The sequence below is a fragment of the Schistocerca americana genome, chromosome 7, assembly GCF_021461395.2.
Source record: "Schistocerca americana isolate TAMUIC-IGC-003095 chromosome 7, iqSchAmer2.1, whole genome shotgun sequence".
Classification (NCBI taxonomy): domain Eukaryota; kingdom Metazoa; phylum Arthropoda; class Insecta; order Orthoptera; family Acrididae; genus Schistocerca; species Schistocerca americana.
The window spans coordinates 388,929,458-389,166,597 of record NC_060125.1 but is presented as its reverse complement, the minus strand read 5'-3'; the positions used below and the strand labels follow the sequence as shown (position 1 = coordinate 389,166,597).

Genomic DNA, 237,140 nt, shown 5'->3' with positions numbered 1-237,140 from the left:
AGCAAGAGCACCTGGCGAGGAATGACTGCTAAATGGTTCAAATGGCTCGGAGCACTATGGGACTTAACATTTTAGGTCATCAGTCCCCTAGAACTTAGAACTACTTAAACCTAACTAACCTAAGGACATCACACACATCCATGCCCGAGGCAGGATTCGAACCTGCGACCGTAGCAGTCCCGTGGTTCCAGACTGCAGCGCCTAGAACCGCACGGCCACCGAGGAATGACTGCTAGTCAAACACATGCAAGATGCTTGTAGTATCAGTGATGTGCTGTCCGTAGGTAGAATGGAGAATGTGGGCGATCTATCTGAGTTTGACCGAGGGCAAATTGTGTTGGCCCAGACGCTCGCCATGGAATTTCGGGAACTGCACGACTTGCCGGGTATACGAAGAGTGCTGCGGTGAGTATCTTCAACACGTGGCAAAACCAAGGTAAAACCACGTCCAGTCGTAGTGGGGTTGGGCGGCCAACCCTCATGTCTGTCGTTGTAGACCAGGGAGACTGATAAAGCACGACAGGTGACGAACTGTAATGGATCTAGCATCAGACATTAATGCTGGGCAGAGTACGAGAGTATTTGAACACAAAGTGCACCGAACACTCCTAACGATGGGCCTCTACAACCGACGACCCACGAATGTGCCAATCTTGACTCTATGACATCGGCAACTACGACTGAAAAGAGCATGCGAATATCGGCACTGCACGTTGTCGCAGTGGCAGGCAGCTGCAGGGTCTGATTCTGATACCGAGCGCCGAGGGGTTTCGAATCCGCGTCTGCCGGCATGGACCTCGATAACCACTAGAGTTTGCGCAGCAGTAGTGCCATAAGCCGTGGTTGCACGTGCTCCTGGCCCCGAGTCTAGCGTGGGGGCGCCACTGTGAAGCATGTGGTCCCAGCGGCCAATAGGGACATACTCTGTTGTGTATCTAGGCGGCTGCATCTCACTGAGCGAGGCAGTCTGTTATTCGCGTTGATTCAGTTGACATCTCGCTTACAGACATCGTGTTTATGTTGTGTTTGCTTACTTCCCTTTACGAATCGTCGTTGTTTTGATCTCGTGAGGTTGTCTTTTGTGACCCCGTGGTTTAGTACTTTGTTGCTGATCTCGGTGTCTTGCTCGGTTGTCTGTCGTCGTGCTTGTCCTTTCATTACCGTTCGTCCTTCTTGTTTGTTCACGGGCCGTTCCCGCCGGTTCAAATGGCTCTAAAGACTATGGGATTTAAAATCTGAGGTCATCAGTCCCCTAGACTTAGAACTAATTAAACCTAACTAACCTAAGGACCTGCCACACAGCCATGCCCTAGGCAGGATTCGAACCTGCCACTGTAGCAGCAGCGCGGTTCCGGACTGAACCTCCTAGAACCGCTCGGTCACAGCGGCCAGCGCCGCTCCCGTCGGTCCCGCCGTGTTTTCGTTAGCGGCAACCCCGCGAGAGTCCCTGTCGCAGTTACAACACTGATGAATCCTGATATCTTCTTCACCATGTCAATGGGAGGGTGCGAATCCGTCCTCTTCCAAGGGAACAGCTCCTTGACACCTGTAGTATGGGATGGAGACAAGTGAGGGCGGCTCAATTATGCTCTGGGGAACATTCACGGGGACACCCATGGATCCAGTGCAGGTGGCGGAAGAGCCAAGGAGTATTGTACAGTGGTTGCGGACCATGTACACCCCTTCATGACGATCATGTTCCCCGACGATAATGGCATGTTTCAACAAGATAATGCGCCATATCACAAGGCTAGAGGTGTGATGGACTGATTCGAGCAACGAGCAACACAGTGGCGAGTTCTAATTGACGTGCTGGCACCCCAACTAGCCAGATCTGAACCAGATCGAACAACTCTGGAATGTGATTGAACGTGGCGTCGAGCTCATCGCCCCCTCCCAGGAATTTACGGGAATTAGGTGACTTGTGTGTGCAGATGTGTTGCCGACTCCCTCCAATGACCTACCAAGGCCTCATTGTTTCCATGCCAGGATGAGTCGCCAAAGGTAAACATACCGGCTGTCAGGTAGTGGTCATAATGTTCTGGCTCATCAGTGTATGTGTTTCCATCAAGTTAAATAAATAACAAAACAATATTTATTGAATAAATTGTAAAAAGATATACAAGGTTATTAAAAAAGTCAGATCACAAGATGAAAAAATGATGAGGTGAAATGCTGTTGGCGGACTTCACAGGAGACAGGCAGAGGCGCCGTCACAGACTCTGCGTTACCGCGGCCGCAGCCTGAGGTTGACTCCGTTCATCGGCCTGAGGACGAGCTCGCCGATCAGCTTGAGGTCCTCCAGCCTGTCCACCGTCTCCACGCGGAAGTTGCGCAGCACGTACGACAGCACCGCCTTCTCCTCCAGGATAGCGAACTTCTGGCCTGAGAATTCCAACAGACACAGCACAGTTCACTACAGACTAAACAGTTGCTGCTGGCTGATAGAAACACTAATGACTAACTTCTAGTCTGTTCCCTTGTGTTAGAAGTCATCATACACTTAAGATTAAACTATAGAAGCTCTTAAGCTATGTCCTGTATGTACGTATTTAACACTATCTGATCGAATGTATCCAGAGAGGGCTATGTAACGCGGAATACACAACTAGATGCAACGAGAGGCCGACAATCAAGTACAGTGTCCAGTCACATTAACGTGACCACCTGTCAAAAGTCTCAATTGCCAGCTTTTACAGAGCGTACCGCAGCGAGGCGAGCAGGAAGAGAGTAGGTGACGTTGTGGAAGATACTGACAAGGATGTGGAGGTATGCTGGCTCCGGTGCCGTCGCCATTTGCTCTAGGTTTTTCGGTTGAGGATCCATGGCACAAACAGCCCGGTCGATGTGATCCTACAGATTCTCGACTGGGTTTAAATCCGGGGAGTTTGTTGGCCAGGGAATATGGTAAACTGATCCTGTTTCTCATCGAACCACACACGTACACTGCGAGTTGTCCTGCTGGTGGACGCCAACAAACCGAGGAAAAACAAATTGCATGTGGGGGTGGACGTGGTTCGTAAGGATAGATCCATCGTGCCTCCCAGAACGACGAAATCATCCAGGCAGCGCCCTCTGTCCTGGAAGCTTCCGAAGATAGTTGCAGGATGTTCACTTTCAGGCATTTCGCGCTGTACACGACAGTGGCCATCTGTATGGTGCAGCACAAAACGTGCTTCATCTGGAAAGGTCGCCTGTCGCCACTCAGTGGACGTCAAGTTGCGATACTGGTGTTCAAATTCAAGCTATTGCCGACGGTTAACAACAGTCAGCTTGGGTGCATGAGCCATGCGCTTGCTGCCGAGGTACACAAGCAGCAATGTTCACTGATCGGTCGTTGAGGAGGCACTGTTGGTAGTCCCTTGGTTCATTCAGATGGTCACTTACTCATCAATCGCTCGTCTGCTCGCCCGTACATATCGCCGCAGCCATCGTTCGTCTTTGACATCTATGGCCTGTTGCGCACCAGAGTTGCCCCAGTACCAGTTTCGGAGAGCATTGCGTAGAGTGGTTGTAAAAAATCGCATGAAACCAGCGAACGGAATCACTCATGAGTTGAAAAGTGCTAGACAAATGACTGTCCGTAGAAAGTTAAAAATAACTGGGTATAATGGCCGAGCGTAAGCCATATATTTCTGTAGTCAGTGCTAAACGACCCTTCAGGGCCGGGGGAGCGGCGTGCTGGCTTCAACCCTCTTCATATCTGCATCCAGTAATGTCTATGGGCTGAGGATGACACAATTGTCGGTCGTTACCTCTGGGCCTTCGGATGGAGTTGGTGTATATTCTATACCATGAGGTCTTATGTAGTACTCCTTTGGAAGTTATTAACAGTCGAACACTAAGGAGAAATGCCCAGCTACCAAGCATCCTAAATAAAGGTTACAATAGAGAAAACTAATAATTATATCAACAGAATCACTCATCCAGTATATTTTCACCTATGTGAACGTTAAGTGGGCCTCCACTGTTCCCAATTTTAAGCACTTCGTCCAAATCCTATGACCCCACAGACTCCAGCTCACCCCTGTATCCATTACTTTCTCTCACACGTGTTCTGTACGAACTCTTAACGTTAGCAAACCCCCTCATACACCTGGGATACCTTCGCTTGTCCTGTATTTGGTTGAAATCTGACCCTTGAAAGAAAGTGTATAATCTGCTTTCTTTGGATAACCATTCCCCTTTATATTGTGTCTCTCAAAAGCATAATATATTCTACTGTCTCGGAAACTTCATGACACTTTCTATTCGGGCGCAGTTATGTTCCAACATCTGTAAGTCCTTTTTCTTTGCCTTGTCGTCATCAGTGTTTATCCACTTTTTTTCGAGGCTAATCATTAGGACTGTTGCATATAAGCTGTTTTTATTGAGGACGGTGGGACAGGCACATTGTTTGAACATCCAAGCTGAAAACTTCTCTAGGGAGAAAGGCTTCAACAAGCGTATAGAGAGACCTGCCCCGTCAATAAGGTGTTTGCAGTTAAAGAGGAAATTAGAAAAAATGCCCGCAGCCTTCGAATACTTTAAAAGTGTCGAAGCGGGTATAAAACAGGAGTTAGTCTAGGGAGATGACAAGAAACAATAAACATAGGATTTGTCTTAAGCTAAGTAGAAGAAAGGGTTCTATCCATGTATGGGAACATGCGGTGCGCATTTCGCTTTCCGTCAAAACGACAGACTCCTGTATCCATGTTGGTCTAGAGCCCTTTATTTCCGTTATTCAGTCGTGCACTCTAAGTAGTATAACATATAATGAAATGGGTCAAGAAACTTGAATTCATAAAACTGGAGATCCACTTGTGCTTTAACTCGTTGGTAGCGACTAGTTTGTTCATATTACTTTTTTCAATTTTTTTGTCTTTTCGCTTCAGTGTCTACCGCATACCCTGTGATAAAAGAGAGCGCACATGTTCTCATTTCTTTTCTTTTTATAAAGTCAGTTTTCTTTCTCACCTCCTCCTTGTGTGTATATGTACGAGCATGCGTAACTGGGAGATTACGAGTTACATGAAGTTCACCCCAGTGAGATCAGAGGTCTTCGTAGACTCGTAGGCTTGTGCTGCCAACATAACCTTTAGACCGCTTGAGGATTTTGCATTTTATTTAGTGGTGGTGGTGGTTAGTGTTTAACGTCCCGTCGACAACGAGGTCATTAGAGACGGAGCGCAAGCTCGGATTAGGGAAGGATTGGGAAGGAAATCGGCCGTGCCCTTTCAAAGGAACCGTCCCGGCATTTGCCTGAAACGATTTAGGGATATCACGGAAAACCTAAATCAGGATGGCTGGAGACGGGATTGAACCGTCGTCCTCCCGAATGCGAGTCCAGTGTGCTAACCACTGCGCCACCTCGCTCGGTTTTTATTTAGTGAGATTGTATACCGCAGGAAGAGTTTTATTTACATTTATGTTTGATAAATCCTTTTTGTGATCAACAGACCGTTGTGAATAATCTCACCCAGCATTTCACCTCCGTTGTCCCTTCCATTCACCTTGAGAGCCCTCAAAAACAGAACAATTTAATGGTGAATATAAAAAGAAACTTTGATTGTGTGTGAAATAAATAGCCGATTGAACAGCCCGCGACATTATTTTCCGCTACTACCTGTAGACCCGGTGAGTACTCAGTCGGTTCCTATTGTCTCTATCTGTTGTAGATCACACATAGATTTCATAATAATCAGTTTACTCGGCCTTCCTCAGAAAGACATCTATTACCTGTGTTTCAATTTCAAGGCAAATAACTGCTTCCACAAGGGCCAGAGGTGGACCATCGCGTAGTTGACTTGCTGAATCTGTGAAGCTCTTCCTCTTGCATAAGAAATCAATTTTTTTAAAAAATTGTAATTTGTTTCTAAATTTACATCTACTAATTTCTGACCAATTCGGATATCTCCTTAGTGGTGCGAAGGTTTTTTCTTCATTTTCTTTCCCATGTAGAATGTACATAGATTGTGCAGAGCTGCTCGTACATTGTACCCATGTTTTCTATCTCCCTTCGAACAGTCATTGAACTGCTGGTAGCACTATGGAGCTCACGAGAGATTCCTTGCGTTGATTCCATGTAAAGATATACGAGCAATCATCCTCCACAATACTCGAATGCTCCCTATCTGTGACTGTATGAGCACTTCCTCGTCTTGGTTAGCTGTGGTTGTTTCTCGTTCTCTCATTTCTCAAGCACGCCACCGTCAACTTCGGTGGTTTTAAATGTTCCTGATGAATTTGTTACCCAGTTGGAATTGACTGACTAGTCCACGTTCGAAATCACTGAGCTCGCCTGACCGATCCATTCAGCTGTTACTGAAACAGAAAACACAATATCCTCTGGCTTCTTTTATCTTGGTGAGTCAGTCCCTCGTGTCATCTGGTGGTCAATCCCGCATTACACAGGGGTGTCCGGATACTTCTGATCAATGTATCTGCATCTGATTTCCCCATCCGGCATCTTCGAGAAGCACTTGCTAAAGGGCAGGATCTCCGAAAAAAATGCAACGTGATTAAAATGAAAAGTTACATTACTTCATTTTCAAGAGGGAGCCCCTTTCAGACATTTTAGTCTCTGTCGACCAAATTACTTGAGAGTCTGGTGAATACACAGTGAAATATTAGAAATCTATCTCATGTTAATTCTATAGTCACATCCTATAAACCTATTATAACAGCATTTTTCAAGCGATTTAATGGAATTTTTTAAATTATATTATTGTACCTCGTTCCTATAGCAACATTGCACATGTGATTCTGTGAGAACAGAGTAATATCGCGACATCTACTATGAGAGACTTTTTTAAAAACAGTTTATTGACAGTATTACATAGCTTGCGCATGAAAGTTAAACAACATTTAGGCTATATTCAGTTAACTACCAAAAGTAATTACTGACAAATAATTATATGGTCCTAATACAGCTGCTGCACACTTACCTATACAGTTTCGTGGCCCTGCGCTGAAGGGTACGTAGGCGTAGGGGTGCCTGCCCTGCACCCTCTCTGGCAGGAAGTTGTCCGGGTCGAAGCGCTCCGGGTTTGGCCACTGGTCGGGGTCGCGGTGAGTCTGGCGTATGTTCAGGAGTATCGTACAGCCCTCAGGAACAGTGTAGCCTCCTGTGAGGCCAGCAAATTGCATTCGTTACATGGAATTGCGCTCTTTACAGTACTGGCATGATGCATACATGCAGCAGATAAGACTAACAGTTAATGCTGGTGGTTCAATGTCTCTAACTGACTCCTAATTAAAATGAAAGCCACTGTAAAAGTAAACTTAAAACGTTACTGTAATAACTTTACAAACTCTATACGTACTGCATGCCTGAGGCAGATCAATGACTTCACCTTATTCACTATACACTGATAAGCCAAAACATTACGACCACTGCCCAACGTGGTTGCCACTTGGAAGCGGTGCGGGCGAAGCTGGAACAAAAATATGTAAAAGCAACTGACACGGACGGAGGATCGCCCTGATGAAGATATGGGCTGCAAATGGGGATATACGTTGCGATTAGCAGGCTTGACAGATTATTATTACGCAGAGCCTGTGAACGAGTATCTCAAAAACGGCGAAGCAAGTCGAATGTCCACGTGCTCCTGTCGCGAGCATCTACGGAAACAGGTAGAAGAACAGTCCACGACTCTTCACAGAACTTGAGCTTCTGAGGCTTGTTTGCTGCAAAGAGTATGATAGATAGTGATATGAGGCATCTCTGCCGAAAGAGCACCATGCTGGTGCACACACAAGTGTTTCGGAGCTCACCATTCATTATAATTTGTTGAAAATGTAGCTCCGCAGCACACCACCCCTACAAATTCACATGCTGACCGATCAACATCGTCAGTTACGGTTGCAGTGGGCAGGGGACCATTGGGACCCGACCGTCGATCAATGGACACGTGTCGGCTTTTCGGATGAATCACATTTTTGATACACTCGGAGTAGGTATTAAAATCCATAGAGAAGAAATAAAAACTTTGAGATTCGCCGATGACATTGTAATTCTGTCAGAGACAGCAAAGGACTTGGAAGAGCAGTTGAACGGAATGGACAGTGTCTTGAAAAGAGGATATAAGATGAACGTCAATAAAAGCAAAACGAGGATAATGGAATGTAGTCGAATTAAGTCGGGTGATGCTGAGGGAATTAGATTAGGAAATGAGGCACTTAAAGTAGTAAAGTAATTTTGCTATTTGGGGAGCAAAATAACTGATGATGGTCGAAGTAGAGAGGATATAAAATGTAGACTGGCAATGGTAAGGAAAGCGTTTCTGAAGAAGAGAAATTTGTTAACATCGAGTATAGATTTAAGTGTCAGGAAGTCGTTTCTGAAAGTATTTGTATGGAGTGTAGCCATGTATGGAAGTGAAACATGGACGATAAATAGTTTGGACAAGAAGAGAATAGAAGCTTTCGAAATGTGGTGCTACAGAAGAATGCTGAAGATTAGATGGGAAGATCACATAACTAATGAGAAAGTATTGAATAGAATTGGGGAGAAGAGGAGTTTGTGGCACAACTTGACAAGAAGAAGGGACTGGTTGGTAGGACATGTTCTGAGGCATCAAGGGATCATCCAATTTAGTATTCGAGGGCAGCGTGGAGGGTAAAAATCGTAGAGGGAGACCAAGAGATGAATACACCAAGCATATTCAGAAGGATGTAGGTTGCAGTAAGTATTGGGAGATGAAGAAGCTTGCACAGGATAGAGTAGCAGGAGAGCTGCATCAAACCAGTCTCAGGACTGAAGACCACAACTACAACAACGTCTAAGATCGTCTCCACAAACGCCGTCATCGAGGTGAACGGTTCGAAACGTGCATCGCGGCACGGACGCAGACTTGTGGGAGATAGGGGAGACATTGCGTAGGACCTGTGCTAGTAATCGAAGACACGCTGACAGCTGCGAATTATCTGCATCCCTTCATACTTGGTGTCTTCCCGACGGCGATCCCATTTTTCAGCAGTATAATGGTCCGTGTGTCGGAGCTAGAAACGTGCTACAGTGGTTTGAGGATCATTATAGGAAACTGACATCTATGTCTCGACGACAAAATTCGCCTGGTGTAAACCCTACGCAACTCGTCAAGGTCGCTATCACAACGTACGAAAATCAGCGGCCCGTTAATTAAGCAAGTGGCATGACCTGTGCCCAGACATCTAAAGCCACATATCTCCACAAACCTACCGACAAAATTTCGGATCCCTGATACGCAGATTCAGTGATGTATTTAGTTCCAAAGACGGAAAAACAAGCTATGAAGAATCATTGTGTAATGGCTGTGCGAAATCCAGCGACTCCACAAATGTAAGATTATTTCTCTTAGAGAATACATAGACTCTGCTATCTCTCGTTCTTAATCCTGTTTTATATTTTGAAGCAGGACGTATTTTAGCCTTTTATTCTCATCATCTGGTTCTTCATACTTAAATTGTCGATATGTATTAGACCATAAACTGGCAAGGAGTCAAATTTGGATCAACACTAGATGAGTTTGCAGAGAGAGGTTGTCTGAATGCTGTGGAAGACCAACGACAATCGTACAATGAAGACAATGTGGTATACTTACCAACTTCAATCTCCTTCGTCACTCGGCGACTGACGCCAGGCACACTTGGGTAGAGCCTCAGAGCTTCCTTGATGACCATCTCGAGGTACTTCATGTTGTTCAGGTCATGTGTAGTTGGACGTCTGTTAGGATTGTCTTGAAATATGTCGTCTTGCTCAGCGAAGATTTTCTCCTACAGGAAGCAAACAGCATTGGTAAGAAACGATACAGAACGACTCACAACTAACAATATTTAACCCTCACTCTCTCTCACACACACTCTCTCTCCCTCTCTGTCACACACACACACACACACACACACACACACACACGCGCGCACGCACGCACTCACGCGCGCGCTCGAACGCTAATGAAGACAAAACAAGAAGCTCATGAATTATTATTTTGGATTATATCATCACAGCAATTACACGGCTGTATCTCCTTTAGCTTCCATCTTCATATTCCATCCAAAATTTCGATCAACATTGTTAGAATTACTCGAATGTGATTGAAAACCAGCGACAGTTGACAATGAAACACTTGCTGTGATGATTTTGAAATGAAACGTACAGAGAAGGATAGGAAGAGATTTTAACTCACCTGGATGTCAGGATGGTGTCCAAGCAGAACCAGAACCCACGACATGGCAACCGACGTCGTGTCGTGACCCTTGAGAACACAGATAGAAACGTAGATGCGTCAAACCGGATTATTGCAATGATAATGGAACTAGAGATCCTTGCGAGTTTGTGGAACAGTTAACGAAAAACAGCAATGCCGCTGCAGCTCGGAAGCATTCAATATACTGGACTTTTTTTTAAGTTTCTTGTTTAATCTATTTCAAATATTTTAAAACACATGAAAAGATTACTGACTGTTCAAAACTTATATCACATTATTAAGATATTTCAATCTGCTTAGGCCGGCCGCGGTGACCGTGCGGTTCTAGGCGCTTCAGTCCGGAACCGCGTGACTGCTACGGTCGCAGGTTCGAATCCTGCCTCGGACGTGGATGTGTGTGATGTGCTTAGGTTAGTTAGGCTTAAGTAGTTCCAAGTTCTAGGGGACTGATGACCTCAGATGTTAATAAGTCCCATAGTGCTCAGAGCCATTTGACCAGCCAATCTGCTTAGACAGTGAATCTTCAACAGAGGAAACAGAACAGAACGTTCTTAAAATAACTTCACCGAATGAGATGGCGCAGTGATTAACTCACTTGGTGTTCCATATTTGCTCACATTTCTGGAGTCATCCTTCTTTTGACTTCTTCGAAGTAGCCTGGTGCCAACTGTTTCAGTAGCATGGAAGTTGTTCCCTGACATTTTAACACACGTCCTACCATCTTATCGCTTTTTCTAGTTAGTGTTTAGCGTAAAGTTCCTCGCTCACCGATTCAGCGGAGGATCTTTTCTTATCTGGGTTACATTTCCTCGAACGATCCACTCATCGTCCAAACTGCGCGTGTGTGCTTAGTCTTTCGGAAGTCCTCCGTTGCCGAGACGCTAAATGCTCTAAAATAGCTGCTAATTGATTTTGTGTCATAAGGCTCCCACTATAATCGGTACTTCAGAGAAAAAGACATGGCGTGAATGACAGTTAGGAAGTAGATGAGAGTATCCAGAAAGCTTCTGTCTACTCGATGGCGATAATTTAAACTGGAAGGACCTTTTTATAGGCCTTACATGTACTGAAGTTCAGCCTCTTTAACGCATACCCTAGAGCGACTAATGTCTAAGAAAGTTATCTTTAATTGTGAATGGTGAAACAAGAGTACACGTAGATCGTGGCTTACTGGATACTACGAATGACATGTTCCTAGATAGACCCTAAAGTTTTCACCATTACTTGTTCATTATTTCACCCGCAGCAAAGATAGTTAAAGTGGAAAACGGTGACTTGCACTATGAATGGAATTAATTTTGCAGTCTATCACTCCCTATTAAGGGCTAAGTAGGTCACTTCGGTTGTCAAAGGAAGGCAAATGCGTACCACCTCCAACAGGACCACTTCTAGTAATAGCTCTGTGATATTCAATCCAAATTTGGTTTGTGGAGAACCATGCTGTATAATCAGTCCAACATCTAGCAAGCAGCTTCATCGATAAAGATCCTAGTCTTAATTTCACACTATATTTACGCTGCTCTTAAAATACATATAAAAAAATCCAAGTTACTGAGTGAGGAGCGGTACTACCTATTAACACATTACAGTGGCAAATTAATATACATTACTCTGCCTTAAAATTATGTTTGGCTCTCACTGAGGATGGTTACTTTAAAATGTAAATCTGTAGTCACGTACCCAATGCGGAAAACCAGCACCAGTGAGGAAACTTGTTTTTAAATTATTGGAAGTATCGTTTCTCCTCGACAATTTGTTCTGTTCTGTGGACATATTTTAGTTACTACTGGCATGTGATTGTGGATGAACACTTTACTGTGTTTTGTTATTAAGTCTCAGAATTATTCATTACTAAATCTAATCATCCTCTAATCCACAGTGTGGCAGCTCAGAACTGTATCAAGTGTGTTACTTCTGTAAGCTAACACTGTGCGATCGCATATAATCCAGATAGTACGAGGATCACGGTACTAAGAAATAAATGGAAGATATTATGATTTCTTGGATGGAACTCACTTTCATATACAGTACTTTAAAGGATGTCACTGCCGTCTTTGAATGTTAAAATCACTTATTACAAAATCCAATATTGTAGTTCCAGCCTACATTGTCATCTTCAGGTGGAACTATTTCATGCTTTAGAACTTCTGATAGTATTTGAATTTCACATGTGCTAAAGTACGGAATTGTTGTGCTTCAAAAATGGCCGAATGACTTTAATTCCCATATCTAGTTATAAGTAAAGCAATTTTTACAGTTAAAGGTGACAAAGATACCTAATAGAATTTTTAGGTATCCGCCGGTCTTGTCTCAACAACATTTCTACAGACGCATTAGTTGCCGTTTTCTAGTCATTCCTGATGACTGGTGCTCTGCTTTGGTTCGCCCCCTATACAGGGTGGACAATTGATCATGACCGAGCCACATATCTCATGAAATAAGCCTCAAACGAAAAAACTATAAAGAACGAAATTTGTCTAGCTTGAAGGGGGAAACCAGATGGCACTATGATTGGCCCGCTAGATGGAGCTTCCATAGATCAAACGGATATCAACTGCGTTTTTTTTAAATACACACCTCCATTTTTATTACATATTCGTGTAGTACGTAAAGAAATATGAATGTTTTAGTTGGACCGCTTTTATCGCTTTGTGATAGATAGAGCTGTAATAGTCACAAACATATGGCTCACAATTTTAGACGAACTTTTGGTAACAGGTAGGATTTTTAAATTAAAATACAGAACGTAGGTACGTTTGAAAATTTTATTTCGGTTGTTCCAATGTACCTTTGTGAACGTATCACATCTGCGAACGCATGCTGTTACAGCGAGATTACCTGTAAATACCACATTAATGCAATAAATTCTCAAAATGGTGTCCGTCAACCTCGATGCATTTGGCAATACGTGTAACGACATTCCTCTCAACAGCGAGTAGTTCGCCTTCCGTAATGTTCGCACATGCATTGACAATGCGCTGACGCATGTTGTCAGGCGTTGTCGGTGGATCACGATAGCAAATATCCTTCAACTTTCCCTACAGAAAGAGATCCGGGGACGTCAGATCCGGTGAGCGTGCGGCACATGGTATGATGCTTCGAAGACCAATCCACCTGTCATGAAATATGCTATTCAACACCGCTTCAACCCCACGCGACTATGTGCCGGACATTCATCATGTTGGAAGTACATCGCCATTCTGTCACGCAGTGAAACATCTTGTGGTAACTTCGGTAGAACTTTACGTAGGAAATCAGCATACATTGCACCATTTAGAATGCCATCGATAAAATGGGGGCCAATTATCCTTCCTCCCATAATGCCGCACCATACATTAACCCGTCAAGGTCGCTGATGTTCCACCTGTCTCAGCCATCGTGGATTTTCCGTTGCCCAATAGTGCATATTACGCCAGTTTACGTTATCGCTGTTGGTGAATGACACTTCGCCGCTAAATAGAACGCGTGCAAAAAATCTCTCATCGTCCCGTAATTTCTCTTGTGTCCAGTGGCAGAACTGTACACGACGCTCAAATTCGTCGCCATGCAATTCCTGGTGCATAGAAATATGGTACGGGTGCAATCGATGTTGATGTAGCATTCTCAACACCGATGCTTGTGGGATTCCCGATTCTTGCGCAATTTGTCTGCTACTGATGTGCGGATTAGTCGCGACAGCAGCTAAAACACCTACTTGGGCATCATTTGTTGCAGGTCGTGGTTGACGTTTCTCATGTGGCTGAACACTTCCTGTTTCCTTAAATATCGTAACTATCCGGCGAACGGTCCGGACACTTGGATGATGTCGTCCAGGATACCGAGCAGCATACATAGCATTTTGATCAAAATAGCCATACATCAACACTATATCGACCTTTTCCACCATTTGTAAACGGTCCATTTTAACACGGGTAATGTATCACGAAGCAAATACCGTCCGTACTGACGGAATGTTTCGTGATACCACGTACTTATACGTTTGTGACCATTACAGCGCCATCTATCACAAAGCGTAAAAAGTTGTCCAACTAAAAATTCATATTTCTTTACGTACGACACGAATATGTAATAAAAATGGCGGTTCCTATTTAAAAAAAAAAAACGCAGTTGATATCCGTTTGATCTATGGCAGCGCCATGTAGCGGGCCAACCATAGCGCCATCTGGTTTCCCCCTCCAAGCTAGATGACTTTCGTTCTTTGTAGTTTTTTCGTTTGATGCTTATTTCGTGAGATATATGGCCCGGTCACTATCAATGGACTACCCTGTATGTTCTCCGTTACACCCTCAGGCACTCGCCTCCTATTACTGTCCGTGTGGCTGATCCAATGAGTGGCGGCGGTGGTGGGGGTAGCGGTGCCCAGCTCTGAACTGCGGTCTCCAGTTCCCGTGGTACTGCTGTGGACATCACTGCATGGGAAGGTTTTCTTGTTGAAGGCTCAATGCAAGGTGCAGTGCCTAAATGAGATGTAAGCTGCCATCTTTATTAATTAGACCTCTTGGACTCTAATTTCAATGGCTTTAATCACTCACTCCCAGATGGAGAAAGCTTGCCAAAGTATCTTCTTGGTGTTGCTGTGGTTTATACTGTAGTTGGCCATGTTCGTTTGATGGTGTGGCGTAATTCAATGTGATGCCTACGTACACGGCACCTCTCTTTCACCATGTATATAGTTTTCCAATCTTTGCTCTGCCACACTTGCAGGCGATTTAGTAGGCCCCTGATTTGAGAAAGCCTACTTCACGCTTTACTGGACCTAATAGTTTCAAGGTCCATCCATATATCCTCCCATTGCTGTAAGGCATACCTTGGGGAAACTGTTTGCCCAAAAGAAGATAGATGAATACAATTGCTACAGTGAGGTACGCCACACCACCAAATGAGCTGTTGTGCAGAACATAGCATAAAAACTGACCCTACCGAAGACTGCAGCAAAACTGAGTTACATAGCTTTTCTTCTCACTGGATTGGGTGATTAAAGAGGTCACCAATTTTGGGGTCCAACTTGGTCTACAAATGAGTCAGGCATGGAACCCTGCACGGGGTATAAAAAAAGGAAAGCATTCCTGTATAGCGAGGTCAGGATCCGATAGCGATAGCTGAGACACAGGAGGGTAGAGTTTGGAGCAGGCGTACTATCCCAATCATCATCACCACCACCCACAATGGCGACCAAAAAAGACATCAGTATTGTTATACACATCTCTTTCCCAAATCGTCCCGTAATGGATGTAAAATCTGCAATAAAGAGTCCAACCAAATCGCAAAAATTAATCCCCACCGATAAATAAAATATGTATCAGTACCAGTGATGTAACTAATTTATATTACAGTTTCCTATGTTGAAATGGATGTTCACCCAAAAAGAAGGCTCTTCGAGAGAAAGCTGTCACTAACCGGGAGCGAATGAACGCTCTGTGAGTCATAAACCGGGCTGGGACAAGTTTATATGCCAACTAGCTCTGCAGATGACGAAGAAATTGAAGAAATGTATGATGAGATAAAAGAAATCATTCCGGTAGTGAAGGGAGACGAAAATTTGATAGTCATGGGTGACTGGAATTCGAGAGTAGGAAAAGGGAGAGAAGGAAACATAATGGGTGAATATGGATTGGGGGAGAGAAATGAAAGAGGAAGCCGTCTGGTAGAATTTTGCACAGAGCATAACTGAATCATAGCTAACACTTGGTTCAAGAACCATAAAAGAAGGTTGTATACATGGAAGAATCCTGGAGATACTAAAAGGTATCAGATAGATTATATGATGGTAAGACAGAGATTTAGGAACCAGGTTTTAAATTGTAGGACATTTCCAGGGGCAGATGTGGACTCTGAGCACAATCTATTGCTTATGAACTATAGATTAAAATGGAAGAAATTGCAAAAATGTGGGAATTTAAGGAGATGGGGCTTGGATAAACTGACTAAACCAGAGGTTGTACAGAGTTTCAGCGAGAGCATAAGGGAACAATTGACAAGAATGGGGGAAAGAAATACAGTAGAAGACGAATGGGTAGCTCTGAGGGATGAAGTAGTGAAGGCAACAGAGGATCAAGTAGGTAAAAAGACGAGGGCTAGTAGAAATCCTTGGGTAACAGAAGAAATATTGAATTTCATTGATGAAAGGAGAAAATATAAAAATGCAGTAAATGAAGCAGGCAAAAAAGGAATACAAACGTCTCAAAAATGAGATCGACAGGAAGTGCAAAATGGCTAAGCAGGCATGGCTCGAGGACAAATGTTAGGATGTAGAGGCTTATCTCACTAGGGGTAAGATAGATACAGCCTACAGGAAAATTAAAGAGATCTTTGGAGAAAAGAGAGCCACTTGTATGAATATCAAGAGCTCAGTTGGAAACCCAGTTCTAAGCAAAGAGGGGAAAGCAGAAAGGTGGAAGGAGTATATAGAGGGTCTATACAAGGGCGATGTACTTGAGCACAATATTATGGAAATGGAAGAGGATGTAGATGAAGATTAAATGGGAGATACGATACTGCGTGAAGAGTTTGATAGAGCACTGAAAGACCTGAGTCGAAACAAGGCCCCGGGGGTAGACAACATTCCATTAGAACTACTGACAGCCTTGGGAGAGCCAGTCCTGACAAAACTCTACCATCTGGTGAGCAAGATGTACGAGACAGGCAAAACACCCTCAGACTTCAAGAAGAATATAATAATTCCAATCCCAAAGAAAGCAGGTGTTGACAGTTGTGAAAATTATCGATCTCTCAGTTTAATAAGTCACAGCTGCAAAATACTAACGCGAATTATTTACAGATGAATGGAAAAACTGGTAGAAGCCGACCTCGGGAAAGATCAGTTTGGATTCCTTAGAAATGTTGGAACACGTGAGGCAATACTGACCTTACGACTTATCTTAGAAGAAAGATTAAGGAAAGGCAAACCTACGTTACTAGCATTTTTAGACTAAGAGAAAGCTTTTGACAATGTTGACTGGAATACTCTCTTTCAAATTCTAAAGGTGATAGGGGTAAAATACAGGGAGCGAAAGGCTATTTACAATTTGTACAGAAACCAGGTGGCAGTTATAAGAGGCGAGGGGCATGAAAGGGAAGCAGTTGTTGGGAAGGGAGTGAGACAGGGTTGTAGCCTCTCCCCGATGTTATTCGATCTGTATATTGAGCAAGCAGTAAAGGAAACAAAAGAAATATTAGGAGTAGGTATTATAATCCAGGGAGAAGAAATAAAAACTTTGAGGTTCGCCGATGATATTGTAATTCTGTCAGAGACAGCAAAGGAATTGGAAGAGCAGTTGAACAGAATGGACAGTATCTTGAAAGGAGGATATAAGATGAACATCAACAAAAGCAAAACAAGGATAATGGAATGTAGTCGAATTAAGTCGGGTGATACTGAGGGAATTAGATTAGGAAATGAGACACTTAAAGTAGTAAAGAAGTTTTTCTATTTGGGGAGCAAACTAACTGATGATGGTCGAAGTAGAGAGGATGTAAAATGTAGACTGGCAATGGCAAGGAAAGCGTTTCTGAATAAGAGAAATTTGTTAACATCGAGTATAGATTTAAGTGTCAGGAAGTCGTTTCTGAAAGTATTTGTATGGAGTGTAGCCATGTATGGAAGTGAAACATGGGCAATTAATAGTTTGGACAAGAAGAGAATGGAAGCTTTCGAAATGTGGTGCTACAGAAGAATGTTGAAGATTAGATGGGTAGATCACGTAACTAATGAGGAGGTATTGAATAGGATTGGGGAGAAGAGAAGTTTGTGGCACAACGTGACTAGAAGAAGGGATCGGTTGGTAGGACATGTCCTGAGGCATCAAGGGATCACAAATTTAGCGTTGGAGGGCAGCGTGGAAGGTAAAAATCGTAGAGGGAGACCAAGAGATGAATACACTAAGCAGATTCAGAAGGATGTAGGCTGCAGTAGGTACTGGGAGATGAAGGAGTTTGCACAGGATAGATTAGCATGGAGAGCTGCATCAAACCAGTCTCAGGACTGAAGACCACAACAACAACAACAATCCTGCAGCAACAGTGATAAAAACTGTAGGGAAAGTCGAATAATTTTTTAACAAGATTCAGTAATTTGAAGCTTCATTCAGAAGACCTACCTGTAGTTAGTGGTTCAGTATGCTTCCAACTTCGGCCATAAATGCAAACGCATGGTCTTGTAGCGCTTTCTCTTTTCACACTCTAACCCTTTGGCAACCACACTACGACTTACTTGAATATAATTGCTTATCCTGACATGTGTTCTCTTGAATCATACTCAGTATTCCAATCCTAGGCATGCCAAAGCGTTAGCTTACCATTATTAAGCTTTGGCAAACCATTTATCACCCATTTTAATGTAATAAACTGAGTTTATTCCGACTCTCGTTTCATTTTGTAGATAACGAATTCCTTGTTCATTATTCTAAAGGGCAACAAAGTAATTATGTAAGATGTAGTGGGCCATCAACACACACATAATTAACACTGTATACGTCAGCAAGCGCTCCTCAATCCCGCAACCATTTACAATTTGCAACTCCCGCAGAGGATTTGCCTACTTGATAACTTCTAATGCAGCAGTTAGATTCACGAAAATTTCCAATTTTTACTTAAATTTTCGAGAAAGATTTGCATTTTTCATCTCACCTATTATCCATTTAGTAGCCTAAAATTGTTTTGAGTTGTTGGTTTGTAGCCAGTTTTTGTATATTTTTCAGTAGGTAAGGCTGCTGTACGTCTATTGTAGTCCTGCTGACTTACCATTTTTGAACCTCTAGAGAGAAGTTGACTTGTTTTCTATGTCCTTTGTGTGTTTTGTATCGGGAAGGGATTGGATTATAGTGTGCACGTGAGATTTGAGAAATTTTAGGGATCTTTCTTTAATTTCATTCAAACGTTAGGCGAAGATTCTGTCAGAGCATGCTGAAATTTACGGGGGTGTGAGACAGAGATTTAGCAAGGATGAGAGAGACAAACAGCTTTCAGATAGAAATGTTATGGAGGTGTAGAAGGAGAATACCCAGCAGGTCGATTTTAGTGGGCTCGTGAGAAACAGCATCACAAATAGAAACTAACATAGTGAATGAGCAAAGTCAGAACGGGTTAACGATGAAGTGTCTGAAGTTGAATTTAGAAGAGAAGACAAGAGAAAAAATTCACAGGTAGTGGAGATTTCAGAAACAAAAGGTCACGGAAGAACAGCGCAGAGTGATGCCACTCCTGAGCCCACACGTCAACCACTTGCAGGATTAGATCTGAAGAGCTTTCTGATCGAACAGTTCAAGAAAAATGGCGCGAAATTCTAGACAAGCAAGAAGAAAAGGGCGTTCAGTTTAAGGTGGACAAACATTTCGATAAAAGCGAAAATTTTATTCAAGAACGGTGAGGAAGAGGGGGATACCCAGTTTGAAGAAAATAAGAAGCAATTTGAAAAAACTAAACAAGATAGACGAACAAGTTGGGGCTGTGAAGTAAAAATTGGATGATCATGTGAAGGAATACAAGGTGCAGATTAATACATGAGACAAGAAAACTGATAGCTAGGCAACGAAACAATCATGAAGAAAATAAATGAACAGACACAAGGCTTTAACACAAAAGTAGACAAATTAACGATGAATACCAAGGGGGTGATTAAGGCAGAATACCAATGGATTGACAGACGGATTAAAGAAAGAGATTGACACCAACACGAAGAACAACGATACCTATGTGCGGAACATGGATACCAACACGCAGAATATTGACACAAACGCGGAAATATAGAGACTATCGGAACATGGGAAGAGCAGTACGTAAAATCGCACATGAATATTTTAGGAAATGTAGTACATAAAGTCGAGGTGTTAACCACCACCGTCGAGCAGCTGTCAATGCGTAACGAAACCACGTCCAATCGAACAGCACCAGTAAGTCTACGCGTGAACGAAGAAATTAGAGATTTCGAACAGTTTAGCAAAACACACGCCCACGTTAATCAGACGGACAAAGAGGCGTTAGATACACTCAGGAGGGAGAAGGAGAGTAGCAGAAATTCGAGTAGTAATGGGAGGGAGAACGTAACGATTCGAAGAAGAAAACAACTGTTAGGGAGTAGAACTCAGAGAACTGACAGACGAGTTACGTCACATCAGGTCAGTACCGCCGCATTCAACTCCATCGGCAACCACCACAGCTACTGTAGAAACATTATCGTCCGAGATAGATGAATAAGAAGTCAGAAAACAGTTTGTACCTGTGCACAAGTACTCATTATTTCCGTATGCGTCTAACCGCTTTCACCCGAAGATTTGTATTCATGAAGTCATCAAAGTGGCGGCCACCAGTTCTGAAAATTAAATTTGTATGTGCAGACTTTAGAGAAGAGGCAGCAATGACAGTGCGAGTGACTGTGGAGAGTGCAAGACGTATGAAGAAATCACACGGCCTTTCTTCGATGAGTGTTGACAAGATCAAGTGAAACTGGGTATGTTGACAGAAAATTATGTAGCGTCGAGGTGGCAATACCTTATATTACACTTCAGAGAGATGATACGTAGGTACCAACTTTTATGAGCCAGCACAACCCATAAACATTTACCAAATTATCCAAATAATTGCAAACAACCTTAGAAGCTGCAATATTAATTTTCTTTATCGATGAATAGTTTCGATCCCTAAAGGCTCTGGGGGGGGGGGGGGGGGGGGGGGCTCCGAGCACTATGGGACACAACTGCTGTGGTCGTAAGTCACCTAGAACTTAGAACTACTTAAACCTAACTAAGCTAAGGACATCGCACACATCCATGCCCGAGGCAGGATTCGAACCTGCGACCGTAGCGGTCGTGCGGTTCCAGACTGTAGCGCCTTTAACCGCGCGGCCACTCCGGCCGGCCCCCGATCCCTAAACTACTTAGCAAATCATCCATTAAGCTATGCAATTCCACGCACATGACTGTTCGTATTAGTCAAACACATCATTGTAAAGTCATGTTAGACTGAAATTAGGTTACTTAAGTGGGCTAGTTGAAACGTTAACAGGCTATGGGAAGCTCAGCGCCTCACAGAAGAAATATCTGGAGACTTGGCGACTGACAAGAGACATGGAGATGAGGCGGTAGACAAGATGGAACAATTTAAATTGTCGAAATTCGTGGACTTGACCCAAGACACAAACAAAGAACCGAGGAGGAAAGAAACGATTTTCGGAATTGACTTGTCACCCACGTTCAGGGGTGGACTATTCGAGGTGCTAGGGCATCAGGAGCATAGTATATGGATTTTGCGAACCTTATGAGCACATTATTTGAAGAACCGTCCGCAGCTCGTGGTCGTGCGGTAGCGTTCTCGCTTCCCACGCCCGGGTTCCCGGGTTCGATTCCCGGCGGAGTCAGGGATTTTCTCTGCCTCGTGATGACTGGGTGTTGTGTGCTGTCCTTAGGTTAGTTAGGTTTAAGTAGTTCTAAGTTCTATGGGGCTGATGACCATAGATGTTAATCCCATAGTGCTCAGAGCCATTTGAACCATTTTTTTATTTGAAGAACTCTTTTTCAATTTTTTAGATAACGAGTTACCAATTACAACAGGAGCAAAATGTTGGACGGGGTAGTGGCAAACATATATAGGACACCGATAAGTCTGGAGCAGCAGTTGTCAGCACTCAGCTGAAGATGGCAACGAATCTGTCTGCCGAAATACCGCGTAGAACTTTAGTCGTGACTTGGGCAGGCACCTGAGAATCCTACAAGTCAGAAATACGCCAGTAAAACATCATATCGCGTGACAATGATGTCTTTGGAAACGGAATATAAATTATAGTCGTTCATTCTGTGGATCACGAAGGTATCGAATACCTGGAAATCTTCAGTCCATGTTGAATATTACGAGAACCACCTTGCTGCACTAAACGCACGCTTCTCCTGAGACTACAGCTTTTCCTTTTTTACTGTCCTGTTTCTGTTATCAAAGTTATTGCAGCAACAATAATTAAACGCCTTAAACTCAGAACAACTTCTCCATATATTAAATTTCAGTTGCTGATGTCTCCCTCTTTCCAAGTACCAGAACTATCGCAATAGTAGGTCTCACCTCAAACATAAAGGTGTCCACTTCCTCCTGCAGCTCCTGGTCGTCAAGTTTCTGACCATCCTCAGAAGCGTCCAGCAGCAAGTCCAGAAAAGCCACACGTCGTTTTCTACCTGTAATCGTAATTAGGTTGTGAACGAGTATCCTTACCACAGACAACTCGGTATTATTCTGTCTGATTTCTAAACTGGAAAGCACGTACCTAGGTCGTCATCCTGCGGTGCCTTCACTTGAGATTCATTCGTTTTACGGGTTGATTTCCTCTCAGCTATCACCTGCAACACATAAGGCATGTCAGATTGCTAGAGGTTTAATGGTATAGTAACTATCGCAAGCAATGGTCACTACCGTCTGCTGGAAGGAAGAAATGGCGGCTTTTTAGTAAGTACTTCATAGCTAGCAAGTCTAACAATGGTCAACACTATTTACTTAATTATGCGTAAGTTGAATAAATGGGAACAGAACAAAAGTAAGCAAAACGCCGAAACTGATAACAATCGTCATGGTTAAACAGTGGCACGAGGTGCCTTTGTATTTTTATCTGCTAGAAATGCTATACAAAGGAAGCACCTACTGGGGTAAAAGAGCTCTTGTGGAGTGCACATGGGGTTTTTAGTCTAGGCGGTAGTTTGAGATACTCTCACGAACACTTGCCAGCCGATACGCGTATTGAGGAGGCAGACCGCGTTCACAGCAAAGGCAGTTCGACTGTAAAAATTTTATCAGTAAGCTGTTGAAGTGTTCGAAACAAATTTCCCATATTTATTGGCCTCCAGGAAAATTCTCAACTTCAAATTATTCTTGGAACTGAGAGCTGGCTAAAAATCCAAAGTAAAAGGCTCCGAGATATTTATGATATTTATCGAGTCTTGGAATGTTTATCGGAAAGACATATTAGATGCCGTACGGGGTGGGGAGGTGTGTGTGTGTAGGAGGGGGGGGGGGAGGGGGGGGGGGACGTTCACCGCAGTTGAAAAAAAAGTTGTCTGTACTGAAGTTGATACTGAGTGTGATAGTGATGTTATCTGGTCTCGCATAACAGGCTAAGTGAAACCAAGTTAGTTATTGGATGTTTTTAACGACCACCCGACTCCGTTGTGACAGTTCTAGAGTCATTCAAAGGAAATCTATGGTTAGTTGTGCATAAATACCCAGATCACACAATACTAGTTGGTTCTGACATTCACCTACCGATTATAGACTGGGCCTTTTTTGGATTCGTTGGAGGGGCTACAACAGACAGTCTTTGAACACATTTTCCGAGAACTGTCTTGAGTAGCTAGTTCTGCAACCCACACGCAATGGAAGCATCTTGGACCTTGTAGCTAAAAACAGGACCGACTTTATCGATGGTGTCAGTATAGAGACCGGGATTATTGATCACGATGTGATCAGTGCGACTATCATTACGAAAGTTAATGAATCAGTCAAGACAACTAGGAGAATGTTTCTGCTAGGAAGACCAGATAAGCAGTTATTAGAATCTCACTTAGACAATGAACTGCAATCATTTAGTTCCAGAATGATGGACATAGAGGAATTATGGGCAAAGTTTAAACAGATTGTGAATCGTGATCAGGACAGGTATGTACCCAGTAAGTGGATTAAGAGCGGAAAAGACGCACCGTGGTTTAATAACGAAATTCGGAGAATGCTGAGGAAACAAAGGCTGTAGCATACTCGATTCAAAAGAAGACTTACAAATGACGACAGGCAAGGATTAGTAGAGATTCGTGCGTCTGTAAAAAGATCTATGTGCGAAGCATACAACAGCTACCACAGTCTTACCATGAATAAAGATCTGGCGGAGAACCGGAAAAATTTTTCTTGATGCAATAGTTTCCCAACAGCCGTATGTATTATAGAAATTTATTTCACTTTATGAACTTCTACGTGCTACCAGTTTCGGCATCACATTGATGCCATCTTTAGGCCTCACTCGTCATAGTCATAAAATCGCTATACACGGAAGGAGCCATATAACTGGATCCGTGAATCACATCGTCCTGCAACAGCTCTTGGTGGCCAGGCTCCTTCCGTGTATAGCGATTTTACGACTATGACGAGTGGGGCCTGAAGATGGCATCAATGTAATGCCGAAACTGGTAGCACATAGAAGTTCATAAATAAAATAAATTTCTGCAATACATACGGCTGTTGGTGAATTATTGTATCAAGAAGTTCATGCCAGCCGTCGTCCCATGATCCATAACGAATCAACGAAGAGAAAAAATTTCGGTCCTATGTAAAATAGGGTAAGCGGGTCTAAGGCTTCCATGCACTCACTCGTTGACCAGTATGGCTTGTCAGTAGAAGACAGCAAAAGGAAAGCCGAAGTTTTAAAGTCCATATTTAAGAAATGGTTCACGCAGTAGAATCGTAGATACCTACCGTCGTTTGCCGATCGCACAGAGGCCCTTGCGGATGACACTCTAATAAGGGTCCTTGGCGTAGAGAAAAAACTGAAACAGTTGAAAACAACTAAGTCGTCAGGTCCGGATGGAATCACAGTTCGGTTTTACGTCATTGGCCCCGTAGATAGATTCCATTTATCGCGAATCTCTCGACCAGCGCAAAGTGCCAAGCGACTGGCAAAAGGCGCAGGTGACTCCTGTTTATAACAAGGGTAAAAGAACGGACCCACAAAATTACAGACCAATAACCTTAACATCGGTTTGCTGCAGAATTCTAGAGCACATTTTGAGTTGGAATATAATAGTTTTCCTAGAGATCGAGAAGCTCGTGTCCACGACTCAGTTCGGATTTAAAAAGCATCGCTTGTGCGAAATCCAGCTTGCTCATTTCTCTCATGATATATTGAGAACTATGGATGAACGGCAAAATGCAGATTCCATATTTATAGACTTCAGAAAAGTATTCGACACGGTACCCCGCTGGAGACTGTAACCGGAGGTACGTGCATACGGAATAGGCTCCCAGATATGTGATTGGCTAGAAGATTTCTTAAGTAATAGAACCCAGTACGTTCTCCTCGACGGGGAAGGTGTCGAAGGACTGTAGGTTAATACAAGATGATCTCAAAATTTCTGGTTGGCGTGATGAATGTTAGCTGACTGTTGATGTAGAAAACTGTAATTTACTGAAATGTTCGAGTACAGCGTTACTAGCGACCTGCTTAACACACTCACGTCGTTTAAATATGTCGCTTAAATATGTGGGTGTAACGGTGCGAAGCGATATGAAATGGAACGAGCATGTGAGGATTGTGGTGGGGACGACGAATGATCGACTTCGGTTCATTGGGAGAATTTTAGGAAAATGGAGGTCATCTGTAAAGCAGAGCGCATATGAGACGCTTGTGCGATCTATTCTTTTAGTACTGTTCGAGTGTTTGGCACCCGCACCAGATCGGATTGAAAGAAGACATCGAAGCAGTTCAGAGGCGAGCTGCTGGATTTGTTGTAAGTAGTTAAAAAAAAAAAAAATTTTTTTTAAAAAAAAAAAATTTTTTTAACTACTTACATTTAAAAAAAAAATTTTTTAACTACTTACATTGTTACCGGTTGGCTCGATCACCATGCAATGTTACGGATATGCTTCGGGAGGTCGAGTGGGAATTTCAGGAGGTAAGAAGACACTCATTTCGAAGAAAACTACTGAAAAAGATAAGAGAACCGGAAGTTGGAGGTAACTGCCGAACGATCCTACTGTCGCCAACATACATTTCGCGTAGGGCCCACAAAGATAACACGTGAGAAATTATCGTCCATACGGAGGCATACAGACAGTCCGTTATTCCTCGCTGTATCTGCGAGTGGAACACTGAAGGAAACGACTAGCTGTGGTGCAGGGTACCCTCCGCCTCGCACTGTACAGTGGCTTGTGGAGCATGTATGTAGATGAAGATTATCGCATTATCCTGAAGTAGTTTTGTTGCGCTACGTTCCCGTGCTACGTGCTACGCGCCAGGTCTTCGTTCCCCAGAAAGTGCGGTACACAAAGCGTTAAAACACGATAACACACAGAACAACGGCTTCACGGTACACAGACAGCTGGCCCATACGACTTCCCTCCCTTAGATTAACTGACGAATGAGGCGACAGGAAACATATCTGGTCACAGAGATTAATAAGAAATTATTAAATCGTGAAATCGGTGGACCCTGTACGGCAGAAGAAACGCAAAGTAAAAGAGAGAGGTAGGATTCTGAGTTAGTGAAAGAAGTGGATGTGGCGTGGTGGCAGTAAAGTACAGAACGGTTTGTCTGTGGTGATATCTTGCCCGTGACAGAACGAGGAAACTTCCTACTGTAGGGTGAAATAGCCATAGAGGTAGATGAAAAAATCTAAAACATTGCTTATCGTAATGAAATTCAGGTGATACATATCCCGTGTTAGGTTTTAGATGACCAACTTTATGTGATAACAATGTCAGATAAGTTATTAAATGAGTGTTAACAATGCGAAAAATTTTCTTGTACAATCAGGAATTAATTTCACGTGTTGGACGACACACAGTGGGGTATTCTCTTGTGCTTGAGACCTCTTTGGCACTCCCCCTGCCACAGCACATCCAAATGGCATTCCCTCTTAAAGTTTTCTGTGTACGACTCAACTGTAGTCTTCTTCAGAGGGCCCGACACTTCATCAGTGCCGCGAGGGAGGAGGGGGGGGGGGGAGGACGGGGAAGGGGGGGTGCGTAATTTTCCTAGGCTAGGCTAGCTTCCGGTGCGATGTATGGAGCTGATTATAGACTGAAAGACTGACTGCCGATAGGCAAGACTTTTTTCTTTTCTATGAAATTGTGAGCTTCTTAAGTACTGCTGGGTCCCCAGAAAATCTAAAATGTAGCAATGTGGGGCCATTACATTACTACTCACGGGTGTACTGCCAGTGGACCTTTGGATCATTCCACGTACTTTCGGTTTTTTTTATAGTGGTGTTTGTCTTTGTAGAATATCATTGCACACCGCGTTCCAGAATTGAATTTTAAATTGAACGACCTCCTCTCTACCAACAGGCTCGTTCTCGTGCTGGAAGAAGCAGAAGAATATAGCATCACGTCTAATAAGACACCAGATTTCGCGACTGCTTCATTTCTTCACTAATGCTCCAGATATTGCTTTGATTGTTATTCATATCTTAGGGGCAGTGTGAATCTCATATAGTGCATTTACCGACATCTACGAGCAGTCACATACTGCTAAGATACAGGAAAACATAAATAAAAATAATGATTGGCCGGTACTATGAACAACCAGACAAATGGAAATGGAAGTGAAGCCACATGCTTCTTGACAGAGTGTAGGGGAACGATGTGGGAGACCCGCACCGCCATACTAGGCAAGGTCCTAATGGAGGTGGTTTGCCGTTGCCTTCCTCCGACCATAACGGAGGATGAATGATGATGAGGAAGACGACACAACACCACCAAGTCATCGCGGGGATTGTGACAATCCCTGACCCCGCCGGGAATCGATCCCGGGATGCGCTCGGGAAGCGAGAACGCTACCACGAGACCCCGAGCCGCTGACAACCAGACACAGCCATACAAAATTTGGCGAGAACAGTTGTCAATTCCTTGTTTGTAAAGCTGCAGAAAACGTACACAAAATTCGGAGGGAACATCTTTTCAATACTTTCTTCGTAAAATTGTAGAAAAGATTAATAAATACATTCTCTTGCCTTCTTGTTAAATCTTTAAAGCAAGGGGAATGAACATGTTACCAGTACCTTCTTTGTAAATCCGTGCAAAATTTTCAGTTGGTCGTAGTACTCTTTTGCTGACGAAGTCCTTTCGAAAATGAAATCAGACTGCATCCATGGATTAATCATTCTTTCCACGGTTAGTTCACTGATCCTGAAAGTAATAAAAAGTATCACAACTTGTAAACTAATCCTTGCTCTGAGATTTGGGATAAATTTTAAGACATTTAAACATTTGTCAAATTATCTGCACGATTTACCGTTTGCTGAATATGTACCACAGTTTTATATATAGGATGATTTTAATTAAAGTTCCAGCTTCAAAACACTGTAAAACAAGAAACGCTGCTCGGAATGGCGTCAGATTTGAACGGAATATGACTGAAGAAGGAAGACACGTTGTGAAAACAAAGAATTGCAGTAGATGGCGCTTTAAGCGTCATAAAATAAATTGGTCTTCCTACAAATGACAAATGAATTGCAGTACAATGGCTACTGTGACTTGCCTAGAAAACCATCCGTACTGTCCAATGTGCATGACTGCACAAGTTTGGCATTGAATAGTTGTGGCACACTTATGTATGCCCGTCCACCACGGCAAGATCCTATTACACTGAATGAAAAAAAAATCGAGTTTTGATTGTCCTGTGGTCAAAACCGCATAAAATCAACGACGACATCGGTTTTTAATTATCCTGAGGTCAGAAACAGCATGTCTGTCTTACAGTGTATCGGTCTGTCTGTCCGACTGTTAACACTTATTTTTATTAGGGAGGGGCAGAAGGATCATGTTAAAATTTATTTCACATACTAGGGTCATTGGACCCTTGGCGAAGTAAGAAATTTAGGCTTCTCAGCCAACTCGATCAGAAGATATGGTCATTTATGTCACATATTTACTTATGTCATATATTTACTTGCAAATACAAATGGTTCAAATGGCTCTAAGCACTATGGGACTTAACATCTGAGGTCATCAGTCCCCTAGAACTTAGAACTACTTAAACCTATGGACATCACACATATCCATGCCCGAGGCAGGATTCGAACCTGCGACCGTAGCGGTCACGCGGTTCCAGACTGTAGCGCCTAGAACCGCTCGGCCACACCGGCCGGCACTTGCAAATACACTCATCCAAACATATGGTGTACTTCCCTTTACGGTAGACTCGTCAAATTTGGCAAGAAGCAAGGTTTCACAGTACAAGTAAAACAAAAAAAAATCCGAAAATTATTAAATTGTATTTATACCACATAAAAAATATTTTCTTGTTATTAGAGGCTTCATGATCAGTTAAAAATATCAGAAAGTACCGTAGAGATTCTGATCTGGTTCTCAGTAGCAGGTAGAGTGATTCTCGAGCAAGGTTCGTGTGTGTAATTTACAAATATTTCGTGGTGACTGGCTGAACTACGATGGAACGACGTCCCCTGCCGCTTTGAAAACGATGACTTTGTCACCTGGCTGTGACAGACGTTAAGGGCGGTCGACTGCTGTTCTAGCGTCTCTAAGATGTAAAAGCAAAATTATACTGGTAATTCGAGCAGGACTGCAGTGCCATTGTTTGGAATGGGATTCCAGTATCCTATAAAATATGCGTTGAAGGACTCCACAGAACAAATCGAAATTTGCATAACAGCAGTAATACTATGGCCGAAAGTATTGTTTTCTTCTCTGGAGACGTCCGTCGAATCTTACCAGCAATCGCAACAGGGACAAGAGAAGACGAATCCAACGTGTCTTTAATTGCCAGTTAGCATGACATCTTAACATAGCTCCAAAATTAATAAAATAAATGAAAATTACAATGGCGAATGCAAAATTACATAAAAAATTGAAATTTAAAGTTAAAACATTCCTGAATGTCTGGGAATGCCCAGGATCGATATCATGCCAGTGTCGATGTCGACAGAGGATGAAAAGCGTCCAGATTCTCGATTCCTACCTATTTACATCATTAAGTCTGTACAGAACCGCTGCTGCGCGAATAGTACTTCCACTTACCGTGATTTTTAGTTGTCGTGAGACTGTCGGAAGACATTTTCAATATGCTGTCCACCGTTTTCTGCCACAAGCTGAAAATAGGAAACTGCATGTTTCACGGCCGACTGGACTGTGTCAGTGGCCACGTTCAGAGTGCGTTGAACAATGCGTCTTCAGTCCTGCTACGCTCGTAATTGAGAGCACTGAATATAGCATCTTTCAGATAACCCCACAGCCAGAAGTCACATGGATTAATATCAGGTGATTGACGGCAGATAATTACAGCAGTTCGAAAACGCCTGTGAAGCAGCTGATTCCTGGCTGTGCAATGTGCAGAGGAGCGCCAACCTGCATAAAAATTATCCTATTCACATATCCAAACTGTTGAAGCGCTGTAATGACGTAGGTGCGCAAAAGACTCACACAGCGTTTGCCAGTGACGGTACAAGAACAAGACGCGCAGCACCCATGTCCTCGAAGAAATATGGCCTTACGTTGAACGATGCCGTCTACCCACACCAGTTACCTATGCAAAATGAAGCGCTACCGGTTTAGGTGTGAACAGATATTCCGTTGCCCACACTCTGCAATTCTGTATACAGGGTGGTCCATTGATCGTAACCAGGCCAAATATCTCACGAAATAAGCTTCAAACGCAAAAACTATAAAGAACGAAACTCGTTTAGCTTGAGGGGGGATACCAGATGGCGCTATGGTTGGCCCACTAGATGACGCTGCCATAGGTCACGCGGATATCGAATGCGTTTCTTTTAAAAATAGGAACCTCTATTTTTTATTACATATTCGTGTAGTACGTAAAGAAATATGAATGTTTTAGTTGGACCACTTTTTTCGCTTTGTCGAAGATGGCGCTGTAATAGTCACAAACGTATAAGTACGTGGTATCACGAAACATTCCGTCAGTGCGGACGGCATTTGCTTCGTGATACATTACCCGTGTTAAAATGGACCGTTTACCAATTGTGGACAAGGTCGATATCGTGTTGATATATGGCTACTTAGATCAAAATGCTATGTATGCTGCTCGGTATCCTGGACGACATCATCCAAGTGTCCGGACCGTTCGCCGGATAGTTTCGTTATTTAAGGAAACAGGAAGTGTTCAGCCACATGAGAAACGTCAACCACGACCTGCAACAAATGATGCCCAAGTAGGTGTTTTAGCTGCTGTCGCGACTAATCCGCACATCAGTAGCAGACAAATTGCGCAAGAATCGGGAATCTCAAAAACATCGGTGTTGAGAAAGGCTACATCCACATCGATTGCACCCGTACCATATTTCTATGCACCAGGAGTTGCATGGCGACGACTTTGAATGTCGTGTACAGTTCTGCCACTGGGCACAAGAGAAATTACGGGACGGTGACAGATTTTTTGTACGCGTTCTATATAGCGACGAAGCGTCATTCACCAACAGCGGTAACGTAAACCGGCATAATATGCACTATTGGGCAACAGAAAATCCACGATGGCTGCGAGAAGTGGAACATCGGCGACCTTGACGGGTTAATGTATGGTGCGGCATTATGGGAGGAAGGATAATTGGCCCCCATTTTATCGATTCCAATCTAAATGGTGCAATGTATGCTGATTTCCTACGTAATGTTCTACCGATGTTACCTCAAGATGTTTCACTTGAAGCGGTATTGAATTGCATATTTCAAGACAGGTGGATTGGTCGTCGAAGCACCATACCATGGCTCGCATGTTCACCGGATCTGACGTCCCCGGATTTCTTTCTGTGGGGAAAGTTGAAGGATATTTGCTATCGTGGTCCACCGACAACGCCTGACAACATGTGTCAGCGAATTGTCAATGCATGTGCGAACATTACGGAAGGCGACCTACTCGCTGTTGAGAGGAATGTCGTTACACGTATTGCCAAATGCATTGAAGTTGACGGACATCATTTTGAGCATTTATTGCATTAATGTGGTATTGACAGGTAATCACGTTGTAACAGCATGCGTTCTCAGAAATGATAAGTTCACAAGGGTACATGTATCACATTGGAACAACCGAAATAAAATATTCAAACGTACCTACATTCTGTGTTTTAATTTAAAAAACCTACCTGTTACCAACTGTTCGTCTAAAATTGTGAGCCATATGTTTGTGACTATGACAGCGCCATCCAGCTAAAGTATTCATATTTCTTTATGTGCTACACGAATATGTAATAAAAAATGGGGTTTCCTATTTTTAAAAACGCAGTTGATATCCGTTTGACCCATGGCAGCGTCATCTAGCGGGCCCACCATAGCGCCATCTGGTTTTCCCCTTCAAGCTAGACTTTCGTTCTTCGTAGTTTTTATGTTTGACGCTTATTTCGTGAGGTATTTGGCCCTGTCACGATCAATTGACCACCCTGTATATAAAAGTCTCTGCAGATGGAAATGGACTTCGTCTGTACACAGAATGTTCCAAGGTCATTTATTGTCATTTATTCCACTCGAGCAAGAAATTCTAAAGTAAAAGTTTGTCTGACTGGCGGGTCAGTATGAGGCAACTCCGGAATGTGGGTAATTTTGTATGGACAGCAATGCAGGATGTTCGTAGACATTTATGCACAGTGCTCACACGTATGTCTAAAGTTCGGGCAATTCCCCCTGCACTGCATGTTTGTACGCCAACGTCTAGCCTCACCCGTAATGTTGTTGTCACATCTTACACTCCCCTCTGTCACATTGAACTTCAAAAGAATCTGTCTTTTCGAATTTCATAATCATTTGCTCCATAACCTTGTCAGAAATCGGATCAACGCCTCTTTTCATACCCTTGGGCGTCCAGAACGTCTGCAGGCCGACTAGTGCATAGTTACCGTTCTTGTTAAAGATTTTTACCAGCAGCGCGCAATCCTGCATTGACATTCTCATGCTGGGCGTCTCAAACGCAACCTGAGGAACAGCCGTGTATCCTGAGTCTTTTATGTTCCCATATTCTGCCTGTCACAGCTCCATCTAGCGGTAAAATGTTCGTTAATTTTTTTGTTTCCGTAACATTTCCTTTTCTTCGATAATATTCCGTTCCAATTTGACTTCATTCTGAGCAATGGTTCAGACGTTTACAGCGTACTGAAACTGGATCTTTAATTATACTCACCCTGTATTATTTCGAAGTTGTGTATATTGGGAGAATATTAAAAACACAGGAGGAACCACTTTATGATCGTTTACATGTTTATTCAAAGCATTGCCGACAACAGATGCGTATGCCCAACTTCAGATGCTTGCATTCACATGTGAGGCAGTACGTACTCTTTACCCCGTGATAGCTGCTGTTGCACCACGTGACAAATAATTATTTCTTTCTTAAAGTTACAGTTGATTAATTTTAAATGATATTTTTAGTCAGACACCGAAATGTGTGCTCTGCTTGCAAAAATGGTTACAGCAGGTACGAAAAAATAATCTTGAATTCGTACTTTCGTATATTCCGATTTTTTACTAGGAAAACTATGTACGTTCCAGTACACGTTATTTAATTTGATCAACAGCTTCGCATCATGAAGCACATACAATAATGAATAATTTCACTTGTACTGTTAGCAAGTTTCACTCGGCAGTACTTCACAGTTATTGACCCAGACTTTTCTGGCGTACAAGCGCCAGTCATGAGCTCTATAAACAGTAACGTTTTTAAATGTCCATAGATTTTCTACGGAGCAGAGGCACACAAATGTTATCGTCATATCTACACGGTTGTTCAATGTTGAAATTAATGGAACAGAAACTTACAGTAGAACATATAGAAATCTGCTTATCCGTGACGTGTAGTAAATTTTCATTGCTTTTCTTTTTTTAATTTTTTGTTCTTACTTCTATGCGTGACTGCACTTAAGTTAACCTATGAGCTTGAGTTGTACAGCAAATTAATTAAAATTTGACATAACATTGTAACATATCTGAATACATTATCTGTTAAAATAGTGTTACATATGTATACGTATTAACAGCAAGCTCAGGAACTTACAAGACCCTCTGCATAGAACGATATATTGGGAGTACATATTCTAATTACCAACTAGTACGGAGACACATTTACAATGTATCAGTGTTTTTTCTCTAATGATACTTTTAGAGCTCAGGTAAATTGTTTCATGTAAATAATTCTAATACAAAGGTCACATAGTGAACTTAGGTAATGTATCAATAATCTTATGAATTGTACAACATAGCATGAAAGGTGGAAGTTTAGAAAGAGATTTTCATTTGCTAGTTCAGCCTGCTCATTCAGCAGATGTTATGGTGTATTGTGTTGTATTGTACTGTATGAAACTGAGGACCTAGAAACCACGGAGAGGCTTCGTCCCCGCCGTAGCCCTCAGTGGTTCACAACCCCACAACAAGCCAGAGCAGTCCACTCACCCTACCGCCGCCCCACACCGAACCCACGGTTATTATGCGGTTCGGCCCCCAGTGGACTCCCTGGGGACGTCTTACACCAGACGAGTGTAATCCCAATGTATGCGTGTAGAGTAATTGTGGTGTACGAGTACGTGGAGATAGTGTTTGCGCAGCAATTGTCGACACAGTGTAACTGAGGCGGAATAAGGGGAAACAGCCCGCATTCGCCGAGACAGATGGAAAACCGCCTAAAAACCATCCACAGACTGGCCGGCACTCCGGACCTCGACACTTATCCGCCGGGCGGATTCGTGCCAGGGACCGGCAAGCCTTTTCGTCCGAAAGTCAGTGCGTTAGATCGCACGGCTAACCGGGCGAGCTATGCTATCTTACACTGGTATATATGTATTTATATTTCTTCTAGCAGGTTCAACTTGTTACGTGTTTCTGTTACGTGTAGGATCTGTGCAGTGTTCTCCAGTTCTCCAGAAGCACGATCTTCACGTGGAGGGTGTTACCCAAAAGCTCACTTACGATAGTTTTCCAGCCTAAATGCACCTTATGACACTTTCACATTAATGTGAATTATTCCTTCTTGCTACCAAGATTTTTTGCATTAGAACATATATTTGTAATTTGTAACTGGAAGCATCGATTCAAATTTAAAAAAAAGTGATAGTGAAAAAAATAACTATTTCTCACACTGTTAAACAGTAGACTACACGGTGCCATCTTCACGCAGTACGTAAGAGTGCAGAATTCTGAAAACGAGTATTTGGCCTGAAACGGGTTATGACTTTAATAAAGAAGTGCCTCTTTTTAAAATAGTGACTGATATTTAATGTTATTTCTGTACATGCTGACTTACAAATAAACTATGGTTTCATAATAGCATTAAGTAAGCTATTGTCGTACAGTATTTATTGTGTTATCTGTAGAATTAAATCCTTGTCTTAAATGTTGGCTATTGTAAATGTCTAGGAAGAGATTAAAGTACTTCTTCGCAATTTAATTCACAACTTTTATTAAACAAAATACGATTTTACTCAAAGATAATTTCAATCTATCCTAGAAAAGTCGGTAGATACACTAATATTGTGTTATCTATAAGTGAATAAGTTTCATTTCCAACACGTACCTGGTAACGGCGTTGACATAAGCAGATTGCGTCTGATTCTGAGCATTGACTGAAGTCCCCATTGCTGTTTCTGGGCATACGAGAAGGAAGCATCAGTCTAAAGGTATTTCAAATTCTTTTAAAAAGAAAATACAAAGAAGTATAAATGTCTGGAGCCTTATACATTATGAAAGTACCCTGTGACAAAGGAATCTGTTACGCTGGCAACAAATTTTTGACATGCACTATTTTGCCTGAATATATTATTTTCTCGATGAAAATCACTCCGACGCTACACCTGTAAACCAAGAGTAATGCTTACATAAGAAAGCTTGCATATGACACTTGCAAACAAAATGTCAATAGCATACATTTGTTGCAGTAATGTGTATACAACCAGAGGACCCCAAAAATTAAAAAAAATAAGTCAGTAAATCCTTTCGATATTTTAAGAATTGATAATGAATAGACCTTAACTGACACATTAAATTCATCAAAAAAGGAAACAGTTTTTTATAAGATTTTCATTGCTTTTCTTTAGCAGCTCCGATTATCTTTGTTAAATAACTGTCCTTTTGTTTAAGCACAATCCTTGTTTTCGAAGATGCCAATTTAATCTTCCTAGTATTAAGTAAATTTATGACGTCGTAAATTACTAATATCCTGATGGGTTTGTTTTTTTCCAGTTTTGTATTTATTTTCAGTCTATAATCATTTTATCTTGAAACTTTTCAATTGGGCCGTATTTGCATAAAAACAACAATGGGTATTGTGAGTCCGCTTAAGGGCAAGAAAGTTGTTTTTATTCATTTTCTTTACAAACTAATTTCAGCAACATTATCGGCACATCAGTGAGTTTTTCCTTCATCTAAAACATGCAAAATTAGCAACATTACGAACATTGTAAAACATTATTACATCTGTACTGTGTTTCCAAATACTGTATTTTGTCAATAGTTTTATAATACCTTATTTAAGTCACAGCATGGTTTCTACGTTGGTTATAGTTGTTCCTAGCATGTTTTCTGTGTTTTGCCGCCATTTCTTTCGCATACTGCATGTCATCAACTGCATAAGCTGTTGTTATTAACAGATACGAAAAAGTGGACTTAGATAAGTTTACGATATGCTATTGGGAATTGTGGCAGTGATGTGGATACAGTTTTGGTGTGCACATGTTGTTATGTAATTTTTCATGTATTCACGTTCATTGGTCTGCTTGCAGATACCTTTAAACACATAAAAACGTAATTATTACAACTTGGTCATAATTCAGAATATTACGTCATTGTATTTTGCGATACATTCTCACAACACACGCGAAGAGCCAGATGGCGTAAAGTTTTGAATTATGACGAAGATGTAAAAGTTACGTTTTTCTACAAGCCGACCAAAGAACACTAGGACAGGGCAAGTTACGTAACAAACTAGTGCATACCAAAACTGTACCCACAACACTACTACGTTCTCGAGTAGTATAACGCTGACGTATGTAAGTCAACTTTTTCATATTTGTTAATAACAACCGCTCATACAGCTGCAAATGTAATGCTGTACGACGAAGAAACGGCTCCAAAACACAGAAAATATGCCGGAAACAACGGTCAGTGGAGAAGCCGTGCTCTGAGACTTAAAGGAAATAAGTTATTATAAAACTGTTCGTCATGTTTCAGAATAAAGAAAAAAAAACCCAATGGTAATTGGGATACTGTGGCTGAAACTAGTTGGGGGGGGGGGGGGGGGGGGAGAATAAAATTAAAAGTATTTTTCACCAAGGCGGACCTTCAATCCACATTGTTGTTCAGTCTATAACTTAGAAACAATTCCACAAATTTTATTAGGTGGATCTATATTTTTCAACACAAGATGCGGCGAAAACATCGTAGAGTCATATTGGCCCAAGTTCATTTAAAATTCTGAAGTGGTTTAGGACCACTATATTTGTATAATTTCAATGTTGTTTGCTATAATGTATGTACAATAATAATGGTTATTACTAAGTGTTGTAGCAGTCTCGGAATGTTCCACCCTTCCATCAAGGCTGGGACAGGAAAAAGGGGGCCCACGTGTGGAGCCGCTGATACGGATCCCACACTGGTGAGCAATATTCAGGCAGTGGGCGAACAAGTGTACTGTAACCTACTTCCTTTGTTTTCGGCTTGCATTTCCTTAGGATTCTTCCAATTAATCTCAGTCTGTCATCTGCTTTACCGACGATAACCTTTATATGCTCATTCCATTTTAAATCACTCCTAATGCGTACTCCCAGATAATTTATGGAATTAACTGCTTCCAGTTGCTGACCTGCTATTTTGTAGCTAAATGATATGGGATCTATCTTTCTATGTATTCGCAGCACATTACACTTGTCTACATTGAGATTCAATTCCCATTCCCTGCACCATGCGTCAATTCGCTGCAGATCCTCCTGCATTTCAGTACAATTTTCCACTGTTACAGCCTCTCGATACACTACAGCATCATCTGCAAAAAGCCTCAGTGAACTTCCGATGTCATCCACAATGTCATTTATGTATATTGTGAATAGCAACGGTCCTATGACACTCCCCTGCGGCACACCTGAAATCACTCTTACTTCGGAAGACTTCTCTCCATTAAGAATGACATGCTGCGTTCTGTTATCTAGGAACTCTTCAATCCCATCACACAATTGGTCTGATAGTCCATATGCTCTTACTTTGTTCATTAAACGACTGTGGGGAACTGTATCGAACGCCTTGCGGAAGTCAAGAAACACGGCATCTAACTGTGAACCCGTGTCTATGGCCCTCTGAGTCTCGTAGACGAATAGCGCGAGCTGGGTTTCACACGACCGTCTTTTCCGAAACCCATGCTGATTCCTACAGAGTAGATTTCTAGTCTCCAGAAAAGTCATTATACTCGAACATAATACGTGTTCCAAAATTCTACAACTGATCGACGTTAGAGATATAGGTCTATAGTTCTGCACATCTGTTCGACGTCCCTTCTTGAAAGCTGGGATGACATGTGCCCTTTTCCAATCCTTTGGAACGCTACGCTCTTCTAGAGACCTACGGTACACCGCTGCAAGATGGGGGGCAAGTTCCTTCGCGTGCTCTGTGTAAAATCGAACTGGTATCCCATCAGGTCCAGCGGCCTTTCCTCTTTTGAGCGATTTTAATTGTTTCTCTATCCCTCTGTCGTCTATTTAGATATCTACCATTTTGTCATCTGTACGACAATCTAGAGAAGGAACTACAGTGCAGTCTTCCTCTGTGAAACAGCTTTGGAAAAAGACATTTAGTATTTCGGCCTTTAGTCTGTCATCCTCTGTTTCAGTACCATATTGGTCACAGAGTGTCTGGACATTTTGTTTTGATCCACCTACTGTTTTGACATAAGACCAAAATTTCTTAGGATTTTCTGCCAAGTCAGTATATAGAACTTTACTTTCGAATTCATTGAACGCCTCTCGCATAGCCCTCCTCACACTACATTTCGCTTCGCGTAATTTTTGTTTGTATGCAAGGCTTTGGCTATGTTTACGTTTGCTGTGAAGTTCCCTTTGCTTCCGCAGCAGTTTTCTAACTCGGTTGTTGTACCACGGTGGCTCTTTTCCATCTCATCCAACGCATATTGTACGATGGTTTTGAACTTTGTCCACTGACCCTCAACACTATCTGTACTTGAGATAAAACTTTTGTGTTGAGCCGTCAGGTACTCTGTAGTCTGCTTTTTGTCAGTTTTGCTAAATAGAAAAATCTTCCTACCTTTTTTAATATTTCTATTTACGGCTGAAATCATCGATGCCGTAACCGCTTTATGATCGCTGATTCCCTGTTCTGCGTTAACTGTTTCAAATAGTTCGGGTCTGTTTGTCACCAGAAGGTCTAATATGTTATCGCCACGAGTCGGTTCTCTGTTTAACTGCTCAAGGTAGTTTTCAGATAAAGCACTTAAAAAAATTTCACTGGATTCTTTGTCCCTGCCACCCGTTATGAACGTTTGAGTCTCCCAGTTTATATCTGGCAAATTGAAATCTCCACCCAGAACTATAACATGGTGGGGAAATCTTCTCGAAATATTCTCCAAATTATCCTTCAGGTGCTCAGCCACAACAGCTGCTGAGCCAGGGGGCCTATAGAGACATCCAATTACCATGTCTGAGCCTGCTTTAACCGTAACCTTCACCCAAATCATTTCACATTTCGGATCTCCGTCAATTTCCTTCGATACTATTGCACTTCTTATCGCTATAAACACGCCTCCCCCTTCATTGTCCAGCCTGTCTCTGCGGTATACATTCCAATCTGGTTCAAAATGGTTCAAATGGCTCTGAGAACTATGGGACTCAACATCTTAGGTCATAAGTCCCCTAGAACTTAGAACTACTTAAACCTAACCAACCTAAGGACACCACAGACACCCATGCCCGAGGCAGGATTCGAACCTGCGACCGCAGTAGTCCCGCGGTTCCGGACTGCAGCGCCAGAACCGCTAGACCACCGCGGCCGGCCATTCCAATCTGAGTTTAGAATTTCATTACTGTTTACGTCTGGTTTCAGCCAACTTTCTGTCCCTAGTACTACACTCCTGGAAATTGAAATAAGAACACCGTGAATTCATTGTCCCAGGAAGGGGAAACTTTATTGACACATTCCTGGGGTCAGATACATCACATGATCACACTGACAGAACCACAGGCACATAGACACAGGCAACAGAGCATGCACAATGTCGGCACTAGTACAGTGTATATCCACCTTTCGCAGCAATGCAGGCTGCTATTCTCCCATGGAGACGATCGTAGAGATGCTGGATGTAGTCCTGTGGAACGGCTTGCCATGCCATTTCCACCTGGCGCCTCAGTTGGACCAGCGTTCGTGCTGGACGTGCAGACCGCGTGAGACGACGCTTCATCCAGTCCCAAACATGCTCAATGGGGGACAGATCCGGAGATCTTGCTGGCCAGGGTAGTTGACTTACACCTTCTAGAGCACATTGGGTGGCACGGGATACATGCGGACGTGCATTGTCCTGTTGGAACAGCAAGTTCCCTTGCCAGTCTAGGAATGGTAGAACGATGGGTTCGATGACGGTTTGGATGTACCGTGCACTATTCAGTGTCCCCTCGACGATCACCAGTGGTGTACGGCCAGTGTAGGAGATTGCTCCCCACACCATGATGCCGGGTGTTGGCCCTGTGTGCCTCGGTCGTATGCAGTCCTGATTGTGGCGCTCACCTGCACAGCGCCAAACACGCATACGACCATCATTGGCACCAAGGCAGAAGCGACTCTCATCGCTGAAAACGACACGTCTCCACTCGTCCCTCCATTCACGCCTGTCGCGACACCACTGGAGGCGGGCTGCACGATGTTGGGGCGTGAGCGGAAGACGGCCTAACGGTGTGCGGGACCGTAGCCCAGCTTCATGGAGACGGTTGCGAATGGCCCTCGCCGATACCCCAGGAGCAACAGTGTCCCTAATTTGCTGGGAAGTGGCGGTGCGGTCCCCTACGGCACTGCGTATGATCCTACGGTCTTGGCGTGCATCCGTGCGTCGCTGCGGTCCGGTCCCAGGTCGACGGGCACGTGCACATTCCGCCGACCACTGGCGACAACATCGATGTACTGTGGAGACCTCACGCCCCACGTGCTGAGCGATTCGGGGGGTACGTCCACCCGGCCTCCCGCATGCCCACTATACGCCCTCGCTCAAAGTCCGTCAACTGCTCATACGGTTCACGTCCACGCTGTCGCGGCATGCTACCAGTGTTAAAGACTGCGATGGAGCTCCTTATGCCACGGCAAATTGGCTGACACTGACGGCGGCGGTGCACAAATGCTGCGCAGCTAGCGCCATTCGACGGCCAACACCGCGGTTCCTGGTGTGTCCGCTGTGCCGTGCGTGTGATCATTGCTTGTACAGCCCTCTCGCAGTGTCCGGAGCAAGTATGGTGGGTCTGACACACCGGTGTCAATGTGTTCTTTTTTCCATTTCCAGGAGTGTATATGGGCGTTGTGACCGTTTATTAATGAGAGCAGTTCTGGGACCTTTCTATAGACGCTCCCGCAGTTTACTATTAGCACATTAATATTGTTATTCCCTGTTGCATTTTGCCTACTCCTACCTTGCCGCGTCTCAGGAGGCGTCTTGTCGGGCCTAGGGAGGGAATTCTCTAACCTAAAAAACCCCCATGTGCACTCCACACGAACTCCGCTACCCTTGTAGCCGCTTCCGGCGTGCAGTGCACGCCTGACCTATCCAGGGGGACCCTACATTTCTCCACCCGATAGCGGAGGTCGAGAAATTTGCACCCCAGATCTCCGCAGAATCGTTTGAGCCTCTGGTTTAAGCTTCCACTCGGCTCCAAACCAGAGGACCGCGATCGGTTCTGGGAACGATACTACAAATAGTTAGCTCTGATTCCACCCCGCGAGCGAGGCTTTCCGCCTTCACCAATTCCGCCAACCGCCTGTACGAACTGAGGATGACCTCTGAACCCAGACGGCAGGAGTCATTGGTGCCGACATGAGCAACAACTTGCAGTCGGGTGCACCCAGTGCTCTCTATCGCCGCCGGCAGGGCCTCCTCCACATCTCGGATGAGACCCCCCGGCAAGCAGACTGGCCTTCTTCCCCGACCTTTCCGCTATTTCCCTAAGGGGCTCCATCACCCGCCTAACGTTGGAGCTCCCAATAACTGATAAACCCCTCCCCCCGTGTGCCTGCTAGGACCTTGCTGCAGGAGCAGCCACATGTCCTCTCACAGGCAGAGCGGGCGATGCCACACGGCCAGCCTCCACATTTACCCTCCGCCTCATGCGCCGCGAACGCCGCTGAACCCGCCACTCCCCTTGGGGAGAGGGTGGCCCAACTGCGCCCGGTACCCGCGAAGATGTCTCGACAGCAGGGACAGTGGGTGTAGCATGTAACACCTGGGATGTTGCTGTGCAGACAATTAGAGAAGGTAAATATATACTTGTTGTTCTCACGGCCTCAATACGAACTTATTACTGGACTCACACACAGCTCTCTCTCTCTCTCTCTCTCTCTCTCTCTCCCTCCCTCCCTTTCCGTGCATCTTATATCCCACCTTCTGTCCACAGCAGTACCAAAACGGAATAAATCAGACAACTGTCTGACCATCACACACAGCTTCTAGCGACCACTTTCCGGCCAACCGTGTCTGCCTGCTCGCAACCATAAGAGAAAACACACTCCAGCTACCTACTACACTTTAACTGACCACTTCCTCGTTTCGTAGGTAGCCTGCTCAAGTAAGGTTACTAGGTCCGCGCTATTCATTGGCTGGGCTGAACCCGCACGGAAGACTACAGACAAAGACGTAAGTGTAGCTAATGTGGTAGAGAAGATGCGGAAATCGCTCGATGTGTTACCGAAACATAAGCAAACGTGCGTGCCAGTAATCGACATGTATTTAAATGGAACTTATGAAACATGACTGATCAAAGCAGGCACCTTTCAGATTTAATGATCTATATTTACAAAACAGGAACAGATCAACTATAGACAAAATATTCGCCCTGCGTCAAATTTTGGAAAATAAATGGGCAAACAATAAACCAGTTCAAAAGCTTTTCATAGATTTTACAAAAGTATATGATTCAGAATTACAATCAAAATTGTACAGAATTCTTTTGGAACATGGAATACCAAAGAAGTATGTTAGACTTATAGAAGCGAGTTTGAAAAACTCAAAAGGTAGTGTACGCGTGGGGAAATTGTAGTCAGAAGAATTTGTAATAAAGAACGGACTTAAGCAGGGAAATGCCCTGTCTCTGCTACTTTTTAATTTAGTCCTACAATATATTGTACGAATGGCAGCAGATAATTCAGGGGGTGTGGAGTTAAATGGAAATCTTAAGATATTAGGGTATGCAGATGATCTAAACATCATCAGCGATAGGAAAGAAACTGTAACAGCAAATGCAAATGCGTTAACCAAGGCTAGTGAAGATGTAGGTCGAAGGATAAGTGAAGACAAAACTAAATACCTGGTTACTACTAGAATGTCAACAGCAGTAGATCAGGAAATGTTAAGAGTTGGAGACATGCAGTTTGAAAAAGTGAACACATTTAAGTATTTAGGCGTGGACATCACTTCGAGAAATGAGATTGAATCCGAACTGAAGAAGAGATTACGGGCGGGAAATGCGTGCTACTTCTCACTGTATAGATTACTTTCATCACGGATATTGTCTAGGAATTTAAAGATTAGAATATACAAAACTACTATTCTACCAGTTAAGCTGTATGGGCGTGAGACTTGGTCTCTCACTGTGCAAAATGAAAAGCCGTTTCGAGTATTCGAAAACAAAATTTTGAGGAAAATTTTAGGAGCAAAAAGGGATGACATTTGCGGAGAGTGGCGAAAACTGCATAACGAAGAGGTTCACGAACTCTACTCAAGCCCTGACATAATCAATATTATTAAATCACGTAGGCTGCGATGGGCGGGTCACGCAGCTCGAATGGATGAGGGCAGGGCAGCGCGCAGAGTACTGGTAGGGCACTTAGAGGGAAAACGTCTTGTGGGGAGACCGAGGTGTAGACGGGAGGACAATGTGAAGTCTAATTTGAGGAGCCTAGGTATTGAAGGTGAATGGATGGAAATTGCCCAAGACAGGGACTGATGGCGAAAATACGTTGCTGCGGTAATGGACTCTCGAGTCCGGTATGACCAGTGTGTGCGTGCGTGTGTGTGTGTGTGTGTGTGTGTGTGTGTGTGTGTGTGTGTTTGTGTGTGTATACAAAACACATATGGGCACTACTTCTGGACTAGCTTAGAGCTGAAAACTCACTGATCGGAGAGGATTATCGAAGTAAACATTGTTAGTCTCACAATTTTGGTACTGTCCACATATTACGTCCGCGAAAAGCGGTTTCAGCTAGTTCACTATTCATATGTACCTCTTCCCTTGGTTCGAATGCATTTAGAATAGGAATAGGATCAGGTTGCTTACCACGAGCAACTGTTTTTTGTTGGTACATCTGGTGGCGATTGTCCAAACCAGTAACAAAAAACTTGGAAAGGTTGAGCTATTGAAACATGTTTTCAGATAGCATACTGGACAGTAGCAATATATATTTGTATAGTTAAAAATGATGGTTGCTATGCAACTACATACTTTCAAAGTCAGTCTACATTATAGTGCCCCATGTTGCACTGATATTGCTAAGTCGTGGAGTCACGCAATCAAAACTGCATGACACTTTGAGGTAATGCATGTTCGTGGTAAGAAATGGAAATGGGAACTGCTATGCTTCCATTCACCAATTTTCAAAATTAGTGAAATATAATATAGTTCTGTGAGTTCCCAGTAATATTTTCAGGCTGAAATGCCAACACCCTTCTCGTATTTGGACATGCAGAGACTATTATAACACTTTACATAACATTATGTTTGTTTTGTTGATGTATCTTTTCACAAGATTTGCAATTGACGTTGACATAGACATTGTGCTACTAATACATTTTTTGCAGATAATTTGGTTCTTAAATTAAAAATATGTCATTTTCTGCGGTTATAGGCTTGATCGGGTTACTTCTGCTACAGTACCTCATTTAGGACTAAACGTGAAGCTTAAACCGCATGTTTACGTGTTATTTTTAGCCACACATTTCGATAACAATTAAGACATGGAATACCTTTTGGGCACTTCATCTGAGAGTTCAGTCATGAGCCGGCCGCGGTGGTCTAGCGGTTCTAGGCGCTCAGTCCGGAACCGCGCGACTGCTACGGTCGCAGGTTCGAATCCTGCCTCGGGCATGGATGTGTGTGATGTCCTTAGGTTAGTTAGGTTTAAGTAGTTCTGAGTTCTAGGGGATTGATGACCACAGATGTTAAGTCCCATAGTGCTCAGAGCCATTTGAACCATTAGTTCAGTCATGTTTTGATGGAAGTGTGTGTGCGTGTGTAGAGAATAACATTGTGATACTTGACATAAACATTGCATTTTTGGTGTTATATTGTATTTCTGCGGACGTTTTAATCACGGAAAGAACACTGAGACATCTGACAAGCATTATAGAACAATTTAGATATGGAAAGTATTTCAAGGTCCGTTGCACCTTACGCCAAGTATTGTACAATAAGAAAACTGTGAACATACACAAGTGCTACTTAAACTGTGTGTGTATGTGTATGTTTGTGTGTGTGTGAGTGAGTGTGTGGCTGACGTATTTTAAATATGGAAATACTGCAAGTTACCCCCTGAAAGTAATTCTTCGGGTAAATACATTTGAACATGACAGAAGAAACGTCAGGTCGTTTTGATATTTTTGAGCACGATCTCGGTGGCTACTCCAGCGTCATGTTTGATTGGATGTTTCATTTTAATAGCTTGTAAGGTATCAGGATGACTGGCTGTCTCATTTTAATGCCTTCTTAAATGCTAGGCTGTGACTGGTTGGAGATGGCAGTGGAGAGATGTGGGGGGGGGGGGGGGGCGGAGACAAGATGATGCGAATAAAGGATGTGTGCCTTGCAATGTGATGGTGATGTCATAGATAAGGAGGGGCGTGACTTGTGATGTCATGGGTAGTGTAGATATGTAGTTCCTATATTACAAGCAATTTTTAAGGAAATTTTCGATTCAGAATCCTCATAGCATTCCTACTCTGGGTAAAAAGTTTTTTTTATTTCTTCATCGAATTGAACTACATTAAAAACCGTCACTATAACACACTAATGACAGGATTGTAGAGGTGTTTTTTTGTCGTTCCCGAACATCTGATCCTCTGCCATTATTTCACCCGTTCAAAATACAAGCAACAGGAATATCTGATCAGCTGTGAACAGCTGACTTTATTACACCAATTCAAAGCACGAGCAACAGAACGTTTAGAATGAAATAGACCTCTGAAAGTCTTTTCTCAGGGGGTTTTGAATGTAAAATGAGGCTGGCACCCAAAGTGGAATCTACAAAGTGTGGAGAGAGACAAACAGCAATATGGTTGTTTGTATATTAGCGAGGCGTGAAATGATGTCTACGTAGGTGAGGTACATGACAGAATATTAGATAGTGGAGACTAAGCACAGTACACTGATAATTCCTCTTTCAGCAATGAACATATCTGTTCAGATACAGAGTACTTGAATGAATGTTCTACTCTTTTTTACTTGCAGTTCACGTCAGATAAGTTAATGATACCATGTTTACTTACCACATATAATGTCCAGGGCACAGCGGGTAATGAACGGGTAGATATCAAACGCTTTTTCATCAGCCTTGGGTTTAAGTTTCTCAACTAGAATCTCTCCATTTTCAGCGAATATTTCGACGAAGTTGTCTAATATGCGGAAGTGGAATGCAGGGGTTATCATTTTACGGTGCATGTGCCACTTGGAACCTGTAAACGTAAAACTCGATCTTAGTAACAGTAGACAGTCATCGATACTAGGGACGAAATAAAGAACAAATTCGAGCCCTTTCTGGCACTCTAGAACAGCCTCCAGTACTTCTTGCAGTTAGCAGTTGACGTTTTTATGCTGTGGGAGACAGAATGCCTTTTCAACAGCATCCACCTTAAGACGTACAGCTGCAACCGTGATGGAAAATAGGTGGGAAAGGAAGCGGAGGTGCGGACACAGTTACGAAATATAATCCTGTTACATAAATAAATATGGGTTTTCAAAAAAATCTGAAAAATAAAAAAAATTATAATCTATGAACACACAATGAAATCTTCACTGAAAGTGTGTATGTTTCTAGCTCAGACTTCGTGTAAAAAATCATATGCTGAGCAGTGACGATGCTCAACGCCCACGCGTGTGTGGGGAGGGGGGGGGGGAGTGAGTGAGGAGGCTTTCTCTTTTCCTTCTGTTGTTCATACAGTATGACAACAATTACTAACCAAAGGACGACAATGCAGAATCGATCTATTTGCGACGTTATGAAACACTTTTTTAAAACTTTACTTCTACCACTAATATCAGTGTCCAATGAGAAGTTCAGGCAGGCAGGCGCTATAGAGGTCTAAAACTCACAAGAGTCTCACAACAGTAAAGTAAATAATGATGTTACCATATTTAACCAAAATATTAGTGGATTAAAGAAAAAAGTAGATTCCCACTAAAGTAAAGAGTGTCATATACATGATCTATGGAACAAGTACTAATCTAATCTAATCTAACTGTGAAACTTTCACTGCGACTACCGAATAAAATTTTTGGCTCATCTACATTGTACATCTCTTGGTTATCCTGTTGTTTTCAATAAAAATTAAATTAAGTTCACTGATATGAATAATCAGGAACATAATTTTGTTACGTTGGATATAACAATGTCCCTCCCAGGGGACACCGCCATATAGTAGGCACCTTCAGTGCCGGGCGGGAGGGTTTGCGTGCTTCGGTGAAGTCGAGAGCTATGCCGGTGGTAGCATAGCTACTGGCAGGGTCTCCCAAGCCGGACTGGTCTCGACAGAGGAGCCAGACAAAGTGTGTCCCACAACTTAGGGCAGGGAGGGCTCTAGAGGCGTAGTGAAGCCAGCTTCCCTAGAGGAGTAAACCTCATACAAATCCTGGTCCTCCAGGTTGGGGGTTGGGCATGGGACTAATAACCCCATACTGTAAAAAAAAGAATATTACGGAAATTCAACAGAAGCCTCGGGAACTGGGTGGAAAGCATGTATCACGATCCCGGCAAAGGAAACGGATAAAGGACCTAACAGTAGCATCGTGGAATGTGAGGACAATGCTTCAGCCTGGAAAAATGAAAGAAATAGCCAATGAAATTTTAAAATTCAAATATGACATTGTAGGGCTACACGAAATAAGATGGCAGGGGAATGGGCAGATAGATAAACCTGAGTACTCATTGGTATATAGTGGACCAGAAGAAAGAACAGACCAACTTGGAACAGGGTTTATAATAACTAGGGAAGTTAGGAAAAGCCTTCTAGAATTTGAACCTATAAATGAAAGGATGTGCAGACTCAGACTAAAAGGTAAATTTAGGAATATATCAATAGTTAATGCACATGCATCAACAGAGGAAAAAGAGGATATAATTAAAGAACAGTTCTACGAAGACTTGGAAAAAGTATGCTGTGCAGTACCTAAATATGACCTGATGCTAGTAATACGAGATTTTAATGCAAAAATAGGGAGGAATGAACATCCGTATGGAGTTTCTGGAAAATATTCACTACATGAAGAAAACAATGAGAATGGAGACTTACTATGCCAATTCGCAGCAAGGAATAATATGATTATTAAAAGTACCTGCTTTCCACATAAAAGGATCCATCTGGGTACTTGGAAGTCTGCAGCCAATGGAGTAGTCAATCAGATTGACCATATTTTAGTGATTGCACGCCACTCCACGTCAGTTACGGATGTACGGAGCTGCAGAGGACCAAACTGTGATTCAGACCACTTTTTGATAAAATCAGTCTTGAGAGAGAAACTGTCACTAACAAAGGGCAACAGAATGGGAAAGATGATGAAATGGAATACAGACAAACTGAACATCCCTGATGAAGTAAAAAAATACCAAGTAACACTAAGCAGAAAGTTGAGCAATGAAGAGACCACAGTAGGAGTAGATGAAAGGTGGAACAGGTTTGAAAAAGCCATTAAGGATGCTGCAGAGGAAATAATAGGCATAAGAAGGAACAGAAGAACCCAGGAGTGGTTTGATGAAGATTGCAGGTCAGCAATAGAGGAAAAGAACAGGGCAAGAACAAAAGTGCTACAGAGAGAAACCAGAAATAATGTGGAACAATATAGAGAATTAAGGAGAAGAGCTAACAGACTGTGCAAGAGAAAGAAAAGAGAGTGGAATAAGAAGAAATTTCAAGAACTAGAAGAACTAAAGGAGCAGAGTGAAATAAGGAAGTTCTATCATGCCATAGGCAAAATGAAGAATAGATTTTAACCAAAAACAACAGCCTGCTCCAGTAAAGATGGGAAAATGATAAGGGAGGAAGAACAGATAGTGGGAAGATGGGCAGAATATTTCGAAGATACACTAAGCACCAGCCTAGAAGATGAAGAGACCTCTGCACGGGAGGGAAGAGTGGAGCTGGAAGTAGACAATGAAACCAATGAGGCAAGAAAGCCAACACTACAAGAGGTCTCCCAGGCTGTGCACAAGTCAAAAAACAATCGAGCCCCTGGGGAAGACAGCATAATTGCTGAATTAATAAAAGCTGGTGGTGAGGCTGTAATAAAGGAACTGCACACACTAATATCAGATATATGGGAAACAGAAACTATGCCAGATAATTGGAAAATTGGAATAATAGTCCCCATTTATAAGAAAGGGGACAGAACAGCATGTGAAAACTATAGAGGTGTAACACTCCTAAGTACAGCTTATAAGATCTTCACAAGTATATTAAACGAAAGGATACAGAAGTGTGCAGAAGGCATACTAGGGGAATATCAGTGTGGCTTTCGACCAGGCAGAGGAACAACTGATCAAATATTTGTGATAAGGCAAATGATGGAAAAGTTCTATGAATATGATATAGATCTGCATTTCTTATTCATCGATTTCAAACAAGCCTTTGACAGCATAAATCGGCAAGAACTATACAGAGTACTGAAAGAAGTTGGAATATGTGCTAAATTAATAAGACTAATCAGAACGACAATGACAGAGACAAGAGCAAAAGTAAAGGTCCTTAGCAGAACAAGTGATAGCTTTGACTTTAATAAAGGTGTGAAGCAAGGGGATAGTCTCTCCACTGTCCTATTCAACATAGCCCTGCATAGTGCAGTAAGTAAAATCAACAAAAGAGGCACCATATTTATGAAAACTAGCCAGATATGTGCATATGCTGATGACATTGCTATAGTAGGAAGAAATACCAATACACTCCTAGAAACATACCGGGCAATGGAAACAGAAGCCTTAAAAATTGGCCTCATAGTAAATGAAAACAAAACAAAATATATGGTAATGTCACAATCTGAGGCCAGAAGAACCCCTAAAAACCTAAACATCAATGGGAAATGCTTCAATGGAGTGTCCTCTTTTAATTACTTGGGAGCCCTAATAACAAATGATAATAGTATTGGAAAGGCTATAAGAGAAAGAATACAAGCATGAAACAGAGCTTACTTTGCAAATATGCAGCTTTTCAAAAATAGCCTTGTTACAAGAAAAACTAAACTGCTAATATATAATTCCCTAGTCCGCCCAGTTATCACATACGGCTCAGAGGTATGGACGTTGACAGAACACGATAAAAATGCTCTAAGAAGCATTGATCGGAAAATACTACGCAAAATCTATGGGCCAATAAGGAAGGAAGAAGGCTGGAGAATACGCTACGATGCCGAATTACAAGAGTTAATACAAGGCAGGGACATAGTAAAATTTGTGAAATCACAGCGAATACGATGGCTAGGACACTTGGAGAGAATGGCAGAGGATAGAATTCCAAAGAAAATGATGAAAGGTATGATCCATTCAGTTAGGCGAAAAGGGAGACCTAGAAGAAGATGGATCGATGAGGTAATAATGTATATCACCAATATGGGAGTCCGGGGGTGGAAAAGAGCAGCAAATAACCGAGAAGTGTGGAGGAAGATTGTTGAAGAAGCCAAGGCTCACCAAGGGCTGTAGAGCTACTGAAGAAGAAGAAGATATAACAATGTCAAATAATTTTACCAATTAATTAATCAATCATACACAATTTAACAGCGGTGTGGTGAAGACTGTCCTTTTTGATTTTGTAATTTCGGCCTAAGAATGACTCCAGGGCCGTTTATTGTCTAAGATCATTATAAATTTCAATAAATACTGCCTGTATTAAATTGAAAGTTCTGCGTATGTTCATAGAACTAAAAGCTTTAAAAAGAAGTCCGACTCAGTCGGAATAATTCAAAGGACCCAAACTACCAAAGTCCATTCGTGCCTGGTATGCACTGTCCTATCAGAGTTCAAGACCCGACTCAAAGTACTGACAAAAAATTCTAGTGATCACTGTTTGAAAAAATCTAAGTCTGAAATGCCAAGCGCCTAAATCACTGCCCAGAGAGACACAAATCTCGCTTCATCAAATGCCTCCAGTACACCACCCTCGAGGAAAAAACGGAGGCCCCCTTTATAGACAGCACCCTGATTTCCCCTTCATCGGGACGAGGAACTCTTAACATCATTCCATAGTCCGATTCACGACTTTATCAGTGTGTGCTCTACTAAAAATAAAGACATCAAAAAATTTGCGATGAGACACTGATTAAAATGATATGTTATAATAAATTTGTACATGACGGAGCTCCAGCAATCATAATTCAAGTGAAAGCAGTTTTCATATTATCAGGACTATATTTTTAGAACACTGTGTCTTGAACATTTTTTGCATTCACGTAAGTGGCACATCATCCTCATAGGGGAAAAAAGGTGCTCTTTCTGCCAGTGACATCCAAATTTATCTAGCTCTAACAGAATTTAAATTATGGGCAGACCGCGCAAAAATGTAATTTATTACTCACAAAAGACAATTACACCCTGAAAACGTACCAATTTAAATATTGTTCATATGTGTGGTTACTTCTTCTAACACATACTGCAATGTTATTTGTGTATCTTTTTTGAATGATTAGTTAAGCTGACTTTAATTGTTTATTTGTGTGATTCTCACTGGGTAATTAAATGCATAAATAAATATGTGAGTAGTGCATGCGATTCACCTTGATGAGGATGATATTAGAATAAATTTTTTGATTGCAAATGGCGTTACAGATTCCTTCTCCGCTCACTAACTAATTAGATACCTCACTACCAAAGTCTAACTATAAATATAAATAATCTTCTACTTGAGCACTGTAATGTGTCCGACCATGGTTTGCTGTAGGTTTAGTGGCTTATGTTCAAACAGTGCGAGTAAATGTGTCTCACTATGACGCATTGCGCGAAATGCTAACGACATTCGTCATGTAACGCCCGGACGCTGGTGCATCTGATAGAAGCCGCTACCGCCACGCCCAGGTGCCACGTCCAAGTTCCCATCAAACTTCAAAGCGGCGCTCAGACGATCAGCCACGAACTCAAACCAGAGCTAGACCCCTTAGGGAACGTCTGAATCTGTTATACCACGTGTTACTTTATCTATCAGTAGTTTGCGTTTGTTAGCAGCCATAGTGAAACATATTACCTTTTCCAATTCTAAGAAAATCTGAAACTTATCCAGAGTAACTTGCTAGGAAATAGATACTATATACGAAGCCTCCTATCGACTAACCCACTGCCTCTCCAAAGATCCTAAAATGAACCACGATACCAAATATTACAAATATAAGTCATGAGAAATAAGACGATAAATTAATTTAATTTATATCCTTACTTTCAGCAGATGTCACTCGTAAAGTGATATGACATCATGGTTGCTGCACCGTAACAAGCCGACTGAAACAATAGGCTACGAAACATACAACGTACTTAGATTTGGTGCGCTTAAAAAATGTCATGCAGTATCATTCTAATTTCGACAAGGCGAAACACGTAACTCCAATTATACACAACCACGAATGTCACTTTCAAAGTTAGAATTCCTAAATATTTCACTAATATATACGAGCAGACCTGTAAATGGCAATTTCATTGTTGTGATACTGACCATGTTTGTTATTCTGTGTTTAAGAACTATAAACTGAATTACACAATACAACGTTTCCTTAGTTTCGTGGCATCGTACAGGAATCAAGTACAAATCGAATCATTATATTGTTTCTATAGCGGTCTCCAATATGAACCATCTCTGTCCATTAAGTGATCTTTGACTTCGTAATTTACTAAACAGCATTTGTTGATAAATAGTATCCTTAAGGTATATGTATGATAGTCAACTGAATTTCCGTAATTCCTGCTTCTGTCTTAGTGAAAACTCTGATACAGGCTCCTTACCTGTGCTGGTGAGGAGGCCCTGCCCCAGCCACGGGTACAGGAAGACGTAGAAGTGGGACTTGTCTATTATCTCGCTGCTGGACAGTACTTTCTGAAACACCGCGAAATACAAATCAGATTTTATATAGCTGGTAAGCTTCATGAATGGATAACTGCAACAACTAACTGAAACAACAACAACCTTTCGACTGCTTTACGTTCATTGCTCATTTGTTTTTAAAACGAGGTATTTCTTTGTATACAGGGCGTATCACAATTAATGGCGTAAACGCATACAGTTGAAAGTACACGACATTATAAGCAAAAAAGTATTAGTAAACATAGGGTCGAAAATGCATACCTGAAGAGCTACAAGCATTTTTTCATCTTCGGTACTATGAAACAAATCTCTTCTACTGCAAGGTCTTTGCTTTCCATATTCTGAAATTGGTAGTATGGACCAAAATAAGAAAAAAATGTCCAGCAAACATGCGCTCTAAAACGCATACCTTAAAAGTTACGCGCACTTGATCTTTAGAAGAGTTGTGTTTCAAAGTAGCAAAGATGAACAAGTGCTCATAGCTCTTAACAAATGCATTTTAGACCACATGTTTACTGGACCTTTCTTTCATGTTTTGGTCCATACTACGAGTTCCCAAAATATGGAAAGTAAAGAACTTGCAGTAGAAGAGGTTCGTTTCACAGTATCGAAGATGAAAAATTGCTTGTAGCTCTTAAGGTATGCATTTTCGGCCCTATGTTTAGAGAGACGTTTTTTCTTCTAGTATCTTGTACTTTCAACTGTGTACGTTTACGCCATTAATTATGATACACACTATATTTAGTAGTTGACGCACTGAATAAAATATTTTCTACGCAACTTTCTGTACTTTTCATTCTTCACTGCTCGCTGTAGCAATAGGTGCCGGTTTTCCCAGCAGTACATCATCAACGAAAAGATCTCGTGCAGACATCCATATCGTCTTGACCCGCACGCACGTATTTGCCAACAACAAGCGGCCAGTCTTTCCCAAGAACGAGCCGGAACGGACTTCGTAATGGGAGGCAGCTAATAATAGACGCATTGCGTAACAGCAAACGTCTAGGTTACAGCGTATGGAAAGCGGCGACCTACAGCGACTGGATTACGGTGGATCAAGTAAAGACCGCCTAAGGTATGATCACCTGCGCAGTTAATTAGTAGTCAGACAAGCTGTCCCTTCCTCACCCTCCACACACCATCGTCTCTCTACTATCCTCTGACGCTTTCCCATACGGCTGACAATGGAGAAGCAGCGTCATTCCCCTGGATCTGATCATCAGTACTGATCGATATCAGATGACTAGATCCGGAAACCACACCAACTTTATTTCCTATTTCTCCATATTCTCTTGATTTATATCGTTCATGTCCAATTTCATCCCGTATCGTGCTCCAAATATATGTTCGGAAGCTTCGTAGCCTTTTTATCGCCTCCTGTAATCTGCCCCTCGTTCGTTAAACGTTATTCCCTCGATAGAAAAAGTGCTTCACGTCTTCCACTGCCACTTCTACAGTTTAGGTATCTATTGAAATTCAGCGATGTGGGAATTCAGTACTTCTTCGGGAATGAAATCACAGAAGACGAAGCACTCCTGCACTCCAGCCAGGGTACTGTTAAGTATTCGTTGTGGCCAATTCCAGGTCGTAATAATGAAAGTGCTGCTACTCACAGACGTTCAGTGTGTGCTGTAATGATCGTATAGAGGCGAGACTTGCTAGACATTCTGATGCGTTAATGCGAAACCGCTTTACGTTGGAAAATATATTTAGATCCAGTTTCGGCCACCTTGTGGAAATCTGGTGCTGTGAATATAAGAAAGACTTATAGAAATGTTCCTGTATCCTAATGGATTAGGAACTGAACATGGGGAGAAAAGGTCAAGCAAGCGAGAAAGGTATGATGCTAATTTTATTGTTAACCACTGCTTACATAGTTTGTTCAAAATGAGCGCCGGACATGACGAGTTTCTGCATAGTTTCATATTTGCGCCTCGTGGCCAAATTTTGAACTAATTTTTTGACGGCGTAAATCGGTTCCGCATTACCGCATTAGCATATCTACTAAGTTTGGCTGCCATACAACGGTTACAGATCATAGCTACATACCACAGTGCACCTCTATGTGTAGCTGCACGTTAATAATAATCACCAAGAACTATTCCGGTATACGCCTTACGTAATCAAGGAAACGACAAAAAAAAGTTGAGGTCTGTATATGGGGCATGGATGCCATTTCTCATAGCGTAAGGTGACTTTATGCTGTTACACCTGTCTCAGTCACTGAAGTCTGAAAAACCATTATTCGCTTTTATGCTACTCATATTAACGTTTGACTTTATTTTATTTACTGTCAGTACAAATTACGTTCTTAGTAGGTAGCTGATATCGTTCTTCTATAACATACTCATTCTCATTCAGAGAGGTAAAATCATTAACCTTCATATTAGCATCTCACCTCTTGATTTTATTTTAGGGATGGTGGGGGTGGTGTCTGTACCTTATATGGATCACCTCATAACTATTCACATAACGAACAGAGTCCAAGCGGAAGGCAACGCACTTTCTCGCAGTCCTTTTTAATAAAACCTTGTCGTTCCAGATTTTCTACTTTTCATATTTTCCCCTCTTTTTGTAGATGCTGTTAATTATTTGTCTATACATATTCTTCAAAGGCTTGTAGTATGGATTTTTACAGTATACTTTACGTATTTCTTTTCTGGTATATTAAATTCCATAGTGACAGTCCATTTTGTTTATACTTTTTTCTTGAATTAGCTGTTGATAAAAATCGATTCTGCATCTACGTATTTACTATGCAAGTCACATTATGGTACATGGCGGAGGATACTTTGGGTGCCACTGGAGATCGCTGGGCTCTCTGTGACGCTTTCACGCTTTTTAAATGAACTTGGATCTTCTCTATTTTCCCTATCAATTCTATCTCCTACGGATTCCAGACTGATGAGCCATATCAAATACTGGCTGAACGAGTGTTTTTAAAGCAACTTCCTTCGTTAGCGGACTACTTTGCTGAGAATTCTTCCAATGAATCTCAATTTGGCATCTGTGGGAAGCGACCTTCGAGTTTCGTTTGCTAGTGTGAGGCGATAGGCTAATGAATTATTTGCTGAACTCTGAATTCTATTATAATTTTCTACAGTGTGATTCTTTTGCACTTAATGAGATTTGACTATGCAATACAGGCTTCTGTTGAAGAATCGGACTGGGTGAGGTCGCTTGCCTCTTAGAAAGCAGTGTTGTTGTTGTTGTTGTTGTTGTGGTTGTGGTCTTCAGTCTAGAGACTGGTTTGATACAACTTTCCATGCTACTCTATCCTGTGCAATCTTCTTCATCTCCAAGTAACTACTGGACACTACATGCTTCTGAATCTGCTTAGTATATTCATCTCTTGGTCTCCCCCTACGATTTTTCCCCTCCACGCTGCCCTCCAATACTAACTTTGTGATCCCTTGATGCCTCAGAACATGTCCTACCAACCGATCCCTTCTTCTAGTCGAGTTGTGCCACAAATTCCTCTTCTCCCCAGTTCTATTCAGTACCTCCTCATTTGTTACAAGATCTACCCATATAATCTTCAGCATTCTTCTGTAGCACCACATTTCGAAAGCTTCCATTCTCTTCTTGTCCAAACTATTTATCGTCCATGTTTCACATCTATACATGGCTGAACGGCTGGAATGCAAGTGTCTCCTTTCTATCAGGAACCTAGTGCGGCGTGGCACCCCGCTGGTGTGGCTGCCCAATCGCAAAACTGTAACAAACATTTCACCAATGGGCGCTACTTCCACTCGACTGCGAATGGGTGGGAAACACCACATGTGTCACGTTGATCTGGCCAATCGTGGTCGCCTGTGGGAGTCGCCGCTCGTCCGAAGAACTTTCCAGACGCCAGCGTCTAAATGGACACATTCCGCCCCTCGGTCTCATGCTCAAAAAATATCGAGTGGGGAATTCTCGGAGATATATTCCTTTCTAGTAATGTCGCTTAAGACGTTTTCGTGAGTCCAGGGCGATGGGGAAACAGTGTCTCCCTGCGTTATTCACTTCGGGGAGATATTTTGCTTGCCTCGCATTGTTCTGCTGGAAATGCCACCTGCCTGTCGGGCGGCAGCAAAGTGCCGCCGCTGGAGACTGCCCTGGTAGTGCCAACACCCCTGGAGTGCTGGAGGTTGTAAAATTCGACCTTCGGGCTAACACGCGGCTGGATTCCCGCCACCGGCACCCTGAGTATAATCCCGCAAGAAACTCTACCCGCAAAAATTATTTGCACTTGTCGCAATGCAGCACTTTCTCATTGCTCATCCTTCAGCCATCCCTGTTAGCATAGCACGATGAACCACAAATTTGTTCAAATCCATGCTGCTACTTGTCATTACTGCCATAATTAGTTATTCAAAACTTCAAAATGGCGATTGACGTGGGCGTGGCACTCCCAGTGCATAGCCCATAGAGGTTTGCCACCTTGTATCTGCCTTAACCGAGATTTACTTTATGTTGTCATTACACTTTAAATCGTGCAGTACATATGGAGATAGATATGTTATGGTTGTAATTCTATAGTATCTCTGTGCCATGCAAAGTGAAATTGATGTCTACTCATTTATGTCCTTTGTTTTTTCTTCTCTTCGCCTGTGTGCAGCTCTGTTTAGGAAGCTACAACAGCAAGATTTCGACTGATAATGTAACTGGAAATAAGAATTAAGAAACGCTTCAGTCACAATTTTCGTGTTTTACTAAGTACACGATGCACTTCAGTCCCTGTGGGTCCATACCCAGGCGTAAGTATATGATTTGTTTTGCTCTTGAACGAGGTGAAATGCGTGTTCCTGTCACGAAAACATCTGATGTTAGGTAATGAATCTCGTAAATCTAATGCGGAGAATATGTGCGAACAGTGGAAAAAATGAACAGTGTAAAATTACAGAATAATCCAAGAAAAGCGTTTTTACCTTTTTAACACGATCATACTCGAACATTGGTTTTTCCATCCTGTTCATGTATATCACTGTTCATGTATATGTTTGGAGAAACATTTTTGTAAACACTTTACAGATGTTGTTCTGCATGGTATGATAGAAGAGGAATTCATTCGTAGTGCCAGAAATCTAATTATTAAACAATCGACATACGCAGGGGATAACCTTAAATACGTCTGTAACATTACTGAAATAACTGTGGTTTGCGAAATCTGTCTGTCATAGATTCTGTTTTTTTTATTTTATGGAGGTATATCTCTAGCTCTTCTAACAGATTCAGGGTCTTACCAGTGACTTCATTATGCGGTGCTACCAAATTGGTTTCTAACTGTTGATGATATGTTTCGTTTCCAACATACATTGTACAGTAACTGATTTTCCGAAGTGGTTTCGCCTGAAAGTATTTATTTGTTTTTGAGAACGGGTTTTGAAGTTTCTGTGCGACATTTTTCTATTTACGGGTTATAGATTTTTGCCCTCATAGACTTTGGACCTCACCTTGAGTATACGTGTAGGTAGAATTTCCTTTACGGTTTTTATTAATTCAGACAATATATATCACCTAAATGTAATGCCTTGTATGTGTATTGATTTTTCATTACATTCTCAAAATTCCGAAACCTCTAGACGAGAGGAAACGGCATTTATGCATGTATATTGTTATCTGTCTCAAAACTGTACGCTTAAAGACTTATTTTATTGTTAACGCTGTTTCCGTCCCAGATCTTAGTTGATCTGTTAGTTTAGAAGAGCGATAACTAGTAAGATTTCATTTCGTTTCCGGATTCTGATACGATTCAGCGGATTCTGATGAAGGTATCTATGGCTGTTTAAGGCCAGAAGTACGTGTTGAGTGTAAATAACGGAGTCAATGCTTTCCTATAATAACTGTTTATCACCAATTTAGAACGCAATGGAGGAAGTTGTTGTTGTTGTGGTCTTCAGTTCGAGGACTAGATCGATGAAGTTCTCCACGCTGGTCTGCTTTGTGCGAGCCCCGTCGTCTCTACAGAATTACCACAACCTACAGCCATCTGAACGTGCGGTACTTACTTACTGTATTCATCAAACTTGGTCTCCATACCCCCACTCCCCTCATTGATCCCCTCCCCCCCCCCCCTCCCGCCTTACACATAACACACACTTCCCTCTACTGCCTCGATGCCTTAAGACCGGTGTTACCAGCTGATCCCCTCTTTTAGTCAAATTGTACCACACATTTCTTTTTTACTCAATTGATCTTGTAATTCTTCATCAGGTAGTCGATGTACACATCTTATCTTCAGCATTCTTCTATAGAAACACGTTTCGAAAGCTGCGAGTAGTACTCTCGTGTCTGAACCGCTTTTTCTCCACCTTTCACTTCCATACAGGGCCAGACTTCAGATAAATATCTTCAGACAAGATTTCCTAACGTTTTAATTAATATTATGCGTTAATAAATTCCTGTTTTTCAGAAATACCTTTCGCGATGTTACCGGTTAGCATTTTACATCCTCTCCACTTGACCTAGTCAGTTATTTTGATGCCCCAGTAGCAAAACTCATCTGCTACATTTAGTGTCTCATTTTCTAATCCAGTTCCCTCAGCATCACCTTATTTAATTCAACGCTATTCCTCTATTCCATACTCTTGTTTTACTTTTGTCGATGTTCATAATGGAATAAGTTTTCTAGACACCATCCATTTTGTTCAACTGCTGTTTGAAGTATTTTACCCACTATGAAAGATTTACAATGTCATCACCAGACCGCAAAGTTTTTAATTCTTCTATCTGAACTTCAATTTCAGTTTCTCCTTGGTTTCCTTCACCGTTAGCTCGATGTGCAGATTGAATAACATCGGGGTAATTACAACTCTGTCTCGTTCCCATCTCAACTGTGGCTTCTCGTTGATGTCTTTAGATACTTATAACTACAGTCTGGTTTCCGTCGAAGTTAATAACCTTTCACTTCCTGTACTTTACCTCTGTTACCTTCAAAATTTCAAAGAGTGTATTGTAGTCAATATTATCATGAAATATCTAGATATCTCCACAAGCTATAAACGTCTGTTTAGCTTTCTTCAATTTGTTTTCAAGGATAAGTTGTAGGGTAAATTTTGTCTCGCCTCTACCCGCATTTCCTCGGAACCCAAACTGTTCTTCCCATAAGTCATTGTCCCCCAGTATTTCTGTTCTTTTTGTAAGTAATTAGTGACAATAATTATCAACTATTACTTATTAAACTGAGGGCTCAGTAACATTTACATGTGTCAGCGCCTGTCCTCTTTGGAATAGGAACTGTTATATTCGCCGGCCGGTGTGGCCGAGCGGCTCTAGGCGCTTCACTCTGGAACCGCGCGACCGCTACGGTCGCAGGTACGAATCCTGCCTCGGACATGGGTGTGTGTGATGTCCTTAGGTTAGTTAGGTTTAAGTAGTTCTAGGGGACTGATGACCTCAGATGTTAAGTCCCATAGTGCTGAGAGCCATTTTTGAACTGTTATATTCTTCCTGAATTCTGAGCATATTTCGCTTGTCTCATATATCTAGCACGCCACGTGGAAAGATTTTGTGATGATGAGCTTTCCCAAGGATTTAAATAATTCTGAGGCAATGCCATGAATGTACGATAAGGGGAAGTGCTGCTAGAGTCTCACACTGTAGGTTGCCATGAAAAATCAATACACGTTTGTAGGCCCTAAACATTAGCAAACTGCTGTTTACAATTGTCTCTTGTTCTTAATTTCCGCCGTGTCCACGCAAAAGTTGTTTAAATATTACACTGATTTCGTGGATAACACAGTGTAAGGAAGGCATTCTCGGACTTGTTTCTGGTCTTAAAGGCATATTTGATCCAGTAATACGACGCATTTGGCCTCGTTATGTAATTTTCTTTATGTTATACGGTTCGAATAACCAAGAAGCCAAGTATGTGATGTGGTAATCCAGCAGTTTTCCTCTTCGCGAAAATACTGAGAACATAGGTTGCTATGTCTGCACGAATTGCAATGTTTCCTTCTCACAGCGCTTTTTGAGTTGTGTCGATAGGAAATCGTAAGTCAAATTACGGAAATAAAATCATTACAATAAAAGTAACACCACAACTATAATTCGTGTATATGAAAGAATATATAGGTTGAACGAGTCGACCTGCGAATGAAATGTGATTCCTTTACACATTAGACTATAATCAGAACGACTAATATACCTATATTTTATCAGAACACTTCCACCGGAAGCTAATATTTGACTCTATTAACATGGCGGAGGCAGCTTCTAGTTCATGACACCCTCCTTTATCATACCTCCAGGGCCAATGTCATCCACGGGGCACTCTCTTGCCCTTGCTTTGGGAAACTGCCCTCCAAAAGCGGAAGAATCAGCAGTGATCAATGGCTTGAGGTTGCAGAAGGCAACAGAAATCGCTGCACTGAAGATATCTAACGTGTACTCACTGGAAATGTGACCTGTAATTGAAAAAGTGTCATGATGACTCTCCACAACCAAAAGATTCTCAATTCTTCCCCTATTCGTATCTGCGAGAGGGGATTGCCAAGGGTGAGATAACCGTGGGGAAGGGATCGAATATACAACGAAAGGATAACGTTCTACGAGTTGGGGCCTGGAATATTAGAAGTTTTAACATGGTAGCGAAGATAGAAAATCTGAAAAGGCAAACGTTAAGACTAGTATATGTGTGCTTAAGGAGTCTATGGAAGAAATGGAAAGAAGACAAAGGTTTCTGATCACATGAGTATAAGGTAATAAGAACGGCAGCAGAAAATGGTGTAACGGGAGTAGCATTAGTTATAAATAGGGAGTTAGGACAGAGAGTGAGTTACTGTGAAGATTTCAGTATCAGGGTTGTTCTCATCGGAATCGATAGCACAGCAACAACGACGACAATAGTTCAGTTACACATGCCGTCGCAAGAACGAGACGTAGAGACAGAGAAAGTATATGAGTCATGGGGGACTGGAAAGCGGTTATGTGGTTGTAGGGGAAGAAGCAGAAGAAAGAGTTACGAGAGAATATTGGCTTAGTAGTAGGAATGAGAGAGGAAAGAAAAAACTAATTGATTTTTGTAATAAATTTCAGCTACTAACAGCGAGTACTCTGTTCAAGAATCACAAAAGGGGGAGGAGGTATACAAGTAAAAGGCCGAGAGATACGAGAAGATCCCAGTTACATTACAGCATGGTCAGACAGAAATTACGAATTCAGATCCTGGATCGTAAGGCGCACCCAGGACCAGGTATAGACTCAGATCACAATTTAGAGATAATGAACAGTAGGCTGAGGTTTAAGTGACTAGTTAGGAAGAATCACTGCGCAAAGAACTTTAATGCGGAAATGATAAGGAATGAAGGGACTTGTTGGAAATTCTTCGAGGTTATACACCCTTGACGACCCTAGAAATTCTCCACGTTTGCGATATACATATCAGAAAATAAACCCTTTGGTTAAAAAGTTGTTTGACGGCACCGAAAACGGCCAAAAACAATGATCCACCTGAAAGCCACCAATAAAATATGTGGTGTAGTAAAATTTGTTATTTGGATGTTCTGTTGAGTAGTAATCATTTCGTTACACTCGCTCCTTGTGGACACATATCTCTAATCTTGTGCTCTTTTCCTGTTTAGATGTGAGACATCGGTGATACTGCCGCATCACCCCTAAGAGGAACGAACTTAGTTGAGAAAAACGAGTGCAGATAAAGCCTTTGCAGGAGCAAGGGAAATCGCAAGTGGAGATTTAGAAAACTGTGAAATGTTCAGGCATATCTGTATAATATGCTACTAAGAGATTCGCTATGCCCGGGTAGCACTTTAATAGGCCCAGAACCGGGTGAAAGTGAATCACAATAGACAGTGAGGACCGAATGTTAGTATGTGTGTCATTAAAAAATGGGAAGAAAACCTCTTTAGACCTCTCTGCTGAGTTTCATGAAAGTTTTAACTATATCTGCTCGCACCTCTCGTAGATGACGTCAAGGAGCAGGTATAAAGGCTGTAAACCAGGAAGAAGCCGTGGACCTCTGACAAGAGTAGAAAGGCCCGTTATGAGTGGGCTCTAAAGCACCAGACATTCACCGATCAAGACTGATACAGTATCATGTAGTCTGACTAAGCTAACATTTAGGTAGGTTCACCAACTTGATGCTATAACAACACGTAACAATGTGGCTAAAAAACGAAATTAATTAATTTAAAAACTCATGAAAGAATTCTCAACAGTATTTACTCTCACTTCAGATATTTGATTAGCCGGGTGTGACCTGTGTCCGACGCCGGATGGGTGAGGAGTATATCCCAAAAGTGTGTGGTACCTACCGTAAAACACGGCGCAGAGTCGTCATGATCTGGGACTGCATGAACGCTGTAGGAGTTGGACAAATGGTCGTATGTGAAGGCCGGATGGATTCCACAAAGTACATAGGCGTCCTAGAATCTGCTTTACTGCCCTCTTTTAGAAAACTTTTTGGTGTTGCGTTCATGGATGGCCTTAAATTCTAGCACGATGACGCAACCTGCCATAAATCTGTCCGCGCCTGGACTGGTCTGAACCCCATAAGAGTATTTATGGGATTTATTGAAGCGCAAAGTCAGGCGACACACAATTAAGTCAAAAGAAGAATTAAAAGAGCACTTGAGACTTGAGTGGAAGCACCATAAGTGTGTAAGATTGTAAAAAGCTAGTGTACTCTCTATCAAAAACAATTTCTGATGTAATAAGGGCAAAAGTTGGACCCACGAAATATTGATTTTGTATTACTAATAAATACTATAAACTCGAACAAATTGTTTCTATTTATTTAATTTTCTTAGTTTTCACAACACTCAGAGCTACCTAGGGTGCTTAATACTTTTGGTGAAGGGTGTAGATATTGCTATAATGAATAGCTCACTAAGCAGTTCAGTTGAAGAGGAACGGACATCTCTAAAAAGGGCACTCATAGAAGTTGCAAGGAAAAACGTAGTTACAAGGAAGGTAGCTGCGAGGTAACCATGGGTAACAGAATAAATAATTCAGTTTCGACAAAAGAAGTAAGCAACAATTTTTTTAGGGAAACTGTGGAATACAGACAAATAAGTCACATGGGAATGAAATAAATAGGAAGTGCAGGGAAGTTAAGGTGAAAAGGATGCGTGAAAAATATGAAGAAATTATAAAAGAAATGTTTGTGGGAAGGACGGACTCAGCATATAGAAAAATCAAAGAATGGAAAGGGAATTCCACTTTTAAATGAAGAGGAGAAAGGATATAGGTGGAAAGAGGAGGAGGATATTAGTGTTTAACGTCCCGTCGACAACGAGGTCATTAGAGACGGAGCGCAAGCTCGGGTGAGGGAAGGATGGGGAAGGAAATCGGCCGTGCCCTTTCAAAGGAACCATCCCGGCATTTGCCTGAAGCGATTTAGGGAAATCACGGAAAACCTAAATCAGGATGGCCGGAGACGGGATTGAACCGTCGTCCTCCCGAATGCGAGTCCAGTGTACTAACCACTGCGCTACCTCGCTCGGTTGGAAAGAGGACATTAAGAGCCTCTATGAGGCGATTATTCCCGTTGGTGTGCAGAATGTGTAGAACTGGCGATATACTATCAAACTTACGGAAAAACAGCATCACACGTTTCCGAAGATAGCAAGAGATGGCAATTGCGATAATAATCGCACATTTACCTTTACAGCGCATGAATCCAGATTGCTGACAAGTACAATACACAGAAGAATGGAAAAGAAAACTGACGATGTTAAATGACAATCAGTTTCATTTTAGGAAAGGTAAAGCCAACGGAGAGGCAGTTCTGACTTTTGGAAGCAACTCTGAAGAAAAATCAAAACATTTGTCGACTTGGAGACTAGCGGTTGCGCGGTTCCAAACTGTAGCGCTTAGAACCGCTTGGCCACCCCGGGCGACGTGTCCTATTTGCTTGCATACAGCAACATCTAAGAAAGAATGAGAGAAATGACTGACACCTTTGGTTGATGCCATGTTTACACCGCCCCTTTCTTGCTTTTACAAGTAATATTAGTTATAATTAGCTAGGAAATTTCATAATCCCACAGGTTTGCGCAGGACAGAAATTAGATATGCTTGGACACACGTTTCTTGGGTCTGGTCGCAGGAAGACAGCCTGGGTAAGTTTACCTGCTGCTCAGCGCCATTAGAATGTTGTGGCTAGCTAGAGGTAATAGTGTGTACGTTGCTCCTCCTTTATATTGAGTTGACTCGCGTATTTTCGCTGTCTGACTTTTCATAGGAAGTCTATCTATAATTCCAATAATTCTAATCAAAACTACCACCAAAATGTTATCATCAGTATGATGAGGTTCGATGAAATTCGCACGTGTTTGGTCGTACTCGATTTGTTATTAAAGACAAGCAAGCTTATCTCTCTGACGAGCCTTATCACGCTCACTCAGCTAATAATCATTCGTTTAACACCGTTTGAACCAAGTTAGCCATTGCTAGCAAGTTGTTAGAGGTCAGCTTTAGTTTATAAATCATTCTCTGACTTTTAATAACCTCAGTTCCAAACAAAGGAAAGACATTTATAACCAACCGCGCACAACATGCATACTCGCGATCCTCTCTTTATGAAGGCCAGTAGGTAGGGGTGGGGGATGTTGGGGGGGGGGGGGGGGAGAAACCGACCTACGCACCACCAAAGCAGACGGTGGATGCAAAGCAGCACCTTTCTAGCACAAGGTGGCTTCCCCGTCAGTGATGCTACCTCACTGGACCAAAGATGGGTAAGGGTACATTGGTGTGTCAGGGACAGCATCGATGTATGTGCCCTTACAAGTGTTCAGGTTATTTACACAATGCATTCCATGATTTCAGATGGTTTTGCAACGGCTTAATTCCTTAAATTAGTCGAAATCTCTTTGCGATTCCACCCATATGTGACTAGATGGCCCTTTGTTATGTTCTGTTGATTCAAGTAGGTCCTTACATTCTTTTTCTTGGATGTATCTGCCTAAATAATGGTTCAAATGGCTCTCAGCACTATGGGACTTAACTTTTAAGGTCATCCGTCCCCTAGAACTTAGAACTACTTAAACCTAACTAACCTAAGGACATCACACACATCCATGCCCGAGGCAGGATTCGAACCTGCGACTGTAGCAGTCGCGCGGTTCCGGACTGTAGCGCCTAGAACCGCTCGGCCACCCCGGACGGCCCTAAATATTGTTCCTCCAGGATTTCGGACAGCTCACATATGTCGTCTCCATAATTAAGTCAACCTTTCTTTGTTATTGATTGCAGATGGTACCAAACAGTGTTTCATTCAGTTCGCATTGTCAAATAGATCAAAACGGTACATTCTTCTTAAATTGAATCGATTAAATCCTGATATTATATTATTCCTGTCAACTTACTTGTGCAATTCCTCAAACTTTATCGAGGTCACCTGACACATGTGGTACTAGGTTGCTAGGTGGACCTTTAAAGGTCCTGTGGATTTTGGATAGGGCCCTACGGTAAGCCTCTCAACTTTGTTTCAACAGTAAGTACAATAAAATTAGCCATTTCTCTTCATATACGTTAAACAATTGTGCATACAACGATGCTTTCATTATCCATGCCCTCCTGTCCCACATGTGGGTGATTAGTTTGATTTTTTATGAAATGATGATGTTTTATTTAACAGATTGTGTGGACTGGATTGGTGTGTCAGCCCCAGAGTAAGACTTAGACGGGTCTATGAGGACACATGGAAAGTTTATGACTGAGATTTTGCTTACATAGTCAGAACTTCCCACTCTCATTGTCTTTTTGCGACAATGCTGTCGTCCAACAAACAAAAATTTGCCAGATACATCAGAAGGTGTTTCTTATTCACATAATTCTGACAACACCTGAAATGCCTGCCAAACATAAACGACGGATACTTCATTCAATAATGGGGAAAAAATTCCTGGTGAGGACAGTACACAGTCGTTGAAAAGAATAATATGTAATGTACGTAATGCTGAGAGGTGGCACGCCACTCACTCACTTTAACTGCACTGTTCCCCTATACTACATTTGGTGTGTGTGATTTATGACTTTTTACATGAGAAAATTGTAAGTAGAATGTTCATATAACTGCATGTGTAGCCTGTAGAGAGCTTGTACCCAAGGGACAGTAGTGGAGGCGACAGAGAACAGGAGGAAAGATGAATTGTAGGCCGTAAATGTTGCGTCCAGCTATTTGGCTGTAAGAGTGCTTTGGGGAAGCAGCACTCTGTGAACTGTACCTGCAGAGGGACTTTGGGCCATGGCACTCCACTCTTCCCACTTAGGCCTGGAGTAAGACGGCATCGAGTCACAAAACATTTTACCTGGGCCAGGCAACAGACTGTCGTGAAGTCAGCCAGTTGGTAGAAAGTGGGTAGAGGAAGCCATGTATGAGATATGGCTGCAATCTGAGCTTTGGCATGGTCATTAAACTGGAAGCATTCTCATGATAGAAGCTGGGACGATACAAACAGAGCAACTGGTGAACGTGTCTTAGGAAGTTCAAGACTGAAACGCCCCTGACACCGGAAATTCGCCAGGTTCTTTAAGCGAGGAGCAAAAACATACAGTTCACAGTTACGACTGTCTGGAAAGCTTAACTGTCTTCTTTCAGAAACTGGAAATGGTCAATCTGGAAAGATTAAAACTCTTCGTAAATGAGGGACTGTGGTATGTAATAGGTAGAGTTTTTTGCCGAAACATGGCCATGCTTACCCTGAGGACGACGCCTCCCCAGTCTAAAGCCTTCTTTTTTCAGACAAGAGAGATTTTGAGTCGCAGATTGGTTCCTCTCAGGGTATGCAAAGCAGAGACTTACTTCGCCAACGTGAGAATCCCGGTCTTGTGTCTGGATTGGCTACGAGGCCAGCAGAACAGTCAAGAGGGGAGATTCAATGAGCAGAGGATAGTTTGATTTGTTTGTACAGTGTGGAGGCGGCTTTCTCCTGCTAATTCGGCTTCTGTACCGAGGCTTGGTGGAAAGTGATTGTGATTCTTTGGCTTCTTCGTCTTCTGGTGGAGAACTTCAGGTCTTTCCCTAGAGGGTGAGACTTGTGGTCTGCGACTTGAGGTGGACTAAGAGCCAGTGGCAGTTTCCACTGTACAAACAGTGGAACTATATACCATCTCGAACATATCGTGTGTCATGAGGGTGAACTTATACGTCCCGAGTCGGCCATCTGGCGTTTGACAATTCCATGCGTGCCGTCGTGCCTGGGAGTCAAGTTGTTTGGCCAGACCAGCGAGTGGGAGCACCTCATACTGTAATCTGCCGGGATTTCAGGGCTCTGGTAGGTAGGTTTCGCGCGTTCTAATAATCAGAACGCCAGTCTGCATAATTTGCAAGTTTTCATGGACGCGTCAGAACGTTAAGAGCTGGAGCAGCGCGCCGCTCATCGACAAGAGAGTACCGTTTTCTGAGGCAGCCTGAATGAAGGGGAAAGGGTAAGGTATTGCTGCACCGGCGGAGGTTTGTTAACTGATATTCATAGCTCCCTGTTCTCTGTGAACCATAGTTTGTGCTGCACTTAGTTGTAGTTGATTGCATTTGAATAGAATTGGGCCTCACAGTGGATTCATGTAAACAAAGTCAGATTGTGTTGTAAAAGGGATTAAATCATGGGAGAATTTGTATGGTTTCCCCCCAAATAAATGCTTTGCCATTCAAACACCATCCCTTTTCTGATTTCTGATTTTTTTGTAAGGTTTAACCGTTTCATTGTATTTATAAAAGGATGAATAAAAACTTGTCACTATTTTGTAAACTTAAATACGCCACTGTTCTCATTCATACTCCTACAACCATTCACTGTTTTCATTTTATTGTGGTGATACAGGGGTACACCAGCAGTTCAAAATTCAGTCGTATTAAATTAGTTAATCTGATGATTGATTTGAGTTCTGAAAGTGACCACATACATAAGCAACAAAAGTGCCATGAGTGAATAAAAATTAATGGTGTAGCTCACGATTTGAAGATTGTTGAGAAGATAATACTTTTATTTATGTAAAGATAACAACATGTGGAATCGCTTGGACATGTGTTTATGATTAAAGCAAGGATCACTTGCAGTGCTTCCCGGAAACTGGAGTCACAACTTGTACTTACCTCCATGTATTCTGGCTTTGATATCTGTACCACTGGGTAAGGACCTAACCACAACCGAAAGATGGGCCCAAACTTTTTGCACACCTCGTCAAAGGACCGAATTCGGTCTGCAACACAAAAAAAAAAAAATCATGTGAGACTTACAATACTTCAACAACTACTCTAGTAATTGTGTGGGAAAGGAATTTATTTTCGTTCATCACAATCAATGTTTTTGAAAAGTCTGCAGCTGTGACGTTCATGATTTACATAATGAAAAACTGCACCACTTACTTATTTTTTCGTGCAAACCGTGCACAATCAGAAACTAGATAGCGAATCAGTTAATTTTTTCAAATGTTTCACAAACAGATGACAGTTCAGTAATTTCCATAAACATGTACATTATCTTAATGAATCTACTCAATATATACAACAAAATATAAACATAATTTAGTATTCAATAATGGTAAAATAAATTTTATAACTGACAACTTAACATACAACATGTAATCTTCAGAAAATGTAATACATCTGACAGCACTGAAACGCTTTGTGAAACCATACCGTCTTAATATCATTGTAGCTGGTTTTGATAACAAAAACAAACAGTGCACTGGATGATTTGCGTATGTGTGATATTCTGTGTGATGGTGGAGGCACTGTAACTGTAAGAAGAAAAACAAAATTACTATCTCTACCATTAGCATATAAAAAAGTTCGAAGATTCATGTTTCCGAATTTCTGATTGCAATATACAACCAAAAAGACAACTACAGTGGAAGAGAGGCAGAAAATCACACATACAGACAACACAAAAAATGTTTATCTAAACAAATGCACTTGAAAGGAGAACAAATTTTCGAAACGCGTTGTGCTAAGATTGCAAAAAGTGGTGCATTTTTCTATTATTTAACTCAAGAAAAGAATTAATTATTTTTCGAACAGGTAATAGATTTCACAGTTACTCCTTTCTTTCGCATTTCTGTCTATACATTCGTGTGTTTTGTGGATGCGTGTTTGCATTTGCTCCAACATTACAAGTGAGGACAAAGTCGAGTCGTTTTCGCCACTGAAAGATACTTATGGCCCAATTCAAGACAAATGTAAAATTGTGCACTAAACATTTTATTCATTCGATATCATTTTCCCCCCTGAAGGAGAAACTAAAATGAATAAGGGAGAAGTGCAACAGCAACATCAACAACAACACCAAAAACAAAAAAGCATGTGCTTCGAATAGATATTCTATGACAGGTATGTAGTTTTTCGCCGGCCGCGGTGACCGGGCGGTTCTAGGCGCTTCAGTCCTGAACCGCGCGACTGCAACGGTCGAAGGTTCGAATCCTGCCTCGGGCATCGATGTGTGTGATGTCCTTAGGTTCGTTAGTTTAAAGTAGTTCTAAGTTCTACGGGACTGATGACCTCAGATGTTAAGTCCCATAGTCGTCAGAGCCATTTGTAGTTTTTCGCCCATACTGTTTAATCTATACATCGGGGAAGCAATGTTGGACATAAAAGAAAAGTTCAGGAGTGGATAGAATTCAATATGGAAGGATGTCAATGGTCAGATCAGTTGATGACATTGTTATGCTCCGTGAAAGACGATGAACTGTAGGAAACCTTGAATGGATTGTCGTGTAACGAGCACACGTCATTGATTTAGAGTAAATCGAAGAAAGAGAAGCAGCAGAAATCAGATTATCGAAAAACTTAACATCCAATGTTCGGTCCACAAAACAGACAAACCAAAGGAAATCTGCCATCTTGCAATCAAAATAACACATGACGGACGTAGCAGGGAGGACGTGAAAAGCAATGGCCACAGGCACAGAGGGCGGTTCCTGGCCAAAAGAAGCTTTATCAAGTTACCTTCCCTTAAGCAAGTGGGAGCACTCAATGATATGACTTTCAAAATGATGGAGCACAGAAATCTGCCGTCGTTTCCTGTCAGGTTTTATTAAAGCAAATCTAGATTGCTTCGGTCACAGTTCATTCAAAAGTCTTGAATGAACTGTGATAGAAGCCCGAACAACAGGGGACTGACATGCTAGGACATGTATTGAAACTATGATGTACTGCAGTGATAGTGGCTAGGCACTAGCCGAAATCTAGATTTGCTTTAATAAAACCTGAAATGAAAGGACGATTAATTGCTGCACTCCATCATTTTCAAAAGAAGCTTCCTATTATTATGTATCACAGGTCTTAATTTGAGAAAGACATTTCTGAGAATGTATGTTTGGGGCAATGTGTAGTAGTTAATCATGGATTGCGGGAAAACCGGAAAAGAAGAGAATCGAAGCGTCTGAAATGCGCTACAGGAGGTTGTGGGAAATTAGATGTGCTGATATGATATGAGGAAGGCCAAGATCATGTGGAGAATATATAGAAGAAGAAAGGACAAGACGATTTTTGACAGGCGTTAAAATATCAAGGAATAACTTCCATGGTACTAAAGGGGCTTGAAGAGCGAAAAAATGTGGGATAAGACAGAGCATAGAACTTATTGAAGACGTAGGTGCAAGTGCTATTCTCAGATTAAGTGGTGGGCACAAGAGAGGGATTCGCGGCGAATCTCATCAAATGAGTTGGAATACCGAAGAAAAAAGGTGTTTCATACGAATATTATAAAAGGGTTGTTGCGTTTTGGTTAAAGCAAGGACTTACTCCTGTTCGTTATATCTTAAAAGGAAGAGCGTGAATGAACATGAGAAACCAATAAACAGGCATGCATATGTACACGTATTCATTGCGAAATATACTTGAGAATTTGGAAGCTAGTAACACTACACACCAGTCAACGAAAATAGGAATTCGTGAACAGCTACAGTAAATTAATTCACCCAGGAATGATTACAAATGAGAAAACGGTCCACATACTTCTCGGTGCTCGTTCAAAACAGGAGCAGGAATGGAGTTGTAAGAGCAACGATGATGGGTCGTGAGGTGTGCACTTCAGCACCAAAATGTCAAACCTGTTCTGCTCATGTTAGCACACAGTGATAACACACTAAATTTTACAATTCAGTATCACTAACTGGACCACTGTTCGATTCACGACATGTCGCAACTTGTGAATGCCATTAACGATGGTACTGCACTACCAAACACTTACAGGAATAAGAGAAGATAAATCATTTAACTTCATCACTGTTAGAACTAAAATGTTATGTAAATCGGTAAAAGACGTTTGTATTGGAGGGAAATGCTCTCTGTTAATATAGGAAACATAATTATCATAGTCTACATTTCAGAGATGTACCTGTTACCGTTTATTGTTAGTTGCAATTCGCCGTCGACAACTGCGGTTGTAAAAGGATAACTCACTTGAACGACAGCCGACATTGCGTCAGTTCATTTAAGGAACGCGGTCGCGCCTAGTACATCGTTACTCGCGTGCTATCGCGTGTTTGCTTCGTATGACGTGTTTTCGAGACAGTAACCGATGACGTCATTCCTGATAAATGTGATAGGTAGTAGGAATACTGCTTTGAGAGCCGGTGTGATCTGCTCGTGTGCAACCTCGACAGGTCTGTGAAAGAACGTTGTTGAGAACACACAAGGTCCTGGTTCCGGAAGTGTTTGTAAACACCATGGTCCCAGAAAGTAATAAATGTTCTCAGTGAACCACGTCTCACAAAATCCGCGAATCATGATTAGAAATAACGTTCAGTTGCCTTCCTATATCATTCATTCGCAGAACGCCACATTATTTCTACAGTTAGTTCACGAGAGCAAAGGGAAAAATGTTCAGGCTACCATACATTTGTTTTAATTCTGCCAGTACAGCGTTCCAAAACGGCAGTGACGTGTTTCGAAAAGGATAATATGAAATACCACCATATCGCAAAATTGTTTATCATCTACGAAGAAGTCATCATGAGTCAATAAGGCTTATTAGGTGTCTGCTCATTCATTTCAAACAGAAATGGGCGGTAGAATTCAACATCTCCGTTCTTCTTTTGTTGATAACCCACCAGAAGGACGTTCAAAAACTGTAACCGCAGAAGAGAACGTGAGAAAGATGACTATGGTAGCGGACAATAGACAATGAAACATTTATGAAGTAGCTCACAGAACCCATGTTTTACTGTCGAACCAAAAACTGTTTAGAGGAGAGGTAATGATCAGTATTTCTGTGAAGCAAAAAGGATTTCTTCTCATTGTTTATTTGCAAGTTTAACAATGTGGAATACCACGCAGTGTTTTGGACCAAACAGTATGGAATAAAGGAATGGATGATGAGTGAAAATAAGTGAAGGCTAAAACTCCTTACGACAAAGATAGTTTGACAAATAAATAAGTTTCAAAGCTAACAAAGAGATTATGCGAGGTGTCGAAGAACATTTTGCAGATATTCCTTTCTCAAGGCATGTGGAATAAAATCTACTCTCAATGAAAAGTTTTTCACTAACCTCAAGCGGGTTACGTTGAAAATGAAGCACAATTTTTTACCCGTCACAAAGTCAGTCAGCGTGTGATCTTCCTCCTCTTAAATCTGCTGTTAAACATAAGCGCGTTTTGTGAAACTATGAGAACGATGTCTGTGGATAACTGCAATTTTTCGGCCCTGTATTTGTTACATACATACACCCAGCTGCGAGACACCACTTCGGCCTACGGATTTTAGTTTTTTGTCTAATTGTGGTTTTAGTGTAATGTTTCATATCTATTACGCTGTTTGAGAGAATGTGGTGACGGCAGAGACGACTGGACGACAACGCCACCATTCAGTGGTCGCAAGAAGCGAAACCATGACTATCGAAACCACTGTAAAGAGTTAAAGCGCTACCCCTTTGTCTGTTTTGAGAGTCATTGGAAGTTTTTATTGAGTGAGTTAAGCCTCACATGGAACATGGTGATTTATAAGATTCTGCACTTTTATTGTTGATACGCGAGAAGGTACGTGTTTTCATTGTTACGTTGATGAATGTATTTCTCTATAATGCGCCAAATATTGTGTAAAATAAAAGTGGTAGAGTTGAATGCAGGGTAGAGGGTAATGCCTAAGAATGGGGTTAAAAAAAGAAGGTGAAAGTGGGCGAGACATGTAGGATTTGCTCCGGTTTTTGTATTATTCTTGTTAAGTGGAAAGAGTAGGTTGGATATGGTTAGAGCAGGGCTTCCCAACGTTTTCAGCTCGCGCATCCCTTCTTCAGTCGAAAATCCATGGCGGACCCCTAGGCAGTCAAGAGCACAGTAATTTTAAATTTCAGAGCGGAACCCATGGGAACTGAAAGCTTCGTAACGCAAGTGCCACGTTCCCAATGAACCTTGAACCTCCCCCCCCCCCCCTCGCTCCCCTGAAGTATCAATAGTCTTTGGTTTAGAAATGAATGAAAACAACTTGAAATTAATGATCCAATTTGAATTCCCACTGTATCCAGACACTTATTAGTGGATTTACTCCCTTTGTTCAACACACTATAGTCTGATTAAAATTACTTGGTAATTGACATTTCACACTTTGGAGCTGCCTTCCTCCAAGAGCAATCAACGTCACGTCCAAACTGTTTGCTGTTGACAAGCTGCTGCTTGTGGTCTGTTCACTTCCACTGTTTGGCTACTGTTGTGTAAGGAGCATGCATATTTCGTAACAGTGGTGCGTGTGTGTGGTTTTTCGTGAAATCAGAAGAAAAATGTTCAAGTGTATGTAAAGTCTATGGGACTTAACTGCTGATGTCATCAGTCCCTAGTCTTACACACTATTAACCTAAGTTTAACTTCCGCTAAGGATCACACACACACACACACACACACACACACACATGCACACACACACACACACATGTGCGTGGCCATTCCGACTGTGAAGAAAAGAGGTAGACCCATGATACAAACACATCATGAGAGAAAAGAGGCTAAGGAATTGCCATTAAGGGACTATTGTGACATCTGTTGTGGAATGTGTTGGAATACTTTCACCCGGTTTACATGCGTTTCCAAAACCGGATTTCGTAAGCTTTGCACTTCCGCTTTTGGTTGGTCGATAAACACTTCAAAATCGATTCTGGAAATCTGCTTGTATAAAGACATTTTCCAGTTCCACAATCGATTTTCGTGCCCATGTAAACAGCTCGGAAAGTCTACTTATTTTTATGTCTTTGCGTATCCGCTGAACGGCAGCTGTCAGTCCATAGGCGGCAGCTAGCAGGTGGCGTTGTAACAGTTTAGCCACAGCTGCAACTTCAACTACTACTTGGACACTATATCGTGGCAGTCAGCCTTCACTGTAAATAAGTTAGGAAAACAAACAGACTCTCTTATTTCTACATAAGAAGACAAAGCATTTCACAGAAGGTATGACTTTTTTTCGGAAAGGAAACAATTCTGGCAGAGGAGGTTTACCTTTTACAAGGTGGCATGTGAAAAGTCTTCATTTGTTTATGCTCGTAGCCAGTTGGCACAATATAGTGTCAGAGTAATAACAAGTAATTGTAATTGAAGTATAGGCAGGCCATATTTTTATTTGAGAGGACGGAATATACTATAAAGAAAAGAAATTAGCTTTAGAGATCATTTTAATTTTCGCAACAATAATATCAATGCCAACTGAATTCAATTAGTAATTATTTTGTAAGTGATAGAAGACAGAAACAAAATTCCTACAGTGTTATAGCTCTTCTTCACTGTAGATGAGTCTGCAGGAATAATAATGGAATACTAATGTGATGGTTGAGGGTACTTGTGCTCACACAATTTTGAAAAGTTAGGTTCAGTTCTTGACAACTGGAGACGGATGTTTGGTTCCGCATCTAGACAGCTTCGGTACTTAGTTTTGTGGGGAGCATAGATCGAGAATCCAGATTCACACATGTATGTTTGGCAAACGGAAGAAGTACATGTTTTGCCTTTTCAACAAGGGGGTTGTATTTCTTGCTATCAAAACGGAATCCAAAAGTGTGAGTAGCCGTCAGTGTCAAAACTTGATTTCAAGGTGGGGTCTGTGGCAATTTCTATCAACAAATCATATTCATTTGATGATAGAATGTTTGGCTTTTTGGACATAGTGAATGGGTTGACCACCCATTCGTATTTCTGCAGCTTCTCATCTTCAGCTGTTGGGAAAAAATACTCCAACAATGACATCAAGCTTCGGAGATGTTCCAGAATTTGATGAAACAAATTCTTCCCAAGCGCCAATGTTCTGTTTTTCAAAAACTCCTTGAGAAGAGGAAAACACTCAACCTCCCCCTCCTCGACACTCTCTGCCTAAAAACTGATTTTCCTTTTGAAAGCTCGAACTTTGTCGATAGCACTGACCTTTGTTTAACTTTGCCCTTGGAGTGAAATACTCATTTCATTAATTTTGGAGAAAATATCTGACAAATTGGCAAGTATACACTACCAATTTTCGTCATTAATAAGGTCTGATAATTTCGTGTTATGCTCATAAAGGAAAGCTAAGACTTCCAATCTTAATTCGTACAACCGAGACAGTGCATTCCCACGTGAGAGCCACCTCACCTCTGTGTGGAGAAGCAGGGAACGATGAAGGCTTCCCATATCTTCACAAAGTATTGTGAAAAGTCTTGACTTCAACGGCCTTGATTTCATGTTGTTAATGATTTGAATGGATTCGTCTAAAACTTTCTTGAACGAAACAGGCATTTGTTTCATAGCTAAAGCATATCTGTGGAGAGCACAATGGCTACTGCTGCAATTCTTGGCGTTTTCTTTTATTTTCGTTATTGCTCCAACTGTAGGATCCGTCATAGCTTTTGCACCATCTGCGCTCACATCTATGCAATTAGACCATGAAACTTCGTTAGTCCTTAAAAAATCATCAAATGGACTGAATATTTCAGCACCTGTTGTGTTGGCAGGTAGTAGTCTGCACAATAAGAGGCCCTCCTCAAAACATCCAGAATATTCATAACGGACAAAAGCCATTGAAATCGCTAATCCTGCAAAATCAGTGGATTCATCTACCTGCAGAGAAAATGAATTGTGTTGGATGCAAGAAACAAGAGTGTCTTTCACATCATTTGACATTTCAACAATGCGCTTCTTGATAGTACTGTTTGATAACGTCACCGAAGATACAAACTTTACTGCCTTTTCGTCTGGCATGGAAAAAACAATATCTTCAACACACGGCTTTATGAGATTTCCTGCAATGGTATGAGCTTTGCCTATTTTTGCCACTCGATAACTAACCAAGAAAGAAGCTTTTAATGAATTTTCATTAATTGTTTTTGCATGAGTTTTCATGCAATGCTGAGAACCAGCTAGTTCAGCACTCTTCCTTTTGAAAAAATCAATGTCTTTAGCCTGGAAATCTGGGTGAGTACCTTCAAAATGATGGTGCAATTTAACTGGAACCATTAAACTGTTTGGAAAGACTCGTGCACAAATTACACACTGAGCTTTACCCTCCTTTGTCTCCATAAAGCCCATTTCTAAATAGCTTTCATTGTACTTTCGCTTCTTCGTTATTCCACTTCCACAGGATCTTGCAAGCAATGGAGTACTTGCAGTGTTTTCAGATAATAAATCCGGCTGTGGAGCTCCTTGTGATTGTTCTTCCTTTGGTCGTCCTCCCTCCTCATCCATTTGAACTGGAAACTTCCCTTGTTGTGAAGGCGATGGAGAAACTGCACCCTTCTTCAATGATCCGGACTTCAGCCACCGATGCATGTCAGAAGTAATAAACTGTTCAAAAATCGACTTATGATATAGGTGGTGCACTGACAAAGCAAGTTCAACATTTAATGATGCCTGTGGCCGCATACAAGCCAGCGAGCACTGATTGGTCAACAAAGCTCGCTCTGCGCATGCGTAATAGGTTTCAGCGCATCTAGCGCCGTGATCCTGCGCACAAACAACCCCCGTATTGTTGTGAAACAGTCGATCAGAGAAGCCGCATTCTCCGGCACTAAACTGTGTATGCGTTCTCACTTAGGAACCGCAAAGGCTGCTTAGGAATATGACCTAAAGTAAAAAAAGTACACGTTTTTCACAGGAAAAAAATAGTGATGAATTTGATTTTCACATTTTTATTCAATTCTTTTACTCACTATTTTGCACGATTTGGTGAAAGGTGGCTGCGGACCCCCTAGAAAGAGCCGGCGGACCCCTAAGGGTTCCGCGCACCACGCGTTGGGAAGCCCTGGGCTAGAGAATTGGTGGGAGTATCAGTTTGTTTTATTACGCAACACCACGCCAACTAGTGTAATAATTTTCTTGTATAACAACGTATCAGTGGGCCAGCATCACGTTTTTATGTTTTTAGATCGAAAATGTCATTCATAATAACGCAGTTTTAATGTTGATATACTTCTAATTTTGCACAGATTTAAATAATACAGAGGTGAAGCGGGACCACTAATTTGCAAATTCAGATGCAAAAGAAGTTTTAAGAAAGAAAATCGAAGTTTTCAAATTTTTCCCATTGAAACAATTAATTTCTTTTTATGCAACTGGCTGCGTTGTGATATCTCTGAGGCGAAAATAACGCTCGGACAGTTGGCCGCACATTAAAAACCACCGTCATTCCATCTTCAGTTAGAAGTTTTTTTTTTTAAAAAATAATAAATATAATCTCATTGCCGAACAAAATGAATTAAGTGTTGGTATAGCTTCTAGTTTTTTTAACTGTTACGAGAACGCATTGCTCTTGGCGTATCTAGTCGAAGACGTAATACAAAATCTGAGTGATCTATAAAGAATCATACAGTAATTATCTCTCGATGATTATTAGGAAACCATCAGTTTTAACCGCCTACGATTATAATAGTTCTACAGGGAGTATCAGATACCACTTCTTTCGATCTATACAGGGCCAAAAATATTTAAAGTTAGTACGAAACATTTAACATTCGTTGTCACTGCCACGTTACAAGGCGGGCACAGTAAAAATATAGGTATCTGATACTGTGGTGTTGGTCTTGCAGTTGCAAGGTAATACGCAGAGATTATCTTTTACTCTTCATCAGTCAGCCACTGGAATAGCAAGGAAGATGAATAATATTAAGAAATTCCCTCTGTACGCACTCCGTAAGAGACGTATGAAAACTAAAGAAGAGCGCAAACGTCTGCTTACCTTCACGTTTCGTGAAGAAATCGACGTAAGTGGTCCCTAGGAGGGGCAGAGCTACATGGCCTGGAAGTTTCTCGACCTGGCTCCAACGCCATTTCCTGGAAATGATGCTCGCAGACACTGCGACCACGATGATCGTCAACAGAAGCGCTGTTAAGTCGAGCATCGCTCGGAGCCGTCTCAAAATGTTGCCGGTAGCGACACACGGACGAGACTGAGCGCCGAGGTGTGGACTAAGACTGCTGCAGTTGTGCGCGGCAGAGGCCGACCTTCAGACTTCCCCCACCGCCGCAAAACAGCTGGTTCGCAGGACTAGCACAATGCGCTGCTGAGTATCGGGGATACGCGGGAGGGGTCACCAGTGAACATCGCAGCGGCTGCTAGCATTGGTTTAGCTTCAGACAGCAGTCATTTGCGAGTTCGATCCCGCTTAATTTACCCTTAGGGACTAAGTGGTTTTCCTCTGAAACCGACAGTCTGCCCGGTGAGCTACAGCACGTAAGGACGATGTTGAACAGAACGGCTACTGTGACAGACAGGTACGCCATGCATTCCGTTCTAAGCAAGTTCAAAGCGGGGACGTAAATAAAGATACGAAGGCATCCACTGCAACGGACTTCTTACCGTATTTTGGCGGCTTCGCTTAAAGAATAGAAAAAAATCCCCACGGGACACGACCTCAAGTCGCCTACCAGCAAAACTGAGGAATTTGTTGTGCTTGTTCAGAGACAATCTTGGTGTTAGGAAACTACGCATATATAAGATGCCATGCCTATGTGGGAAACCTTACCTGCCGAACCGTGCAAAAGAGTTGTGTTGAACACCATCGTCATACACTTCTGGGGCAACATCATAAATCAACAGTAGCGGAGCACTCCTTGGACACGGGAAATCGCATGTCTTACGATAAGACTGATGTATTACTCTCAGCATCATTGTTCTGGGACTGTGTTCTTACGGAGACCATATACAGGATGGTCCATTGATCGTGAACGGGCCAAATATCTCACGAAATAAGCATCAAACAAAAAAAGTTCAAAGAACGAAACTTGTCTAGCTTGAAGTGGGAAACCAGATGACGCTATGGTTGGCCCGCTAGATGGCGCTGCCATAGCTCAAACGGATATCAACTACGTTTTTTAAAATAGGAAACCTCACGTTTTATTACATATTCGTATAGTACGTAAAGAAATATGAATGTTTTAGTTGGACCATTTTTTTCACTTTGTGATACATGGCGCTGTAATAGTCACAGACATATAGCTCACAATTTTCGACGAACAGTTGGTAACAGGTAGGTTTTTTATTATTAATATACAGAACGAAGGAACGTTTCAACATTTTATTTCGGTTGATCCAATGCGATACATGTACCTTTGTGAACTTATCATTTCTGAGAACGCATACTGTTACAGCATGATTACCTGTAAATACCACATTAATGCAATAAATGCTCAAAATTATGTCCGTCAACCTCAATGCATTTGGCAATACATGTAACGACATTCCTCTCAACAGCGAGTAGTTTGCCTTCCGAAATGTTCGCACATGCATTGACAATGCGCTGACGCATGGTGTAAGGCGTTGTCGGTGAATCAGGATAGCAAATATCCTTCAAGTTTAACCACAGAAAGAAATCCGGGGACGTCAAATCCGGTTAACGTGCGGGCCACGATATGGTGCTTCGACGACCAATCCGCCTGTTATGAAATATGCTATTCAATATCGCTTCAACCGCACGCGTGATATGTGTCGGACATCCATCATGTTCGAAGTACATCGCCATTCTGTCATGCAGTGAAACATCTTGTAGTTACATCGATAGAACAGTACGTAGGAAATCAGCATACATTGCACCATTTAGATTGCCATCGATAAAATGGGGGCCAATTATCCTTCCTCCCATAATGCCGCACCATACATTAACCCGCCAAGTTCGCTGATGTTCCACTTGTCGCAGCCATCGTGGATTTTCCGTTGCCCAATAGTGCATATCATGCCGGTTTACGTTACCGCTGTTGGTGTATGACACTTCGTCGCTAAATAGAACGCGTGCAAAAAATCTGTCATTGTCCCGTAATTTCTCTTGTGCCCAGTGGCAGAACTGTACATGATGTTCAAAGTCGTCGCCATGCAATTCCCGGTGCATAGAAATATGGTACCGGTGTAATAGATGTTGATGTAGCATTCTCAACACCGACGTTTTTGAGATTCCCGATTCTCGCGCAATTTGTATGCTACTGATGTGCCGATTAGCCGCGACAGCAGCTACGACACCTACTTGGGCATCATCATTTATTGCAGGTCGTGGTTGACGTTTCACATGTGGCTGAACACATCCTGTTTCCTTAAATAACGTAACTATCCGGCGAACGGTCCGGACACTTGGATGATGTCATCCTGAATACCGAGCAGCATACATAGCACACGACCGTTGGGCATTTTGATCACAATAGCCATACATATAGACCTTTTCCGCAATTGGTAAACAGTCCATTTTAACACGGGTTATGTATCACGAAGCAAATACAGTCCACACTGCCGGAATGTTACGTGATACCACTAAGTTATAGGTTTGTGACTATTACAGCGCCATCTATCACAAAGCGAAAAAAGTGATCCAACTAAAACATTCGTATTTCTTTACGTACTACCCGAATATGTAATAAAAAGGGGGGTTACTATTTTAAAAAACGCAGTTGATATCCGTTTGACCTATGGCAGCACCATCTAGCGGGCCAACCATAGCGCCATCTGGTTTCCCCCTTCAAGATATACGAGTTTCGTTCTTTGTAGTTTTTTCTTTTGATGCTTATTTTGTGAGATATTTGGCTCGGTCACTATCAATGGACCACCCTGTATATCCGTACTGCAGACAATCTTATCAATAGGGATGCAGGTTTTGCATTAAACGACGCTTGGAATCCAGAACTGGCTGTTATTAAATCACAACAGCAGAAACAAGAGCTTCCGGTTCATCATTCGACGCAACGCACTGCTGAGACTGAATTCAGTTTTTAATGACAGGAGCGTGTGGCAGCACAGTCGTTGCCCAAGCGCACCCGCGAATGGTCTTCCTACGGCTGCCAGTGGGTGTCACTTTGAGCACCAACTCCGAGCGTCTTCCCGCACACGTGTATTGCCTGCTTCTGACCTGATAGACTTCGACTGCACCGCTTGCCCATCATTAGTCGCAGTGACAACAGCAGCTGTAACCACCTGAAGGTGGCGAAAACTGTATCGACGAAATACTGTGCGATTTGCACAATATGGTCCGACAGCAAACCCGAGAAGAGGATTTAAAACCACCACTTTATTTATTTATTATTATTTTTTGATGTACCAGAGCCTTTTGCGTGACACCGCCAAAGCTAAGGCAAGACAGAGACATTTAGTGGCACACTGAGTAGTTCTACGAGTGCTGTGCATTGTAGCACTCACTTAACGACGTTCAAAGCAACGTTCGGTGCGGAGATTGTGCTACGTGATTGTGATATGTGGGGGTTTCTTCTTCCTTTTTCATAGTGCTCATATTGAAGAGTTCATTGACAGAGAAAGTAAATATACTCATTGACAGAGAAAGTAAGTATACCAACAGCTATTGTAACGTAATTTTGAGTTTGCACTACTGCTGTTATGAGCGGTTTCGAAATGAAACCACTAGAGGACTACGTACTTTTGATATAAATATATTGAATTTAGGCCCATTTTTACTTGCTCTTTAGGACTATAATTCGTTTTAGGCATTATGAGTTCATGGAGGTTTGAGAATGTGGGGTTATTTCTAGGAAAAATGGCTTACATGAAATGATGTGTGATTGAAAACTGTACATGCCAGTGGTTCCAATGTGAAACCACAACTTTAAAACAATTTATTGTTTACTTTGTGACAATTTTTTCTTGTATTCGTTGCTTACTATGGCGATAAAGGTGAGTTTTTCAAGAAATTTTAAAATTATTTTTTGTTTCATGCTGTTGGGACTCAACGGGTTAATACGGGGTACGTAAGTGTGCGCTAGTCAAGTGTTGCACGGTTGCACATTTAATAGTTAATGTTACAGGCATGATAGGAACCTGTTACGCGTCAAAATATGTTGCGCTTGTCGTCATGAATGAACGAGTCGCCTTAGCTTATGTACGGATCAACTGTATGTTAACTTTAAGTTAAAACGTTGTTGTGGTTATGTTCGCCTGTAGTGTCCTTATGTAAAATTGTTGTGAAGAGGTTGTTATAGACGGAAGAAGAGTAGAAAGATTGCGAGCTGTGGGTATCGGGTGTTTCCAACCTTCCAGCAACATGAGCGGCGAAGAAAGGTCACAGTTCGTCGTGATAGACGGTAAATCATCGAGTAGAACAGAAGAGATATCTGGCGTTCCGCAAGGTAGTGTCATAGGCCCTCTGCTGTTCCTGATTTACATAAATAATCTAGGTGATAATCTGAGCAGCCCCCTTAGATTGTTTGCAGATGATGCTGTAATTTACCGTCTAGTAAAATCATCAGGCGATCAATTCCAATTACAAAAGAATCTAGAGAGAATTTCTGTACGGTGCGAAAAGTGGCAATTGTCACTAAGCAAAGAAAAGGTCATCCACATGGCTACTAAAAGAAATCAGATAAATTTTGGGTATACGGTAAATCGCACAAATCTAAGGGCTGTCAATTCGACTAAATACCTAGGAATTACAATTACGAGCAATTTAAATTGGGAAGACCACATAGATAATTGGGGAAGGCCAAACAAAGACTGCGCTTTGTAGACAGAACACCTAGAAGATGCGACAAACCCACTAAAGAGACAGCCTACATAACACTTGTCAGTCCTCTGCTGGAATATTGCTGGGCGGTGTGGGATCCTTATCAGGTAGGATTGTCGGAGGACATCGAAAAAGTGCAAAGAAGGGCAGCCCGTTTCGTGTTATCGCGGAATAGGGATGAGAGTGTCACTAATATGATATGCGAGCTGCGGTGGCAGTCACTGGCGGTTTTCTTTGCGGCGAGATCTATTTATGAAATTTCAATCGCCAACTTTCTCTTTCGAATGCGAAAATATTTTGTTGACACCCACCTACGTAGGGAGAAATGATCATCATAATAAAATAAGGGAAATCACAGCTCGAACGGAAAGATTTAGGTGTTCTTTTTTCCCACCCGCCATTAGAGAGTGGAATGGTAGAGAAGTAGTATGAAAATGATTCGATGAGCCCTCTGCCAGGCACTTAAGTGTGAATTGCAGAGTAACCATGTAGATGTAGATGTAGAGTATGCACCAAGAGGCAGCCAGCCGCTGAAAAATCACCGACGGCATACATGACATACAACAACTTAATTGTTAAAAGTGGTTGCAACGCTATTCGTTTGTTCAAAGTTAATGGTTCCTAAAAATTTAGTATGACCTTCATGACAGATTTTCGTGAGAATATAGAAAAGTGGTCTGACCGTGGGGGTCTGTCGGTCTGGGAATACCAGGGTTGGCGTTAAACTGTAGGGTAAGCCAGCGCGAGAGGTTGGCTGCAGGTGAATATTGTGGTTCAAAACACTGCGTTTATTGCTTTATAAAGAGGTTAGTACTGATTCCTATGGTTATATTGTTCAGTAACGATTTGGGCTTGAGCGGAATTCGAGCTATCGTTCAGTAAGAGATTACTTAAGATGTTAAAATCGGTTGTCGTATCCTTCAGGGCTTATTAGCTGATGGCTGTACGCTAACAAGTCACTTTTTTAACCCTTTTAGTGCCAAATACGATCTGATCGTGATCAAGATTTTCGGCGAAAAATGCCAGTAACGATCTGATCGTGATGCCTTTCTCATTCATTTCTTCCGCACTTGAAGGCAAAGTTGTTAGTATTTCCTAGCGAATGAGAAAGGCATCACGATCAGGTCGTTACTGGCATTTTTCGCCGAAAATCTGGATCACGACAGATCGTATTTGGCACTAAAAGGGTTAAAGATATTTTGGTGTGATGGTTATTTGTAAGCGGCGTAAATTCAGATTTCGTTCCGGTTTGTTGTACTTGTCGACTTGTACAGAACCATCCCGTGAAGACGAGTGGTTTCTGGTTAGGTCTGGTATTGGTTGTTGAATTGAACTGCGCTCGTGGGTACGAGTCAAGTGAGAAATATTGCGTTAATAGGCACTACATAGTAATTTCCGGAAATTGAGATTTGTTATACAGTGTTGTTGTCCTAAGGTTGACAAGGTCTTTTATTCGAGTTCTAGATAGATTATTTACAAAAGCGGAGCCATTAATTTGAACTATGTTCAGTGCAATAACTCACTTAAGGAATAACTGTGTCGAGAGTCCAACATGTTCTCTAACACATAGTCGTCAACATCTGAAGTGGGGGAGCTGTGTTTGCATATTAAAATGTTATGGTGAAACTGGCTGCGGCAATAGTTATTTCTGTGGCATGTTCGATTATTTTAGTAGTTCGGTTTACACTGGCGCTAGTGCACAGCAGTGACTGCGTGTGTCTGAAAAAGTCGGTGAATAAACTTATCCTTCGTAAGGAGAAAATTTTAAGATCCCAGCATGTTTTTATTCTCCCTAAACTGAGCTAGTCTCATGGACAGGTCTATGTTTCCTTGAAAGATGATTCGTTAGACAAAAGACAGAGAACGACGGAATTGAAGTGGATAAGTACATAATGGGGTAACTTAAGACATCCGAATATTACACTAACACATTTTGATGACAAATTTCTAGCAACATTTTTATCGTCGAGAGATATTTGAATTTTAATTAGAAGAAGGATCACAGTATACCTATTGCATCGTTAATAAGTAAGAATCACAAGTTAGCTCACGTTACAAAGTATGATTATTTACAGAAATAGGTAAGTATGCCCATCACAACGAATCATTAGTGTTTGTACCTTGCTATTGGAGGCTACAAACTAGTGGATATAATTTTAATTGCATTAACGGTAGCTAGTGTGCGCAGTAGGTACGTCAATTTTGTAATCACATATTACTTAGCTATAAATACCATACAGAAGATTATTCACTTATCTTTTGAGGTGGTGGACTGGGGGCTCATAGGAAATATCCCGTGGGGAGTCTACTGAGTTAACAGTATAAAATATATGTTTATTGAAAACGCAATTTTTTTTAGTTTCATTTACAAAAAAGTGACACTTCTTAAGCTAATTAAAATATTAGCCCCCCCCCCTCAAATAACAATGACAAAAGAATACTTAATTAAAAGTTTTGAAGCCGCGCGGGATTAGCCGAGCGGTCTAGGGTGCTGCAGTCATGGACTGTGCGGCTGGACCCGGCGGAGGTTCGAGTCCTCCCTCGGGCATGGGTGTGTGTGTTTGTCCTTGGGATAATTTAGGTTAAGTAGTGTGTAAGCTTAGGGACTGATGACCTTAGCAGTAAAGTCCCATAGGATTTCACACACATTTTTAAAAGTTTTGAATCATGTTCAGTAGTTTTAAACAACAAGTAGCTGCAGCAAATTCAGTACAGCAATAACATTTCTCCAAAATTAAAGAGCCAACAAGACACTCGATAAAATCTTTAATTAAAATTTGCCACCGTTTTCAATTCTATAGCCTAAGACAAACGGATGCATCAAGTTCTAAACAGCACTGAACTGAACTACGAATATTCAATTTGTTTGTACTCTTACAGGCAAGGCAAAAAAAAAAAAAAAAAAAAAAAACCTTGCAAATCTTCTATTTACGGATGTGTCACACGTTGCGCGTATGATAGCGTGTAAATATAGTGAGTGTGAACTTTGTGTTGAAAAGGAGGTAATTAAGCGAGAGGTACAGGACTTAAGTTCCGCAACAGTACAAACCTTGTCATAAAGTTTGAGAATGGACCCAAGTCACAATCCACTGTGGGTAACGCTGACGTCCATTAACGTCTTGACTAATAAACTTTTTTATTTATTCTTCACTCATCTCCACAAACTTCTACAAATATTACAAATAATCAAAAATTAGACGATGTATATTGTATGAGCTATGCAGTGGTCTACGCTGTTTCTTTTTCGTCATCATTGATACACTTAACCAGAAATTTACGACGTCTCTCTTTTAATCTTATCAAAATGTGTGGTATTGATTAAGTAATTTCACACAACCGAGACCAAAAAGCCCGCATCTCGTGGTCGTGCGGTAGCGTTCTCGCTTCCCACGCCCGGGTTCCCGGGTTCGATTCCCGGCGGGGTCAGGGATTTTCTCTACCTCGTGATGGCTGGGTGTTGTGTGCTGTCCTTAGGTTAGTTAGGTTTAAGTAGTTCTAAGTTCTAGGGGACTTATGACCACAGCAGTTGAGTCCCATAGTGCTCAGAGCCATTTGAACCATTTTTGAGACCAAAAGCCAGAAAATAATTCTTTAAATAAAAATCAGTTTTTAATATACCACGTTTTTAGATCGGTTTTAAAAGTATAAAATAATCTCTCCTTACCTCATACAGATTCCTAATCCCATACAGATAATCATGAAATATTTTATTTGTTAATAATAACAGCTATGAAAATACTTGTAACATTTATAATGAAGAACGTGGGGAGCATGCAAAACGTAACTGATCCATGAATAGCTCAGCTTCTTAGTAGTGTCTAAAGCATGCATCCAGAGTTTTCACCTTTTTGGATTTAAATCTTACAACATAGCTATTAAAAATTCACAATCACAAATTTTCAGATTCGTATGGTGTTGGGAATCTGTATGGGGCTAGGAGAAATTATTTTACGCTTTTTGTGGCATTTTATAAACACGGTACCGGTACATTAAAAATTCATTTTATTTTAATAATTATTTTAAATATTATGATCAGTTTTAGCTTGTCTAGTTAAATATTTCGAGTATTTTACGCTGCAGCTGTGAGAAAACTGCATCCATTTCGAACAATACGTCGTATTTATACAAGAACTGGTAATCTTTGAAACGATCGTCAATCTCACGAATTTATCGCAATTGTGTAAGGAATCAGGACATTCAGCTACGGGAACATTTATTACGAGCTGATCAAAAACTAAATTTGTAAATATTTAAAACTTTTATCCCTATTTGATTCTACAGGGTACGGCAGAAACAAAGATCTGTTTTAAAATACATGACACTGACCAACATGGGCTCTCGCAAACGAAGGCGGTACCAGCAAATCTCCGGCAGAACCTGCTGTCCTCATATCTCCGGCATTCGCTCGCCTATAGAAAAGATGAAAGCTCCAGTAACTTCCACTTGCAGAAACATGACTATTATTTAAGGATATCACGTACCTACAGTCATTCTTCTCAATTACCGTTATGGAGTTCAATAGGCATAAGGTGAAGTTACAGCGGCACCGGAAATACCCTTCATCACACACCATATAGGCTTGTACAGTAGTACAACTGGACATATTTATTCATCATATGTATACTCTGTAACAAACCTTACTATGTGTGGCGCAGGGTACTTTGTCTATCTTTTCTGGTCCAGTCGCGAGTGGTGCTCCATGTGAACTACTGTTGGTAGACCTCTGCGTCAGCTCGAGTCTCCTTGATTTTACCTTCGCGGTCTTTTCGCAAAATGTACGTAGAAGGAAGTAGAGTACCGGTTGGCCTTCTATGTCGGAAGTTTAACAGTAAATTACACCGTGATGCACAACGCTTGTCTTACAGTTTTTACCACTGAGCATCCCCGTGAAATATTCACGCTTGCTGAACCAGCCGTTACAAAACGCAATTTTCTGCTCTCAATCTTCTATATTTTCTCTATCGATCCTTTTTCATATGGGTCCCAACTGAGGACCTATACGCGAGTAAGGGTCGATCGAAGGTTTTATAAACCACTTTCTTAGTGAGGAACTAGTCTGTATTATGATTTTTCTGTCGTTAGTTTATAGGGTCATTTCACTTTATACTGCGTGATATCAAGCTCCTAAACACGTTATGAATGTGGATACTTTTAATGATTATTCAACAATAGTGTAATAATACCACAAAGGAAATTTCTGCTTATGTATACATTATAGGATACTTTATTTCTGTTTAGGGTGAACCGTCGAGCACTGCGCTAATCGTCAATCCTGTGCAGGTCTTCCAGCATTTCTTTACAATTTTCTAGAGTTGCGATTGCTCCATATCCAGCATCACCAATATCCGCAGACCTCCTCATGGAGCTTTCGGCCTTGTCCTCTAGGTCAGGGGTGTACAGAGTTTTTAGTGTCCCAGGTAGCAATCCCCCCTCCCATTGCAGTGTATTTAGGTAAGGGCCGCAAGAGGAAAATGTCTTCATTGGTTTAACAAATATTCATCTTATTTAACAAATATGCATGGTGCCAGTAATAGAACTATACGAAAAAAACATAAATTAGTTATAAACTACGGCGTGCACAGTCACGGACTGTGCGGCTGGTCCCGGCGGAGGTTCGAGTCCTCCCTCGGGCATGGGTGTGTGTGTTTGTCCTTAGGATAATTTAGGTTAAGTAGTGTGGGACTGATGACCTTAGCGGTTAAGTCCCGTAGGATTTCACACACATTTGAACATTTTACGGCGTGCACACACTTAATTCAGCATTAAACGTCACTACAGATATTCGGATTTAGGGTATGACACGTTCTATATGCCTGCCATCATTGGAGATGACGTGTCGCAGATGAAAAGCGAAATTCTGCATCACCCGCTGAAGTGTCGGAACATCGATGCTGTCGATGATCTCCTCAGTTGCTGTTTTCAGCTCATCAGTGGTTTGGGTTATTGCTGTACACCTTGTCTTTAATATAGTCCCACGAAAAGGAGTCCCATGTGTTCAGATCCGGAGAATATGGCGGCCAGTCGAGGCCCATGCGGGTGGCCTCTGGGTACCCCACAGCCAGAATGCTGTCCCCAAAGGGCTTCTCCAGGACATCGCACACTCTCCTGCTTCGATGGGGTCGGCTCCGTCTTGCATGAACCACATCTTGCCGAAATTAGGGTCACTTTGGATAATAGGGATGAAATCATCTTCCAAAACCTTCACGTGCTGCTTGGTAGTCACCTTGTCATCAAGGCATATTGCACCCATTATTCCGTGACTGGACACTGCACAACATACAGTCACCTGCTGAGGATGAAGAGATTTCTCGATAGCGAAATGCGGATTCTCATTTCGCCAATTACGCCAACTTTGCTTATTGATGAACCCATCCAAATAAAAGTAAGCTTTGTCGATAAACCAAACCATATTCACGTAAATTTCTGTTCGTCAATTCTGTGGACATTAAAGTTGGCGATACACAACCGTTGTTCCATGGCCCTAGGCCATATTGGCTGATGGGTTTGAATTTTGTATTCAAAGAAATGCAGGTCTTCAACAACAATTTGTTGCAGTGTCTCCTGGCTGATTCCATCTGTTGTATAGCTCCTCTGGTCGATTTCCTGAGGCTAGTTTGAAACACACCGCATGTCTTCTCTATGATATCAAGCGTTTTCACCCTTCCAGGACGACCGACATTGCCAACACTGTCATCACGAACGCTACTCGTTCTCTCAAACCTGCGAATCAAATTCTTAATTGTTAGTACACTGGACCGGTTGACTTCAGCTTGAAGTCCGTCACAAACTTCCTATGAGCCGCAGTTGCGCTGTTATTGCTCGGATAATAGGCCTTCAAAAGCACTATACTCTTAATACTCTCTGGCACGCTGTACTGTGACTTTTCACTTGTGAATGGCCAACAAATAACAAGGCGCATGCGCATACTAATGCGCATCATGACCAGTGGCCAACCGCGCAGATTGAACTTCCTAACGCAAACCGTTCAGAAGTTATGACGATTTTATTTCATGTAATTCAATAACTGTCACACTGTATGTTAATTTCTTACACGTTTATTGAATAATAATAAGAAGTTACAATAGATTTCTCTTCAGTTTTCTCAATCCCACAGTCATTACTAAAAATTAACACTTGTTCCTGGAATGTTTCCAGGTGCTCGTGTATTTTTACTGAAAGAGGTAGCTAACGCAAGCACGATTCATTAGACACGTTTTGCCTACAGAAGAAGAATTGTTTTTCAGATAAGCTGCAATCATCAGGAGTATTTTCAAATTCTTTGAAATCATGTTACAGCAAGTATAAGACAGATTTGCACTTCTTAGAACTGGGAGAATTCCTGCAGATCGCGAACATGTTCAGAAGAATTATTCTACTCCATGTTCATTGTAAATAGGTGTTATACCATCTGTTTATTTATTTCCTGTGTCCAGAACACCAAACATTGATATCTAGTATAAGTCAACTGTAATACAATTTACAGTTTAAATATTTTTTCCCGAGTAATCAGGTACACTGATGGCCTTATGATTTGCTAGCTGTAAATCTAGCGGGGTACTGCTTGTTCTGAACTTTGGGCAAGTCAGTTCCTCCTTCAGCTCCGGGATGGGGTTTGATGTGTCCTCCTTCCATAACTGAAGTCTTCGAAGGTGAGTTGTTTAGCTCTGACGTCGAAAGGAAGCTCTTCCTTGATCTAAGCCGCCTGGGCTGTTGTTGGTGCCCGCCTAGAGGCTGAAGATTATCTGTCATCTGTTTCTTCGTCTCCACCGCGGCAGTTACTTGCCGCTGTGTACTGGGGGGAGCAATTCCAGAGAGGGTAGATTTCGTACATCCTGATATTTTGCGGGATGACTCATTAATGAATAAAATGCAGCATATCAGCTGTCTTTATTTTAAACCCAAATTCCACCGGTTTCGGTCTTGGACCACCATCACGGATGAAGGGATAAAATGGTTTAAGCCGCCATATTGCGTTAGTCATTATTTAAAATGTGTAGTGTGTTTCATGGATATAAATATATACATAGGACTTTAGAAGCAAGCATCCAAAAACAAACTGTATACAGAGCAGGACTCATTTATGTCCGCCGGCCGAAGTGGCCGTGCGATTAAAGGCGCTGCAGTCTGGAACCGCAAGACCGCTACGGTCGCAGGTTCGAATCCTGCCTCGGGCATGGAAGTTTGTGATGTCCTTAGGTTAGTTAGGTTTAACTAGTTCTAAGTTCTAGGGGACTAATGACCTCAGCAGTTGAGTCCCATAGTGCTCAGAGCCATTTGAACCATTTTTTTTTTTTTCATTTATGTCCACATCAGTGTGTTTCACGTGGGCCGAATTCTACCACACAGACGCGACATATTCCACTGCTGAAACAATTGAGTGAAATGGCTATCGTTTCAAGCACTTTTAGGTAGGCACCTCAGTTTGTGTTAGTCAGTTTACGAATGATATTATCGCTAGCACTGACATTTTGCCTAGCACCCAAACAGTACCGTTCAAGTGACAGAATTCTATCCACTTCATGGCTGAGTATTTGGCAGGGTAGCAGTGCTCTAGCTCTTGACCTTCCCAACTCACGTGGAGTTTTCTTTTGGCTCCTTTGTTTCTTGTCTGGAAACTACAAACCTGCGTCTTTGTTGCGTTTGGTTTCAGGTGGGTGTGGTGATAGTAATTCCCTAATATTTGAAGGTCGCTGGTTAATTTCTCCTCGACTTCCTCGAATTTACTGCATTGGGCAGCTACAGCTATGTTGTCAGCGTATATAAATGGCCTCCCATCGGGATACATTGAACAGCAACAAAACTAGTATTCTGCCCTGAGTGAGAGACTACTTTTTTTTTTTTTTTGTTATTACACTCAAAGCGAGTTTTTACGCCCTCATTCCGCCAATCCTCTCTATAAGAAAGAGTACAAATATACTTACAGATGGTATAAGGATGTGGCAATCTCTTGTCCCACTGCTTAACTAAATAATCAATTAGGATGAGATATCGAATGCTCCTGCCGCGACACGTTGCAGTGGCAATGTGAATGAATTTCAATAAAAAGTTCTAATTTACTATCTCTTACTACCGCAACAATGCTAACTGTTCAAATAGTTCTTTGTAATTTGTTGCATGTATAGGCCTACGTTGACCAATTCACAGTGAAAAATTTTCACAAGTTTCCCTTATTTCTCGCTGGGCAGAAGGGGAGGTTTGCTTACCTCGTGTCTTCTAAAGTTGTCTCGATGTGTTCACTGGTTTTCTTCCCCGCGACCCGCATATGCTAACATGCGAACAATGAACAGTGAATAACAGAATGGCAGGTGGAAATAAATACTAAAAAAAATGGTTCTGAGCACTATGGGACTCAACTTCTGATGTCATTAGTCCCCTAGAACTTAGAACTAGTTAAACGTAACTAACCTAAGGACATCACACACATCTATGCCCGAGGCAGGATTCGAACCTGCGACCGTAGCGGTCTCGCGGTTCCAGACTGCAGCGCCTAGAACCGCACGGCTCCTTCGGCCGGCGGAAATAAATACATCAAAAAAAGTTTTCCATCACCTCGGTTCCGAGAGTTCCGGAACCTGTACAGAAAACAGGAATAGAGATCAACATAAACCTCATTTCCGCCCTTTTTATTGCTCATGAAAACCACACATTGGATGTTGTACCACCACACAGCGAGGACTTTTGCTGTACACAGTGGTACCTCTAATACCCAGTAGCACGTCCTCTTGTGTTGGTGCATGTCTGTATTGGTCGTGGCTTACTATCCACAAGTTCATCAAGGCAATGTTGGTCCAGATGGTCCCACTCCTAAACGGCGATTCGGAGTAGACCCCTTAGAGTGGTTGGTGGGTCACGTTGTCCTTAAACAATCCTTTTCAATCTATCCCAGGCATGTCGATAGGGTTCATGACTGGAGAACATACTGACCACTCTAGTCGAGCGATGTCGTTGTCCTGAAGGAAGTCATTCATAAGATGTGCACGATGTAGACGCGAATTGTCGTCCATGAAGACGAATGCCTCGCCAATATGCTGTCGATATGGTTGCACTATCGGTCGGAGGAAGGCATTCACGTATTGTACAGCCGTTACGGCGCCTTCCGTGACCACAAGGCGTGTACGTCAGCCCCACATAATGCCACCCCAAAACAGCAGGGAACCTCCACCTTACTACACTGGCTGGACACTGTGTCTAAGACGTTCAGCCTGACCGGGTTGCCTCCAAACACGTCTCCGACGATTGTCCGGTTGAAGCCATATGCGACACTCATCGGTGAAGAGAACGTGATGACTATATTGAGTGGTTCATTCGGCATGTTGTTGGGTCCATTTGTACCGCACTGCAGGGTGTCGTGATTGCAAAGATGGACTCGCCATGGACGTCCGAAGTGAAGTTACACATCATTCAGCCAGTTGCGCTCGGTTCGAGTCGTAACACGATGTCTTGTGGCTGCAGGAAAAGCATATGGTGTCGTTGTTGTCAGGGTTCCTCCAAGCCATAATCCGTAGGTACCTGTCATACTCTGCAATAGTAGCCCTTAGGTGGCCTGAGCGAGGAGTGTCATCGACAGTTCCTGTCTCTCTGTATCTCCTCCATGTCCGAACAAAATCGCTTTGGTTCACTCCGAGATGCCTGGACACTTCCCATGTTGAGAGCCCTTCCTGGCACAAAGTACCAATGCTGGCGCGAACGAACCGCGGTATTGACTGTCTAGGCATGGTTGAACTACAGACAATACGAGCCGTGTTGTTGGAATGACTGGAACTGATGGGCTGTCGGACCCCCTCCGTCTAAAGGGCGCTGCTCATGCATGGTTGTTTACATGCTTGGGCGGTTTTAGTGACATCTCTGAACAGTCAAAGGGACTGTGTCTGCGATACAATATTCACAGCGAATGTCTATCTTCAGGAGTTGTGGGAACCGGGTTGATACAAAACTTTTTTTGATGTTTGTATATCAACGCCATTTCCATGAAAGTCTCAAAATTGGGGAATGACAGATGATTTTTATTGCTCTCAATCTCAAAATCACTAAAATGAATATTGTTGTTACGGTAAATCACATGAGAGCCAGTCTAAAACCACTGTATTCGTCAAAGATCGCGGATTCTAACCATCACTTATCGAGCACCATCAAAGTTCACAAATTCTCTTCACACGCTTTTGATGACTGTACAGTTACGAACACAAACATTTCCAGAGCCTGTTTTGAACTTTCACTTAATTTGAATGACATAAAGTAATCCGTCTTAGCAACAGGCTGTCAGCACAAATACGGACGGGTTACTGACTAAAGAGCTAGCCGGATTCGCGTCTAACGTTCAGGGCGAGCTTGTGATTGGTCCGTTAAGCCGCCAATGATTAGTAACGGTAAATGAAATGTTAAACTATTCTTTGATCGTAAATATATAGTTACTGAAATCTTAATAAGAAAGCCGTAGTTGTGTCTAACATCATAAGTATAGTTGGAACTCTGTACAAACATTTGGACAGTAAATATAAATGAAGTTCTGGGTTTAGTGGAAAACCATGTAGTTGTCTGTACCAACGATAATCAGCCTTCATTACCTACTTCTCACTTTCGTATAAAAAGGCGGAATAATTTTGAGAATATTTTTACTGACGCTATACCAATTATGTATTCAGATTAGTTTAAAAAAGAAGTAGGGGGCTTTCAAATGTTTGGTAGAGTCATTTGACTAAAGGCACACCACATCTGCTGACTGCTGTAGGGGCAACTAACAATTAAAGTGTAAAACACATCTCATTTATTCTTCAGACTCAGTTGTGTACTTTTTAACAATATAATCTCCCTGGATCATCTTCAGATGTAAGTATTACCCTGATATGAGGTTCTGACACAGACAAAACGGGTTGTTGACACAAATACTTAGGTCTGAAGATTATGCAGGGTGGTCGAAACATGTTACGCAATTAAAAATGTACAACGGAGACTGGAGAATAAGTAAGAATTGTTATAAACGTTAATACAGTTGCTGACAGTCTCGAAACGATTGTGTGGGCTTTAGTAAAAATCAAATAAGGCAGAAGGAATAGATAACATTCCCTCGGATTCGAAAATCGTTAGCGGAAGTGGCAACAAAACGACTATTCACGTTGGCGTGTGAAAGGTATGAGACTGGCGGCATACCGGCAGACTTCCGGAGAAACATCGTCCTCAGAATTTCCAAGATCGCAAGAACTGTCGAGAGTGAGAATTATCGCAGAATCAGCTTAACAGGTGATGCATCCAAGTTGCTGAGAAGAATAATTCACAGAAGAATGGAAAAGAAAATTTAAGATCTGTTAGATGACTATCAGTTTGGCTTATTCTAAAGGCACCAGAGAGCAATTCAGAAGTTACGGTTGATAATGAAAGCAAGGCTGAAGAAAAATGAATACATGTTCATAAGATTTGTCGACCCGGAAAAACCTTAGACGATGTAAAATGGTGCAAGATCTTCGAAATATTGAGAAAAATAGGAGTAAGCCATAGGGACAGACGGGTAATATACTACATATTCAAGAAGCAAGGAAGAACAATAAGAATGGAAGACAAAAAACGAAGCGCACCGTTTGAAAAGGGTATGACACAGGGATGTAGTGTTTCTCCCCTATCGTTCAAGCTATAAGTCAAAGAAGCAAAGACTGAAATAAAAGAAAGGTTCAAGAGTGGGATTAAAATTCAAGGTGAAAGGCTATCGGTGTTAAGGTACGCTGATGATATTTCTATCCCCAATGAAAGTGAGGGAGAATTACAGGATCTGTTGAAGGAAATGAGTAGTCTAGTGGGTACAGAATATGGATTGAGAATAAATCGAAGAAAGACGAAAGTAAGGAGAAGTAGCTAAAGTGAGAACAGCAAGAGATTTAACATCTTAACTGGTGAATTTAAGGATTTCTGCTGCCTAGACGGCAAAATAACCAACGATGGACGGAGCAAGGGGGGTAAAAAGCAGACTAGCACTGGCAAAAAGTGCATTACTGGCCTACTACTACCAAACGTAGGCCATAATCTGAGGAAGAAGTTTATGAGAATGTACGTTTGGAGCACAGCCTTGCATAGAAGTGACACATGGACTGCGGGAAAACCGGAACAGAAGAGAATAGAAGAGTTTGAGATATGGTGCTACAAAAAGAGGCTGAATGTGAACTAGTGAGGTAAGAAACGAGAAAATTCTCTGGAGAATCGGCGAAGAAAGGAATATACGGAAAACACTGACAAGAAGGAACTGGATGATAGTACATCTGTTAGGACACCATGGTACCAGAGGGAGCTGTAGAGGGTAAAAACTGTAGAGGAAAATAGAGATTGGGATCATTCGTGGCGGGCCGCATCAGATCAGTTAGAAGACTGATGACACAAAAAAAAAAGCCAAGAACTCTGTGCTCAGCGGACTACCATCACTCATTTCGCCCGACATGCCAACATGATTTCACAGAGTGTGCACGCATCTATGAGCCGCGCTAGAATCTGCTAGCCGCAGCATGGTTGCGTACTGGTTCACCTAAACAGTCGTTTCACTCAACATAGAGGGGTGACCTTAGGTGACGTATCGACCCTAATGTCACCGTGATGTCACAAATTAACAGTACTTCTGCTCCCTAAGACGAAAGTCACGAGAGGGTTGGACACTCTTTAATCTGACTGCCATGATGTCTCCCATTCGGAATTGATCTGAGAGATCGTCGTTTTCCAGTCAAATGATTGCCACCTAGATTCGCCCACAATTACAATGCGTGTAAAGCTCATAACGTCCAACATTCTAATTGGGATAGTTATAAATATTATATGTATCTCCTTGAAGCTAAATAAATTAAAAAATAATATTTATTCAATAAAATGTATAAACATATGTACAAGATTATTAAAATGGACAGATCACGAGATGAAAAAATGATGATATGAAGCGCTGTTGGCGGACTGGACAGGAGGCACTTAGAAGCGGCGCCACAGACTTGGTGCTACCGCGGCCACAGCCTGAGGTTGACGCCGTTCATCGGCCTGAGGACGAGCTCGCCGATCAGCTGGAGGTCCTCCAGCCTGTCCACCGTCTCCACGCGGAAGTTGCGCAGCACGTACGACAGCACCGCCTTCTCCTCCAGGATGGCGAACTTCTGGCCTGTGGATTGCAACAGACACACAACATTTCACTACAGATTACAGTGTCGCTGCTGGCTGAACGAAACAATAATGCTCAGTTTCAGTCTTTCAAGACGTCAAATATATACTCAAATTTAAACTGTAGAAGCTCTTGAGAGTTACATAAAGCTGACACTCCTCTGGGAATTAGGCCTACTAACAGTCGATAAACCAGGAATTAGCAATAATTAATCATCCAAAATAAAGCTCACAGTCGGCTAAAACTGGTAACCGAATGAACACGGTGGCTAAATCTCATGATCGTCATCTTTACATAGAAGATCCTCATCCAACCATCATCATCTGAATCAAAGTTATTTCATCCTCCACTTGTCCTAGGTTTGACAGCTCTTTTAAAATCCTAGAATCACACATACTCTGCCTCACTTTCTGTACCTACCTACTCTCACCTGTATGCTGCACCAACACATAAAGCTCCCACATCTCCTCCTACAGCTACTACATAGTCATTTCTTCTATTTTTTGAGGAAACGTGAGTTTCCACGCCCTGTTATATCTCCGATGACCGAGTCCCCTGGCCTGCTGTCCGTGCTCTTTCAAATATCCCACGTTCAGTATCAGTATATTACTGAACCCACCATATGCTTTCCCAAAGCAACTTTGAACGCCTCCCTAGCCCAGGCCGTGAAATCATCAATGAAATGTCCTTAACAATCATAACCCAACCAAAAGGTTCCAGTCCAACTGTTCTCTACATTTTTTCAGTGCATTTTAACAACTACCGGAATAAAATTCAAAAACACAGTGAGACTGTTGCAGTTAAAAAACCTAAATCACATATCAGTAACACTTAATATTATATAATAACGTAAGGCATTCGATAATTAGTACTTGTTGGACCGAAATTGTATCATATAGACGTCCAGGCCCGTTCCTAGATTCACAGTGTCAGCAACCTTTTTCGTCCGCTGTTACTTTTAACCTTTTCGTTTCCTCTGTTACCCCTTTATTCTTTCGCTGTTCAACCTCCATGCCAAATATACCTTCAATTTATGTTAGACGGTTTCACTTAAATATTGACTGTGTACCTAATCTTCGAGCTTTAACCACTTTCATAACCGTCTTCCACAATTATCCCGGTTCCACTTTTCTGAAACATTCACTCTGTACAAATGTGACAGATAACAAGAACAGTCGGTGCGCACAAGGAACATTCAACTGCAGTGGAGAGTGATGGTGCAAAATGTAAGGTGGTAGTACGAATGTATCATCACATAAATGGGCTTAACAGCTGAGATGAGTTAAATGTGCTTATGAGATCTCTATCAAACGTATTCAGGAGGAGTAACTTTTAAATTGCCGTCGAACAGTCTAGATCAACCCAAGTTTCCTGTAGGCTGTACATCACTAAGGTAACTGTCCAGGTATTTTTTTTTAAAAAAACCGACCCACAGTTGATTTATTCTCTATCTTCGTCCAATAGAAACTAAAACTCCAACTCTGAAGACATCTACGTCAACGTACTATTAATCTGTAAGCTTTCTTCTTCAGACGCGTACAAGAATGGAAGCTCTCGGCATGTCGTCACAAGGCATATAAACATGAACGAAAAAAATAAAAAAGTAAAAAGATATAACGTGAACTAATTATTCTGTTTTTTTCATCCTGAGAAACAGTTATTTTTAACAAAAAGAAATTAAAAGAACTGTACAGGGATTCGTGACTGTATCTTTGCATGTATTACGCAGCTAAGTATCAGTCAAGTCCTTTTCTACTTGGCCTCCAAAATTCACGGATTCCCGTTCTTCATAGGCGTACCTCTTATTAACGTTCTTGTCCGTGGCCAAGTCCCCAGCTTCTGACATATTTTATTCCCATCCATTAGTATCACACTGCTGCACCACACGTTCTTTTCACTGGACATGTGTCTTAATTGCTAACCATGTCCATTATTGTGGTTAGGCAACACACTATCCAAAACAACACTCCATTGGTGAACATCTTTTTCCATTTCCTTTCTCAGTGTGTAAACTTGTGCTTCATATGCCACAGGGATTTTCTCAAAACTCTTGCACATTGCCATTCTTTGCAAATTAAGATATTGTCATTTTATAATTCAAGATGTAGCAGCTTAATTACTATTTTATCTTTCCCTATTTTATTCAGTATATCTTGAACATTTCTTCCATTCGTTATCAGTTAGTTGCCGCAGTACGTATGTAAGTTTATAGTTTTAATGAATCCCTTCTCGATTTTTAAATCATGCCCTCCAACTCCTATGACCATTATTTGCGTTGTTTTCCTACATTTATTTCCATTTATCTCCATACGTCATCGATTGTGTGCCTCCACTAAGTTTCTAAAGACGTAATACGTTTGCTATCCTCGGCCACAAACAACCTTGTAGTCGCCATTTCCTCTTCGCAGAAGATTAACTTGACAGTTCTCCCTCCAGTTTGCAACCGCCTTATATGTTTATAGGGATATGTGTATGGGGTTATTCATAAGAACCTACGTAGCTTCAGAAGACGACTCCACGGAAACTACATGACATACTGTAAACAGATGGATATGGATACCAGTACTTACAGCACCTCTCCACGTTTTAACTCACGTCACAGGTGATCAGTAAGGGCGCCGTTTGTGAAGAGGCAAATACCAATACCTGCGTGAAGTTCATTGAAGTCCTTATTGCTGCCTGGGAACGCGAAGCCCAAGGTTCATACCTCACATTATTGTTGATTCTACATGTTGATTTTATTTTGTTGAAATAATTCCCTGCCAGTGACCAATTGGAGATGAAAATTGTAAATTTTTGTGCAAATTTATAGCTGGTCCGTTAACACTCATTTCCGATCCATTCTTGCTTGTGTTGTATGTGTTCTACAAAAAACAAAATAAAAAAGTCTTTTTGCTACCAACACATTCGTCCTGTTTGTCAAGCAGGGTGCCCATTCTATCAGAAAACGTATCATCTTTTTTGCATGTGTCTTTTGTTTCTTACACACCAATTATCAAAATTTTATTGACATGTAGTTCAAGATCAAGTGTTATCAGCTTTTTATCGACAAGCACCCGACTACAAACTCGCTTCACACTCTTCATCTGCGTTAAGAGCGTTTGCTCTGTTATCTTTGCTGACTGTCCTAAAAAAAGTATGTATAATTTCCTTTCTTTCCATATCCATTTCCCTTTCGCTTTATATCACTCAAAGCTAAGTCTTTTACTGTCTTGAATATTTCGTGATACTTTGTATTCAGACCTTGTACGTCCCAATATCCAAAAATCCTTTTCCCTTGCATTATTCGTCGTCGTGGTTTATTCACCTGTTTTCGTGAATTCTCACTGGTCTTTCATCGAGGGTGGGCTACAGGCCCATCGATTAAACCCTCAATCTGAATTTGTATTCATGGGTAACTCCCCGAAGAAGGTAGGCTTCACCAAGCCAATAAAGACTCCACATTCATAAGTCGCTTGAAGAATTTGAAGAAGGAAACTAGAAGGACGCCCTGAGCCTTTGAATACGGTAAAGGCATCGAGGTCGGGGGAGAACGAGAGGAAGTCAGGGGAGACAGATAGGCAAAAATAAAAACACTGGATCCATCTCAAGCTAAGTGGAAGAATATGCCGAATCCAGCTACGGGACCAAAGGGTGGCCACTTCGTCTGTCTTAAAGGTGGCAGACGTCTGTGTCCTTTTTGGTCAAAGAGTCCTTATTCGCCATATTCTGACCACCCCTCTTCAGGGTAAGTTACGTGAGACGTAGCATATCTTTAATTTTGGGAACTGTTTCAGAAATCGAAACATTTTCTGAAAATTATGGTATGCAGAGGGACACATAAATTAGTTGCATTATTAACTTTTCTATGAAACGAAGTGTAGGAGCAAGTATAGTTTTATTAAGTAGAATAATATTTTAAATAGCAGTTGTAAAGACGACTGCATTGATGCAACGACTGTTTACCACTGTCGTTGAAAATTTACGCTCAAATACCCGATAAATATGCTAAAATTGAAAGACATAGCAACCACAGTGGCTACTGTGAAGTAAACAGAGCCAAGCGACTGTCTCACACAAAGTTCCGTCGCTAGATGCAGCAAGAAGATACGTCTACGTTCCCGATACGGGACGCATTTACTCTTGGCCCTGCATTATACGAAATGGAGGGTCGGATACGATTTTTCCAAATGGAACTATATGCTAACTTCTAATGTTCCAAAGCCTATTTTGGTACACTAGAAGTTACCGCATAGTTAAATTTACAAAAATCGTAGCTGACGCTGTGTCTATACAATGTCAAGTAGGATCAAGATGAGATATGTTTATAACGACGAAGCGTGGCAAGAAAGCCGAAATTGGCGGATTATACACTGTAATCGTCAATTCCGGCCGGGTTGCACTGCAGTCGTAGCGTATTCTCGAATATGTTTCGAAAAACCACCACTAACAAGCGATATAACATTATACTCTTACTAGTAATAACTTTCGATTCCCGTTCAAAAAACTACACTGTTTCATTAAAGAAACCGTACTTCTTTCGGTACTTAGTTTGATACAAGAGTTAAGACAATTAATCATGCAGAAAATTACGTACCCTTCCGGGTACTATCATTTGCTCAAAACTTCGTTTCGATATTTTGGCCAGTTGACCAAATATAAGAGTATTATGTCTTACTGACACATTCGTTACATGTAGTTGATTCTTCCATCCGCCACTTGTAGGTACGCGACTCCTAGAGGGCAGAATCTTCCGAAAATACCCAATGTTCTATTTCATCTTCAGCAGGGAGGATGATTGCTACATCAAAATCTCTGACTACCATGTTGCTTTAGAAGAAGGTGAATACACGGCGGAATAAGAATACCAATAATCTAGCTAGTGTTAATTCTATAATCACCTCTCAAAAACTATTCACAACTGCATTTTTCAAGTGAGGTATGGAATTTTTTAAAATTATGTCATTGTACCATGCTGCCATGGCAAAATTCCAGGTGGGTTACGGTAAGAACAGTGTAACCTGGAAACTCTACTGCTGCAATTTGTTTGTTGGTGGTGTCCAGCTGATATGTGACTAGTCACCTAAGCATGTAATAGAAGTTTGTATGTTTTTCATTTTTTATTCTTTGGTTATGGCGCATTATTGTGCTGCGTCATTATTTACGTCCTCACTAATTTAAAATTTATCTGTCTTTCTTGATGTAAAATTCGTCTCAGGTCTTATCTTATGTGAGCCTCGATTAGTGGCCCAACACTTAATGTATCCCTTTAGTGATACTGCTGCTAGCTATTAATTGGCGTAGTAGTTTTTGACAGTGTGGAATGTAAGGTTTTTCTACCTTCCATTTCTTTCAGTAGCGAATGCTTTTAAATAGGAGTGGCATGTGTATGTTCCTTTAGCTGATGACTGTGACGTGTTGTTCCACATCGCCATAAGGGTCCTCACTAAACTAAAAACCTGCGTGCCACTCGTGGAAAGGGAAAATTTTCATTATGTTTTACGGTTTCTACATAAATTTTATGCTACCAGCTTCCACTCAGTTTTACTACAGTTGTGTACCGCCCAGTTCAATATGATACTTTACCACTCACAATGCACTTTTAACGTTTCCAAACTTACTTTCTAGGTAATGTTTTTTATTATTATTTTAAAAGTAAATCATTAATTCAAATTGTGAACGGCCGGGCTAGTCGCCCCGCGTTCTTCTTCCCGTCAACAGATGGTGGTGTTTTTGCCACTTTGGTTTACCAGTTTGCTCTCCGCTATACTCGTTCATCGCGGCGTTCGAGGTCACATCACGAAGTATAAGTGTCCTGGTATTCATTGCATATTTATTTATCCAGGCAGTCATCCGTAGCGCTGTCTGGTGTCACTTTTTATATGAACTTTTTTGCTTTTTTATGTGTCTTACTGCATGGGTACTATTTTCAGTATAGCACCTGATAATGGGCGTATAAGAAGGATCGTGTTCAAAATGATACGCTACTGGCCATTAAAAATGCTACACCAAGAAGAAATGCAGATGATAAACGGGTATTCATTGGACAAATATATTATACTAGAACTGAATGTGATTACATTTTTCACACAATTTGGGTGCATAGATCCTAAGAAATCAGTACCCAGAACAACCACCTCTGGCCGTAACAACGGACTTGATACGCCTGGACATTAAGTCAAACAGAGCTTGGATGGCGTGTACAGGTACATCTGCCCATGCAGCTTCAACACGATACCACAGTTCATCAAGAGTAGTGACTGGCGTATTGTGACGAGCCAGTTGCTCGGCCACCATTGACCAGACGATTTCAATTGGTGAGCGATCTGGAGAATGTGCTGGCCAGGGCAGCAGTCGAACATTTTCTGTATCCAGAAAGGCCCGTACAGGACCTGCAACATGCGGTCGTGCATTATCTGTTGAAATGTAGGGTTTCGCAGGGATCGAATGAAGGGTAGAGTCACGGGTCGTAACACATCTTAAATGTAACGTCCACTGTTCGAAGTGCCGTCAGTGCGAACAAGAGGTGACCGAGACGTGTAACCAATGGCTCCCCACACCATCACGCCGGGTGATGCGCCAGTATGGCGATGACGAATACACGATTCCAATGTGCGTTCACCGCGATGTCGCCAAACACGGATGCGACCATCACGATGCTGTAAACAGAACCCCGATCATCCGAAAAAATGACGATTTGCCATTCGTGCACCCAGGTTCGTCGTTGAGTACACCATCGCAGGGGCTTTTGTCTGGTAACCGCTGGCATGGTCTCAGAGCTGATAGTCCATGCTGCTGCAAACGTCGTCGAACTGTTCGTGCAGATGGTTGTTGTCTTGCAAACTTCCCCATTTGTTGACTCAGGGATCGACACGTGGCTGCACGATCCGTTACAGCCATGCGGATAAGATGCCTGTCATCTCGACTGCTAGCGATACGAGGCCGTTGGGATCCAGCACGGCGTTCCGTATTACCCTCCTGAACCCACGGATTCCATATTCTGCTAACAGTCATTGGATCTCGACCAACGCGAGGAGCAATGTCGGGATACGATAAAGCGCAATCGCGATAGGCTACAATCCGACCTTTGATAGTACGCATTTCTCCTCCTCACACGAGGCATCACAACAACATTTCACCAGGCAACACTGGTCAACTGCTGTTTGTGTAAGAGAAATCGGTTGGAGACTTTCCTCATGACAGCACGTTGTAGGTGTCGCCACCGGCGCCAACTTTTTGTGAAAGCTCTGAAAAACTAATCATTTGCATATCACAGCATCTTCTTCCTGTCGATTAAATTTCGCGTCTGTAGCACGTCATCTTCGTGGTGTAGCAATTTTAATGGCCAGTAGTGTAGAACCTTACAACTGTGGCGATATTTTCAGCGTCCGGTAACTTCAATAAGATTTAGATTATGGTCAGCTATTTACAAAAAGTAATTACTGACAGACGATTGTACAATGCTAGCATAGCTGACGGAAACTTACCTATACAGTTTCGAGGCCCAGCGCTGAAGGGCACGTAGGCGTAAGGGTGTCTGCCCTGCACCCTCTCCGGCAGGAAGTTGTCCGGGTCGAAGCGCTCCGGGTTCGGCCAGTGGTCGGGGTCACGGTGGGTCTGCCGGATGTTGAGTGACACCGTGCAGCCCTCAGGAATTTTGTAGGCACCTGCGAGGCCAGCAAAGTGCGTAAGGTACAACATTTACTCGGAACTACGGTCTGCGCAGCATCGGCATAATGCTTAAATCCAGTAGACAAGAGTAACTGCCGAACACTGGTAAATATTTTTGACTCCTAAAAAAAATGAAAGCAACTGTGAACGAGACAGATCAATACCATCACCTTACGCATAATATAATAACTGTGAGAAAGGCAGCTACTGCGCTAATGTACGGTTATTTGTCTTATAGAAAACAGAATTCCCGCTGTTTTGGCCCTGTTTCATGGTTCTAAGCAGGTTATATTCTAAAAATTTATTGTTATGTTCAGGTTGTTGATCCTTAAATTGTTTATATGTAGAAGATAAGAAACTAGCAAGTAGTCAAATTTTCTTGAACACTTCCAGAGTTCCCCGGTTGAGAGACCGATCAGATGTGCTTGGAAACCAACTGTAATGGTAATAATGGTACGAGTACAAAGAAGGTAGTATGGTATACGTGCCAATATCAACCTCCTTCGTCAGGTGGCGACTAACGGCTGGAACACTCGGATAGAGCCTAAGGGCTTCCTTGATGACCATTTCGAGGTACTTCATGTTGTTCAGGTCATGCGTGGTTGGACGTCTCTTAGGCTCGTCTCGAAAAATGTCTTCCTGCTCAGCGAAGACTTTTTCCTGCAGGTAGCGAACAGCATTAGTGAGATATATTCCGGAGAGAAACACAGTCTACACTCAGTATTTGTCTGTCTCTCACACACACTCAAACACACAAATACACTCACATACATTCACACACACACACACACACACACACACAAACACGCACACACACACACATAAGCACACACAAGAGCGGGCTTGCGCACGCACAGATATACATACACACACATATTTACACAAACTGTTCTCGATCTTTTGTTCTGGATTTATTATCCCAGCAATTGAACTATGGTATCTACTTTAGCCTCCATCGTTCCGGTTCCTTTCAATTTCCCAATTACTCGTTGCTCCAGTTTGGTTGAAAACCCACCACATTTCTACAGTGAAACACCCTATTCCGATAATTTTGAAATGAAACGTACATGAAAGGACAGGAAAAGATTTTAACTCACCTGTATGTCAGGATGGTGTCCAAGCAGTACCAGAACCCACGACATGGCAACAGACGTCGTGTCGTGACCCTTGAGAACACAGAGAGAAACGCAAATGAATCAAAATGGCTGATTTGCAATTAGAGCACAAATAGTGAGATGTTTGCGAAGTTGTGAAATAGTTTACAAAAAAACAGAAATGTAAAACATGTCGCTGCAGCTCGCAAGCATATAGGCTGAAATATGTTATTATTTCTTAACTCATCTATTTGAAATATTTGTAAGAGACATGAAAATACATCTTTTGTACAAGACATGAAATATTCAGTACCGGCTGTTAAAACCTAATATCATACGACTCAAACATTACAATTCGGTGTAATAAGGAATCTACCGCGAAAGATATTGTAAACTAATTTCATGGAGTGAAATGGCGCAGTGATTAATACATTAGGCATTCCATGCTTCCCCTTTTCCTTAATCGTCATCCTTGTGACTGGTTTGACTACTATTTGCCGTCTAGTGGCAGGCATTTCGTGTCATTGTTCTTATATATGGAAGTTAACGTTTCCCATATTGCACTATTATTACCTATTCAACGGAAATCTAGCTCAGTATTCCTTTCAAAGGATACGGCCGATTTCCTGATCCACCCATTGTTCAATCCGACCTTGTGCTCTGCCTCTAATGAGCTTTTCGTTGGCTAGTTATTAAATGCTTAAAATAAATGCTTAGTGATTTTCTGTTAAACTGCTACCCCGCATTTTCGGAATACCTTACAGTATTCAATACTCCAAAGAAAAAGGCGTGGAATGAATGATAAACATTGTAACTGAATGACGAAAACTAGGTGAGACTACCCAGAAAGTTCATTCAATGTATTCGCATTTACGAATATGGATAACTATCAACTCAACAATGAAAATCTGAGCAGAACCGGGACGCGTGCGGTCGCCTTACCATTTTTAACGGGTTAAATAAACAAGACATCTTTATTTGTACAAGCATAAATACAACAGAAAGGCCTCCCTTTCGGTGGAAATGATTTGGCTACCCGAGCACGACTCACCGGCAGACCCAAACTTCGGTATGCCGTCAGCCATGTGTCTACAGCCAGTACTCGTACCTCCATTCTGTATATTTCCGTATAGGGAAGACATTTTACTTGGAAGTCGCTTGCCCCATGTCGGCCGATGTATATATCCGTACAGGGAAGACATTTTACTTGAAAGTCGCTTGCCTGGTGTCGGTGGATAAATACGATATTGCAGTGCCTGTGTTATTCATAATTACGACGCAAGGTTCTTTTGCACAAGTATGCATGCGTTCCTGTACTGCATCATACATCATGGATGTACGAATACAGGTTTTAAACACAATTCTGATGACATACGGAAGTTTATGTCTGGTTGTGACTCGTGCTTGGGTAGCCAAATGGTAAGGCGACCGTTCGTGGTGAGCGGGAAATACGGGTTCGACTTCGGCCCCACACACATTTTCAGCGTCGTCATTCCATTAGACAGCTGATGATTATCCATATCCTCAATTGCGAGTACATGTAATGTATTTCATAACGGTTGTAACTGTCTCAGTGCCAACTCCTGCGGACATGCATGTGTGCACCGTAATTCTGAATAACACAGGCATTGCAATATCGTATATATCCAGAAAGTTTTCGTCTACTCGGTGATGACAGTTTCACCCGAAGAACCGTACTGTGGACCTTGCATATAAAGAAGTTCAGCCTCTTTAACTCATCGTTATGTTTCCACTTCTGAGATGAACAATAATTTGTTACTTTTCCTTTATGTCGTTCATTAATTTCTTAGTCTTAACATCCCTGACTAACAAATTTCATCAACAGTGGTATTCATTTTGCGGATGATTAAGGAATTGTACACGTAGATCGGTAGCTTAAAGGATAAGTGTTAGACTTTTCAAGCAAACGCCCAATATCCAATCCAAAGCATGCGCAAGAGTTCTTACTCACAATTATCTCTTCTTTCATCTCTGACAACTAACTACTAATGTGAAAATCACTGAAATGTACCATGGTTCGGTGTCCACACACAACTGTAGGCCCCTATAACCGGATAAGGCGGTTCATGTATGAAGGGGCGATAACGACGCACCACTTAGTACCTTGACTAGTAAAAAACACTGTGATGTTCAACCCACCTTGCAGTTGTGGACAATTTTATTGCGTTGTTAGTCTGTCATCTAGCAAGCAGTTCCATCGACAACGATAAGAGTGTTAGCTTCACGCTACACTTTGCTGCTCATAAATTTAAAAAAAGTTAAAATTCAAGTTTGTTAGCGAGAAACAGTAGTATCTGTTCCGAGCGGTCTTAGGCGCTGCAGTCATGGACTGTGCGGCTGATCCCGGCCGAGGTTCGAGTCCTCCCTCGGGCATGGGTGTGTGTGCTTGTCCATAGGATAATTTAGGTTAAGTAGTGTGTAAGCTTAGGGACTGATGACCTTAGCAGTTAAGTCCCATAAGATTAAAAAAAGTACTAATTTATATCACCCTCTTCTATAATTGTATTTGGTTCCCTGTTTTCCTAGACGATTTTCGCTTTTTCGTGGACACGCTGAAGAAAAAATGCTGCGCCAGGTGGTCAGCGTGTGATTCTTCAATTCAGTTCAAGATAAAAGTATATCTAGCAAAACCTAGCCGAGCCAGTGGGTTGAATAGAAATGCGATTTAAAAACCAAGGCTCTGACAACGATGTAACTGCATGCAATGTGGCCAGGAACAGGTGGCATGAACTCAGTACTGTACTGATGCTGTCTCATTAGCTCAGTGAGACGACGCAATACCGGGGGTATGAATATGGAGACTCACCGCTGTTTGAGCCACGTCCGCGTCAAACTTATTTTCTGCAGTTAAAGCATCAAACTTTATCCAATTTACACCTCCATAACGCGGTATCTTGCGTATTTCTTCCTCTTACTGTTACTTTTATTTGAACGTAAAGACATAACATGATCTTCATACAGACGTAAACGACCACTTTGTTTCGTCCAGGTAGCAAATACAGTCAATAGAAAATAATAGTGGATACAGTAACGTTTTCTCTATACTGTGAGGTATAAAAAACACAATAGGTATTCTACACTAGATTGTACATTATGCTACGCACAATAATTTCATTCTGTACATTTGACATCCAGGCTTATCTTCACAGCGTCGGTATATAAACGTATGAGAAACATTCACTTAAGAGAAGATATTCAAAGCGACCGCCTTGCATTTGCAAACACTTCGCCACTCTAGGAATTATACTTTCCTGGACACTACACAACACACTGGCGGCCACCATTGCCGAAGAGGCATGCTTGCGAGATATTAGGGTGAGTACACCCATGGGTGGAATACCATAAAATTCTTCGGCTAAGTGTCCCCATAAATAAAACTCTAGTGTATTAAAGGCTGCGGGACGTGGATGACAGAAACAGGACCTCCACGATCAATCCATTTCCATAGTATCGCTCCATTTAAATCGTTACACATATTCATTCCAAGATGTGGTGGCGCACCATCATGCTGAAACCACAGCTGTCGCCGAACACCAAGTGGAACGTTTCCTAGCGCATCAGCCAAAGTACTGCAAAGGAACGTATGATACAGGGGTGCATTCAACTTGTTTGGCAATAGGTAAGGGTCCAAAAGGTCTTCTGTCACGATTCCAGTCCAAGGGTTTATCCAAAATGGTGCCCGAAAGCCACTTCACGGCTGACATGTGGGTTAGGTTCCGGCCAGTAATGGCTGTTGTGGAGCTAGAAAATACCTTCGCGAGTGAAGCTAGAGTCGTCATTCTATATCAAGCTATTTATAAAAAGTTCATTGTGTTTCACTTGGTGCAAAAGTAATTGACAAAACTGTACTCTTGGAATGCGGTCTTCTGCTATGTGGTGTTGGGTCAAAGTGTAGTGGTATGGATCCCTTTCTTCACCGTGCAATACCTCAACAACCAGTTTTTGAAATGTCCGGAATTGCCTTGCAATATCAAGGTTAGTCCACCGAGGTGACTAGTGAACGATTTCAAGAATTGCGTCCTCTGTTTGAGTGATACATCTAGTCATTGACGACCTCTGTCCATTATCTGTGGACGAAGATTACCGGTTTCCCGAAAGCGTTGCTCCAGGAGACGAAAAACATTCTTATTACATTCCATTGTGGCAGGGTGCTACAACAATCAGTTTCAAATTATTCCAGAATAAAAGCAGCCTTGGATGTGAAATTATTTAATATCAGTGACGCGTTTAACCCTTTGGGGATCATCAGACTGCATAACAGTCGCTAGATACGTAACCCATTCGTGATAAAGCCATATAAAATGGAAAATGGACGTAGCAGCTACTGCTGATGATGCCCATAACGGTGAGACGCGTCGTTAATATTAAATAATTTTGGAACCAAGACTGCTTTTCCTGTGGAAAGACAGCCTGATCGAGATGGCGCCTTTGAGGATACCATATAGCAAACGCACGAGCACCAACAGTAGCATCTTGGTTATCGGATGCACCCAGCATAAAAAGCATGTCGACCTGTTCATTGTTTGTGTTCTCCTTCGCGAAGCCGCCTTAAATGCTCTTGACGTGACGAGTTACGGCTCTACACTGTGCGGTTAGTAGTCACATGAATGCAGTTTAATAGATACTGCTGTCACGTGATAGGTTGTTGTCACGTGACAAAATGCTGTTCTGCTTATAAAAGACGAGACGTAGAGAATGGCGGTTACAGGTCTGATGTCGCAGTTATCTGTTTAGTGAGCTACGACAGCTCGTACGTTATTCAGGGGTGATACACATTCCTCTTTACATTCTTATGCGCTGCACGATGTAACAGTGTTGCTAGCTCCTCCTTTTCATACATGTGTTTTCAAAATGCACCCTAACCGAATTTGCTAGATAAATTTTTGTCTTGAATCTGCATGAGGAACTGAATGTCGACCTCGAAGTGCGGTATTTTTTCGTCGCCCTATATGTATACTACTGACATGATAGCTGTAAGGACTATTTTTAAAAATAAATTTTATTAGTTCAAATGGCTCTGAGCACTATGCGACTTAACTTCCGAGGTCATCAGTCACCAAGAACTTAGAACTAATTAAACCTAACTAACCTAAGGACGTCACACACATCCATGCCCGAGGCAGGATTCGAACCTGCGACCGGAGCGGTGGCTCGGCTCCAGACTGTAGCGCCTAGAACCGCACGGCCACTCCGGCCGGCAGAAATGTTATTAAGTATAATTACTCTCCATTACAGAGTCAAATCATATCTTAATTGGCAGACTGTCAGCTCAGAACTGAATTGAGGCATGTCAGTGGTCTGTCATAATACTGCACACACTCAATTTGATACTCGCACAAATTAAACATTTAAGCACAATGATTAAGAAAACTAATTATTTGGAGAACTGATGCAATGTTTTGTTACACTAAGAATGGCAAAAACCGCATAGCGATCAGGGAAGACAGAGTGGAGATATTTGAGTTTAAGATCAGCGGACCAATCATAATTTACGCATAGGACTATCTGATGTCGCTGCCAGCAAGAACTGGGTGCCATTGTTAGGGGGACGTGGCTCGTTGGTTGAACCGGATGGACGAGTGCCATGTGTCACTCTGTCATTATTGCGCAATAAGCTTTTCTTGTGCACACATTGTGCTAGAAAAGTTGTCTAAGTAAAATCACACAGGCAGTGAACTTAAAGACTGTTTTTCAGTACATTTCCGCTGGTGTCAAACTGCCGAGATTTAGAGGCAAGTAGCTAATGGGCAAACCTTATGACGTACGCTACGCAGCACTCCCGAACGTGAAGGTAGGTTGAGTGCTGACGACTCTTTGGGGATGAGTAGAACTTCGTGCAATTTAATGGCTTGGAGAATATCTAATTAATTATTTCCGGCTTTTCAGACTATCCTGGAGAGGTGTCATAAGTTCCAGGCAGCAAACAGCATCAATTGCATCTCCCCAACTTAGATTAGCTGCTTTGCACCATTTATAAAGTGCAAAGTCTTACCTATTTGACGTTCCGTGGGTGTCCTTTGTGGCACTGGTGCGGCGCACTCGCGTTTGAACACGCTCTGTGAACTCTGGAAAGTGCCATCTTTGATTTGGTTCCGATGTAATTGCGAATGTACAACCACTTATTTTGAGGACGCTGGGCCTCCGTAATACAGATAACTTCTGATAGAATTAGTTTCTGTTAATTAGTAGTGGTAGCATTAAAATCTCACGAGATGGTACTGTTTCCAGGTTTCTCTTCTTGCCAGAATGCTTTACGTATCTTCCGTACCGGCAAGTCAGAGTCAAGCAACAACGAATTTGATGAAGATGGCTTCTAGAAAGAAACTGAACTTTTCTACGGAAAACAGTGAAGACACAGACGCTAATTCTCACTCTGAATATTTACCACGTTCTGAGGACGAATTAACATGAGAAAATGAAATTCAGGTAAGTATGGCTTGGCATATATTGTTCTCATAGTTCATCATGTGTATTTGCTGGCTGGACAAAATGTGGATTTCTGTTTGCCAGACACGTTTTTGATACTTATTTACTTGTCTTTATGAAATGATTACAGAATACATTACTTCATATCCTTCTGTAATTTTATGTTATGTACAGCACAATATGCCAAAAGTACAATCGTTGCTTGGCACTTTCTTGATCTAAAGATTCGAAATCTATATTCATGAAAAATATAACAGGTATTCTGAATAGTATAAACATCTGTATTATTAGATTGTTATTATGAGGTGTTCACGAGCTGCATTCAAGTTCTAAGGCCTCCGATTTTTTTTCTAATTAACTACTCACCCGAAATCGATGAAACTGGCGTTACTTCTCGACGTAATCGCCCTGCAGACGTACACATTTTTCACAACGCTGACGCCATGATTCCATGGCAGCGGCGAAGGCTTCTTTAGGAGTCTGTTTTGACCACTGGAAAATCGCTGAGGCAATATCAGCACGGTTGGTGAATGTACGGCCACGGAGAGTGTCTTCCATTGTTGGAAAAAGCCAAAAGTCACTAGGAGCCAGGTCAGGTGAGTAGGGAGCATGAGGAATCACTTCAAAGTTGTTATCACGAAGAAACTGTTGTGTAACGTTAGCTCGATGTGCGGGTGCGTTGCCTTGGTGAAACAGCACACACACGGCCCTTCCCGGACGTTTTTGTTGCAGTGAAGGAAGGAATTTGTTCTTCAAAACATTTTCGTAGGATGCACCTGTTACTGTAGTGCCCTTTGGAACGCAATGGGTAAGGATTACGCCCTCGCTGTCCCAGAACATGGACACCATCATTTTTTAAGCACTGGCAGTTACCCGAAATTTTTTTGGTGGCGGTAAATTTGTGTGCTTCCATTGAGCTGACTGGCGCTTTGTTTCTGGATTGAAAAATGGCATGCACGTCTCATCCATTATCACAACCGACGAAAAGAAAGTCCCATTCATGCTGTCGTTGCGCGTCAACATTGCTTGGCAACATGCCACACAGGCAGCCATGTGGTCGTCCGTCAGCATTCGTGGCACCCACCTGGATGACATTTTTCGCATTTTCAGGTCGTCATGCAGGATTGTGTGCACAGAACCCACAGAAATGCCAACTCTGGAGCCGATCTGTTCAACAGTTATTCGGCGATCCCCCAAAACAATTCTCTCCACTTTCTCGATCATGTCGTCAGACCGACTTGTTCGAGCCCGAGGTTGTTTCGGTTTGTTGTCACACGATGTTCTGCCTTCATTAAACTGTCGCACCCACGAACGCACTTTTGACACATCCATAACTCCATCACCACATGTCTCCTTCAACTGTCGATGAATTTCAATTGGTTTCACAGCACGAAAATTCAGAAAACGAATGATTGCAAGCTGTTCAAGTATGGAAAACGTCGCCATTTTAAGTATTTAAAACAGTTCTCATTCTCGCCGCTGGCGGTAAAATTCCATCTGCTGTACGGTGCTGCCATCTCTGGGATATATTGACAATGAACACGGTCCCATTTTAAAACAATGCGCATGTTTCTATCTCTTTCCAGTCCAGAGAAAAAAAATCGGAGGCCTTAGAACTTGAATGCACCTCGTACAACAATTTGCCTTTAAACTGTATACATATATTTCCTTTTGTCAGGATGACAGTAACTCTGTTTCACGAAGAAAAACGGCATCACATGAGAGACTGCCATTCAGTACTCCTCCAAAACAACAAAGATCAAAAAAGATGGTGAAACTCCCGAAGAAGGTTCATAGGCATAAAAAAAGAAACGAAGGTCGTGAATATACATCTACTGCAGGTAATTCTGATCTAATAGCAACAATAGCAGAAATGCGAAAGCTTCGGTTGGATAAAGAAGGAATAAAAAAAGTGTCCATGGATCTTGGGATGTGGGAGATTTTGATAAGCAAGATACCTAGCTCTGTGGCAGTATAGAAGCATGTTCTGTAAAATGGATATACAAGAAAAATTCTCCAGAAATTGTTACAAAGACAATACCTTCATTTCTAGAATTAAGATTAATGGAAAGTCAGAAAGAGTTTTAAAAAAATCATTTATGAGCATTCATGGATTACAAAATCACGGAGGCCGTATCAATAATATAATATCGAGAATAAAAACTAAAGACGGAGCACCTTCTTCTGATAAACGACGTAAACATGTCAGTCGCCCTAATGCTTATACTAGTGATACGGTGAATGGTGCCCTTGCTCACATTAAGTCCATTCCCAAGTACTGCTCTCATAACAGTAGGTCACAAAATACTGAAAGAGTCTACTTAGGCAGTGATATGAATATTATATAGCTGTATGAAAATTACTGTCAGTATTACAAATATGCAAACACATAAGCAGTATCTCAAAGTAAGTACAGAAAGATATTTTGTGAAGAATATAATATAGGGCCAGTGGAAGATATGTATAAAAGGGTGTGACTCCCTCCAAGTAAACACAGAAAATGGGACAGAAGAAAAGAAATCTGCTACACGCATAAAAAAGGAATTACACTTGCGTTATGCTGAATCTTTGAAGTCAAACTAAGTGAATTTTCAGAGTTGTCCAAGCATGATCCGAATCTACATGCCATATTCATTGATTTGCGGCAAATATTTCCCACTCCTAAGCTCAATTCCTCTGTTGCCTTCTACTCCAGAAAACTGTAGACATGTAAATTTGGAATACATTATCGTAGCCAGAATATTGGACATATGCTGGTATGGAATGAAAGTATTGCAGGCCAAGGTAGTGATGATATTGGTAGCTGTACCCTCAAATATTTTGAAACAACACCCATCTCTGGAAAAAAAAACCCTGTGGGGATCAGAATAAGAACAGGAATATAATGGCATTTTGGAGCTACCTGATCCACACAAAGCGGTTTGGAGCAATTGAGCATTATTTCCTTATTCCTGGACACACTTATTTGCCCTCTGACTCTGCTAAAATTACCATGACTCTAAGAACGAAATACAATGGACCTGCTGAAATTAAGAAAATCAAACTGAACGATGTAATGATGATAATTAATTACGTTCCACTAACCTACCACGACTTTTTTCGTGACTTGCTGCCTGCTGCTGTTAGTGATGAAGATAATGGAGAAGAAGGTGTAGAAGAAGTATTTTAGGTCATTGTTATTATGTTTTTGAAATGCAACGTTGTCTGTTAAGATAGAAAGTAAATAAACATTTGTTTGTAAGCACTTACAATGTTAATAAAATATTTGTCTAATAAAATGCTTGTTCAACACAGTGCCAAGCAACATTCCATCTTATTTTAAAATATTAATTGCTATATAATGTAGTTTAAAATATTTGTATTATGTCTCATAAAACAAAATAAAATATACCAGAGAAAAATATTACGTGTGTTCAGCCAAAATTTAATAATTCAGGCATTAATATGGCTTTATCTGGAAAGCATAAAAATGTGGCTTGGCACTTTCTAGCCGGGACCACCTCAATTCACGTCGAAGTTAAAGGGCTTCACGACTGCCCTGACCTTTTGGAAGTACATGTTATTACGATTTTTTTCCAGAATCAGTTAAGTGCATATAGTAATTCCAGAATACGTTCTCTACAAATTAAATTTCAGCTGCTGATATATTCCTTATCTGAAATCTCATACCCGTGAAAGCAGCGGTTCTTACCTCAAACATGAAGGTGTCCACTTCCTCCTGCAATTCCTTATCGTTAAGTTTCTGGCCGTTCTCAGAAGCGTCCAACAGCATGTCCAGGAAAGCCACACGTCGTTTCCTACCTGTAAATAATATCAGGTTGTGGGTGAACACCTTTTCCACTGTATTAGTGATGTCATTCTGTCTCAATTATAAACAGGATAACACTTACCTAGGTCATCCTCTTGAGGTGTCTTCGGTTGGGCACCGTTTGCCTTACGGGCTGATTTTCTTTCGCTTATCACCTGCAAGAGAAAAGATGTCATCAATTTCTAGAAGGGGTTTCTTTATCTGCTAGAGTCTAACAATACATACACTTTGTGCACTGCTTTGGCAGGCAATGTTCTGTATCGGCTGTTGGCGGGAGCAAGTGACAATCGGAAGTAAAGACCAGTAGAGATGGCTTTTCAGTGTTTCACAGCTACCCAGCTCGCTCTATAGAGGAACGCCAGGTCACGTAGTTTTTGAGTGTCATATTAATTCCCAATTGATCTGAATGCAAAAGTAGAAATCATCCAGAAAAATATTAATATACGTGAATCACCTAAAACTTGCACCGCAAATATTGCGGAAATGGAAAGCGCTATCGATGTGCAGTTTTCACAGGATGGATTGGTAGTCAGGGACTCTTATTGTTAGCCGAAAACAGATTGTAATAATACATACCAAATGTATTTTTGTGCAAACTACACTTTTGTAAGCTGAACAATGGCTATTGACATTAACGCACTTAAAGTAGAGTAAATGAGAGTGTCAGTGGTGTTTGCTGCAGGATTCTAGTGCGAATCGTCTACGAGATGTCGTATTTTCAAAAGTTTCATCACCGACATTTGTACAATCCCTTTGGTAGCACACACTGGAGAACAATAGGACATACGCTAGATATGTGGATTGTCACCAGTGACGAGACAATTCGGTGGCAATACACGCTTTCAGTCTGGTATGGAACGGCTGCTGCATACGTGCTAGCATTTCAGCGGAGATGTCCGAACAGGCTACAGTAGCATGTCGTCGAATATCATTGGGTGTGGTTGGTTTGTCGTTGTAGACAACATGTTTCAGCTTTCCCCACAGGCAAAGAGTCTATAGGCGCTAAATCCGGGGAACAGACCAGCCAATGTACAGATCCTCCGCGTCCAATACAACGACTTGGAAACAATACATGAAGACATGCTGTAGTATTTTGTACACTAAGGGGTAGACAGCCATTATGTTGGTACCGCAGGTTCCTCTTAGTATGCAGAGAAACATCTTTTAGCATCCGTGGAAGACGGTCTGTTAGTAGGTTGCAATGCTTGACCGCGTTCAGAAATCCGTCTGTGTAAAACGGGTCTTTGAACTGATGGTTCACTATCCCACACCACACGTTTACACCCGATGGACGCTGACGTTCCATCTGATGAAGCCACCGGAAATTGTCAACAGCCCATTAGTGCATGTTTCGGCGGTCTATCTGGCCATGATTGATAAATGCGGCTTTATCACTAAACAAAACAATCTTACAACTGGAGTATCCTGTCTTAATGCCCCAAAAGTTAACATGAATCTCATAATCGTTTCCGTGCAGATCTTTGCGGTGTCACCGCCAGACACCACACTTGCTAGGTGGTAGCTTAAATCGGCCGCGGTCCATTTAGTACATGTCGGACCCGCGTGTCGCCACTGTGTGATCGCAGACCTAGCGCCACCACAAGGCAGGTCTCGAGATACGATAGAGCACTCGCCCCAGTTGTACGGACGACATTGCTAGCGACAAGACGGACGAAGCCTTCCTCTCATTAGCCGAGAGAAGTTAGAATAGCCTTCTGCTAAGTCCATGGCTACGACCTAGCAAGGCGCCAATTGTAACAGTGCATGTATCTTACGAGTCTCATTTGTATAGCCCAGAGAGATGTATCACAAGGAGTAAATAAAGTTAAGTATATTCCAAAGCTACGTATTTTCTTGATAGCAGTCATAACGTATCTTGTTCCAGACTTGACGCCAGTCGGCGTGTGTGTACGCGTGCCTTTCTTTCGGCTACTTCAGTGTGGCGTAACAGTCTTGTTACGTCACAACAATCTTAATGGAGAGAAATGTGATAGGGATGTAATTATGTCTATGAGGAATGCGTAGGACATATGCCTGACTCGAGCCAGTTCCTAATGCGGTTGCACGGGAGCTGACGTGCGGATCAAGTGCAACAGCAACAAATTTCCCCCTCTTCTTCGTCACTTGTTTTCTTCTGTTTCGTTGTCCAGGTGTTACGCTAAGACTTTCAAATAACTCTATGAAGAGTTTGATAAATAACTGCCGAAATGGTTGACAATGATTGGGATATTTTGCCGCGTACACCGTACAAGAACGAACTGTATTCTACCTACTCTCTGCACACACCGTGAGCATGTCGGCTTTTTCTGTATTGGTAAGTCCCATCGTTCACTCACGATCTACTGCCTGAAGTGTCACACACTAACTGACTAGCAAGTCGCAATGAATTCAAGGAACACAGAAGCACACAGTAAGCAAACATAACAACATCGTACCCAAAACTACGGAGATTGAATGACCAGGTGTTGGTGTGGAAACTTTTGAAAATATGATATATCGTAAACCGCTCGCGCTAGAATTCTGCAACAAACACCACTGATATTCTAAGTTAACCTACTTTTAATTTGGTTATGTCTATAGATATTGATCCATTTAAAAATTGTATGTTTGAATAAAAATTACATTTTATACGTATTATTACTATCCTTTATTGGCTAACAATACGAGCCACCGACTACCAATCCAGTCTGTGAAAACCACACATCAATAGCACTTCCATTACCGCAATATCTGCGGCGAAAGTTATAGGTGATAGGGTAATCATAAAGTTTTAATTATCACTTTGAAAAAATAAAATTACGAAATTAGTATTTTGTTTATTTCGAACAAATGTCTGCAGTCCTAGCATACATTAAACTCGCCTTGCCACAGTACCGTAGCTCGCCGCTTGAGGAGACAAAATTGCTCACTTATGGAGCAGAGAATGGTGAGTTGTTTCTTGATTTTGAACGAGGACAAAGCTACAAAAATCCGTGCTGAGTTGGTGGACGTACACGGCTACAGTGCACCATCATATGACAGAATGGTTACGTGGCGTGGATACTTCTACTGTTGTCAAACAAGGGTGACTAACGGAGAGTGAAGTGATAGACTATTGGTGAAGAACCAAGATTCGCAAGAGAAGCAGCGGACCTAATGTTCGAAGATCAGCGCATCACAATCGAGGCATTAGTGGAAAAAGTAAATATCGGTCATGGATCCGTACTGAACATCTTACATGACATTTAGAACATGACAAGAAGTGGTTTTACTCAACGACACCGCTCCAGCTCATTCTGTACAGGATACAGTCAGAGAAGCTGCTTGTTTGGGTTATCAAATTTACCTTTTTATCTCACCGCCACCTCTCCCATATTTTTTTGACGTGGCATACACTGATTTCACCTCTTTCCACGGACAAAGAAATCACTGTCTGGTAGGAATTTCCAGAACGATGACAAGGTGATTTTAGACGTGGAACGATTCCTGAACTGAGCAGCCAAAACACAGATTTGTACAAGTAAGATCCCCATCCATAGAAAACAGGTAATACCATTATCAGGTTTCATGGTACAGTAACATACATATTTCCAGGAGATTCAAATAAAAGTTCTGTTTTCAAGAATGCACGACATGGCCTAATTGCTAATTACTCTTCAGTTTTTATGATTATAATAATAACAATAATTATTATTACTATTATTACCGTTCGTAAAATTCAGTACTAATTTCTACTCGGCTAGCGATCGACTGCTTCTTTACGACCGACTTATCGTGAGCAGTCACATCTGCAGGATTCGCTTTAACAAATCGCGGCCTTGCGCGCGCTTGAGACAAGCAGCTATGAAACTCATTGTTGATCCCATAGATGCGTAAGCGGACATCAAGAGAATCACACTGCTCATGACCCTTCATTTGTTCACTAATGTTTTAAATTTTGCTTTCTTACTATTTATTTCCTCAGAAATAAAATCACCATAGACAACGACGGAAAAACGTTACAGCCAATATTATGAGAAGCACCCCAGACAAGCACAGAAAGCTGTAAAAAATTTAGGGAGAACAACACTTACCTACCTTCTTTGTAAAACAGTAGAAAGCACGTAGCAAATACGGCTTTTTGCTTCCTTGGCAAAGATGGAAAAATGAGGAAGGGACATGTTTCCATTACCTTCTTTGTAAATCCGTGCAAGATATTCAGTTGGTCGTAGTACTCTTGCCCTGTCGAAGTCCTTTTGAAAATGAAATCAGAGTGCAGCCATGGCTTAATCATTCTTTTCACGGTGAGTTCACTGATCCTGAAATTAATAAAACGTATCAGAAACTGAACCTAATCCTTGTTCTAAAGTTGGGGCTACATTTTTAGATATTTACATAGTACTGAAATTAGCTCCGCCAATTATCGGAGTGAACTGAAACGGGGCAATTTGTAGAATACGTAAAACAATTTTATGTGTTACTTTGAACTAGTGTGACATGTTGACAATTAATGGGAGCGAAATAAAAGTCAGCAGTCACCATTTTAAGATCGTTTACTTCTTTATTCGGGCCATAATAGGTATCAAATACATAAGCCTGACTTCACATGGCTGAAATCACATATGTGGCTCTGCTGTTGCACCGAGTGAGAAATAATTATTTCGATGTTGAAACGAGATGCTTTTAGTTACGAAAAGCGAGTGTATGCCCTGCTGGCAAAAATTATGATTATCAGGAAGAAAAACTTAACTTTTTATTACCTGGAAATCTTTGTCGCGCTGCACAATATATAGTCTGAACAATAGTTTAGCTTTAAATAGCGTACAATGATTAATTTCACATAAACTGTTACCGATTTTCACTTGATAGCACTTCATAAGCATTCACCCACGGTTTTAAGGCATACAAGCCTTGGACAAAGGCCTTACAAACTGTATAACGGCCGTGGTTGTAAATCGATCAATGATTATCTACAGAGCGGAGTCACACGGCTGATATGGTCTAATCTATACGATTGTTCACTGTTGGCTTTAGTGGAAACAGTGGAACATTAGTTTACAGTACATCATGCCGAAATATGCTCATCATTGACATATTAAAAATTTTCATTGGTTCTTCGGCTTTTTGATTTATTTTTTTTAATTTCCGTTTCCGCGACAAGACTTAGGTTCATCTGTGGTGTCTATCGTACAACAAAGGATCAGTAAATTACGTAATATTTGACATTAAGTTGCATCATATTGTGATTATATAGCTACATCTGTTAACAAGCAAGAGCTGGTGTTTACAATTCCCTTTATATAGCGTGAGAGAGCAATAGTGTAGTATGCGAAGTTGTACGCAGACGCATTTGAAGTTTAACAGTTGTTTCTATGATGATACTTACATAACTAAGACAATGTGATTTGTATATGTAATTCAAGTACAAAAGTTACACAGTGAACTCAGTTAACGTGCTGATCATCGTAAGTATTGTAGAAAAAATTGTGAAACGTTTGAAGGAGTTTTTTAATTTGCTAGTTCTGTCTGGTCATTTAAGAGTAGTTTCATGCTGCTGTGTATATATTTGTAATTCTCGTAACTAGTTCACCTTTCTGCCTGTTTCATTTACATGTAGTATCTGCGAGGTATATTCTAATTTTCTGGAAAAGTGACCTTCATCTCAAAAATGTATCTCTTTTAACCTTATTGTGAAATTTCCTTGCCTACTACAAACAAATTTGGGAAGCAGAGCATGCATTTCGCTTTTCTAACTAGAAGCATCGATCCAAGCTAAACAAACGTAGTCCTAACGACGAAATAAATATGAGTCACATAGCATAAAAACAGACTACATAGCGCTAACGACTTGCAGTGCTTAAGATATGAATGTACACATCTGAAGTTGGACATACATGGATGAAGCCGGTTACGTGTTAATAAGGAACAAAATTTGATAAATGACTGCCAGCCTCCGATATTCTACATATATAGAATATTTAACGTTATTTCCGCACTTGTGTGAAAACTGATCATTCGCAGGTAATTGTGCAGCAGTAAGTTTGCTATTCTTGTACATTATTTACTGTATTAGATATAGAATGAAACCCCTTTCTTAAATATGAGGTATTTTAGATCAATAGGTGTTGATTAAAATACCTTCAGGTAATATAATACAAGCTTTCAATAAACCAAAGTTTAACTAAAAATAGTAGACATAATTTCAGTCAACAGTGTAAAGGATGCAGGGCTGTAGATATTCTACTGTTATATTTACAACATGTAGGATTTCATTTTCAAACACGTACCTGTAAACGGCGTTGACGTAAGCAGAGTGTGTCTGATTTTGAGCGTTGACTGAGGTTCCCATTGCTGTTTCTGGTCGTAGGAAAAGGAAATAAAGCGTCAGTACAAGTGCATTTCTATCTTCTTAAATGAAATTAGAAAATAATATAAATTTCTGCAATCTTACAGATTATGAAATTATCCTCCGACAAATGAACTGCTTGTGTTGATACCACAGTATTGGTATATACATTACTGTTTGAAAGTCAAGTTATCTCGGTTGAAATTACTTTATATCTATATCTGTAAAACAAGAGTGACGCTCTCATCCAAAGAACGTACGGAAAACTTGTATATGTAACACAATAATGTATACTTTACCAGTAAGTGGGGAACCATTATAAATATGTCGGTGAAAGGCTGGATATTTGGTTATATTATCATACGTACAGGCCATCGGCAGCACAGATAACCTCTAACAGGTCTCCGACAAACTGAGAAGATACGGTCAGAAAGAAGTGACGAAAATGCCAAATGCTTTATTCCCTCTCGGCAAATTCACTGCTGTCACTGAGGCCATGTGGCATTAATTGTTAGACTCTCGAACACTTCAGTGTTTGACAGTTCTACATAAGGTTTCCCGCTGCTTGCAATTTGCGATTCATGTTTATTTTGTTTATTTGATAGCCTAATTTATATCGAATGGCTTCTGCAGTAAACCGTTATTATTTATTTTAATAGCTTCGTGCATATATTGCAGGTAACCGACAAGGCAATTGTTTTTATACATCTTAAGAAAAATGTTCTAATATACTTTCTGAAGTAAATCTTCATCGTCGTGCAGCAACATTTCGTTTTGCAAAGTTGGCACGTATACCTAGTGTGCAGGCTTTAGAGCTTGTAACAACTGCAAACGATACAGACGTAGTCGTTAAGACTATCCTTAAAAGTCTCCGCACAGATCACTGGAACTGATAATTCACGACTAGCCTTCCTAACTGATTTCTTGTGGCTACGCGTTAAAGACACTCACTCGTTCAACAAATTCTTCAGTCAGTCTTGGTCATTCCATACGCTTTGTGCACTGGTGTACTAACAAAACTGTTTCGGTTGCTCTTTCATTTGATGTAATATTTATCACTGTAAGTTGAACGTATTAAATGCTACAAAGCCTTTAAGCCCGTACATTCATTTTCAAACATCCTGTATGTTCCCTGCTTCTGGCGCTTGGCCTCGCATTTGCGTGAAACTTGATGTTTACTTTGTTTTCGCACACGCTGATGGCCTGCATGCCAGTTGACAAAGTTTCAACTCCCGATTCTTTGCTAAGTCTTATTTTCCAACTGAGAGCCTTTCGTTCTGAAGTTTAGTTCCACGTTGTGCTTTGTAAGGACGCTATAAAGGCCTATGTGGAAATACATTTTCATTTCGTATTATTTATCAGTTTTATGGTCACAGATATCCTTTAAATCCAGAGTCCTCTCTTGCAAATGTAAGCAAGACTGACAGACGCTTCGTAAAGGTGCGCATGGAATGGCGTTCGCTGAACATCAGTGTCTTTCGTGTTCTCTCGTCAGTTTGAAGATGCCAAACGCAACTGCATTTAACAATACATCGTATTCAGGTAAGAGTATAACCGATCAAGGGAGGACTGCACTCTTCGACATCAAATTATTTACATTTACAATTACATTATTTAATGGCTAACCATCCCCTCCTCCGACTACCTCTTTATAAAACTCCCAAACTGGGTAATTATAGCGTGTAACAGCGAGAGCGGTATAGGGGGGCTAGCCTTCAGAGCAAACATGACGATATTTGATGTAATGTGGGAGTTGAAAATGCTCACAGACGCTACGGTAATTACGTAGTATTTCTACTGGAACGCAGCTTACACGCCAGCTGAGTAGTAAGCCACCTAGCACTCAATTTCCGGGATGCTAACACCGAGTACATGCAAAATCTAGTCCTCCCAGGTTTAGTACTGTCTGTAACGAGCATTCATATAGTAAGTGGAATTTCTATTTAACAGCCACCAAGCCTGCTAAGTTCCGCCCTTGAAAAATAGCACCTATTGATCGTAGCATATACTTGTTCAACACTGAAAATAAGACGATCAACCATTGTGAGATTTAACCACTTTTCCACGGTTTCGATTGTTCCAAAATATCGCAGCAGGAACTTACCAATGTCCGGAAGTTTGTCTAATATTTCATAAAACAAATCAGCCACTGATGGTCATATTTTTGAACATAGAGCGCCCGTGAACGATACACGCCCTTCCAGATACGGTTAACTATGCCAAAGGTAAATAATTTCTTGTGTCTTAATCGATGTACATATAATACAAATCAGTGGTGTACACGCCCGTCTTCATAGCTGAGTGGTCAGCGTGGCAGAATCCTATGCGAGGGGCCCGGTTTCGAATCTGGGCTGCATCGGAGAATTTCTTCATTCGGGGTCTGGGGTGTTGTGTTGTGTCCAGCATCATATCATCCTAATCGAGACGAAAGTCGAGGAAGTGGCGTCAATTACGAAAGACTTGGACCAGACGACCGGTCAACCCGACGAGACCCCCTAACCACAGGACATTTCTTTTTCAGTGATGTACATGCAACAGTTTTCTTTCACGCAAGCAAACTGCAGTAATCATAGATTATATTTTTAAAGGAAAGAATAGGGTTTCATTACCTCAGTAGCCATTTATTGCTCATATGAGAGCCAACTTGACATGATTAAAGCAAGCAACAGAAAGCCCAATTGAGGATCACTGGATGAAGATTAGTACTCCGCACCCTCCGAATTGAAGTCCAGTGTTAATAAGATACTGACGCTTAAGTAGCATGATTGATATGTACTTCTTCAGAGGGTTCACCATCGAGTGCCAGCGAATACTAAATGGATGATAGTGTGGTGGCCTGCTATGGCTGTCCATCCACAATCACAAGCGACGACCACCACGTGTTGTCTGAGGACCGGCCCAATACAGTGTCGCATAACAAATATCTAACGTGTCCAGCAGCAGCATCACACGTTTCCAGAGTTAAACAAGAATTGAGAATACGGAAACCCAAGGACCGGAGGGCCTCAGTTTAAAGCCAGGCAATATTGTTGGTCCATTCAATCCTTCAAAGCAACGGAAAGTGTACCGTGACGAATTAAATTATGGTACAGCATGCTCGTCTGATTCTGCTTTGTCGCATGACACTTGAGCCTTTACAGACAGTTTTTCGCCAATTAGAAATGGGTGAGGGTTACGAACAAGTGGAGACTCTGAGTCGGAAGAAATGTTGGAACAGTAGATTCCCTCGAAAGTTAGAAGATAAAGGCCTCTGTAAAAGATCCCTTGGTAAACGGTTTCGCCTTTTGATGCAGCTGAAGTACGCTCAAAATCACTATAGCAACACACTAGTGATACGATTGCCCAAAAGTGCGTACTTCGATAGTGAAAGCTTTGACAGCGAGAATCCATCTGCCAGACGAAACGTTCATACATTGAAGTATTACTTATCTATAACATGAGAGTAAGTTGGTAGAAAGCACAGTGAGGGTTCTGGCGTGTCAGTGGATGATGTAACACAGAAGCGAAAGGGCGAAAACTTAATTAAGTTTACTGTACTAAATGGTTGCATACTCTGTTCAATTTACAGCGAATAAATGTTGTTTTCTAGTTCTATTTTTATGTGTTTCCTTCACATCATCTTTTTTTTGCGATCTGTCAGCTGCCTATGTTCGACCGATTCGAAAAACGAACAGCAGTAGATAGCCTACGGTAAACGTAATGCGACTCTTTGTCCCTAATGTAAAACCTACGAAGTATGAAGAGACAGAAACAGCAGTCTGGTAGCGCATTTAGTTAACCAGTCGTGTGATGATGTTTAAGAAGGATGAGAGATTCAAGACAGAGTACTAAACAGAGGAGATTAGATATACAAATTATACCGATAATTTCCTTTTCAGAAATGATTATGCCAGCTGAGAGCCATAGCAAGTGAATCAAAATTTAATTATTTTTTTATTTGTAGTTCAGTAATATTAATGGTTTCATATTCACTTACCACAAATGATGTCCAGAGCACAGCGGGTAATGAACGGGTAGATATCAAAGTCTTTTCCATCAGCTTTTGGTTTAAGTTTCTCAACTAGAATCTCTCCGTTTTCAGCAAATATTTCGACGAAGTTGTCTAATATGCGGAAGTGGAAAGCAGGCGTAATCATTTTACGGTGCGTGTGCCACTTGGAACCTGTAAACATAAAGGCTGTTCTTAGCGACAGTGGAGGATCATTGAGGTTAAGAACACAGTGAAGAACACATTCCCGTCCATTCTGGCACTGAATTACATCCTCCGATACTTCGTGCAGTCAGCGCCTCCACTTTCAACTAAATGCTCCGTTAAGTTGCACGCTTTCCTGCAGCACCCGGCTGAGGATGCAGAGCTAGAACCTAGATGGCATATTGGTGAAGGGAGGGGGGGGGGGGGGGGACTGACTTCGAATGTCTATAATCCATGAATCCTTGATAAAAACAGAACTTACAATGTTACCGCGGAACTCGTGTAAAAAAAAGCAACCAATGTAGATAAGAGTTGATGCACTACGCTCGTGTGTGTGTGACTTTTTTTTTTATAATTTGTCCTTCTGTTGTTCATGAATGATGAGAACATTTATTAAAGATAGGTGGACATATTACTTCTTATTTCAAAAGAGTTTGACAGTATCGTGATGGGTCGATTTTACCCAATATAATCGATCTGTTAGTTCTGAATGTTGTTTGATAGCAGCCATACTGATAATATATTCGCTCCCAATTTGTACTGTCTCTCTTTGTATCGTGTCTTTTGATTAAGTGAGTTTAATAATGTTACAAGAATGCGCAAACTGCTCACCAACGATAATGTACATGCACAGCGAGAGAGCTAGGTGCTCTCTGGATTGCGACGCCATTATTCCATGACCTTACGGTCATACAAGGAAAGGCTAAGGAACTTTTGTTCTACACTTGGAGGAGAGTGGTTGCGAATACCTTTTATGTAACGAGTAGAATTTTGTAATCGCCATTAAAGAAAATGATTTAAATGTAAAAGTAACGTCCGTAAATATCGAGGTTTCAGTTGCGACTGACGTCAAAAGGAAATTGTATACATATTACTGGAGAATATAGTTATAATTTCAAGGTATGTTTGTGATTATTGTTCCAGTAATTTCCTTTATATCACCATGGGTTATTATCGGCACTTTATGGAACGTAGGGATAGGTGAAGGATGGATGAGTAGTACGAACATGCATCACGGTAACTTCCCTGTTTGGGGGAATTATTGTATCACTGTTTTTCAATTTGTATTCAATACAACTACCATCCACCATCTACTTAAAGTGCAACACCAACACACGCATATACTTCCTGCTGGCCGTGAAAGTAGAACGATTCGACGAACAAACTTTGTAAGTGAAAGAAATAACATTGTTTACGTAATTTCGAACACTTCGCCAGAAACAAGTAGAGCACTTGCACGCGAAAGGTAAAGGGCCCGAGTTCGAGTCTCGGGGCGGCACACAGTTTTAATTTAACAGGAAGTTTCAAAAATATCTTCACTTTTAGCAAAAGCCATTGATTCAATAACATTGCATGGAATCTCTGCATCGTAAGAAGCCTATTGAGATTATATACTGTGAATGGCACTGCCCACTTCAAAAATGCCACGTCGCAGTTCTCATGTTTAGTGTATTTTAGTCTCACCTGTAATTCTAATTTGAGCGAAGTGTAACAAACAAGCCGAATTTCAGACAAACAGGAAGGCCACTGTCAAAGAAGAAACGATTCCTTTTTATTTCCTTAACGTCTACATCAAATCTATACACATTAATTTCTTAATTTCTTGAGGCATTGACCTTGTTTATTATTCTCTGTATAAGAATTATAAATTAAATTGCACAATACAATATTTCCTTTGTTTCTCGTCATAAAACAGAAACCACCCACACATCCAGTCACAAATTGTTTTCAGTATAGTGTCCGGTATGAACCATTCCTGTCCGTTACATTATTCTTCATTCAGCAATCTGGTAAACAACAATTGTTGCTACATATTGTCCTTAAGACATATTTATGACAGTCAATTTGGGTAAGCTCTGCTTCTGTCTTTTATAAAAACGGAAATAAACGGTACGTACCTGTGCTTGTAAGGAGACCCTGTCCCAGCCAGGGATACAGGAAGGCGTAGAAGTTTGACTTGTCTATTATCTCGCTGCTGGACATTATTTTCTGAAACAAAGGAAAAGAAAGGTTATACGACGCGCAAAATTATGATGTACGAACTCACACGTCCCGTTTCGTGGTTCCGGGATGATGGAGAACTATCAAAGAAGTGGAGTGGCTAAAGGATTAAAATGACTGCATCAATGAAACTTTTATACTTATCTGCCCCCAACGCCATTTGCCAGTGGGTACCTGAAGAATATTGAGAAACCAAGAACAATGGAATTCCGTGAAAAAGAAAGAACATGCACATCTGCGTGACTATTCTGCAATTCACACTTACGTGCCTGGCACAGGGTTCAGGAACTACTTTCACACTATTTCTCAACCATTCCATTCTCGAACAGGGCGCGGAAAGAAAAGAAGACGAAAATCTTCCTGCGTGAGCACTGATTTCTCTTCTTTCTGCCCTGTTGGTGGCAGTCAACGAATTATTTTCCTAACGCTTGACATGGTCAAGACTGTGGAAACATAATCTTATTTGTCTAGACCAGGGGTGCCCAGACGGAGGAGTAAACAAAACACATAGTGATATTGGTAAAACTATTTGCCTACGTTACTTTATTTTCAAAGTAAAATGCTGTTGAGAACACTGACTGATAAAAGTAGCGTCCGTATAATGTTAAAGTCAACGGATTTACCACAGAACGTAAACACGACACAGGAAAATCGGATTGTACCGTCCTCATTCCTCTCTTCATTAGTCGTCGCTGCCTTGGCAGGGATGATTTATCTTTTTTGACGTCGGCGATATTTTGATCGGTCCATGGTGATGGGTATTCGAAAGTTTCGTGCGGCTATGCAACTGCCGCCGACTTACGCGGTATACTAATGTGTAGCGCTGCAGTTATGACGTAGTGAACGGTTTATTGTTGTTTTCTCGCTTTGTTGGGGGTTACGTTAAAAGACGTCGTAATACCTCGTGGTCTCGCGGTAGCGTTCTCGCTTCCCGAGCACGGGGTCTCGGGTTCGATTCCCGGCAGGGGTCAGGAATTTTTCCTCCCTCGAGATGACTGGGTGTTGTTGTGTCGTCTTCATCATCATCATTCATTCCCATTACGGTCGGAGGAAGGCAACGGCAAACCACCTCCATTAGGACCTTGCCTAATAAGGCGGTGCTGGTCTCCCGCATCGTTCCCCTACGCTCTGTAAAGAAGCATGGGACTTCATTTCCATTTCCAATACGAAGAAAGCTTGCGTCTGGAATCGAAGTGTGCGTATTCCAACGAGTTGAGTTTTGATTACTGTTACTTTTAGGTAAAGTTCAACTTGATTATGTGACGTAAACATGGTTGTGCTTTAAGTTAACAGAGAAACGATTTTCAAACCAGGAAGATCCCTCTACCTCCAAGGATGCACTTAGAAAACCGAACCAACACCTTACCATAAGTATGATGGAAGCTACATACAATTTGGCTTCACAGTAAAGGCCGGTACCGAAAGTAATAACAATCCAGTTCTCCAATGCTTAGTACGCTTAGAAACGCTTTCAAATCAAAACATGAATCCTTCTTTATTAAAACGTGATTAACTCTGTGTTAGTCGGTAAACCTACCGACTTTTTTTCAAAGAAAAACTGCGGTTTGCCAAATACAGGGTGCCCCAGCTATCTTGTCCACCCAAAATATCTCTGGAACAATAACAGCTATTGGAAAACGACTTTCACCGGTATCAATGTAGGGCTGAGGCCCATGAATGTACATAATTGGAAACATTCTAAAACGAAAGCATATGTGTTTTTTAACACAAACTTATGTTTTTTAAATGGACCTCCTATATTTTTTCTTCAGCAATCCATAGCGTGACAAAGCACATACACAATGGCGTTGATTGCATCGCCATAATCTCATTAAATCCCGAGATATTAAGACGTGAAGTTGACGCTTGAAACACCCGACATGCGCTGCTAGCGCACGTTCTGAGGCTCAGACGTGAACCCCATGCTGCCCGTAATCGCGATGTGATTGACATGCGTAATCACACTTCCATACTTTTCAAGAGGTCCGAAACGAATAATACGGTCTGCTGCCATCCTGCATTAACGTCGTACATTCCAGCAGGTATTTATCCCATAGGCAAGGGTGATGTGGTTCTGTAACATATCTGTGTACCGCAACGTTAGTCACAAAGTTAACTTCGCTTATCGTTAATCCGTTACTAAAAAGGTAATGCCGTTCAACGTTAAAACTTTACTTTACTGTAGATCTAGCGCAAGTGACAGTTAATCATTCACTCGTAATATTAAAATTCATGTTGATGGTTTTAGTGAAACGAGCAAGTGGACTAAAAGTTTTACCGTTGTTTAGGTAAAAATGTTTTGATTTGGGAAGTTCAGGTAGGACATAGAAGATGAATGTAAACATGTTTAACAATTAGTTTTATTATAACATAATTATCAATGTTATGTTTATCTAATGCGTTAAATGACAAACTGTTGCAAACAAATGTTTCTTAACATCACTGGGTAAAATGGCCCTTTGTAGAAACTTCCACGGTGATACCAGCACTACATACTAAACATAGCGTTCACATCTCATGCTCAAAGTGATGCCCATTGGCTTGCATATATAGGGTCACTCTGCGGATGAAGGACTCCCTACTTCGTGCTACTGTTTCCTCTTTGATGGCTGTACAAGAATCAATAATGCGTTGCTTCATGTCCTCTGGTGTTGTTGGTTCATGTTGGTAAACAGCATCCTTCACTGCTCCCCAAAGAAAATAATCCAGCGGTGTAAGGGCATCGGACACATAGATCCTATCCACCCGACTGGCAGAATGACTGGTTACGAAGGTGTACGCTACCCGTTCACCGTGCAGTTGTTCTCATGTATCGTGAAGACGCATACCATGAATTAAATGTTCAAGTTCGATACATCTGTTCGTGTTAGCACACAATTGAAGTCACCACCAAGGATGGGATGTGTACGATAAGCGCTAAGAAGAATGGGAATCTCGTTTTTATAAAATTTTGAACGATCTCTCTTCTGAGTGCTACCTGATGGGGCGCACACGTTAACAATCTGCACACCATTCACTCGAAGAGAAATGCCACGACCACTAGGCAACCGCTGCACATCCATAAAGGGTATACCGTCGCGCAGAAGTATGGCAGAGCCTACAGCATCCTGGAGACTGATGTTATCAATAAGAACGTAACCGGGCACTTCTAACACTGTGACTACCTCCTGTAGGAGGGCAATGTCAACGCTGGTACCATACAAGAAATCAGTTAGCGAACGGAATTTCACCGCACTTTGAATTCTATTGACGTTAAATGTGGTAATGTTGTAGGTTTGGCTCTCGCACATGATGGTTCAGAGGACAATGAGCTCTGAGTGTTGGATCGTCCTTGTCGACGGCTTTGAACCAAATTCGTTGGTAACGTCTGGAGCACGAAGCGAAATGTCAAAACCAATAACGGGTCAGGGAGTGGAAACGTCGCAGCGCAGTGGTCATGCGCGAGAGCAGCTACTGCTGCATCTCCTCGTCCTGCCGCCACCACGGTTCATTGCTGTCGGGGTGCTCTACGGTGCGCGCGCCGCCCTGCCCGCCACCGCCGGCTGAGCCTGTCAACGTGGCCGCATCCGCCTGGCCACCACGCGGGGCTGCGAGTGACGTCAGCGAGTTCCTGCGGGAGCGCTGCTGCAGCTGCTCGCTACTCTGCTCGCTCTTCCTCTTAGCCGTTACGGTGCTGTGTTCCCTCTCAGCGCTCAGTAGTGCCTTCAGGTGTTTGGTTTGTTCACGAATGCGCTCTTGCCTCGCGGTGTCCTCGCATCGCACGGAGCAAGATGATTGAGGTTCAGTCTCGCTGCCACTTTCTGACGTCTGTACGGGTCTCAAATCATCCGACTTTTCCTCTTTGCTACTATTCCCTTTGCTTCTCCTTCGGCGGCCTTTCTTCGTTTCTGCTGCACTCTCTACCGATAGGGGTGGCTCAGGCAAACTGATCTGCACCCGCTCCTGTATCTCACACGGCTTAGTGTCAGAGGTGGCTGGCGCATATTTGCTATCCAGCGATAACTGCCCCGGTGAGGATGACGGTGCCGAATCGACGTCCGTCCTACCGCGAATGTCTTTGACACTGCATTCCACCTGAACTGGCATCTCCGCCTCGCTAACATGTTCCGGCTGCCGGGGTGGTGGTACAGTCCCCGCGACTACCTCACTCAATAGCGGAACAAGCTTTTCACTACCGTCTGCAGGACGTTCCCGTGGAAGTTGAAATGGACGTCGACGTGTGCAGTTCATCCGCAGATGTTCTGTTAAATGGCAGATCGAACAGGTAGGGGGTTGTCCAATGTAAGTTACCTGTGCGCGACAGCCGCCAATGGTAACATACGAAGGTATATGCTTTTTTAAGTCCACACGTACACTTCGCACCCCGCTGTTAACTTGGTAGCGATACGCACTCGACCATTTTTCATTTGTACCTGACAAAACAGCGCCGTACAGTGACAGAGAACGTGCAATCAGACCATTAGGGCACTCAGGTGGCACATTAAATACCCTGACGGTTCTCACTCCGTATCCCGAAGGGACGATTTGGACATTACTAATACTGCCATCATTATGACGAAATGGTCTCACACCAGCATGCTCCTCTACGAATTTCTCATAAGTGTCACTCGAAATAAATTTGATAAATAACGAGTACTGCACAAAGTCCAACTGGAACGTGTCGACTGTATCTTCAGGCAATTTCAAATCCTCAAAAATCCACTCATGAATTTCAAACACCGTCGGTCGCAAGGCAGCGCGATCGAAAACACACTGAACGCTGTTCGCTCTGTTAATTGTCGACATTGTACTTACAACAGTGGTACAGAAACAAACGTTAGCAGCGCTCGCACACGCTGCTCAGCTCTCCACCTCAGCACCGCTCGCGACGTAAACACTGGCCCGCGCTACCGCCCGTCACCGCACGATGTGCACTGGCCGAGTGCCTGAACACGACTGCCCTTAGAAGCGACATTCTGTCGCGCTGACCACTCAGCTAGCGGGGGCGGACGACTCATAAGGTAAGAAATGAGGAGGCTTTCCGCAGGATCGGCGTGGAAAGGAATGTAAGGAAAACACTGACAAGAAGGACTGCCAGGAAGATGCAACATCTGTTAAGACATCAGGAAATAACTTACATGGCACTTGAGGGGGCTGTAGAGGGTAAAAACTGCAGCTGAAAAGGTTTTTATGTTCCTCAGTGACACAAAACAACAACATGAAGAACAAGACAAATATCGTCTTTCAAAAGAAAGTAAATGTTTTTAGTTCACTAGTACTCACAGTAACTTTTCGCATTCCCTGCTCCTACATCCTTTTCGGAAGACAATGAAAAAGCTCATATGGAACATATAATTTGAGACAGTATTACACCTATAGAGGTCCTTCAAAAAAGCTTTGAAAAATACTTTCCTGAAGATTACACAAAATATGACCGGATAAGTAACCCAGTTTCAGGAAAAGTGTCAGAAGAAGTAATCACGAAAGAAACCTTCATCGACTTGACTGGCGACAGTTCGGTGGAAGATACTTTCAAAAAAGAACCTCTGCTTTCTCTTAGGACGTGAAAAAAAGCAAAACACCCCCCTTTTCAAACAAGGATTCCGACATTTGATGCCATTTGTTACTACTTACATATGCGAAGAGGGTTTTCTAAGTTGTAGATTAAAAAGGAGTAGAGAAATAGTCTTAGTATTGAAGTAGAGAGCTAAATTGAGCTGAATGGAGCCAGACTTTGTTGCTCTGACTTTCGATAAACAGCAACATGCTTCCAACTGAAAGATGTATATACCCTTGCAACATTATCTTGATTTGAAAACTGACTAATTACTTATATTGATGGTTTACAGTTAAAGCTTGATTTGATTCTGATTTTTTTTGCTCTTCGAGCTCTAGTTGACTATACGCCACATTCAGTTTATTGTTCTTTTGCACGACTGGTTTATACTATTAGTGTTGACTTTAGATGTCATTCCTCAGCATCAGTTTAATTGAATTTCATGTTAATTGACACAAATAACTACATCCATTATTGAGCAAGATGGTGAAAATGATTCCTCTCGTGCTGTTCTTCAACCCTGTGTTATTCGTCTCTCAACCTTCCTCAACCCATCCCCCTCCCTCCCCCCAAATCCTCCATCTCAGGGTTCTACAAAAAGTGACTAAATTTATAAAAAAAAGTATCAAGTGGTGCGGAGTGTAACCTGGACAAGACCACGAGTACATAAAATGATATGACCGGTGCCAGCAGTCATCTTCCGATCGTAAAATATCGTTACAGATTGTGACACGTCAGATGTTAGGTTTTTTGTTGTTGTTATAGCGTCTCACTTCTTAATTGTACAACACGTGACATGTTACACTTTGTAACGTTTATGAGCTGGAGATGATTAGAGCGATCGAAACCGGTCACATCATTTTATAATCTGGAGATCTAAAATATTTTACTCTAAAAATTTTTCGCATTCGGAGGAGAAAGTTGGTGACAGAAATTTCATAAAAAGATCATACGGCGACATCATCTGAAAACAATATAAGAGGGCTGCTAAGATTGCTACCTAAATCATTTATATATTGTAGTTTTGGAGCAGCAGAGGGCCTATGATACTTCCTCGGGGAACACAAAATATCAGTACTGTTTTACCCTACGACTATGGCCTTGCTGACAGTATCAATAATCCAGTCGCGCAACTGGGACGAAACTGCACAGGTACACTATTTAATTAGAAGCCGCGTGTGATGAACAATATGAAAAGCCTTAAGGAAATCTAGAAATATGAAATCAGTATGAGGTTACCTTCCAACAGCACTCATTACTCTGCGAGAATAAAGATCTAGTTGTGTTTCACAAGAACGATATTTTATGAATCAGTGCATTTATGTGTAAGTGGATTCTTTCCTTCGAGGTAACTGATAATATTGCTCTAATGTTACAAAATCCTACTGTCTGATATGAGTCAGTGATATGGGGCTGTAATTCAGATGATTGATTGTATTTCTGTTCTTGAGTACTGGTGTGATCTGCGTAACTTGCAGTTTTTAGGTGCGGATCTTTCGTTGAACAAGTGGTCTTAAATGATTCCTAAGTATGGATGTATTATATCGGCAGACTCGGAAAGGAACACAATTAGTATACAATGTGGACCTTAAAACTCGGCTGTATGAAGTGATCTAAGTTCCATCGCAACTCTCCTTTTATTAGAATTCTGGACTATTTCGGAAAACTGTTTCTTTGGTGAAGGAATTTCGGAAAACCGTGTTTAGTAAGTTCGCTTTAATGACGCAGTCATCGGTAACACTACCATTGCTAGTGCACAGTGAAGATATTGATTGTGTCTTGCCGCTGGTGTACTTTACAAACAAGCAGAATTTCTTTGCATTTCCTGCCAGATTACAAGACAGATCTTCATTGTGGAAACTGTTAAAAGTATCTTCCACTGAAGTCCAAGATAATTTCAAGCTTTTGTGAAACCCCTCTAATCTTGAGGGATTTTGAGTTCTTTTGAAAACTGACATGCTTTTTCCGTTGCTTACGCATCAGTGTTCTGACCTGTTTTGCGTACCATAGGGGATCAGTTCTGTCTCTTATTAAATTGTAGTGTAAACCTCTCAGTTGACAACGACGGACGACGCTAAGCGACCCAAAGACGATATCACTGCAACAAAACAAGATGTTTGCACAACGTTGAGCCTAATGTACTGAGAGAGACCTGTTGTTTACCATATGCGAGGCAAACAAACAGTTTAACAATAAGTGACGGCACTCGATATATTTACAGTGCAACACGTCGAACAAGCATGCATGTATTTGTGGACAACCCGCGATAAGACAATCCGACTGGCGACACAGAAGAGGCATCTGAATGGTAGGCGTGTGATGACGGACGCGTTGCGTAACAGCAAGCGTTGAGATTACAGCGTCTGGAAAGCGCCAACCTACTGCAAGAGGATTACGGCGGAGCAGATAAGGACCTTTTACGGTTTGTTGATGTCACAGTTCTCTAGCAGTGAGAAACTCCACCAGCTAGCTCCCAACGGCCTTCCCCACCATTGCTCTTCCAGTCTGCCTGTGTCGCTTTTCCATAGGCCCGGCATTGGGCGGACATTGCTGGTCTGAGCATCCGTACTTTCACCAGGATCACATAACCAGATCCGAAGAATGCAGCAATCATGTTCTTTCGTATTCCTCTTCCCTCGATTTCCGCTATTTCTGCTTCGATTTCATTCACTATCGTACATCAAATGTACATTGGGAAACTTTTCTCCATGGTACCCCGCCACTTTATCACCTGTACTAATCCGCCCCTAGTTCGTTCAAAACTTCTGTAACTAATTCCCCTCGACAGGAGGAGCCCTTCACTTCCAGTGCTGTCGTTTATACAGTCTAGGTATTTATTGCTAAAGAACGAGGTTGGGGTCTGACATTGCATCGACAATGAGATAGGAGACGAAGCACTAGAGCAGTCCAACAAAGATGCTGGAAGGTATTCGTTGCAGTCTATTCAAAGATTCCATCACAGCATTCGCCTTAACTAATCAAGAAAATGACAGAAATATTAATTGAAGTCTATAAATGTGGACTGGTCCATATCGCTCAAGAAGAAAAGCAGTGACTTTATTATTGTTGTCAACTGTCTCAGCCATCGACGCCTCTAAAGTCATTGGTCTCTTTTGAGATACTATTAATAACTTTTCTCTCTCTCTCTCTCTCTCTTTCCAAGCATTAATCCCGACCTGTGGGATCTACTGGTTAATCGGATGTGGCATGTTAATGTATAGGGGTGGCCGGATGCCCTCCCTGCTGCCACTCCTCACCCCCCCCCCCCCCCCCCCCCGGAAGGAATTAGTGTACCCAACTGTCTGCATCTAGTGTAATCCATGGATTAGTGCGAATGTGTGCAGATGTCTGTGAGCAGTGTAACGGAGGTGGCACGTGAGTACCAGTCCGGTATTCACCTAGCGGGATGTGGAAAACCGCCTAAAAACCACATCCAGGCTGGCCGGCATACCGGCCCTCGTAGTTAATCCGCCGGCCGGATTCGATCTGGTGCCGGCGCGCCTACCCGAATACAGGAAGCAGCGCGTTAGCGCTCTCGGCTACCCCGGTGGGTCACTATTAACAACTTTTGTCTTTCTTTTATTTATTGTCAGTACAAATTCTGTGCTTCGTGGCTACCTCATATCATTCAACACTTCTTCTAAAGAATCGTAATTGTAATCAAGAAAACTAATCTCATTGAACTTGGTATTGATATCTTATGTCTTGACGTTCTTTTTCCGGGATAAGTTTTTGCCTGGGCTTTGTACATTGTACATGAAACATTTTACAGCTATACAAATAAGGTTAACCCAATGGAAATGCAACCACCTTGCCCAAATCTCCTTCTAGTGAATGATTGTCTTCCCTTATTGTCCTTATTTCAAATATGAACCTAGTTTTTATAGATTCGTAAATTATTTGTCTGTCCGTATGTTTCACCACACTTCTCCAGAATTTTTTTTTAGCGTATTTCTGATATTCTTATTCTAGTTTATCAAATTCCATACAGGTAATCCACGTTCTCTGAATAAGCGTTAGATCATAATCGATTCTGGATGGTATCATTAAATTATATGGAATGAAACTGACGTTCACTCATTTTTGCCTTTATTTTTACTTGCCTTTCTCTCTGTTCAACAGGCTACAATAGCAAGATTTATACTGATGTGATTGTTTTCTATTTCCGAATTGTAGAATTGTGGTCTCATCGATTTTCGACGTCACCATAAATATATGTCCAGTTAGCACAACTCCATTTGTTTTTAGCAGTTCTGACGATTATCATCTGCATTTGTTGCTTTGTATGCTCACTGGTCTTTCATTATGCTGTTCAGCTCCGAAAGATCTAAACGGAAGGAAACACTTCTTATGCCTGTATGTCGATAGCCACATTTAAAATTGTTAACATTATTTCTTAGAAGAGAGTTAACTAGTAAGAAGGAAACACTTCTTATGCCTGTATGTCGATAGCCACATATAAAATTGTTAACATTATTTCTTAGAAGAGTGTTAACTAGTAAGATTTAATTTCATTTCAGGATTCCGAAATAGTTCAGCTGATTTACATGTAGTCAACAATCGCCTTTTCAGGTTAGAAGTATGACGTGCATGGAACTAACAGAACTGAAACGTTCCCGCATAAACTGATATTTTATCAATTTAAGCAAAGCAAAGTACACTGCTGTAACAGTAGCAGATCTCGACAACAATATGAATAAAAGGAGAGAAAAGCTTGACGCTCATTTGTGAGTACCAGGACCACAAGTATGTACCCTAGTGCAATTTGCTACTCAGTGCCTCTTATGCTACAAAGCAAGTGGAATTGTGAAAATCCGTTCTGTGCGCTCATAAGTCGCCGTTTACCTTTCATCGTCGAGCTGTTGTTCAGACGTGAGTAATGGTAACAAGAAAAGTCATTGCATAAAAGCAGAAAAAAAGATTTCTTCATCTCCACAGACATTATTAGATATGATGTACAGTCTCAGTTAGTGGAAGTGCTGGGGAGTAGAAAGTATCATGGCCTGCATGGCCTGATTGGGAAATGTTCTAACCATTCTCTTACAACGATTTGAAAAATCAGGGATAATCTAGTTTTGGACTGTTGGGCGGGGAGTTGAGCCCGACTGCTGCGAACTACGAGTGCAATGTCAACAACTGCGCCATCTCATTTAAATGTCAGGAGAGATGGCAACAAGGCATTTTGGGTTCGTAGTTGCAACATACAAGATAAAAGAAATTCGCAAATAACCATATTGTGTGTCGGAGTGATGGATGTACATATACAGTCAAAGGTCACTAAAGAAGAGATTTCACGCACTAAATGTCGAAGGGATATTTGGCCTAAGATCTTTTCACTATCGTAACATTAGAGTCCCCAAGTATGGGACTAAACAATGTTGGAAACCTCTAAATGACGAGATCACATGAGAAATTTCAGACTGAAATTTTGCATACATATCCATAACTAGCCACTCACATTCTGTATGATGACAAAGTTGCCGTACAGCAAGTAAGAATTCTCCTCATAAGTCAAGATGTGTTTCTCATTCACATAATTTTGACAATGCATGAGATGCCAAGCTAACATAATATGAAGGATTCTTTATTCAGTAAGAGGGCCGGCCTGTGTGACCGAGCAGTTCTAGCCGCTTCAGTCTGGAATCGCGTGACCGCTACGGTCGCAGGTTCGAATCCTGCCTCGGGCATGGATGTGTGTGATATCCTTAGGTTAGTTAGGTTTAAGTAGTTCTAAGTTCTAGGGGAATGATGACTTCAGATGTTAAGTCCCATAGTGCTCAGAGCCATTTGAACCATTTTTTTTTTCAGTAATAGGAAAATATTTCTGTTGTAGACAGTGCACAGTCATTGAAGAGAGCTGTATTGCTTTGTGGAAACGGGAAACAAAACAATACTTACCTCCATGTGTTCCGGCTTTTGTATCTGTACCGCTGGGTAAGGACCCATCCAGGTGCGAAAGATGGGCCCCAACGTCTTGTGCACCTCGTCAAATTTACGCATTCGATCTGCAACAGAAAGCATGTGAGACAACACTTCATCCAAGTAGTCACGTCTATGTGCTAATATGCGAGTTCTCTCTCACACTTTTGTCATTTGTAACGGCATGTAGCGTAGTCAGCGGTACAGGTCAATCTGATCAATTCCTTTGGGGAACTTTACAACTGTCACTTTTTAATGGAAACCATAGCGAGCCAACAATTGTCTCAGCGAGGCCAGTGTCCAGTGAACGGGAAGTATTGTGTCTCATTTGTTACACTGCACAACACAATTAAAGCATCACCCTTTCGAAATTCCGGAAATGCCTCCCATTACGACACCTGTTTAATGGTGCTAAATCATGGCACCCTGCGACGTCGCTCTCGGGCTCCATGACGTTTTAGACAGTAAGGTGTCGATACGTGCGAAAGAAAGGCCACGCTCAGTAGCTCATGTGAGGTGTGAGGTGGGTTAATGACGTCAAATTAGCACCAATTTTCACCACAACTCTGCCCAGCGCCACACGATGGGAAGGTTGTCACATCACGTGTTACCGTCTTATCCACATTTTTCCCTTCTTTTGACCCCTCTGTGGCGGAGAACAGAACGGCGTCTCCAGCGTTGGAAACACACAGTTTCCTTATGGGTGGCCGAGGAAAATATTTCAGAAACACCACCGCTCAGAATAGGCACGAAAAGGCTTCATGGGGTGGCATAAAGGTCCTCAATTATCTTTTTCCTTGGAGCATTGATTCCCACACATTTCATGGTAAAAAACGAAAGTTCGCTGTGCGGTAAGTAACAGGACAACCTTCGACACTGCTGACACCCCCAGACGTTAAAAACCTTCTGTGAGGATATTGTGGGGTTGTATCTCCATCGAACGTGAATACATCACTTTGCAGTGCAGTGCGCCCGCAATTCCTGCTCTTGTTTGCAGTTTCGAACGACTACGGACTGTAGAAAACCATTCGACGAAATCTGAAGGTGGTCTGAAGCAGCAAGGTATACTTACGTCTTTTCAGCCCTTCTGTTTCGCACCCTCCAGTGGCGTGATCACGGGAGAAGGTTGCGATGTTGAAGCACGCGAGAAATGAAATACGAAAGCGTCCCCAGTTCAGCAGCAACCTTCATGGCACGCGTCCGCCTTTACTGGGAATATTAAAAATGTGCCTTTACAGAGAGAATCTAAGAATTACTCTTAGATGCCAGCAGGCTCGTACGCCATTGACACCCCTCCACTCCAGAAGCGTCATTACGACGAGGGTGAGGTCGCAGGACGCCACGCTATTTCGCCATTACAGAGGATTTTAGGCATTTCTGAGCCAAATTTGAAACTCCTGCGTCGCAGTGGCAGACAGTTAAGGTATTTCTAAAAAGTGGTCATGAATGACGTCGTTCCTGACAAGTAACATAGGTGGCAGCAAAACCTCTTATCTTTGCGTGATATGGTCGTGTGCAATCTCTGCGGGTCCGTGGTGTTGTAGAGAACACACAGGAAACGAGGTTACGAAGGTGTTTCGAAACATCGTCGTAACAGTGGGTAACGTAAATTCTCAGCGAACCAGTTCTCACAAAACTTACGAGTCACGACATTAATCGACGAGATTATTTCCACAGATTCTTCACAAGAGAAAAGCGAAAAGTATACAACCTAGCATTAAGAGGGTCTGATATCAATGAAATTTTATTTTATTTCTGCTGTTACAGTGTTGTGGATCGGTACTGATGGTTTTGTTCCGGTCACAGGATAATATGAAATACTATACCATCGCAAAATTCTTTGTTTTATATAGTATATAGAAAATGTTTATAAGGAGGCTGCTCATTTGTTTCAAAGGGAAGCAGGCAGCCGAATTCAAACATGTCAGTTCTTCTTTTGACTATAATCTACGAAAAGGGCTATGCTAAACTGTAACCGCAGTGCCGCGCGGGATTAGCCGAGCGGTCTTGGGCGCTGCAGTCATGGACTGTGCGGCTGGTCCCGGCGGAGTTAGAGTCTTCCCTCGGGCATGGCTGTGTGTTTGTCCTTAGGATAATTTAGGTTAAGTAGTGTGTAAACTTATGGACTGATGACCTTAGCAGTTCAGTCCCATAAGATTTCACACACATTTTTTTTTGTAACCGCAGTACAGGAAATAACTCACACTATAAGCTTATTAACTGAACGACTATGGTACCGCTTACATGAAGATATAGCTTTGTTTAAGATGTGTGCCTCATTTTTTAAATATCGGCTAGAAACTGTTCACAGGAGAGGTAAGGACTACTACTTTCTGTGAGGGACAAGGGATTTCTTCTCATTGATTACCTCCCAAACGACAGTGGGGAATACCACGCAGTCTTGTGGACCAAACTTTTTCAATAAAAAATCCAATGATGAGGAGTAAGAAAAATCAAAGCTAAAAATCCTACCCAGAAAAATGATTTGGCAACGGAATATCTATAGAGCCTAGCGAAATGTTATAGAAACCCTTGAAACGGTATTTTATGGACGATCTGTTGTCAAGGCTTCTGGAATGAAATCTCACTGGAAAATCCTGAAACTTTGAACACAATCGGACTATATCGAAAATTACATTTGTTTTTCACTTAAAAACAAACTATTAGTGAAGGAAATAAATGTACTGAGAGAGTTTGTGATCATTGTGTATACGTTGTGAATAAAATCGTCTATATCGCCACCGACGTCCTCAGGTAAAAACTTGTAACTTTTAACACAACGTTCAGCGTCAGTGTCAATGAAACCCGTGCCTGATTGAGGTGTTACCGCGCTGACGCCTCGATTAGGCAGAGTTTCCGCTGTCATTGATAGTGAGTTCTGTCTACGCACGCTTGGAGGATGATCGCTGAGGATAACTGAAATTTTTGATCCTCGTGCTTAATGACATGGTTGTATTTCCAGGTGATGGTTTCCCATATTTACAAGGGAAACACTGGAGGTAGTCATTTTTTCTTTGTCAGTTCGCAACCAGAATGGAAGGGGAAATGAATAATAGTACAATGAGGTGACAAAAGTCATGGAATGTCTCCTAATATCACGTCGGACCCCCTTTTGCCGCCCTAGTGCAGCAACTCGACGTAGCATGGACTAAACAAGTTGTTGGATGTCCCATGCAGAAACATTTAGCCATGCTGCCTCTACAGCCGTCCATAATTGCACAAGTGTTGGCGGTGCAGTATTCTGAGCACAAAGTAATCTCTCAAATATGTCCCATAAATGTTGGTTGGGATTCATGTTGCCCCGTCGCCCAAATTTTCCAGGATGTTCTTCAAACCAATAGCGAACAATTGTGGCCCGGTGACATGGTGCATTGTCAAACACAAAAATTACGTCGTTGTTTGGAAATATGAAGTCCATTAATGGTTGTAAATGGTATCCAAATAGCCTGATATAACCATTAGCAGTCAATGATCGGTCTAGTTGCACCAGAGGATCCAGTTCATTCAATGTATACACAGCCGACAACATTACGGGGCCAATACAAGTTTGTACAGTGCCTTGCTAACAACTACGCCACACTCTAACTCTACTATCAGCCCATATCAACTGAAATCGAAACTCATCTGTCCTGGCCACGGTTTTTCAGTCGTCTAGGGTACAACCGAACTTTGCAGGTAATGTAGTGCTGTTAGCTAAGGCACTCACGTCGGTCGTCTGCTACTGTAGCCCATTAACGCCAGATTTTGCCACGTTGTGCTAACAGATACGTTCGTCGTACGTCCGACACTGATTTCTGCAGGAATTTCACGCAGTGTTGCTTGTTTGTTAACACTGCTCACTCTATGCAGAGAGCACTGCTCTCGGTCGTTAAGTGAAGGTCGTCGGCCACTGTGTTATGCGTGTCGAGACGAAATGCCTGTAATTTGGTAGTCTCGGCACAGTCTTAAACTGTGAAACCTGGGTTATTGAACCGCTAACGATTTCCGAAATGGAATCTCCCATACGTCTAGCTCTAAGCACTAATCCGCGTTCAGTGTCTGTCAATTCTCGTCGTGCGGTCGTAATCACGTCGGACACCTCTTCACATAATTCATCTGAGTACAAATGACAGCTCCACCAATACACTGCCCTTTTATACCTTGTGTAAGCGATACTACTGCCATCTGTATATGTGCATGACTTTTGTCACCTGAGTGTAATACGAAGTGCTCTCTGCGCGCACTTGCCCAACGATGTCATAGAAGAGGTATATGGAAACCAAAGAAGAGTGAAAACGTCGAATTACCTTCACGTTTCGTGAGGAACGCTACGTAGGAAGTTCCTATGAAAGGCAGAGCTACGTTGCCAGGAAGCTTCTCGAGCTGGCTCCAACGCCATTTCCTGGCGATGATACTCGCAGACACTGCGACCACGAGGACCGTTAGAAGCAGTGACGTCACGTCCAGCATCTCGTGGAACTGTCGAGGGGACGTTGTTAGCAGCGAGGTTTACCGGTAGACTGAGACCAGCGATGCGCGCCGGGGCTTTTGAAGGCTGCGCGCGGCAGGACTTTGGACTGCGCCAGACGCCACGCAACAGGTGATTCACAGTGACACTGCACTCTGCTACCGCCGCTATCCGTGCGCCCTCGCTGCACATATATTATTGACAACCTCGATGCTAGAATGTCCGAATATGTGTCCTACAATGAATGGGAATATTTTCAGATTGCGAAGGACGACAATCACCGGGAAATGTGAAAGTGGACACTATCGAAGAATCTCTTGCAATGCTGTAGCTGCTTCATGTAAGGGTGAAACTAACAATAGAAGTCGGCAACAAAGGAAGAACAAGTACATGGATCAAAGATACTTCTTAAAAAAAGAAGATTTACTTTCAGTCATTCGGAAGACGCATCTATAGCAACAAAGGATTTCTTTCATTTAACGAGAAGCAAACATCTCTTTTCATGTAGACGTAGTTAATTTTCTCCACAGTTTCGATAAGAAAGAATCCCTTCTTTTCTTTTCTGTTTTGTCACGTGCAAAGACATACATTTTATTCCATCCAGAGCAGTACGTGCATAAATTCAGTTCGCCATCTATCATTACCAAAAGGAATTTTGTTATTTATGCAGTCGGAAGAACGACAAAATCCTATTTATTTCTGCGTTTCCACACTATCATTTTAGAAGAGACAAAGGACGGGCTGGAAAGGGATATGGGAGGCCCTATTGCGGCTCTGCCGTACATCCGGTAATTTCATGAAACACCGGAAGAAACAGCATTTAATCCTAGAACTGCTCAAACTCCTATAATGTTTGACAAATGTACAATAGGAGTTGTCATACAACACCGGTATGAATGGATATATAAACATTTAGCTCATTTGTAAGAAAAGGTAACAAACAAAGCGGAAAACGTTGTGCTTCAGAAAATATTGTTCGACTGAACCTAATATAATATTGTATTTGTTTATGAGAGACGGGGAATTCTTACTAAGTAGGTTACAAATGACCAGTTCATGCCTGTTCGAACATTAGAATAACAAATAATAACGTTACCAGATATTTTATCAGATTGATAATAAGACTGCAACATTCAGATGCAACAGCCAAGAAAATTAAACAAACGAAATACACTGTAATAAAGCAATAAAAGAATGAATTACAGTGGCAATACTCGTCTTGGAGACAGTACCATCGGATGTCATTAGATTTCAGGACGAGAATGGGATAAAATTATGATTTCAGTGTTTTATTTATTTATTCGTTATCGTTGTTAAGCATCACCTGCACCTAGAAGACATATCAGTCCAGTTATTTTTATTATTAAAATCCATGTCATTAAAAACACTAAGACAGGCCGTTCTGATAGTACTAACAAATGTCACTAGATCGTAGGCCGAGCAGCATATCGAGCAGAATCTGAGATTTCCCAGACAGTTCTACTCGTGTTCGAACACGGTACTAACTGTTTGTGGAGCAGTGAAACTTCCCCTTTGAATGTAAAGAAAGACTGTGCTGGTAAACTTCTGCGTTATTTGATACTGAAACAGCTGCGTAAAACTGAACGTACTCAGACAGTTTTCTCTTTGGTTATTCTGATCATCACTAAACTGACACACAATATTTTAGCGCAAAGCAGTCTGACTTTCAGTAATCCCTACAAAAGAATAGCCCTGACAAACAATAACCTGTACCATTCATAAATCACTTACCTCACAAAACTCTTCGTTACTTGAACTACTGCAGTATAGCGAGCGTCAGTACACCATCTAAATAACTTCTGAAGGCAATAACTACTGATAGGCATATAGTTAGCAAATGAAAGATTATGATAGCGAACAAACAATGTATTTACCTTAATAGTATTCAAAAGTCATTACTGACATCTATTTTGACAAATTTCCTTTTTCTGATGGACACACGAAACTCTGGCATCTCTCTCCCCACATTCATCACTGCTGGCGGCTCACCTCCAACTGCCCAACGCTACGCGCTATTTACATCCAACAGCCCATTTCATCCATTTCACTAGCGAATATTCCAACAATGAGTCCAACCAGCCACAGCCTGCACATAGCGCAGTCAGCGATTTTCATACAGAGCACTACGTGGCATCATCAACATAAAAACCTAAACAGCCTGCTTACAGCAGAAGTGAGGGGAAACAGGAAGTGCCATCCGCCACACAACGGGGAGGCTTTACTATCGGAATTCTCAGTATTTCCTACATCTGCCTTTACTTCTACATGAGTACTGCGCAGGCCACTTTATGATGAGTGGCGGAGGGTACTTCGTGGACCACTGTTACTTCCTAATCTGCCGGTTCCACGTCTGAATAGTGCGGGGAAGAACAATTGCTGGTAGGCATCCGTCTGAGCTCGAACCAAATTTTTTCTTCATGGTCTTTCCCCCGAAACGTACGCTTTCGAAATTTTAATGACAAACCTCAACGTCCCTCATGGAACATATACCACACGACTTGTATGGGCATGCCCGTGACGCTTTCACTCTTACTAAAGTAACCTGTGAAGAAACGCTACACTCTTCTTTGGACTCGATGTATTTCTTTTATCATTCATGTCTGGTAATTGAAAATAAATTTGACTTAGGAAAGACATAGTAGAAATACAGAAGGCTTACACAGAAGGGAAAAGATACGGTCAGGTCTGACTAGACTGCAAACTGTCAGAAGGAATGCAACTCAGAATTGGAAACACATATAACAAATACCTGAATTGCGTTGTATTATATGGCCAAAATCCAGAATGGCTTAGAAAAAAAGAGGGGTTTGACAAAGAAGTGCGCTCTCACCAGCGATCTCCAGTATTTCGAAATATATGGAAATTTCGGCAGGGATGAACAACAAATAATATGAAAACTGTAGCAGACGATCTGATGATATTCCAAGGCAACAGAAACTGGAAGATCAACTAAATACCTGGCAGAGGGTAATTGAAGAAGCGGGCACGGAAATAAGCTTAAGAAAAGAGAGGTGATGAAAATCAGAAGGTAAAATTAAACAAATGAAGGATGTAAGTTGCAATAAAAATATATTAAAGAAGTAGATGCTTTCAAATACCTAGGAAGTACGCTCTACAAGTTTTGAACTAAGGATCAGAACGTTGAACCTCGACAAGGAGAGATCAGAATAGAATACAAGCAACAGGATTCTAGATAAGGCAAGAAAGGAAACAGCAGGAAGTGAAACAATACGAAACACGCTTCAGATCACTCGCTGAAATGAACCTGTGTAGAGAAAAAGGCTGAAATGTTTTGACCACGTGAAAAGAATCGCAAAAGAAGGACTATCAGGAAGTGCTCAGGAAGGGACAGAATCTGGAAGCAGATCAATTAGAAGAACTCTTATAAGATGGAGAGAAGAGGTGAAGGATGAAGTGATTCGGAGAGAACTGCAACGGGACGAAATGCTGAATGAAAAAGTGTGGGAGAAAAGAGAAGATTGGGAGATGCTTTGTAAATGATTTGCGTAAGCAGAAACATTTCAGCAAGAAGAGGGAAAGTTGAATTCTATCTGGTAGGTGTTCAAGACTGTCAATGGCCGAACGGCTGTTTTATAAGCTACCTCCTTCGACAGTGGATCCGAGGGAAGTCTTACAATGAGTCTGTCTCACATCTGCCTTTCCTACGATTAGTTTCATGTTTTCGTTGCACTTTTTAATTACTCCATACCATAAGCATCCGCAACGAAGGAGGGGAGGGGGTGGCGGGGATTCGATGTGGCACTTGTTCCCTACTGCATCTGGACAATGGATTTTTATTCATTAGAGAATTCTTTAGAGTTTCTGGCAATCATTGTCTGCGATTCCAATAAATTGCAGTTCTAGCAGTCACTTTGCATCTTTACTTTTCTTAGTCATCACTCCGTTCACGGAAATTATGCCGATTCCTTGGTACGGCTGCAGTTTTGGCGCTGATCTGCAGACGAGATCGATAAGAAGCTTTACAGTACTGTGCCGAAGTAGTGTCTTCAATCTTTGCTCTGTCGTTTCCTCTTTCAGCTCTTACCGAGTTGCAGAAATTAGCTGGTCTTCCACTCTGGCCCAGCTCAAAGCATAAACGCGGCAGCAGTACGCGTGTCAGTTTTTCTGCTGCATTTACCGTAAGGACCCACCTCTCCTTGATGCGTAATGGAATCACAACAGTAGTTTACCATTTGTCTGTGGAGAAAGAAAAACCGTGATGGCGTGCAGACTCTGCATTCGGTTTTACACAACAGAGCTATTGTAGTACTCTCGGATGAGCAAAGCCATGCTATATTGTAGATGTATGCATCGATACTTAATCCAAAACGCTCCTCTCGAAAGAATGTAATACCATTTTCTGTGTTAGAAGAAGGGTGGGGAGTGGGCGGAGGAGTTGTGGAATTTCAAGGACGAAAAAATAGTGGTCTCTAGGATTGGCTAGATTGTGAAACTTCACCACATGCACTCACAAAGCTATTAATTCTTCATACCAGTTGGCATGCTGCATAATAATGTGACGAAATGAGACACAAGGATTACTTTAGTTCCAGTTCTACGCCTCTAAAAGTTGACTCTGCTAACCAACTTGAGGATCGTGTTTCGAGGATTCCCTCGTTCGTCTAGTCGTGTATTGCACCTGGGTTACAGTTTACCTAGCTAATCCAAGTAAATGTAGCTCTCAGGAAACGTTTTGCAAAACTTCCGTTACATCAACCGACACTAAAAGTAGACATAATTAAAGTACTACAGCAACTCCATATTTGCACAAATGTGAAGTCCTGTAAGAAAACAAAGTATTGCAGGAGGTATCGAAGTTAAATAAACCTTTTTAAAAGTTTATTTCATGTTTCTCTTCTTTGAGGGACATTAATGTGGCATTTTTGTCGATATTTAGCAAGATTTTCGGTTTCAAACTGACATTATGAGAGCACGAAAAAATAATTTTTATGGATATCTTATAACTTTTTTTCTTAACTCTTTGGATACTCTCAATATGATCATAGGACGATGTAATTTCAGATAGCTGAGTCAAAAACTCGATATCCATATCCATATTAATAACACAAGAAGAAGTACTTTCTTTGTATTTAGGCCTACTATTGAAATATGCATACCTTTTTGTTCACTGCACCAAACAATCTATCAAATTTAGTTCTTTGGGCAACACGTTTTCAAACTCACCGAATAAATTATACTGAAACTGAAAAGTTTTGAATCGTGCCTCTTCTTGGAAAAATTTCTGCGACACCCATGCTCCATACTCAAAATAATTAATGGGTATGACTATTACTGTGATTGCATCAGTAGAATCACACAATAATTCCGCGTAGTTATTAGTTATGCATAATATGTTACTTTTGTCTGCTTTTTCGTCCTGCATGTTGAACGTGGTGGTCAAAGTATCCGTTAACTTAGTGAACTGTGGGATACAAATTTTTTCACCAGCTGCAATTTTATTTTTAACACCACAGCAGTTTCAGCCACCAAAGACATTTTCTAATGGTGGTTAGCTTAGCGTCTTGGAGATACATAGACGTAGTCTGCATTTGTGTAATTACTCGTAGTCCGGCAATTGTCTTTCGTGAAAGGTAGTATTCTAGCATTAGAGACTGCTCTGGTTGACTCTTCCCATGAAATAACTTACTAAGCTGGCGCGTTTCTATAATAAAAATGTAGCAGCGGGAAATTTCTGTTTTATTATCATTATTACCATTTGAAAAGCTACTTGCCTCCGCAGGGAGGGACGCCTCCGCATTCACCTTTTTAACCCTTTAAGTAGCACTGGTAAATATATATTGCACTGGCAAAAACTGGAATTACGAATGCGTAATTGTTTCTTTCCTGATTCATTGGTATAAATATTCCTCACTCATATCTCAGAATACCTAAATATACATAGTAAATTGAGAAGGATTATTATTGCTATTTCCTAAGAGTACATATGTGTATTTCCTTGCTATCCTGGAAAAGAAAACCTTTTGCCGCTTAAAGGGTTAATACGGAATAGCTAACTATTCATGGAACGATAGTTCCGTATTCATAGCAGTAAAGTTAATAGCAGTATTTCGGTAGCTACGAACACATACTATAGGTGTTCATTCTTGTATTTCGAAGCATTTCGCAAAGACACAGGGCGCAGCTGTCAACAGCCTGCACGATAAGGGTAAGTGCAACTGAAAGCTTGTAGGTTAACATACGAGTAAATGCTACTGCAGCTTAAAAGAACTTTGGGCGTTGCATTAATTCTCATCTATAAATAGGTGAAATGAGACTCTGACCTTAGTTATGGCGCACGAGTCACGCCATTGAACCCGAAGAGGTGTTTATCCGACTGCTTTTCTCCATCTAGATAAGAGTAGGACTTTGGCTTTTACTGTTCACACATCATAAATCACATTGTCTTATCAAAAGCGAGATGGGTGTTCTTGTAAAGAGTTTAAAGGTCGTTTCATCAAAATCAAGGTGGTGTGATGTGATAGTGGATAGCAGGGAAATACCAATAGTGAGTCAACGGCACAACAATGATCATTCCATTCGTAATCTCTGTGTAGTATGTAACTTTGTTTTGAATTTCAAATACACCTGATTTGCTCATTAAAAGCTAATACTTCTTAGATAATTATTTTTCTGAGTCACCCTGTAATTATTCTGTTGTACTTACTCTGATTTGTAGTTCATAACTATCTTTCTCCTCAGCGTTCAGAAGACTATCTAGTGACCCCACAGAAAGGATCAAGCGCAAGACACTTTCACTGTTGAAAAAGTGTCCGTTGTTGGAAGATTTGCATAAGAAACTTCATCCTGGTGCTGCCGTTCCGCCTAGGTTGTATGGTCTGCCTAAGTTGCATAAGGAAGGGGTTCCTCTACGCCCTATTGTTAGGAATTTGGGTGCACCCACTTATAACTTGGTAAAGTATTTATCATCTGTTCTCAGTCCATTTGTTGGCAAGTGTGAACACCATATCGCCAGTTCGGTGGATTTTATTCGACGATTGGGATCTTTGAAGTTGAGTCCTTCAGATGTGTTAGTGAGTTTCGACGTGGTATCCCTTTTTACACGAGTTCCTCTGGAAGAGTCCCTTAGTTTGATCAGTGAAAAACTGGATGAAGAGCTGGTGAAGCTTTGTCGTCATGTGCTGACATCCACGTATTTTTTATTTAACGGTAACATTTTTTAACAGAATGACGGAGTGCCTATGGGTAGTCCTTTATCACCCATAGTCGCCAATTTAGTTATGGAGGACTTCGAGGATATGGCACTGAGAACTTCAGCTTTGCAACCAACGTGCTTCTGGAGATATGTGGATGATACCTTTTTCGTCTGGCCGCATGGACGTGATGCTCTTAATAGATTTTTGGACCACTTCAACTGTCTTCATCTCCGTATCAGATTTACTATGGAGGTTGAAAATGATGGGATGCTTCCATTTTTAGACGTTATGGTTTATAAAAAAACCAGTCGCTACTTTGGGACACAGTGTTCACCGAAAGCCGACGCACACAGATTGACATCTGCATCCTAAGAGTTGTCATCCACCACACCAACGCAGGGGCGTCCTTAGGACTTTGGTACGGAGAGCATATGCCATTTCCGATGCGGACAGCTTAACCCAAGAACTTGCGCATTTGATGGCTGTTTTTAACGATAATGGATACTCCGAGAAGCAGATTCGTTGGGCTATGGAGTTTGGGCCATCTCCGGAGGTGCATGAAGAGGAACATAGATCGGTGGCCTTTCTTGCTTATGCTGGAGGCTTATTGTTTAAGATTGGACGAATTTGAAGGAATTTTAACATTAAAAGTGTGTTCCGTCCACCTTCTAAGATTAGGGAACTTCTCGGCTCTGTGAAACATGATTTGGGGCTTAGGAAACCCGGGGTTTACAAAATCCTGTGTCAATGTGGGAAAGCTTACATTGGCCGTTCGATTCGCACAGTGCACGACAGGTGTGTGGAACATTGCAGTCATACGAGGCTACAACAGCCGGAAAAGTCGGCAGTAGCAGAACCATGCTCAAATGAGGGACAAAGTATGAAATTTGATGAAACTATGGTAGTTACCAACATTTCCGGTTTTTGGAACAGTGTCTTAGAAATAGGCGATTGAGATTAGTTTGGCGGATAAATTAATCAACAGAGACAATGGGTTTCCTCTTAGCAAGACGTGGAACCCTGTATTATCTCGCACCAAAATTGAACGTTCTTCGGTGCCGAAATATCGAGTCAAGCTGATTTTAGCACCCGAAAGCAAACCCGAAGAGACTTTCAAAAATGCCGGTCTTTCAATTTGACGCCACTTCGGCGACCTGCAGTCGATGAAAGTGATAGGATGATGGTAGCATAACACCCAATCCCTGGGCGAAGAAAATTACCCGACCCAGCCGGGAATCGAACCTGGGCACAGAGGATTGACAATCCGTCACGCTAACCATTTAGCTACCCCGGGGGCGGACAACCTAACAATGTTAGGATAGATTATATATTTGTCACACGACCAGTTTCGGGCTTGTGCCCATCCTCAGGTGTTTATACATTCATGTACATGTTTATATTGCTGTAGATCAATAAAGATGGAGCATCATTATTATAATTACGCTGTAGTGACATTTTTCCACTTAGCTACACACTTGTTATCATTTTCAAGTCCATATTTCAGTTTTATAAACTTTAGCTGCATATTTCACTATTACAACGTGCACTCGTGAAATACTGCGTTTGCATACAAACATGTATAAACACCAGAGGATGGGCACAAACCCGAAACCGGTCGTGTGACAAATAAATAATCTTTTATTGTGACTGGTATCGGAAATTTTTCTATAAAGGAACAGTTACGGAGATCAGCAGCATCCACTGCGGATAAAATTCATTTAGTGACAGAGATACTTCTCCATAATTGGAAAAGAAAACATCTTTCAGATATCTCTTGACCTGGTGATACGTTTGTTTACCAGATTTCGATGCTGCCGCAAGGACAATTTGGGCTTCAAAAAGATATTATCGAATCAGTATGGAAAAAAAGTATTGAATGTCATGCTCGAGGACATGAAACATCTGGTGATCGCAAAGGGTTCGATGACACAGGCATAATCGTAAAACGCAGACACCCGTCAAGTTTCATCAAGATCGTTTATTGACCGTTGAGAAAGTTCTGTTGTAGATGAACACTGCGTTGAGACCCACGGCTACAAATCCAGATGAATCGCAATACGATGGCTATTGTTTGAATTGCACATTACACCATGCATATTTTCAATGTGCTTGATAGCACAAATTACACTAACACTGCTAAATCCAATAAACTAACATGCCGACATACAGACTACAGGCCAGGAAAAAGAAAGAAGTAGCAGAACAATTTTGTTAGCTTCGTCACGCTTTAATTTGGTCATCTGGCTTGTAATAAACTCCACATTGTAACTAAACTGATTTTTTATCTTCTCACGCTTTTAACAACTTAATATTCGATGATAAGGGTTTTTTGGTTGACCATCCCTGTGATGAAACTTTTCGCTAAAAATGTCACAAGCTGCTTATACCCACTGGGTTGCTCTATATTTATGTTCCGTCACTGCCTTATCGCACAATTAATTCTCCGATTTCACCTAAGATATCTGCCCGTAAAAACTAGTGTTAACTAACCATTTTACGTGCTGCTCCTGTTTTTGCGTCCCGATTGCTTCCGCTTACGACAGGTTGATGCTCAGTTGATCCCCGGTGTATCATTGCACTATTTGTGCTTCCTAGCAACCCATTATTCTTCATCATTTCTGTTACTGGTTTTGCTTTTGCCCACTCAAACGTGTAAAATCATACAGATACGGAATTTCTGTTACAAATAATAATAAACCGTTATAATTCTCATTTACTTAGAGACAGTAAATCTAGAACGAACAACTGTTGTCACACACAACTACACCATTTCAGGAAATGTTGATGCAAGTTCACAGAAGAACAATACGCATACAGACACAGTTGCCTGATCTAATTTAAATGTTCAAATTGTTAACTTTGGTAATTACATTTGTCATGCGGTGGATCTAACTGTGGGGAGTGGAACCTATATCTCCTTCTTCTCTTGAACGAAAGGTTAAGTGCTATTCCTGTTATGTGATTAGCAAGAAGAGAAAGCGGAATTATCTTAATGACTGGAACAACCGTAAAATCCTCACAATTAATAGTTGTGGGTCCGTGATTAATAGAGTGATGCGTGACCACGGAAGAAATAGGAGAATTTCATCAACAGTGTTTGCGTCGTGTAGCAATGATTCTTTTAAAAGGCTCGGACTTTATCAGACGAATTTTGTATAAACACAGATTACTTTATTGTTCATGCAGTACGAATTTGAACCTAAATTACTAAACCCTAGTAAAATTTAAGATTGCAGTAGGGTATGAAACAGGACACTTGGTACTTAATTTGGTATGTAACATACCATTGGAGACCTAATTAACTAATGCATAACCTATAAATTATTTCTTCCTTTGAATAAAACGAGGAGAAGAAATCTTTATGATGATTTAGTAGCAATGAAATATGTTCCCACCTTCAATGTTCTCGGATTAAGGCAACAGAAATGGCGACTGATCCATTGCATCAAGGTATTAGTTAACACCTAACTTCATTAGACAGTCAGAGTTGTAAGGATTTGAAAACATTTAAGGGGACACGCCCCTGAACGGGCTGCATTTTTAGCATTGTCTTCACCCTCACAGTGCAACTGATCTATAAATGAGAGATAGCTCAAAATTCTTACAATTAGGGTCATTAGTTAAAGCGTTTCCCAAAAAATCATTGAGATATTTGTTATATTTTGGTACTGACAACAGTATTTATAATAGTATAAGAAACGGAACACTATTTCCCTGCGGTACCATTTTCTTTGGAACCACTGACTGCATAGCTTGGAAAAAGTGTCAGAGTACAGACAAAATTCACATAAGTGTTTTATGCTTCCAGTTTCCTTCCCTGATGCTGAAATGTGAAAAAGGCAGGTAATGTATTTCACTACAACAAAAATATTTAAAAACGTAGGTCAAATATCACAGACGTCATCATCATGTTGTAAATTTTTCAGGAAATAGTAGGCAAGAGAGGTGGCGGAGGTCATTCTAAATATCTGTACCAATTTTTGTGAGTTTAACTTCAGTCATTTAGGAGAAAAGTGTACTTGAAAGATGAAAATTCAAGTTTTCGGTAAATCGAAAAAGAAGATTTACGGATTTACTAACTTACCACTATGCTCGTTTAGAACATTCCAGCTGCATAATCCAGTTGTCCTCCTGTTTCCTTATCCTCCACACTCTTTCTCTTCATTCTTTTCTTTATCCTAGACTCCTTGGTAGCAGCTTCTGCAGCTGTCTCTGCTTCGGTTACCCGCCGCTTATCAGTAGCACTAAGAACTGAAACCATATTCCTTCCCGTCTGGATGTTCAGTTTCTTCATAACATTGATCCTTGAAATTGCATCGTCAATGAATGTTATTATAGCAGCCATGACACCAATCTTCAGTACTGTCAGCCAAACACATAGTTTTGCGTATTCTCTGTTTCATTTGCATTCAAAAGAAACCATGCATGCATTTCCTAATTAGATTTTTATTTGCCATATCCCTACATATAATCCTAACTGCCTGCATTACAGAAAGTGGTAGGGAACGCTTATGGGTATATTGTATGCCTGTAGCATTGGTGAACCAGTACTTGCACCACGAATCTTCCCCTTTCGGACAGAAACCATGCTGTGGGATTTCATCTGTTGACACTCTGTGAAACCATGTTGCCCAAACAGCTGGTCTCATGTTTTCCAAATCTCCTACATTTCTCCTTATTGCTAGTCCATAATATTGAGTCAAAGAATCAGTTTCACTTTTTGTGAGACGACCTGAACCACCTATGTGTTCTGCATCTGACAGTTTTTTCCCACTGAAGTCTTTACATAATTTTATCGGACGAGCTCCCATTCTTTTTTGTACATTCAAGCTTTTCTGTCAGAGTGTCCCCACATGGTCTGTCATTAACAACAGTAGTGTGTCCTTTACAGTCTCCATCTCCGAGGTAGCATACATACCTCACACCATGACTGATCTCTGGTCCTCTAAAAATCTTTAGAACTCCATTCATTTCCATGTTTCCACTTGGGCCATCAAAGTTCTTTACACAAACATGATACCAATAAATTTACTTGAGTAACCCTGGCAGTGCTTTGTTTGAAATTCGTAATCTAGTATCTTACGAGTTTCAATACATGTGTCAGTTACAACCCCAATCAGAGAAGTATGACCTCTGTTCTGCCAAGATCCATCAAATGGTGCTACAATGTCTGTATTCTCGGACAAGGTTACTGCTTCTTCTGCTGCGCTTTCCATTGAATGTTCACTTACACCATATAATGCATTATGTATTAATTTATTGTATCTGTCAAACCTCAGTGGAGGTGGAGGCAAATCCATAACTGGACAAAAAGTCTGGGCAGCTCTCCTTCCACTTCCAATACATTGCATGGCATAAGCAAGCTGAATATTTACACTGTAATGTCGACTATCAGTTACTGGCGATGTCGTAATATCATTGTGGGTCTTACAGGAGTTACAGGCAATCACTAACCGACTTCAAAGACCCTTCCTCGCTGAAATGTCCTCAGAAACGTCAATACCGTCTTCACATTTGCACAGGAAACACACACACACAGAAACAAAAGAACACACACTAACTAAAAACCACACACGTATGAAATTCCGAAGTCATATATTCTCAGATCTTTGTTTACATTCGAACCATAGCCTTCTCGACATGCCTGTACTTTGGTGCGGGAGTCAGTGCCTTCTAGAATACACCTGTGTAAACGATTCATAACTAAAGACACAAAAAACGGAAGAACAAAATAATGCATCTCGTATTCTGACGCACTTGAAATTGACAGATGGGCGTGGCCCCATTTGCAACATTACGTTCAACCTCAATTTTAGGACGACCGGAAAATGATAAGGCCCATAAAATATCAGCATGAAAAATCTCTTTTCTATAGACCAAAAAAATTTTTTTTCATATTTTTGGTCATTTTCACGAGCATGTCCCCTTAACACAATATTTGGACCCGAAACATTAGTAATAATAAGCAAAAGTAACACAGCTTTGGATCTTATGTAATTAATCTAAATTGTACAACAATATCGTGCTTTTCTTGCCATGCAGACAGAATAGGCGCCAAGAAGTAAGTGTGTGATACAAGGAAAACTGAGCTAGACCTGTCAATTGTTGTAAAACAAGAACTTAACGGAAATATAACTTAGAGATTATAATTTCTACATAATCTCAGGCCTTAGGAGACTCTGAATTCTTTATTGTAATGTTCTATTACATACTTTCCTCTAATGGCGTTGGCACAGTTTTTGTGGTCAATGACACAATTCAAAAGAATCATTACTCTGCACATACACTCATGTGGGGAAATTCATTACTTTTCATTGTCTATTACTCTCACAGTTCACTCATATGTATAGTTAACATCGATCAAATATATACATATTCCGTTGTCCCCACTGGTAGGTTTTATGTAAATTACATTGCCTTGAAACACAATGTGCGACATTTTCATAATCTCTCACTACACACAAATTATTAGTCCTACAAAAGAAAATGAGCAGGGCCCTTTTGTAGGAAATTTAGTTAAATTTTGTTCTGGGATACGTTCTCGCTGGAGTCCATGCTTTTTAAAACCACTTTTCTTCGTTTTTCTTGGAGAAAACGACGATCTCTAGTGATTACGTATCCAGCACGAATTTAACTACATTAAATTTCCTTGAGAAGGGTGTGTACACTTTTTCTGAAAGACCAATGCGTGGCGAGTGAGAGAATATGAAAATCTTACACATACTATCCGAAGGCATTTTGAATAGCATAAAACCCATGCCTAGGGGCAGCTGAATCACCATGTATGCAGGGTGTCCATAATTAAAGTTCCAGTTTCAAAATGCTGTAGAAAGAGAACCACTGCTCAGAATGACGTCAAATCTTAAAAGAATATTATTGACACAGGGAAAAGCGTCATTGAAAAAACTTACGATGGTGCTGTTGGTGTCTTAAACGTTCATGCGGTTGGCTACAAACCCAGATGAAAATTTGTAGTAACTTCCTATGGGACCAAACAGCTGAGGTCATCGGCCCCTAGGCTTCCACATTACATAATGTAACTTAAAGTAACTGACGATAAAGTCAACACACACCAATGTCCTAGAGAGGACTCGAACCTCTGGCAAGGGGAGCCGCACGAACCGTGGCATGACACCTCAGACCGCGCGCCTACCCCACGCAACAAACCAGGATGAATTGCAATACGAAGGCTAATATTTGAGTTACACATTACTCCATCTATGCTTTCAAACTGCATGACAGCGCAGGTTCGGCAGTCAACAGTTATGACAATATACACTACTGGCCATTAAAATTGCTACACCAAAAAGAAATGCAGATGATAAACGGGTATTCATTGGACAAATATATTATACTAGAACAGACATATGGTTACGTTTTCACGCAATTTGGGTGCATAGATACTGAGAAATTAATACCCAAAACAACCACCTCTGGCCCTAATAACGGCCTTGATACGCCTGGACATTGAGTCAAACAGAGCTTGGATGGCGTGTACAGGTAAGCTGTCCATGCAGCTTCAACACGATACCACAGTTCATCAAGAGTAGTGACTGGCGTATTGTGACGAGCCAGTGGCTCGGCCACCATTGACCAGACGTTTTCAATTGGTGAGAGATCTAGAGAACGTGCTGGCCAGGGAAGCAGTCGAACATTTTCTTTATCCAGAAAGGCCCGTACAGGACGTGCAACATGCGGTCGTGCATTATCCTGCTGAAATGTAGGGATTCGCAGGGATCGATTGAAGGGTAGAGCCACGGGTCGTAACACATCTGAAATGTAACGTCCACTGTTCAAAATGCCGTCAATGCGAAAAAGAGGTGGCCGAGACGTGTAATCAATGGCACCCCATAACATCACACCGGGTGATACGCCAGTATGGCGATTACGAATACACGCTTCCAATGTGCGTTCACCGCCATGTCGCCAAACACGGATGCGACCATCATGGGGCTGTAACCAGAACTTGGATTCATCCGAAAAAATGACGTTTTGGCATTCGTGCACCCAGGTTCATCGTTGAGTACACCATCGCAGGCGCTCCTGTCTGTGATGCAGCGTCGAGGGTAGCCGCAGCCATGGCCTCCGAGCTGATAGTCCATGCTGCTGCAAACGTCGTCGAACTATTCGTGCAGATGTTTGTTGTCTTGCAAACGTCCCCATCTGTTGACTCAGGCATCGAGACGTGGCTGCACGATCCGTTACGGCCATGCGGATAAGATGCCCTTAATCTGGACTGCTAGTGATACGAGGTCGTTGGGATATAGCACCGCGTTCCGTATTACCCTCCTGAACCCACCGATTCCATATATTGCTAACAGTCATTGGATCTCGACCAACGCGAGCATCAATGTCGCGATACGATAAACCGCAATCGCGATAGGCTACAATCCGACTTTTACCAAAGTCGGAAACGTGATGGTACGCATTTCTCCTCCTTACACGAGGCATCACAACAACGTTTCACCAGGCAACGGCGGTCAACTGCTGTTTGTGCATGAGAAATCGGTTGGAAACTTTCCTCATGTCAGCACGTTGTAGGTGCCGCCACCGGCACCAACCTTGTGTGAATGCTCTGAAAAGCTAATCATTTGCATATCACAGCTTCTTCTTCCTGTCGGTTAAATTTCGCGTCTGTAGTACGTCATCTTCCAGGTGTAGCAATTTTAATGGCCAGTAGTGTAAGTTAGGTAAGCCCATCCACCACGGTGAGATCGTACCATATCAGAAGGGAAAAATCGTTTTTTAGTTGTAAGACCAAAAATTGCATAAAAAACAAAATTACTTCGGTTTATGTTGTCAGACTGGCGCATGACATCTTCGATATGCTGTCCACCCTTTTCTGCCAAAAGTTGAGAATCAACATGTTCCACAACAGGTGGGAGACTGTCGACGGTCACGTTGAGAATGCGTTGGTTTGTGCTTGCCTTCAATTCAGCTACTTTCGTAATTGGAACACTGAATACATCTTTTAGAAACCCGCTCAACCGGAAGTCACACAGATTAGGATCAAGTGATCTGGACCGCCAGGCTGTAGAGAAATGGCGGTTGATGATTCTATCATTTCCGGAAGGTCTCTTCAGCAGCCGCTTCAGTGGCTGAGCAACGTGCGGAGTTGCGCAATCAATCCGCAAATCCACGCTACTGAAGGGTTAAGAATGACGTTGATACGCAGAAGAACTTCATAGCGTTTAACAGTGAGGGTACTAAAGCAGGACTCATCTCCTCGAAAAAGTACGCCCAACGATGAACGATGCCACCTTTGCGGAATGAAGAGGTACCGATTGATGTGCGTGTGGATTTTCCGATGCCCATTTCGTGCAGTTCTGCTTATTGACACGTCCGTACAGAGGAAACGAGATTCGTCTGTCAGCAGACTATTCCGTGATCATTCATTATCCACTTCCATGGGAACAAGAAATTCTAGAGCGTGATCATTCATTATCCAATTCCATGGGAACAAGAAATTCTAGAGCGAGCCGGCCTCGGTGGCCGAGCGGTTCTAGGCGCTTCAGTCCGGAACCGCGCGACTGCTACGGTCGCAGGTTCGAATCCTGCCTCGGGCATGGATGTGTGTGATGTTCTTAGGTTAGTTAGGTTTAATTAGTCATAAGTTCTAGGGGACTGATGACCTCAGAAGTCCCATACTGCTCAGAGCCATTTGAACCATTTTTTCTAGAGCGATCGTTTGTCTTGCTGGTCGGTCAGCGGGGAGTAACTACTGAACATGGATGATTTTGTGTGGATAGCAATGTAAGATGTTTCGCATGATTTCATGCATCGTGCTCGGAGGCATGTTCGGAAAATTCACTGTGCACTGCCTGTCTGGGTGCACCACGACTCAACCCCTAGTGCAACGCTGTGGCCACATCTTCGACGGAAGTCTGATCTACTGCTTTCCTTTTCTGTTAAAGAAACGACTTTTCGAATTTTTTAATCATTTCCTCCAGACACTTAACAGGCATCGGACCAATACATTTTTTCATACTCCTGAATATCATTCTCAAACCCTTGAGTGTCCGCAACGTTCGCATGGTTAGTGGCACACAGTCGCTGTTCGTGTGAAAGAATCTTACCAGCAGCGTGCGATCCTTCATGGAGGTAGTCACTTTAGGTGTCGCAGAGGCAAACTGCGGAGTTGATGTGCATATTCTGACGCTAACAGCGCCAACTATTGATCAAATTTTCATTTTTTGTGACGCTTCCTCCTGCGCCAATAATATGCTTTTTTTGTACTTTCAACACTGCAGCCCAGTCAGCAATCGTGATAATCTAATATATAAAAAATTATCAGCCTCCATTGCGGTAATGAAACCAACCTTTACCTAAGTTTCAGCCCAAATAATTGAGCCTTCTTTGAAGATTCGTGAATCTACAATTTGTCTAAGAGGACATGGTCTGTTTTAGTTTTGTTTCTAGACCATGCCCTCTTAGACAAATTACAGATTCAGGTATATCGTCTGAAGAAGGCTCAATTATTTGGGCTGAAACCTAGGTAAAGGTTGGTTTCATTACCGCAATCGAGGCTGATAATTTTTTATATATTCAATAATATGCTGTTAACATTCTGCGAAGTCGTCCTCTCTAGAGCGTTTTGAAACTGGAACCTTTATTATGAACACCCTATGTACACAGTTAAGATTTCTTTTATAGCTCATAAAGTTTATTTTTTTTCGCTTCAAGTGTAATGTTTATGTTACTGATACTGGTAAATAAATGTTAGATTTCATCTGATGAAGCCTAAATATTCGTGTCACTGTTCAATCACAAAGAACTTGAAATAATCCGGTTAACACATTTTCAACACTCGACGAAGTGGACCCAGGGAGAGGTGACGGGTGACGTCAGTGGTTGTCGGATGGTGCCAGTCGTAAGGCGATGAGGTGCGTGGTAGGACTGGTATGAGACATCGTGACTCAACCTTGCTTTCACCCGTACTGATAAGAGATGTCCAGCATGGATATGTTTCATGCAAAAATCGCACAGTGGAACCAGAAGTGTCTTTTCACGACTCATAATGGCTGTGCTAAAAGTTATACAAAACAGTATTTTTTTTTAAAAAATTGTAATTGATTTATTTTTTTGCACCCCGCCCCCCGCCCCCCCCCCCACACACACACACAAAAACTGGAATAAAAATTATATGATAAATAGAATCGGAAAGCCTTTATGTCGTGTGCGTTCATCTGGCAAAAAAGAACTAGAATTGTCCGTGTTTCACTGAAAGTTTTTGAAGTAGTACTGAAGAAGTGAAAGCACTACTCCTATCTCTTATGACACACGGCTTGAGTATAAATCACCGAAATCCATTTCATTACCTTAGATTGTGTGATATGCTTCGTGACTGCTGTAACTATCACATACTTTATTAGCAGATGTGATGTGTTGCCTTGAAGCCGGCCGGAGTGGCCGTGCGTGACCGCTACGGTCGCAGGTTCGAATCCTGCCTCGGGCATGGATGTGTGTGATGTCCTTAGGTTAGTTAGGTTTGAGTAGTCCCAAGTTCTATGGGACTGATGACCACAGCAGTTAAGTCCCATAGTGCTCAGAGCCATTTGAACCATTTTTTGTCTTGAACTATGCTCCTAACCGTGGACAAAATTTGTTGCGCTGACGTAATTAGCTCAGACACTTGGTCACGTCATTCCGGCAAATCTTTCATTACAGTGACTTTCATCTTTGCTAATTCGGAGATTACCGATTCGCCAAATGTGTCTCGCTCGGACATATTGGCTGTCACCGTCTCACTTATCACACGTTCTAATTCTGAATTTAATTTATCACTGATTTCTAAATCTTTGTGCGAAAGCCATTCTGAAAAGTCATCAACAATGTGCTTGCACTGATCATAAAATTGCTCTTGGGTGAAATATTGCATGCCATTTGTTTTATGTGATTAGCAAGAAGAGTACGTGGAATTATTTTAATGACGGAAGCAGCGGTAAAATATTCAGTAACCAATGACTGCTGGTCTGCTAGTGATGCGTGATCATGAAAGAAATGTATTTCAACGTCACTGTTTGCTTCGTATATCAATGCTTGTTTTAGAAGGAGGGCACTTCGTGAAATGAATTTTGAAAAAATTGCAGGTTCTTTTATTGACCAAACAATATGAAATTATGGGAGCAGCAAAGGGGCTGATCAATAGCATCACCGTATTAGTAACATCCAACTTCATTAAGCGCGCGCTGTCGTAAAGCTGTGAAAAGATGTAAAACAATGTTAGGACTGGAGGTAACAGTAATATCAAACAAAAATAATTAACCTTTGAATCGAATGTAATTAAACTATACTTCTCAACAACGTCCCCTTCTGCTTTCCGTGTAGATAGAAAAGGTTCCAAGAAATAAGTGACTGATACAAGAGAAGTTGTGCAAGACTTATCAATTGTTTTAAAAACAAAAATATAACGAAAACGTTACACAGACATTATAATTTCTATATCATCTCAGATATTACGTGACTGTGAAGTCTTTTTCATATTATTCTAGTACAACTATTAATGACACGCTTTGTTCTGCATTTACAAGCGGAAACGCATTAGCACAAAAATTAGATCTTAGCTGATTTGTGAGTTAGGTCAAATTTTGTCACGGAAGTAGCATTAGACTGCAGTGGCTGAAATATCGGGATGAAAAGCTATCGGTTAACTTGTCGCATCAAATTCGGATAAAGTTCCAAACTTTTGATGACTGCCTCTATAATTATTGTCAGACGAGATGGAGATATTTACTTTTTTTCTTTTGTTGTTCTTTCATTCCCCTCGCCCCATATGGACGGTTAGTGGGCTATCAGCAATACAATACTTGTTGATATTTCTTTGGCAGAGTATACGAAGTGTGTGTACGTGTGTGTGTGTGTGTGTGTGTGTGGGTGTGTGTGTGTGTGTGTGTGTGTGTGTGTGTGTGTGTGTGTTGGTGGGGCATGTCTTCAGAGGCATGCCCGTGTATGGAGATAGGGAAGTAGAGGGGAAGCTATAGGATAATGGGAGTCGAGTTTTCACATGATATAGGACCTTCAGAGGTGTTCAAAGTGAGTCAGGGGAGGTGGCATTTGGATGAGTTGTTAAAGGGTGCTTGTGGGGTTAACGGTTAGTCCAGGATAATTTAATTGGATAGGACAGTTGTAAAGGATAAGGTGGAAGTCATTGAGATGGAAGGTGTGGATGGTGTATCTGATAATTATTGCTTAAGTTTTGAAAGGATTGATCTTGAGATGTCATTGTTTACATCAGGCGGTAAAGTGATTGAGGAGGATTTGGAGGGTAGGTTGGGAATTGTGGAGTGTAGGTTATAGGGTAAGGAAAGAAGAGTCATCAGGATACTGAAGGAGGTGAACTGGTGGAGGTGATTTGGGCATATCAGCGGTGTAGAGGAGGTAAAGGAGAGGAGAGGAGATAGAGCCTTTGGTCACACCTGCAGTGGGATGAAAGGATTGAATAAGATGGATACAGTTAATTGGAAGAGCATTAAGTGTTGAGTCTGAAAATGAGGCAGGAATGCCATACGCAGCTGTAGACTTCCTCTAACTCGATGGAGACAAAAATAGCAGATTTACAGGCATTGAGCTGGTGGGATAGGAGACGAGCGAGGTGCTGGAGCAGGTCATCAGAGGAGAAAATGGGACAGAAGCCACGCTGGTCAATGGGAAAGATATGGTGGTGGTTCAGATGTTGATGGATGTGTCAGGAGAGGATGGATTTGAAAACCTGACTAACCGCTAATGTGAGGTAGATGGGACAGCAGGAGGAGGTATCAGGAAGGCGTTTGTGTGGTTTTATGGAAACTAGAATTTTGGATGTTTACCACCGTTCACGATAGTAAAATTCAAATGGCTCTGAGCACTATGGGACTCAACTGCTGAGGTCATTAGTCCCCTAGAACTTAGAACTAGTTAAACCTAACTAACCTAAGGACATCACACACATCCATGCCCGAGGCAGGATTCGAACCTGCGACCGTAGCGGTCTCGCGATTCCAGACTGCAGCGCCAGAACCGCGCGGCCACTTCGGCCGGCGTTCACGATAGTAACCTATGGAGAGGATAGCTGTATAAAGTGTTCCAAGGGTGACTAGAAACGATAATGGGCGTTCTTTGAGATTTGGATATGTAATGCAGTCGTGACCAGAGGATGTGTTTCCTTTTCTGTTGGGCTCTGATGACTGCAGAGTTAATCCCCCTCCAAATGCAGACACACACACACACACACACACACACACACACACACACACACACACACCTTTTCTGTGAAGTACTTGTTTTATGTGGTGTGCTGTGATTCAAGTTTAATTATTTGTGGTATGTTGTCCAAGTACTTGAAACCGGGAACCAGGTGTTGGACAGTGGTATTTGTGCATTCATGGATGGTAGAAAGAAGGGTGTAATTAAAGTGAGGGCTCTTAGGGTTTGAGAAGATGTCAGAGAGATAGGCTGCAAAGTGGTCAGCTTTGTTCAGGTTGTCAGGTGAGGGTGTTGTTGTGGAGGAGAAGGGAGTTTGGGATGGGAAGACTGCCAGTGAGTCTGTGGAATGCTTTTCAGTACCTGGAAGAATTGATGGGGAGTATAGCACTGTGTTAGGTGTATGTCAGGCTCGTTTTTTAGCAGTGAGTAAACTCCTAATGTGTCTTTGTATATGCCGTTGGTGTGTAAATGTAATCCAGTTGCAAGTCTTAAAGATGAAGTGGTATAAGTGACTGGAGACTGGATTCTTCTCTAAGGAGTAGGGCTTGTGGGACCTAAGTGCGACAGTGAGTATTTATGGCCTTGATAGGGATGTGGGCAAGCGTAGTGTCTGATAAGGTCTGGTGCAGGAAAGCTGTAGCATGGAGGATATCGTCAGGTTGCTCGAAGGTCAGGGGGTGGCTTCCAATCTGAGTATCTATGGATTCCTGGTAGGCTATCCAGATGGCGCTGGGGCAGTCGTGGATAACTTTCGGATAGATATTAGGATGGTGTGCATGAGAATGAGATAGTGTGTAGCAATGGCGAGGAGAACAGATAGGTGGTCACTTCAATAAGATTGAGGACTTCTGCAGTGATCTGTCCAAATAGGTTCGGATATGCTAGGATGAAATCTGGAGTGGTGTTGCTTTCAGGACAGGTGTGCTGTGGGATGGAGACAACGTCATGTTAGAGGGAATCTATAAACTGACACCACCAGTGGCGGTCTGTAGGGGATCCACCATGGATGTTAAAATCATCTGCAATAATATATGTGGAAACGATATAGTCCATATGGGTGAGGAAAGCATAGAGTAGCACAGGTAACAGTTCAAGGTTTGAAGAAGAAGTTTGGTAGGATAACTGGGTAAGGGTTGTGGCCAAATGGGGAAGTTGTTATGTTGCCAGACTGCAACTCCACCTCTGGCAGGGGAAGGGGATTATTTGTACAGTGTAGGAACTTTTCATTATGGATGAAGGTATCGACATAGTGCTGGGATGGGGTATGCTTTAAAAGGAGCTTACTGGTGGGTAGGTAACGGATTTGTGGTATGGGAAGCATAATTCCTGTCGTCCTTGAGGATAACCTAGGGTGAGGGAGTGGAGAGGTTTAAACGAATGAGTTGAGATGGGTGAAAATGATTTGGAGTTGGCTTCGGTAGTAGATGATTTGGGCATTGAGGTGGAAAATGGAGTGGGAGGCAAGAGAAATTTGCTGTAAGTTATGCAGTCGTTGGAAGGAATGATTATTTGGAAGAACGATTGTAAGCATTTGAAGAATCTCATGATAACTTCAGCAGTGGCAAGTGGGTGGAAAGAGTTACTGGGATGGATAGGACGATCAGTAGAGCGAACTGTCGAAGTTAACTCTGATCGGATGGGTGGATATTTGGTTTTCCGCTTGGCGGAGTAGGCTGGGTTGGTACCACTGCAGGTGTTGCAAATGGGAGGGGCTATGAGGTTTGGACACCGTTTTTGTAAGTTTAAGGCTTTAAAATAAGGACAAGTGGTTTTATTTTTACAATAGGGAGTGAGTTTGCTTATTGCCTAGCTCAATAGAATTTGATTTAGATTTTTAACTGCTCCTCTTACCTTCTGGGCCCTGCATCCCACATCTGCTTCACATCTTCCTGAGGAATGGTTAATCGATCCTAAATGTTTAAATTGTTTTACATATTTAACAGTTCTTTGTGGCAGTACTACCTCCATTCCCTCTGCTCCCACAAGTAGATGTTCTGTTTTACTCATATTTATTCTCTGCCCGCCTATTTCAGATGCTTCCATTAACTTCTTCATCGTAAATTTGATGTGCTATCTATTTTGTGCTGTCAGAACTAGATCATATGCAAGTAATAATGAGTAGATAGTACCATGCTGGGAAGGTATTTCTATACCTACACATGACTGATTCCACTTTTCCAGTATATACTGCTTATATATTTTAAGCAGGATCGGCGACATACTGCAGGCCTATCTAAATCCTTTCGATGTTAGGGGTGTCTCATTGAAGTTTCTCCTTACTTTAACAGCTGCGTGTGATTGCTGATATAGTCTGTGAATTAAGGATGTTTATTTTGCTTTTACACCTATATACTCTATCGCTTCCCATAGTGAGTTCATGGTTACAGAATTGTATGATGTTTCTAAATTTACAAATATTAGGTGTACTTCCTGACCTTTAGAATACACCTCCTCACTTATTTGTTTAAGACTAAAAATATGATACATAGAAGTCGTCCAAATGTCAAACTCGCCTGTTCCTCTCTCATCATTTCCTCATTCTCATTCTCCTATCTGTTTTTCAGTATAGCGCGTCTGCTGATAGGTGTCATAACACTAACTCCCCTGTAATTATTTGGGTGCCCTTTTTGTTTCCATTTTATAGATCGTAGCTGTGTATGATACACACTACTCTCTTGGAATTTCCTGTCCCTCCACAATCTGATTGAATAATTTACATCTAAGTCTCACAATTCGGTGGTGCCCATATTTCCACAGTTCAGTCACAACAGCTCCCAGTCCACTTGACTTTCCACATCTTGCGTTTATCAGTATCTCCTTTACTTCTTCCTGTAGTATAAATACCGTATTAACTAATGTACTGCTTTTGTTGTAGACTTCAATCAAAAGGTCTCTTCTTTTTCTCTTCTTCTTGCATCCAGAAGTTCTTCAAAGTACTTTTTTCCTTTGTCCAATAGATACAAGTTGTATTGCTGGTGCGGAATTCTGAGCAGTTATCATTCTCCATGTCTCTGCCTATCTCCTGCAGCCAAGGGAAAGCCAAGCTTTATTTCGTCATATACTCTTTCCCTTTCTTCTTCTTACACTTTCTTGTTAATTTCTTAGTCGTCATATACCTTGCACCTATTCCAATCCTCCTCACTCCCAGAGCTTAACCATATGTGATACAGTTTATTTTTCTCAATCACCGCAAGCAACTCCATAGTCTTCCATTAGGTTCTTACTATTCTGTTCCTTTCCCTTCCTAAAGCCTCTTCGACTGCTTCTTTAATTGACTGTTTTGGGAAACCGTATTGCTCATTAACACTCCAGGCCTCTTCCACTGCATCCAATCTTAGATTTAATCTTTGCTGGTACAAACTTTCACACTTTCTTCTTGTAGCAGAAGTATACTGTATTTGGATCTTTAGTAGTTCTACTTCTTATATCCTCCTCTTTCTCCTCCTATTGTATTTGGTTTTAATCGGAAAAGCAATTTATGAAGCAACTATAAAAATGATCGTAGCCATCACTCTATCCCTCTTTTTACTGTTAGAAATGGTAGAAGCACGGGTGGTCTAGGGTTATCGTCATTGATCAGTAATCAAAACGTCCTTGGTTTCGGTTCGAAACTCGCCATAGCTTAAAACTTTGATAAACAATCAGCACTGGCGGCCGAAGACTTCCTACTTAAGAAGTCACCCTCATTCTAACAACGGCCTAGTCAAAGAGGTTTGAAGAGCGGACGGAAGTTCAGGGCACTCTCTTGTCCTCGGGGTTGGAAACTGCCCCTAAAGACTGAAGAATGAGCAGTGATCTAGGGCAGGAGGATGCAGAAGGCAATCGAAACCACTCCATTAAAGACACATAACACGTGGCTTTTAATTGAAAAAGTGATGGTGATGGTGATGGTCTCTCCATTGGCAAAAGATTCCAGAATAGACCCCATTCGGATCTCCAGGAGGGAACTGCTAAGGGGGAGGTGACAATGAGAAAAATATTGCGCAACCAAAGAAATGATACCGTTCTACGAGTCGGGACGTGGATTGTCAGTAGCTTGCATTTGGTAGGGAAGCTAGAAAATCTGTAAAGGGAAATACAAAGAATCAATCTAGATATAGTAAGGGCCAGTGAAGTGAAATTGAAAGACGACAGGGATTTCTGGTCAGGTGAGTAGCGGGCAGTTTCAGCAACAGCAGAAAATGGTATTACGGGAGTAGGATTCGTTATGAAGAGGGAGATAGGGCAGAGTGTGTGTTAGTGTGAACAGTTTAGTGAAAGGTTTTATTATTATCAGAATCGGCAGCAAACTAAGAACGAAAATAGTTCAGGTATAGATGCTGACATTGCAAGCTAAAGATGAAGAGATAGAGAAAGTATGTGAGGATACTGATACACAAAGGGAGATGAAAATCTATTAGTCATTTAGACTGGTATACAGTTGCAGGGGAAAGAGTGGAAGGAAATGTTACAAGAGAATATGGACTTGGGACAAGGAATAAGAGAATTGAACGTCTAATTGAATTCTTAAATAAATTTCAGCTAGTAACAGCGAATACTATGTTCATAAATCACAAGAGGAGGAGGTACACTTGGAAAAGGCAGGGTGATACCGAAGGATTTCAGTTAGATTACATCGTGTTCAGACAGAGATTCCGAAATCAGATACTGCATTCTAAGTCGTACTTGGGAACAAATGGTTCAAATGGGTCTGAGCACTATGGGACTTAACTTCTGAGGTCATCAGTCCCGTAGAACTTAGAACTAGTTAAACCTAACTAACCTAAGGACATCACGCACATCCATGCCCGAGGCAGGATTCGAGCCTGCGACCGTAGCGGTCGCGCAGTTCCAGACTGCAGCGCCTTGAACGGCTCGGCCACTCCGGCCGGCGTACCTAAGAATAGATATAGACTCACATCACAATGTAGTGGCGATGAAGAGTAGTCTGAAGTTTAAGAGATTACTCAGGAAGGGACAATACCCAGTGGTGGCACACAGAAGTAATAAGGAATGACGAGACACATTTGAAGTTTTCTAAAGCTACAGACACAGCAATAGGGAATAGCTCAATAGGCAGTACAGCTGAAGACAAATGGACATCTCTGAAAAGGGTCATCACAGAAATTGAAAGAAAAATATAGGTACAAAGAAGGCAACTGCGAAGAAACCATGGGTAACAGGAGATATATTTCAGTTGATCGATCAAAGAAGGAAGTACAAAAATGTTCTGGGAAATTCAGAAACACAGAAGTACAAGTCGCTGAGGAAGTAAATAAATAAGAAACGCAGGGACGTGGAAACGATATGGCTGCATGATAAATGTGAAGACATCGAAAAACAAAAGATTGTTGGAAGGACTGACTCAGCAATAGGAAAGTCAAATCAACCTTCGGTGAAATTAAAAGCAAGGGTAGTAACATAAACAGTGCAACGGGAACTCCACTGTCAAATGCAGATGAGAGAGCGGATAGGTGGAAACAGGACGTTCAAGGCCTCTATGAAGGGGAGGATTTGTCTAACGTGTTAGAAAAAGAAACAGAGTCGATTTGGAAGAGGTAGGGGAGCCAGTATTAGAAGTAGAATTTAAGAGCGCTTCAGAGGACTTAAGATCAAATAAGGCAGGAGGGATACATAACATATTCCATCATAATTTCTTAAATCATTGCAGAAAGTGAGAGCAAAACGACTATTCACGTTGCTGTGTAGGATGTATTAGTCTGGCGACATACCATCTGACTTTCGGAAAAAATGAAGAAGGATTACATGATCTGTTGAATGGAATGGTCGAATGAGCACAGAATATGGACTGAGAGTAAATCTAAGAAAGACGAAAATTATGAGAATTGGGGGGGGGAATGAGAACAGCGAGAAACTTAACATCAGGGTTGATGGTCACGATGTATATGAAGTTAAGGAATTCTGCTACCTAGTCAGCAACATAACCAGTGACTGACGGAGCAAGGAGGACATCAAAAGCATAATAGCACTGGAAAAAATGGCGTTCTTGGCCAAGAAAAGTCTACTAGTATCAAACATAGGCCTTAATTTGAGAAAGAAATTTTTGAGAATGAACCTTCGGAGCACAGCATTACAAAATAGTGAAACATGCACTATGGGAAAACCGGGACAGAGGGAATCGAAACATTTGAGAAATGGTGCTACAGACGAATGTTGAAAATTAGGTGGAGTGATAAGGTAAGGAATGAGGAGGTTCTGTGGAGTATCGGAGAGGAAAGAAATATGTGAAAAACACTGACAAAGACAAGGTCAGGATGAGAGGACATCTGTTAAGACATCAAGGAATGACTTACATGATACTAGAGTGAGCTGTAGAGAATAAAAGCTGTAGAAGAAGACAGAGATTGGAGTGCATCCAGAAAATACTTGAGGACGTAGGTTGCAAGTGCTACTCTAAGATGAAGCACAGGAGAGGAATTCGTTATGGGCTGCATCAAATCAGTCAGAAGATGGATGATTCAAAAAAAAAAAAATCGGGGGCTGGAGGAGGGATTTGGGATTTGGGGGGAGGGCTCGACTCTATAACAGCAGTTGTAAATCCTGCCATCCGTTCCATTTTCGACTTCAGTGCCCAGGCGTGTCTTCAGAGTCTATCCATTCAAGAGGAGGAAGTCGATGGTGGGGGCAGACTCTGTGAAGATTCGCATGAGGAAGATGGGACCTGCATTGTAGATACAGCCTGCTGTGCTTATTGCTATGGCATGAATAGAATTCGGTTTGGAGACACTCACATCTACCTTGATCTCAGGGCTAACCGTCATTATCATGACAGTGACAATGAGGGGACAGCGAAGAGGATGACGTTGTTTTGATCAGGACCAGTGTTGAACGGAGTACGAGAGACATGAGGATCAAATGTAATGTATTTCATTTTGAAATGGTGGTCTGTGTGGAAACTGGTACTATTGAATTTGATTAATCTTTGAGGGGGGTGGGGTATGATTTTTGTGATGGGAATGTGAGGGATTTACTTTGGATTTAGACAGTGAGGTATTTCGCTGTTATGCATTTGGGAGCAAGGTGGGGTAGAGTCGGATTTTTCGGAGTTTTTTTGGTTACTGTGCTGGCTTGAGAAGGTCTGGCTGCCTGATGACCGTATTTTGGTTTCTGGTATTGCAGCAGTAACTTGGCGAGTAGTTTTAGCTTGAGTTACAGGTGAAGTAATCAGTGTGGGATATCAAATGCACCACCCGAGCCTCATCTCTCCCACGATCTGAAGAAGTCTAGAGACTTAGACTGTCTTCCTTTGTAACAGAAGTAGGTCATTTAGATTTTATGGAACTTCAGATGTTTCAACATAAGACAGACAATGCATTAAAGCTGATTCCTGTACTAGGCTTTAACACGATCAGTCCCGTTCACACATATTCACACCCTCCTTGCTATATATATTGCTGTGGGTGAGTAGTGTTTGGTTCCACTCAGTGCAGCCCGTTTTATAAGTGCCAATAATTCCTGAATGGAAGAGAATTATCCAGTTATCTAGTAACAGAATTAATGGTGAGAGAAAGGCAGTAACTCTCTGGTCATTTATCAGTTAACCAACAAATGACTAAAACACAATACAGTGCATTAAAATATACTGTCAACAATGGACAGCAACAGTTCTCCACATTTACCAATCAAATCCCATTTCTACCGTCACTATAAGGTCACTGAGAACATGACAAAAATTACACACTTTTCAGCCATTGTTTATAGGCGCGTATTTTACGTAAAAGCTCACTTAAAAACCGCAAACAAGCACTCATTTAATAAATTTAAGATAACTCCACTACATAAACACGAACTCAGTGTAATTACTTTGTCTGCTTACAGAAGAGAAATGTACGGGAAATACTGGGGGTATAAGTGAATGAGAAAATTGCGTGAAATTGTTTTCGGTGGAATTCTTGTAGTGGATCTTGATTCATAATCAGTTGCAAGGGCTAGTTTTCAGTAAAGCGGTCAGTTATGAGTGGTTTGGCGCGAAATTATTGCCACCGCATGATATCTCCAGCAATATTAACGACTTTCTTTCCCGAGTGAGATTCATACAAAGAAATGTCATTGGGCCAAACCTGACTTCGCTCCATGCTCCTGATGTTAAGGATTCTATGTTTAGAATAATTCTACGATCGGTATCATCCAAGGGAATATACCAGATCTTCCTGAAGAATAAACATAAGAGCAAATATAAGAATTAATATAAGAGTTGATATAAGAATGAAATATGATATGACAATTTAATAAGATTTTAATCCCTGAAAATACCATACACACAAATATTATGTGTTAAATGTATGGCATTGTTTGTGTAACCTAGTCGTAGTTTTACAATTAATATAACGCCTTTGTATCCCCTAAATTGATAAGAAATATACACGTAGTAACTTTCTACGAAAATTGGTAGATAAACGAAAAAAATAAAAACAATAATTGGGTTTCGAAGACAGGGTGCAAAGGTGAAAGCCCGCGACACTAGCCACTGTGCCACCATTTCATCCAGCATTTCAGCAGTGTAACCCTACCATGTTACACTGTCATCTGCAGCACATTGAAAGCTCTGACCGCTGTTTTCTCGCAAACGGTTGAGCATCTACCGATATGCCGAGACACGTGCTCGGTTATTCTGACTCCTCCTTTACTGAGCAAAGTTTCTGGCAAATTGGGCTATGACCTCTACATCTACATCTACATCCATACACCGCAATCCACTTGACGCTGTGTGGTGGAGGGTACCTTGAGTACCTCTATCGGTTCGCCCTTCTGGACATTTGCCGTGTTCTTCTAATAAGAATTACTTTCCCTGTAGGAGTGCAGAACTGTGTCAGAGATTTACACAGATTCTGTCCACACGTGCTTCTCGCGTTAGTATTTATGAGTAACTCGCATCTGCATTCCATGTAGTGTTAATGTATTTTGTGGAAAATAAACACCTCTAGGGCATGTCTGGCCCTTTGTCGCCAGTGGTTGGTAAGGCGCCCTGCGGAGGGTCAGTATAATTTCGTGAAGTATCTTGTGATGCGTTGGGGCAGGGAGAGTGTCGAATCACCTACTCACTCTCCAGTTTGCAGACCTACAAAGAAGGGAAATGCATGACCACAATCCAGCGACCCGCCTTCTCATACACTTCTACTTTCCACCCCCACCCCCTACCGTGTTACACTGTCGGAACACAGTTTATCCCATAACACAGTTCTATTGTATGTAGATGTAGTACACGCGTTTAATATTCGTTCTTAACTTCTTTCATTTAACAGCCCACCGTCACTTTATATCATTAAAATATTGTTTTCAATTATATGTAATTTTTCCATTCCATCCAATGCAGAAACTATTAGTCCTAGAGAAAAAAATGAACAGTTTTTGTAGGAAATATAACGTTGTTTAATTTTGTACCGGAAAACTTTTCGCTAGAGGCTGCGATTTTCTAGCTATCCAAGATAAACATAAAGTGACTTTTAACGAAAATTTCTCCTGATCGCTCATACTCCACCGCTGAGAATTTTTAGTATGTTGTTCACGACACTCATTCGTACCATTACACAAAAATTTACCACTATCCAGATCTTCCATTGTTGAGTGTATCGTGCAATTATATAATCGTAGAGCTTTGTAATCTGCGGACAATGCTAGGCGATGTCTCAAGGTTTCAGCGTCGTAGCAACCACAGCGGTCTTTTGAATCATGCATGGCCCAACAGGGTGTCCGTAGCTACAAATGCGTTTTGAAAAGCAGAAAACGAAAGTGAAAATTGTTTTAATCTGGTCACCAACTAGAGACACAGTTTCGGTGCTGGATGCTGACGAGCAAGCTGGAATGTAATCATTCCGATCAGACCTCGTTCTACATAATGTAAAATCAATAAAATACATTCGACTGGTGGTCGATGAGCTGTACGATCTCGAATCTGGCACTGGTCAATATGTAACCTGAACGTTGAAAGTGCTCACCAACAAAATTAACATCTGCAGTTTTTGTGTGTTTTCTGTCATTCCTTTGTTGCTTCTGTTTTCTTTGAGATGTGGTCAGTCTGTACCACTAAATGAAAGGCTTAAGGTTTTTGGCATATGCGTTTCGCTTCTTTTTATTTGTGAAGTAATGTGACCAGTAAGACACGTTTGCTTTATGTATATAATAGCTGCATTATATGATGATTACGGATACGTTATTACGAGTGTATTACGGTGTTCATTTTACTCTCTTGCTGTTAGGTGAGAAACAACTTTTTGGAGTCCAAGTTTCTTAGGTTAAATTACTATTTAGTTCTGCTTACGGTTTTGTGATTTCATTGATACATGTGTCGTGCTAGAGTTGTACTTAGTTTGCCTGCGCACACCAGGATGTCCGATTTTCGTCCATTTACGGATACATTTCAACTGAACACGTCATTGTTCAAATGTGTTGGTTCAAATGGCTCTGAGCACTATGGTCCTTAACACCTGAGGTCATCACTCCCCTAGAACTTAGAACTACTTAAACCTAACTAACCTAAGAACATCACACACAGCCATGCCCGAGGCAGGACTCGAACCTGCGACCGTAGCAGTCGCGCGGTTCCGGACTGACGCGCCTCGAACTGCTCGGCCACCGCGGTCGGCTTATATGTTGGCTTCGTGTGTGTACTGTACGTAGTGTTACCAACCGAAGCTATATAGTTTTGCTTCGTCAGGCACAACAGATACAAAAGATGAACAAAAACCACGCTGCAGTTAAGCAACTTGCCTAACATGAAAAGTTGGTACTACTGAGTAGTGGAAGAGGTGAAAAAAATTCCTATTTAGGAAGCACGCTCACATAGAATGGTCGAAGCAAAGGTCATATCAAAAGAAGACTGATACATGTGAACAAAAGCTTTCCTTAATAAAACAGCTCTACTGATATGAGGTACTGAGACAGAGCTGATGCAGCGGTTGCTGGTAGTGTACCTCTGGAGTAGGCAAAGAGAGCGGCCTATGGGAAACCCTTACCTGGAGGGGGAACAGACTGGTGGGAACGTCTGCTACATCACCCAGCAAAGCAAACTTGTCTCTTGATGCAGCAGCAGAGGGGAAAATAGTATTCGTAGATAATGACTAAATTATGCGAAACAGTTTAGAGAGGATACTGAACGTAGTGGTTACTTAGATGTGAAAAGATTAGAGCAAGACTGGAAAAGATGGAGAATAGCACCAATCCAGCTGAATGACTGACATAAAAATTACTGTAGTTAATAACGTCACTATAGCGAAATTTAACAGGTTCGAAAATTGTTGTGTTCGATATTTTTTAAAAACAAAATCCCTTCCTTTGCACTGAGCTCCATATGTGTTTAGTGACTAAAGCTTTAGTACCCAGCAGTGGATACAAACCAGAATCGAAAGAACACATCTGGTAACCTGTGTTCGTACTGAGAACAGTGAACTGGAATTCGAGTTTTCGATGCTTACAAGCTTCTACGCAACGCAGTTAATCCTTTCTGGACCACTTCTGTATATACATCTACAGTCCCGAAGCCGTCTCTCAGTGAATAGTGGAGGATACTTGATGTGCGACTTGTAAGTCTCCCCTAGCTTAGGTTTTTTATCTAGTAGTGTCTGGTATTTTGCCGTTGAAAGTAATAGGCATCGGACTTCAAGGTTTATGACGGCACTGGAGGACAGGCTTACGCCCAAGCTACACATTTGTTGGTACTGAAGTTTATCCAAGAACAATCACATTGAGCAGAATTTTAAAACTTAAAGGCTATTTTTATGTCTGAGTAGTTCTTAGTTCCATGAAAACGTTCCTATCCAAATGTATTTGCCATTTCATTCCTCTTCCTAAAGGGAACTTTAAAATTTGAGGACATCTCTGACGTCTTATTATATATTTATACAACTGGATTTAATGTTAAAATTTCGTAACTGTTATTGTGGAGTCAGAGTAAATATTTTGTTGACTCCTTATCTCGACGGTCAAACCCTATTGCATATTTTTTCATCAAATACGAAATTAATCTCAGTCTTTAATTAATCCATTTCTACTCGTGATCGTACACAGCGAGCGGACTCACGACCTGCCCTGCAGACTTCCTCAGACCAAACCGACTGCCATTCACGCGCGGCAAAATCAGCAGACGGCAAAACCTCACCCTGCTCATGATATGGGGCGTCCACCGCGTCATCTTCGATGATAAAGCCTAGGAGCAATAAGTAACGGTAGATTCGATACCATACACGCTGGACTGGTATGCGGACCCTAAAGCTGTCCTACCTCGGGACGAGGTGGCCAACGTTGACGTGCACATGGACGGGACATCCAATATGGCGCCCGTCTGCACACGGAACGAGCTGGTTGACGTAATCTGCGCTCTCAGCGCTCTCTAGCGGCCGTTCTCGGCTTTATTTGGCTCACAAATCACACAGTTTATTTACGAAAATGCACGCGCGTACAATAGCTGCTCTAACTCTGTTAGCGACACGTGGATGGCTTGAACAGCTGATTGCTGGTAGAGGAACATTACATAGTGCTGTACAAAGATTATAGATACATATTAGTAGAAGTCATTCGTGAAATCAATTGCATTTTCATCCGATTTTACTTTTTAAATGGAATATAGTGAAGGTATAGCGGCTTCTGATCGTTTGCGAGTTCATAATATCCGTATTCTCGATGTTGCATTGACTAGCAACACTACAATAACGTACTTTATCACACAGATGTCAAGCTAGAGATTCGGTTCGTAATATCATTCCAATGAAAGAGATTTATTTAGAGCTGCTCACTGTCATTGAAAAAGATATTTACCGGTAAGATACAAACATGAATCAATCCATAAACAGAAAGTATCATAACGGCAAACACCTCCTGTGTGTAACTTGTATTTAGTTTCAGACGTAGACTGGCCTCTGGGGTAACATTCCAGTCACTGACTGCAGGAAATATATCACTTACAATAATAACGTCGACTCCTGAGACAATAAGAAAGACTAAGAATGTTTTAGAAAATATTTGGGGAAAACGTGCATCTTCACGGTTCTTAGCTCACGACGCTATGAACTGCGCTACAGTTTCAACATAACTGCTGCGTCTACATATATGACATACATTGTTTAAAGATTGCAGCTACAAATATCATATTTTACATTTACCATGCAAACTTCACCAAAAAGACGTCCGGCTGACATTTTCACTCCTCGCGGCTCCTATTGCACAAACTCTTGATTCATCTGATATCAATAACCCCTTTCCTTTCCTTTCTCTACCTTCCTCCTTCAATTTGCGTAAAAACTGAACACTAGACGGCACAAGAACGAGATCGTCTTATCTTGCCTGCAATATTTGTGTGCTTTCTTGCGTCAGATTTACTGATATGATCCACGTTCTTGAATAGTTTTATCTTAGACAAATAACGAGAGGAGACCTCAGATGCAACGTTGGTGTGCCGTTGCATAAGTAGCACTCGAGGAACCAAAGAGAAAGGCTCGTTGTTGCTTCTATGTGCCCGTCTTTTGCAGCATAAGGTAAAACGTAGCTTCTTTGTACTTCCAACAGATTGATGGTACATCAGTTTCGGTCTATACCAGTAAGCTAGAATCGTTCTCGTCCACTTAACACCAGCGTCCGCCTAATTCTCATACGCATGGCATTCAAGTAAATAACTAACCTAACGAATTCGCGCAGTGGTTGTATTCTTAGTGTTTCTTACGGGAGCTATATCCGAATATAGTCAGTAAGAATGCCCGAGAATGGAAAAGGTCTATGTTCGAGTGCCGAGTCTGCCGAAGTGCATCAAAACAGCCAACACACTCCTGCTGAGCGATTCGTTGTTTGTCTGCTCTCTCCTGCGAGCGGCGAGGATCAAGAACACGTTTACTTCCCTTGCCTCTTCTCTCACCCATATAGGCGGAAGATAATTTGCCATTTTCCTTCCTTCTTTGGAATCGACTAATAACAGCCTTAATTTCGATAAAGTGTGGCGCTCTATCGGCTTTCCTTCACAGTCATCGTGCCGGGGACATTCGGTACTCAACATTCAGTCTATCTAGCTATCTTCTTCCGAAACACTCGTCTAGTCACCCAGTTATTTGAGGCATTTCTCTTTTTGTGATGTTATCGAAAGTTATTTGTCGAAAGTTTCGACATGAGTACTTTCATTTAGCCACGGGGTGCAAGTTTCTAGGCTAGCCATGGGGATGGTCTGTGAGCAACACTTTCCTACATCTACCGTAAGTTCTGTCTCAGCCTACTCATGGAATTTTCCGTTTCCTATCAAATTGAGCCTTTGCAGCTGTTAATATTGGTAACTTCAAAGCTAATGTCCTGAAAAAAAAGCTTGCGGGATGGCAGCCGAGCTCGTGGCGGATTGAAGTTTCACTATATAGATATCACTAGACACCTCTTCTCCACATATTCCGTCTCCCGTTCTACTTAACAACTAAAAAACGACACTGTACCGTACAGGCGTTCTACTCTTCTACTTGAAAACAATGTAATAGTACCAGTTCTGAATGGAAAGATGGTCAGTAGTGCGATTCAAAAGAAAAACCTGTCCGCTCACTGACATGTGACGTTCTCGCTAACAGGATCACTGCATAAAGTAGCCTCGATTTTCTATCCTTCTTGGACCCTTTAATTAGTTTTGGCTTGTTTTAATTAACAGTCAGCACTACCGATTAATTTTTTACTTCGATTAATACGTGCGAAGTTTTCGTACGAACCATGACTGTACTCGACACTTTTTCCTTGACTACAAAACCATCCACCAGTGGCTCATTACACAGGAAGCAGCTGTCCCAATAAAAGAGAACTGTACAACTGGAGTGCCAAAGAAAGAATGTACTTTTCAACAGAATTTATAGCTTTTTGCTGTTACCATGACAAATATGAATAATTCAAACGAAACGATTATGTTCTGAATAACTGACAGAACCTAAAGGAACATTGACATTTTTAGTAACTGCATCTACATATAGACTTCTCTAGCCTCCATAAAGGGCGGGTACTGTACCATTATTAAGTACACTCATTGCCATTCAGACATCTGCTGAAGGAAAAAATGACTGTGATGAAATCTACAGCAATAAATAAACGGCTTACAGTTTACAGTATTTGCTAACCGACAGATATTAGTATAACCAAAACCAAGGGATCTGGAAAAAAATATCTATTCCATTAAATAAATCAAGTAGAGGGGGCTGACACTTTCCCCCAGTCCAGTGCTTATCGCAGAATGCAGCCAATGACAACATAAATGTGAAGGAGTTCATAGTGTTCTACACGATATAAGCCACGGTATCAAAGATTTCCTTAGGAAATATTTCTCAGGCTCTGGATTGCAATCGAGTGCTGCAGACAGAGCCAAAGTTGAGTGGCAGCGCAGTAGGCTGAGGCAGACTCCAACGGAGAGGATCGATGACGTCCTCAGCTATGGTGGGCGCTGATCTGCCTGAGGTGACTGCTTGCAGACAACTGACTTCCGCCTATTATGTGGCCGGTCATCTGTAGTTTAGCCGATGGGTGATTTGCGTGGCAGACGAATTCGCCAAGGCGCATCACCCTCCAGTAGAGCATACCGACAAACTCTGCAAGTGGTGCCAGAGGTGCGGATCGTGACTGCAGTGGCGGTTCAACGTTTGCAGCAACAAATGGCAATGGACATAAGCATGTGCGTTCTATAACTGCCCCTTGTATCCTTGTTTTTGCTGTTCTCGAATTTGTCCTCTTCCCATTGTCCTATTTCTCAATATGTCACATATACACTCCTGGAAATGGAAAAAAGAACACATTGACACCGGTGTGTCAGACCCACCATACTTGCTCCGGACACTGCGAGAGGGCTGTACAAGCAATGATCACACGCACGGCACAGCGGACACACCAGGAACCGCGGTGTTGGCCGTCGAATGGCGCTAGCTGCGCAGCATTTGTGCACCGCCGCCGTCAGTGTCAGCCAGTTTGCCGTGGCATACGGAGCTCCATCGCAATCTTTAACACCGGTAGCATGCCCAGACAACGTGGACGTGAACGGTATGTGCAGTTGACGGACTTTGAGCGAGGGCGTATAGTGGGCATGCGGGAGGCCGGGTGGACGCACCGCCGAATTGCTCAACACGTGGGGCGTGAGGTCTCCACAGTACATCGATGTTGTCGCCAGTGGTCGGCGGAAGGTGCACGTGCCCGTCGACCTGGGACCGGACCGCAGCGACGCACGGATGCACGCCAAGACCGTAGGATCCTACGCAGTGCCGTAGGGGACCGCACCGCCACTTCCCAGCAAATTAGGGACACTGTTGCTCCTGGGGTATCGGTGAGGACCATTCGCAACCGTCTCCATGAAGCTGGGCTACGGTCCTGCACACCGTTAGGCCGTCTTCCGCTCACGCCCCAACATCGTGCAGCCCGCCTCCAGTGGTGTCGCGACAGGCGTGAATGGAGGGACGAATGGAGACGTGTCGTCTTCAGCGATGAGAGTCGCTTCTGCCTTGGTGCCAATGATGGTCGTATGCGTGTTTGGCGCCGTGCAGGTGAGCGCCACAATCAGGACTGCATACGACCGAGGCACACAGGGCCAACACCCGGCATCATGGTGTGGGGAGCGATCTCCTACACTGGCCGTACACCACTGGTGATCGTCGAGGCGACACTGAATAGTGCACGGTACATCCAAACCGTCATCGAACCCATCGTTCTACCATTCCTAGACCGGCAAGGGAACTTGCTGTTCCAACAGGACAATGCACGTCCGCATGTATCCCGTGCCACCCAACGTGCTCTAGAAGGTGTAAGTCAACTACCCTGGCCAGCAAGATCTCCGGATCTGTCCCCCATTGAGCATTTTTGTGACTGGATGAAACGTCGTCTCACGCGGTCTGCACGTCCAGCACGAACGCTGGTCCAACTGAGGCGCCAGGTGGAAATGGCATGGCAAGCCGTTCCACAGGACTACATCCAGCATCTCTACGATCGTCTCCATGGGAGAATAGCAGCGTGCATTGCTGCGAAAGGTGGATATACACTGTACTAGTGCCGACATTGTGCATGCTCTGTTGCCTGTGTCTATGTGCCTGTGGTTCTGTCAGTGTGATCATGTGATGTATCTGACCCCAGGAATGTGTCAATAAAGTTTCCCCTTCCTGGGCCAATGAATTCACGGTGTTCTTATTTCAATTTCCAGGAGTGTAGATCCGAATGTGGTAAGTGCTGGAAGGGCGCAAGGAATGAATCAATGACACCGTTTGTGGGTACCCCCTGTAACCTACCAGATCACATGCTCCCATGCGCGGAGTCACACAACCTGGCATGCTGGGTATGTCAATAAGGACGGCGCTATGGTAGGCAGTGTAGGCAGAATGCTTGGCTGATTCCGTGTAAGGCTGTGAGTACCAGGAGTATTTACGGAAATGTAAATAGTGGGCAACTGAATGCATAGTTTGTGCAAATAGTGTTGTTATGTGAATTATTAAGTAAAGAGGACTCCAAGGGTCTATGATATTAGAGACGTAGTTTGACATCCAGAGAGTGCCTGAGTCGTGTGTGGAGCTTTCCTCTTCCTCCCTCTTTCTGTGCTGCACTCATTCTGTTTGTTCTATTTTCTAGTGACCCGTGGCACAGCGCTGACAAAGTAAAACACAGCTCAGTGTCTCAGCCGTGTGTTATGGTTTGAGTTTTTTATGTACGCTACGCGACACTGGCTGAAAACAGTGTAGCAAGGCGCTGAGATACGAGAGATTCGAGATGGGTCATTAGCCGTGACGTTATCGTTAAACCACTCCAGTTCTCTCGAAATTCAGTGTGCATGATAGCAGAAAATATTCCTAAGATAAATGTCATAACCACTGTATGGCATAAAGGGGATATATATCAGGTATTAGGGGAGACTTACGACGAAGAGATAATAATGAGGTGAGTTATTACAGAGTTGTATTAGGGTTACAGAATACCCACACCCCCTACAGTCGGTTTCCATTGCTGTCATCTCGTGGCTAAAGTTCTCTGTTAGTTCTCCCTGCACACAGCAAGACAATGACATTATCCGTAACTGAATTATGAAAATTCCATAGTTTTGCAGACTCTTTGTCGGATGGATTGTTCAATATGTCAGTAGCTGGTGTGTGTGGTTGTTCTACTACAGTGATGAACTCTGCTGGTGCTAGACTGTTTTCATTAACTTGCGTAGCACTGACTAACTACTCTATAGAATCAAAGTACCTCAGTGAATCTCGACCTACAGCCCAATTAGGGATCTCGGCCCTTTGTAAAGATAGGGTCTGCAAACTGATAGGAATGAAAAAAATGGTTCTTTGTAGTTGGGAAGACATTACGTTCCTTTCTGCCATTGAAACAAAACTGAGCCGCTCCAGGAGTTGCTGTGTATTAATGTTACAGGTATGCGGCCTCGATGTTATCAAACTACAGGTGATACGTACAGATACAAGAGAAAAGTACGAAGTTCATAGATGAATGACGCTTGTTATTAGTTTGTTATCTAATTGATGAGCGTCTTATAAAATTAAATACATTGGCAGGTGAATCATCCGTCTCGTATTACTCACTCATGCGTGGAAAAGAGGGCAGACCACTCCAGTTTGAAACACAGAGCGCGAAAGAATAGCGGAGCTCTATTACAGGCCTTCTGTTGCGGGTTCAGGGAGCATGTTGTAAGTCAGAGCTTTATATTCCTGGAAAGAGTGCAGAATAGTGTTTCACTTCCAATGGATAACGAAGTCATTAGAGACACAGGTCTACCTCCAATGGGGAAGGAGTGCCGGGGGGGGGGGGGGGAGGAGAGCGAAAGGGGGGATGGGATGAAGCATGCAGGTCGCGTCATTTCCAACCGATACTTCCAGGCATTTAGCTAAAGCGGTATAAGCTAACGGTGAAAAACTTTCATCTGGATTTGTAGGTTGAGGTCTTCACGAAAGCGGGTCCAACTTATCACGGTATTCAGTGATGTGCGTGGAGATGAAACAGCTTCCATAAAAGAACCGGCATGACTTTGGCTGAATTTCTTTTTTCGCAGTGGATAGCTATTAAACGGATCCAAGTGCAAGAGCAGATTCCATCTTGTGACATGTTAATGAACGGTGATCATAACTGTGAGTGATAGCCGAGGGACGATCAAAGGAAATTCGTCTCAAATACAGGCTGTCCCAACAGAAGTGGGATGTAACAGGATTGACCATTTGCAACAAAATTGCCCAGTAAAAGTGGGCTCCAAAATGCATACACTAAGAGATATGAGCACTGCTTCATCATCAATACTGCGAAACAAGTCTCTTATAACTGCCAGCTCTTTTCTGTCCAAGTTTTTGGAGGAGGTAGCACAGACAAAAAAGGTTGTGTAACAAACATGGGCTATACATTTCATAAGAGCTATGAGCATTAGTTCAGTAGAGAAGACAAATTTCGTATTAGAGAAACTGAATAAGTGCTCTTAGCTCATAAGATATGCACTTTGAGCCCATGTTTACCGGACGTTTACATCTTGTTTAGGTCCATAATACCACCTTACAAAATATGGAAAGGAAACATCTGGCAGTAGAAGAGTATTGTTTCACAATATCGGAGATGCACTTTAGAGCCAATGTGTAGTAGGCTTTTTGCTTCGAATGTTCGTTCCTGTCATATCACTGTATGTTGACTTTTGGTCCTGGGACGCCGTGCACAATGAAGTGACGAAAATCGTGTCAGAGCTTTTCCCGGCCGAGTCAGCATCTGGACGTATCATGCACCCAGCAAGTCCTTGGACGGCCCCTGTAGAAATTTTGCGCCGTGCTGCCTCAATAACCGTCTATAATTGCGAAAGTGTGACCGGTGCAGGATTTTCCCCGCGAACTGACCTCGTCATTACGTCCCGATGTGATTTATGTCGGGCGATGTGGGTGGCCATGTCATTCGCTCAAACTGTCCAGAAAGTTCTTCAAACTAATAGCGAACAGTTATGGGCCGGCGCCATGGTCCACTTCATCCATAAAAATTCCATCGTTATTTGTGAACACCAAGTCCATCGATGACTGAAAATGGACTCCAAGTAGCCTAACATACAATCGTTTCCAGTCAATGACCCAGTCCATTCCATGTAAACAAAGCCTACATCATTACGGAGCCACCACCAGGCTGCACGGTGAAACATCCCCTTAGAAAATTTATGAATGACAGTGCTGGTAAACCTCTTACGTTATTTGATTTTCAAACAGCTGAGAAAAACTGAACGTACTCAGACATTTCTCTCTTTACTTATTCTGATCATCACTAAACTGATACACAATATTTTTAGCGCGACGCAATCTGACTTTCAATAATCCCCACAAAAGAATGGCCCTGACTAACAATAATCTATACCTTCCATGAATCACTTACCTTGCAAACATTCGTTACTCGAACTACTGCAATACAGCGAGCGCCAATACTGCCAGCTAAATAAAAGATTCTAACTACTGAAGGCACTAACTACTGATAGGCATAGTTAGCAAATGAAAGATTTTGGTAGAGAACAAACAATGTATTTACCTTAATAGTGTTCAAAAGTCATTATATATATATATATATATATATATATATATATATATATATATATATCAGTTCATGACATCCAGTCTTACAAATTTCCTTTTTCTGACGGACACACGTCCAGATCGTGCGCTCTGAAAATTCTGCCATCTCTCTCCCAACATCCAGCACTGCTGGCGGCTCACCTCCAATTGCCCAACGCTACGCGCTGTTCACATCCAAGCCCACCGTTAATTGCGCAACGCTACGCGCTGTTCACATCCAAGTGCCCAACACTAAAATAGCGAATATTGCAACAATGCCAACCAGCCACAGATTGCACACAGCACAGTCAGTGATTTTCATACAGAGCGCTACGTGGCGTTACCAACATAAAAACTTAAACAGCCTACTTACAAAGGGGCTTTGTTGAAATCATGGGTCCGTGGCTTCCTGGGGTCTACGCCACATTCGAACCCGATCATCAGCACTTAGCAACAGAAATCTAGACTTATCCGACTAGACCACGGTTTTCCAGTCGTCTAAGTTTCAGCCGATATGGTTGCGAGATCAGGAGAACTGCTGCAGGTGATGTCGTGCTGTTACCAAAGGTAACTGCGTGGCTCGGCAGCTGCCATAGCCTGTTAACGCCAAATTTCTCCGCACCGTCCTGATGGATGCGTCCGCTGTACGTCCCACATTGATTTCTGCGTTTATTATACCCAGTGTTGCTTATGTATTAGCACTGATAACTTTACGCAAACGCTGCTGCAATCGGTCGTTAAATGAAGATCGTCGGCCACTGCGTTGTCCGTGATGAGAGGTATTCTCGGCACACTTGACGTTATGGATCTCGGAATAATGAATTCACTAACGATTTTCGAAACGGAAAGTCCCATTAATTCCCACCATGCGGCCACTGCCACGTCGGAAACCTTTTCACATGAATCACCTGAGTACAAGTGATTGCTCCATCAATGCGCTGTGCTTTTACACCTTATGCACGCGATACTACCGCTGTCTGTGTATGAGGATATCGCTATCCGATGACTTCGTCACCTCAGTGTATACTGTTAGCATTAAAAACGTTTGTTAAAACTGAGTACACTACACTATATGACGAATATTTAAACAGCGAAAATAAGAGCCACAGAGCGCTCTCAGGTTGATGTATGACGATGCTGTTGTGTACCATTTCTGGGTGATTGTACGGGAACAGATCTACCAAAGCAGTATACGTACCTGACGTACTGTACTAGCTCTCTTTCTCCCGCTTCACAACGAATCCGGCAATACCCGATAACGAAATTAGACGTAAACTACCGAAACCTATCCCATCATGTGGATATAAACTGCTCAAAACTATTCTACATCACTCTAATAGCGGATAGTCTGTGTTATTTGATCGAAAACCTTTTTCTTCGTACTGAGCCGTTCCAGGGGGGTCTCTTGTCGAGAGTGCTGTTAGGCTGATGTTGTCTGTGGCAAAGGAGCAAGTGAAGCAATGTCGGCTAGTGTGGATTCTCGGACAGTCTGCCCGGGAACGAGTAAGTAAATGACATTTCTGCTGGAGTGGGTCGGCGAGCATCCCCGTCTGTGTACTGCAGTCACGAAGGTGCGATCGCTGAGCAGTACCTGGCTACAGCCAACGGATGTTGGCTGTCTCTTTGTCTACCTTTCTCAGTGCCGTGTACAGAGTACGGCGTCCAGGTGGATGCTATCCCTGTCACGTTCCGATAGGGAAGGATGTGGAAGTGAAGAAGCTCAGCTGCTCTTGCAAATGGATAATTATACTGGAAATTTTGCAAGGTTGCTTTTATTTTTCCACAGAACAGTATAAACAGATTATAGTAAAGTAGAAACAATGAAAAGAATACAGAGCGTAAAGAGCTGCAACGTCTATAATGGTACACAAAAATGTGCTTTTCTCCAAGTTATCGGATTTTCACACTCATTCTGACAACTGATTAACGTGCTCAGTATGGGTTGTGACCACCTCCGGCAGTAATACAGGCATGACAAAGACGGTGCATGCTGTGAATGATATCATCAACCTCATGTTCAGGCAATAACGCGCGTTCCTCCTGCAGAGCTGCTCGCAAATCTTGGAGAGTGGTTAGTGGAAGCTGACGCCGTGCAATTCGTCTCCCCGTGCATCCCAGACATGCGCAATGGGATTCAGCTCGGGAGAGACAGCACGCCACACCATGGATGCAACACCTTCCATGAGAATATGAACTACTCGAGCCCTAAGAGGTCGAGAATTATCGACCATCAGTATGAAGTCTGGGCCCACAGCATCTCGCAACAACCACAGGTGAGGTCTTAAGATCTGACAGGACTAAACTTTTGCTGATTCACCCGTACAATTCCGTGAAGAGGTGTTCAAGTGGTTAACATTATCCCTGCCCATATCATTAGGGATCCTATTCGTTATCGGCCTCTTTCAACAATATTTGGGTCCCAAACTCGAGTTCCACTTTCCCTCCAGATACGAATTCGTCGAGAAGCTCCCTTCAGACCAAATCGGGACTCGTCTGTGAAAAGAACATTGGCCCATTGTTCGACCGTCCAGGTAGCATGCTGACGACTCCACTCTATACGTTCCATTCTCTCCGACAATAAAGGCCACTTTGTCGAAACTTTCTGTACATCGTTTGCCTCGATACAACACGTCCAATGGATGCCAAATGCCAGTTGCCGTGGAATACTAAGGCGGCACTGTCGTCCTCTTACAGCCAGATAACGGTCCTCTTTATCTGATGTCCATAAATGGTGAGTCCAGCCCCGGTCTTCCGGATACAGTTTCGGTCTCTGTAAACTGTCGTCACATCCGAGAAACAATAGAACGATTCACATTAAGCCATCTGGCCCCATACAGTTTCCGACTGTCCTTCTTCCATTCTTCCCACGGCCTTCCACCGCAGAGAGTCTGGTAGGCGTCTTCTCTGTTGCATACTACACCGTCTGTGACTGTATACAACAATTGCGGATGAGGGACTGCAAACACTAAGCAGTTTGTAGGTGCCCAGACCTCATTCTTGGCCTGGTTGTCCGTTGACCGGAATGCCCCCTTCCATACAGAACACGATCTTTCGGACATCTGTTGACAGTTTGTAAGATTAGATCGTCAATGAGCCACAACACGGGGAAATAGCGGTTTGGTGCTTCAATTTTTGACACCATTGTAGTTGCCACGCCAGTGATCACTGGAGTTGAAGTTATCGCCTATTTGCAGTGCGTCAACTGTGCGTTATGTTCTGGCAGAGCGTGTTAAGTCTTTTTTCCTCTGTACTGTTGTAGGATGGTACAGCAGTGTGACAGGTTGTTAGGCGTGATTCCTCAGTGTCTGAGCGACGTTGTTTGACAGACATTGCCGTTGATCAATATGTGGCTGACGTCTTTCCGCAGACGTTGTGGTTGGTCAGTGTATGAGCGACGTAGTTTTGGTTGTCATTGTGGTTATGGCGTTGTCCTTGTAGTTGAGTCTCTTCCAACATGTTTGTGTCATTTGTTGGATTCAAAAAATGGCTCTGAGCCCCATGGGACTTAACTTCTGTGGTCATCAGTCCCCTAGAACTTAGAAGTACTTAAACCTATCTAACCTAAGGACATCACACACACCCATGCCCGAGGCAGGATTCGAACCTGCAACCGTAGCGGTATCGCGGTTCCAGACTGTAGCGCCTAGAACCGCACGGCCACCACGGCCTTCTTATTTGTTTGGTTGAGTTAATGTTGCCTCCACAAGTGTGCTTGTGTCCTTGTTAAACTGTGTACGCTAGTGCATTGATCTCTAGTATAAGTCAAGGGCTTGATTTGAATGCCAAGGTTCTTTCGCTTTCGTCCCCTGTTCTAAAATCAGACTTAAGTTCAGCCTGTCTTTAGCTTATATATGTCTGTAACTGAAGCTTGTCACCATTTGATTGCTCTTAAATATGCACTCTGCCGGAAACGCATAGATTGAGCAACAGATTGTTCGATTTACGTGAAACGTATTAATCTGACGCTGCCACCACTTAACTGTGTAAAGTTTGGTGTACCAGTTGCGCCAAATCAAATGATCTATATTCATAATGTATATTTTTTGTTTTGTGCAGAGATTTACTTTTAAAGAAATTGCTAATTATCTGTAAATGACTTTTGTGATGCTTAAGGAGTAAGTACCTCTGGTTGCAACGTTGCTGTTGAAGCGGTAATGGAAGTACCCTCCATTTTAATATTTGCGAGCAGTTTTGTATGGTAATAATTTTTGAGGTTGTATTTCTAGCCAGATAGACGCAGATTATTCCAAATCTATGGTAACTTGATTCACCGCCACCGAACGGTTACTTATAAGCATTACGAGAGAAATACAAATTCTGAGAGTATTAGATTAGTTCAGGATTAAAGTTGGGGATTAATTACGAGTTACAAATGTGATAGGATGCATGGTACATTGTAATGCTCATAAGCCACGGTAGGCAGGTTTCAGTGCGGCAGTTATATAATTAATATAAATTAACTTCGATCATTTTTTGAAAGAAATAGTAAACCTCTATACTACGAGACGCTACAGTGCAAGCATCTGGTAGTCTCATTTGTTTCGCCTCTCACTTAATAATGTTTAAACGACAGTGCGTAATGAAATATGTGCTGTAGATTGTAATACATGAAGAATGATCATAGAATTTTTGTTATTTTGCAGCTGTTCCTATCTATCGTATCCCAATAGTGTGGCAGAAGCAAAATTTAGTTTAGGAGAGCAATTAAAGTCCTGGCTGGGAATTAACAAGCTGTTTTATGGTCGATATTTATGTAAAAATTGAGTCTAAACTATTTTCGTGAGTATGACAAAAATCTGTTTTATCAATAATGGTGTTAAATCTGTCTGAATTCACATTAGTAGTTTTCAAAATTGAGAAACCTGCAATCCCTCGTGTCCAACAGTAAAAGTAAGGAAAGAATAATAGGACAAATAAAAATTATTTAGAAAGAAGGTAAATGATCTTAGAAAGGAATAAGAGTACGAAAGGATACTTAATTAAATGTCGGAGTAACGCAACATCGCCCCCCGCCCCCCCCCCCCCCCCCCCCCGCCCCCCACTTGCCTCTTTGGTCCGATTGTCATGGTGTGACACTCCTTAGCGTTATCGGTTGCACAACAATTTATTTTGTGAGTATGGAAGTTAATACATTGAGTCTGAGTTAACTTTTGGGGTCACATAAAATTATTCGAAATGTATCTCTGATGTCCACAGAAAAAATAAAAATACATAAGATCGGCGTTAGGAACAACGGAACACAGACAAAAAACCTTTAACGCCGATTACTACAAGAGGGGGTAAGTTTGCACTGTTACTGCAACTTCAAATAGTTGCCATCTTACTCTTTGTTTTGAAGTTGGTCATCACATTCCATTCTGATATCGCTTTTGATGAAACATTGTCTTGATTTTTATATATTACAGTGAAGTGAAATGCTCAGACTGTGTTTTCATTAATAAATGAACATTTCACGTTAGTCCAGTAAAACCACCAGCACGCTGCACTTCCCTACTCTCGTGCTCTGCCGGGCGGAGTGGCCGCGCGGTTTGAGGCGCCATGTCACGGATTGCGCGGCCCCTTCCGCCGAAGGTTCGAGTCCTTCCTCGGGCATGGGTGTGTGTGTGTTGTTGTTAGCATAATTTAGTTTAAATAGTGTGTATGTCTAGGGACCGATAACCTCAGCAGTTTGGTCCCTTAGGAATTCACAAACATTTGAACATTTTCTCGTGCTCTCTACGGGCACACACTCGAATTGAATGTCATTGTGTGTGGCGTTCAGTAATGTGTGCTAAGTCTCCTGTAGTTTATGGACAATGCGACTCTTATGTGATCTGTCAACATGCCTCGAAAAGCAAGCTTAGTGACGTCATTCGAGCATTCAGCCGCTATCTTGAATGCCAAAACATTATTGATTTGTCTTTTATTGGTCGCCCACGATCAAAAACAGCATTTAATGACAACTACCTACGTATGTCTCATATGCACCCGGAAGAGAATGAACTGCACTACCCATCTGGCTTCCCATGGTAAGTGTGGCCTCCAGGCGCCCATGTGAATCTCGCTGCAGCTTATTGCTGGGAGAAGGTGCTTTAGAGAAAACACCGGGAATTGAAGCTAGAAAAATGCAGCTGGATTCTCTCTATTGATAAGTGCAGCACTTGTCTAATCCCTGACGTTTGTCGTAGATGAGTAAGGTAGCGTTTCAGGCATGTAGTCCACGGCTCCAGCAGGAGAGGATCAGTCATGTCTTGGGTGCTATCATGTAAACGAATCGGACGCTTCTAACGGGTGTCCATGATGATTTGAAAGATGAACAGCATTGGGACTGGATGCTACAACTTATTTGCCCATCCATACAGTCAATGTTTTTCTAAAGAGTTTGTCTTGGAACGATAATGCGCCGCGTCCATCTCACCACGACGTGGAAGTATCAATCATCTGAAAAGAATTACTTGTGGTATCTGTCGACATAAATAAGTGTATGAAGATATGTGGGACTGTCGCCGTACGATCCTCATACACTCTCTGATCTCACTGGAACCGGCGTCGAAGAGCAGCAGTGCTTCAACAGCCTTGTGGACAGTATGATAAAGGTGCAAGAACATTACCTTGCACAGTGTGCAACATCACCGTATCGAACGTAATCCAGAAGCAGACGTTGATTTCACTCGTGAACAAAGATGTGTACTTTAGATCAGATACCTGTTAATTAGGTTATTTTCTTTTTAGTTTTTCTTTCACAATAAGGATATAAATTTTTTGTTTCGTAAGGGTGATACCGTCATTCTATGCTTCCCTTGAATCTAAAACACATACGTTCGCAGGTACACTAAATGATCAAAGGTATGAGGACACCTAAAAGCGGACCTTAATAAAGCAGGTGTGTACGGTTCTCCTTCGTGACGGCTTGAATTCTGGTGGGGATACTTTCAATGCAATGTCTGGAAGTCTGTGGAAGAATGACAGCACATTATTCCTCAAGATCCGAAACCACAGAAGGTGTGATTTTGGACGCAAGGGACTGGAGCGAAGTCGAAGTTCTAACTAATCCACTGTGTTCAGGTCGGGACTATGGGCATTTCAGGAATGATATTATCCACAAACCACTGCCTCTCAGATGCTGTTTTATTACAGGATGCACTGTCATGCTGACACAACCATCGTCTGTAAACTGTTCCTCCACTGAACGTAGTACAGGACACTGTAGCGTGTCCGCCTATCTTTCCGAATTTGGCCGTTGTCGGCCGTTGCCTTTCCGAGTTTGGGATTTTCGTTAGTGCAATAAGGGGACCAATCGTTTCATCGGATTGTCACAACATATAGCGTGCTTCGTCTCTCCAAATCACTCGTTTCCAGGAACCCACTGGCCACTAGCGTTCCTCTTTACACCATCTCAAGCGCTGCTTAATACTGGACAGAGAATTTTGCGGCTTACGAGGAGTAGTTCGGCCACTGTAGCCCACGTTCTTTGACTCCCTGCGTCCGTTCATTGTGGGGGAGCGCTTTGGAACTGACGAGTAATTCCCTTCGCTAATTTCATGAGACGTTTTATAAACACACTCCGCAATGCTCAGCGGTCACTGTGAGTTCTGCCTTGTCTTGTTTTAGTTGTGATTTTTCCTTCGCGTTTCCGCTCCACGATCACATCAGCAACAGTCGACTAGAGCAGTTTTAGAAAGCTTGAAGCATCCCTGATGAATCTGTTACTCAAGGGACCTGCAATAATTAGTCCATGTTCTAAGTCACTGAGCTCTCCTGAGTGAGCCATTCTGCTGTTACCGTTTCTCCACTAACGACACAATAGGCTCGCAGCCTCCTTTCACACTGGCGGGTCTGCCTCTCGTGGCATTTAGAGGTCAATTCTCCTTTAAATAAGGATGTTTGGATAATTATGATCCGCTGGTGTATGCTGGTGGTGCAGCACATTATGTGGATGGTACTGCGATGCGATATGAAACAAATGTGTGACATCTATATTAAGGAATTTTCTTGTGAAATCCACGTTTTTAACTTTATTTATGCCTAGTCGTAATTAGGGTTTTCACCGACCAGCATTTGGGGTAATACAGTTCCATATTTATCATCAGTGCTACTATGTCGAATACATTTTGAATGCTACAGCTGTCCGATTAAAAATAACAATTTATGTAGGTTCTTCGTTTCTTTCACTAATGTCTTAACGTAGCATTGAGTTGTACTTTCATTTTGGGTCCGGTAGGTCTTTGTCACATTATATATATTTTATGCGCCATTCGCAGTCTGGCGTACATTTATGAACGATGTTCGAAATAATTCAGCACTTTCTTGTACCACCGGTTGTCAGCGGACAAACAAGTGACTGAGGTCGAAACCTTCAGCTGACGCGGTAAAAAGCGCTGGTAGTCTGCAACAAAAATGCAGCACATGTTTCTGTGATACAAAGTAAGGCAAACTGATAATCCACGTACTACTAAGACTCTGAAACAGTACTTAATTAGAGTAAATTACTATTGCAGAATGAAACAATGCTAACCGCGAAATACTCTCTTATGCTAACTTCCTGTGATCATTGATGTATAGTAAAGGATGAATTACGTAGTAAACGCTTCGTGAAACCTGACTTGAAGCTTAAAATATACTCTTATGTAGTATTCACCATAACTGATACTTAATTTTACGCCAGCGGCTTCTGTAATGTGTTGGCATTTGTTGTTGTTCAGTTACGATTATTAACAGTTATGGGTGTTGTAGAACGCTAGTATCCAAAGTTACATGAGACAATCACTAATAATCGAACGAGAAATACGTTTCATTTTATTAAATGCTTTGCTAGACTGCTTGTTACAACCCCATAGTAGTGTGCAGTGGCTGGCGAGATTAAATCACTTTTCTCATGAATGTTTTGTGGTATCATTTCAATAATTTCTATACCCTGTGAAAGTTACTTAAATTATGTAGGATCTTCGAGCTAAAATTTATCATACGTACTCGTTTCAGCGATTTGATCATTTCTGCAAATTCAAATACACAGACTGTCATCATACATATACGTTCAAGGCCCTTTCGAGATTATGTTTCCGCAAAAGTGATTTATCGTTTGGTGTCCCATTTCGCCTCCTTTCCTTCTACGCTTTCACCCTAGTCTGTTTCCGCTAGTAATTGTGATAAACACAGTAAACAAATCTTGCACTTGTGTGCCTCTGGCACCCCATTCAGCTTGGTGCCCCAAGCAGGAGGCTGTATAGCCTGGGTCTTAAACCGGCCCTGCACACGTTATTTATTGAGTTAGTTATTTATTGCGTTATTTTAAATAATTCGAGTTATTTGAATCCTTCTGCTTGAATGCAACATTTCATTGACTGTCTCCTTCTTTGCTGTTTGTTTGTTGCTGGGTGCGTCGTCCAAGGTCGCGCGGGATTAGCCGAGCGGTCTGCAGCGCTGCAGTCATGGACTGTGCGGCTGGTCCCGGCGGAGGTTCGAATCCTCCCACGGGCATGGGTGTGTGTGGTTGTCCTTGGGATAATTTAGGATAAGTAGTGTGTAAGCTTAGGGACTGATGACCTTAGCAGTTAAGTCCCATAAGATTTCACCCACATTTGAACATTTCGTCGTCCAAGTGGAAGGCTGATTACTGGTGGAGTGGTCGCAAGCCTACAGGAACAACATGATATGTTTCCATCTTTTCGTTAAAGTCCGTCGCGTATACAGAAAAAACTGTAAGGCATCGCATTTTTAATAATCACAGAAAAAAATATTCACTTTCAGTAGTACTGATTGAGAAACATATAGTCGAAATTTGCGAAGGTGGAGAAGTTTCACTTCCACACACCGAGGGAGGATTTACGAGATTACGTTGAGTTGTGACCAGGCCGAAGTCATAGAATTTCAGCGGTACACCTGATTTTATTATTCAATGAACGTTACATTACTGCAATAGGATTTCATAATACATATAGTCGCATGTAATTGGTTTTTGGCGAGAGGAAATAATTGTAGAAAGCAAGGATGGGAGGAATGGGGATGAAAATCTGTTAGGTAGATGAAGCGGGGGGGGGGGGGGGGTTGCAAGGGAGAGGGAGGAAGATGATATGGCAGAGCTAGGCAGATGTAGAATACAGGGATGATGGATCCCCATACTCCGTGACAGAGCGAAGGGGAACGATGCGGGAGACCCGCAACGCTGTACTAAGCAAGGTCCTAGTGGAGGTGGTTTGCCGTTGCCTTCCTCCGACCGTAATGGAGATGAATGATGATAATGAAGACGACACGACAACACCCAGTCATCTCGAGGCAGGGAAAATTCCTAACGCCGTCGGGAATCGAACCCGGGACTCCATGCTCGGGAAGCGAGAACGCTGCCGCGAGACAACGAGCAGCGGGCAGAAAACGGGGAAGAAAGTATTAATAGGGGAAAAACACACACACACACACACACATAGAGAGAGAGAAAGAGAGAGAGATATAACATCCACCATACATAAATTTTTTTATTACGAGTAGAATATGAACGTGTGGATAATATTCATTCACTTATGTAATTATTTCTTAAAAAGATGATAATTATGTAAAACAGAGACAATATTTGTCTCACATTCTTTGTTAATCTATCTCATTCTTTTCTTTTCTTTTGTACACTTTTGTCGTCTTCTTCTGATGTACATCGCAAGACGCGAATCGATTTGAGGTCTGTTAAATGAAAAACATTTAATGTAAAATTATTATACTTTAATGTTCATTTGTTGGTAAAACAAATAGAGCCAAATGCGTTAAAACTATTTATGATTAATTATTGAAAGTTCACTTCCTCTTTTAATTATAATTATGTATTAATTGTTTTATCATAGCCGCAAGAAGCGCAGCCATTGTCAGTTGCGATTATATAGCAACTTCGTCTGTATTTCTAGTTGAAAATAGCATGGGGTTGTGTTAAACTAATTTGAAAAATAATTTAATAATTTCTTTTTATTGGTAGCATCAATTTAAATGATTTATTGGGAAAAGGAAAATCTTAATTAAAAAAGAAATCTATCTTTTGTTGGCCGCCATCTTAACTTTTATTACAGCGGCAAATTTAAATTACTTGAAACTGCAAACTTTCAATATTCCGATGTGTAAGAAATAAATGTGCACCGGTGGTACTGAACTCATTTAATAAAAAAGAAAAAAATTGGTCGAATCAGACTGCATTTTCTAAGAACAGTGCTGATGGTATTTATTGTTGAACAAGATTACATTGCTGATGTGTGTGGCCAAAATTAAAGTACGCACGAATCACGGAGAAAATATTTCTGGTAGCATACGTCGGTGTTGTGTGCGGGTGGTATTCTGTGGTTCCCTTTCATGATCGATTTGCTAAGAATAATTAAATGCATCGAAGACAAAAAAAAAATTAAAAAAGCTCTGATGTACAATCTGTAATTTTAGTGATATGAACACAGCTTACAGTCAACATTATTACACTACGTCAGGTGGAATTCTTGTGCAATTTGAACAAAATAATTATCCGGGAGAAGTTGTAGTTCAAATAGTCCATTATACATGTGTATAATATTGTCAGTATCATTTACAAAATCAAATCAATGCAAAAACTGCTTAAAAAATAGAGTGAATGCAAACCGCAGAATACCATAGAGTATCGTATCATCCATATTCATTGCATTTGTCGATGTTGATGATACACGAATAACCGCCACAGAGAGAGAGAGAGAGAGAGAGAGAGAATGTGGACGGTGAAAGGAGCCACTGTCAGAAGAGGCATTCACAATTGTGGCCAGTTGGAATAAGAAGTTTGCAGTGCGTTGAGCACACCTTCAAGACGTCAAGCTGATATGTAGTTCCATTTAAAAAATTCTTAGTCTTTATGTTTACCGCATCATCATTACAATGTGTTTCATTCTTTTACGTCTGTTGGCACTCTGAAATTTATTGTTGGTTACCACTGGTACCGACAAAATGGTGTAATTTCGAAGCTATGTCCAGAAATTAGGTATCGAGTTTGTTGAAATAATTATTGCGTTGTTATCATGAATAATGACATGTTTGCCTCATGTTACATTCAACGTAACCACCATTCACATCCCTACGCAACTCCCATCTACCACCTGTGGCACCAAAGATATTGTGATACACTTGTGGTGTTATAGCTGCAGCATTTCGGAGCCCCGCCAGTGAGTTGACACATGTCGGCAAATAACGCGTCCCCTGATAAATCCCCAGACGAAGTAGTCCATGGGTGTGAGGTTTGGAGAACGCGCCTCCCTGAGCACGGGTTCTGAACACGGAATCCATCTTCCAAGAAATCCATCTTCCAAGAAACACACCATTCAAAGATGTACCCATATCTGTGGTATAATGGAGAGGTGTACCGTCCTATTGGAAATAAATATTAGGCACACGTTCCTCGTGCACAAACTGCGGTAAAAGAAATTAGTGCAACAGATCTACACATATTGCCCCATCGATGGAGCTTTCATCGAAGAAGAACCGGGCATAGATTTTGTCAGTTGATATTCCAATACAAAAATAATTTTTTTTCTGGGGGCGGGGAGGGGGGGGGGGGGAGCTGGAATTCCAAGTGGTCCACTTGTGGTGCGTCATCCTAGATGATGAAGTTTTGTCGATTAACATTTCCACAAGTGGGGAAGGTACTCTTATCACTGAATAGGATCTGAGTGAGGATGTTGTGATATGGATTTGCTACAAGCAAATCCTACCACATATTCTTACGTTCTGCTAAATCCTCGTCATACAATTGGAGGAGAACCTTCAGGTTGTATGGCGTTTTTTTTGTCAGTGTGTGGCCCAACACTTTATGTACCATCGAGCATGGAATTTCCAGTTCGACCGACAATCGCCTCACCGATTTTGAACTGAGTTCAATAGATATTCAAATGTATTCAGTTATGTCAGTAAAGGTTGATGGATGGCCTTGTCCTGAAGCATTCTTAACCGCACCAGGTACTTAAACTCGTTCTTTACCTATTGAATTGCATTATGAACAGGTCCAGGTTTATTGAAGCTGCGACCAAATCTTGTCCGAATTTCACCATACGACAACTTCTGCTACCGCCAAATAACAATGGCTTTCTGTCCAGCTCAGTTAACATCACGGTTGTTCGGGTACCTGTAACAACAGGACACATGTGAATGTATGCTTTCCCGGCGTATACAGCTGGCGAAGAGTTCTCGGGCTTCCAGCCGGGTGGCGGTGTCTTCAAACAGCGACGTTTCGACGAGTGACATACTCATCATCTTCTGGCGAAGTGCCGAGACTTTGCGGATGCCGGTCCCTTTATACCTGCGGTGTGCCCCCCACCACATTTGTGACAAAGAAAGCCTCTCAGACGAATTACACCACCTAAGAGAGGTATTTCGGAAAAACGGGTACAGTGAAACACAGATTGGCAGGGCCTTCAAGAGGAGACAGGCTGACAAAGTTCAGGAAGAGGAAGAGGAAGTTAACAAGAGACTCGCCTTTCTTCCATATTTGGGGCCCACATCAGCCAAAATCGGGAGGCTATTAAGAAAATCTAACATAAATACCGTCTTCCGACCACCGCCGAAGACGAAAGAGCTGCTGGGCACAGCTAAAGACCCACTCAAACTAAACACACCTGGTATATACAACATTGCCTGCGAATGTGGTGTGCAGTACATTGGTCAAACGCAGCGCTGCATCTCTAAAAGGTGCGAGGAACACATCAGGCATGTTCGACTTGGACAGATAGAGAAATCTGCTATAGCTGAACATAGCATCAAAGAAAACCACACCTTTGACTTCGAAAACACCAGGGTGCTATGCCGAGCCGGGAGCTATTGGGATAGCGTCATTAAAGAATCAATAGAAATACGGGTTCACGAGAACCTTGTGAACAGGGACGAAGGCTATCAGCTAAGCGCGGCCTGGAATCCAGCATTAGCCGCAATACGCCAGGAACGCAACAAGAACCGTCCAGCTCACGAGATGCAATCAGAATGCTCTGACGGAGACACGAACGGCGCACCCGCTTCCCCCTCCACCTCGCCCGCCGGCTCCTCTGGACCCAGCCTCCCGCGGCCAGGTGGTGGGGGGCACACCGCAGGTATAAAGGGACCGGCATCCGCAAAGTCTCGGCACTTCGCCAGAAGATGATGAGTATGTCACTCGTCGAAACGTCGCTGTTTGAAGACACCGCCACCCGGCTGGAAGCCCGAGAACTCTTCGCCAACAGGACACATGTTTAGCGATGCCTTGAAGCCAATCCATCGTTTCCAGCGATAGCTGTAACTTCTACATCTACAATGCACCTAGCATATACATATTACCCCTACTATACCGTTTTCTGCAAAATCAATACTTAATTTCTGGAAACCCTGCATTGAAGCTGCAAAACCAGCACAAAGGAAGAGAACACGCTGACTGTAAAGCCATGGACCATGTTCCAGCCATTTCCAAGCCCAAAGTCCCTCCAGCTTGTCCTCAACTTACCCTATGTTTACGATTTATATTGAGGTACCACACAACCCAGTATATGCTGCTTTATCTTCGTCTGCGAGAATGAAGTCAATCGCAGCAGAACAGTGCGAATGGACGTCATATTTTCGAGAAGAATGTCCGCATCACTGCATGTGTGATGCGTTCCACATGTATTTGCAAATTTCCCATCTCCTTATCCCTGGACACTATCTATTCTTCATTTAAAAACAAAGATATGAAGTTTGTTACGCCCATCCACACCTGAACCTTACCTTTCACTGAATCGGTATCTGCCCACGATTTTCCTGAGCGAGTGCCAATGCCATTTTCGGACTAACGTATGACAGGGTTCATTCTGAAAACTGAAGGAGGATTAAACTGTGAAGATCAAATTCTTCCACTCACTCGTGTTTTAGTCTCAATGTAGCTGTCTTAAGAAAAACACTTGGGTTAGGGGGACCACTCTCCTAAATATCTGCCACAAAAATCATTGCTCACGCAGTTTTTTCACGAACCTGACACTCCTGAGGCAGGTGAATAATGTGCACACACTTACCTTGTACACTCAGTTTCTTTTCGGGGCTGAGACCAGATATCGACTTTCTTCTGCAGTTATTTCTCTTCGAGGCCTTTCACTAGCTTTCAGCATATCAGAAACGTCACCAGTGGCTTGAAATGACCTAGTGTGGAATGTTAAAAAATGGCCCTTCTATGGTATGCCTGAACTACTCGTAGGTGTCTGAGGTTTCTGTCCTGAGAAATTGAGACCAGCTGGGCTGTTTTTGCGATTACGTTGTAAACTTCACCAATCGACTACGTTCCGTTAACAGCGAAAGTGCAAACACATTACGGATATAATGGCACGGTTTTGATTATCTTTCAACCACGAACCTACTCGCGGCAAGGACAGATTTTAGATCTTGATGGTCATTTTCAATGAGTGTTCGCCTTATGTCTTTCAGTTTCTGTCTTCCTCAATTGTGATTAACTTCTGGACGCTGGCGTAAATTCTATGGATACTGATAGCAAGTTCAGAGCCCAGTGTGAACGGTGAACATGTTAGGATGATCTTTTGCAGACCTTGGCGCCAACTCATCCTTACGTCTTCGACTTAATAGAGAAAGATATACGTAGAGAACGTACGGAGTCTGCCTTTATGAGTTCTGCTGCTGTGCCGACGGCCTGAGCACGTGCTTGCCGCCCCACTCCTGGTGCAGTGGGCTGTTCCTTTGGTCGACCTTCAGGGGGAAAGCTGCGTCACCGTAGCCAGCCGCATGACGCAACGCGACTGCATTCTTCCAACAGGTTCCTGGTCAGTTAGCGCTCCTATTTCATGAGGTAATGTTTACTCAGCAACTTCCGCTGCAAGAAGTTTCTACTCATCGTGACGGAACGTTTAGAACGTTTTCACGTGTCATGCTGGAAGATTGTTACTGTCTACAGATGCAGTAGACTTTAGACGTGGCGTCTTCGTCACCTTCGTACAAGGAGCAACACAGAAAAGACTTAGGGCGAGGTATAGATTTTATGTTACTTATCGTAATCATGGCAACGAGTTGTAGTGTGTTGCTACCGAAGTAATACCAATAACGATCTGGAAATAAATTTAAAAGTACCTGGTGGCGGTAAGGAACGTGGGATTTGTGAGTCGAGCTCTCTGGTGATTTCACAGGACGTAATTCAAGTCACCATTTATTGATAAACACAAAATCATCATATTACAGATCATGGTAAGAGAAATTTGACAATCGTCGATAATAATACTGTTTAATAGCCGTCTACAACTCCTCCCTTCTCCAAAAGGAAAACAAGGCTTTCTCCTTGCGAATCATTAACGACATTTATAAGTTAGTTCTCAATTTCTTTTAAAACCATTCTTCGACACACAACTCTGAAAATACTCATAACAAACATATCTCAACTGACTTCACAGTTACTGAACTCATCACGTATCCTTAGAATTACTGGCGAACTACTTAAACACAGTTCAATGATGGCAATCTTACATCAATAGCTTTCACATCTATTCCACCATATGTTATAAAATTTCGGAGGAGTAGATATTTGAAAGCAACCAAATGGTGCCAACTTTCATAAACTAACTTTCAATTGAGCATTAGATTCCTTTACATAACTTAAAAGGACGAACAGCTACCTCATGTAATCAATAAAAAAAGTCGCACTTAATGTTGATTTTCAACAGCAGACGAAGTAGGAAGAATCATGGCATCCAAAACAAGTTCACTCACTTATAATACAGAAAAATACACTAACATATATACTTTACAAAGCATGAACTCATGCTAGTAGGCATTAAACGGACTCAATCCATGGTACAAAGACGGATGAAGAGGTATAAGTAAAAACGTCATTGCCATAATACACCAAAATGACAGCTTAAAACAAAGTCGCTGACACACCGATCAATCGCAATGTCCTAATGCACAACAACGACAGCTTAGAACGAAGTCACTCATACATCAGCCAACCATAATGTCTCCCAAACAACGTCACTCAAACACTAATGAGTGACAATGTTTGCTAAACAGCGTCACTGAGACGCTGATGAACGACTCTTTATTTACATCTCACACTGCGGTACCAACCACAGCAGTAAAAAGGAGAGTGGACCAAATAGTCTCCATCGGTAATGAAAACAGGCCAACGATCAGTGGTGTGGTAGCTATTTATCCTATTGACAGCGCAGCTGAGAATCACACTAGCATAGTCCTGTCACTTCCACATCTGGCCGTATCGGTACATGAGAGGCATAGCATCAGTGGCGTGTTGGCTGTTTATCCTCTTGACAGCACATCTGATTAGCACACTAGCATAATGTAGTATCCTTCCCACTTGTCTAATATAGGGTGCCTAGGAAGCTGTTTTCTCGGATCGCTATACAACAATTTCTTTTCTATTGTAATTTAATTCCTCATACGAGGTGGGCCAGCAGTGGCCTACATATGTACAACGTAAGATACAATAAGACAAAGTACAGAAAAAAAGACATGGTAAAATATGAAAATAAACATAACATGATAGATCTGAAGCCGTTCGACCGAAGGCACTGTGTACATAAAGGAGGTCAACAGTTAAAACAAACTTAGACATCCAGTTAGATACATGAACGTAGAAGGACACCCATGAAAACACTGTTGCGCAAAGTGAAGAAACACTGATGCACAGAACCACTGTGGTGATGATCAGACACCAACACACTGATGAAGGGTGGGGGGGGGGGGTTGCCACTGGTTGTAGGGGAAAGGCAAGGGGGGAAGGAGGGGGGAAGGACTCAGTAGGAGAAAGAAGGGAGAGAGGAAGAGGAGATAGTAGGGGTTGGAAGCCTGGGGAGTGGGAGGGGGGGAAGAGGGAGACAAGGGAGAGAGGAGGGGGGAGAGAGGAATGTGAGGAGGAACAGAGGGAGCCCAGGAGGAAGAGGGGGGAGAGGGAGGGGGTTAGATCTGGTAGGGTGGGATAGATGGAGGGAACAAGGACATCATCAGGGAGGGAGAGTTGGTGGGAGTCAACTTGGACAAGGGTATGGAGAGAGTGAAGATGGAGAGCAGGTGGGATGCAAGAATACAGGTGCGGCAATGGGCTGGGATGGGCGAGAATGGGAGACAAGTGGGTGTGGAGGATCGAGCTTGTGGGAGCCGTAAAGGATTCGTATCTGTTAGAGGAAAAGGAGAAGGTATAGACAACAATTCAAGCAAATAGTATTAATGGAGTTTATTACAGTAAGTTAAATTGACAATACTTTGACTTGGTGTATTCACAAAGGTATCTCACAAGCAAATGGTGACATGCAAATAATCAATGTCCTTCGGTATACACAATTTCAATGCAAGGAAAACAATACTGGTCATAAGTCACTGCTTCAGCCTTGTATGACGGCTCGTCGTCCACTCCCCGCGGCTAGACGGAGCAACGCTTATATTATCTTCATATAGATGTTGCTCCAGTCGTGGTGTCGTCCTAGTCAGCGTACTAATGGCTTAAGTCGTCGCACAGCCCTCTCTGCTGTTGCGTTCTTGATCTTGTGCTGACGCTTTTTGGTATGGTGGAACACATACTCCTGTCAAATCTACATCTGTCCATATTGATACATGAGAGGCATATCGTCCACCAGGGCGCCGTACTCTAAAATCTCAGTAATAAAGGGAAGCAGACAGCCTGTCGTTGCCTGTAGATCGGTGTTACCCTCGTTGCTCAGCAGTCACACCTCAGTCACTGCAGTACACAGCCCGGCTGATCGCCGACCCACACCAGCACACAGACTGTTCACTTCCTGCTCCCCAGGTATTTTGTTGTAGGGACTCCTCACCAGCTGACGTTGTTTGTGCTTCCGCCGTGGCCACAGACAGTACCAGCTTGGCAGCACAGACAGGAAACTCCCTCTGACATGAACAGTCAGAGACGTTGCAGGAAAGGCTCAGTGTTCATGAGACAAGAGGAAACTGAATGTTAATTATGTACAATAAAATGAAACGAAAAGGAAGGATTGTTCGGTGTCCTTCACTGGTTTCACAACCAAAACTATGTAATCATTTACTGGCTAATATTTTCTGCTTTAATTGTGAAACATATGATAGTTAAACCGTGGGGAATGTATAAAATGATTGAGAATGCATGCAACATTTAATTTACTAACAACATTTATTTTCCGAAAACAAAGACAGATATAAGTTATGCTAAACACGTTTTTGATGGAATACCGTAAACAACTAAGTGGCTTAAGATCACAATGGACAAGGATCCTGAGAGAGAACTGAATAACCGAGGGAAGGATAACATTATATTATAGCTCGCGTCACGAAGACGGCGCTTCCGCGCGTAGAGGCGGAGCAGCGAATGGATAACTGCGCATGCGCGGCAGCAGAGAGCGGACAAAGTCCACGTCGCCGAACTGCGTTGCTAGGGACAACAATCAGGCTCATTTGCTACCATAGTATACTTTCAAATCTAGGATGGGAACAGTAAACATTAAAACCAATTTGATCAGTCGTCATGAGAGAAACATTAATTCACGTCTTGACGACGTTGCATCCACTGCTCCACAGATTTACTACGCATGACATCGGGAGGCGAGATCAGCCACACAGCTTTCTTAGGACGTGAAGTACAATTTTTCTCAACATGACGACTGTCTAACGACAAGATCACTGAAACTGCTTGCAATAATTGTTATTTATTGATATTTGAACTGCGTTATAAGTAAAAATTGAATACAAAACAAAATTAACTTCAAGTGCAAACCGAAATCATTATATTTGGTTGACAACTACTTGTGCTCAATAGAATTTTTAAAAATATGTATAAGGTGTGTGTGTTGGTGTGTCTGACTGTAGTTAAGTGTAATCACTCCACATAAAAAAGAAATAGTGGTAGAAAAGACTAATGAAAAGCCTATCGTAAAAATGATTAGTAATTTGTCATATTTTTCGTGGTTAACAGGTATTATGAGTGTAAACTAACTCATTCGACATTACAGTGAGACACTGCATTTATAATCCATTGCACAAGCAAACAATTAACCATCATCTGCAATAACTCCAGGGAATGATGACCGATAACATCGAAAACGACCGATACCTCAACAAATAACAGTTACTGTTATTTTAGGGCCTTATCCAGTTCGTGCCTTGAAAATGATAGGAATTTATATGTGGAAATATCGGACTTTTGACGAATTTATCCAGCTGCATTGTCGCGTGTTATTAGAGCATACAACACAGTGAGAAAAGTTTAACGCCGGCCGTGGTAGCCGAGCGGTTCTAGGCGCTACAGCCTGGAACCGCGCTGCTGCTACGGTCGCATGTTCGAGACTTGCCTCGGGCATGGATGTGTGTGATATCCTTAGGTTAGTTAGGTTTAAGTAGTTCTAGGTTATAGGGGACTGATGACCTCAGAAGTTAAGTCCCATAGTGCTCAGAGCCATTTGAGCCATTTTTGAAAAGTTTAACTTCTCCTTGGGCAATATGTTCAACATTATAGTCTGCATAATTCAAAGGATACGAAGTCCTAATCAAAAAGGCTAGGAAGTTCTCATTATTGTGTACGCAAATGATATGTTGACAAACACATTTTTTAAACCACGAGTCTTTAAAACTAAGAAATATTATTACTTTGGTCCAAAGTCTACATCGCAATACCACCGTCACTTCTATTTCAATCTGTTTACGAAGAACCTGATTTTAAATTTTCGAATAGGTTCAAGGCTTACATTATTATTCTGTCTGAAGTTTATCAGCGTGCCACACAGACTGTGCCCACGCTACAGGGGGATGTTGTCTATTGCCTCATGCACAAGCGATTCAGTGAATGTTATCTTGAATTTTTTTTTTCGCCCACATAGACTTATCCTTTTCCCAAATTAATTTCATAGGGCTACACTACAGTGACACGTGGTTAAACGCAAAGCTGTGTGACCCCATTCACGGGCAAGGAAGTCAAATTTGTACCTAATGCCACGTGACTTGCATAAATTAACCAGCTGCAGGAGATCGGCACGAGTCTGGTCTACACTGTGCTTAATACTTTTATTTTTAAGCCGCTTTTTTGGTGTTTGCACTTGGTGTTTTGTCTATAACAGTTGATTTATAACTGGCTATGACCGACTTCGAAGCAATGTATGACAAGAATTGTGAATCACGTCACGCCATTGACAGCATTTATTTCCGAATGGTAGTCACTGCTGTTTTTCTTGCACGCAGTTTACTCTCAGAAACAAAACCAGACGAAGAGTCAGCACGCAGAATAATTATCTGAGAACCTATTCCTATGAAAACCTTAAAACCGCCGGTACCATCACTCATTTTACAGCAGATCTTCCCGGAATGATTCTAATTGGTCCATGTTTCATCAAGGTAATACACGGTTGAACTGACTCCTTCTCTTGTATTGTGAATCTTTATATGAGATGTAGTTCGTGCTACCTATGTCACTTCTTTGAGCTAAAAACTCTTCTTAACATATCTGGAATTAACTGTAACAATTTTTTTGTGATGTCAGGCATTCATCATACATATGGAGCACTTTAAAACATCTTTGTTAAAATCATCCATTTGTTTTACAGGTTCCTTGCGGTTACAATGCTTTCCAGGCGACACAAAACCAACGTTTTCTACAGCTCCTACAGCTCTGACGCTTTCTAATTCTGTTTACAGTTCTCTTGCCGATACCATATGATTTTGGGAGTCCGTTCTTGTGACTTCAAACGTCAACAGTAGGAGACCTGCTTTCAAATTCACGTTTGAAAAAGTTATAAATGCGGTAAATTTTCCCATCTCCTGCTTGTGAATCACTTCACATTTATTGCCTACACGCGACTTTTTTTAATCACACTTGAACATCTACAGATACACGTTCACAGCTATACTGCTACAAGAAAGAAAAAGAAAACAAAAACAGCTGATAGTTGAATGAATAATTCGGTTGTTGCGAAGTACGGCAACAGTGCAGCATGTAGGATCGAGATTCTCGCAGTCAAGCTGTAACTCTGTGATAGCCGCTCGGAAAGAAAATGAATATTATTGGATACCAGTGTCTAGTGGAGGGGGATGCGCAGAACGGCTGAAAATTGGGCCGCCTTCCAATATGTCGCGGACTTTAGTCGCTGCTTCGAATGTCAGAACATGGTAGGTAAGCTGGATAGCGGAAAAGGGAAATGCTAAGGCTCAATCGAGGTATATTGACGGTCAGTGATGTCAGTGGAGACAAGTATTTCTGGTCAAATTAGTATAGGGTAATATCGAATTCTGCAATAAATACTGTGTTCAAAAATCAAAAAAGGAGGAGGTATACTTGGAAAAGACCAGGAGATACAGGAAGATTTCAGTTAGACTGCATCATGGTCAGGAAGAGATTCCAAAATCAGATACTGGATTGTAAAATGTACCGAAGATCAGATATAGACTCAGACCACAGTTTAGTAGTGATGAAGAGTAGGCTGAAATTTAAGAGGCTTATCAGGAAGAATCAGTACGCAAAGAACTGTGAGACATAGGTACTAAATAATGAGGAGATAGGCTTTGAAAATCTCGGAGGCTATAGGTACAGTCGGAAGGAATAGCTCAGTAGGCAGTTCAGTTGAAGAGAAATGAACATCTCTAAAAAGGGCAGTCACAGAACTTGGAAAGAAAAACGTAAGTACGACGAAGGTAATTGCTAAAAAAACATGGGTAAAAGGAGAAATACTTCAGGGAAATTCAGGAATACAGAAGTGTAAGTCACTTACTAGTGAAATAAGTAGGAAGTGCAGGGAAGCTAAAGCGAAGCGGCTGCAGGAAAAATGTGAAGAAACCGAAAAATAAATAATTGTCAGAAGGACTGACGCTGCATGTGGGAAACTCAAAACAGCCTTCGTGAAATTAAAGACAAGAATGGTAACATTAAGAGTGAAATGGGAATTCCACTATTAAATGCAGCAGAGAGAGCCAGTAGGAGGAAAGAGTACAATGAAGACCTCTGTGAGGGGGGAGACTTGTCTGATGTATGAGACATAGAAACAGGAGTCGATATAAACGAGAGGTGGATCCAGAATTAGATTCAGAATTTAAGACAGCTTTCAATAACTTAAGATCAATTAAGGCTGAAGGTATAGGTAACAATCCATCAGAATTTCTGAAATCATTGGGAGAAGCAGAAACAAAACGAATACTCACGTTGCTATATAGATTAATGAATCTGGCGATATGTCATCTGACTTTTAGAAAAATATCATCCATACAATTCCGAAGACTAGAGGAGCTGATAAGTGCGAGAACTCTAGCACAATCGGCTTAACTGCTCATGCATCGAAATAGCGGACAAGAATAGGTCTAATATACAAAAGAATGGGAAAGATAATTGAGGATGCGTTAGATGACGATCAGTTTGGCTTTGAGAAAGGTAAAAGCACCAGGGAGGCAATTATGACATTGCGGTTGAGAAAGGAAGCAAGACTAAAGAATAATCAAGGTACGAACATAGGACTTGTCGGCTTGGAAAAAGGCGTCAAATGGTACAAGACGTTAGAAACTCTGAGGGAAACAGGCTAAGTTATTGGGACAGACTTATAGTATACAACATTACAACAGCCAAGAGGGAAAAATAAGAATCGAAGGCCAAGAACGAAGTGCACGGATTAAACAGGTTGTAAGACAGGGATGTAGTCTTTCGCCTCTTCTGTTCGGTGTGTATGGCAAAGGAGCAACGATGGAAATAATAGAAAGGTTCAGGAGTGGAACATGGACTGTGGGAAAAGCAGAAGAGAATCTAAACATGTGAGATGTGGTGCTAGAGACGAATGTTAAATATTAGATGGACTGATAAGGTAAGGAGTGGTTATATTCTCCGCAGAATTGCAGGGAAAGGGATGTGTGGAAAATACTGACAAGAAGAAGGGACAGGATGATAGGACATCTATAAAGACAACAGGGAATAACTTCCATTGTACTAGGGGCAGCTCTAGGGGTAAACACTGTAGAGGAAGACCGAGATTATAATCCATCCAGCAAATAGTCGATTATGTAGGTTGCAAGTGCTTCACTGATATGAAGAGGTTAGTGCAAGACAGGAATTTATGGCAGGCCACATCAAACCAGTCAGAAGACTGATGATTGAAAAAAAAAATCAGAATGACGTTGCAGCCCGTCCGGCTGGGATGCGCGCACTAATTCGATTGGGATGAGTATTATAAAGGCGTTGTATCCTCTTCTGAGTCACGTTGGTAAACGACTATAGTCAATGGTCCTTGATATCATTGTTAATGGTACTAGGACACAGTTGACATAAGAGATGATCCCACATACAATCTATCAGAGACAGATCTGAGAGTCCTGCTGTCCACAGGCGTAACTCAACACCACGTAGAAGTTTCTAGAGACCCATTCCTTGTGTGATTGAGTATTGTTCTGTTGAACAATGACACCACTACAGTGTTAGGTGAGAAGTAATACATGAGGACCCATGATATCCTTGATGGACGCTTGTGCTGTCAGAGTTCTTTCAATCACTACCAGCAATGACCTAATGTCATACATGATGGCTTCCCACACTAAGACTCCTGGAATAACGCTGCTGTGTTGCTCTAAAACATTGGAAAAAATGGGACCTCTCCCAAGGTCGTCTCGGTACTCGCCAACGATTGTCATCCACTGTAGCGCAGAACGACGGTCTATCACTGAACGCAATGGGACACCATCCATCTGCAGTCGAAGCTTTCTGGTCACAGCACCGCTTCAGATGCAGCTGTTCGTTTTGTGGTGTTAATGGTCTCCTGAGCATGGACCAGATGGTACTAGTCTCTGATGAGTAGTGTCGGGTGACACACAATGTTGCTTGTTGGTGGATGGCAGGAACAGATTTTCTTCCTGCGCAGTACGGCGATTGCCCATTTTGCTGGTCGACCAGAACTTTGAAAACAAATGTACCTGCAGACAAGTTCCCATACAGTCCGACATTGGGCCACTGCCACGTTCGAATACCCCACAAATCTGGATTTTCCCTGATTCGGCCAGCTGGCCAAAGGGAGACGGACAATGAAGCCTCCTTCCAAAGTCTGTCAAGTGCTGATGCCACAATATGCATCATCTCTGTGTCCACCACAGCGATCACTCAACATCTGATGCTGTTCACGCACGTTATGTACCATTCCAGGCCTGCTAGCAACACTAATGATGGCTGTATTAGCTGTCACAAGCTTTACAACTTTAATCATTATTTTACACACCCACGGATGATATGTAATTGTACGACGTTGCATACGTCGTGTGTGTTTGTTTTTTTGCCAGGCAGTGTATATGTATTCTCATACTGGAGGTACACAGTATTCAGTCAAGGGCAGCTTTTTCTGAGCATAAGCAATATTAAAGCACGTCAGCTAAATTGCTCGTAAACCACGCGACGTTACACAAAGTTAACTGGACCAGACTAATGCCAGTATTGTGCTGTAAATGTTTGACGGGTTCCCTTTAAGCCAGAGATTAATAACTGAAAAACTTAATACCTATGAAAGTGTCAATAGTGGTGGTCATGGGGAAACCCTACCACATGGCTGGGTCTATCAATTCATGGCTATACTGCGAGATGGTCGCGCTTGCTGAGTGAACGAGGTATCCTGCGTACACGAGCACATTGCCATGTTCTGTTCACGATGCTGAACAGTTGAACTGTTACTACTGAACTTTCAAGTCGGCGAGTGCAAATAACAGAATGCGTCCACGACGAAGCCGAAGCTGCTCCTGTTGATACGTATCGAAGCTAAAACGCGATGTGCTGGAGGCGACGGTGCTACGATCTCTTATGGCTTCTGAGAGACCACCCTGCAGTGAGCCTCTGGCCTCATCTGACTTTAAAAAATAGGCCTTTTGCCAACTATGTGGTGGGGCAGGGTACCGAAGTCTACTTGCTGAAATGACCGTGTTTTTTGCCGACAGGGGTTATTCTGACTGTCCCAAACACTGGAAAAGTGGTCATCACTGTATTCCCAAGCGTCAATGAGGAAGAAGAAGATACCATTTAAAATTTTTAGAATTTTTAACAGTTGCCACCATTCTGAGTAACTAATTCTCTTAAAATGATCACTGACGAAATCCTTTTCCAGATTGGGCTATTTGAAACTTAAGGAATGTTTATAATAAAATCCTTTTTCTCTTGGAAGTTTTATTAATGGGTTAAGTTGCTACTGGAAATTATAAGAACGCGAAATAAAACTAATATAAAATGAATGTACCGGTGCTGTTTATTATCAAAATGTCTTGAATCTTTAAACAGATTGCTTGATTATTAATTATTACTTTTCTCTCTATTTTGTGGAGGCCTTGGTTTGGGGGGGAGGGGCGGGGCAAACACACGCACGTGTTCCGACATGTGGCACTACAGCTTGTACAGATTTGAGTAACTAGTGGAAGGAAGCTAATTTAGGCCCAGCCTTCTCGCTAATTTATGACCAGTACCTCATCAAATGCACAACCTTTCTGTTTCAAAGGAAGAAAAGAGCAGAGCAGGTAACAGATTAGTGATAAAGTTTAAATCAGATATTCTACTTATGGTACGTTAAAAACTAAAGATTACGCTATTTCGTGTAGCACCAGATCTGTACATCAAGAGACATATAACTCAGTATTAGCTTCTATGCAGTAGACAGTAGGGAGGTGTATACATATAATGTCTCTCAGAAACGACATACCTTCTGTATGAATACGTAACACTGAATACCTTTTTGTTCGTTATTTCGAATCCGCAGCCTGTGTACCCTTTTGTGTGATATTTACAGGATTAAACAGTGTGACAAATCATTGCCACACGTCGCTAGGCGATTACAATTCATTTTTCGCCCACTGTTTTGCGTTCACATTTGTGGGCACTGGAAATGTGTACTTGGAGAGGAAACTTTGAGCATTAGTAGCGGTTCAGGTGGGCCCTCTATGTGTCTCTGGTCTCCTTTGTTAGCAGAGAGCAGTCTGTGAATCTTATTAGGTCCACGGGCCTCCCTGGGGTGTTGCGTAACCTTCACGGAAGCCAGGGTGTAGCCCTCTCCGCCACTTTTGTGTGAATACTGTCAGCAGCAGGCCTTACTATCCCATCGGAATAATGTCAGCATGACATTTTTGTCTAACTGCACTAACTTCAGAGGCTTAGATATTGTGGTGCCGGTCAGATAGAGCGGGAGTGTCCGTTTCGATCCGCTCCAAAAATTTGGTTTATGCGATGGGATTGCGTCTTATCAACTAGTACATACCGTGTATGCGGCAGTCAAAGAGAGTAACATTGCTTCCTTCCAGTGCAAAGATCATGATCGTAAGATGCATGCAAAAAGTGAGAATTTCGCTGCCCTTTCTGCAACATTCCTGAATTTGGGGAGACGTAACTTTACACAAGCTACTATAGCGTGATTCGTTATCCGAGCAGCTTGCTTCTCGTATACTTTGGGATGGATCTTTAATTACTGAGTTAATTGCAGTTTGTATTTTGTGTCTTTATCTTGTATCGGTGAGCAGCATAGATCAAGATATCTTAGTGCTTCATTGTTGCAGACATTCTTCCTTTCATTTGGTAGCTCCCACAGTACTAGCATCACTTTTTGCTAACATAGTTTGTCATTCAACTAACTTTATTTTTAGATAAGTTTCATTAAACTTTGTAAAAATTAAGCCTAAATAACATTCTATTAAAGGCAGACTCGATCTTAATTTCAAGATCATCAACTTGTCCTACAGCTTTCCTGGTTAGGCAATTCGTTGAAATAGAAAAATAACCTGGTGTACTACAAAGTTGTATCGACATTGCTCTTTGTGTACAGTGGCCAGATTACACGATAAGTTACCGATTAATTTATTTTGTTATGGCAGCTGGCATTGCACTTCTCCTGCCATACCACATGACGAGAATTTTTTAGTGTTTCATTATTACATGATAACCCATCGGAGCCGTGCGTGGCTCGTGTTCCCGCCATCATGTATTTTACACCCTGATTTTAACGTACTTCCACCTCACTACGTTAATTTAAATTACTACTGTCACTGAGTTGCCTCTTTGTCTGACTGTGAGAGGCGTTAGCAGTGCGTATCGATATATCCCCTCTCGTAGTATATTCGCTCGACTGCCAGTCAGTTGGAACGCGTCCGGAGAGCAGTCCGGACCTGCCAGTCGGGGAGTTGCAATGCGGCACTAGTGCAGTCGGGTTGGAGCAGCAGTGAGCCCTGCGTGGACATCGCCCGCCCGGCCGTTGCCGCCACTCATCACTTAAGCTGGGCCTGACTTTGGTGGATTGTTGATCGGTCGGTCAGTGACTGTCCCTTGGTTGGGTTCGCACGAATTAAGTGTATTTGGACTCACCTCCTGTCTCGCCTAAGTGAACGAGGGCAGACCGATCCACTGGAGACTCCTTAGTGCCGTTCTCTTAATTATCCTTTTGGTAGTATTAATGTTGTTGTAATTTAACTGTATTTTATATTTTTAATTTGGCAAGGTTAGTTGTGGGCCTTTAGCCCTGGATACATGTTCTCAGAGTTTCCTTCAAGTCCAAACATTATTGCCTTCTGCTCTTGAAAGGTTATTGTAATTTCCTCTGAAAGATTTTACAAGTTACTGTAGGCTTTCCGCCGTTAGTGTTGCAAAAGGAAATTTGTAAACTTAATCTATTGTTTTACCGATTGTTGCAATATATATATTTCCTTAATTTTCAGAATTTCACCTTGCGGCCTTCAGCCATCTTATTGCGTTTGTTTATCTCTTTCTCTGCACCTTGTGGGCCATCAGCCCTTTCAGCACCTTAAAACATCGTGGCCTTCTGCCTTCAGTACTCATCATAGTATATTTGGAATTTTGAAAATACGGCCTTCAGCCGATTCGCTTGCTGATCTCATATATGTATACGATTTATCTTATTTGTAAATTTAACTGCGCCATGTCTTTTGAAAATTGAACGTATTCTAAAGCAGCATCTGTTTGGAGGCCTTCAGCTGCGAAGCAAATTTAATTCTTTCAAAAGGGTATTTGTGAACTAAATGATAATAAATTACAATTGTGAAATGAATCCGCCCGCAACTCCCTTGGCCCTTTCCACAATCCTAATTATCTGTTAGCCCTAGGTGATTTGGTGGGCGTTTCACCATCGTTAGCAGATTTTTGGAAACAAATACAGGGGAAACATATAACAATACTGGGTGCATTACGACTTTTTGAGGACCTATTCATCCGAAAAGACGATTTAAAATGGGTTATTAAATAATAGATGGGAAAGCGTTCGTGATAAGACAATGGAAAATTGGTATGCGATTAATGTTCAAAAGACGCGTTTCGACAATGCCCAGTGTTACAGACACGTCACCATTTTGGGCATAAACTCTGGATTCACTGCCAGGAAGTGCTTACAAATTTGTAGCACTGGACTTGACGAAAGTCTGCACCATTGGTAAGCAACAGTATGCATTAAACAATATCTGATATCACACTAGATCAAATGTCCCTGCCCTAAAGCGAGAACAAATCCCTGGCAGTATTGAGAATTCAAGGTAACTCATCCATATGGCAGTCATCTGTTTTAGTCTTCTTTCTTATCTCAATACAGAGGCAGATAGTGCTTGCTACGAAAACACCCGTATTTGTATTGCAATTTGCATGCTGATTCTTAAAACATAGGGTTAACTTGATTAAAGTTGTGCCGATGCTATACATGTCCGACGCCTTTGACTGCCGCGAGCAACCTTCCCGCGCCGGTACTACAGTGTGGCGCGACCAGCGTCACTCAGTCACTCAGGAGTCGCCCTCTGCCGACTGCCAAGAGCTGCGACCGGAGAACGGTTGCAACCAGGGAGCGAGACGGAAGAGCAGGGCCCCGGACTGCGCCAACCTGCTGTACGACGTGTTCCGGACAGAAGATGCCTTTGGTCGGTATCGGTGACACCGTGGATAGTACCGATCATTAACCTTTTTGAGTTATAGTGAGCTGTGGTGATTGGAACGGTCGTCGCCCAGGGGTCTGAATTCCGGGCCTGTTCTATGTGGCTCAGTCGTGGCGTATATTTAACTAAGACAACTCTGTGGGAGGGGAAGTCCGAAAACTTGTCATGCTACTCATGCGTACTGTATTTAGTTGGTTATTTTCGTGTCCCTTCCAGAGACAAATTCAGATAGTAGTTTCCTTTTGTACTGTTTGCATTGAGCAGAGATAGACGAATGAGAAACTGCAGTAATTTTGATAGAAAGAGCGCATGTGTTATATTCACATCTGGCTGCAACCGTGTCCTTGGACTAGGTACCACATAAAATTAAACGTTTCATTGTAAAGTTTTTTTGACATATTATTTTAAATCAATTATTTCATGATTTTAAAAGTTTTGTTTTAAGAGAATCATTGGATTTTACTGGATGGTTAGTTACAATAAAATTATACTTACCAGGAAAGTACTTGGACTCGAACAAACACAAATACACCATAATCGTGTGAGAAATAATGTTAAGGTCTCTTATTGCACTAGTGATACTCCCGCATCTGCAAAACTCTGCAGTCGTTTGTTAGAGGCCTCTGCGTATTCCATGCCGCATTGCACACTGACCTGTCGGTACGCCAGTCGGGACCAGTAGGGACGGTGCAGTGTGTCTCTGAAGTTGCATTTTGTGACATTATTTGTGTATTGAAGCGTCAGATGGCTCGGCGATTGGTAATCAATCCCGTTAATGTATTGCGATTGGTTGAGATGAAGTTACGAAGAACCCTTCTTCGTGAAGATGGTATTCGTGTAGAAGACTAATCATTCGCATGTTTTCTGGTATCTGTTATAGTGCAGAAATATGAGCCTAAGTTAGAAACAGATACTGTTGTAACACTAACACATAATGATGATGATAGGGATGATAATGACGAACAACTCATTGCAAACGGTAGTGTTACGGCAAGTGCGGGAAGAGGCGATGGAAGCAGTGACAGTGAATACCAACCGTCTCCCAAGAAGAAGGTTCAAGTTGCAAGTATCATCACGGCGTTTGATGACAACATACTGGAGAACATGTACGATGATTATTGCGTAAGAGGTTTCGACACATACGACAAGCTTCTGAAAAGATACCCTAAACTGAAGTGTAAAGCAATATTAAAAACATACTGGATTACGTGGCAAAGAAAGCAGAAGGAAATACAGTTTTTAAAGGAAATCGTACACTGCTGTTCAAGACCATCAAGGAGCGTATAACGGCGAAATTCGATGAAGCGCTAGAATGCGGTTCCGCCGTTCATTATTGGCATTCACAACATTGGACATTGGACGAAGCCAGAAATCTCGGGTGTACAAACTTTACAGCTTCACTAGGATTTATTACTGATTTGAAAAAGGAGTTTAGGATAACATCACCCTGTATCACTATGCACCAAGCACGAAAAGATAAGGATGACGAAAAAGAGTTGATTGAAAGAGCTCAAACGTTTTTTGCTGACGTCAATGAGCATATCACGAGAGAAAACATCGATATTAGTTCTGTATGGAACTGTGATCAGAGTCAGTTCAACTATGAACTTTCTTGTGACAGAACGCTATCCATGAAAGGGGAGAGAACAACTGTCGCGATGTTGCAATCAGTTAACTGTGCAACACATTGTTACACGATCGATGTTTCTATATCAATGGACGGACGATTGGCAGACAAACTCTATATATGCTTCCAAGAATCCATTGGAAAGTTAGGACCCCGCGTGTCAAGGGAAACAGAAACGCGGTGCCCTCCAAATGTCGTCGTCGATGCAAGTGTGAGTGGGAAGATGATGAAACAACATCTGAAGACGTTTTTTTTCTGTCAGTTTTGAATCCACGTTTGTCGAGAAAGTCATTAGTACTTTGTGACTCCTGGTCTGGACATAAGGATGAACGAGTACTACTGGGAGCATCTGGCGGAAAACATGTAGATTTAAAAATCACTCCGCCTAAAACTACAAAATATGCACAACCTCCGGATATGTATTTCTTCAGGCAATATAAAATATATGCCAAGAGAATAACAGACTTCATTAAACTACGTTCTAGTAATATGCAGCCGAAATTGCACGACAGATTCTTTATCATGAATATGCATTCTGTCATTTACAATCAGTTATCTGCGGGAGTACACAGACCAATGCTTCGTTACGCCTGGCAGAACACTGGCTACGATATTGGTGAACCAGTGAACAACTTCAAAAGCGTCATTGACGTGGCGTTCAACACTGATATTAAGGAATGTGCAAATACGCCATGTGATCAACTTGCATTTCTTCACTTTGCGTTTTGCAGTCATTCGTATTGCTCGGAGTATTTTATTGACATTCCGCATTTACATTTATAGTTAAGATTGCTGTATTGCGTATGGCGTCTACAATTACATCTACAGTGATGTCTAGAGCATGACTGCAGAGTTTTGCAGAAAAACGACACCCACCTGCACATTCACAGGTACATAATGGTCCAGTAGCCAAACGTTCATACAGATCTGTTTGTTCGAGCCCAAGTACTTTCCTGGTTAGACCTGTTGTAGCACGCCTACCGCCTCACCCACAGCCCTTCCACTTAATGCTATGTTACACTGGTAGCAGAGCGCGGTTGTGGTATGAGGACGTGGGGGTGTTACGAAGTATAATATTTTTTAATGACGCTTCACTAAGATTTAACTGTTATATTTTGTAAAGTCGATAGTACTTTGGTGTTGTATTGTTCCAGTTTGGCAGACAGAGAGGTGGTGGGTTGTCGGAGTTGCGCGAGGAGTAACTATTGTACGACGTAAGTGTACGGGATGCCGATACATCGGACAGTGGGGCGAGTTAGAGCGACGGCTGCGGGAAGTTGTTGACACCCGGTTGTACCAACGCAGCTGGAGGAAAGCATAATCATTTGTCCCCCGAGTGCGACATGAAGCTATTGGTAGGAGATATCTTGAAGTCCAACACGATAACGAGCCGTTACAGAAGTATATTAAAAAGATAAAGGATAGTATCAGAAGCTTATGTCTTAATTATGGTGAAGTGGAGGTAGTGAAAGGTGGCTACACTGAGCCACAGCGCCAGAGATTGCGCCAAAGAGTATTATTCAGCCGCCTCCACTGGCAGTGCTTGTCGAGAACTCGTAGTAGTCAGTGCTTGCTGAGATGTCGTAGTGAAAAGTTCTTGTCGAGAAGTGGTGGTGGAGAGTGCTTATCGAGATGGGGTAGTAGTGAGCCGCTGTTGAGATGTTGTAGTAAGTAGTGCTTGTTCCATGTTTTATGCAGTTGTTTGATGGGCTAGACAGCAGATGTTGTTCGAATGGAGATATTGTAATGATCAGAGTGCTTTTCGTCAACATATATGAAGGTAAAAAAAATTCCCTACTCTTTTTATTATTTCAGTGTCTTAAATAATGCGTCATTACAGGTTCAGTCAACAAAGCACCTGGCTTGTGTTCTTGTATTAGAGTGTAATTCCGGTTTCCTTACGCAATTATAGTATTTCTATTTTTTTTAATTACTTCAGTATAAATGGTATTTAAAATTTCTGGTCTTATTGAAGAAGAACCGTGCCAGATGTGTACGTTGAATCACACTTCCACACACAGAACAGTTACACTTGTGCTTTGGTTTCGTACGTTTTATAGTTGCTGGGGACTTAATTAATTAATTGTGTAACGGAAATTTTCTTTCATTCTTTGTTGTCATTCTATGCAGTCAGATTGCGTACTAAAACTAGTCAGGGCCAACCGCTTACGAGACTTCGTAATCGAACATACAGCTACTAAAAAATTAAAAAATTATTTGCATTTCATATTTATATAATTAAGCCCCCATGCACGTGGCGACCGCTGCTTCGGATCGTCCCTTGGAATTATTCTGATTGTAAAAATAGTAGACAGTAGTATTGTTGTAGTAATTTGTAGTTTAGTAATTGTAGTCTATTTTGCACGTGTAGATTTGGTAATTGTCATTCTTCTAATGGTATTTCAGAATTTAATTTTGTTGTCTTGTATACGCGTTTGACAATTTAGTGCAATTATTTCAATTGTTCGTTAATCGTGTTTGAGGGAAACATTTCGTGTGAATGGTATTGTTGGAGATAAGGAGCCATTGTGTGTAATTTTCGTACAGTGACGAGTTTTGTATGTTTTGTAAATGATTACGCGATCGATGAAAAAGGCAAAAATGATGAATAGTCAGAATAACGAAATTGTTGACATGGCGAACTCGCCAATACAGGAGAACAGGATGATGAATAATAAAGTTGAAAACAATTTAATAAGTAGGGAAAATAGTCCGGAAACAGTTCAAAATTTTTCACAATCGAAAAATTTTCAGATTACGTGGTTAACGACAGAAGAAATGGAGCAGTTGATGGGTGCTATACTAAATTTGGGATCTCAGTTAGAATCACTACTAGGAACAATTAAAACCGAATTAAAAACAGTGGGATCGCAGTTACGATCTGAAATTAAAACTGATATGGGAACAATGGAAACACGGTTAGACTCACTGGAATCACAAATAGGAACAAGTAAAACCGAGATGGAAACAATGGAAACACAGTTAGGCTCACGAACAGGGACATGTTTCAAAAACATGAAAGATGAATCAAAGAAAGAAATTAGAGAAGAAGTACAACCGATTTTGAATGCTCACAATAATAGTTTAATTTCAATAGAAATTAGACAAGAGGAACAGGACAGAGAACAGGAAGAAAGAGATCACGTGATAGTACAGAAATTTTCAGAGTTGAATTTACAACGTGCACACGGTAAGGAAGAAATACTTGAAAGAATCGACGAATCCATACCAAATGACAGGATAAATAACTTAACGCAACAATATGAACAGTTAACTACCAAATGTGTCAATACCGAAACCCGAGTCGCGACACTTACAGAAGACGTAAATAAACAGAAAGAAAAAATAGGTTACTCATCGGAAAGAGTTGAGGAGATCTGAGATAGACTGACAAGTCTTAGTTTAAATGGGGACAGAGATTCGGATGATACAGCTCCATTACCATTTGCAGATACCGAAGAGTACCAGAACATAAATAAGCACGTTGAAAAACAGGGAAAATTTAATGAACGCGTTAAAAGGGAAGTTGAAGCATTACGAAAGCAAATCAAACAAATTGAAGGCGAAATCGTAGGAAAAGACAGCAGAAGAAATTTAGAATAACAGATAGCAGAGGGCTTTGAAGAAAATAATTTATTTCATTTACGGGATGCAACAAGAGAGCGCCAGGCGCGCGAACTTGACAATAATCGACATTGGGACTGGCACAGACGCGGTAGGTCTTTGTCGCCACGAGGCGAAAACTTTGACTATAAACACTTTTTGACTGTTCGGAAATTTAAGATCTTTCGCAATTCTAAGAATGACATACATCCATGTGCATGGTTAGATCAATTTACGTACGCACTTCCACCAAATTGGCCACTAAGTCACAAACTGGAAATTACGTGCGGCTATTAAAGTCCTCAGGGGATTCACTACACTAAGTGAATATGTGCCGTAGCGTGCATAGGGCCCCGAGCTGTAGTGGTGCTATTTCCCTTTTAGTTTTCTGCACCGCTGCCTACTCTTTTACTATTCTTTGTATCAGTCAAAACAACTTTTCGACTATCAATCTATCTAGAGAGTCGGTAAATATTAACCGGATATGACGATTTTTCCCAAAAGTGATTTCGGAAATTACCGTTTGGACTTACTGTATCTTCAGCAGCATTCAATCGTAGTTTAAACGAAATTTTACCTGTTTATCTTCGTGACAATATTACTTCATATGCTGACATCATTCTTATTGCTAAACGTTCTTGGAGTGAACACAACAAAATTTTGGATTCATTATTACGTATTTTTGCAAGAGTTGGCATTACAGTGAACTTAGATAAATCTGAATTTGGTCGTTCTCAGGTGAAATTTCTCGGTCACATTATTTCTACAGAAGGTATTCTTCCTGATCCAGAGAAATGAGACGCTATTCGTAACTATGCAGTTCCTACCACAAAACGTGATGTTCGTAGTTTCCTTGGTGTCTGTAATTTTCTTAGACGCTTTGTTAGATTGGACGATTTGGCCACACCTCGTTTATGTGAACTATCTGGAAAGAAATCTAATTGGTGTTGGGATGAGGAAGCTCAATCAGAATTTGAACAACTTCGCGATGCTTTAGTTGCTGCTCCACTTCTTTCACATCCGGATTTATTTAAAGATTTTTGTTTGGCGACGGACTCATCATACAAAGGCCTAGGTGCACACTTATTTCAAGAGATAGAAGAAGACTGCGTTGTAGTACAGAAAACTATTGCATTTGGAAGTCGTGTTCTCTCTAAATCAGAAAAGAATTATTCGATTACGGAACTAGAAGCTTTGGCTGTTGTATGGGCTTTCACAAAATTTCGTATATTTTTGTATGGCAGACATACTAAGGTTTACACCGATCATCGAGCTCTGGAATTTCTAATGTCAACAAAATTAACTCATGGAAGATTGTCACGACGGGCGTTGTATCTACAGGAATTTGACTTTAGTATTGTTTACATACAGGGTTCTTCAAATATTGTTGCTGATGCTTTATCACATGCACCTATGGGTTTGAAACAAAGTGCTGAAGAGGACTGCAAGGAAAACAATTATTGTTTGATGTATATTCAAGGTGTTGCGTTTGAGAATTTTATTTCTTCTTCGCTCCAGGACATCGCTAAGGAACAAAATAAGGATCCAATCTGGAAGGACATTAAAGAGAAGTGGAGGAGAACGGAAAGCGTAGCGATTTGACAGCATTATTTAGTTCGCAATGATATTCTTTTTAAACGAAAATAGGTCGACAACTCTGTTTTGTTAGTTCGTATTCCTGATGAGTAGGTTAATAAGCTGATTTGGTATACACATTTCAGTTATGCACACTTTGGTCCCAGAAAATGCTTTCATAAATTACGGGAGAATTGCTACTTCAGTAATATGGAATAACGTATTCGATCTGTTCTGGCCAAATGCAAATTATGTCAAAAGGCTAAGCCGCCAACAATTTCTCACAGAGCACCGTTGTTTCCTATCATTCCAGCGAAATTAAAGGAGATGGCTGCAGTCGATTTGTTCGGTCCAGTGGTTCGTTCTACTAATGGTTTTGTGTACATTTTGGTAGCAGTGGAATTGACATCAAAATATGTGTGTTTTACACCTTTACGCAAAGCAACAGCTCGTTCAGTATCTAACGCTTTCATTAAACATTTTCTTAAAGAAGTGGGTCATGTTGATAAGGTTATATCAGATAATGGATCACAGTTTCGTTCTAAAATTTGGCTTCGTACTCTATGGCGTCGTAAGATTAAACCGATTTTCATTTCACTTTTTCACCCTCAATCTAACGCTTCAGAGAGATGGATGAAGGAAATCAATAAATTGTGTCGTCTTTATTGTCATCAGAATCACAGAACTTGGGATCAGTATCTTCATATTTTTCAAAACATTCTGAATGAACTTCCTAATGACTCAACTTCTTTACCGCCTATACTGATATTAAAAAACAAAGCACCGACAAATCGCATTTCTGAAATCGTTCCTTTTCCGCCTACACGGAAACTGCGGCATTCTGAAGTTGTGAACCTGACTCTGCAAAATATTGCATCTGCGGCTGCTAGACGAGAGAAATCAGCTAAGCGTCCTGGTCGTTTAAAAATCTTGTCAGTTGGTCAAAAGGTGTTAATTAAGTCTCATCGTTTGTCTCACAAAGGAAAAGGCTTGTGTCGCAAATTTTTTCTGCTTTATAACAGTCCATATAGAATTCGCACAATTATTCATGATAACACTGTCGAAGTAGAAACTCTTAAATCTCGACGCTCTAAGGGAATACATCATATATCTAACGTTAAAATTTTTGTGGATTGACATACTTTTGAGAAACTAACAGTTACATGTAAACACACGGAGAATGCAAGGATACCGCGCCGTGTTACGGCGGCGGCACATACTCAAAGCAACAGTCAAGTCTGCGCGCCGCACAAGGCAGTCGTTGACCGCAAACAATTACTTCCTACGTGACGCGCCTACAACTGATCGAGCGCTCAGTGCGAATGCACTGACAGCCGTAAACAAATACACAGTCTAATTTCTCCGATTAAATCCAGTATAAAGCTATAGTGACTTGATAAATTATGTTATTAACGTTCAGTATTTATCAGGATACGGTTGTATAAAATATTTAAGACCTTCAGGTAAATTCTGTGTGTCTCCGACGTTAAGAGGACTTGCTATGGAGAAAATTTCAGGGAGAATGTAATTTCGAAAAAAAGTAATAAACTAAAAAGGTAACTATTAATTGAGTTTATTTTTTAGGTAACATATTTCCACTTAGGTACGTACTTTAGACGTAATTTGCTGCTCGCGATTACGTGATTTATACTTTGTGCTAAATTTCATGTTCTATGAATTTACTTGTGAAGCGACGTGCTTGCGTACATTAACTGATTTTGACGATGATTGATTAATGAACAGGGTTGTTACTTATATATATTATGCATCGCTTGGCTGCTATGCTTTTTCACTGACGTCATATTTTTTTTATATGCCTGCTGTGCTTATTTAGTTAAATTATGATTGTCACCTGATTAATTGTGCTGACTATGGTTATGTATGTAAGTTATACTATGTGATTTATCTGCTTATTCCTTCATGTTTACTTATTAAGATTACACATGAACATTTATTTGCTTATGCTGATATGATGCTAATGATCTTTTTTTTATGTAAGATATATGTTTGCTGCTGTGCGTATGGATTGCATATTTATACATTTCTGTTTGTTGTCATAACTATTCTTTAATTTGCTATATATAGAAATGCTGATATACATTGTACGAACATGGAGTTTAGGTTACACTATGGTATTAATTATTGTTCGCTTGGCAGAGCCTCGTTGTAGGGATTGTGCTGCATTCACTTGTTGACATTCTGTTCTCTACTGGTATATTTACTCGCTACTGCATGTTTTGCTTACGCTCAGTGTCTTATATTTTTAAGATAAGAAAATGAACTGCTATAATTCGACGAACGACATTAGTACAAGAAACTTCATAGAAGTCACATGAGCTGGAGGTTTTATGGAAGCTGTATAAATTTATGCTAATAGGAAGGAAGCTAACGACATGACATACCAACACTAGGGTTAGACCATTGACAGTTATTACACTGCATTCTTCGAGAGCAATTGAAATAGGAAGTGACACTTGACACAAGAAATACTCCACATGTATGTTTCTGTTTTGCCATGATTCTTGAAATGGTGTACACGCTATGAAATATTACTATCATTCATACTACGTAATCGTACTTAATTACTGAGAGTTATTCGAACTAAAGTCTATTAGAGGTCATGTATGCATTTTTTTTTATTTAATGATGGACAAGGTAACCAAAATGTACTTTGTAATTCATAATGAGTAGAAGATTTGGCTCAGATGGATTACACAGAGGTTGTGTGTGGACATTGTGTCTTTGGATTGTATGGGATGATGAATTGAAGTTTGCACTAGGATTTTATCTGTACTTGTTCGATGAGACTGACTAGAGGAAAAAGTTCTTATGGAAGTGAAATGATATTGGTAATAAGGTTTATATGTATCGACGTATTGAAGAGGTATTATTGAGGTATTGAGATTATGTGAAGTTGATGATTATTGGAGTTTTGGTGGACGAGTGGTAAGGTAAATGATATTGATGATAAGGTTTATATGTATCGACGTAAGAGGTATTATTGAAGTATTGAGATTATGTGATGCTGATGATTATTGGAGTTTTGGTGGATAAGAGGTAAAGTAAGTGAGGATCATATTTTTTTTGTTGGTTTATATGGAACAAGGAGGATGAAGATGGCAGACTAGAACACTCAAGTAGAAGGAAGATTGTCTACACACACACTTTGTTAAATCACTAAGCAGTACATACTTTTTTTTTGGAGAGAGGAAGCATTTGCATATCTTGGCACACTGACAGTTGTTCAGCAACCGTACATTTTGATCTGGCTTGGCAAACATTGGTCTTGACATGATGACTATGACGTTGACTAACTATTATTGACTGTTATACATTGCTGCCACTACTACTTGATACACATGTCGAACATCAAACCTTTGACAGAATTGCATTTACACAGTTAACACTATTCAATTACACAGTAGTACTTAATGTGGATGAAAGATGAGTGAGTGTGTTTTGTGTGTTTTCCTTTCCTATCCCAAATAATTGGTATCAACCTATCTCCTAAATATTATTTTATTTGTTTGTAGTGGCTTGCACTGACACCCATAAATATTATAGCTGTACTGTTATTTGTGTATTGTAATAGTTAATATGACAATTATCTGATATCATTTGTGTGTTTATTATAATTTGCATTTTTAGTGTAAGAGTATTGATAATAATTTTGTAAAAGCAATTGTGTGTGCATTCAAACTATTGTTCATGCCTGAACTGTCTGATTAGTGATGGTGAATATTATGGACTGTTACCTGCACTTGTTCAACATAATGCGTGCCACTTAGAAATGTTTAATTTCTGCTGATGAACTGTGTGATCAGTGATAGTGAATATTATGGACTGTTACTTGTACTTTTTCTACATGATTGGTGCCACTAGGACATGTTTAATTTCTGCTTATAAACTCTGATGAACAGTGTGATTAGTGATAGTGAATATTATGGACTGCTGTCTGGACCTGCTCATCATTGCTAGGTGCCACTTTTGGAACTGCTTCTACTGAGATAATGTCACTTGTTGGTCTCTGCACCTGTTCAACATTGCTGGGTGCCACTGATGGAACTGCTTCTACTGAAATGTCACTTGTTGGTGTCTGCACTTGATCAACATTGCTGGGTGCCACTAATGGAACTGCTTCTGCTGAATGATGTCACTTGTTGGTGTCTGCACCTGTTCAACATTGCTGGGTGCCACTGATGGACTGCTTCTGCTGAATGATGTCACTTGTTGGTGTCTGCACCTGCTCAACATTGCTGGGTGCCACTGATGAACTGCTTCTACTGAAACAATGTGATTTGTTGCTGTGTGTACCTGTTCAACATTGCTGGGTGCCACTGATGGACTGCTTCTACTGACATAATGTCACTTGTTGGTGTCTGCACCTGTTCAACATTACTAGGTGCCAATGATGGACTGCTTCTACTAAAATGATGTCACTTGTTGGTATTTGCACCTGTTGACCATTGCTAGGTGCTACTGCTGGAACTAATCATTGAAAGCATTTTATGTGAACATTTGTATAAACTGATTTTTTGTGTATTGTGTGAACTATTATGTAAAGTCACACGTACGAAAGAAGTTGTATTGCTTACTGTATTTCATATATTAGATTATTGAAAGGTCGGTGCAAAGCCAAAATTTTATCTAATTATGTGATATTTACGTATTAATATTATCTTTTATTTTGTCTGTATTTTTGTGGACGAATTTGGTGGTATTTTCACCACCAATGCTGGCAAAAATACCATCAAATTCTGGCCCGTGGAGGAAGGGCATATGAAAGGTGGCTACACTGAGCCACAGCCCCAGAGATTGCGCCAAAGAGTATTATTCAGCCGCCTCCACTGGCAGTGCTTGTCGAGAACTCGTAGTAGTCAGTGCTTGCTGAGTGTCGTAGTGAAAAGTTCTTGTCGAGAAGTGGTGGTGGAGAGTGCTTACCGAGATGGGGTAGTAGTGAGCCGGTGTTGAGATGTTGTAGTAAGGAGTGCTTGTTCCATGTTTATGCAGTTGTTTGATGGGCTAGACAGCAGATGTTGTTCGAATGGAGATATTGTAATGATCAGAGTGCTTTTCGTCAATATATATGAAGGTAAAAAAAAATTCCCTACTCTTTTTATTATTTCAGTGTCTTAAATAATGCGTCATTACAGGTTCAGTCAACAAAGCACCTGGCTTGTGTTCTTGTATTAGAGTGTAATTCTGGTTTCCTTACGCAATTATAGTATTTCTATTTTTTTTAATTACTTCAGTATAAATGGTATTTAAAATTTCTGGTCTTATTGAAGAAGAACCGTGCCAGATGTGTACGTTGAATCACACTTCCACACACAGAACAGTTACACTTGTGCTTTGGTTTCGTACGTTTTATAGTTGCTGGGGACTTAATTAATTAATTGTGTGACGGAAATTTTCTTTCATTCTTTGTTGTTATTCTATGCAGTCTGATTGCGTACTGAAACTAGTCAGGGCCAGCCGTTTACGAGACTTCGTAATCGGACATACAGCTACTAAAAAATTAAAAAATTATTTGCATTTTATATTTATATAATTAAGCCCCCATGCAGTAGTCTCGAATATTCTCCAGGGGATGCGTCCTAGGGACTGTTGCATGGCTCTGTTTTGTGGACGTCCGCAGAGCTTTAGGCAATTAGATGATCAATAGGGTACAAGCTCTCGTCTACGCCGACCGACAGTGCGGCAAGTTCTCAACAGCAAGAGCTGGATAATTGTAGCCTCACACGACAGGCGTGTTCCATGGGAGTAAAGTGCTTTGAGTGTAACAGCAGTGGGCATGTTGTTAGGAACTGTCCTACAGTAAGGTGTTTGAAGTGCAAGAACAGGGGGCATAATGCCGATAGTTGCCCTGAAAAGAGTAAGGTCATGAATTATGACGGTATTCTAAGCGGGGATGGCGTGGTAGGGGATCTGTAGGAGAACTGAAACGGTTCCCAGCGACAGAGTTCCTTTTGTTTGCGCATCACTAAATGAGGACACGGTGTCAGCTCTGGACACCGGTATTACCGCATCCTTAGTGGATGAAAGATGTGTGTCCGCAAACCGCGGACACTGAAAGTTGCCGGACGTATCAGACAAAATTGGCTATTGTCTAATAGCCAACTCAAAGCAAATGCAAATTTTGGAGTCAATGAAGGTTAAGATCCGAATCAGTGAGTTTACGTGGAAATTTCCTGGCGCGTAATCTGTTGGTACCGGCTATACTGTGTGCCAATTTTATCGGGAAGGTAGGCCTGGTGCCCCAGTGGGGTCTGAGGAATTTTTATTTCGAATTTGCCAGATAAAAGCGTTAAAAGTTCTTTAAACATCGTGTACATCGCCGGGTTAACTATTGCAGATACGTAATGACCGCAGTGGAAATCGTTTCCGATTATGACCTGGGGCATTTGTTGGCGGAGCAGAGACAGCAGAGTGTAGAGTTGCATACTGAGTTCAGTGATGTGCTAACCGATCAGTTAGGTGAGATTAAAGAAGCCGAGCATAAGATCGAATTAACGGACAACATTCCAGTAAGGTGCCCACTATATAGGTTATGCCCATCTCGTATGAAAGCATTAAGGGAAACTATTCGGGAAAGTTGCAGGACGGAGTGATTAGACCATCTAAATTTCCGCACTCTTCACCTATATTTGTGGTGCCCAGACCGCAAGGGGAAGTGCGGCCGGTGGTGGGTTATAGGGCGCTTAATAAAAAAAATCTGCTACGGTCTATACCTCTCCCTGATTCACGTTCTTTTTTTTCCCTGGTTCCTCAAGGCAAAGGTTCTTCCTATCTTCGACTTGAACAAGGCGTATTATCAAGTGCCTCTACCAGCAGAATTTAAACCGGTGACAGCCTTTGCGACCAACTGGTCACTTCGAGTACAACAGAGTTCCGTTTGGGTACCGACAGGTGCAGCTGTTTTGTCTGGTATCCTCGACAGGTTTTTCGGATCTTATGTTTGTGTGTATCATTATTTCGATGATTTGGTGCCTTTTAGTGATTTTTGAAGAGCATGTTGTGCATGTTCGCGAGGTATTCCGATGATTGCGAAAAGCCGGATGTACTGTCAAACCATCTAAAGCTAAATTCGCGCACCCAAGAGCCAGACGATAGTTTTCGTCTTGTAAGGAAAAAAAGGATACATCCGGATGAAAAAGTTTATCCGAAAAGCGTATTCAGACCCTCGGAAAAGAAAAGCCAGCTGCTTACGGATCCAGAGCCTATTATCCCGGCTACAAGAGACAAGTCTGTGAAGTAAGGTATCAGTGTGGTGAAATTCGTCAGACTGATCAGTCGGGCGAAGGCCTTTGCGGAAAACATGGTCGCCAGTCGGTATCAAACGATGAATAACCCTGTACCATGACCAAGCAGTCTCGATCAGTAATAAAGGAAGACTAATATGAGCTCAAACTGTTTACCAGGATGTTTACGGGGAAGCTGTTTCAACAGCGGAGAGGTGAGATGGTTGACTTTAAACGCATAAGTCCCTGGCAGTGAGATGCATCTCGCAAAGGATAGCAGCACCTAAGAAACTGTATATTCGCAGATACGTCGCAATTTGAAGTTACCGTCCAACATCAATATGAGGAGTCAAAATGACCTGCTGGAGACAGAGAAATAATCGAGGTGTAATGGAATACGGCACGGCACCTGTGTACATGTTAAGACATTGTAGTACAAGCACTTTAATAGAGGGAAGACCTAATCCTCCAAGTATGCGGAGTCTGACCACTATTTCATACGAAAGTAGAAAGGCGTCTCGTCACCACAAGAATTGACCAGACAGTTGTATAAGTCTGCAGGCTATCCGAGTACGACTCACGGGCAGATCCATACTTACATATGTCGTTATCAATGTGTCTACATTCGGCACTTGTACATGCATTATGCATATTCCTGTGCGGGAGAGACATTTTAACTGAAAGTCTCTTGCCGGGTATCGGCGGATAAATCGTATTTTTAAGCAACACAAACACTGCAATAATTTCAGTTTTGCTAGAAGTCTGCTTGTTCTTAAGTAGCAGACAAAAGTATTTCTTAGATTACCGGTCCTTAATACACCCTCACTGAGTTTCTAGATGGTGCAGCATTTCCGGTTTTTAGGGTAATCTAGTAAGATACTGATCGAATACTTAAGGAAAGCGATCATTACGAGGTACTCCCGATGAGTATGCAACACGCCCGACATATGGGTAACACGGCTGTGACGTTAACTTACCAAAGCTATTAGGAAAATTACCATAGTCAATGTTTATTTATATAGCAGCCTCCGGTAGTTTTACAACTCTACTGTTGATCAATGGGGCCGCATTTTGTTCAGCGATGTTATCTACTATACGAGATGTCTATCGTCGGCAAGTATTGCGGTGACATTGGGTGAGGCCTCGTTCTTCCAAGCGTTGCAGAAGTACAGCGGCGTTACTCTTGCCGTCATAGTGTGGGAGCGGTCACGGCTGGTGGTGACAGAACTCTGGCAGCACAACGGTACGTCACGCGCCCTCAAGCGTTACCTCTAATGCGACAGTATCGTTGTGCCACTTTTCACCAATGCTCGTCCACACGTGGTATCACAGTCTCCATGAACTGTCTGCGTGAAGTTGAGGTACTTCCGTGACCAGCAAGGTCCCCAGATCCGTCCTTGACAGAAGACTTCGGAAGTCAACTACTGTTAGATCTTAGTGCCAGTAATCAGGATAGCAAAGACCATTTACAACGGTTGTGGGCCAGCTGGGCTCAGTGGAGGATAAAACGGCTGTATGGTGCCCATCCAAGCCGATTCACTGCGCACATCCAGACGAGAGGGAGAGCAGTTCATACTGGTAAGTGGGCGCATATTACCAAGTTGTTTATCAGTTGGACTAATCACCACAGTAACATGCTGCGGTCGCAGGTTCGAATCCTGCCTCGGGCATGGATGTGTGTGATGTCCTTAGGTTAGTTAGGTTTAAGTAGTTCTAAGTTCTAGGGGACTGATGACCACAGCTGTTAAGTCCCATAGTGCTCAGAGCCATTTTGAACCACAGTAACACCGCAAAACCTCTCAACCTGGAAATGTCATTTAGTGTCCTCCCACCCTTCTGATAGCTTCACTTTGTCAAGCCGTGCTTGTATATTTTCGTTATTGTAAGCCGTTTCACATTTATCGTTTAACAGCGTGCACTGAGCCAAAACAGTATGATGACTCCATACCGCGATACCGACGCGCGGAACTTCTTATATAAACGGAACAGAGCCGAGTAGGAATCATTTCAGCGACGATAGAGCCACAAACGGGGAAATCCACTGACGTAAGCAACTTCTGGAAATGACATTTTATGGCCCTGCATCTGGGAACGAGAATCTCGTAAATGATGAAGCTTGTCGGCTGCTTGTGTGCTACCGTCGTGAGCATCTATGGAATGTGATTGAAGAACGGTGAATCTACGAGTAGGCTACAAGGTGTTGTATCTTCAAGCCTCATCACAGAACTTGAAGGCCAGAGGCTTACGCGCTGAGTAAAGGGAGATAGGCTGTAAACAGTGACAGATATGACGACAGAGAACAGTGGTGACACAGCGCAAGTGCTTCGGGACATACCGTTTAGAGCACTTAGTTGACGACGGGACACCGCAGAGAATACACCTACACGTTCTCATGTTGACCCAACAACGTCGTTAGTTAGGACTGCAATGGGCAAGGGACCACTCGGATTGAACTGTGAATCAATGGAAAAGCATCTCCTGGTAGAATGAATCAACACCCTTGTTACACGAGGTCAGCGACAATGTCCGGTAAAAGGTAACGGCTCTCGATAGGTACCTAGCGCCGATGACACAACTACTGGCCTTTAATTTAAGGGAATTGCTTTCCTTGTACCTAAAGATATGGAACTGCATACTTTTTCAAACCTACCAACGACTTGTCGAATGCGTGACACGTTGAAGTGCTATTGCATCGCGTTTTAAAGGTGGTCATAATGTTTTGGTTCTTTAGTGTATTTCAAGTCAGGAGTTTTCGTGGATCGTAGCTCCCTCAAAAATCGGTTAAAACTTCGTACTGTGTATATATTTATATATTTACATGCCGCATGCAATCTCACGGTGGATTAAGATGCAACACCGAAATACACCACACTGCTTTTCCGCAACTCAATGTACTCGTATTTAACGTATACTCGGCGGTCATGAAGAATAGGGTAGTCCATATTGCCCTCTACCATCGGGAAGGAATACTAACTCTACAGAAATACTGAACACTAATGAATACGCGTTAATGGTGGTTGGGTATCTGTGGCAGTGGGTTGAGTTACTCTAACAAATGCAGCAACCGGTCACCTTTTCTACAGTTTTATTTATTCCAAGTATCGTTTCAGGATTTCGTCCAATTTCAGTTCGCGTAATACGTTTATATATTTTTGTCTGAAACTAAGTTTATTGACTGCAGCTTGAACGCTGCCCCCACCTTTTGTTATGCAGGAGGGGCTTTCAGTAAGTAATGCAACATTTGTTTCGTTGGCCAGTTTCGGTCAAAAAATGCGGTATTTGTTGTGAGACGTTGTCATTGAATATTCCCACTTCCAAGTTCCGATTGGTGGCGGCGCTATAGGTAGCCTTCAAAATGGCGTCTGTAACGGAGATGCCATTGAGTTTCTTTAGGCGAAAATCTAGGGCGTCGCAGATATTCATAGGCGCTTTCAGGATGTCTGCTGTCTGGCGTGAACAAAGGTACTGTAGGTCGTTGGGCGAGGCGTCTGTCACCATCGCAACAAGTTCGCTCAAATCTGCCCGATCTGCCGCATGCCAGCCGGCCACACATAGCTGTGGCTCCTGCATTGTTGGAATATGCGTACAGTGTTATTCGAATTAATCGACGGATCACAAACTCCTCGCTACTCACTTGGACGTCTTTGTTGGTACTTCTGATATTTTCCACCAGTTGGATTACTCTAATGTACGTTTCCGCTGGGTTCTTCGCCGCCTAACAGAAGACCATAAAAAGCAACAAAGGACAACCTGTGCGGATTTGCATGCGCGTTAGGAGGCTGGTCGTGACAATTTTTTGTCGAACGTCGTCGCTGGCCGGTCGCGGGTTCGAATCCTGCCTCGGGCATGGATGTGTGCAATGTCCTTAGGTTAGTTAGGTTAGTTAGGTTTAAGTAGTTCTAAATTCTAGGGGACAAATGACCTCAGAAGCTAAAGTCCCATAGTGACTCAAATGGCTCTGAGCACTATGGGACTCAACATCTGTGGTCATCAGTCCCCTAGAACTTAGAACTACTTAAACCTAACTAACCTAAGGACATCACACACATCCATGCCCGAGGCAGGATTCGAACCTGCGACCGTAGCAGTTGCGCGGGTCTGGACTGAGCGCCTAGAACCGCTAGACCACCGCGGCCGGCAAAGTCCCATACTGCTCAGAGCCATTTGAACCGAACATCGTCACAGGCGATGAAACGTGGGTTCATCACTTCAGACCGGAAAAATAACGCCAATCCATGGAGTGCTGCCAAACCACCTCTCCTCGAAGGCGGTAAAGTCATATCGGCGGTCAGAAACGCTGAAAGGGCTGTTGTGTTTGATGTCCTCCCTCAAGGTGCAACGATCAACTTTCAAGTGTATTTCGCCACCCTCAGGAAATTGAAGAAACAACGTTTTCGTCGCCCCAGAAATGCAAGCGAACTTCTCCATGACAACGCAAGGCCTCATACAAGTCTACGCACCACAGCGGAGATCGCAAAACTTCACTGGACTGTTCTTCCTCATCCACGAGGCTCTCCGGGGGAAGCAGTAAGTGGATGACGGGAAGGTTATTGACGCAGCAAGGCATTGACTCTGATGTCGACCAGAGGAGTGGCATGTGGGCGTAGAGGCCCTTCCAGTAAGGTGGCATAAGAGCGTCGCATTAAACGGAGATTATGCTGAAAAATAGGTTTTGTGGCCGAAAAACGGGAGTAATATGGTGTATTGGAATCCTGAATAAATCAAACCTGCTCTCAGAACAAAAGTGTTGTATTATTTATCGATAGCCCCTGGTAGCTTGTAGCTCCCATTCTCGTTGTACTGTATAATCACTGTTAGGATCACTAAGGCGCCTTGGCGGACGTTTGCCTTTGTTAATATCAGAAATCACTTGCAAATGAGGTGTAATTTCAGATATAAAGAATCGCAGATGTCGGCTGTCACATACCGCGTTACATTAGTGCACCAGTGAGCGTCAGATGTTGTTTCATTACGTGCAATTGAGACAAATGGCTTCTTCAACTGTCGGAAAGTACAGGATAATAGTATCATTGATGAATTGTTTCCAGTATTTTAAATATATTACTTAAGATGCACCTATAATCCTAAACAGTATCATTATTATTATTATTTTATTATTATTATTGTTATTATCACTTCAAAAGTGCTAGTGCGTAATACTATCCGAAATAACCGGACCATGAGACCGTGCCGTCCACACTGCGCGCGGTCCGTAGTATATACGAGGGCTATTCAGAAAAAAGGGAACGTTTCCGTCTGATGCCGTTAGGCGCGCGCCGATAGCGTATATTTTGGTATGTGCGTGCTCGACAACTCAGTCGGCATCCATCCGTGACAGCAGGAACGTCTCTTCGCGTCTAATTTTTTCGATATTCGAATTTGAAATGTGCGCTGCAATCGAAAATCGCGACAGTTGTGAGGTGCGATCTGTGATAAGGTTTTTCTTGGCAAAAAACCTAAAACCTGTAGAAATTTATCGTGAACCGTGCGAAGTGTACGGAAACAACGTAATGAGTGAATTTTCCGTCCGGAAATGGTGCATTCGCTTTAAAAATGGCCGAACCAACGTTCATGATGAAGAGAAGAGTGGACGCCCGAGCATTGTGATTGACGATCTTGTCGCTAAAGTTGTTGAAACTATTCGTGAAAACCTTCACAATAGCAGAGCTTTCCCTTTCTTTTCAACAAGTTCCACGGACTTTGTTGTTTGAAATTGTCGCTCAAAAGCTAGACCACCCAAAATGGTTACAGAGCACCATAAAGAACAATGAATGGGGGCAACATTGACATTTCTGGAGGCCTACCACAAGCATGGTGATTCATTACCG

The 237,140-nt window shown here is 41.9% G+C and overlaps 2 protein-coding genes across 2 annotated transcripts; both read right to left on the bottom strand.

Moving 5' to 3' along the window:
• Window positions 1-2,077: 2,077 nt before the first annotated feature.
• LOC124622008 (cytochrome P450 4C1-like) lies at window positions 2,078-79,577 on the bottom strand. The gene is made up of 12 exons (XM_047147559.1): window positions 79,362-79,577; window positions 69,335-69,441; window positions 53,217-53,307; window positions 46,519-46,704; window positions 35,365-35,434; window positions 27,902-28,028; window positions 22,411-22,483; window positions 22,212-22,321; window positions 10,146-10,214; window positions 9,564-9,735; window positions 6,927-7,106; window positions 2,078-2,385 (listed from the first exon to the last, which is right to left on the bottom strand). Exons 1-12 carry the CDS (start codon window positions 79,522-79,524, stop codon window positions 2,228-2,230), a joined length of 1,506 nt encoding a protein of 501 aa, XP_047003515.1. The 5' UTR covers window positions 79,525-79,577; the 3' UTR covers window positions 2,078-2,227.
• An 18,346-nt stretch (window positions 79,578-97,923) lies between these two features.
• LOC124622007 (cytochrome P450 4C1-like) lies at window positions 97,924-145,665 on the bottom strand. The gene is made up of 12 exons (XM_047147558.1): window positions 145,471-145,665; window positions 141,164-141,270; window positions 129,627-129,717; window positions 127,513-127,698; window positions 123,478-123,547; window positions 121,383-121,509; window positions 117,315-117,387; window positions 117,116-117,225; window positions 106,981-107,049; window positions 106,372-106,543; window positions 105,700-105,879; window positions 97,924-98,233 (listed from the first exon to the last, which is right to left on the bottom strand). Exons 1-12 carry the CDS (start codon window positions 145,631-145,633, stop codon window positions 98,076-98,078), a joined length of 1,506 nt encoding a protein of 501 aa, XP_047003514.1. The 5' UTR covers window positions 145,634-145,665; the 3' UTR covers window positions 97,924-98,075.
• Window positions 145,666-237,140: the final 91,475 nt, after the last annotated feature.

Excerpts from the sequence above, each read along its gene's own strand:
- LOC124622008 (XM_047147559.1), bottom strand. The coding sequence starts at position 79,524 with ATGCTCGACTTAACAGCGCTTCTGTTGACGATCATCGTGGTCGCAGTG. Across the intron at positions 28,029-35,364 it reads TATGTCAACGCCGTTACCAG|GATCAGTGAACTAACCGTGG; the intron begins GTACGTGTTGGA and ends TATTACTTTCAG. Across the intron at positions 2,386-6,926 it reads AGGGCCACGAAACTGTATAG|GCCAGAAGTTCGCTATCCTG; the intron begins GTAAGTGTGCAG and ends TGGAATTCTCAG.
- LOC124622007 (XM_047147558.1), bottom strand. The coding sequence starts at position 145,633 with ATGCTGGACGTGACGTCACTGCTTCTAACGGTCCTCGTGGTCGCAGTG. Across the intron at positions 141,271-145,470 it reads GTTCCTCACGAAACGTGAAG|ATCGAATGCGTAAATTTGAC; the intron begins GTAATTCGACGT and ends TTTCTGTTGCAG. Across the intron at positions 121,510-123,477 it reads TACGTCAACGCCGTTTACAG|GATCAGTGAACTCACCGTGA; the intron begins GTACGTGTTTGA and ends TATTAATTTCAG.